We start from the raw sequence: 288,358 nt of genomic DNA, 5'->3' as shown, positions 1-288,358 counted from the left end.
CGTCACGAGAACCCCGAAATGGCAGACATTGAGTTAGGTGATCGCGGAATGTATAACCAACTAAGATTACTCAGCATCTGCAACGCTTCTGGATTTGATGAGATATGTCTATTAGTGTACGCAAAGTAAGATAAAGAGCTTACTTCGCTTCTAGCAGCAGTTTATTATATGTCCCTGGAGCACGACAGATACCAAGTAATTCAAGAAAACGGAGCCCATTAACGTTTCTAAAAGGGTCGATAAACAGATTGACATAGATAAGGCCTATATAGATATCGTCAGTCTGTTTTAGAATTATGGATCACACTTTATGCTCACACAGTTTGGCCGATTAGGAGGAAGAAGATCTTATTTACAGAACTCAAAATATATTTCTCAAACAAAGATCATGTGACACTGAGTTTCACACAGACAGCGGCTCCTAAATTAATATCGGAACTCCTTGTCGTATGGAAGGTACTGAGCGATGTCGTCTTGTGCGCAAAACACAAACTGAACGTGTATCGGGCGAGATTTGTGATTGAATTCGGAACTTCAAATCAGATAGGATTCCCGACTTCAAATCAGCTACAGCTCATAACATCATTCTGTGGAAAATTCAGTCGACAGATGTACAAGTAATTTCGAGAAAACGTCAAAGGAGCTTTAGAACGTCGTCACTGTTCATGAAATTGCAAATTATCTATAGGATAACGTTGAAAGCTCCGTGATATATAAAAGGACGATACTGTTATCAGTATGAAGTTTGTGACGAGAGAAGACGGCAGCAAAACGAAGGAACACCTGCAGAAGGTCGAGAATAGGTTTAGGACTGATCGTGACGCATTTCGCATAAAAAGGCGAAGAGATCTATCACTGTTAGATTATACTGTGGGCGATGAATCAGAGGAAATAGCAACAATGTAAAATACCTGGAAGTAATCATCCGAGGAGATCTATGGTGGAATGACAACTTAAAATTATATGTTTGAAAAGAAGATACGAGGCTAAGCGTGACTGGAAGAATCTTAAGGAAATGTAATTGATTGATGAAACAAGTGCCTTTCTAAACGCTTTTTCGATCTATTCTTCAGTATTTCCTGTGTGTCTTGAGTCCTTACTAGGTTGTGTTAATATAACAGATACAGAAGAGTCGATGCACAACAAACTTCAATGGTGAAAGCTACAATAGAGGCGTTGTACATCATGGGGGTGTTTACAGTTGTAGCTCCAAGAGTGTGCGTTCCCGTAAGAGATGGCAAACATATTACTTTCTTCCCCGTACTCCTTGTAAAGTGACCACGACGACACAGTCAGAGAGTTTATACTTCATACGGAGGCATCCCGACAGCCGTTCTGTCCACGGACGACTTGCGAATTGAACTGGCTAGGAAGAAAATTTATGAGAGAGATTCCGGAAATACCCTCTACCATACATGATAATGTGGCTTGCGGAGTGCAGGTGTAGAAAAAAAATGGCTCTGAGCACTATGGGACTCAACTGCTGAGGTCATTAGTCCCCTAGAACTTAGAACTAGGTAAACCTAACTAACCTAAGGACATCACAAACATCCATGCCCGAGGCAGGATTCGAACCTGCGACCGTAGCGGTCTTGCGGTTCCAGACTGCAGCGCCTTTAACCGCACGGCCACTTCGGCCGGCTGCAGGTGTAGATGTAGATTTATAATGGACGATCATAAACTTTCCGTTTGGGGTGTTGATGCAGCGTATATTCGAATGCAACCTAACGAGACCCCGATACGAGTGAAAACGGTTGTCAGAAACAGCGTGAAAAGCTCGTAACGATTTTGCAGGGTATGTAGTGCTGAGAAATAATTGTTAAGAAGAAATTCGACACGATGCGCCGTTTCCGAATAGATTGGCATTGACGATAGTCATTCAGGCCGTTGCGCACGAAAGGTCAAGTGACCGCCAGATACAATTAGCGACAGTTGTTCTCATAGCGTAGATGACAGAGCACGAGACTGCTCAGCTCTTGGCACCACTTCCATTTTTCGTATAGCACTCTTGTTCGGTATTAGAAAACCACACGAAGGTCACCTTTGGCGACACCATGTCTGTGCCGAGATAGTCCGTGCATTTACGATCTCACTGTGTTTCGGATGATGCGGTGGCTAACGAACCTGTCTAGTAAGCAGGAGATCCGTGGTTCGATTCCTAGTCCGAGAGACATTTTCGTTCGATTCCGCAGATTCCGCGTAGTGTCCCGATGCAGCTGACATCAGTTATCCCTTTTCCTTTCGTTTATGACCCCTCCCCCACACATCCCCATTGCCGCCCCCCGCCCCCAACCTTTAATTTACATATGATTTTTTCCATGGTTCAGCAGATAAATATATATGTAAAAGTATCATTAACAAGAATAGATTTCAGAGATTGACGGGTGTGGACGGTTTTCAGCGTACAGAGCATTTACGTTGACGTATATATTTATTTAGATATGCATGTAGGTACGAAGCCGGCCGGTGTGGCCGAGCGATTCTAAGCGCTTCAGTCTGGAACCGCCCGACCGCTACGGTCGCAGGTTCGAATCGTGCCTCGGGCATGGATTTGTGTGTGTCCTTAGGTTAGTTAGGTTTAAGTAGTTCTAAGTTCTAGGGGACTGATGACCTCAGATGTTAAGTCCGATAGTGCTCAGAGCCATTTGAACCATTTTTTGTAGGTACAAATAATTAGCCAAAAAACACACTAGGCACACGGTGGTCGACGTAGAATAACGTGAAATAAGCCTGAACAGTAGAAACATTTATTAAATACGCTAACGTACAAGGAGAGCAAAATGAAACTAACATGAAAAATATTTATAAGCCTAAGACAGAACTGACACTTGTGAACAGAAGAAATACTTATCACAGAAAATGTTGGAAACCTCAATATCGATGCACTTATCGTGAATCACCTGCACGCTGTGTCCGAAGTACCGCGCTGTGTCAGTACGTCTGCGTGAGGCTGAGAAGCAGGAGTGTTTCATAACGACTCGGATACAGCACAAAACGGGACTCAAAATATAACAGCACTTCTTCATTGTAGAATCTTTTGCGAAGCGAAATTCGTAGAAAACGAATATGGAGCTGTTTGCACTAGAGCTTAAGACTGAAAGTGTTTTCGCAAAACTCCAGAAAAGTTTTCAGTGTAAAGCGTACTGACAGAACAGCGCGAAACGGGGTCTGGAGAGGCTAGAAACCAATACTATCCCAAAAGGTTTCGAACATGACAAACGTTGTTCGGGTGAAGGGTGGCCTGGAAGAAAGTTTGACGGAATATGAAGACATCCCGGTATTGCTAGGGACATTTCCCTGGTTGGAAGACTAGAACGGGGTCCACTTACGATCATTATGCCAACTGAGTAACAACTTGAATGAGAAGTAGTGGCTCCTAAGTATGAAAAACCAACAACTGTTAAGAGAGCGGTGAGCTGATCCCATGGCTCTCCATGCCGAATACCAGTGATGCCATTGATTGAGCTCACAAGCTCCCAGTTCGTGCACCACTGTCCAGCAGAAAATACCCATCCGTGCTCTGAACCACCGTTGCATAATCTCGGGATCGGTGTTTGCTATGCAATATCTGGTGTCTGCATCGTAACATGATTCTGTCCTGAAAGTGTTAATGCTCAGAAACTATTTAATCCATGTGTGGATCTAATCACACAAGATGAACGAGTATATCGACATTTTCACCAACACTGAACAACAGCACATATCACCTCGACACCTTGGCTGAGTCAGTGCAACCTCCTGGCCACATCGATTGCCTGATCTCTCTTTCTCTATGATTTTGGGAAAATTGGCAAGGTGCACTCAAATTATCTTCAGTCTCTGCAAAATGCTACAGCAGAACGTTCAAAATGCTGTTGCTGCTGTTTGTCGGGCAGAGCGGCTAACCGTGACTCACAGTTTGATAAATGGATCACACCGTTGCATCGACGTCAACGAGGGCCATTTCCGGAATCTTCTGTGATGATCATTAACAAGGGTCAGACCTCTGTCGTCATATTGTAAATATTTTCCGGGGCTTTTTTATTTTACTCACACTGCTTCATGCGATTATTGTTTTTTTTTATTTACTCAGTTGCCGTTTACATCAGTGTATTGTCCAGAAGATTAATACGTAAGCAAAACTGTCACTGATGCCATTAGTAACAGTGCTCCTGATCCTAGCATCTTCAGAACCACGACTCCATCAGCTGTTCCGAGAGGCTAAGGAATGTTGAGTGGAGGCACAGGTAGTGATGTCGACCTCGAGAATGACACGTTTCATGGTGTTGCGCGGAGATACATTCAGAGTTGTTTGCCTTTCGTCTCCAGCATCACACTTTGTGCCAGTATCAAACTAATCAGTATCTTTTTTCTTGTAATTTAGTATAATATGTAAATGATTATTCACAAATACCCAAAATTTCCTTGTGCATTTAGTTCTTTAGTTTATGAATGTGATAGAAAATAAATTACATGATAACAGCTATTGCCTTAACGGGAGTTGGAACGCCCTATCCCGCCAATGTTAAATTTAGTGACTTGGCTTCCCTCTGTTTCAGGAACCACTGTAGCCATTGACATGAAACTTTTACAGGACATTAATATGTGTGCTCTGAGTCTACTGAACAACAATAGTTGCATTTCAGCCACTGCTTTCCGGAAAACAATTTTTATTTACACAGTTAAAATTTTGTGCACTTTTTTGTATGTTGTCCTTAATAATTTTAATTACATATAACATAATGTTCTTATTTTAGTTCAGTAGACTCAGGAAATGTATGTTATTACTCTCTGAAAATCTGAATCTCTACTCTTAAGTGCCGGCCGGGGTGGCCGAGCGCTTCTAGGCGCTGCCGTCCGGAACCGCGCGACCGCTGCGGTCGCAGGTTCGAATCCTGCCTCGGGCATGGATGTGTGTGATGTCCTTAGGTTAGTTAGGTTTAAGTAGTTCTAAGTTCTAGGGGACTGATGACCTTAGAAGTTAAGTCCCATAGTGCCCAGAGCCATTTGTCTACTCCAAGTGGTTTCTGAGGATTAGGGAAAAATGCAACAGAATATGTAAATTTTCAGGAACGGCTTCTAATGCTTCAAAAGACTACTCACTTAATAAATGCTTAGTTTTTATTTTATTTTTAGTCACTCAGATGCACTCTGCACCATACTGTATATCATCCTCTTGATCTTCTTGTTTTTCCTTCTTTTCTTCTTTCAGCGCTCCTTAGCGGCCAACTGTGCTGCATACCTTGTCCATCCTTTCAAGTTCTCTGATACAGTTTGCTCCAGGATTAATTCCTATATGTTGTAGCACTTTTACCCTACCAATTTTGCCATCATTAAAAGCAATAACAGCATCACTGAACCCCCACTCAAGTATCTTCATTCCAACAAAAAGCGAGTCCATATTAGATTATTGAACGACTCATTGGGAGTTTGAATCTGACCATGCAGACACTTCTTCAGTAATTTAGGATTTGCCAGGTCTCTGTAAGTAGGTTTTATGATATCCATGACTGCTGATGGGATGGAATGTTTATGGCTAAATGAGCTGTTTGAGTACTGGGCATTGTGGTAATTGTGCCACGAAAAAGGTCCAGGAGGGCAAAGGAAGTGTACTGGTTTTTCATCAGCTGACAGTCTGTGGAAGAAGGTAGCCCATACTGCCTGCTTCATTTTCGAAAACTCCTCAGTATTATTTCTAATGGCCATCCCATAATACTGCTGCAGTTCATCAATCATTTTGTCTGTCAGCCTGCTTCTTATGGTTTTACCATCAGAAAGTTTCTTGTCTCTCAAACTTTGTTTCAACTTCCTCAATCTGGTGCCCATCCTCTTCTGGACATGACCTTTATAACACAGCAATCCACAGCCTTCTACACTAAAAATTGATCCATGATGTAAACACCTCCAAGAGCCCCTACCGTAAATCAGGAATATACGAACTCAAATGTGATACATGCCCAAAATTCTACATTGGACAGACAGGCAGAAGTTTTGAAATTGGATATAAAGAACATATTGACGCTCTAAGACTTGGTAACTTGAACAAATCAGCATTTGCAGCCCATATTGCTGAAGAAAACCATTCAGTAGGTAACATTGAGGACAACTTAAAGATTTTACATCTAACAGAAAAAGGGGCCACTATGAATATATTAGAAGAATTAGAAATACACACACACAAAAACAGCACCCCAGACTATATCCTTAACGAACAAACGGAGTTGGCTAACACCCCTTTCCTGAAAAATTTCCAAAAACTACTTTCCAGCCTCCAAAGCAAATAATATTAATACACCTATCTGCAGATCAAGTAGAAAATTTATATGTTACTATAATTCTCATGCTGCCAAATGTAATAAAATAATGTACTATTTTACCTATACAGCTCTAAATATATATAAAAAACTTTATAATTAAATTAGCAATAACAGATTTAAAAAAAAATATTTCAATCTCTGTGTACTAATGTAAAAGACATTACAGTTTTGTAAAAGAATATATGATCCTTTCCAAACATAGGACATCATCGTCAAATGTTACGATATATCATAGCATCTGTGACACCCATATGTTTGTAAGCTCTTTGTATGTACCAAAACATGTGGTGCGTGGTTGAAATGATCTCAGCGACAAATCTAAAGTGTACAGTGAGAACTATTACGTGTGCAACAACTAAGATGCAGGTGAAATGCATTTACATCGATTGGATGAACGTTATAGAAACAATCACTCGAAGCCGACGTTTCACGTTAAGTCACATGCAACGAAAATCTGCAACGTAACCATCTGTGTGTGGCGTGTTTGTAATTATGTTTTATTTATATTTTAGGACAATTTATCTATAAAAACACACCAAATGTAGAAAGAAAGCGTGTAAATCCGTCTGATGATGAATCGCAACGATTCGAAACCGGTAACGGTTTCCTTTGAATAAAGGAACTCAAAGTAAATTTGTGGCTGGTTGCTGCCCTAAAAACATCAAATTTGTCTTCAAAAACAGCCACGGTCTCCAACATGTCATCATATGACAAAATTGCAAAAAATTACCTTTCTTTTTAGATCTTGATGTAATGCACACAAAAATTTTTACATTTTCAACCGGTGTAGGTTATATTTAAAAATAAAATAAATTACTTCCCATTTGAGTTAATAATTATATATATATATATATATATATATATATATATATATATATAATTTTATTCGGAAAATTGCAAACTTTTTAATGAGGTAAAATTCCGAAAGTGTGAACAAATTTATTCATTTCTAACTCCCCTTAAGTTCGTTGTGTATATTGTGTACGAATCAACAAGTAGCAGATCCGATAGGAACGTGTAGCAACACATGGGAAAACTAATAAATAAATAATCTTCTTGAATCGCTTGAAGTGAGTGCTGTGATGGTTCCTGCGATGGCCCCACAACCTATTTCGTTCCCCACGCTTATCTAACTGAACTCGAGCTCCATTTTTAATCACCTCATCATGTCGCTGGATCGCTTTACTCCACCTGCCTTCTTTCCGATCCAGACCACCCTCAATGAATAATGTAGTGTCGTGTTGGGGAACGAGCAGCAGTATTCCGTGTGACAGCAACATTCATTGACCACTCAGCAACTCGGAAGCGAACGAGTAGTTCCTAAATCTCCGATGCTGTGGTTATTTTGCAGTATAAAAAACTTGCTTTGCCACTTCTTTATCGACACTGTTTTTACTCATTAGTTATCGGTTTTCTCCAATAGCAAAAATTCAGGAAAAGATTACATTCGACAGTATTGTTTCAATGTGACAGTATATATGATGCCAAAAAGCACCAGATATGTCGAAACTTGATCCTCTGCTGTGATTAATTTTTTGTTAGATGGTATTCAACAAGATTTTCAGTCGAATGGCACGAGGGCGTTTATGTTCTTAAGACCAGCTCAAGGTATTACAGCTGTACAGTCATTCTCACTTATTAAATGTTATACTCGGCCACATAAACAGATCTTTATCAAGGTAATTGATATTACTATGTTACTGATACCACGTATCTTTGTAGAACGATATCACTGACTTTCCTTGCACTGCGAGTGACATTTATTACTGCTGCAGGATATACTTTGTAGTATGTGACTGTTCGCTTTAATGTCCACCTGTATGAGACGAAATGGAGCTGTACTCCAACATTCATGTATGGAGCAGTGCGGCCGTTAATTAGAGTATTAAGTGAATCGGGAGCGATAGTATCCAACGCAATGACTGCCAAAATAAGTAATTTCCGGAAGATAGTGAGATTGAATTCTCAACTTTGACGGGAGAACCATAGAGCTAATGCAACCAAAAGACGTAGTAATTTAGTCGGCCCAAATATTGTTAATGCGATCACACCCCGACGCAATCTACTCAACCTAAGAGTCTTAGAGTAGCTGCAATTCTTGATTTCTTTAATCTCCAAGCGGATAACGTTTCAACGACTGCAAAATCTTTTAAGGCTACATAAAATGTGCCAATGATGATTGAGAGAGAATAATATGGCACGAGAGTCGGGCTTTAATGGTCATTGTGTACATTAAATTCCGGAATTTACACTAGCCTCCTGGGTGGTGCTAGGCGGGGAGCACTTCATTAATGGCTGTTGTCGGGTATAGAGAAGTACCCGAGTTGGAGGCGGATCAACGCCGCCAATGCTCCAGTTGTGGAAGCTCTCTGCATTCTTTAAAGACCACCGTTAGATGCGAGAAAGGAACATTCTTCATATGTAAAGTAGAAAAGTTATTTATCTGCTCGGATTAGGAGGAATGCGCATATTTACATGAGAAAGATGCCATCAGACTCAATTCATTCCATGGGGTGGATGGCGCTTGCGACAAAGTAGACAGCAGTAGGCCACACTTGTGAGGAACCTTGTGCATTCCAGCCACATTAGGGTTTCACAGGTGAGCAGGGGGTTTCACAAAATTGTTTGCGTTTCTCCAGCTGTTCGTTTGATGTGAATGGTTTCCAATTAATCATTCAAAAACGATCACAACAAGACGCTATGTTACTGATTGTAAAAAAAGGGAAGGAGTTTTCAAAAAAGTGTGGCATACACAGAGTCTGGTAATGTTGTTACCTTCTTCAGGAATGGCACACTTTCGGTGAAAACATGTCTTAAATGCAGTGGACAACCACAGGAAAATCTCAGAATTATTCTTAGACCTAACAAAACCTTTTGATGGAATTGGTCATTCTATGCTCCTAAAAAGTTTAAACGGTATAGTCCCAAATGAGTGGATTAAATCATATTAGGGATATAGCTCTCAGGTAACTGAAATAAAGTGTATCGATGGAAGTGAACTCTTTCAAAATCATGTGGCTTGTGTCGTGGTGTTCCACAGGGCTCTATTCTAGCTATATTTCCATTTTTGTTGGATTGGATGATTTGGCGGGAGGGGGAGGGGGGGGGGGAAACCAGACAACGAGCTTATCGGTCCCATGGGATGAGGGAAGGATGCGAAAATAAATCGGCCGTGTCCTTTGAAGGAAGCATTCCGGCATTTGCCTGAAGCGATTTAGGGAAATAACGCAAAAACTTAAACAACGATGGCTCGACGCGGGTTTGAACCGTCTTCCTGCCGAACGCAAGTCCAGTATGTTAATCACTGCGCCACCTTGCTCGGTGGCTTTCTGTTTTCTTTTTGGTATGCAGTGACGACTTCCCATTACATATTACGGATTCAGAACCAGTATTGTTTGCAGATGAACCAGTCTGTTGCTTGAAGGAAATAAAGAAGAAGAGCTTACTGCACCCCCTAAAAGATATTATGAAAGGAGTGTTGGAGTGGTTTACTAGAAACAGGCTAATAGTTGATCACCAAAAAGCAGTTCTCATGAACTTCGACATAGCTCAAAATAAAAATTCTGCACAACCAATAATATGTATAGATAATCAAAACATTAGTGCAGTCACTGAAACTTGGACTCATATCCCAGAATATCTTACATGGAGGCTAATATCACATTCCTAAATTCAAAGCTAGAAGAAATGAGCTATGTACTAAGAATTCTTGCGAAAATATTGGTACAGAAAAAGTTAGGTTTGTATACTTCGCTCGCCTACTTTCAGTACTTAACTATGGTATCATTTTCTGGGGATATATACACCACACAAAAACATTTTTCAGAAAACAAAAGGCAATTATAAGAATAACGAAACAAGAAAGCAGCAGAAAATCATGCAAACCTTTCCTTAAAGATCTAAAGGTCTTGCCCATTTCCTGCATTTATATACGGGAAGTAGTTATGTATGTCAAAAAAAGTATACTGAGAAAGGCAACCTTTTTCCAAACAACAAAAGCGTTCATGACTATAGTACCAGGCCAGTGACTACTTGTTAGGCATTGTAGCACCGCATTATGATAAAAAGATGTATATCAAGGAGGACCAAAATATACAACATATTTCCAAGACATATAAAATATCTTCCCGAACTACAAAACTTTAAAAAGTTTATGACAGCCTACCTACTGCTAAACTGCTGTTATTTAGTCTCATCGTATCTTATGCAGAATAATAAAATTCATACATTTAATTGTAGAAATAAGTTATAAATGTACGGTATTTAATGATATTCCTAATTGTTAACTGCATGTTAAAACCTAAAAGATGTATGTTTAATGGTTGTAAAACCTACAGCTAAACAGGTTTTCTATCAAATATCTTGTATGCGATACATGTACTGGAAATGAGATGTATATGGACAAATAAATAAACAGAGACGTAACGTTGAAAGGTGTGTGATAGTTGACCATGTCATTTCATCAGAGAGTATTCTACCTTTCGTGAATTAAAATTTTTACTTTACTACTATCTATGAGATTTTATACTAATCATTTCCAATAGATATCGACACAAACATTTTCTCAAACTCTTTGCGTCAGTATAAGTTCTTGGCGAGTCGGTTGGAAATTGAAGATTTGTACGCCATGTGGTTTCATTGGTTGGAAGGACTTCGCCATTACATTACAGTAATTGGCAGCGATACGACTAGTCTGGTTTCAGTGATAAGTTGGAAAGCTACTTTAGAGATCAGCTTTGTTTGATGGTGAGCCACAACTCAAAATATACCTGGCAAGAGTAATCAAACTTACAACGAGTGCTGAACTACAGTTTTCCATGTGAGTTTGGTTGACTTTGAGGGCTCTGATCGCATGGTAGCATTCCGACGCTAGTTTTCGCGCAGTGAATAGGCCGACGAGTTTGCGACTTCGTAATTGCTTGGACGTTGGGTACTGTAGCATTTTGAGCCTCTTTCTTCCTGTGCTATTTTAAATTCTTCGATTTTAATTACACATGAGGCCTACGATTATTTTTGTTACTGATGATTCTGCGTTACATTTTCGATAAGGTCGTCTTGGTTTGTAAGGAGAATTGTTTGTCGGATGATCACCATGAGACTGTAAACTGTGTTAGTTGTCCTTAAAGGTCAATATAAAAACCACTGAAACTACAAGTTTAGAGTTTAAGTACCAATAAGCATACTTAGTTTATTCATATGTGCCACGCTAGTGAACAACAGCCTTGTTTTACGACTGAACTTAAATATACCTTTCACTATCACCTTAATAAATGACCACACAACTACAGTGTAGGCATTGAGAATTATAAACAATAATCAGTAGAAGCTGTACCCATGCTAGGTAGAATTCTGGAACTGATCTATTACGATAATCGGTCTGACAGGAAATAACCGTTTATTAAATTAGCCTTTAGCTGGTTAACTAATTTTACATTCGGAATACGGGTCTATACAACAGGATAGTTTGCCACACAGCACAGTTGCACGCTACATGCGGATATATAACTCACATATTGAAAGTAATCTATTGCTTTCATGAAAATATTTATTCTTGCAATAGTATCATTCGATATTTCGATATGGAGGCACAGTCTTTGAATTTATGTGTTTTATTTGTGACTATTTTCCACGTACATTCGAATCGGACACCGCTATTAACTTTGTTCCCTCGGGCATGATATGTTACTATTAGAGCTTATTTATCACTACCTGTGGGAGTAATCCTTGCTTTTGAAACACATAGCACGCGCTTACAATCTCAGGCTGAGTAACATTAAATAACAGCAGAGATACTTGGTGAATATCCAGTTTGGACTATTCCTGTAGTCTAATGGTGTCATTTCATGCAGGGATTAAATGGTTATAGGTGTGGGAGTCATGAAGAGCACTAAGACTTTTTCGTGATAGAAGTAAAAAACATGAAATGAACTAGGTAGCGATGTTTATGCTGATTATCCGTCGTCGCCTGTATGTAACAGCTAGGATCGATCGGCTGAAAACGGGAACGTACGCCCCAAACACAATGCTTTGTCTCAAGTTTTAGTGCCATGAATCTAGAACCTCACTAGGCAGTTGGTGTTCACCTTCTGTGACATGTGGTTGAGCTGAGATGTACGATGAAAAATATTTCCCGTCTCTACTGGTCTCTGTCAACTCCAAAGTCAACCGTGGTGTAGGGTCGACACTATCAGACATTTACTTATAAAGGAATTCATGACATAAAATTCGCAAGGAGATACCGTGTTTAGGAGTTAAAAAAAATACTGATGAGACAAACATTTAGTGCCAACTGGTTAGTAGCGGATTTATCGAAATAAGGAACGTAATGTCTGGGTGCCTGGATTCGGCCAGCCCCTGGTAGGTTTCCAGATGCATTTGTCACAAGGTGTGTACCTTCGCATCTGGTAAACAGGGACACAGTGCAAGATTAAAAGTGTTTTCTCTGTGAAAATAACGGGAAAAAGAAGAAGTAAACACACTGCATTCATAAACACAAACACGAACACACAGACGCACACAATCTTCCACATGGAATAAAATAATATTCATCGTAATGTTCCCAGTCACGAATTTTCGATATAAATAAGTTTCTACAGTAAGTTCTGTATGGTTGAACATGCAAAATGTGGAAGAATGACAGGTATGACAGAAAACCACAAAAACCATAGCAAGTGGTATCGGTAACAAGATATACACAGAGTAGTCGGAAACAGTTTGAAAATATTGTAAGGGAGTTGCAGAGAAATAATTGTTAAGAAAAAATTCAATACGTTGCGCCGTTTCCGAGTTAACTGGCATTGAAGTTAGCCAATCAGGCCGTTACGAGCGTAGATTCAAGCGCATGCCGAGACAGAATTAACGAACGGGTACATCGTTTGGTTTCCTAAAATCGAACAAGGAGCGTTCCACAAGTTGGACATGAGACACTAGTAAGCATCGAACCCGAGACATAGGCTGAGCAGTTTGGTGCGCTATCATCTACAGAACAACTAATAGAAATAGTATCTCATAGGCTGTTTGATTCTACGCGCGCAATGGTCTCGTTGGTTAACTTGAATGTTAGTCAATTAGGAAACAACGAAACGCACGAAACTTTTTCTTACGATTTACCCCTGCCCAAATTACCCTACTGAAGCTAGAAAAGTAAATAGTATCTCATAGGCTGTTTGATTCTACGCGCGCAATGGTCTCGTTGGTTAACTTGAATGTTAGTCAATTAGGAAACAACGAAACGCACGAAACTTTTTCTTACGATTTACCCCTGCCCAAATTACCCTACTGAAGCTAGAAAAGTTCAATTGTCTCATGCTGCAGTAGTTTGTAATGTCCCTAAATAAGGTAATATTGTAATATTCCGGCTGCGAGTATCAGTGATGGTGCGCTACCGTAATTGAGACGACAACGCTCTTTGCTCTGAAAAATGATCATCTATGAGTTTTGCAGTTGTTGAAACAAGGAATGCCGGTTGGATGTGGTTTTTGTTTCTTTTTTTTTTAGGTCAGATAATTTTGTATGTAGACGTAATTGCAATTATCAAGAATAAAAAAAAATTCTCTTAAGAAGAAGAAGGTAAATATCGTCTACGAACTTTTTTCGATGTTTAATCTCCGGATCTTCATAAAAAGTATTAGTTTGTTTCTTCGTGAATTAACAATACTGGGCGAATCTGCTACTATCACGGTCCGAACGACGCGCAATGTTTCGCCATCAGCTTGTATGTTCAAGACAGGCGACCAGTTTGTTAGTCAGAAAATATCATACTGCGACAGTAGTTTAACCTTCTTATTCTGTAAGTATTTCCAGGAAATCTTACGGCGACTGTAGTACTTTAGCTGCCAAGAGGGACGGAATCTTCATCGCGAGTTCTAGCACTTTTCTTCGACTTTGCCTGGCGTTCTCTACGAACCGGAGAAATGGAAATCTCCTACTGCCAACTGGTCCTGTACCTAACCCGTACTCTCCTTTCAGCAGCTGCGAAGGAAATATAATCATCTACAGTCAATTTTTTTCACAGATTTTTATCTTAGACAGGTAAAAATTTTAGAATGTAAGGATCTAGGCAAAAAAATCAAGAGAGAGTTTAAATGCAGTACATGTATTATCTGTGTCAAAGTCAATGGTCAAGCAAGTTAATAAATCAATTTTTCTTTATGAGTAGCAGTTCATTAAAAGCTTAATCGACACATGTCTGAGTACAACGAAGAAAACATTGTATTGCTCATGGCGGAAGCTATCCAGATTTACATTACACATAATTTCAGATCTTTTGCATCATCAACCATAAAGGTTAAATGATTGACGCCATATAGTTAACACATTAACTAATTCATAAAGTATTCAGACGTCTACAGCTGTTTTGTACAAGGGAATTCGATTCTTTAAAGAATCGGGAGTTTACTGGTTTTGTTACTGTTTGACTGAGTTCCATCCTTGCTACGCTGTTGCAGTCCTCTTCGAAGGCCCATTACAGTGCCGCAGGAAAATACATATAGTTCCGTAAAAATAAACAATGTCATTCCTATGATATGGCAGCTATAGTCCTTAAGAATTACTTACACTAGTCAAAATTTCAACACACTCTCCACTATAGCTTAGAGGAAATCATCCCTCTATATATTTACTCGTACCTTATGTATTTTGCGTGCCCGTCGTGGTTGCCTCATTCTGTAGAAGAGTTAAACAGAGCGTTTACAATGACCAGATCATCATCATTCCCACTGGAGCTGGTGATATCATCGATAATAAATAGAAATACTACAAAGCCATCAGAATGTGCTGCATTAATATTGTGTGTCGAATCCCTTCAACAAGTAAGCACAAACACTGTGGCCGTTCAGGTTGGTCTGAAGGAACCGGACAACGACTTCTATAGCTCCGTTCTGTCAAAAACTTCCTCTGTGACAGAAATCTTCGAGTGAACACTGTAATATTTTAATACAGTCACATACATTTGTAAGGGAACGTAGAAGGTGTAACCGTAAATGTGGAGGAAAGTCTACTGGCATAGAAATTAACTTTGTACTTGTGTTTAAAGAAACGATATTTTAAGTCGTTCGACACTCCTTGGGTTGAAGAGTAGTACTATTCACAGAAAAGACGATCTCAGTGAAAAGACAGCTAAAGGAGATCTGATAATCATCGGAGATGATGCGCACCACTGCTCCTTTTTCTCTGTCAGTATCAACCTACAAGCCGTTGTTATTACTGTGTACACGTTATTACATGTTTCTCTTCTGCCTTCCCATGAACCAAGTGAGCAAAAGACTCTCACTAATCTTATCATGCAATTCCTCCGCCTTTTTCTCCTCTCGGTGCAGTACACCGCATGTGCTATCAGACTCTCATCACCTTCCGCCTGAGATAGAGCTATTGAAAACTTTTTGCTGGAAGAATATCTGTATCTTCTAAAAATGGGTCAGATTACACACTTCAGTACTGCTTCGTTTTCCGCATCGACTATTGTACAAGTTCTCCCTCCTTCGTAAGAATTGCTCCGATGGTAATGCTTTACATGGCAGTGGCTATTTAGCGATACGAACTCATCTGATACACAGTGCAGTTCTTGAAAGAATGTCACCAAGATGGATGATCAACACTGCAAGCTATGCATTTTAAAATGCCTTGGCTGCGATTTAGCTTAGAGATGGCGTCTGAGAGTGGGAGGATCACGTATCATCACTACCCATCAATCTGCTGAAGCATCCATACCAAAGTCTAGATTACGTGGAACAGAGATACGCTGCTCAATAATCCGGCACAAGTATGTAGCTTTGCGGAGGTGAAGTTCCACATTATCAGCAGGGAACTGTGTAGCCTTCTGGATTATTTATTTATTCGTCAACCTCCTGATCGGTCTGATGCCACCTGCTACGAATTGTTGCTTCTAATTTCTTCATCTCAGAGAAGCACTTTCACGGTATTTGTTGGATGTATTCCACTCCCTGTCTCCCTCCATAGTTTTCACCATCAAAACCTCGCTCAATGTACAACAGATTTCCTGATTTCTAAAGAAATTTTGGGATATCGAGGGCAAAATACCGTATTACCAACTAGATGAAGAAGAGACAGTGACCGGAATTCCTGATCTCATATCCTTGTATGTACGTGTGTTAACAAATGTACAAGATGTTTTATTATTATTACAGAGGACGTTAGTAGATTCTAGAAAAATAAAAGAGACATTTCCAAATAATGGCGGAGTATTTCTCTCCCACAGGATCAAAATTTACGACTACTTCCACCGATCATTATAGGAGAGGTTCCAAAAACATCGATCGTAATATTTGTGAGAAGATGGAGGATTTCTTTGTACGGAATAGGCAGTAGCAGTACCTAAAATAGAGACTACAATACAACGCCCTACGTATAGCTCTCCTAGGGATCGCGCGGACAAGATCAAACTAATTACGGCACACAAAGAGGCTTTTAAACCATCACAGTTCCCGCGCTCCATACGTGAATGGAACGGGACTAAGCCTCATAATAACCTCTGTCACGCACTTCACAGTGATTTTCAGAGTACGGCTGTGGATATAGGTGTAGATCTGTTAAGTCACACGACCACGACAGCATTCATTATAGCATGTTACGGAAGCCAATGTAAAAGCTAAAGTAGTCATTCGCGATCTGTTTAATTTCGTATATGAGACAAAAAAACCTGAAAATTGGGGAAAGAAGGTATTTTAATTACTTTCCTCATACTGAGGAAGCAGTGTAGAACCTCGAGTAATTATCATGGTGATCCACTCACCAGCTGCGCCATAAAGATGTTGCAACTCATCATCAACCAATGCCTTATCTGGATCTTAGAACTGAAGAGAACATTCAGGAGATATCACTCTATCATTGACAATCTGACACTGCTGGATGCGGCTATATAAAAGGCTTCTTTCTCAGGCACCAGGTAGGTAATTCTTCAATCTTAAGGAAACCTGTGAAACAACTTGGTGGCGTGACATACTCGAACATTTTTACGAATGTACCTGTCTTTCAGTTTTGGTTTTACCTTCCCTAACCGAATGTTATCGTACATATGGAGTCAGTAAAGACTATGTAGTAGACGACTTTACAACTGTCGGGTCATGCTGTACCCTCCAAATAACTGTCTAGTTATTAGAAATGGATGGAATACAGTTCTGCAGAAATATTTGTGAGTACTCTTTTTAACTGTTACGTGTAATAAACATTCAGACATTAAAATAAGGCAAATGGTGTCCATTTTTAAGGATGCAGTTAGCTTTCTGGGCTCAAAATTAGGATGGCTCCAAAAGCATGTATGTGGGCAAAACATGTGTGCTCAGATTTTACCTAGTTTTTCTTATACTAGTTCACTTATCGTTGTTCAGTGTAGAGATCTACTCGATCGGTTTATCTGAAAATTTCCTATGTACGAAGGTGAGTCCTAGGAAAACCTTAAATAGTTTTAAAATATTATTTATTGTGCAGAAGTGGTACAAAGCTGTATCACTTTTCAACATAACCTCCCCTACGCTCAATGCAAGTCCTCCAGCGATTACAAAGTGCATAAATTCCTTTAGAAAAAACTTCTTTTGGTAGTTCGCGCAAACACTCATGCACCGCGTGGCGTACCTCTTCATCAGAACGGAACTTCTTTCCTCCCATTGAGTCTTTGAGTGATCCAAACACATGGAATCCACTTCGGGCAAGGTCTGGTGAACATGGTGGATGAGGAAGACACTCAAAATGCAGGTCTGTGATTGTTGCAACTGTAGTACGGGCAGTGTGGGGCATTGTATTGTCATGTTGCAAAAGGACACCTGCTGACAGCAATCCAGGTCTCTTTGATTTCATTGCAGGCAGCAGATGATTTTTTAGGAGATGTGTGTATGATGCACTGGTAACAGTGGTCCCTCTAGACATGTAATGCTCCAAAATGACGCCTTTTTCGTCCCAAAAAAGAGTCAGCATAACCTTCCCTGCTGACGGTTGTGTTCGAAACTTCCTTGGTTTTGGTGATTAGGAATGGCGCCATTCCTTGCTCGCTCTCTTCGTTTCCGGTTGGTGGAAGTGAACCTAGGTTTCGTCCCCGGTAACGATTCTTGCAAGGAAGCCATCACCTTCCCGTTCAAAGTGCTGAAGAAGTTCTTCACAAGCATCAACACGTCGTTGTCTCATTTCAGGAGTCAGCTGCCGTAGCACCCGTCTTGCAGACACTTTATGAAACTGGAGCACATCATGCACAATGTGGTGTGCTGACCCATGACTAATCTATAAGCATACTGCAATTTCATTCAGTGTGACTCGGCTGTTTTCCTTCACTATGGCCTCAACTGCTGCAATGTTCTGTGGAGTCACAACTCGTTGTGCCTGACCTGGACGAGGAGCATCTTCCACTGAAGTCACAACATTTGCGAACTTCCTACTCCATTCGTAGACTTGCTGCTGTGACAAACATCCATCACCATACTGTACCATCATTCGTCGATGAATTTCAATAGGGTTCACACCTTCACTACACAAAAGTCGAGTAACAGAACCCTGGTGCAAATTGCAATGGGGTGGCCATCTTTATACTGATACTGCGACGGTATGTGTGCGTCTGCACTATGCTGCCACCTACAAGCCATTTCGCACGCTGTTTGTAGCACACTTACCAACTTACAGGATAAGGGCGCGAAATTTCGATTTGTTATTAGAAATTTAAGGTTTTCATTTGACTCACCCTAGTAGGTGGTCGCACGACCTTTTAGGGAGATACAGCTTGAACCAGCTTCTGTGAAGCCTCATGGCATAACAAGCGTGTAAGAGGTATCCCCTACCCCAATCACCTTGGCAACAGTGCTGTTGCTAGTCCACTCGTGGCGCAGCGTTTCAATAATCATCAATGAGAATTGTGGTCCTTTGGAAATGTTGAAACAGGTATCTTTAAAAACTGGTGCAGCAAATATTAATGTCTTACGGCAACGTTCGAGGAAATTACCTCACTGGCTTCATAAGCTCATAGAGCTATTTTAGATTAGATTTTTATAAGAAAAAAGAAAAAGGACACTACTAATCCTGTTTTCAAGTCGTTTCAGCAACATCTTACGCAAACAACGCACTCTCGGGTCTAAGCGGTGGAGGAGTAATGACTGAATGGTTGCTCAGTCGTTTTTCCTGAACGTGTCATTAGAATTCACCTCCCAGACGAATTCACAGTCCACAGTACAGATATGTGTAAGACCCTAAAGGCTTTGAAGCAGAGAAGGTGCGATAAGGGAAAACATTCTCTCATCTGCTTCTGTTCCCTCAGTGTTCTCTGAACCATTCCACCGATGTACCTAGCAGAGAAAATGACGCGTAACTTCCTTCTTCAACTAAGTAATGAAAAAAGGAGGAGTATTCTTACGCCACGGCACCTCGTGAATCCGGAGTATAAGGAAGCTGTCGTAGCCTTCATGGAAGCCCCTGAGGAAAACACTACAGAAAAACGTGTTGAGACTCTGTGAACGCTTTGTCCAGTGTTGATCACAAGGTCCTAACAGGAGTGCCGGGAGTCCCAGGTAATCGACTGCAGTCTGTGAAATCAACTGTCCGGGCACCGGGTTCCTCCTTTCAGTTACAGAGACGGGGTGACGTGACTGTGACGTATCTCCAATTAGATCATTGCTATCTTGACCAATAGCACTTTACTCCATGTAGAAGATTCTCCAGACCCACCAGTTAGGGCCGGTGAGTCTGTTAGGGCTTGCGATGTATGCATTTCAACACATTAAACTTTAACTGCGTGTCTTTTATACTCTGACGAGACGGCAGCAGTAAATTTAAGCTGGGATGAAGTCTGCTGACAGTACAGAATACAGCCTAAATACAGGTGGTAGGTTTTAGCTGTGAAGATAAAATTTTCTAGCTGATCAGGCGGCGTTATTTTCCACTTCGAACTCTCCCTTCTATTAGTACATTCGACATTTCGTCCAGCTGTTGAGATCTTCTTGAGGACTGTTCTGTTGTCTCCTGTTGGCTGAACACTCACGAAAATTAGTTACCACTTCACTTATAAAAGGATGTTGGGTCGTTGGAGACACTTAAGAGTGAAAGTAATTTCGGGAGAGATAACGCATATAGGTTTCTATCTTCCGTCATCGAGAAAGTTAAGTATCAATCAACGGTGCGCGAGGAGTACAAATAACTATGAGGAAGCCTTCTCGACGACACGACAATAATATTGCTGCAAATATTCCCCTTCTACATGCGGTATCGATCTCTGCAATGAAGATGTAGCAGGCCGAAGAATTTTACCCAGTGACTTCACTTCGTCGGAAAAAGCGAGGAAAAACGTTCTTCCATATTGGAACGTTACACTGACATTTGGTAATGTTAAGCAAACAGAGGATCCCAGCAGAAGAGTCGAAAGTTTGACGGTTGAAGGAGGATTTCACCTTCAGTGACAACGCCAAGGAACGCCAGCAGACGTATGTAAATCGATTGTATGGGCAAGATGGAAAAGAAAATTGAGAATCTATTAGATGAAGGTCAGTATGACTTAAGTAAAGGTAACTCTGGCGTTGTGATTGAATGAAAATCAATATTCATAGGATTTGTCGACATGGAAAAAGCTTTCAACAATATAAAATTGTGAAAGATTTTCGAAATCCAGGAGAAAATAGGGGCAAGCTATAATGAAAAACGAGTGATATACAGTGTGTAGAAGAACCAAGAAGGAACAATAAGAGTGGAAGGCCAAGAACGAAGTGCACGGATTAAGAAGGGTGTAAGACAAGAATGTAGACTTTCACCCCTGCTGTCCAATCTATACGCCCAAGAAGCAATGATGGAAATAAAAGAAAGGTTGAAGAGTGGTATTAAAATTCAAGGTGAAAGGGTATCAATTGTAAGCTTCATTGATGACATTGCTATTGTCAGCGAAAGTGAAAAGGAATTACACGACCTGCTGAACTGAATGAACAGTCTAATGAGTACAGAATCTGAATTGAGAGAGAATCGAAGAAAGGCGAAAGTAAAGAAGGTAGCAGAAATGAGAACAGTAAGAAACTAAATATCATAACTGGTGATCACGAAGTAGATTATGTTAAGGAAGCTTGCTACCTAGGTAACAATATAAACCATCACGGCCATAGCAAGGAGGACATGAAAACAGACTAGCACTGTCAAAAAGAGCACTCCTGGTCAAGAGAAGCCTACTAGTATCAAATGTTGTTCTTATTTTGAGGTATAAATTTCTGAGACGGTACGTCTGGAGCACGACATTATATGGCAGTGAGACATGAACTGTGGGAAACCCGCAACAGAAAAGTATATAAGCATTTGAGATGGGGTGTTACGGAAGAATGTTGAAAGTTAGGTGGACTGGTAATGTGAGAAACGAACAGGTTCCCCGCAGAATCGACGAAGAAAGTAATATATGGAAAATACTGTCAAAAAGGAGGGACTATATGATAGGACATCTGTTAAGACATCAGTGAATAATTTCCATGGTACTAGAGAATCCAGTAGAGGGTTAAAATTGTAGAGGAAGACAGGGATTGGGATACACACAGCAAATAATCGATGACGTAGGCTACGAGTGATACTCTGACATGAGAAGGTTGGCACAGGAAATGAGTTCGTCTCGTTTCGCATCAGATCCATCTGAAGATTGATGACCTAAAAAAAAGTTTTACAGTGATGCATCTTGTAGGTCTTCATGGATCTTCCAATAACATGTCTTGCAGAACATCAGATTAATCCGAATCCTGCCTTGGGCATGGATGTGTGTGATGTCCTTAGGTTAGTTAGGATTAAGTAGTTCTAACTTCTAGGGGACTGATGACCTCAGAAGTTAAGTCCCATAGTGCTCAGAGCGATTAGATTAAATTCTTATGTCTGACCGGTACACATCTCGTAGCTTACGAAGTAATTTTTATTACTACATTAGCTGTTGGTTCTGCGTGTTAGTCTCAATGATTGCATATACCCGTCGACAGTGGTGATCTTTATGTAAGATTACACAACTGAGGCAAAGTAGAAAACATGGAATTAACAAAATTATATGTTCAGTTTAAATGAACTATCTGTTCCTCTTTGTTAGTGTGCAGATAAAGGAGTAATACTTTGTCAATGAATCATCACCTTCTACCATTTGCCACAGTTTACAGTTGGTAGAGGCCGCTTCTGCTGTTCCTACCTGCTAGCGCCGCGGGCAGCTGCAAAGGTAGACGGCGACGTAGCATCTCGGAATACTCACGTATCCGATACGTTGTTGCTCCGACCACCCTGTGTGCTCTCAGCAAGCAGTGCTTTGTTTACTGCCGTGATAAGAATGAAACACAAAGCTTTTATCTTCCTGTTGTGGGAGGATCACAAGTCTTACTCTGCATCACAAATGTTTTGTAATTTTTGTTTGTACCTAGCATGGAACGAGCGCTGTACTTACCTTGCTTGAGGCTCGTGAGATAACTTGACTAAGCGGAAGAAAATTTCTGTCTCTAGGAATTTTTTCTGAGTGCTACAATCTGCGAAAAGGACATTTCGATGGTTTGAAGATGTGCAAGATACATTCCTGTTACCTCAGACAAGAACAGAAAGGCTTCAATAAAATGTGTGTGCTTCTCAGCACGATACTCAAGAATCATTGTCCAGTTAAATACAAATTAATTACTCTTCCTCGCCTATAATTAAACTGCCACACAACGTGTAGTATTTAAGGCACTGTAATATTCAGCAGAGACTTAAACCTTACCATTATTCAGAGAGCTGTGAAGGGAAAGAAACAAAGGAGGGGCAGCCTCCGATTACCGCATGCACTCCGGCCGTTCCACGGTCTACTGCAGGTGGTATATTGGTTTTAGCCGAACTAGGAGAATTAAGAGCTGCCTTGGAAGAAAGCTCGAAAAATCTTTGAGCCATTTAGCACGTCTGACTGGTTTGTAAGTAATATCTGATTAGAGAACCATGCACAAAGTCAAACAGAAATCTTACACATCCTTTGTATGACGTGGAAACAGCAGTGTGGTATGCAGTTTGTTCTACATCAATTATCGTACTGATCTTTTTCCACCAAATCATCACTTTTGTTAAGTATGTGAACAATATACTGTATGCTTTCTTCAGTGAATTAACAAATGACGAAAAGAGCCACGATTATTTTGTGCAGCGCAATCCATAAGGATACAGCAAATGTCTCAGTATTCATCATCAAAAACTCCTTGCTTATTGGCAATTATATTCCATTTAATGTGGATAAATATTGTCATCTAAGTCTTCCACTAACTTATTTTCGAAATAACAATAATTATGAACATGAAACAAAACATGCCACACCGTACACTGACAGAGAAGCTAATAAGGAACTTTGCTTCCATCACAATTTACGGCTTTTCTGTCAACTTGCAGTTACTAGTCTCTGGTTGCTGTTTCTGTTTAACGTGGACATGACATTCTAAATAACTGTTATTACAGGAATAGATCATGAGTAGTAAATAGTTAACTGGCTTAACTGAAGGTGTATTGCATTGCCCCCAATGTGAAGGCGTCGTACATATCACATGTCAGAAATGACAAGTTTCATTCATCGAAAGAATATGGATGCTGATAAAATGTTCGATTATTTAAATGAAATGCAACCTAGAGGAAATACATTGCTTACATGAAAAAGACTGCAAACTGCGGAAGGTATTTTAAGACCCATAACTTGAAGAAATTGAAAATGTCACTGATGTACCGGGTAGTTATAACTAAACTTTTCCTATTTAGCACGTGATAACATGGAAACTAATTACCTTGCGAGTACCAAACTTGGTAGCATTAATGTCCAGAGTGTGGGGTGCATCATGTCTATGCGTCACAGCGCCACCGTTCAGTTCCAACTATAGCCACCAGGTGCCATGGTCAGCCATCGTGATTGATAACCTCACACACCTGACCAGTTGCTGTGCATTTTTTTGACGTGTCAACGTTAGCTAGGAAAAATGGATCCACTATCGAAACAACAGTAATGCAGCAGCTGCACTTCGATAATATAGCCAGCTGAAATGATTACGGAAGGGTCCTCTTTCTTCACCTGCCGTGCGGAGCATGATCAAGAAGTTCAAATCAACAGGAGAACTGGCCATCACTCCGGGAAGAAGCCGACGACCGGTTGCACCACAGGTGGTTGATGAAATCGCTGTTGCAGTGGCAGACCACGCTGCGTCCAATTCCCGACCGTCAGCCAGTGCGCGTGTTGCGTCAGGACAGTTGAACATCCCGTAGTGCGGAAGGTACTTCGAATTATTCACAAATGGTATCCTTACAAGATTCATGTCGTACAGCACCTTGCACCACAGCACCCACAAAGAAGTGTTGACATCGCTCTGCACTTTCTCGCAAGGACTGACCTTGACGGGGGCTGGCCCTCGACCATCCTATGGACAGGCGAAGCTCATTTTTCTCTGACGGGTGTGATGATCACACAGAACTGCCTAGTGTGGGGATCTTTAGCTCCAGTCACTGTGCATGAAGTAGTTCTGTATGATGAACGTGTCACGGTATGATGTAGATTCACGGCCATGTTCATCATTGGCCCATTCTTTTTTGAACAGGTTGGCGCTCAAGGACCAAAAACGAGCAGTGTGACTGGCCAGGGTTAGTACGATGTGCTTCGTCGGCATGTCATACCCACCCCACAGGAGAGAGACACATTGAACTCAACAGTTTTCATGCAGGATGGGGCCCCATCATACGTCGCTCGTGAAATTCACCCGCTTCTCCGAAACAAATTTCGAAACGAACGAATTATCATCCGATTGTTTCCAAAGGCATGGACGGCACAATCACCAGATCTCACTCCCTATGATTTATGGTTGTGGGGCTAACTGAAGGACAAGATTTACTAGGGGAACATTCACACATCTGCTTGTCTGAAGCGCTGCATATCAAGAGAGGCAGCCAGCATACCGACGGACATGCTTCGTTCTGGTGTTCAGAGTGCAATCCTGCGCTTTCAGACTATTCTGGACAGTAATGGGTGTCATATTGAGAAACTTTTGTAGCAGTAATAGTAGCGGTATGGTTAAAATGGTTCAAATGGCTCTAAGCACTATCGGACTTAACATATGAGGTCATCAGTCCCCTAAACTTAGAACTACTTAAACCTAACCAACCTAAGGACATGACACACATTCATGCCCGGGGCAGGATTCGAACCTGCGACCGTAGCAGCGGCGCGGTTCCGGACTGAAGCGCTTAGAACCGCTCGGCCACAGCGGCCGGCAGTAGCGATATGTGATGGTATGATGTACCGTAGCACATTAAATGTGTTTCAATAGAACTGATTCTGGATTATTTCTCTTCCTCATGTCCTCGACCTGAATGATACCAAATGTGGTACTGGTTTGCTAATTAATTTCTGTGTTACAACGTGTTAAATAGGGAAAATTTAATTATAACCTCCCGGTACTTCACAAGCCGCAAGGGCGCTGTCGATGCAAACAACTTACAAAATGGTTCAAATGGCTCTGAGCGCTATGGGACTTAACAGCTATGGTCATCAGTCCCCAAGAACTTAGAACTACTTAAACCTAACTAACCTAAGGACAGCACACAACACCCAGCCATCACGAGGCAGAGAAAATCCCTGACCCCGCCGGGAATCGAACCCGGGAACCCGGGCGTGGGAAGCGAGAACGCTACCGCACGACCACGAGATGCGGGCAAACAACTTACATATATTACATATCCACACGTACGTAGTGCATTGATGAAGATACACGTAAGTATCAATGAATGCTTGTTCAATTAACCAATGATATAATGCTCCACCCTCAAACCCTCTCTCTCCTGGTCGCAGCAAGCAAATAACTATGAATATTTCATAACAGTTAGTGTTCTTGGAAGAACAAGTGTAATGAAAAATCATGTTGAGAGGCTGACAGAACAAAAAGGGAATGTGTGAGTTGGCGAAAGAAGGTACGTATACAGTGTGGTCCATTGATCGTGACCAGGTCAAATATCTCACGAAATAACCGTCAAACGAAAAAACTGCAAAGAACGAAACTTGTCTAGCTTGAAGGGGGAAACCAGATGGCGCTATGGTTGGCCCGCTAGATGGTGCTGCCATAGGTCAGACGGATATTAACTGCCTTTTTTAAATATGAACCCCTATTTTTTATTACATATTCGTGTAGTACGTAAAGAAATATGAATGTTTTAGTTGGACCACTTCTACATCTACATATATAATCCGCTAGCCACCAAGCGGTGTTTGGTGGAGGGCACAATTCGCGCCAAAGTCATATCCCCCCCCCCCTTATGTTCCATTCGCGGATCGTGCGAGGGAAAAACGACTGTCTGAACGTCTCAGTACGAGCTCTTATTCCCCTTATCTTTGAATGATGATCATTACGCGATTTGAAAGTTGGTGGTAATAATATACGCTCTCGGCGAAGATTGGATTTCGGAATTTAGTGAGCAGCTCCTGTTTAGCGCGTCGTCTATCTGCAAGTGTGTCCCACTTCAAACTTTCTATGAGATTTGCAACGCTCTCGCGATGGCTAAATGTACCAGTCACAAATCTTGCCGCTCTTCTTTGGACCTTCTCAATCTCTTGAATCAGACCCAACTGGTAAGGGTCCCATACAGACGAACAATACTCTAAGACTGTACGAACTAACGTATTGTAAGCTATTTCCTATGCTGAAGGATTCCATCGCTTCAGGATTCTACCAATAAACCGCAATCTGGAGCTCGCCTTACCCGTCACTTGTGTAATCTGATCATTCCATTTGAGATCATTTCGAATAGTCACACCCAGATACTTGGCCGGCCGGAGTGGCCGTGCGGTTCTAGGTGCTACAGTCTGGAGCTGAGCGGCCGCTACGGTCCAAGGTTCGAATCCTGCCTCGGACATGGATGTGTGTCATGTCCTTAGGTTAGTTAGGTTTAATTCGTTCTAAGTTCTAGACGACTGATGACCTCAGAAGTTCAGTCGCATAGTGCTCAGAGCCATTTGAACCATTTTTTGAACTTGACTGATGTTACCGCTTCCAAAGACTGATCATTTATTTTGTACTCATACATTATTGGGGATTTTCGCCTTGTTATACGCAGTAGGTTGCAGTTACTAATATGGAGAGATAACTACCAGTCATTACACCACGCATTTATTTTTTACAAATCCTCATTGATTTGTTCACAACTTTCGTGTGGTACTACTTTCCTGTAGACTACAGCATCATCGGCAGACAATGTAAGGCCGCTGTCAATACCATCAACCAGATCGTTTATGCAAATCGTAAAAAGCAGAGGACCTATTACGCTGCCCTGGGGCACACCTGAAGTTACTCTTGTTTCTGTTAAAGTTACCCCGTTCAGGACGACATACTGCTCCCTGTCTGTTAGAAATCTTTCCATCCAACCGCATAAGTCATTGGATAGACCGTAAGCGCGCACTTTTTGTAGCAAGCGACAGTGCGGAACTGAGTCGAACGCCTTTCGAAAGTCGAGAAATATGGCATCAACCTGGGAGCCGGTATCTAGAGCCTGTTGTATATCATGCACAAAGAGGGCCGGCTGTGTCTCGCATGACCGCTGTTTCCTAAAACCGTGCTGGTGTCTGCAGATGAGCTTCTCAGAGTCTAAGAAGGTCATTATGTCTGAACACAAAATATGTTCCATGATTCCACAACAAACCGATGTCAGTGAAATTGGGCGGTAATTATATGCCTCCGATTTTCAACCCTTTTTAATGATTGCTATGACCTGGGCCTTCTTCCAGTCCCGTGGAACTTTCCGCCGTTCCAATGATCTCTGATAGATGACGGATAAGAATGGTGCTATATTTGTAGCATAGTCAACATAAAATCTTACGGGGTATCGTCTGGGCCAGATGCCTTTCTGGTGTCTAAGGATCTTAACTTTTTTCGCTTTGTGATAGATGGCGAATATGTCTGAAAGAACAGACATCATATCCATATCAGTATATAGTTCTGGCAATACCGGCCATGACCTTCTTCTTCTGTGCGGATGCACACATATTCCCCGAACTCTTAAGGGACTTGGTAAGAATGTCTTCCACGATTAACGAGTGTGCTGAGGTGGGACACCACGAATGTAGTGTGTGGACATACAAGGAGAGAATGTGGGTCTTGCGGGAAGCGTGAGCGAGATAGTTCCTGTAGTCGCACTCTTTTCTGTGACCGCGGTGGCTCAGATGGATAGAGCGCCTGCCATGTAAGCAGGAAACCTCAGGTTCGAGTCGCGGTCGGGGCACACATTTTCATGTCCCCGTTGATATATATCAACGCCCGCGAGCAGCTGACGGTATTAATATAATTCTAATTTATTCTTTATTTAGTAGGACCCAAGTGGATCATCCGGGGAAGTGAGGTCCACATACGTTGATGTTGCTGCTGGTGTGGTGTGTGGAGCAGCTAAGGACCCTTCCAGGGAGCCAGTTGCACACTGGAGCTGATACAGGCTGGCAGTGTTCCGGATTGGGGTTTGTGGAAGGCTCCAACTCTTGATCAAAAGATGATGGTAGAATAGCGGACTGATACGAAGAACCGCCACAGCGAGGGCACAATATTCATGCGGCACATTTTACTGTCTGAATGGTAACTTTGTCCATGGCCCAGCCCAGGGTTTGGAAACGACCACAGCGAACCACGGCTGGAGGCATTTGGTGAAGACAGGGGCCTACAGGGGGTCTTGGAGAGATACGCGGTGGGCACCTGAACTGCCGAGTAGAGGGGTGGACACTAGTGGCATGGATGATAGATAATTTCGACTGATGCGGTCAGCTGTCAAGGGTTCTCTGCTGGTGTGACTTCTTGGGGAGTGGGGAGGCAAGGAACTGGAAACAGCATATGGGCCTCATCAAAAAAGTCATGGCGATGGATCTTGGACAGCTGGGATTTGAATCTATGGGCGAAACATTCAGCTAGACCAGGATAGTTAACCTGCTTTACCTACTACCCGTTTTTGGACCTGTGTTAGTAGTTGGCCTGTTACTAGTCGGGCTGGACTCTGGGTCTCACATTTGCATGTGGTTCGGTCACCAACCGCATTGCACAAAAAGGAGCACCACACGGAGGTCGGGAGAAGTAGACATTGTAAACCCAGAGGACACAAATGAGCGCAGAAGTGCATGAGAGGGAAAATAATGAAGCTGGGGTGACAGAGGAAGATTCAGTAGCACTTGGGATGTGATATCTTTGTGGCCAGATGGCAGGAGAGTGTGCTGGGAGGGCAGAGTTGAGTGCCAGCGAACTTGAATTTGAAAAGTATTCTGCCTGGAGAAAATAAGTCGCTGAGAGAGGAGGAATTGTTTTTATGGATGAGGCACAGAAACGACATTCAGAAATCGTCTGCGTGGAGTATGCACAGGACAAGAGAAAAAATTGTCTTCTTGCATTAAGCATGACTGGGGCAAGACGAGAGGGAACATTGCGCTGGAAAACGTCAGGTAAAGGACAATAAGTGAGGACAAATGTACTCAAATACACAAGCATTGGGTAAGAAATAAGAACCGACGGCGGCATTATTTGGCGATGATTGTCTGTTGAGGAGTGGCGTGGACGTCGGCAGAAGTCGTTCGACGTCGTGAAAACGGGGCTGAAGGAGGAGGCAGCTTCAGGGTTTACCAGAGACAACTGAAGAGCTGCGGAGGTGACGTGGAGACGTCTACTAGTATCTTTATTAGTAGTGCTTGAGTGCGCTGCGCCTGCTAGAGCAGCAACAACACCTGGACATAGCCACTCACTGGTTTTCCATGAAGGAAGCTAAAAAACAGTAATTGCACCTGAAAGTGGAATAACACATGACAAAACACTGTCTACTTGGGTCGGAGCACTCGCATGAGGACTAACTCTGTGGAGGAAACACCACATTGCCAACTGATGTGTCTGCCAAAGACGACGCAGGAAACAATACCCAGGTCGAATAAATATGAAGTTTATCGTAACTCACACATAAACAATTTTCTATTGAAAGACAATAATTGAAAACGAGTCACTTCTTGAATATTGAAGGAATACTAGTAATAACTGAAGGCTCAAGGCCAGAAACTGTTTCCATCATGACTTCATTTTACACACAATAACTGAAGACCAGTCACTTCTTGATTACTGAATAAGCGCTAATAATAATTGGAGGCTGTTGACCTGAAACTGTCTACAACGGGAGGTAGTGAACGTAAGTCAGTTCTTGAATATGGATAGAGAGTCTGAAACAATTCCAGTAAACTGGATTTTGAAAAACTGGTTCAAACGGCTCTGAGCACTATGGGACAACTTATGAGGTCATCAGTCCCCTAGAACTTAGAACTGCTTAAACCTAACTATCCTAAGGACATCACACACATCCATACCCGAGGCAGGATTCGAACCTGCGACTGTAACGGTCGCGCGGTTCCAGACTGTAGCGCCTAGAACCGCACGGACACTCCGGCCGGCTGGGTTTTGCAACTTCCAATGTTATGTACTGAGCATGCCACAATAAAAGTCCCGAAGCGATGAGTCGAAGTTACGGTCCTGAGAGGATGGCCAAAATTTTATGTCCCCAAGGCATGCACAAAAGTTTAAGTTCGGCGTATTTGCATTGAAAAGCAAGAGAAAAATTACGGATCGCAATTGTTGGCCACGTGGTCGGAGGCCATGACATATCAGTGTAGACACGATGAATGGGGTAGGTCAGTTGCTGGCAGCTCCTGGCGACTAGGGTCTGCGTGGGCTGTGGCACCATAGTAGCGGCGGCTCCAGAGTGGAATCCTAATTGTGGGAATGCTTTCGCAATCGACCTGGCCCACTAACCAGTCAGTTCACCGATTGTAGGCACAAAGCCTGCCTAAATACTGCCCATGCACCAGGAGACTGCTAATACTGTTTTCAGTCACCCGCGGAGGAGGAACAGATCCGTAGGGCCTGTGACCTCTGGTGGCACTAAGGTTGCCGCCTGGTGGTAGGGAGGAGTGTGGCCCTCTTTCGTCTGGCGTGTGCAGACTCTTACCTGCATAACCGGTCACGGTTCGTTGCTGACTGAGAAGGTGTACGGTATCGACAAATCACTTTGTTTATGTTTTGTGTGCATCTGAACTTAACTATGCGCACAGTCTGGTAAATTAATTCCTTGGTGTGGTGCGGTATTTCTTAAATTACTCCTTTGTATTTTTGTGATTTCACATAATTATTTTCACAGTAAAACATGTATGAGTACTATGCTTGTTTTTTGCTGTGCGCAGGCGCGAGGAGAACTGGGCACTGTCTGGAGACACCTAGAAGGCGCATTGACCATGGTTTTCATGCTTCCAGCCACTGTTCTAACCTGCAGTGACCTCGTGGCATCAGTGCTGAAATCTGCAGGTTTAGGAAGGTAATGGTAACCATCAGTGAAATAACAGGTAGGTCAGGAAGAAATATCTGTGTGCACTCGTCATTTTTGCAGTGAGAAATGGTCCGAAATGTGGCTAAGCCACTGCCAGTGAAAATCGAATGCAGTGCTGTAACCACCTGAAAATGGTAGCTTATGTCCGTACGAGTTCTTTCAGGTGATAGGCTGGGTTGTTGACTCCGGGTAACACTGAAAGCAGGGTGCCAGCTATTTGGAGTATCATACGGCTACACAATAGGCTCAGATGATTCTTCAACGTTCCTGGCCGCAGATAGTTAAACCTTCGCAATAGGTTGAATTGTGGCGTACCATTGAAAGGTCAGGTGTGCACTAGGCACAGAAAGCGGCTACTGGGAAAGCAGAGTACATATATCAGAAAGGCAGGCGTTACGTCGATGGTGATGGGGTATTTATTGCCGTAAGATGTACACAATGTATGCTGACCTTATTGCTGATCCCGAACTTGATATAACCTTTTTTTTGTTGAGCCATCAGACTACTGGCTGGTTTAATGGGTTCCACGAAGAACTCCTCTCCTCTGCCAATCTTTTCATCTCAGAGCAGCACTTATAACCGACGTCCTCAATTATTTGGTGGATGTATTCCAATCTCTGTCTTCACCTGCAGAATTTACCCTCTACAGCTCCCTCTAGTACCACACAGATTATTCCCTGACACCTTAACAGATGTCTTTCCATTCTGTTCTTATTTTCGGTGTTTTCCACATATTACTTTCTTGGCTGTTTTTGTGGAGAACCTCCTCATTTCTTACGTTATCAGTCCACCTAATATTCAAAATTCTTCTGAAGTAGCACATCTTAAATGCTTCGATTCTCTTCTGTTTCGGGTTTGTGACAGCCCATATTTCACTATCACACAACGCCGTGCTCGAAACTTACATCTACAAAAATTTATTCCACAAATTAAGGCGTATGCTTGATAGCAGTAGACTTCAAAAAATGGTTCAAATGGCTCTGAGCACTATGGGACTTAACTTCTAAGGTCATCAGTCCCCTAGAACTTAGAACTACTTAAACCTAACTTACCTAACGACATCACACACATCTATGCCCGAGGCAGGATTCGAGCCTGCGACCATAGCGGTCGCACGGTTCCACATTGAAGCGCCTAGCACCGCTCAGCCACTCCGGCCGGCCAGTAGACTTCTCTTGACCAGGAAGGTCATTCCTACCAGTGCCAATTTGCTTGTTATGTCCTCCTTCCTCCGTCCATCATGAGTTATTTTGTTGCCTAGGTAGCAGAATTTCTTACCTTCGTTTACTTCATGGTCTCGAATTAAGTTTCTCGAACTTCTAATTTATGTTACTTTCATTTGTTTCGTCTTTCTTCGATTTACTCTCAAAGCGTATTCTCTATCCATTAGACCGTTCATTCTACTGAACACATCCTGTAATTCTTCTTTACTTACGCTGAGGATAGCAATCTCATCGCCGACTCTTATCATCGATATCACTTCACCTTGAATTTCAAACCCACCCTTGTACCTTTCATTTAGTTACGTCATTTCTTCTTCGATGTATAGATTGAACAGACTAAATCCCTGTCTTACACCCTTTTTCATCCCATCACTTCGTTCTTAGGCTTCCAGTCTTATTGCTTCCTCTTGATTCTTGTACGTATTGTATATTACCCATTTTTCCTTATTGCCTATCCCTGTTTTTCTCAGAAATTCGAATATCATGCACCATTTTATATTGTCGATCGCTTTTTCCAGGTCAACAGAGCATATGAAAGTGCTTTGATTTTCTTCAGCTTTGTTTCCATTATCAACCACAACGTCAGATTTGCCTCTATTGTGCCTTTACCTTGACTAAAGCCAAACTGATCGTCATCTAATACATCCTCAGTTTTCTGTTCCATTTTTCTGTGTATTATTTTTCTCAGCAACTTTGATGCATAAGTTTTTAAGCTGATTGTGAGATAATTCTCGCACTTATCAGCCCTTGCAATCTTCGGAATTACATGGGCGATGTTTTTCCGCCGGCCGAAAAAATGGTTCAAATGGCTCTGAGCACTATGCGACTCAACTGCTGAGGTCATTAGTCCCCTAGAACTTGGAACTAGTTAAACCTAACTAACCTAAGGACATCACAAACATCCATGCCCGAGGCAGCATTCGAACCTGCGACCTTAGCGGTCTTACGGTTCCAGACTGCAGCGCCTTTAACCGCACGGCCACTTCAGCCGGCAATAAATTCCAGTACAGTAAGTTCTACACAGGACATTTAGGGTGGAGTCAGTAGTGACATCACTTAACGGACAGTATACACACTCATGAGAAGGCTACAGAAGTAAGTACTGTCAGGGTACAGACTGAAGATTTGGCCAAATGTCTTCGTTAAATCTTTTCATCATATGATACAAGGAAAATCGATCGTGTCATAATTGCTGATTGCAATAGACTTGATTACCTTCTGCGAACTGCACTGCTTTGGTATTTTCTCATGTCAACAGAAAGTGAAGAACGACGTTGCCATTACGGATATACTTGAACACCTGTCCGTCATCAAGAAGCTACAACTTCTCCTACATGTAGATGCTAAACAGTAGTGTAATTATTGCATAATAAGCCGTGGGTTTTGTAAAAACAAACATCACTCACAACATAAACGCTATGTATATAGTGTTCATAACATAAAATTGATTAAAAACAAAGTTGTTAGAAATAGATACAAACTGTCAGCTAGCATTCATTTAAACCCTATTTACATTAATCAGCCATGATTATAAGGTAACAATTACGTATGAATGGCTACATCATACGTGATAGCCATATTTGTTTATTTTAAAAACCTGACCTAGCAATAATATTACTATCACTAAAATGTAATCTGTGACTGCACAACCAAACCCATGACAGAATTTGGCTTTATGGACTGCTAGAAACAAGTATATGAAACAGTAATGGAGATCACTCAATTTTCCGTTTAGAAACGTAATGTAACTATAAAACACCGAATAATCCATCACTGGGATATTTGAGACGCTACTGAAAAGTTACTCCTAATACTCAGTAGACGATTGTCAAACAACATGTATACTTGTAGGCATACTTACAAATATATAAACACTTCGAGGTACATAGACCTTGGGCTACAGTCGACTTATCCAACAGATATCACATAATATCCAAATACACAAAAATTATAGTTTGGTAATAAAAATGTGAAAACAATGTCAATGAAGTACCAAAATAACACATTGTCTAGAGAAAATATGTGGTGACATAATGACATGTGTATCTGCTAGTGGAGACAAGTCATGACGGTGATGCATATAATAATTTTACAGTGTAGTATTTACTGGAGAGACGTACGACATATTGTTCATTGAGATACATAGAAATTGCATCATGAGAATTAGGGGCATACTTCGTACAGAAGACAACCCATTGACCAGAATTTTAAGTCTGTACAATGGATGTAAGAAAATTCTTTTCACTGTATTGTCGAATACATAACATAATTAAGGAGTAAAACGAGGGAGAGGTAGGGAAGTTAGGTGAAGCAAGTGAACAGAACTTGGTATAAGGAAACTTTACAGATAACATATGGCGGTATGAGCAAATAAGCAGTTGTTAACATCACACTTAGACAATGAATAGACATTATTTAGTTCCAACATGATTGATGTTTAGGAATTATGAGGAAAGTGTAAACTGATTTAAATAGCGCTCTGGAGACGTGTATGCCAAGTAAATGCATTAAGGGTGGAAAGCACGCGCTTTAATATTGAGACTCAGAAAATGTTTATAAATCAGAAGTTGCTCTCTCGGTTCAAAACCGAGAGCGGTGATGTCTATTGGTGGAAAATAAGACGATTTCGACCGTCCGTAACAAGTTCAATGTGAGAAGTGTACAGCTTCAACCGTCATACCTTAACTACAAACCTCGTCGTGAACCCCAGAAAATTCTGGCCATAGATAAAACCACTAAGCGGGTCCAAGTTTTCCGTCCACTCACTCATAATCCAGTCTGAGGCGGCAATAAAAGACTGCAAGAGGAAATTTCACGTTTAAGAAATTATCCATGTAGGAGGATTGTACAAACATGCCGTCGTTTGACTCTCGCACATGCTACCGTATGGCGGACATACACTCCTGGAAATGGAAAAAAGAACACATTGACACCGGTGTGTCAGACCCACCATACTTGCTCCGGACACTGCGAGAGGGCTGTACAAGCAATGATCACACGCACGGCACAGCGGACACACGAGGAACCGCGGTGTTGGCCGTCGAATGGCGCTAGCTGCGCAGCATTTGTGCACCGCCGCCGTCAGTGTCAGCCAGTTTGCCGTGGCATACGGAGCTCCATCGCAGTCTTTAACACTGGTAGCATGCCGCGACAGCGTGGACGTGAACCGTATCTGCAGTTGACGGACTTTGAGCGAGGGCGTATAGTGGGCATGCGGGAGGCCGGGTGGACGTACCGCCGAATTGCTCAACACGTGGGGCGTGAGGTCTCCACAGTACATATATGTTGTCGCCAGTGGTCGGCGGAAGGTGCACGTGCCCGTCGACCTGGGACCGGACCGCAGCGACGCACGGATGCACGCCAAGACCGTAGGATCCTACGCAGTGCCGTAGGGGACCGCACCGCCACTTCCCAGCAAATTAGGGGCACTGTTGCTCCTGGGGTATCGGCGAGGACCATTCGCAACCGTCTCCATGAAGCTGGGCTACGGTCCCGCACACCCTTAGGCCGTCTTCCGCTCACGCCCCAACATCGTGCAGCCCGCCTCCAGTGGTGTCGCGACAGGCGTGAATGGAGGGACGAATGGAGACGTGTCGTCTTCAGCGATGAGAGACGCTTCTGCCTTGGTGCCAATGATGGTCGTATGCGTGTTTGGCGCCGTGCAGGTGAGCGCCGCAATCAGGACTGCATACGACCGAGGCACACAGGGCCAACACCCGGCATCATGGTGTGGGGAACGATCTCCTACACTGGCCGTACACCACTGGTGATCGTCGAGGGGACACTGAATAGTGCACGGTACATCCAAACCGTCATCGAACCCATCGTTCTACCATTCCTAGACCGGCAAGGGAACTTGCTGTTCCAACAGGACAATGCACGTCCGCATGTATCCCGTGCCACCCAACGTGCTCTAGAAGGTGTAAGTCAACTACCCTGGCCAGCAAGATCTCCGGATCTGTCCCCCATTGAGCATGTTTGGGACTGGATGAAGCGTCGTCTCACGCGGTCTGCACGTCCAGCACGAACGCTGGTCCAACTGAGGCGCCAGGTGGAAATGGCATGGCAAGCCGTTCCACAGGACTACATCCAGCATCTCTACGATCGTCTCCATGGGAGAATAGCAGCCTGCATTGCTGCGAAAGGTGGATATACACTGTACTAGTGCCGACATTGTGCATGCTCTGTTGCCTGTGTCTATGTGCCTGTGGTTCTGTCAGTGTGATCATGTGATGTATCTGACCCCAGGAATGTGTCAATAAAGTTTCCTCTTCCTGGGACAATGAATTCACGGTGTTCTTATTTCAATTTCCAGGAGTGTATAAACAGGCATCCGTGGTGTAGAGAAGCAACTGAAAAAGTTGAATTCGTCAGGTCCAGTCTCTATTCAGTTTTACGGGAAGAATTGGATGGCATTGGCCCTTTACTTGGCCTGCATTTATCATGAATCTCTCATACAGCGTAACGTCCCAAACGACTAGAATAAAGCGCAGGAGACTCCTGCATACAACAAAAGTGAAAGAACAGAACGACTTAATTACCACATGTGATTGTAAGACGTTTGTGCAGTAACGTTTTACCTTAATGTGCGGTGTTATACACGGTGTTATACATGGTGAAGTATGCAGACACTGTAGTGCCTTTCCATGTTTGTTTTATACGTTCTTGACAGTGACAAGTAGTCGAAATTAGCTAATCGCACGATTAAATAAAAATCACGTTACAGCCTACTACGGACCACGTTTACATTTGTTAAGGGCATGCTTCGTGAACTAAAACGGGAGTCCTTGGAGGAAAGACGACACTGTTTACGCTAGGCACTATTGCGGAAGTTTAGAGAACCCGCATTCGAGTCCAGATGCACAAGGACTCTGCTGTCGCTAACGCACATATCGTATAAGGACCACGAAGGTCAGGTGCGACACATTAGAGATCGCACATAGTCTTACAGACAGGCGTTCTTCCCTAGCTACATTTGCAAGTGGATCATGAAAGGCAATTTCTAGTAGTGATACGTGGTACTCTCCGCCCAGCGCTGTAAGGAGCCTGGTGTAGTATGGACGTAGATGATGATGTTTTGGCTCAGGGTAGACCAATGTCAAGAGATGCATTTTAAATTCTCTGACGGCCCTGAGCTATGTGGCTACTTTTTCGACAAAATGGATGGCCTTAGTAGAGAGGGAGCTAAGGCACCGATAGCTGTTTGGCTGTTTCCATCAGTAACACCTATCACTCCTTGCTTCTCTTCCTCATAACCAGCCTGTAAACAATCGGTGTTGTTTGACGATATGTTCACTCTACCTACCCGCACATGAGATGTTAGATGAAGAGGCTAAGAGGCTCAATCTAAGATTAGTCCTGTGTTAGCCCCAAATGGGAGTGCATCGTCTTTGTAAGATTTCATTAGCAGAAGACACTACGATTGCGTACTGCATTCTGGTTCTGGGTTTGCTGCACGTTATAAGATCACATGTGAACCTTTGTTCCCAAAATGATCGTTGCATCACCGCAGGACGTAGTGCAACAATATATAATACATTCCATTCCGATGCAGTTTTCATCTACAGTGTATTAAAGTGTGAAATGACTGATGAACCAAAACATGTCATGACGTCTTGTGACCCGTTCCTGCTGCCATTGCTTCAGTTTACTGGTTTTAATGTATTTTTCGTAATATTTGAAAGGAGTGTGGTTGAAATTATTTATGTAGTTTTCCAGGCTTGTAATTACATTTGAAAATGACGACTCAGTTACGTACCATTTTAAAAATTTTATGGTATTAGTGACCGTGGCTTGACGGCCGTTTGTGGTGTCAAATAAACATTTTAAATTTCATTCAGTCACACTCCTTGATGACAGTTACGTCGTAATACAAAATGGTTAAAGCATAATGTTTTGTGACACCATGCGGATAAAGTGAACGAAATTTCTTCATTTGATATACATGGCAGAGAACATAATATAAAAAAATATTCAGCAGGATTTAAAACTGTTGCGGATGACCCACTAAATATCCCGATTTCTATCAGGCATACTGGTCAGCCTTGACAAAGAGAACTGATTATATACTCTTCGTACATCCATATTTAAATTGGATGATTGTGGGACATCAGCTGATATAATTATCATTAAAAATGAAAATCCTCCAGCTGTACTTAAGATTTCATATTTATTTGGCTACTAGTTTCGACGTTGAGTCAACGCCATCTTTAGGCCCGTACACTTTGATGATATCAATTGTGTGTGGCTGACTTCTAAAAGTCCGCGGTGAGAACAATACGTGCTCCACGGAGCAATTGCGTGTGGCTGAGTACTAGAGGTCCGCGGTGAGACCAATACGTGCTCCACGTGCACGTAATGGTCTCACCGCGGACTTCTAGTATTCAGCCACACACAACTGATATCATAAAAGTGTACGCGTCTGACGATGGCGTTGACGCATGGTCGAAACTAGTATTCAAATAAATATGAAATCTTAAGTACAGCGGATGGAGTTTTATTTTTAATAATAATGATTGTAAGCCGGCCGGTGTGGCCGAGCGGTTCTAGGTGCTTCAGTCTGGAACCGCGCGACCGCTCCGGTCGCAGGTTCGAATCCTGCAACGGGCATGGATGTGTGTGATGTCCTTAGGTTAGTTAGGTTTAAGTAGTTCTAAGTTCTAGGAGACAGATGACCTCAGATGTTAAGTCCTATAGTGCTCAGAGCCATTTGAACCATTTTTTGAATAATTATATACTAGCGACTGCAGCTTGATTACAGTGCTTCTCAAGTGTCGAGTGCCATAACAATCGTTCAAGAGAACTAGATCTGAAAATCTTTTCACGAAGTTCTTCCAACATCAGAAGCCATATACATGTCACGACTGTACACGTGCCGTCAAGTCCTTTGGGATCCCGACATTTTTCTCTCTGAGGAATAAAACATCCTTGCATTATCTTTTGACTTGGTCAGACGTTTGTTTACCAGATTTCGTGGCTGTCACAAGGACATTTGGGACTTCAGAAAGATTTTTTCGAATTCTCGATCCAAATTCACCATCAGTTTTTTTTAAAACTATGAAAAGGCGGGAGTGCTAGGTGAGAAGCACACTTCGGGGTAGGTTTTACGCCTTACAAATCAAATTAGGCCAAACAAAAAAAAGTACGTATTGCATTATTTTGACCCTGTACATATCCGCAATTCTCATCAAGATAGTTTATTGCCACTTGAGAATGTTTCCTTGTAAGTGCAATGCGGTGGCGTTCCACTAAAAAGAAAAACAGATTATCCTAAATGATGTGGAAGAGATTAGTATTAAAAAAATGTGTTCTGAAACTGGCTTTTGACGGTTACTACGATTTTTGTAAAGTTCACCTCTTATAAAAATATAGCTCCTCCACGTAACTCCTTAATGAAATCGCAAAGGAATGGTGAATCTATGACTCTGAGTCCAAGCATTGTGAGCAGATGATTTGGTTTACTTTCGTCTCCACTATCAAACTAACCTATCCGAATCAATAAAGAAAAATCATACCGAAAATTTTCCTTCCTCGAACTCATAAAATGTGCGTGCTTGGGAGCAAAGCAGTGGCAATATTACCTGAATATCTTCACACTTCGAAAATCAGTCTTTACAAAACCTTATTTCCAGAATGTAACATACTGTTTTCTGCTAGTTATTTTCCCAAACAGCAGCGTGTCTGCCACCGGACGCTGTCTCATAATGCACCTAAATACTGTATTCGCATAAACAAACCATTGACAACGAAAGCTCATACTGCTTGCACTCCGAATCTTTGTGGCGTAACATATCGACTGTGAAAAACATGTACTGTATGACTCACACAGTAAAAAGAGGATTCATATCGCTCTCACTGAATACCAAGAATACATTAGAGACCGTATAAATGACATTTTTGTCGTGCGCCCAAATAACCTTCCCGTCGTCGTCGTCATCATCATCATCATGATCATCATCATCCTTATCATTAGAGCTATTTCAGCGTAAACTACCAGATACATTTAAATCAGCTACGTACGCCGTTTTAAATAAATTATGCTTGCATCTCATCAACTTATAGAAGTTAATCTGTAAAAATTTCTTCGAAATTGCCAAACGTTATGCAATTTATTGCTACTATTATTATCAATAACAGTATTCAAAAGTTATTGTTAATGAGTAGTCGTAATGGGAGGTGAGTAAACGGGTCACAAGTAGCGCGAATATTAATTAATTCAGTATCTAATGACGAGTCACGTGCAGCAGCGTCTAGTATTCACTTCGTGCGTAAGGTGATGGTTACTGTATGTAAGGGCCTCCCAGTGGAGTGCGACGGAAGTTAGGTGGCGCTCGGTCTGGGTTCGGAACGCACCGCCAACGCAAGCCTAAGGGCCAAGTTCGGTTGATTGGTTGGTTGATTGGTTTAGTAACTTCCTAATTGCAGTGATTTGGCTCGCCTGTGCAGCTTAATTCGTTGTGCGCTACAGGGCGAAACAGTCAGGTAAGCTAGACTCGACGCAAACCCATGTGACGAAATAACAACACGTTAGTTAACTGATCACTAACATGGGTAAGCACAAGTTCGCTCCAGGTACCCGTCAAAGATTAATGCCTGTAAATACTCCTTGAAAGGCAAGAGCACAGATACTGATAATAACCCAAGCGTACATTATTTGTCTTTGATAATTCGCTTCGGCACTGGAAAGGCTTATGTACCATTCCAATAAACTTTTTTAGCCACGGGAGTATACCGTTTTCGGGTCCGAACATGTTGAACAAACGCCTATCAGAAACTCAGCAATTTTTCTTAACGCTTTCCACTCATGTCTTCATGTGACCATGTCCTCATTTACGCTAAAATACGATAGTGTAGACCATGTGATCAAAAGTATCCGGACATCCGGCTGAAAATGACTTACAAGTTCGTGGCGCCCTCCATAGGTCATGCTGGAATTCATGCCTTGATGACAGCTTCCACTCTCGCAGGCTTAAGTTCAGTCATGTGCTGGAAGGTTTCTTGGGGAATGGCAACCCATTTTTCACGGTGTGCTGTAATGAGGAGAGGTATCGATGTCGGTCGGTGAGGCCTGGCACGAAGTCTAAGTTCCAAACCATCCCAAAGGCGTTCTATAGTATTCAGGTCAGGACTCTGTGCAGGCAAGTCCATTACAGGGATGCCATTGTCATGTAACCACTCCGCCACATGACGTGCATTATGAACAGGTGCTCGATCGTGTTGAAAGACGCAATCGCCATCCCCGAATTGCTCTTCAACAGTGGGAAGCAAAAAGCTGCTTAAAACATCAATGTAGGCCTGTGCAGTGATAGTGCCACGCAAAACAACAAGGGGTGCAGCCCCTCCATGAAAAAAAACGACTACACCATAACACTACCGCCTCCGAATTTTACTGTTGGCACTACACACGCTGGATGATGACGTTCACCGGGCATTCGCCTTACCGACACCCTGCCATCGGATCGCCACATTGTGTATCGTGATTCGTCACTCCACACAAGGTTTTTCAACTGTTCAATGTCCAATATTTACGCTCCTTTAACACCAAGCGAGGCGTCGTTTGGCATTTACCGCCGTGATGTGTGGCTTATGGGCAGCCGCTCGACCATGAAATCCAAGTTCTCTCACCTCCTGCCTAACTGACATAGTACTTGCAGTGGATCCTCATGCAGTTTGTAATTTCTGTGTGACGGTCTGGGTAGATGTCTGCCTTATTACACATTACGACTCTCTTCAACTGTCGGCGGTCTCCGTCAGTCAACGGACGAGATCGGCCTGTACGCTTTTTGCTGTACGTGTCCCTTCACGTTTCCACTTTATATCACAACGGAAACAGTGGACGTAGGGATGTTTAGGAGTGTGGAAATCTCGCGTACAGACGTATGACGCAAGTGACAACCAGTCACATCTTGAAGTAGCGTTCTCACTTCCCGCGCACGGGGTCCCGGGTTCGATTCCCGGCGGGGTCAGGGATTTTCTCTGCCTTGAGACGACTGGGTGTTGTGTGTCTTTCATCATCATTTCATCCTCATTCACTCGCAAGTCGCCGTAGTGGCGTTAAAGAACTTGTGGAGCGGCGGCCGAACCCCCCTGCTAGGGGTCTCCCGGCCACCAATGCCATACGCTCACGTTCGAAGTCCGTGAGTTCGCGGAGCGTCCCATTCCGCTCTCTCACGATATCTATTGACTACTAAACTGGCCGACATGTTGTACTTGAAAATAGGTTGCAGCACAAAGCACCTTATACGAGAAACGTATATTTTTGGTGGTGTCCGGATACTTTCGATTATATAGTGTATACGTCGTCCTGCGCAAATTAGTTTCTAAGTGGTCTTGGTTGTGGTTAATCCATCATGACTCAGAAGCTAAATGTAATAACAGTGAAAACAGAAAAACGGCAGTAACTTAATTTTTACGTTTCGATGATATTGTCTCGGTTCGTCGTTACAAGCGGTGACACTGCCTTAAACCGTCAACAGTCGCCGAATCATACGTCGCGAAATTTACAATAATTTGTGTACGGACGGATTGTAGTTCTTGTATCGTGCCTTATGGTCAATGAAGACTGGGAGACATGAGTGGAACGCGATCATAGAAAACGAAAATTGCCACATTCTTGATAGATGATTGTTTATCATGTCATCGTCAGTATATAAGAGTGCAGGAGCAGCATCCCTTCTCACTCCCCCACTGAAAGAAAACGCGTTTCCCCCATCCCCCCTCCCGCCGTGTTGCCGCCCCCCCCCCCAACAAAGAGGGCATAGTTAAAACTGAGGAAGGTCAGAGCAGGCAGTGGAGACTGGTTAGTAGCAAACGTACTCATCCCCATTTGTCGTGATATCTCGAATTCATTTCGTTGTCCTCAGTTTTTCTAACTACAACTGCTCTTTTTCCATATGGTTCTGACAGACATGTTCTGAAAGCTTCCAGTAGCGTTGTACCTTCAATTCGAGAAATATTTTCTCGTGTGGCCATTTGTAAGATGCATCAGCCGATGACTACAGTACATTTCCTCCTTTCCTTGTTTGGTGAGCTTTGCTGAGTCCAAAATACATATTTACTGTTGGAAGGATGTCTACCCGTAAATTATGAAAATTCATCGTCAATGAAACTAGAGCACTCATTATGAACAGAGCTAAACTCTCCATAGCACAAACCCACATTTTTAGCTAATATTGTGTGTCACAAATTAACAGTCCACACGCGGAATTTTCTGTGAATTCAAACTGCTCCATGGCTCACTACGAAGTTGCGAGAGTGGCTCCATTGTTTTCCGAGGTCGCTAAAAAGAATTGTTGACGCAGCGATAATATTGCATTCATTATATGTACGGATGTTATACCGTTACACAGTCAACGTTAAAAAATTCAAGAAATGAACCGTTCAGTCACATTATTGTGACCACTTGTCAAAATCGTGAATTCCGACCATTTGCAACGCGAAAGAGCAGAAGAGAGTCAATGAGGTCTTGAAGGTACACAGGGGCTGTGGAGCCATGCCGACTCCAATGGTCAACTGCACTAGGTATCTCGGTTGAGGAATCGTGGCCCGAAGATCCCAATCGTGTTGGCCCGAAAGTTCCAAATTCAGCTTCAGTCCTGAAAAATTTGTGGCCAGGAGATAAGGGTAAACTGGTCCTGGTGCCCGAAGAACCACGCAAATACACTGCGAGAGGTGTGACACGTTGCTTTGTTCTACTGGTAGATGCCATCGTGCCGAGGAAAACCCAAACTGCCTGTGGTGATGGACATGGTCACCATGGATAGATGCATACTTGGGTTGATCCACTGCGCCTTCGAGAATGACGATATCATTGAGGGAATGCCTCCTCCGGCCTGGACATTTGGGACAATTGTTGCAGTGCCGCACACGCCAACGGACAACGTGATTCATCCGAAAAGCCTACGTGTCGACACTCAGTGGAAGTCTAATTACAGTATTGGCGTGCAAATACCAGCCTTCGTCGCCAATGAACAGCAGTCAACATGGGCACATCAACTAATATCTTGCTGAGAAAGCCCATAGGCATCATCATTCGCTGATCGGTCGTTGAAGAAATACTGTTAGTATCACCTTGGTCCACTCGGGCGATCATTTGCTCAGCAGTTGCACACTTATTCGCCCATAATCTCCGCAGTCTTCGTTCACCCCTGTCATCTATGGCCCGTGGTGCACCACAGAGGCCACGGCGCCGGTTTTGGATAGCGCTATTTTACTACGTACGGTGTCCGCCACCGGTAGCTGAGTGGTCAGCGCGACAGAATATCAATCGTAAGGGCCAGAGTCCGACTCCAGGCTGAGTCGTAGATTTTCTCCACTGAGGGACTGGGTGTTGTGTGGTTCTTATCATCATCATTTCATCCCCATCGCTGCGCAAGTCGCCGAAGTGGCGTCAAATCGAAAGACTAGCACACAGCAAACGATCTACCCGACGGGAGGCCCTAGTCACACGACATTTTTATTTACCATGTACGGTGTATTTTAACCACAGCAGAATATAAACAATTTAAAAACTTAGCCGTTTCGGAAATGCTTCCAACTTAGACCGGAAAGCCAATGATCATGCCCTCATGGACGTCAGATAAATCACCCCGTTTCTGCATTAAGACAATGAATGCACTCTTTCCCACATCCCCCCTTCACGCTTTATGTACGCTCCACTGCTAGTGCTACCACCTGCCATCTGCGAGCGGTTATTGCACGCTAACTTCATACATAGGCGATGGTCACATAAATGTGACTGGACAGTGCATTCTCGAATATCTGAACATTATCTGCAGGAGGTCAAATTAATATGTACAAATCGCATTCAAATTATACTCTCTCAGATAAACACATTGTTATTAGTACGTTCATGTTAATATGCTTGTTTGTTGATAAGAAATTCTTCAGTAGTAGTCAATTTTAGTTTTTAGTCAGAAATGGGACTTAGTTCCTCCCCAACCCACAACCTCCCGTCTACTCCGTACCTCTCCCTTTCTCTCCTCCTACCGCTGTTCCTGGGTACGCTCCTAATTACAATCACATACGATCAGACATTTGAAGTAATTAGAATTCAGTTACAACTGGTGGGGAAGTGGTAGCGACAGGTTCTCCTGCTACATGGATACAACAACTTCACACTGTTTCGGATCAGCTGAAATCAGCACACCCCTCATCGTATATGCGAAAATGTCAGCCTGATCATTCATATTCACGCTTATGGTGAGGTTTGTCTCAACTCTTCTACGTACCAGAAAATTTCATGGCTGAATATACGAGTCATGTCGGAGAGAAAAAGGAAAGAAACATCGTATACACAGTGGTTTTCTCATTTTTCACTTGTTTGGTCTTGGATCGATTGCCTCTAGCGTACTTCGTCATATTGAACAATACAATATCTCATCGCCTTCAGACATTTGGCAAAATATGGATGGCACAAAGTCATTCTTTTGTGGTTTGTGCAGTATATGTAATTATTATGTGTTCTCTACATGCTGAAGAGCCAAAGAAACTGGTACACCCGCCTAATATCGTGTAGCCCTCCCCCCCCCCCCCTTACAAGCACGCAGAAGTGCGGCAGCACGACGTGCCATAGACTCAACTAATGTCTGAAATAGTGCTGGAGGAGGGAATTAACACCATGAATCCTGCAGGGCTGTCTATAAATCCGTAAGAGTATTACGGGGTGGACATCGCCTCTGAACAGCTCGTTGTAAGGCATCCCAGATATACTCAATAATGTTCATGTCTGCGCAGTTTGGCTGCCAGTGAAAGTGTTTAAACTCAGAATAGTGTTCCTGGAGCCCACCTGTAGCCATTCTCGACGTGTGGGATGTGGCATTGACCTACTGGAATTGCCCAAGTCCGTCAGAATGCACAATGAACATGAATGAATGACGGTGACCAGACTGGATGCATACATACGTGTCACCTGTCAGACTCGTGTCTAGACTTATAAAGGTTCCATGTCATTCCAACTTCACACGCCCCGCACCATTACAGTGCCTTCACTAGCTTGAACAGTCCCCTGCTGACATGCAGGGTCCATGGACCCATGAGGTTGTCGCCATACCCATACATATCAATCCGCTCGATATAATTTGAAACGAGGCTCGTCCGATCAGACAACATGTTTCCAGTCATGAACAGTCCAATGTCGGTGTTGACTAGCCCAAACGAGGCGTAAAGCTTTTGTATCGTGCAGTCATCAAGCGTGTACGAGTGGGCCTTTGGCTCCAAAAGCTCATATCGATGATGTTTCGTTGAATGGTTCGCACGCTGACACTTTTTGATGGCCCAGCATTGAAATCTGCAGCAATATTCGGAAGGGTTGCACGTCTGTCACGTTGAACGATTCTCTTCAGTCGTCGTTGATCCCTTTCTTGCAGGATCATTTTCCGGAAGCGGCGATGTCAGAGATTTAATATTTTACCGGTTTCGTGATATTCACAGTACATTCGTAAAAGTGTCGTACGGGAAAATCCCCACTTCATCGCTACGTCGGAAATGCTGTATCCCACCGCTCGTGAACTGACTACAACACCACGTTCAAACTCACCTAAATTTTGATAATCTGCCATTGTAGCAGCAGTAACCCATCCGATAACTGCGCCAGACCCTTGTTATCTTACATAGGCGTTGCAGACCGCAAGGCCGTATTCTGTGTTTTTTTACATGCTTCTGTATTTAAATATATATGCCTATACCAGTATCTTTTGGTGCTTCAGTGTATTTGAATGCTGTATAATACATTAAAGTTATTTTGAGGAGTCTGTTAATTCTTCAAGTACGGGGTTTAATGGTGAGTAAATTTTTTTATACTTTTAAAACTAGTTACATAACTTGTTAAAGTTTAAGCCCTATTTCGTTAGTTGTGTACCATCTTGTACCCTGAGACAGAAGGTCTGTTTATCAGGAAACACGTGATATTTACAAATGAACTTGGTTTCTTCAATGTCTAGAAAAATGAGAATTTCTGTTTCTGTCAATAGATTCTTTTTCGGAAGATTTATTTTTGATAATACTTATTCTTAATTTGATTTCACCACATGACTGTTGCTATATATCATCAGGAGAAACATAACTGACATTTTACAGATCAGAGTGTGGAATGTTATAGGCTATGATTGGGCAGGTAGGTTAGAAGATTTAAAAAGGGAAATGGATCAGCTGAAGTTAGATATAGTGGGAATTAGTGCAATTCGGTAGTAAGATAAGAGGTCTTTTGGTCAAGTGAAAGCAGGGTTGTAAATACAAAATCAAATGGGGGTAATGCAGGAGTAGAAGACGAATGGGTGTTTTAAGAGATGAAAGATTGAAGGCAGCCGAGGATCAAGTCGTAGAAAGACAAGGCCTAATAGAAATCCTTGGATAACACAAGAGGTGCTGAATTTAACTGGTGAAAGGAGAAAATATAAAAATTCAGCAAGTGAAACGGATGAATGGGAGTACAACGTTTAAAAAATGAGATTGACAGGAAGAGCATAATGGCTAGGCAGGAACGGCTAAAGTACAAATAGGGATTCAGAGTCATATTTCACTAGTGGAAAGGTAGATACCGCCTACAGGAAAATTAAGGAGACCTTTGGCGAAAAGAGAAGCAGCTGAATGACTGTCAACAGCTCACATATAAAACCAGTCCTAAGCAAAAGAAGGGAAAGAATTGGGAGGAGTATATAGAGGGTCTATACAAGGGAGACGTTCTTGATGGTAATATTTTAGAAAGGGAGGGTCTATACAAGGGAGACGTTCTTGAAGGTAATATTATAGAAAGGGAGTTTGACGTAGATGAAGATGAGATGGGAGATATGATACTACGAGAAGAATTGGACGGAGTTCTTCAATATATAACTTGAAACAAGTCTCTGGGAGTAGACGTTGTTCCGTTAGAACTACTGATCGCCTTGGAAGAGCCAGCCATGACAAAACTTCCCCATATGGTGTGGAAGATGTATGAGACAAGGGAAGAACCCTCAGACTTCAAGAAGTATGTAACAATTCCAATTCCAAAGAAAGCAGTTGCTGACAACTGTGAAAATTACCGAACTATCAGTTAAATAATTTATGATTCAACAAACTTAACATGAATTCTTTACAGGAAATGGACAAACTGGTAGACCTCAGTGAATATCAGTTCGGATTCCAGAGAAATGTCGGAACACGCGAGGCAATACTGACTGTACAACGTATCTTGCAAGATGGGTTGTGGGACGTCATACCCAACGTTTATGGCATTTGTAGACGTGGAGAAGGCTTTTGAAAATGTTGACTGGGATACTCCATTTCAAATATTCTGAAGGCAGCAAGGGTAAAATTCAGAGAGCGAAAGGCTACTTACAACTTGTACAAAAGCCACAGGACAAATATAAAAGTCAATGCCCATGAAAGGGAAGTAGTGATTGAGAAGTGAGAGTGACAGGGTTGTATCCTATCCCCAATGTTATTCAATTTATAAGCTGAACAAGCAACAATGGAAACGAAAGAATAATTAGTAGTTGAAACTGAAGTTCAGGGAGACGAAACAGAAACAATGAGGTTAGCCGATGACATTCTAATTCTGTCAGAGGCCGCAAAGGAATTGAAAGACCATTTGAACGGAATGCGCAGTATCTTGAATGGAGGATATAAGAAGATCAGCAAAAGCAAAACAAATATAATGGAATGTAGTCGGATTAAATCAGGTTATGATGAGGGAATTTGATTGGGAAACGAGACATTTACGACACTAGACGAATTTTGCTATTTGGGCAGCAAAATAACTGATGATGGCCGAAGTAGGTAGAATATAAAATGTAGACAAGTAATGGCAAGAAAAGAATTTCAGAAGAAGAGAAATTTATTAACATCGAATGTAGATTTAAGTGTTTGGAAGTCTTTTCTGAAAGTATTTGTCTCGAGTGTAGTCATGTATGGAAGTGAAAAATGGACGATAATCTGTTTAGACAAGTTGAAAATAAGAGAATACAAGCTTTTGAGATATGGTGCTACAGAAGGATGTTGAAGAGTATATGGGTGAAGCATGTAAGTAATGAGGAGGCAAGAAGTTTGTAGCACATCTTGGCCAAAAGAAGGGATCGGTCTATAGGACACATTCTGAGACATCAAGGGATCACCAATTTAGTATTGGAGGGAAGTGCGGGGAGTAAAAATGGTAGAGGCAGTCCGAGAGATGAATTCAGTAAGAAAATTCAGAATGATGCAGGTTTGAGTAGCTACTTGGAGATAAAGAGGTTCGCACATGATAGAGTAGCATGGAGAGCTGTATCAAACCGGTCGTCAGACTCAAGACCTCAACAAGAACAGAACTTAACCAAGCCTGCAATCTGGTGCCCTTAATGGATGTCCTTAATGGAAAAACTTAAACCTCTCACACCTTTCTGTAACGATTGCAATTTATTTGAATTGGACTATTTCGTTTATTAACAGGGACTGCGGTTCTTTGACGTTTATTGTACTCAGGTTTGGGTGAGCTTAAGTTTAAGTGTGCTTTGTGATGCAGAGATATAAACTAAAACCTTCAAAAATATTTAACATACTTATGTGAAATTTTGAACCAGTTGCAGGAAACTGGTTTAACTGTTAAACCATACAAAGCTAATTTGTTCCTTCATGGGATTTTCTTTGTAAGGCATTTGCTCATATTCCATAAGATTTCGGGATTGCAGCCGGATCTCATCGACTTCTTTCCACGATATTTCGGCTGCCAACCTTACAGCCATCTTCAGGCGAGTGTTTGACACTGGAGATTGCTAGTTTTTTTTTCTTTATTGTAATTTTAAAACCTGTGGAACAGGTAGGCTGGCAGCAGCACAAGACGCCGCTCTTCAGCCGAAGAGAGTACAATGATATAAACAGAGAAGAGACATCACTTGGAAAAACGGCGGGAAAAAACAGTAGACACATGAACATAAAAAAACATGAAGCCGTTCACACTCGATGACAATCCACACTACGAACTGTTGACACGACGCACAAACACTGAAGAAGACGATGGCACTGGTGAACGACGGCGTGTGATGGTGAACACTGAACACTAAACATGACGGCACACACGAAACACTGATGGCGGTGATCTCCAGCGCGCGAATGTCCACTTAGCGTGTGCGAGTCTGGGTACCTGCCAAGAGGGGAACAGGGGTGAGGTGGGGGAGAGGGGAGAAAAAGGATGCCAATGGCTGAGGAGATGGGGGCAGGAGGAGAGGGACAGGGGATGGGAAGCCCGGGGGAGGAGGGGGGAGAAATGGAGGAGGGAGGGAAAAGGGAGAGAAGGGAGGGAGGGTGCCCAGAGGAGCAAGCACAGGAGGAGGGCGGGAGGATCAAAGTTGGTAGGTGGGGTAGATGGAGGGGAGGAGGGCATCATCAGGGAGGGGGAGCTGGTGGAAGCCACCTTGTGAGAGGGTAAGGAGGATGGAGAGATGGAGACCGGGTGGGACGTGCGAATACAGGCACGGCAGCGGGTGGGGGTGGGAGAGGATCGGGGAAACGAGCGGGTGAGGAGGATCGAGTTTGCGGGAGGTGTACAGGATCCGTATCCTTTCGAGGAAAAGGAGGAGGTGGGGGAAGGGGATGAGATCGTACAGGATCCGCGTGGGGGAGGGGAGACGGATGCGATAGACGAGGCGGAGAGCATGAAGTTCAAGGATATGGAGGGATTTATAAAAGGTAGGGGGGGCGGAGATCCAAGCCGGATGGGCATAACAAAGGATAGGGCGGATGAGGGATTTATAGGTGTGGAGGATGGTGGAGGGGTCCAGACCCCACGTACAGCCGGAGAGGAGCTTGAGGAGACTGAGTCGGGAGCGTGCCTTGGCTTGGATTGTCCGGAGGTGGGGAGTCCAGGAGAGGCGGCGGTCGAGGGTGACGCCAAGGTACTTAAGGGTGGGAGTGAGAGCGATGGGACGGCCATAGATGGTGAGATAGAAATCAAGGAGGCGGAAGGAAGGGGTGGTTTTGCCTACAATGATCGCCTGGGTTTTGGAGGGATTGACCTTGAGCAACCATTGGTTGCACCAAGCGGTGAACCGGTCAAGATGGGATTGGAGAAGGTGTTGGGAGCGCTGTAGGGTGGGGGCAAGGGCAAGGAAGGCAGTGTCATTGGCAAACTGGAGAAAGTGGACGGGGGGTGACGGCGGCGGCATGTCCGCCGTGTACAAAAGGTACAGAAGGGGGGAGAGGACGGAGCCTTGGGGCACACCGGCAGAGGGGAAAAAGGTGTAGGAATCCGTGCTATGGAGAGATTGCTAGTGCAAGTGCTCTATTTATACTTAAAAGTGCCGCAGGCGGGCATGCGCAAGTTACCGTAGCATGCGCGCCACCTGTCGATTCCAAGGCCCTCTACAATATTACTGCATCTATGGAGCGCCAACGAATGCATGAAAAAAGTAAAACATGCACACAGATGTGTCCTAAACAATAAAAGGAAAATTTCAATATTAAATTTAAAATTACTTGTCGCTCGACATGTCAGAAGCCATAAAAAGTTTTCTTTTGGTTGAAATTAAAGAAATCAACGGGTCCCAGGCCTTATTCAATAAAAAGCCGCCATCACGATTAATGAGATTTTCCGCTAAACGTATTTCGACGGAGTATTCTTTAAGACAATCATCGAAGTTCGACCGGCTGTCAGCAACGTCACGACAAGAAGATGTTTTTCGACGCTCTGTGGTAAATTTCACGGATAAGGATTTAGACAACGTGACACTGTCGGTACTTGGTAAAGGTCTGAACTTCGCACCGACACCTAGGACCTTACCTTTAACAGATTTTATTAGTGCTGTTGAAGAAGCTGTCAGGCCTCTATCCAGTGAAGCAGCAGAAGAAATCAGGCGGGAAACATGTCGCGCTCTTACGAGAACTCGGCCTCAGAAGAGCAACATTTCTTCAATGGAAAGGGCTGCGCTGCGCAAGTTACGGGAAGATCCTCAGACGGTGGTCCTTCCGGCGGATAAGGGGAATGCTACTGTGCTGTTGCCACGTGATATGTATGATCAGAAGATATATAGTTTGCTGAGTGAGACAACGTACAGGAAGCCTGATAAAGACCCTACTCGGAAAGTAGAAAGGAAAACGTCTGAGTTGCTAAACTCCTCTTCCCTGCCGCAAGAAGTTGTGAAAAGATTGAGACCTCACAGTTCTATTCCACCTAGGTTATATGGTCTTCCAAAGATCCATAAGGATAATGTGCCCTTACGCCCCATAGTGAGCAATATCGGTGCTCCAACATATGATTTATCTAGTCATTTGGCTTCGCTACTGAGACCTTTCGTTGGCAAATGTACGCACCATATTCGCAACTCTGCGGACTTTATCAATAGACTGAGAACACTACAGCTGAAGGATTCGGACTTGTTAGTAAGTTTCGATGTCGTTTCACTCTTCACGAGGGTCCCTCTTTTGGATTCATTGTCACTTATCGGCAATAAGTTTACGGCCGATATAACGGCGCTGTTTCACCATGCCCTGTCCTCTACTTACTTTCTATTTAATAATGAATATTTTGAGCAACTTGACGGTGTTGCCATGGGCAGTCCTCTGTCCCCTCTGGTAGCCAACTTTTATATGGAAGACTCTGAGGAGAGGGCTCTCGATTCGGCGATGTTGAAACCAACAGTCTTCTGGCGGTACGTGGACGATACCTTTGTAGTGTGGCCTCACGGTGAAGGAGAGCTTTCACGGTTTTTACAACATCTGAATTCCATCCACACAAACATTCAGTTTACGATGGAAGTTGAAAAGGATGGTTGCCTACCATTTCTGGACGTCATGGTTAAACGCAGGGTGGATGGGTCATTGGGGCATTCTGTCTATCGAAAACCCACGCATACGGATCTGTACCTACAGGCGTCAAGCTGTCATCACCCGTCACATACTATGGGTGTTCTTCGAACGTTGGTGCATAGGGCACATGTCGTGTCTGATAAAGACAGCCTTGCAGACGAATTAGAGCACTTGAAATCGGTATTTCAACATAATGGATATTCTGCACATCAGGTCAGTACTGCTTTAAGGAGGAAAAATCGTGACCACCCACAAGATCAAGAGGATAAGGAGGTGTTTAAGTCCAGAGCACTTCTCCCATATGTCGGGAACATTTCATCGAAAATAGGCAGAATTTTAAAGAAACATCGTGTGAAAGCAATCTTCCGGCCACCTACAAAGACTCGTGCTCTTCTGGGCTCAGCCAAGGATGATCTGGGATTACGGAAGGCTGGAATTTATAAAATACCTTGCGAGTGTGGGAAAGCCTACATTGGTCAAACCACACGCACAGTACACGACCGCTGCGTTGAACATGAGCACCACACTCGCCTTTCACAGCCCAGTAAGTCGGCTATAGCCGAACATTGTATATCCACAGGACATACTATGGATTATTCGGCCACGAAAATCTTGGCCCCATCGAGATCCTTCTGGGATTCAGTTGTGAAGGAATCCGTCGAAATACGTTTAGCGGAAAATCTCATTAATCGTGATGGCGGCTTTTTATTGAATAAGGCCTGGGACCCGTTGATTTCTTTAATTTCAACCAAAAGAAAACTTTTTATGGCTTCTGACATGTCGAGCGACAAGTAATTTTAAATTTAATATTGAAATTTTCCTTTTATTGTTTAGGACACATCTGTGTGCATGTTTTACTTTTTTCATGCATTCGTTGGCGCTCCATAGATGCAGTAATATTGTAGAGGGCCTTGGAATCGACAGGTGGCGCGCATGCTACGGTAACTTGCGCATGCGCGCCTGCGGCACTTTTAAGTATAAATAGAGCGACTTGCACTAGCAATATCCAGTGTCAAACACTCGCCTGAAGATGGCTGTAAGGTTCGCAGCCGAAATATCGTGGAAAGAAGTCGATGAGATCCGGCTGCAATCCCGAAATCTTTTGGAATATTCGATACGCCGGGAAAATTTCATGAGTCACATTTGCTCATAGTTTAGGCCGCCTGCACGAGAATTGATGAAGAGCGCACCACAGCAATACGAATTATTCTACACCTAAATACAAGAAAAATTTACTTTTATTTATCGGCATGACAGTGTTTTTAGAAAATCCGTACCTAACACTGGTCCACAGTGGATTTTCTACTAGAACCGAAACTAATACTGTGATCAATAGTATATATACATTAACTGAACTTATCTGGTTTATTCGAGTCGTTTCTTTGCCTTCCTCTCGTGCGTGGCGTCTGGAGCATCTTTCTGAAGCATCCAGCAGAAATCAGCCACCACAGCAACAGTTGCCCGCTGTCCAGTGTACCATTGATCCATGAGAGAAATGTCCTGATGGAAGCGCTCGCCGCGCTCGTCACTGAATGCACCACAGTCCTGTGGGAACACATCAAGTTGGGAGTAGAGGAAGCGCATCTTCAAGGTGATGTTGCAGCGTGGCCTTAAAAGCGTAAATGTAATAATGCTGTCACATAATGAAAACAATGCCATGCACACAGTTGATCAAGGGTTAGAGTACACTCAAAGTGTGTGTCCCTCAACAACTGGTACATCTGTGGGCCAATAGATAGCCCCTATGTGGTCCTTCCTGTGCTGAGTCACGGAAATTGCTTACACAGATATCGAAATGCTGCTTCATTCCTGTGCACAACCTTCAAAAATGCTGTCATGAGTTCGACCTTAATGTGGTGTGATGGGAGAACAATTTTGTTCAGATTAACTACAGGTTCTTCCGCAGTATGTTTTGACCCAGGCTACAGAACCGTACCTGAAGGCCATTATCTTTGTGTTTAGTGCTTCTCTTGCTAGACTGTCCCACTCATAATGGTAGCAGCAATACTTAGTGAAAGCCTCTTGTAAAACGAAAAGCATTACAAGGACTTGAAGTCTCCACACACCCGCCAGTCACGCTTATTGTAATTAATACAGTTTACAATGGATTTCAACATGGTATAACTTTCTTTTGCTACGTGAGCATATGCAACAGGGTGTATAGCTTTCCATTACTTTTGTGTAATACCACGGCCTTCAGGCTTATTTTTGAGCTATCTATAAAGAGTTCCCACTCGTCTGATTTGTATGTAATGCCAACAAACTGTCAATGTCACTGCAGAACGTGATGTCACCTTCCGTACTGAAATTACGCTCAGTTTTCTTTTCTGAAGCTCCCGAAACACAAACATACGTAGAGTGTCATCTAAGAGATTCCATTCCTGCAGTACTGAGGTCAACAATGTGGAAGATGTAAATCCCTAATCAGATCATTATTTTCACATTGTGTGAATCTGTGGTGTTCTCCAGATGACGATTTTGATGTAAATGTAGGTTCAGTGTCACTGGTGGATAACTGCATTTTTTGGTTGTACTGGTGGTTCACCACTCTTGCTATCACTGCTTGATGACAGTACATTTGACATACCCATGTGTAGTGATCATCGTAGTCGTGGGGTGTAGGTATGGTGTGTGAAGCGACTAGTAAAACCATGGATAATATGTTGTAAAATTTCTAAAGTGTAAGATCCGATGATGACAACTTAGCTCCGTCGAAATCGGTCATCCAATAAAATGATTGCTTTGAGAAATTTTCTTCAGTTATCAATAATGATCTCGCATACTGGAAGGAAGTTGGGAGTTGAAACTGTGGTAGGCATCCTGCTAGTCTGAACGACAAAACGACAAAGACATAGTCACTATATATATATATATATATATATATATATATATATATATATATATATATATATATATATATATATATACACACTCCTGGAAATTGAAATAAGAACACCGTGAATTCATTGTCCCAGGAAGGGGAAACTTTATTGACACATTCCTGGGGTCAGATACATCACATGATCACACTGACAGAACCACAGGCACATAGACACAGGCAACAGAGCATGCACAATGTCGGCACTAGTACAGTGTATATCCACCTTTCGCAGCAATGCAGGCTGCTATTCTCCCATGGAGACGATCGTAGAGATGCTGGATGTAGTCCTGTGGAACGGCTTGCCATGCCATTTCCACCTGGCGCCTCAGTTGGACCAGCGTTCGTGCTGGACGTGCAGACCGCGTGAGACGACGCTTCATCCAGTCCCAAACATGCTCAACGGGCTACAGATCCGGAGATCTTGCTGGCCAGGGTAGTTGACTTACACCTTCTAGAGCACGTTGGGTGGCACGGGATACATGCGGACGTGCATTGTCCTGTTGGAACAGCAAGTTCCCTTGCCGGTCTAGGAATGGTAGAACGATGGGTTCGATGACGGTTTGGATGTACCGTGCACTATTCAGTGTCCCCCCGACGATCACCAGTGGTGTACGGCCAGTGTAGGAGATCGCTCCCCACACCATGATGGCGGGTGTTGGCCCTGTGTGCCTCGGTCGTATGCAGTCCTGATTGTGGCGCTCACCTGCACGGCGCCAAACACGCATACGACCATCATTGGCACCAAGGCAGAAGCGACTCTCATCGCTGAAGACGACACGTCTCCATTCGTCCCTCCATTCACGCCTGTCGCGACACCACTGGAGGCGGGCTGCACGATGTTGGGGCGTGAGCGGAAGACGGCCTAACGGTGTGCGGGACCGTAGCCCAGCTTCATGGAGACGGTTGCGAATGGTCCTCGCCGATACCCCAGGAGCAACAGTGTCCCTAATTTGCTGGGAAGTGGCGGTGCGGTCCCCTACGGCACTGCGTAGGATCCTACGGTCTTGGCGTGCATCCGTGCGTCGCTGCGGTCCGGTCCCAGGTCGACGGGCACGTGCACCTTCCGCCGACCACTGGCGACAACATCGATGTACTGTGGAGACCTCACGCCCCACGTGTTGAGCAATTCGGCGGTACGTCCACCCGGTCTCCCGCATGCCCACTATACGCCCTCGCTCAAAGTCCGTCAACTGCACATACGGTTCACGTCCACGCTGTCGCGGCATGCTACCAGTGTTAAAGACTGCGATGGAGCTCCGTATGCCACGGCAAACTGGCTGACACTGACGGCGGCGGTGCACAAATGCTGCGCAGCTAGCGCCATTCGACGGCCAACACCGCGGTTCCTGGTGTGTCCGCTGTGCCGTGCGTGTGATCATTGCTTGTACAGCCCTCTCGCAGTGTCCGGAGCAAGTATGGTGGGTCTGACACACCGGTGTCAATGTGTTCTTTTTTCCATTTCCAGGAGTGTATATACCCTCTTGATTAGAAATTTGCTTTCCAATGAAATCAGTCATGTTCATGTAAGCCACGTTAAACCTGGTCATTGTAAAGAATCATTGTAAGGCAGTGCCACTCCCTCTCCCGATGTTTTTGTTTAAGGGGTGGAGTTTGAGACACGTGTCAGCTTTTAACGATGGACGTCTCCCCTGTTTCATATCTCCGCATCGAATATTACGGCATCTGGCTAGAGGGCGCGGCATGACTCACCAGCCAACTTACGCGTGCTCTGTCAGTACCTGGTTGCGTCTGGTATGTCCTCCGAAGAGTCGTTTGGGAACTTGGTGCTGGCCGCGCAACAGTGTATATCCCGCATGACAAGCCGCTACCGTGAGGCACGCTGTTCGCACTAGCCTGTTGGATGCGACGCAATAGGTGAGCGGCATCAAAAAGATCTCGGCCCGTACATGTTATGTCCTAAACGGTCTACAGTGGCGTGACTTATGTCTTTGCACAAGAAAAACCTTTGCTAAGTTTATTTAACTCGCCGAACTTATCGGCTTCTTCAATGTAGAGGCAGTGGCGCCAGATTCTAATTGTGTCGTTACGATAAACTGTGATGTTGCAAGTCATTGCCACTGGGCGTGATATACGTATTAGATGTTGCTGATCGGTGTTAATTATTGAAGTTTCTATGGTTTTTAAAGGTTAAGGGTTCCATATTTTTTATTATCAGATTTTACAATACGTTTATTCAGAACTCTGAATTTTTAGAGGTTTACATGCTCTATGTGTAATTTGAATCTATGTTTTATGTGATCTTTTTTTCTGTTTTAGTTGCAACCTTTACTTCGTGAAAGTATCTAAATGAGTGTCTGGTGCGAAAAATGAATGGACATCAACTTTCAGATGTACACTACTGCCAATTAAAATTGCTGCACCACGAAGATGACGTGCTACAGACGCGAAATTTAACCGACAGAATGAAGATGCTGTGATATGCAAATAATTAGCTTTTCAGAGCATTATCACAAGGTTGGCGCGGGTGACGACACCTACAACGTGCTGACATGAGGAAAGTTTCTAACCGATTTCTCATACACAGCCGGCCGCGGTGGTCTAGCGGTTCTGGCGCTGCAGTCCGGAACCGCGGGACTGCTACGGTCGCAGGTTCGAATCCTGCCTCGGGCATGGATGTGTGTGATGTCCTTAGGTTAGTTAGGTTTAAGTAGTTCTAAGTTCTAGGGGACTTATGACCTAAGATGTTGAGTCCGATAGTGCTCAGAGCCATTTGAACCATCTCATACACAAACAGTAGTTGACCGGCGTTGCCTAGTGAAACGTTGTTGTGATGCCTCGTGCAAGGAGGAGAAATGCATAACATCACATTTCCGACTTTATGATGGTCGGATTGTAGCCTATCGCGATTCTGGTTTATCGTATCGCGACATTGCTGCTCGCGTTGGTTGAGATCCAATGACTGTTAGCAGAATATGGAATCGGTGGGTTCAGGAGGGTAATACGGAACGCCGTGCTGGATCCCCACGGCCTCGTATCACTAGCAGTCGAGATGATAGGCATCCGCATGGCTGTAACGGACCATGCAGCCACTTCTCGATCCCTGAGTCAACAGATGGGGACGTTTGCAAGAGAACAACCATCTGTACGAACAGTCAGACGACGGTTGCAGCAGCACGGACTATCAGCTCGGAGACCATGGCTGCGGTTACCCTTGACGCTGCATCTTAGACAGGAGCGCGTGCGATGGTGTACTCAACGACGAACCCGGGTGCACGAATGGCAAAACGGCATTTTTTCGGATGAATCCAGGTTCTGTTTACAGTATCATGATGGTCTCTTCCGTGATTGGCGACATCGCGGTGAACGCACATTGGAAGCGTTTATTCGTCATCGCCATACTGGCGTATCACCTGGTGTGATGGTATGGGATGCCATTGGTTACACGTCTCGGTCCCCTCTTGTTCACATTGACGGCACTTTGAACAGTGGACGTTACATGTCATATGTGTTACGCCCCGTGGCTCTACCATTAATTCTATACCTGAGAAACCCTACATTTCAGCAGGATAATGCACGACCGCATGTTGTAGGTCCTCTACGGGCCTTTCTGGATACAGAAAATGTTCGACTGCTGCCGTGGCTAGCACATTCTCGAGATCTCTCACCAATCTCTCACCAACTGAAAACGTCTGGTCAATGGTGGCCGAGCAACTGGCTCGTCACAATATGCCGGTCACTACTCTTGGTGAACTGTGCTATCGTGTTGAAGCTGAATAGACAGCTGTACCTGTACGCGCCATCCAAGCTCTGTTTGAGTCAATGCCCAGGAGTATCGAGGCCGTTTCACGGCCAGAGGTGGTTGTTCTGGGCACTGATTTCTCAGAATCTATGCACCCAAATTGGGTGAAAATGTAATCACATGTCAGTTCTAATATAATATATTTGTCCAATGAATACCCTTTTATCATTTGAATTTCTTCTTGGTGTAGCAATTTTAATGGCCAGTAGTGTAATTGTGTCGTTACAATAATCTGTACTGTTGCCACGCATTACCACTGGGTGTGATATTCGTATTAGATGTTACTGATGGGGTTAATTATTGACGTTTCTATGGTTTTTAAATGTTAAGAGTTCTATATTTTTCTGTTATCAATTTTTAGAATATATTTATTCAGAGCTCTGAATTTTTAGCGGTTTACATGCTATATGTGTAATTAGAAAGCTATGTGTTATTTTGATTTATGTGATTTTTTTTCTTACGGTTTTAGTTGCAATTACAGCCAATTGACTTCGTGAAATTATCAAAATGAGTGTCTGGAACGAAAACTGAATAGACATCATCTTTCAGATGTAGAAACACGGCTATCACCTTTCATTTATGTCACACAGCTACTTCTTGGTTTTGCGATTCTTTTCCGTCAGTATGTTTTCGCTTACAAGCCGAGGCTGTGAACAGGCAGCGCTAACAGAAAGTGAGGGGCAGTGAGAGAGTCCCCAGCGGATCCATGGGGCAACTTACGAGCGGGACGTCGACTGAGCCAGAGTCTTTCCTGGCCTCCCTATGCAGATATTCTGGAATGGCATTATTCTTCCGGCACCGTCTTGGAGGCCGCAGCAATCTTCTTCAAAGTAATATGTAAAGCAGTGGTCAGAAAGCTGACCCAGCTAAAAAGATAGCCTGTGATGGCTCGCCTTCAGCGGTAATTAACATTTAACGGCGTGTCGCTTCCGCCATTCTGCTTTATTCAGAAGGCATTGTGCGTTGGCTGCAAGTTCGTCGAAGGCAGATGGGATGAGGGGCAACTTTTCTGTCAGACGGTCATGAATGCTGCAACCTATGTTTTCCGAAGAAGACAGATAAGAAGTGGCGATCACTCATCGCTTTCAAAAAAATTTTTTTCAGAGAAATCTGCAAATTGGTGGTTAAAGAAACGAGACTATGACATAGGTCCATTTACTCATAATTCTCACGGCAGTACGAGCAGGAAAACAGACGATTGGATGGCGATGTTTCATGGGAGACATTAACAAAGTAACAATCAAATTACTACAGGCCTGTGCCAAAGAAACGTTTTGCTATGTGGTGGTTGACGTTTTTCGGAGGAGACTCTCAGCAGAACAAGCAAAGACGACGTGTGCATTATTCACTCTCGTAACCGACAACACGCTAATGGCAGACATATTGTTGATAGCAGACTGCATTTTGGCGTCAGACTTTGAAGTAGACTGATGGAGTTCACTTCCGGAGCGGACTGGAGTGAGACATAGATTGAGAGAGGCAGGCTGCTCTCAGATTTCACACTGGAGGCGAGCAGGTTGATTTGGTGGAAGACCTTCAGCGTCGTCTATTTCCAACACTCAGTCTACTCACCCCACATAAGTATAATGGCTAGAATATCTAGCTACATTGGCTGGTTAGCGTGGAACGGACTTAAATGTTTGTTAATCTTTCAGTAAATTCGCGTTTTCTTTTCACGAATAGACTGATAAGATGAGTTTCACGTAAAGTCATTTTCTCCTTCTGGCATACCACTAGTGTCCTGTCGTGGCTGTTATACGCTATTAATACGTCAGGCAGTTCAATTGACTCACCCGTTTCCCTTTTAAATTATCTTTGTCAACCGTAGTACTACTTATTAATACATAATTTCATGTCTGATTTTGATGTTTCTATAGTGTGCTCCATTAAAAAATTTTGTGGTGTCTTATATCAACTTATGCGTACTAAGATTTTGTAATAAATATTGAAATACACCTGGACACAGATTTTTGATTTTGTAATTAGAAAATCATTTTTCATGAAGTTAGTTAACAGTTCCATTGTGGGAATACTGATACCTGGAATTCCATGCTAGGGTCTACCTTTTCATTAACTGCGTTAATTACATTCGTTATGTAAATTTTATTAAGTAGTTGAGTTGCGGGTATAATCTGTCGCTCAGCAGATCCTATTGATGATCGTCTTAGGGCTCACACTGGTATTTTGCAACTGTATACGCAAAACATAGATACTGCCTACATGAAAATTAAAGAGGCCTTTAGAGAGAAGAGAACCACTTGTAAGAATATCAAGAGCTCAGATGGCAACCCAGTTCTAAGCAAAGAAGGGAAGGCAGAAAGGTGGAAGGAGTATATAGAGGGTTTATACAAGGGCGATGTAGTTGACGACAATATTATGGAAATGGAAGAGGATGTAGATGAAGATGAAATGGGAGATAAGATACTGCGTGAAGAGTTTGACAGAGCACTGAAAGACCTGAGTCGACACAAGGCCCCGGGAGTAGACAACATTCCATTAGAACTACTGATGGCCTTGGGAGAGCCAGTCATGACAAAACTCTACCATCTGGTGAGCAAGATGTATGAGACAGGCGAAATACCCACAGACTTCAAGAAGAATATAATAATTCCAATCCCAAAGAAAGCAGGTGTTGACAGATGTGAAAATTACCGAACTATCAGTTTAATAAGTCACAGCTGCAAAATACTAACGCGAATTCTTTCCAGACGAATGGAAAAACTGGTAGAAGCGGACCTCGGGGAAGATCAGTTTGGATTCCGTAGAAATGTTGGAACACGTGAGGCAATACTAACCTTACGACTTATCTTAGAAGAAAGATTAAGAAAAGGCAAACCTACGTTTCTAGCATTTGTAGACTTAGAGGAAGCTTTTGACAACGTTAACTGGAATACTCTCTTTCAAATTCTGAAGGTGGCAGGGGTAAAATACAGGGAGCGAAAGGCTATTGACAATTTGTACAGAAACCAGATGGCAGTTATAAGAGTCGAGGGGCACGAAAGGGAAGCAGTGGTTGGGAAAGGAGTGAGACAGGGTTGTAGCCTCTCACCGATGTTATTCAATCTGCATATTGAGCAAGCAGTAAAGGAAACAAAAGAAAAATTCGGAGTAGGTATTAAAATTCATGGAGAAGAAGTAAAAACTTTGAGTTTCGCCGATGACATTGTAATTGTGTCAGAGACAGCAAAGGACTTAGAAGAGCAGTTGAACGGAATGGACAGTGTCTTGAAAGGAGGATATAAGATGAACATCAACAAAAGCAAAACGAGGATAATGGAATGTAGTCAAATTAAATCGGGTGATGCTGAGGGGATTAGATTAGGAAATGAGACACTTGAAGTAGTAAAGGAGTTTTGCTATTTAGAGAGCAAAATAACTGATAATGGTCGAAGTAGAGAGGATATAAAATGTAGACTGGCAATGGCAAGGAAATCGTTTCTGAAGAAGAGAAATTTGTTAACATCGAGTATAGATTTAAGTGTCAGGAAGTCGTTTCTGAAAGTATTTGTATGGAGTGTAGCCATGTATGGAAGTGAAACATGGACGATAACCAGCTTGGACAAGAAGAAAATAGAAGCTTTCGAAACGCGGTGCTACAGAAGAATGCTGAAGATAAGGTGGGTAGATCACGTAACTAATGAGGAGGTATTGAATAGGATTAGGGAGAAGAGAAGTTTGTGGCACAACTTGACTAGAAGAAGGGATCGGTTGGTAGGACATGTTTTGAGGCATCAAGGGATCACAAATTTAGCATTGGAGGGCAGCGTGGAGGGTAAAAATCGTAGAGGGAGACCAAGAGATCAATACACTAAGCAGATTCAGAAGGATGTAGGTTGCAGTAGGTACCGGGAGATGAGGAAGCTTGCACAGGATAGAGTAGCATGGAGAGCTGCATCACACCAGTCTCAGGACTGAAGACCACAAGAACATACGCAAAACATAAAAAAGCGCATCATTGAAACCGCCGACGCTCCAGGACAAAACAATTTCGTGAAAAATTATTAATTTAGTCACTGCAAGAGCACAGATTGATCCAAAACTCCGTTAATTGAAAATTCGGTATTTTACGTAATGATGTAAGTTGAGAGGTAAACATTTACTCACACGCTTTAAATGACACTGGGTCTATTAAAACGAAAACAGCGTACAAAATGAACAACAGATGGCACTTCATATCATACAAAGCAATAATCAGTATGTCAACTGGTCTTTGGGAAAGACGATACTCTTTACAACAAAAGCAGAAAATGTCGGTAGTCATTCATCAACAATACCTTGGTCGAGGGACAATGTTTTTAACAGCACTGTTCTGCACATCACTAGATATGGTAGAAATTGCCGTCGGATGTTGTGTTTTAGCATTCCTAATGAGTTCGTTCGATCGCGGCAGACTTTCGACTTCAGATAACCGCACAACCAATAATCATACGTATCGGGGTCTCGAGACCTGCGAGGCCAAGCCTCCCGGGAGTGATAGCACAGTACGTGGTCTTTACCAAACAACACTCACGGAAAGTAGAATCCCAACACGAAGAAATAATTAATCCAGAGTAATGAAATTTTGGGAGTACATTAGTCTAGATAACATATTTATGCAAGATCATAGGTTAAAGTAAGCACGAGAAAAGCGACTGGAAATGTAAATACTGGGTACACTAATAAACGGTGTAGCTGCCAGAATGTTGAATGCAAGCTTGCAAATGTGCATGCACTGTATCATAAAGATGCCGGATGCTAGTTTGTGGGATGGAGTTTCATGCCTATTTCACTTCACTGCTCATATGGGGTCGGTTAATGCTGGTTGTTGATGATGCTGAAGTTGTCGTCCGATGAAGTCCCGTACGTCCTCGACTTGACAGATCTACTGATCGAAGAGGCCAAGACAACATGTCGACATCCTGTAGAGCATTTTTGGTTAAGACAGTGATGTGTGGGCTTGTGTTATGTTTGTGGAAGACACCCCGTGAAATACTGTTCATCAATGGCACCACAAAAGGTTGAGTCACCGGACTGACACACAAATTTGCCCTGAGGGTGCTTGGGATAACACGAGAGTGCTCCTGCTGTAATAAAAAATCGCACGTAGACCAATATTTTTAAGCTGCAGACAGGTTAGTTGCAGATACGCACCTGGCCTACTTCTAACCAACAATCGGCCATCAGTGGTACCGAGGCTGAAGCGGCTTTCATCATGAAACATAAAGGACCTCCACTCCGACCTCAAATGAGCTCTCGCTTGACACCACTGAAGTCGCAAATTGCGGTGGTTTGGGATCAGTTTAATGCACGCTACAGGGCGTCTGGCTCGGAGCTGTTCTTGAAGAAACTGAATTGTAACAGCTCCTTGTGTCACTAATGTACCAACTGCTGACCGAATTTCGGTTTCAGACGCAGCACAATGCATTAGAGCCATACGCCTAACACGGTGGTCTTCCCCTTCAGTAGTGCCACATGGCCGTCCGAAGCCCGGTCTCCTTTCGACAGTCTTGTGATCACCGCTGCCATCAATTGCGTACGGCGGCTACATTGCTGCCACGTCTTTCTGCTGTATCGCAGAAGAAACACGCTGCTTCTCGTAGCCCTATTACACGACCTCATTCAAAACTCTGCGAGGTGTTGAAACTGGTGTCCTTGTCCAATTAAAGACATTCGTGACTAACACCAATTCACTATTTTCAGTCTCAAAGGTAAGTAGCACTCACGGCCGTTACGAGGCGTATTTAAAGCAAACCTGATTTACATCATCACAGAGGCGCTAGCAGCACCGCTCGTGAGTGGGTGGCGCGAAATTTGAACAGAAGTCATCTTTCAGACACAGATATACGCCTGCCAACTTTCGTTTATCTTGAACAACTCCTTCTGGTTGGGTTTTTTCGGTCATTGTATGTGCGCAAGAGTTCTATCACACGTGTAACAATATGGCGTGGAGAGTCATCCTACTTTAGTCATACCTCCAAGGCCTGAGATGATGCGAGTGTGTAACATATCGGCGTGCTTCGGATCCATCACGACGACAGCTTGAAAAGCAGCCTCTCACATTTGCTCGAAGAGAAAGTGACCTATCACTACTGACGTAGTAATTCCATACGACATCATCACTTTTTTGTCATTCAATGTGGTTTCCACGACAAAAAAAATGGTTCAAATGGCTCTGAGCACTATGGGACTCAACTGCTGTGGTCATCAGTCCCCTAGAACTTAGAACTACTTAAACCTAACTAACCTAAGGACATCACACACAGCCATGCCCGAGGCAGGATTCGAACCTGCGACCGTAGCAGTCGCACGGTTCCGGACTGCGCGTTTCCACGACAGATCTAGGTTTTCGGTAGCCCAAATTCTGCAGTTGAGGGTGTTGACAGACTCTCTTTGTGTGAAATGTGCTTCGTCGGTCCACAGCAATCTTTTGGCCTGTTTTTGCAGTTAACTTTGCTTTCAATAAAACCCCATGTCATTTAAGTTTTGTCAAGTTTTATTTCTCTACCAACATTATTCCGTGAATCAGTGCCTTTTGAAATGATAACATAGTTTTGCGTCACCCTGTATTTTCTGGTTCTTTGTTGCGGAATATTTAATAATTAGACACATATGAAGTTGAAAGTGTGACGTTGTTTTAAAAAACATTCAGCTACGTCTTATACAGTAAACATAGTCCATCTAGCTATTTCTATATTTACAAATTCATCACATTATAGCAGATGATCAAACTAGCTACCTGTCGTTAGTTACAGGCGTTTTAACACCGATGCATTGGGTGGTGGACTCTTTCGAAGACATCACAAGTGGTTTGAAGAGCGTTACATGCTGCCTGTATTGGACTAGAATCTTACTGTGTTCTACGGGCACAGTATTCAAGTAACGCTTGATGTGACCTCCTGGGAAGGAATCACCTGGCGTGAGGTCGGGTAACAGTGATAGCTGTGGCACAGACCCGCCTCTTCCAATATAGTTCACAGCAACATGTCAGTGATATCCAGGCACGCGCGACAATTAAAATTTGTTGGTGCACCATCCTGCTCGAACAATATTTTCCGTCACGTTCAGTGGAACTCCTTCCGGCAGCTTTGGTAGGTCATTTGCTCCACGAGCTGGAAGAATAACGTGTCCAATAATATAATAGCCGACGATGCCACCCAACATGTTTACTGTAAATTTTGTAGGTGATGTATGGCCATGATAGCACGTGTGTTTTCTTCTGACGTCTCTCGTCTCTTCGTCTGTGAACAACACCCATGATGCGAACTCTGGCATTGCTGCATAAACCACTGTGAAAATCACATAAGGGACTCGAAGCCAGCCGACGCTAATGCCTGTGCTTTGCTGGTGGAATAGACGCAACTGGGGTCGATGGATTACCCTCCACATGGAGGTATGACAAAACCCCGTATCTCCCGCGACCGCTCGTTTATCTGTAGACGGGTGTGTCTTGACTCTGTCCAGTACCTCCGGTTCAAATTGTACCGTGCGAACACCTCCAGTGTTGACGACCTCATGTCATGGATGGACGGTCCCTTACTCGCGCAGTCCTGGTGTTGCCTCTGGAAAAATACATGAGATGATTGTGGTCTGTTAGGGAAGTGTTCCTGATGCTTACGCTGTGAAGATATTACTGATTGGGATAGATAATCTTTTTCTTCTTCCTTTTCCTCTGCTTCGCTTACTCTGAACGTATCTCTCTGATGTTTTAACATACTTTTGTTTTGTTGTGTGATATGCAATGTAGTTGTGTTTGCTTTATTAAATGAATATGAATCTCTTATTACTGTCCTATACAAAAGTTTCAATGTATGTCTTATCTTTGTCATTCTTTTGTGAAATGCGCTATGTAAAGCAAAATGTAATATGCAGAAGTATGAACTGCGATTTGAGAGCGATATCGATAGCTGCAGTCGGAGTGTGACAGTCAGTTGTGTGCAGTGTCGTGGCGCGGAAGCGCATTTGTATATTTTACCGTGCTAGACAGAAACATACGAAAATTTATGGCCACCTTCTTATGTTTCGGTAACAGCATAAACTGAATCTCGACAAGGACATTATCAAACAAAATGGATGACTGTGAATACTTTGAGCTTCGTTGACTATTATCAAAGCCAATGACAATTCTTATGCGAATGGACTGTGATTGTCATAGTGAGAACCGAACAGTTTCACACCTAACTGAGTTGCACGATCCAACGTATTTGAAATTTATTATATTGTGTGCAACATAGTGAACTGCCACACGCGTTAAGCGTTAAATGTCGCCGTGGAGAGTTTTAAACTGTTACGTGTTTTACTGTTTCTCGGCAGATCATATTCGTGATTGCTAAGATGAGACGGATTGTAACTTAACATACATCAGATGCGCATCTGTCTGTTCTGACGAGGGTTAAGTGCTCATGGGCGGTCTGGCGTACTTTTTGGAATTACCATCAACACATAAATGTTTCGACTTACGCAGCAGTAATAACGCAGCTGTGTGGTGGGATAGGGAAAACGAACTGAATTCAGCAGAAGCAGTTAACTGCAGTTTTTGTTGCTGTGACACTATCTCTTGGGTAGGAGCAGTGCTCTACCGCAGGCTGCCACATGAAGCAGATGACCGGATTATGAGCAACACACAATGAATATAAACGCGCATAGTGCCTACAGCCTGCAGCACGTCAGGGACATTACCAACAATAAAAAGATCCCTGGCGTCGTCTGAATGCATTAACGAACATTTTGTCTGTAACAAAAGTTGTACCCAGTGAGGAGATCTATCTTCCCTATGCGTTTGATGTAAAATCTTTGAGGCGCCCTGAATCTATAATACTTAGCACGAGATTATGAAGTCGTCGAACTCTGGTCCTCGGTGGAATCTTGGCGTATACATGATGGACAAATCAACTCTGTCCTGAAAATTTGTCACCAAATACGAGTCTCGGTTTTGTGAAATAGGTTTTCAATGAACTAATGACGATTTTACGAAGCATAATCGAGGGTGTTTTGTAAGTTCACATACCCAGACAGAGTGGACCGGATCTCATCTGGAGAAATGAGAAGGTGAGGAACCAAATGTCCCGATACCAGTTTATTCAGAAACCACCGATAGCCCTCAAGAAGCACAGCCTGGTCTAGATATTTTAAATCATCGAAAACATATATGCAAGCATAAATGTACAGTCCTTTTGATAATGTTCAGTCACGATGATCTTTATTTTCTGCTAGCTCAAATACATGCAGTTGCAGTTTTATTAGAATTAATTGGGTTTATATCTCACATGAGAACAGTTTTAAGCTCTTCAATAGTCTTTTCTAATATTCTTTTTGCGGATTAGATTACATTGCAAAGATATCTAGAATACATATTTTGGACCAATTTCGTTTTGGCCACTCTTTAATTTAATGAAATGTAAGGAACGTAGCCATTTCCTGAGATTGTTTTGTGATGTTGGAATCCAAATTCGTTTCAATCCATTTTATTGCATAACCATATTTATCGTATAGCAATGTCTTGTACAGGATGTATACGCAAGGCTACGTGGATCATTCATTCACCTTCTAAGAGACGCTCACATTTTCTCACAGGGAGTGATGCGGTGCACTCTAACAACAGCAGAGTCCCATTGAAGAGGGCGAGGGTTAAAACCCCGTCCAGCCATACAGATTTAGCTTGTTCACCTTAGCTGTTCCGGAACGATTTCTTTGAAATGGACACAGGCATTTTCAATCTGTAGCCTCCCCAAATCCAAGCCTGTACTCCATCACTACCAACCTCCTTACCTACAAGACTTAAAGACTGATCGTCCTTTGTTGCATGTTTGTAAACATGAATGTTTATATGCAGGTATTACATGTCATTAAAGTTAGTTGTTACTTGTCTGAACTAAAATTAGGCTATATTAACTGATTAGAAATTTTTTTTTCTGATGTCTGTAGTTCGTGGAAGACAACGCCGCTATTGTCATGAGGAACACTGTGGTTTCATATGATATAATTACGTGATTTCCCTTTAGTGCATCGCTTGTACATCTTTTGTTGTTGGGAACCGAAGTTTTCCGAGCCGTAAAGTATTATTAAATGTTATTCCATGTAATTCGTTGAACACGAATTTCACATCAGCTGCAATGGGTTTATATGAGTTACCCAATGGTGACATATGAAGATCTGTGCGAGAGCGGGGTTCGAACGTAGATTTCCGCTTATCGTGATGACAGAGGACGGGTTAGGCACAAATTTTCATATGTCACACTTGGGTTATACATATATACCCATTACAACTGCAAGGTATTTAAACTGTCCGGATTAGCTATATGATTAATTCTCTGTTACATCGGTGCTACTTTTCTACTGTTCACGCCCCATATACTCAGTTTGCTTAATCTGTATCACTAATCTGTTAGTGCTAAAACAATTCTTGCAACGCAGGGTACGATAAAGGAATAAGAATTGTTGGGAGGGTCCGAGTACCTGATTTGCATACATAACAGCGACAGTTAACATCTACAGTGTCCGAATGTGTTGGTGATCAGTAGCCTGGGTCATCAGTCGTCAGCCTGTAACGTAACTCCAAAATGTTCCCATTAACCATGATTGAGTTCCTAGTAATATATGTTTCGTACCTCTGGGCTGAGAATATGTGACTCACAGTTCACAGATACCTTTGTGGTAGCTTTAATGACATTTTTATCAGCCTGACGAGTGAAAACGACAGATTTCATCCACATTACTGAAAGAAGCGTCGTCATTAAATACTACATCTTGTAGTTCCGAATTACGATGCAATGAAGGGGCAGTCACTATATCATACTTCTAAACAATACAGGCATTGCAGTATCGTATTTATTCGCTAGCACCATGCAGGATTAGATTAGATTAGATTAGATTAGATTTCGTTCCATATATCCTTGCTGAGGAGATCCTTGTGGATGTGGAACATGTCATTTTTTTTAAAGCTGAAATAACAATACTAATATATGAATATATACACTACATCATTTGTTTCTATTAAAAAATTCGTCAATGGAGTAGAAGGAGTTGGCCACTAGTAAGTCTTTCAGGCTCCTTTTAAACTGATCTTTATTTGTAACTAAATTTTTAATGTTTGCTGGCAAATTATTGAAGATGAGTGTTCCTGAGTAGTGGACCCCTTTTTGAACTAAATTAAGTGCTTTTAAGTCCTTGTGCAGATCATTTTTGTTCCTGGTATTGTATGTATGAACTGAGCTGTTTGTTGGAAAAAGAGATATATTATTTACGACAAATTTCATTAAGGAGTAAATATACTGAGAGGCAGTAGTTAGTATACCCAGTTCTTTGAAGAGGTTTCTACAGCACGTCCGTGAATTTACTCCACAAATAATACGTATTACACGCTTTTGGACTCTCAAAACTTTTGTTTGACTTGAAGAGTTACCCCAAAATATTTTACCATATGACATTATGGAATGAAAGGAGGCAAAGTATGCAAGCTGTTTCATTTTTATGTCGCCTATGTCTGCTAACACTCGAATTTCAAATACAGATTTGTTAAGGCGTTTCTGCAGTTCTGTGGTGTGCTCCTCCCAACTGAATTTATTATCGATAAAGTTGTAATCCCAGGAATTTGAGACTGTCAACCTCTTCTATCTGCTCATCTTCATACTTTATGCATATGTGGGTGCAAACCTCTTACAGGTTCTGAATTGCATATAGTGAGTCTTTTCGAAGTTTAATGTCAATGAGTTGGCTTTAAACCATTTATTAATTTCCATGAAAATATCATTAGCAGATCTTTCTAGAACTTCACTCAACATCCTATTTATTGCAATACTTTTGTCATCTGCAATCAAAACGAACTCTGCTTCTGGTAGTGTAGCTGATGAGAGATCATTAATTTACACAAGAAAAAGCAATGGCCCTATGATGGATCCTTGTGGGACACCACATGTAATTTCTTCCCATTCTGATGATGGCTGATGACTTAATTCACTCGTCCCTTGCACTGACACCTTTTGTTTCCTGTTAGCGAGGTATGACTTGAACCATTTTGCAGCACTGCCCGTGACACCATAGAATTCTAATATACTTAAAAGGATGTTGTGGTTCACACAATAGAAAGCCTTTGATAAATCACAGAAAATACCTGCTGCTTGTAACTTGTTATTTAATGAATTAAGTACATTTTCACTGTAGGTGTAAATAGCCTTCTCGACACCAGAACCCTTCAGAAATCGAAATTGTGTTCTTGATAATATGTTATTTGTGGTCAGATGGTTGAGAAGCTGCCTGTACATATCTTTTTCTAAAATTTTTGAGAATGCTGGCAAAAGTGAAATCGGTCTGTAGTTTGATGGTATCTCTTTATCCCCTTTCTTGAATAGAGGCTTAACATCTGCAAGTGACTTTCGATTGAAATGTCTGCCCTGTACGGGAATACACATAATAAAAGTACGAGTGCAGGTTGTAGACGCATGGTTGACGACATACGTAAGTTTGGGTATGGCGTACACTTAAGCGTGAGATCCAGGTATGAATCCCGGTCCAGCACAGCTTTTCATTGTCATTGTTGTGTACATAGTTCCGCGTAGTCAGTGCGTACACAACTTTCCCACTAGGGCGCACCCCTCTAAGCACAACAGCGCAGACGCAGCGCTCGTCCGTCTCCGCACTACGAGATGGCGCTGTCTTGGAGATGGACCAAATTCTGCTTCCGCCAATCCGCGTATTAATATGTAACGCAGCCAATGAGATTGCTGCTAACGTAGAACCTTTTCTCCTCGCGGATCACACTCGCGCAGTGATACCTGAATGCTCGAGGTATTATAACGAGCGTACAGACCCCCGATTAGTCAGTCTTCATTAGTCTGCATTAGTCTGTAGTCAAGTTTCAGTCTGCGCCTAATAAGATTACCATATTCCTGTACATAGCCATGAAGATAAATCAATAGACACTTTGTCAAGTATCAGAGATATGTAAGAATAAGATTAACGTACCAAGACCAAAGGAACTACAGACTGTCGACTGTAAACAGCATCCAGAATCAAGTTAAGTAATTTCTACGCTTTTTATTATTTTAATAAATGTGTGTGAAAATTAATCAAGTTCTGTTTAAAGTTGGTCACCGTCAATCTGCTACTCTAAGCGTGCAAGTGGCATTTCTATCGTCTGACCTAACGGCAGAAGATAAACACGCCACGATAAGACCACGAGACATATTGCTGACACTCGCCTACTTTGTTACAGCGACAAGTCAAATAATCTGATGGTGTGTGTGCCGAAGGTCTTACAGTATGCACACCACAGTCATCATTCCAACATACAGTAGATGGTTGTCCATATTCGCAACTGCAAATTCATCTGAACCATTAAAGTTTCGACTACATTCCATTGTTCAGCTTAAACTTCGATCTATGCCACAAGGACAAAATTTTATTTTAGTCGCTCACCGTAGTGTATTGTGTCATGTGTCGTTTTTTGACTTGCACAAATGTTCAGAGGTCACCATTATCGACACAGAAGTGTCATACATTTTGGAAATAATTTAGACGTTATATAATTTTAGTACATTATTATTTTCACAACTCTTTGTGCACTGCCCAGTATTTCATTTTCTCCCCTTATTGACGACGAACAGCACTACAAGCACATCGAACAGAATACCGGGAAAGAGACTGCCTCCATCACCCTAGGAAATAGACTCTCAGATTAACGTCTAATGCACTATTTCTGTTTAAGATCAAAATGATTAACGGAGTCTTTGACTCAAAACACAATTTATTTGTGCAAAAGAGTGGGATATGCTTTCCTTTGAATATTCCATTTGAAGTGCAGATATCTGCATATTTGCTTTAATTTTTAATTCTGGAATCTGAATATATTCCGTAATTTTCAATAAGGAAATATGTATAGCTCTTTTATTTTTGCATGAACTGTATCCGTACCTACTGTAGTACTGGTTATAACCGCAGTGTAACAAATGCTTCTGATTAATATGAACTGACTAATATGAATTGATCTGGATGAAATGAGCCATTCTGGAGTCTACGGCCCTGGTATGAGATGTCCTTGCTTTATCTACACGAAACTGCAAAGCTATTCGCAAAGTTTCAGTCGACTCCTTTAAACTCATGTCGAAGTAGATATTTTCGCATTGATAATTTCGAGATCAACGAGACTTGACACGCTTAGAAGAAAGGAGAATAACTGCAAACACGAAATTATAATTTCTTAAATTGCTTTTCCACTAAACTGTTTGTATGAATACAGTTACATACTATCACCTCTCTCTTAAATGTTTTACTTAATTTTTATGTAGCTGGTGTATTTAATCCTGTGTTCGCCTGGCTATTTTTCATTGACGATCGTAATAAAAATTCGATGTGCTTACGTGGCTTCTTGCTTGCTAAGTTCTTGTAGTAGATTTTATTTTGAAGCACACATCGATGAACCTCATGGACGAGAGAGAAGACAAAACTATCTGGGTTAAATACAATTTACTTTTATCGTGAACTAACCATCGTTTATTTGCTTCTTTAATAGAAATTAATCACAGATAAAAAATTTCTTTCATTATCTGGTTTTGTAGTGTTCGACCTAGCAAACTGAAATGTACTTTGGTTATATTTTAAAACTACTTTTTCGTAGCAAAAATGATTTCTATGATTGCTTTTTACAGCGACTACAGATGTTAAGCTGAAAGTTAATATTGGCTGATTACTGAGCAATGGACTTTCGAACTTTTAATATGACCGTCTATAAAAAATAGCCTGGGGAACATAAGATTAAATAAGAAGCGATTGAACACTTATCTTTTCTCAATACAGTTTCAGAATGAATCATTCAAGGTTAATTAAACTGGTCTTTCCGAAAAATAGTCTTGAAATGCACTTTAAATTAAACTGAAACTCTTTCTTAGTTAAATTTTTCGCATGTTACGTCTTTATAACATAGGTAGGCTTTTTTTCAGAAAGTTTGTTGATCCTTCTGATCTCACATATTTTTACAGCTCAAGATACATCTCCCTCACACGAGCTAACATTGAACCAAAATGAACACCCAAAGAGGAAACAAGGTGATGGAACCAAAATGAGCTAACAGAATGATCTAAGCAACGTGAGAGCGAGAAACTGTTGTATTTATTGCTTATATATTAATACAAACAAACGAATTCTCAATTACGGTATCCTAACTCCTTTACTCTCTTAGGATTATACTGTATTTCTATTTCATGAGTAATACTTAAATATTTCAGTTAAAATAATTACGGTTTATTTTTTAATCATTTTACGGCTGTCAAAGCGTGCCTACAGCGGTACGTGCCTGTACGAGAGTTTCCGTTTACCGTTTATGTTTATACACAATGAGATTTCAGTTTAATCACTGGAAATATATAGTGTTCATTCATTGAATTACTTGTTGTCGTCTCTTTATTGTAGTAGTGATTTTTCATGTTACGAATTATGTTATTAATTAAAAACTGTAAATTCTTCATTAGGATTTTAATTAAACATGATACATTTTTGTACCGGCGTAACTTTAAATTTGATGCAGTAGTATAGATTCCTCTCCGTATCTTAAGAAAAGCGTTAGAAATTCTCCAGGCACAAGTAGTACACGACGTTCTTTCACACGTGGCTACGAACACCTACTATAGTAAATTGCACACTTTTCTTAGCACACGTTTGTTCTTGGTGCGTTATCTATACTCCACAGAATTTTGCAGCAGAACAAGCGTTGTACAGTGTCACAACTCGGTAAAGGGCTTTCAACAGTGAGACATTTATATTGTGGCAGCACACGAGTATTAGATTACAACTTTCTGCACGGGAGGTTAATGCAGTTTCACTCAACAAACGTTATTAATGACAGAAATTTCGTTAATGGCCTTCATTCGCTAAATAAACTCCGCACAAACAAGTTATGAAGTTTGAGTAAACGTCTACATTATCAGCTCCATTAAACAGCTGTCTGTTGATTTACACGTAGGGTGGTGAGGTAGTGAAAGTTATTATCACTTTGTATTCGAAAGTATGGCTCTCGACACTGGGCAAGGGGTACTTGTTGACAGTAGCAACTAAAAAAGACTTCTTTTCCAGAAGCCGGCCGGTGTGGCCGAGCGGTTCTAGGCGCTACAGTCTGGAACCGCGCGACCGCTACGATCGCAGGTTCGAATCTTGTCTTGGGCATGGATGTGTGTGATGTCCTTAGGTTAGTTAGGTTTAAGTAGTTCTAGGTTCTAGGGGACTGATGACCTCAGCAGTTATGTCCCATAGTGCTCAGAGCCATTTGAACCATTTCTTTCCAGAAATAATTTCAGGTGATAGATGTAATCTAGGGAATAACTACAGCACCAAAGAAATTTTAATACAGCTCTACTTGTAAACATAATAGGACATTAAATACCGTAACTAATTTATTAAATGCCAATTTTAGTGCTATATTTGTTGCACTTTTAGACTTGTCGACAAAGGATTTTTGCAAGTTCTTGATAGAGAATGGAATTTAGTGCAATGAGCAATTGAAAAACTTTAAGTTATAGGAGAAAACTATCTATAAACTTTGTATGTCTCCTATACCAGCTGACACTACGATAAATGGCATGGATATTTTTACATCGCTTCACACTATCCAGAAGTTTCACAATATTAAAAGAATTCTATAATGTTTTTGATGTTGTTTTATGCATGTAGGGTCTTATTGAACTCCGTGCAGTTATTCAGTTAAGTATTATTCACGGGGAAATTAACTAGCCAGAAATAGTTCTGTGAGGATTTAATTTACTGCAATTATTGATTTCGGGTTATCATGCCCGTCTCCGAATGGCTACAGCTTTTTCTCCATTTTCAGATTCGTTTTACAGGTATCTGTCGCTGACTGCGTTCTCCAGCAACAACTCTAGAAGGTTTTTTATTCACCTTTACAGCGTAGTGTTTGTTCATTTTGGAAAAGAACTTCGTCACACGGAGCACATATTAAAATCCTGAATAAACACCTTTTGCAGTACGTACCGCTGCGAGACGTGCAAGAAGAGAGCCAATGAGGTTCCGGAATGTACCGGCAGGGATGTGGAACCCAGTCAGTGAGGTTCTGGAATATTCCAACAGGGATCTGGAGCCATACCGACTCCGGTGCCGGGGCCAGATGCGATAGATTTCTCGGATGAGGATCCATGGCACGAACGGTCCTAACGAAATGATCCCAACGAATTCGGATTGAGTTTGAAGACGTGATGTTTAGTAAGCAGGGGGGTACAGTAAATTCATCCTGATGCTCTTCGAAATACGCATGTACGCTGCGAGCTGTGTGACACGTTGCATTGTGCTGCTGGTAGATGTCATCGTGCCGAGGAAAAGAAAAATGCACGAATGGGTGGACATGGTCCCCAAGGATAGCTGCCTACTTGTGTTGAGACATTGTGTCTTCTAGAATGACATCACCCAGGGAATGCTCTGCGGCCTGGACTCTTCCGACGACTGTTGCTGGATGTTTGCGTTCAGGCGTTCCACGCCATACTCGCCATAAAACGTGATTCTTCTGAAGAGACCACTACTCGCCAATCAGTGGACGTCCTTCTGCGTTACAAGGGTGAGAATTCCAGCATTCGTCGCCGATGAACAACAGTGAGCATGGGTCGTCATTTCGCAAAAGATTTCGAGACTCCCCGATCTGCACCAACAACGCATGTACGTGAAGCGGGACACATCATCACAACCCCTTCAGAAAATTTTAAAATACTTCATAAAAAGAAAATGAATACATGTTTTGGATATATATTAGGAAGTAGAAATTCTTGATATAAAATGGAAATGTGCAGTTCACATTGAATAATCAGTTACAATTAAAGCACCATAACATTCTAGTTAATTTTGATTATTTATACGTTTAAGCATTAGTGTGTAATAAAACTCACTATGATTCTGGCTCGTAATGGGAGTGACCGAGAGCTCTTACTCTTGAGCAGATGCAGCTCTCCAGTAAGTCCGTCTTAGTCGTTTGTGTGGGCTGCTTCCATTCTTTCCAACATACAGTTTGCCTTGCCGTCACACCGGTAAGAAAGTGCCACTATTTAGCATTCCACACAGCAATTTGATTTTTGTGTGCCGACTAATCACGTCAGTAGTGACTGTTTCGTAACTCATCCGCCTTTTAAACAAAAATTCTTTATCGTTCTCTCAGTAAAAAATATTTTTGCTTATTTTAGATGCAGGAAAATCTTAAAATAATGGTGCTGTAACTACATGATCTATCACCGGCCTAGCCAGTGTTGACTGATCAATCCATGTCAGGTGAACTATGATATACGACAATGCTAAATACTTATATGCTTATACTATAAATGAAAACTTAATCAACTGTGAAATTACATACTAATACTGTGATCTAAAGTGACTTTACTAAGTACACTAACGATAATGAATAACTGAATGTGAAAGGACTCTTTTGACCCCAGAGCTTTCTACGTAACCATAAAATAGACATTTCTGAAGTGGTGCTAATTGTATTCAATGCTGAAAGTAAGGTGCCAGCACTTGTGCTTTTAGCAAGAAAGGGGGCTGTGGTGCCCCTCTTTTAGAATCCTTTAATAACTTAAGAAAGAGTCTAATTTTTCGGGTTATTTACGTATATACGAAAAAAATTAACGTAGCTTACAATGGTATTAAGTTATGTAGTGTCATCTTTATCTGAGAATAAGCATATTGCATGTCTTTTCATATTTTGTTTGAAGGTTTGTTTCATGTTTTACTATGTATTACACTACAATGAGTGGTCCATTGTCATCGCATTATCTGATCTGGTCTGATTGCCAACATTGTTCTGAAGAACGTAAGTGTAACTTCTGACTGGAATTATTGTGAAGATTCAACAAACCATCTTTATGTCAATTCCTATCCTTTATTATCCTGAGGCAATAAAGTTCAATGTGACCACTATAATTGTACTAGCTGAAGCTAGTGTGGCGTTTGCAAACTGATATTAAATTATTTCCAGATTTAATTGTCGTTGCTTGTATCTCCTATTTCATTGAGCCTGCACAGTGTTTATTTGTTTAGGAAATGCGATCTTTTACTCAGGAACTATGTTTTGTGCGTAGCCACAAAAGTCGAACCCACTCAGTAAATTTCACATGAGTAGAAATTAGTCTGTTTTTATAAAGAGAGAAATTAATGAATCCTAATATGAGTGAAAAGCAAATTATTACGTGCAGTCTTTGCCTATAATTCAAGGAAGAATAGAAAAGTTGTTTAACGCTAGCTCACATTTCACTTTGTTGCTACAAATTTATAGCTGACGCTCATGAAGTATAAACACAACCCAGAAGAGGAGGGTTACATAACTCCTTGTCTTGAAATAAATTAAAATATTATTAACAGTCTGTTATAGTAAGAAATAGTCGCTGACTCTTTACACCTATGACCTTTTACTATTGTGAGTGTATTTTAGAAATTACCTTTACTAATTTCAACGATGCACAAAGCTGGGACATTTTTTATTACTCTTTACCACCGATGATGCGGCTTTAGGCCACGAAACCGGATGTGTGTAAATAAAACAACAAATTACCCAGCTGTCTTCTTTTCAGTAGTCCATAAGGATCAACGCAGGAACGTACAAAGTAATAATTAACGCGGACACTGGTACTCATGTATTTATAGTCTCACCAGCTGATGACATCGTTCATTTTCTCTTCAATAAATAGATGCATCAGTACATGCATTGCGTTTAGACGATTTGGCGTTTGCAGTGACTAAACAAATTTCACGTCCTTCTACAATCACCTAAAAGACAGAGTGTCTCTGTGACTCTATTCTTTTTTAACATGATTTCAGAACAACCGAGGAGAGGCAGAGAGAACAATACGCGGCAGGGTCTTAACCCCAGCCACTTCTGACACAGTAGCTACTCTGGCATACACAAAAAATTGTAGCTTTAATATCATACAAGCTTCAGCCGTTACACTGCTACAAACTGATGGTTAGTATTAATTGACTAGTCTAAGTGAAACGACACTACACTGCAATGAGGATTTTTGAACGTAGGACGAGTTGAATGAAATTCGTGAGGCTCGTAAGATGTTTCAGCACAGAGTTTCTTGTATATATCTGGGATCGAAATTATCATGTTGATGAACAGTAGATATTAAATAATAGCCCGTTGCCTTGGAATCTTCCAAACCACACAATCCTTTGATTACGTGGAAGAATAGTCCTGTTGCTTACCACAGACGAGCCAATCGGGCCTGTCCGATCGCCATGTCAACCTCAACCAATGTAGTTAGTGAGATGCGACATGGAGGGTCGTGGGCGGTAGACACCTTTCTCCCAGTCGTTGACGTGTTAGCAGATCTGGTGCCGCTAGTTCTTCTCATTCCGGAAGCGGCTCAGTTGGCATAGCGAGAATGAGTGCACTCTGGCCCACTTCTCCCACAAAAGAAGAACCCATGACAGTACCGGTAATCGAACACATACCCCCCAGCGTGGTAATTAGCCATACTGACCACTTAGCTACGGAGGAAAATTCTGGTAATATTGAAATGTTGTCAGTTATTATACCCACCAATCCCCAAGAGAACGAATCTGGTCCTGTACCAAGTTACGTTGGAAAACACACACACACACACAGAGAGAGAGAGAGATAGAGACTAAACTTAACACATAATATGATAGGGGCTCATGTCAATTATTCAGAACAATCTATTTGCTTGTGGAGTTCTATGCATACGAATCCTGGATGACGTTGAGAGTGATTTTACTTTATCAGTGCGTTATTTGAATCCGCAGAAACCTATAGGAAGATATTCACCATTATTTTTTACTTTCTTCAGGTTTAACCCTACGTAGCTTCCTGAAAGTTTCTAGCCTTTGTTGTAGTTTAATATCTTTTGAGTAGGTGACAAAACTAGTAGAAGAGCCCTGAAGATATCACACTGAAATGTAGGTCCTCGTACAATTGTGATGACACTGTCTGCAAGTCGGGGAAAGACTATGACTTACTACTGCCAATTGGCTCCCATCTAGTTGATGTTCAGACTTTCCTTCAAATTCACATTGGTATTAGTTATATACCACAAATGTGTTTGAACTTCCTAAAAGTTTTTTCCTTATTTTATCTAATATCTATTGTTTCTAATCTTCGTTCTCTCTACACTGAATGCACATTTTGTCAACATCAAGTAGTGCTCCACGTGCTCCACTACATAACAGCATGTCATTTCGTGAATTCCCTCGTATTGATTCTCTGTTACACTTACGCTTGTCTACATTTATGAGCAATAGGTAACAGTTTTCCATATGGCCTGAAAGATGATATATTTCTTGAAATATCAACACACCTACTGCGGTTTCTCTTTCTGGTGATTACATCATGTGGTTTTACATTCACCACGACGTCATTTCCCTGATACAACATTTCCGTATCATTCAAGTACGAGTGAAATGAATCAGTAGGACTGCGGAGTAATTTTGGTACACGTGTTATAAGAGCGTAAATTTCGGCTAGCACCCCCCAAGGGACTCTTAAGGTAGACTAATTTTGGCAGTTCGCTCTAACAGAAAAGACGCATTGCCTGTTTGACTCTTGTGTATACGGACCTTGTCAGAAATTCGTATTGGTAAAGAATGTACTTGGTCACGCTGAAATACCTATTGAAGAAAGACTACTGTAATTAATAAATGCATTACAGATTTGGAATGCCCAAGTCGTGCAGAAATTTCTAACCTGAACTTCGCATGTTTAGCTTTTCTGCCGTCAGTGCTGTAGCACTTCGGCTTCTGACCAAAAACGCTTATTCATTCTGTCAGAGCACCAAACAGTGCATCATTACCAGCCGAGTCTGAGTTGATGCCGCAAACCACACTGCCGCTGACAGCGCCCACACGGCCCTGTCGCGGCGGTTCGCCCCCCCCCCCCCCTGCTGGAAAGCTCACCGTGGCGAGGAATCAAAATGGTTCAAATGGCTCTGAGCACTATGGGACTCAACTGCTGTGGTCATTAGTCCCCTAGAACTTAGAACTACTTAAACCTAACTAACCTAAGGACATCACACACATCCATGCCCGAGGCAGGATTCGAACCTGCGACCGTAGCAGTCGCACGGTTCCTGATTGCGCGCCTAGAACCGCGAGACCACCGCGGCCGGCTGGCGAGGAATCACTAATTCTCTTATGTACATGGAGGGAGATTTGGAAGAAGGATCCTGATTTCTGTTACAACGTTCTGGGGCTTTGGTGGGACCCAATGTAAAAAGAGACTGTAGCAACCGCTGGCGGAAGTCGATGCGTTGCTTTTTTTCGAACGCGGGATTTGCAGGGCTTTGCCAGTGAGTCCACAGGTATATCAAGGCGAACAACCTGTGACTGAGTGAGAGCGGAGTATCGGCCATCTAACGATTTGAGTTACATACTTCACTTGGATGTAGACAACCTCTACAGATAGGCCATGCAACACACTCCGCGCCGGTCGCTGTGGTTGAGTGGTTCCAGGCGCTACGGTCGCAGGTTGAATCCTGCCTCGGGCATGGATGTGTGTCATGTCCTTAGGTTAGTTAGGTTTAAGTAGTTCTAAGAACTAGGGGACTGATGACCTCAGATGTTAAGTCCCATAGTGCTCAGAGATATTTGAACCATTTTTTGAACACACTCCACCGTTTTGCGGGTTCCGATGGCTGACCAAAGATGAAATCGTCAGATTGAAGTTTAGGATTCTCAATGTGGCAGCTGATGCTGATAGGGGATATGTCCTGGAGCCACGCCTGGTACATCCCGTGGCGATCACAGTGCCCTGCCATTGTGTTCAGAGCACCTAGTCATGCAAAATACTTGCGTCCCCAAGCTGATGACACCTCTGTGGAATATGCAGAAACACATTTTGCACTGTAGACATGTCCACAAACGTCTCAGGTACGCGTTGCCACTTCTTAGAATCACCCACGCCATCTCTTCCGAGCAGCGTCCCTTGTTGAAGTGGTACAAAGTACATTGATTTAAACACGAAACAGAGGGCTGTAGCTGGTGAAGAATTTCTGTAAGTTACTGAATAATTCAGATTCCGGCAGAACCATGCAAAATGTTAGAAATCATAGCGATGCTCATTTATTTTACCATTACGATAGGTGTTACGATGTAAGAGATTACGTCATGAGGTCAGCTTTTAAGCGGGACATAATCTCTAGTGAAGGACTAGTCTCTATGGGGATAGCTTAGTTTCCAGCGGAGCTCACGAAGCCTGTCCATATCTCTATGTGTGTCCTTGACATCTCCAAACTTCACATACACCGATTCCATCAGAAGTTTGTGACACCAAACTTCTCTGATGTCAAGTTTCTTTATATAGGTACCAACAGTTTCATCTACTGTGTGAAAGGTAGCGACCCATATAAAGTAATTCTGTGCAATACCAAGGAACTCATCACATCTGGAATTTCTGCAGATAAACCTTGAGGTATAACACCTTCGAACAAGAAGGTTATTGGTCTGATGAAGGACGAGATGAATGGCTCGCTGGAGTTTGTTGCGCTCAGATCGAAGATGCATGCACGCCCTGTAGATGCAGGTGTCCCCAGAGACACGCCAAGGTGTGCATTGTGCCACCTCACTGGTGCTCACGATCGAAGACTATAAAGAGTGTCTGTGGGCTGATGAAGAATCGCTTTATGAAGTCCAGCAAGTAGCCTTTGGTCGCGGGGCCATGAGATACATACTACACTGCCACTGATACTCAGTCGGTAGCTTCACAACGACTAACATTCTATCTCGATGGATGGTATCGGGACCATCCCTTCTGACATTGTTTGTTGGTTGTGTGTGTATGTGTGTGGGTGTGTGTATGTGGAATAGACAGATGAAGCGTTTGTCATAGTTTTGTCGATGGATGGTATCGGGACCATCCATTCTGACATTGTTTGTTGGTTGTGTGTGTATGTGTGTGGGTGTGTGTATGTGGAATAGACAGATGAAGCGTTTGTCATAGTTTTGTTGATGTGTGTGTGTGTGTGTGTGTGTGTGTGTGTGTGTGTGTGTGTGTGTGTGTGTGTGGGTGGGTGGGTGAGTGGGTGTATGAAAGTGTATTGCATATATTATTATGTACCTTGTGTACATGACTACGCATTGCGTGAGCTTGTAAAAAAATAGTATAAATATAGACCCCATACACTCTAAATATTGCAAATAATTAAAACCATCTTGATGTAATGTGTCTCTGCTTCTTTAAAATATTGTATATTGAATCAATTGCATTTTTCTAAATAGTATCATTATGCATTGTTGCAATATCTTCTTGAGACAAAAAAATGTTTTGCCTTGTCACAGATATTGTGCATCTCCTCTTAAACCACTGAATCAATTTCGGCCACACTTTGTACACACATACGTTATTGTCAGCAAACAATATCTGTATCTATTTCTGTCTATCAGAGTTAAGGAGATATGACGGCATTAACATAGAGATGAGTAAAGAAATGCAACATTGTACATGACGTTTAAATTTATTTTATCTTTTCTACCAGCTGTAATCGCAACACATTTTACAGACAGTATGCCACTGCATGTAACTATAAAATGTTACCATTGTATTACACATAGTTCAAGAGATATGATGTCATAACACTGAGATACGTCAAAAAATGCCACAGGATGGGTGAATATTTAACACGTTTGGTCTTCAGCACTAAGACACTCCTACAGTCGAGTCAACTTCCCTGACACCTGGCAGCGCTTTTGACACCTTTCTACTGCAAAACGCAAGCCGCTAGAGACAAAAATGATAGCCGTCTATACAGGTACGAAGAGTGCAGTAGAGACTTTTGTAGGTTTGAGTAAGAACATGAACCAAACTATACGAATAGTTTACGTCACAGTTCGGGGAATCCCGACCCCCCCCCCCTTTTTTCTCCTTTATTGAATTTCCATTCCTCCCGAAGAGGGCGGGCTGGCAGCAGCTTAGTACGCCGCTCTTCAGCCAACAGAATTTTTAAAACAGAAGAAGAAGATAAAACGGTGACTTAAACTGTAAAACAGCGGAAACTTGTGGAAAGTTAAAACATAAAACAAAGGGTTGGCGATGCTAATAAAATACACAGGAATCAGACAGATAAAATAGTAGACAGACAATTAAAAACATGGCAACAGGCTGGTTTGTCTGGAGTCTGTTTGGAAATGAAATAAAAATCACACCCAGCAACAGTATGATTTCCATTCGCAACGCTTCGGAAAAGACGCACAACACTGAACATTCACTGGTAACACAGCACTAGAATGTCGGCACGAAGATGACACACCACAGCCAAGGGCAGATTGGGGGTGGGGGGTGGGGGGGGGACCTGGACAAACGAGAGGAAAAAAAGGGGGAGGAGAGGAAAAAAGAGGGGAGGGGGGCAAACCGCCAGAGGGAGATGGCTCATAAGGCGAGGCAGGGCAGACGCGAGAGGGAATGGAGAAAGGCAGGGAGGGAAATGCAGAAGGACTCAAAGGAGAGAAAGGAGGCAGAGAGATGACAGGCGGTGAAAAAACAGGATGGATGATGGGGCGAGGGAGCCCACGAAAAGGACAGAGGAGGAGGTGAGGATCATAGTTGATAGGAGGGATAACTGGAGGGAGAGAGGACATCATCCAGGATGGGGAGTCGACAGGAGCTACCTTGGGAAAGGAGATGAAGGCTGTAGGGATGGAGGGTAGGGGGGATGCAACGGTGAAGGCACGGCAGAGCGCGTTGGTTTGAGAGGAGAGGATCAACCAGGTGATGAGGGGAATAACGGCACTGGGAATTGTAGAGTATGCAGATATGTTCATGGAATAGGAGCAGATGCGGGAAAGGAATCAGGTCTTAGAGCAGTGGTCTCGAAACTACGGCCCGCGGGCCGAAACTGGCCCGCGAGGGCCGGCAAACCGGCCCGCGTTAGCTGGCCGGACATCCCCGGTATCCGGCCCGCCAAATATTTGAGGTGGTACCTATACTGACAACAGTTGAGTTTAGAGGCCTATCGCGACCAATACACCTCAACATTGTCGGAGCTCTATCTTTACGAAACGGAAGGTCATGGTTCAACTTGTGGCTATCCACAATAAACAGACAGACCATTCTCCGTGCGATAGTGAAAAAAAAAACGGTTAACCGACTAGGTTGGCGAAAACATTTTAAGTAAAAAAATTCTTTGCATTTTATTCGACTCACGAGTGTGGTGCAAGTCTTTCAAATTGACGCCACTTCAGCGACTAGCCATAGTAATCCATTATTATGGATGTTGCTTCTTAAGTGAGGTTTCACTTTCTTTTTATTACGTTGTAAAATACACATAGCAACTAAATCGTATAAAATATTTTTATTTAAAGGTAATTTATAGAAACTACAGGACCTGGTGTACATAATGATATTGCATATTTTAGTTGTAACTGATGTATAAAAATAACTGTAATTAATTTTTATCTTGAAAACTCACAGTGTTAGAGTATTCACGTAAAGAAATTTAACATCTTAGTGATAATTAGTGACTTTTATGTAGCTTTAACTTTCCTTTCATAATTATCTCCGGTTGTGGATCAAGTTTATTGGTAGAGACAATCATCAGCGACTTCAAATGCTCATCACTTAATTTTGATCTGTAAATACTTTTTGCATGTTCCATTTTGGAGAAAGTTTTTTCATACAAATAAGTAGCGCCAAAAGCGGAAAAAAAGCCGTGGGCAAATTTATGTAAATTTGGAAACTGTGTGGATGGAAGACACTTACAAAATTCCAATAATGTTGACTTTCAAAGTTTTTCTTTAAAAAAAGTCGCTACAATGCAAATCAATAATTTCAGACTGAAGTTCAGCGGGTAACGCTTCTATATCGACGTCAAAGGGATTTTGAAATATCGTGATATCGTTTGAATTTGCATCGATATCTGAAAAACGTGATTCAAAATTAATTTTTAAAGCGCCCAAAGCTTCAGTTGCGGAAGTTACAGGTAACGGAATCTCAGATTGCTGACTGAACGATTGGCATGTATTAAAATGCGTGAAGCATACTTTGTTCAACTGAGATTGAAACAAAGCACTCTTTTTGTCGAAAGGGCTTAACATGCGTGTATGAATCAGGCAGAAGCTGGTTTTCACCTTGCAATTTTAAATTAAGGTCATTCATATGCTTAGTTATGTCTGTATAAAATGCTGGCTTCCATAACCACCCACCGTTTCGTAACTCAGCCAGAGGTCGATTCCTTTCGTTCAAGAAAATTTCTATTACTGTTCGGAATTTTAAAAAAGGGTCAGAACTTTACCGCAGCTAAGCCAGCGCACAGCAGTATAATATGGCAAGTCGTTTTCCTCACTGTCTTCAAGAAACTCGCTGAAATAGCGATGACTGAGTGCATGGGATCTGATATAATTAACAACTGAAACAACTGGCTTTAAAACTTCTGACATATCTAAATGTTTTCCACACAAAGACTGTTTGTGAATAATACAATGCACTAATAATGGTTTTGAGCCACCGTCATTTTCTACAGCCTTAGAAAGGAGAGCAACAAAACCTTTATTTTTCCCACACATGTTTTTGCCACCATCAGTCGTAATACATTTTAATGTCTTCCACTGAAGATTGTTTTTCTGAACTGCCCTTTCAACTCCTTTAAAAATATCTTCGCCAGTGGTCGTTCCGTGAATACTGTGAACATCAAGGAGGTCTTCATACACTTCATAATTTTTGTCAATCCCTCGAATAAAAAGTAGTAGTTGAGCAGTATCTGATGCATGTGTTGACTCATCCACGGCCAAAGACAACCAGTCTAAGTCTTGATTTTTGTCACGCAGTTTTGCTGATATATTTTGTGCAATATCATCTATTCTTCGAGCCACAGTGTTTGCCGACAAACTTATGTTTGTAAATAAATTAACTTTTTCTGGACACATTTCTTCTGCTGTTGCAATAATGCAGTTCTTAATTAATTAACCGTCGGTAAATGGCTTACACTGTTCCGTTACTAAATGAGCCACACGAAAACTAACACGAGTTGCTGCATGTTGTTCAGCATTTATTTCCTTAAACAGCGACTGCTGGGTTTTTAGCTGGCGTTTCAGAGGCTCATATATTTCTAATCGTTCGCATCCTGTAAACTTGGAGTAATTCTGAGAGTGGTTAGTCTCATAATGACGTTTTATATTGTATTCTTTGAAGACTGATATTGCTTCATTGCAAATAGTACACATTGGTTTGTTGCTTGACTCCACCATGAAATACTGAGATCCCCACTGCTCTTTAAAAATTCTACATTCACTATCAACCTTTCGTTTCTTTTCCATATTTGTACAGAACTTCACAAAAGATTGTAACCTGAAAATAAAATTGTGCTATTTAATGCTAATAAAACTAGGGGGTAGTCTGCCTAAACAAAATGCAATGAATTTATTTTTAAGGTATTTGAATTACACTGTAGTTCCACTAAAAAATACAGTGCATAAGTACTCAAGTCGTGCTGTACACATTTCGATTTTCAGATTTTCCTTGTCTCTTCGAATTCAAACTTTGAATTGTCTCCCATTTCGTCGTCTCACCTACTACTACAGCGCATAAAACATTAAAAAACTCGTGAGACACTCAAAACATAGACACAATCACGCAATAGAACTATCAAATATATGCTCTGGCTCAGCTACTCACTACAAGACTATATAACTAAACTTTGAGATTTCGTTAACTTGCAGGACGCTTTCGTGAAGAATGTGCAGTGACATACTTTTTTGTCGCTGAAATTCGCCAGAATAAAATACGCCAGAATTTCGGTCAGGTATGTCCACCAATCAAAATTATGTAATTAAATAAAAATCGTAGTTCGTTTCAGTGCTAGCTATTCCCAAAACATTAGATTTTTGCGATTTGACCTTTCCTTTAGCCTTACATTACGGTGATCATGGAGTGCTAGGGTAGGTAGGTATTGGCCCTTATGACTTCGTGAAGGAGTCAATGTGGCCCGCAGACTAAAAAGTTTGGATACCCCTGTCGTAGAGGATCCGCATGGGGGACAGGCGGCGTATACGGAAGGCGAGGCAGAGTGCATGGCGCTTGAGGATCTGGAGGGGGTGGATATCCTGGCGGGACTTGCACAGCAGAGGAACCAAGAGTTCTTTTCGATCTTTTGTTCGGCCTGCGATCTAGTGGCTTCTGTGGGTACTATCACAACGACCTTTCTTGACCTTTTTAATTTACTATGGATGTAACTGTAGAAATTATTGAAAGACGGACTGAAATATTTCTATCATGCTGATCATGCGTAACAACCGCAACTAATAAATAAATAAAAAATAGCAATCTTGATTTATGCAATTCTCGAGCTCTCGCTCGTCCTTCGACCTAGTGGGGCCTTGTGGTACAATCTCCAAGTCAGGACACTCCGCTGTAATTTAATCTCGCGATAAAAATTACAGTCGCTTTATTACACTGTATTACGTTTGTTCTTCATTTAAATCATGATTAACTGTCTTGATTGTTTCACCTGAATAATGCTTCGATTGTTTCATTTGAACGCTGCTGTCTTTTTTCAAACTGATTAAAATATGGTGAAGATTTTTACCTGTCATTCTGATATAGGAACAGGGATGGAATTGCTCATTTGCAACCTACTTGGTAAAAGAGAGGACATTTTCGTCTTTTTCTGTTACCTTTACTTAAATGTTTACATATCCATACATACCAATGCTGTATGAGAACTCGTAAATTTGTTAAAAGGCAACAGGCGTTGAAACGTCCCCTTAGAAAAATTAATTAAGACTGTGCTTAAACTGACACACGATATTTTTAGCGCAACGCAATCTGACTTTCAAAAATCCCTACAAAAGAATGGCCCTGACTAATATTAACCTATACCTTTCACAAATCACTTACCTCACAAAAATCTTCGTTACTACTGATATGCATAGTTAGCAAACGATAGATTTTGATAGAGAACAAACATTGTATATACGTCAATAGTGTTCAAAAGTCATAATGTATATAGCAGTTCATGACATCCAGTCTTACAAATTTCAAAACTTCGCCATCTCTCTCCCCACATCCACCACTGCTGGCGGCTCACCTCCAACTGCGCAACGCTACACGCTGTTAACATCCAGCTGCCCAACACTACAATGGCAGACAACAATGCAAACCAGCCAGAGACTGCACACAGCACAGCCAGTGATTTTCATACAGAGCGCTACATGGCGTTACCAATAAGAAAACCTAAACAGCCTACTTACATAGCCCCCATGCTCACCACAAAAAATTTTACAAATTGTTTTGGGCAGTGGCCAATACAGATTGGAAAAAAATTTTTCATAATTACAATAACAAAGATATCAAATGGACACACTTATTAATACAATGTTGGTCAAAAGCTAAAATTTTCTCACAGTCCATAAAGACAATCCTGATCATTCATCACAGTAAAACTGCCGTTTCTTTTCTCAAAGTCTGAGCAGTAAAAGACAATGCACACAGAAGTAGTGGATTTCCATGCAGTCTTGAAGAAGTAGTGTTGCCCTTCCAACGGAAAGACAGTGCTGACTCTTGACATGCTGACAGGTAATGGGCTACAACAGAGCAAACCCACCGCAGAGTCAGTCGAAGTTTTGAGGAATATTGGTAGGTAGGTCATCACAGAACAGACCACTGCAGTCTTGTTAGAGATTACGGTATTGGTGGGCCACCAGAGGTGCAGACCCACTGCAGTCCTTGTAGAAATAATGGTGTTGGTGAGTCATCAAAGGTGTAGACCCACTGTAGTCCTTGTAGCGATAGCTACCAGCCATCTGTTGCGACTGTGCAGGTGCAGAATCACCTTCGAAGAGTCTTGCAGAGAACATAGCAAGTCCATAAACCACCACTTGTGCACTCACAAAGTTTCTGGAATTGTCCTTAGAACCAGCAATGCTGATATCCAGTCCTTTGCTGAATTATTAACACACGTGCAAACACTAACAGTCCCTACTTCTCACATATTGTCCATATACTATGACCAACAGAAACGTGTGCAGTGAAATGGAACTTACAAGTTAATAATATGATGAGCTGGTGTCAATTACAATGTTGTAACATAAGAATACAATTACAAAGGTACAAAATACATCATTAAAGAACATAACAATACAGATAACATTTGTAGTAATACATGCTTTACAAAAGAACAGAAATAGAAATATACATCAGTGTTACAGGAATTATGACATAAGTAAATAAATAAAATAATGAGAATAGTTCTTGAAACATTAATTTCACACATGATCATTAAAACGAAAGAGAATAAATAATGTCTAAACATCTTTATGAAGAAAATAACATAGTATTTGAAAAATTCTACAACATAAATCTTATTAGCTAAACACATAAAGACAGGAAAAACACAAATATACAAGAGTACACAAACACATAGCAGAATAACACAGGGGGAATGGACAGGGTTTGTTTTCAGTGTAACATTTGGTACTGCAGTATTTTGCAAACAAAACCTATTTTTTCTTGGAGATCTCCATTCGTTCATCATTATTCCCAAAAAGTCCTATCTATACCTGCCTTCTGTACTTTTTTCGTATAACTTCTCAATGCATTTCTTCCAATTCATCGCAACTCATCCTCTTATATAGTCTACCCCCTCTTAACCTAACTTAAATCTACTGAGCTGAGATGCTAAACTAAGGGACGAGGCAATGCAGCAGCATAAAACAATTAATACAAACAGCAATGAAAAAAAATGGAAATTGTCAAAGCAAGCTGCAGTAAATCTAAATGACCAAGCAATGCAACATTACAACTAATATGAGCCAATGTGCAGCAACAAGAAAAATAAATCAGTAGTAAAACTAGATTAACAGAGTAATACAAAGTGAAATTTAATAGCACTATGGCTGGCAAGCAGCAGCAGCAAATGCAATAACTTATATCTAATCATGAAAGAGCTCAAGCAGAAAAAATATTACAGTAAAGATGGCCATGTCTAATACCTATGTCACATCTTAACACTAGAGTGATGCATCACTGTAGCTTGCTCTAGCAGACAAGTTACCAAGTCACTGACAAAAATTATGTATGCAGTTCCTGTGAAGTGGAAATGTCTTTTTGTGCTCCCTCATTTTTTTGGAGTACATCCATCATAAAGTTACTTTTTACTGGATCTGTAGGCATAAAATATTTATATTAGTACATCTATAAAATTTTATTTTAACCAATGCTGCAGTGCAGCTAGGAACTAGATATTAAACAAAATAGGCAAAGCAAGGCGTGAAACGTCATTCACTAGCCATATGGCATTTCATAATGCAGTAAACAATCTTTCAACTAGCAAGACAATAGACATGAAATATTTCTCATCATTTCATTTCAGTAAATATCATAAATTAAGAACTCTACAGTGTAATCATGTTTTGAAGTTTGAGGGTGTCGTATTTACGATACTTTCTACAAAGGAATGTCAAAAGCGAGGATAATGGCCTCCTTTTTTCTACACCTGTGCCTCTGAAAGGCACACACTAATGGCTTTTTTCCAGGCGACTGTCGCGCAGCTGCCCACGTAATGCGTCGTGCCCACGATGCATTACGTGAAGGTCACTTAACTTTCTTAAATATTTACAACACCAGTTTGCACTACAGTGGCAGTCTCATATACAAAATTTCACAGGTCGAGAATTTGCGTTGCTAATGTGTAGAAACAAAATCTTATGAATATAACAGTGTCCAAACAATTTTCGCCGGCATTGTGATACATTCACGCATTTACACACATTTCATAACTCTTAAAGTACGATTCTTGGTGTCCAACATCCTTTTTCACAAGTCAGAGTCCCTAACCACTACTAATTATTCCTTACCTTATTACACATATACATATTCGTCGACACTTCTTCAATATTTCATCATAATAAATACATAGCATAATCAAATTCCTCATATAGCATCAGCTTATTAATCATAAACATACCTCAACAGCATAATACACATCGTCGTTGTAAAAATAACATCATAACACAGTCAAATCTCAAAATCGTCGTAGCTTTCTGCAATAATTTCAAAACCTAAAAAAAATTATCTGCTCATTTCAACAGTGTCATCTACCTCCAACGTACTTTAAAAATCATGATCCCATACCAAATATATTATTCAGAGCTCTCATAATATCACAATGGTTCCAAAAAAATACGAAAAGTTCACAAAGTACAGATGAAATACAATTTCATAAGTGTGAAGTTATCCATCTGCGTAATTGCGTAAACATGTGTCACTGATGTAGTAAAAAAATGTTTGTTCCTCTGTTAAATAATCAGATAACTGTGTAATTTATGTGTTAGAGAAATATGGTACCGATGTGTAAAGTTGTATAAGCAAATACCATATTATCTAGGGCTCCTTGTGCTTGCCAAACACATGGTACACAATGTAGGCGTGTACCCCCTGAGGATTAATGTAATTATACCCTCAGGTGTTACAGATTACAGCAATGGAATGAAATGTATCACGGAAAACCTTTGTATCATTGTACTTCAAATATCTTTTAAAATAAATGCTTTAAGTCCAAAATTAATCACTCAAATACGTGTACTGTAGCGCTAAACTGTACATCTTGTTGTAAGATAATTCTGTGGAAGTGTCGTAGTTATTGTCCTCCGAAAACTACGTTCTGCAGAAGTCAATGTACTTACCTCATGATAAACAAAAGTGAAATGCTTTGCGTGTAGATATCTTAGTTATTACGCTTATTGCCGTGATGAAGAAAGTACTGTGCTGTAACGTATTGTTGTGCTACGGAAAAGGCTGTCTCCTTATAGCTATACCACAAAAGTTACTACTAAAACATGTTTTACTTTCCAGAGGAATTCAGAAAGACTGAGCAGAAATAAAACAAATACACCGCAAAAGCAACATTGTAAATTGTCACTCATTAGTAGCGTCGTGATAAAATCGTGTAGCTGTCACATAAACTAACCACTGTGTCATCTGGTATCTCACTGAAAGTACTTTAAATCCAGAATGTATTTTCAAGTAAACCAAAATGTTGCATTAAATTCTCAACAGCAGTACCGGTACATGTTCTAAGTATGTGAGCCTTCTAGTCGTTATGTAATCGTGCAACTAACAAGCAAGAATGTACACACACAATAACACTGTGTCGTCTGTTCACAATAACAATGCAGTCGTAATTTCTGTTTAAATAAGTTCTCTTGGTTCTTGACTGGATAGTTAACTTTAAAACATCGTTGCATGTTAACAGTTTCAAAGATTGAAAAAGAGTACTAGTAACGTGAAGTGAAAAATTTTATAGCAAAGACTAAGTTAAAAAGCAGATTATCTCTCAATAAACGGATTTACATGTGAAATGTGGTGTAAACCTTTACTCTTCCTAGTACACAGAGTTTCAACTTCAACGCAGTTATCATGTGGTATACGTCGGTAAGGAATGCTAAAATTTTTCTCAAGGTTAGCGTCTACGTTATTTTTCTCGGAGCCAGCTGGCGCATGTGTCTGCCTGCGGTGCGAGTCATTGTCTGTCTCTTTGTTACCGCGCGTCGCTACTGGGATTTGGAGGTCTAACTTCTACGAATTCACCTTGTCGAGAGGGCCCTGCCCTGTTTGAAACCCGCCAGTTCTTAATAAATTCTGGTCTGTTGTTACGATTATATCGTCTGTCGTCATAACGGGAGATTCCGTAATTTCCTTCTTGTTGGACACATGGTCTAGAATGTCTCCCTGAATCGTAACTGCGCTCTGAACTGTTGCGTCTGAAGTTATTCTGTCTCCCTTGATAATTATTTTGGTTCCCAAATTGTCTGTTTCTCTGATTGTCTCTGTGATAGTTACTACCGTGGAGAGGTGATCTTTCCCTATAATTATTACTACTCTGCCAACGGTTGTCATACGGGTAGTGTCTGTTTTGGTCACGATTTATGTTGTAAGAATAGCCTTGTCATGTATTATTTCTGTCATCGCGGAATTGTGACAGATGTGATCTGTAATTGTTGTGTTCCTGTTTTCGCGTTCCGCGATTGGCAGAGTCAATTTCCAGTTCTTGTAACAGTCCCTGAAAAGCTTCAATTTCGTCTTTGCAACGTCCTGCTAAAATAATATGTCGTAAATGTTCAGGCAATTTGATTAAGCAAATACGGATGAGTTCTGAGGGGCTGTATGGGTTTGAAAGATACTGATTCTTGTGCAACATGTCTTCAAAATATTTGACAAGACTGGAAAATTTAGATTGTTCAAAGTGTTTCACCATCATGATGCTATGTTTTACTCGGTCTTGTGTAGCTTGAGACCAATATGCTGAGAGGAAGGCATGATAAAATTCTCCTTCACTGTGACAATCGTGAATGACCGATCGCATTCATACAGCTGGTTCATTCTCTAAGTAGCCACACATAAATTCTAATCTGTGTTGTAATGACCGGTTGGGAGGCAAACAATGAGAGAATTGATGAAGCCACGCTTGTGGATGAATGTCGTTGCCAGAATTCTTAAATGTTTTGAATTTACGTGTAGTAATGGACAGCTTATAGTCAAAATCATCATGTCGGCGAGTCACATGTCGGTCATAATTACGTCGTTTCGGCGATTCCATCTCAAAATTCGATGTACCTTGCCAATTTCTGTCATAATTTCCGAAGTGCCCTGTGTTATTATTTTGTGGCTGTTCCGTATTTCTATGTCCCTCTGCCCGAATTGGAGCGCGAGTGTCCTCTGAAATACGTAATTCTTGTATTACCTGTGTCAGCTGATCTTGTACTTCCCGGATTTCTCTTTGGTGTTGCGTATTAATTTGATTCCGATTTTGTTTGAATTTCCTAACTTGTTCGCACTCTTCTGTATCATTAAAGACTACCGGTTTTGTGTCATTCAGATTATCATCTACCTTCGTAGATAAATTATTTAGCTGATCCGAAAGTTCAACTCCTTTCTCTGATAATGAAATAATTTCCTCCATGTGTCTTTCTGAACCAATTTTCAGAGTATCTACTGTGTCCTTTAAGTTTTCTTGAGGTTTTGCAAGTTGCGTAACCGAATCGGTAGATGCAACTGAGTCAATTTTAGCTTGCAAGGTCTCATGATTTTGATGAACAGTTGTTTGCAGTTCTTTTATGGCTGCTTCGTGATTCTCTAATGCATTTTCATGCCGCGAAAAAATAGGTTGAAATGCTCACAAATTTGTGTTTTTACGTCATTACAGACTTTTTGACATTTCGATTCAATGTTATGTAACTCAGTAGTTAAATCTTCACGTGTTTGTTCAAGTGTGGTGTCTAACTTTTGAAGCTTTTGCTGTGTTTGTCTCTGATTCTGTGCCATTGTGTCTAACTTTTGAAGCTTTTGCTGTGTTTGTCTCTGAATTTGTTCCATTGTGTCTAACTTTTGAAGATTTTGTTCCATTGTGTCTAACGTTTGAAGCTTTTGTCCCACTTGTTGCATAATTGCAATAACAATGCACTGGTGTCTGAAACATGTTCCTCAGTGCTATTCGGCAATGCATTTGAACCGGCATTATTCGCAGTTTGCAAAGCAGAAAATGTGTCTTGACTTATTTGAGAAAACGGTGAGGACGCAAAACCTGAATTATAGTATTTGCAATATTGTGTCCTGTCATTTCGGATTCCTGAGGCAAGCTGTTGCCGACCGATCGATTGATAATGCTTCCCTGTTCACTAATTGTTTCACTGTCTACACCAATGTTTGCAGCCCGCTCCATTTCCCTATGTACAATTACCAAATTACTACTTTGAACATTAGTTAATTCATTACTCGGTGGCGCTAACACATTGCTTTCGTCTTCACTGTCGTTTCTCAGTTTACTTTGGAGCCTAGAATTACGTTTTTCACACGCCATTATTGTCACAATATTACACGATAACACAGAAAAGCACAATTTGAAGAGCAAAATAAGAAAACACATTAACATAGCATTGAAAATAATATGTAGTTAATTGTAAGCGCAGCTGCGAAATAATTGGTGCAAATTTACATGCGTGCCACACATGTTTTACTGCACAACAATGAAAGACTGCAACTGCAAAGGAGGTACTCTCTACAATTACACGCTAGCAATAAACAAAATCTACACTAATTACACAAACTACAAGAAAAAATCAGAAGATTCCAGTGAGGTATCCTCCGTTAAGGGTCGACATATGAAACGTCCCCTTAGAAAAATTAATTAAGACTGTGCTTAAATTGACACACAATATTTTTAGCGCAACGCAATCTGACTTTCAAAAATCCCTACAAAAGAATGGCCCTGACTAATATTAACCTATACCTTTCACAAATCACTTACCTCACAAAAATCTTCGTTACTCAAGCTACAGCAATACAGCGAGCGCCACTATTGCCAGCTAAATAAAAGATTCAAACTACCGAAGGCACTAACTACTGATATACATAGTTAGCAAATGAAAGATTTTGATAGAGAACAAACAATGTATTTACCTCAATAGTGTTCAAAAGTCATAATGTATATAGCAGTTCATGACATCCAGTCTTACAAATTTCAAAACTTCGCCATCTCTCTCCCCACATCCACCACTGCTGGCGGCTCACCTCCAACTGCGCAACGCTACGCGCTGTTAACATCCAGCTGCCCAACACTACAATGGCAGACAACAATGCAAACCAGCCACAGACTGCACACAGCACAGCCAGTGATTTTCATACAGAGCGCTACATGGCGTTACCAATAAGAAAACCTAAAGAGCCTACTTACAGCGTTTATGCAGTGGCAGGATTTAATGCTGTTTCACGAAAGTGTCTAATTTATGCAGAGCTTATTATTGTAGGTAATTCGCGTCGTGCGAGTCAAATATCACTTGACTGTTCGAACAAACTCGATGCTATATCGAACGCAGCAGCGTATCGGGAAATCTCGCACACGTTAGAATGTATACAAAATCAGATTGTAGACACACGAAGCTGGTACGCCCAAGATACAGAAATCGCCAGGGCAAAGTGTTTTTAATTTAGATATTGTACTTACACACTTGCACATTGCGCATGTTTCTTTGTACGACTGGTTCATAACTTCAAAGATGTTGTGTGGAAAAGATGGAGGTGAAACGTTGTCGATATTTCACCACAAACATTCCTACATGATAGAAAATTGGCAAAATGAATACCCAGGCATTGCTGGGTTTGTCAACTGGTATGAATGAGTTCATATGAACATAAGATACATCAAATTTTATTACTAAATGTGCATACTTCCCGTTCGATCTATATGTACTATATCAGCAATAAGGAGAGCGAGGAAAGCACACAGTTTTTATGAGAAGCAACTGCAACGTTTTGTAATACTGGAAACTAGCCCCATTTCAGTGGGTTTGAGAGTATAGAGGTAAGTTTAAATTATTGATAAAGATCATAACTATGTCGTCAAGGTAATAGAAAAATACTGTCTTTTTAATGGTCAGTTCCGTTTAGATACGTCAAATTTTACACGCATTAATAATTTAGTCCCTACAGCGTAAAAAAGAAAGAGAATCGGTGAGGGTCAAGCAAGGCATTAAAAATACCAGAGAACACCTCTCACGTACACAAGGAAACTGACTATAAGTACCAGTAAAAATATAAACATTTATTTTATAAGGATGTAAAAAATACAAGTAGGTTGTTCCTTCGTAAAGAGTCTGATTTCATTACACAGGGGATACTGAATACAGGATTCTGCTGTTGCTGTTGTCAGAGGAACTACTTTTAGAGCTATTGTGTCGTAGGTTCTTACCACATTCCTGAGGCTACAAACACAGAGGTTCTCCATTTCAAGGAATGTCTGTCTTCCTTCCACCGGTTCCTCCACGAGAAGTATACATCATTAGTCCAACATTGATTCAGAGATGCAAGTCCCCATTTAACAATGTAGATGAAACGGTATCGTCCGTGTCGGAATTATACAGCTAGCTGTATCTTTCAGGATGCTGAAACATCGTCTATATCTGCCTGAGTGATCAAATTGTTTGGCTGGACTTGTGACGGTGTGTAGAAGCTTCAACGCTCATCTCTGATGAGATGTCAGCCAACGAGCGACCCCTGGTTTCAGGAATGAAGAACCACACGAAGAAAAACCCTAGGAAAGAAACCATCGTGAAAAACCAGAAAGGTATAAAAGCGCCGTAGGCGTCGGCGACCACCTGGAACAGCTTGGTGTCGCTGAAGCCCAACAGTGACGCCAAGACGAAGACGGAGGTGGTGGTCAGCACTCGAAGCGACGGCGGCACCAGCTCGTTGGGTAGCACCCACAGCAGGGAGCTCGAGCCCATGCCGAAGGACACCTGGAACAGGGATCGCCGTGCATCTTACGTCATCTTAGGGCTAGTGATCTGATTTTTGCATACCGAACTAGCCGGCTGTACCATTCTGTACTCACAAATCACGCGATGCTGTTGATTTGAGTGTCAGGACCACACAAAATTTCTTGCGAATAGTTTTCTGATTAAATGCCGTTAAATTGTGACGTTACTACTGTTTTAAAATTTGTTAGCGTAATTTTTTAAAAATATACGATCTCATACATACTGGCTGAGTAGCCTCTTCACGGTTTTGGGAAAAACGTGAACTCATCGTCAATGCTGCAAACAGCCTATGTCAACTTTCGATAACGTTTCATCTCTAGAAAAGCCTTTATGTACACTGAAGCGCCAAACAAACTGGTGTATGCAACCGTATTCAAATACAGAGATATGTAAACAGTCAGAATACGGCGCAGGGGTCGGCAACGCCTATACAAGACAACAAGTGTCCGGCGCAGTTGTCAGATCGGTTACTGCTGCTACAATGGCAGGTTATCAAGTTTTAAGTAGACTGGGCGTGATGTTATAGTCGGCGCACGAGCAAGAGGGCACAGCATCTCCGAGGTAGCGATGGAGTGGGAATTTTCCTGTACGACCATTTCACGAGTGTACAATGAATATCAGGAATCCGGTAAAACAACAAATCTCCGACATTGCTGCGACCGGAAAAAGATCGTGCAGAACCGGACCGATGTTGACTGCAGAGAATCGTTCGATTTGACAGAAGTGTAAGCCTTACGGAAATTGTTACGGATTTCAGTGCTGAGCCATCAACAAGTGTCAGCGTGCGAACCATTGAAACACAGCTTTACGCCTCGCCTGGACCCGTCAACACGGACATTGGACTACTGATGACTGGAAACATGTTGTCTGGTTGGACGAGTCTCGTTTAAAATTGTATCGCGCGGATGCACGTTTACGGATATCGAGACCATCCAATGAATCCATGGACCCTGCATGTCAGCAGGGGACTGTTATACTGGTGGAGGCTCTGTAATGGTGTGGGGCGTGTGCAGTTGGAGTGATGTGGGACCCCTGATACTTCTAGGCAGGTGACACTGACGTAATCATACTGTCTGATCACCTGCATCCATCCATGTCCATTGTGCATCCCGAGGAATTGCAGTAGGACAATGAGACACCCCACATGTCCAGAATTGCTACAGAGTAACTCCAGAACACTCTTCTGAGTTTGAACACTTCCGCTGGCCACAAAATTCCCCAGACATGAACATTATTGAACATATCTATGATGCTTTTCAACGTGTTGTTGAGAAGAGATCTCCACTCTCTCGTACTCTTACGGATTTATGGACAGCCCTGCAGGATTCAGGCAAAGAGCTGTTACGGAGTTTCTTTTGGCGGAAAACCACAGCATCGCAGATAATCATAGGCCTTGCAGAACGTCCACGGACTCCCGACAGCGAGCTACGAATGATAAAGAGTATAAGTAACTGCGTATAGGAGACTCAGGAAACATAGGAAGAAATTTCACAACGTGAAGTTAGGTTATGTTTCTTTCCCTAATTGAAATAAAGTTTTCTATTAATAAAAGTTTAATTTACAGATCATTTTGGATTCCTACCACCGGCCATCGCAACTTCTCTCCTTTCTCGTTTGTGTCGGTGCTGTCTGCCACAAAATCTGACAGGACAACTCTAGCTTACGTCAACCCATTGACATTCTAGTTCTCAGGAGCAAATAACAAGCTTGCTGCCTCTGCTAAGATGTGCCTTTTTCTGGCCATCTTCTACTGTGACGCCTTAAAACCGAGCGAGGTGGCGCAGTGGTTAGCACACTGGACTCGCATTCGGGAGGATGACGGTTCAATCCCACGTACGGCCATCCTGATTTAGGTTTTCCGTGATTTCACTACATCACTTCTGGCAAATGCCAGGATGGTTCCTTTGAAAGGGCACGGCCGATTTCCTTCCCCATCCTTCCCTAGCCCGAGCTTGTGCTCCGTCTCTAATGACCTCGTTGTCGACGGGACGTTAAACACTAATTTCCTCCTCCTCCTCCTGTGACGCATTAAAACAGCGTCCACATGGTACCTTGGGACAGATGCTTGGAGCGTCTGAAATGTACAGGGTTCTAGTGTTACAATTTACGTCTGGTAACCTAAACGCTCCACTTTTGCCTGCTCTCTACATTGTGTCTCTAGTTTCCTACCCTGGAGTGCCCTTGATTGCTTCCTGTCGCGTTAAGCACAACATCGTACAAGTCATTAAGTTTTCAATATATGAAATTTCCCCCGTTGGAAAAATTTGTTGACAATTATTTGGCGACAAATTCGTAATCTTGCATCTGTTTTAGTGAAAAAATCTAAACTCTAAAAACTACATTATAGACGTTCTTAGTTAATGATTTCAGTTCTCTTTCAATTTTGCACTTTGTAAAGTTCGTATTTCGCTTCACTTTTGGACACATGTAAGAAGCAACGTAAAACACTGTTTCATTTTATACTGCGCTTATGTATACATAGATACATACGCATAGAAGCATCATAGTAAAACAGTGCTTCATTTTTAATGAATACATACTATACATAGAACATGAATTTAAATCATTAGATTACTAAATTTTCTGGTTTTTATATTACACATGCAAATACACAACAAAAAGTCTCTCCATTTATGTTGCATATATAAGTCCATGTTTATTTGTTTATTTTGCTTCACTTCACTTACCAATAAGTATGTCAATACAGCACATTACATGTCGTTATTACAACAATAAATCTGAAAGAGAACACACAATCCTACAAAATTCTTGTCTACATTTTCTTATGTGACGCACAACAGTATTTTCTTACGTACTAAGGAGTTTTGCAGCGCTTTGCATGATATCTGATTTCTGGATAGTGATGGCATAGTTAACGCGGCTATTTCCTCATTGCGTTCAAAAGTAATGGAGGTTTCTTCACGCTGTTCACAGAGTATAATCCTCTGTTTGACAGAAAAGGCCGTCAACTACTAATGCGTGTCACTTCAGATCCCTCACATGTGTGTACTAAGGTCGTCCTCACACACACTCTGCCACAATAATCATCGTTCATGCCTTGTACATGTACTTAAAACAGTCTGTAAAAGATCTACAGTATCTACAGAAACAACGTATAATCACAATGGTAAACATTGCAACTTCTGCGTAAGATGAGGACGAATAATGATACCAAGTTATTTCTGAGAAACTATGCTGCTCTTGGAAATCCGTTTCCTCTTCTATTTCTTTTATTTTATGACCTTCTACTTTAAGATTGTCTAAATGTTGTATTACAGGTTCCAACGGCTTGCCTACCTGTGATTCAGAAAAGTTCCTCTTTCCTTTATTTATAATTGAGCAATCAGTCTCCATGTTTAAAACTGGCACTATTTCTTCACTGGTCACATTAATCCGTATTATTTGTTCTGACTGTTTGAACATCTGTGTTCCATGCCCTTTACATTTATCATAAAATGTTATGTTCCCTGTATCTTTGATCAGTACATCTGTTGGCTTCTTGTCATTACGCAAAATTGTCAAGCCTTCGTCTTTTTGACCAATGAATAAGCATTGGTGCTGCCTCAGTGGAGTCCAAATACCCTCAATTAGTTTCGCAAACTCGTTGACACAATCTTTGAGAATTTCCCTTACGGGTTGGAACGTCCTTGCTCCACGTTTATCGTGATAATTTGTGGGCATTAAAATAGAAGTTCACAAATTTTGAGAAGGCCATCTGCCTCTTTACACAACAGTTCTGCGTTACTCAGTTTTGCATAATGCCGCTTGGGTTCATCAAATAACAAATAATCTTTTTCAGACTGTATCTACATAAATAAACTTTGACGCCCATCAACTTCATAAGGCAGAGGTAATACTTCGTACGGATTAAATAGTTCGTTCTCTACTAATGGCACATTGAGTACATAACTTTGGGTACGGCTGGACTTAAACGGTTCAACATCAGTTATGCGTAATAACTGGTATACGCTCTGTTCTCTGAGAGCAATCTTGAAACTGTCCAAGTGAGTTCACTACGGCAATACAGTTCACCACGTGCAACACTCCTGTCAGTTTCCTCATCTAAAAGTCAAGAAAATAATTCTCTTTCAGTAGAACTTCTTTAATCTTTAGCATGTACCATTAAAAATTTGTTTCTCTTTAAACGAATGACCACATTTAGGCCATTTGTCCTTACTACAGTGTATGGGCCACACTACTACATGTCGATCTTAAGGCTTCTGCCCCTTCTAACGTACAAAAAGACTTGATCAATTGTTTTAAAATAATTCTGGATTCAAAAATAGTTACCTTTGTTCTCCTTAAATTGTTTACTATAAAATCTGATACATTGGTGTATCTGTCTCATTTTCTTTTTTAATTCGAGTATATAATCATCGTAATTATAAGTAACAACTGCTGGATCTCTCTGCAATATATCCGGTGTGTTACGTAAATGCTCTATCGAATGGTATCTCATGTAGGGTTTAATTCGTTCCTGTACTAAGCGTGGCGTTGTACACGAATACTGCGAATGGAAACCATTCGTCCCAATTTGATTGGTCCCTATTGATATAGTGTCTCAAGAGTTCCGTTGTTGTTCGGTGTGATCTTTCCAATGCTCCGTTCGATTGGGGTAACAGGACTGTACCCTACCAATCCTTAACAATCTGCACACTCTCTTTAGCGTGTCACTCAGAAAACTGCTGCCATTAGGGTGTCCCAAATCTCAGAATTATTCTTTCCACCAGGACAGAAGCTATTGTACCTGCGCTCCGCTTTTCTATCGGTTCTACTACAATGAACTTTGTTAGAGCGTCTTGGAATGGTAGTATATATCTATTATTTGTGACTGTTGCAGTCAGTGTACCGACGATATCAATATCACACCTATCAAACACTCTTTCTTGTGTTGGTGTTATAACCAACGGCATTTTTTCTTATTTCGCGTATCTTATTCACATCCAGTGTATTTTCTATGTAGTCCTCAATGTCCTTCATCCCAGACCAAGCTGGGCATTTGCTAATTCAATCTTAAATTCCTAGATCACTTGATGACCAGTTGTGGGTGTGTCATAGAATTCCCGCAAATTCTTTGGTAGTTATCTCCTGCTGTTCGTCTTCCTCGACTGCCGTCATTTCCTCGTGTTCATTTGCCTCTGTTTCGGTATCAGCTGTCTGTATTTCCCAAATCCTTGACATTGCTTCCGCTACACAGTTGTTCTTGCGTTTTTTTAATACAATTTCATAATCATACTAGCCAATTTCAATCTGAATTTCACTAATCTTGAGGACGGATCGCTAATATTTCCGACCCACTGCCATGATTTATGATCTGGACGAATGATAACTTAGGACCAAAAACATATGGTCTGAAATGTTTGACCGCCCAAACTAATGCCATTAACTCTCTCTAAATTGTGCTATGACTTCGTTTTGCATTGTTCAAAGTTTAGTGCGCATATGCAACTGGGAGGTCTTCACCTACTCGCGCTTGACTAAGAACTGAGCCAATAGTTTCTCTTATTGAAATCGAATGATGAAAAATATTTTGCCTTACCCAGTCTGTCTAAAATTTCATCTGTACGTAGAATTCGTAAGACTGTGTTGATAGTAATGTCATTTAGTCTTCTGTAATCAGTTAAAACCCTCCATTTTCTTTTACCAGATGCACCCATCAATCTGGGAATCATGAGTAACAGGGATTTATAAACGCTTGTTGAAGGTACTATTATATCGTCCTCCAGCATCTGATTTATCTCCTGTTGTAACGCTTCTTTCTGCCCTTCTGGTATTCTGTAAGGACGAGAGCAAATTACTCGTCCGTGGCTTCGGGAATCTTATTTGATACCAGATTGTATCTGTATATGTCGACTTATCCCCTGGAAAACACACCATTATTATGAACTGTTTTTCTACTGCATTTAAGTGATCCAAGTTTTCCTTAATAAACTGATACTCGGTTTTTTTCTCACTCGAGACCTTGTCTACCATGCGCACAGTCTACTTCTGACTTGGGCTAAATGGCGGAACTCTTTCCGCCCCAATGCGAGGTATCTCCATAGAAACGGGCGCATGTATTTAACACGCTAATAAAACAAGAGCCTCTTTGTAAGCTCAGTAGCACCTCTAGTAGATACACACCTTACTGCAGCTCTTGTTTCTTGACAATGTCTTCTCTTAGGCTAGTACCTGCAACTTCATTCTCAAAATTCTTTGCTCACGAGGACCCAACTGTATTTTAGCCACCTGGCCTGCCTTAGAGTCTGTAGCGTCCGTTTCTCATCGGTGACACGTCTGTCTACCGGTAGCTTGTTTGCTTATTCATTTCTTTAGCCTACTGTTGTTTACTGGCCCCTCTTAAAAGCTCAAGCTCTGTGAACCTCTAACTCCATTGCATGCATTCACACCAGGCAGTTTGAAAATATGTTTGTGGCTTTCTAAGCCCCTGTCCCTAAGTACTTGCGCACTGCACTTCTATCTCTGCTCACAGTTTATCAGGCCTATCCCCGCTCCAAAGGGTGTCCTTTTCATAATCAGTTGCTACACCGGGCTTTTAAAGAAGGCTCTTCTAATTAAACTAGCGTAGGGAATATCCAGTTCCCCTCATACTGCATGAAACATATGTTTAACCTTTAATTACCGATCTGTTCCGAGATACATTTGTATGTAAGACCGGATTTGTGATACGTTTAATCTTTATACTTTATTCATCTCTGTACCCGACGTGACTTCGCAGATACTTCGTACTGAGCTAGCTAATTTTTATTCCTTTATCTAGAAGCAATTTTAATAAATTTTTTGTACTCTATGGGCAGTTCAATTCTATAAACGCACTTTTACTTTCATAGTTGACTTTGAATACCTTTAACAATTCAGCAACAGGTGATTGAAATCTGATGCTTTCCTTTCGTTTCCAGGTTCTTATTTTTCACAGAATTTCCTGCAGCCTTAGTATACTCCCTAGCCTTGTGCCATGGCCTATGATATGTGAAACACACAACTCATTTCGCTCTCTAATAAGGACTTTTGTATCCTAAAAAAGTACTCCATCTTCAGGCCACGAGTGGCCTAACGGGACCATCCGACCGCCGTATCATCCTCGGTGGAGGATGCTGATACGAGGGGCATGGAGCAGCACAAGGCTCACCCGGTCGTAAGATGGTATTATTGACCGAAGTCGCTACTATTCGGTGGAGTAGCTCCTCAATTGGCATCACGAGGCTGAGCTAACCCCGAAAAATGGCAACAGCGCATGGCGGCCTGCATAGTCACCCATCCAAGTGCCGACCACGCCCGACAGCGCTTAACTTCGGTGATCTCACGGGAACCGGTGTATCCACTGCGGCAAGGCCGTTGCCTCTGTATCCTTATACACTGCAACTTTCACACCTGACTGCCTCTGGAGACTCTGAATCTCGACATGCTTGATCCAGCTCTACTTTGGGAATTATTTTCTCAAGTCGGCAGTTTCGAATTCAGTGTCCTGATTTACCAGAGGTTTTACACTTAACATTACTTTTGAAATCCTTAGATGTGTGCCTTACTTGTCCACATGAGAAACACTTAAGGGTAATATGCCCTGACTTGCCCTCATGAATTTTATCACCTCCTTGGTGGACATAACAGCTGACTCTTTCATCGAGAGTAATTTTGCAACAAAATATTTCTCACTGCTTCCGAGGTGGAAGGTAATTCACACATGGGCACTTCGTGCAAGGCCCTGAAAACAGGTTTTTCGAATTTTAGGAATATTGGGCGATCAGCAGCAAGTACTAATTCAAAAGCTATGCCCACATTATTAGGAATTCCATTTAATACAGATTTAGTACCATCTAAAGCCTGGGGAATAAATTTAAGGGTACCACTGATACTAATGCTGCACACTACGGCTCCGCCATTGGCAACTATACAAGGCCATAACTTACTTTTGTGTGCTGGTGTGTTGTGCAGAGTCGAGATGAGACAGCGTGACTGCTGAAAGCAAAGTGCTCTGCTGAGAAGAGGTGAGTTGAGCTGAGCCAAGCAGCAGCTAAGCTGTACCAGGCCATTGCATCCCGCTGCCTGTTGTCTGCTCATGGCCACTGCTGACGACGAAACTCTCGAAAGAACCATGTATTGCCTGCTGCTGGGTCACGCTGTCGCCCCTTGTCCTTGCCCTGGAGGTCCTCCATGGATGGCATCGGCAGCTACGTCTCATTATCGGTCGGCTGTTCCTGTGACCCCTGCGTTGTCATGAAGTCTCATAGGCATGGATGCCCTAGTCGCGTCCCCTCTTCAGGCATCAATCTCCAGACCTCAGCATCATTCTTCAGCTCTTCATGCTCCATCTGTTCTCGCTGGAGTGCAACTGCTGCATATCACGTGATTCTCAAAGCCATGAGTTCAGTCATGCCGCTGGACGGAGTACGTGCGAAGTCCCTATGTATCACAAAAATCGTTACGGAAATCCTCCACATCTGACACGAGAAAATGTTTAGCTATATCGTGTCCTAACAAGATGGACGGAAGACAGGAGGCTTAGATAAGTCTGCAATTTCCAAGCGTTTATGAGCAAATGCAGAAAGACATTCCCAGTGTCACAGGGCACCTACGAGAGGTGCGGATTGTGGCAGTCAACAGGATGATTTCAGCTGGAGACTCGTGAAATTCAGGGTCTGATTAACACCATTTATTGGCGCTCAGACTAGCTACTATACTGAAGGGTAATTCTAAACATTAGAAAAAACAAAGGAGGCAGCTTGTAGGTCAACAGAAGTCAGTGTCTGAATCCACAGGAGTGACTGCTAACAGAAATAGTGAACACTAGCAGCATGTTAAGTACAAACATGTGAGCATCACTCCAATTTAGAAAATAGACATGTCGGATCTTACAAAGGCTGACCGCGAGCAACATGCAGTAGGTGCCCCAACGATCTGACTGAGAACTCCTTGTGAATACAAAAACATGGGTTTTTAACGAATAGTGGCGGTGCGTAATGTCTTCCTTCCTGTAGTCGATGCACAAATGCACCAACACTTAGCAAGCTTCGGCCAATCTGGCGTGGTGCACTGCACCTCCAGGGCGCCTCTGGCCACGTACATTTAGATTCCTTCCCTTCCCCTACTCGGTAGAGCAAGTTAGGTACCAACAGGGCTCAGCTGAAAGCTAAACGTGCCAGCCACTCCTAATATCGTCAGCAACAACAGTTTTACGACCTCAGCACTTTTGTGAGTGTGGGCTGCAGTAGTAGCACTCTTGTGCAGCCCTAAAGCATCGACTACACACCCACCAGCGTGGTGCCACAGCATCAAGAAGGCGTTGACCTGCTCGCCAATGAAAACAGCGAGCAGCGCCACAATCCAGGAAGACAGAGTTCAGCGTCCTCTGTCGGCGCTGACTTAGCCCGCTGCCAATCGTTGGTGGGCCCCAGTTCGGTTGCAGACTTCTAGACTATCGATATTGAGTAATAGGAAGACGATGCTTTTGTGAGTAATAATAGAGAGTACATGTGATCGTAATTGCTTTTAGGTGGTACTGGAAGCCACTTCATAATGAGAAGTTACGTTTCTCTCCTTAATAGAATGAAAGTTTTGTATTAATCTGGAAGTTTAATGTACAGATCCCTTAGGATTCCTACTACCGGCGATCGCAGCTTCTCTCCATCCTTCTTTGTGTCTGTGCTGACTTTCACAGTAGTTGACACACTGGCGGCTCGGATTCCAGAACCAACAATGCCTTTGCTCTTCGCCACTCCGTCCTTTTGTGAGGGGTTTTGCTGTAGTAGCAATCTAACCTGTGGAAACTCACTGACGTTGCAGTTCTCAGGAACAATAATCAAGCTTGCTGCTTCTGCTAAGACAGAAATTTTCATGGCCGTCATCTACTCCGACGCCTTATAATTACGTCTAGGCGGGGGTCGGAATTACCAGTTAATTTTCTGAAATGACATTTCTCTCACACGGACATTGCTGCCTAGAGCGTCTGCAATCTAAGGTACTCTGGTGTTATTATTTAGCTCTGGTAACCTAAGTGCTGCCAATTTTGCCTGCTGTCTGCATTGAGTCTCTGATTTCGTATCATGGAGCGCCCTTGACGGCTCCCAACCGCCTTAAACGTAACAACGTACATGCCATTAAGTCGTCAATATATAATATTATGCAGCCTATGTTCTGTTTGTTTCAGTATCAGTTGTCAGTTTTCGAAAAAGTTTACGTAGGTTGCATTTTACTTCAGTTTTCTGACTTTGTCATTTCTGTATTCAACAGCTAATGAATATCTTCACGAGACTTGTGCTGTGTGACACACATAACTTTTTATCGGTTTTCCTTATTGAAAGTGACATCTGGATACGAGTTAAAACCCAGCAAATGTTCATTTGAATATCTGTAAAATTTTTTAATGTTTGTTTCGTACGTTTGTTGTTTGTGTCATAGCGTCAGAATTCAGTACGTTTTTGTCCGTGACGCTCTACAATGCGCGAAAACCTATCACCTTCGCAGTCCAGAGAGGCTACAGCCCACTATCGAAGGTGGCGCTGAGAGTGCAGCCGACAATCTCCACCAAAAATATTGAAATTGGTAAAAGGGACAGTGGCACCGGACACCGTATGTTTGTTAACAATTTAATTGTTCCCAACCTTTTACATGCAACAGAGAGGCAGTACCATTTGTACCATAAGTTAGGAAGTGTCGAGAAGGGTACATTAAAAGGCCATATATATCTGTGTGTGTGTTTTCTGTGTGACTTCAAAATGCTGTTTTCGTGGATGAAGAGTTAGGTTTTGTTTAACAGGCACAGTTATGCTAAGAGATATGTGAATATGGTTTGTAATTTCCCGGGATTGCAATTATTTGCAATTATTTATTAGTAGGGAAGTATTTGATGAGATGTAAGGAACTTGAAGATGTGGGTTTTGGTTTGGGGATAGAGGACTGATATCCGTATACTTCCGTACAGTAAATCTAGGGGTTCGGTAACCATACTCAGGGGCAACTGATTTGTGGATAGCTCGTTGTGTCGCACACTCTGAAGTAATAGTTTTGGTTGCTTTGTTGGTGTCACTTGATATTTTGCACCTTGAGAGTAGTAACTCTATAGCGTTATTTTGTTGTGACAGGACCTGGTGTACGTACATCGGAGTTTGGGTTGTTCATACAGTGTTAATTTGCCCTTGCTTCAGTAAAGATCTGTCCCAGCATGGCTGTAGTGTATTGGAATAAAAAGGAAAATTTAACTGCGCAACGAAAACAAGTAAATAGATAAAAATAAACAAAAAGTTTGAAAAAAGATTACTTACCGACTTATAATTCTGAATAGACCCTTCTACTACACATATATGAACCAAAGAGGAAAGGTCTCAAAAATATATTATTTGGAAAAAGTCGTATGAAATAAGACAAAGACAATCACGTTTTGCTAGATAGTCCTAATTGCGCTGAAGTCGTCATAAGGAATTTAATGAAATTAAGGCAGTGTGTTATTCCTCAAAGAACCTAATTAAGAAATGTAGTTTCAGATATTCTGTTCGAATCATTCATATGTTATAAATAGTGTCCCTAAAGGTAAATAAAAATGGAAAAAGTTATACTTTATGATCGCAGCAAAAAAATAATAAACGACGCAGGGTGTATAAACGGATTCTCTAGGATGGACAGATCAGAAAATAAAATAAAATCAATACAGAATATTCTTAAACGGGAGGCAGGAAAAGAAGCTTTTCGAGGTAGCATTATTTCTGTTAAAGAAAAAGAGACCAATCTAAAAGAATGTTCGTCCATGTGTAGCAAATATTTTTAATAATTACTTTTTAAGAATAGGTGAGTAAATTGGTGCAAATAGTTCTGAAAAGAAAGCAAAATAATATGCTGAAGAAGCAACACAGAGGAAATTTAGTGAATTGAAAACTTATCTCACATCTTCATCTGAAATAAAGATCATTATGATTTTAAACCCCCCCATGAACCATGGACCTTGCCGTTGGTGGGGAGGCTTGCGTGCCTCAGCGATACAGATAACCGTACCGTAGGTACAACCACAACTGAGGGGTATCTGTTGAGAGGCCAGACAAACGTGTGGTTCCTGAAGAGGGGCAGCAGCCTTTTCAGTAGTTGCAAGGGCAACAGTCTGGATGATTGACTGATCTGGCCTTGTAACAATAACCAAAACGGCCTTGCTGTGCTGGTACTGCGAACGGCTGAAAGCAAGGGGAAACTACGGCCGTAATTTTTCCCGAGGGCATGCAGCTTTACTGTATGATTAAATGATGATGGCATCCTCTTGGGTAAAATATTCCGGAGGTAAAATAGTCCCCCATTCGGATCTCCGGGCGGGGACTACTCAGGAGGATGTCGTTATCAGGAGAAAGAAAACTGGCGTTCTACGGATCGGAGCGTAGAATGTCAGGTCCCTTAATCGGGCAGGTAGGTTAGAAAATTTGAAAAGGGAAATGGATAGGTTAAAGTTAGATATAGTGGGAATTAGTGAAGTTCGGTGGCAGGAGGAACAAGACTTCCGGTCAGGTGATTACAGGGTTATAAACACAAAGTCAAATAGGGGTAATGCAGGAGTAGGTTTAATAATGAATAGGAAAATAGGAACGCGGGTAAGCTACTACAAACAGCTTAGTGAACGCATTATTGTGGCCAAGATAGATACGAAGCCCACACCTACTACAGTAGTACAAGTTTATATGCCAACTAGCTCTGCAGATGACGAAGAAATTGAAGAAATGTATGACGAAATAAAAGAAATTATTCAGATAGTGAAGGGAGACGAAAATTTAATAGTCATGGGTGACTGGAATTCGAGTGTAGGGAAAGGGAGAGAAGGAAACGTAGTAGGTGAATATGGATTGGGGCTAAGAAATGAAAGAGGAAGCCGCCTGGTAGAATTTTGCACAGAGCACAACTTAATCATAGCTAATACTTGGTTTAAGAATCATGATAGAAGGTTGTATACATGGAAGAACCCTGGAGATACTAAAAGGTATCAGATAGATTATATAATGGTAAGACAGAGATTTAGGAACCAGGTTTTAAATTGTAAGACATTTCCAGGGGCAGATGTGGACTCTGACCACAATCTATTGGTTATGACCTGTAGATTAAAACTGAAGAAACTGCAAAAAGGTGGGAATTTAAGGAGATGGGACCTGGATAAACTGAAAGAACCAGAGGTTGTACAGAGTTTCAGGGAGAGCATAAGGGAACAATTGACGGGAATGGGGGAAAGAAATAAAGTAGAAGAAGAATGGGTAGCTTTGAGGGATGAAGTAGTGAAGGCAGCAGAGGATCAAGTAGGTAAAAAGACGAGGGCTAGTAGAAATCCTTGGGTAACAGAAGAAATATTGAATTTAATTGATGAAAGGAGAAAATATAAAAATGCAGTAAATGAAGCAGGCAAAAAGGAATACAAACGTCTCAAAAATGAGATCGACAGGAAGTGCAAAATGGCTAAGCAGGGATGGCTAGAGGACAAATGTAAGGATGTAGAGGCTTATCTCACTAGGGGTAAGATAGATACTGCCTACAGGAAAATTAAAGAGACCTTTGGAGATAAGAGAACCACTTGTATGAACATCAAGAGCTCAGATGGAAACCCAGTTCTAAGCAAAGAAGGGAAAGCAGAAAGGTGGAAGGAGTATATAGAGGGTCTATACAAGGGCCATGTACTTGAGGACAATATTATGGAAATGGAAGAGGATGTAGATGAAGATGAAATGGGAGATACGATACAGCGTGAAGAATTTGACAGAGCACTGAAAGACCTGAGTCGAAACAAGGCCCCCGGAGTAGACAACATTCCATTGGAACTACTGACGGCTTTGGGAGAGCCAGCCATGACGAAACTCTACCATCTGGTAAGCAAGATGTATGAAACAGGCGAAATACCCTCAGACTTCAAGAAGAATATAATAATTCCAATTCCAAAGAAAGCAGGTGTTGACAGATGTGAGAATTACCGGACAATCAGTTTAATAAGCCACAGCTGCAAAATACTAACACGAATTCTTTACAGACGAATGGAAAAACTAGTAGAAGCCGACCTCGGGGAAGATCAGTTTGGATTCCGTAGAAATACTGGAACACGTGAGGCAATACTGACCTTACGACTTATCTTAGAAGAAAGATTAAGGAAAGGCAAACCTACGTTTCTAGCATTTGTAGACTTAGAGAAAGCTTTTGACAATGTTGACTGGAATACTCTCTTTCAAATTCTAAAGGTGGCAGGGGTAAAATACAGGGAGCGAAAGGCTATTTACAATTTGTACAGAAACCAGATGGCGGTTATAAGAGTCGAGGGGCATGAAAGGGAAGCAGTGGTTGGGAAGGGAGTAAGACAGGGTTGTAGCCTCTCCCCGATGTTATTCAATCTGTATATTGAGCAAGCAGTAAAGGAAACAAAAGAAAAATTCGGAGTAGGTATTAAAATCCATGGAGAAGAAATAAAAACTTTGAGGTTCGCCGATGACATTGTAATTCTGTCAGAGACAGCAAAGGACTTGGAAGAGCAGTTGAACGGAATGGACTGTGTCTTGAAAGGAGGGTATAAGATGAACATCAACAAAAGCAAAACGAGGATAATGGAATGTAGTCGAATTAAGTCGGGTGATGTTGAAGGTATTAGATTAGGAAATGAGACACTTAAAGTAGTAAAGGAGTTTTGCTATTTGGGGAGCAAAATAACTGATGATGGACGAAGTAGAGAGGATATAAAATGTAGACTGGCAATGGCAAGGAAAGCGTTTCTGAAGAAGAGAAATTTGTTAACATCGAGTATAGATTTAAGTGTCAGGAAGTCTTTTCTGAAAGTATTTGTATGGAGTGTAGCCATGTATGGAAGTGAAACATGGACGATAAATAGTTTGGACAAGAAGAGAATAGAAGCTTTCGAAATGTGGTGCTACAGAAGAATGCTGAAGATTAGATGGGTAGATCACATAACTAATGAGGAGGTACTGAATAGGATTGGGGAGAAGAGGAGTTTGTGGCACAACTTGACCAGAAAAAGGGATCGGTTGGTAGGACATGTTCTGAGGCATCAAGGGATCACCAATTTAGTATTGGAGGGCAGCGTGGAGGGTAAAAATCGTAGGGGGAGACCAAGAGATGCATACACTAAGCAGATTCAGAAGGATGTAGGTTGCAGTAGGTACTGGGAGATGAAGAAGCTTGCACAGGATAGAGTAGCATGGAGAGCTGCATCAAACCAGTCTCAGGACTGAAGACCACAACAACAACATGATTTTAAAACGTGATATTAATTTCAGGTGAAAAATTATTCATCAAGACACTATACATTCGTAGCCTTACAACATGCAGTGTTGATAGACACTTACGTGGTGCATCATTAACTCAGGTTTTTTTCCAGAAAGATTGAAATATACCAGTGTTAGGGCTCTCTGCAAAAAGGGTGACTGCACAGATGTCAGTAACTACCACTCAGTGCCACTTCTTGCTTCATTTCTTAAAATTTTTAAGTATGTAATGAATTTCAGAGTTTTCAAGCGCCTGAGTAGTAATGGATTTTAAAAGCGCCTTTATACTGAATCTGCTGTTTTTAAATTTACTGGATGCGTATTAAAATCTTTAAATAATAGTATATCACCCACCTGGGATCCCCTGTGACCTTTCGAAGGTATTTTATTGTGTCAGTTATAATCTTTTCTGATAACAAGAGAGCCAGGTACGTTAACTTTAACAGTACTTATATGTGTATTACTTCTATTGTGCTGTGGAGCTCACATTCAATTAAGTATTTGCACTGGCTTGTACGTAATACATGGGTAATCGTGTTTCGTTATGAGGCCGCATAGTACTGGCTTCCGATGTTATTCGCCCTGTCTGTTACATGGATCATCAAAAATTGGAATTTTATACCCTTTTGGTACACTCACACCTACATCGACGTAGGACAGTTTGTCCCCGTTGAGATAAATGTACTGTATTTTATTTGCCACGAAGTTTTCAAACCTTTCATTAAGACAATTAAATATTTAATATAGTTATGACAATATGCGTGGAATAACACCGATATGTAATCATATTCAGTATGTCGAACGAACGATTACTTAATCGTAAATATTTTTTGACCGAAATACAACTTCAGACGACACTACACATGTATTGTATAGATTGTACACAATTTCTCGTGCAAAGAAAGCTGCGGAATTGTAAAATAGTTCAAGTCTATCAAGGGAGTCAGTAAGGTACAAGGAAAGACATTTCGAATGAATTTTTTCTCAGAATAAGATCACCATCACTTAATGAAATATGAAAAGCTGTATAAGACATGCATGTAGCCATATGAATATGGTCTTAGAAACTAATATATTTTTCGAACAAATACATCGATCAGTGGATGAAATTATGAGTGATAGCAGCGTGTTCCTTTTACTTGTCATAGAGTTCCCGCGAAATCTTGGATGATTCAATAGGTGATATATTTTCCTCCTAAATTTTCTATTAAATACATAGACCAAAAGGAGTTAAAATACTAGACGAATAAAGGATAATTGACTAATCATAAACAAAATATTAATGACACATTCATCCATTTATAGTCTCGTATTTTACAATTTTAGTATAATTTAAAAATATAAATAAAGCTTCAAAATTTATACGTCTTTCATATCTCTGACAAATTATTCCACACCCACAAATAGCGTTAGGAAAATAGTTACGAGTTAGAGCTACACATTAATTACGGGTAGACCGTTTAATCTGTGCATCCACGTCACACAGGTTTTTCCGACGTATTCGCAGTAAAGAAAGTTTTGTGACTTTAGTCAACGTTCACACAAATTAGGGACTATACAGAGACGTTTCCACGAACAAAACCTAACATCCAAGCACGATGTTCGGTACAGAATTATCGGTGCACCTCTAAGACGCCTAGTCCTCTCCCCACACTCTCTCACTCTCTCTCTTTCACTTTCTCTCTCTATTCGCGTACACAATCTCTTACATACGATTATATTAGTTCCCTGAAACGTACACTTAAGCCTAATTCTACAATTAACACCATATTAGAAACAATACGATGAACAAGTGACATAAGCTCTCTATCAGTGTGCCGTTCGTGGAATTTCTCGATTGATGCTGCTGATGCAGCTTAACGAAAAAGGATAACTGTGAATTGACAAAAGACATAGTGCTAATATTGCCTAAAGCGACATCAAACAAATTAGTAAATGTGTTGAAGGTGAACTAAAATTCACGCAGTTTGACGTCACTGTGCGAATTCTTGTAGACTAACTGTAAAAAATGTCCGTAACAAAATGTTGTCTCATACGTATTTTCGACAGAAAATGGGTCCCAAAGTAATGTAATCTGACAGCCCTGTAATCACATGTATGACAAGCATCCAAATTGGATACTATAAATGTGCTGTTCAGTTAGTGCAGCGAATATATTTTTGTAGTGGAATTGTCGAGTACGAGAATTCGATTACAGACGTAGGCGTATTTTTTATGTCTGGTTCTGTTATGTCCAATAACGCTGTAGCATACACTGATTAGTAAACGATACATATCTTACGACTATAGTTTTTTAACGTTGAACGTAACACATATTAGTTAGATTTGTCCCAACTATTCGTAAAGAGTAATTATCAGTAAAAGTTAATTATCTGCCAAAGTCGTAAGCATAAAAGTGATAATCGACAGAACCAATAATAGGAAGTTGTACTGGAAACTGAGTCCGCATGGTGTTGATGAAGTAGTGCAAAACAGTACGCGTAGATGGTGTGGCTGTTTGATTTGCGTAGTTGCAGGCGAACCACCTAGAATAAGAGAAGCCGGAATATATTAACAAGTAAGCCTAACCAAATGATAGACTTCATTTCGATCCTGATAGGCTTGGAATATGTTGTAGTGTAGAGCAAAGTAAGGGATACATATTTTCTTGTATATGCCCATACGACCATTAAGGAAGTGAAAAGCCCTTTTAAAAAAAATCGAGTTTAATACTTCTGAATGAATATCGTTGGAACGGTAACAGATATAAGAAGAACTTCAAATATAAGTTCTATAGCTTTTAATGTACGTTAAAACGATGAAGACAGATTTGTCATTGTCATTTTGTTCGAAATCCGCTCCACCAACTATTCTGTTTTCCGCCGTTTGACGGTACATAATTCAATCGTATGTGACAAAGCAGTATTCGAAAGACGCATTTCTCAGAGGTAAGCTAGAAATACCTCTGTATAACTGTAGCGCGCCTCTTAAGTGTCCGCTTCAGCACCAATTGTCATGTTGGGTTTTTCATAAGTCTTTCTCGAGTAAATATATTCTAAGAGTGTAATGTGCAGATGTTGTTCTCATATGTTGTTCTATACACATATATTCCTTTAATTTTAGGAAATATAAAATATTTTGTGTGGTATCTATTTTACTTTTACAGCTGGTGTATTTTTGTTTGTTTTCCAGTTGTAACCTTTTTAGGATTAGTTGTGTTATATTTGAAATTATTTGTACATTATTGTTGAAAAATTATTGTTGTAAAATTATTGTAAATCTGTACAATAACAGGGAAGTGTGAGTAGTTAGGGCCAAAAAACAAAAAAATAAAAAATAAAAAGAAGATTGGACGAATGCAATTTCATGGTAGGACTCAGAAATAGTATCACTGTCTTTAAAGCAAAAGTGGGGTCAATTTTCTTGAGATGGATGTTTCAACCCCTAAACGGCGGTATGGGCACGTATAAAAAGATACATGTCTCTTACTTTGCTCTATACTACAATCTATTCAAAGCCCATCAAAACTGAGATGAATCCCTTGGGTAGGTTTACTACTAAGCAGGAGAGGGTTGCAATTGGTTTCTTATTACTTTGAGGAAACGGGAGTAACTCAAGAGAAGAGAAGCTATTCTGACAACGATCCGAAAAACGGGAAGGCGCGTTGTGTGTTGAAGTGAACAAAGTGATCATTTAAACCAAAAACGAATCTTTAAAAATTAAATTATAGCAACGATTTTGTTCTCATTTCCGTATTAGTATTAAATAATTGTATTTGTTTTGTATAAGACGGGTACATTGTTGCACAGAAGTCCAGATGCCTGAGCAGGCAGTCCCAAATTAGAAAATAAAAAATTATACCTAGACTTCGACTCGAACACTCGTACTCGAGTATTCTACAGCTTAAATCTACCTACTGCACTGATTGGGCAGAACACGTACAAGGTATTGAATGGAAATACGTACCGGACATGCAGTTATAGTGCTGCGAAACTGGTGCCACATTTTGATCGTAATTTTTATCGAAAATATGCATGGGATGAAGTTCTGTTACAGAAATTTTTATGCTGTCAATATGCAAGGAAATGCGCTGTGGGGTCAGATTTTGCTTCCGACCTGTATGTACAGAGTGTCCCAGGAGAATTCACAGGTATGAGAGCAACGATCATTGCAAGCTACAGGTGTAGTGAACATGGTCTCTAAACTGCATATCTTAAGAACTATGGCCACTTGTTCAGTAGAAGAGCTGTCTTTTACAGTAGCGAAGGTGTCCATGTTCTAACATCTCTTAAGATGTACGCTGTAGAACCCAAATTTACTGGAAATGTTTTCCTGTTTTAGTTCTTACTGCCACATCCCAAAATATGGAAATCAAAGGGATTGCAGTAGAAGAGCTTTGCCTCACGCTACTGAGGACGAAAAAAATGCTCACAGCTGTTAAGGTGTGCATTTCTATAACCCTTGTTTACCAGACATTTTGGCTTCGAATGGTCTTTGCTGCCATACCCATTAATATTGACCATTCCTTCTGGTACAGTCTGCAATGTGTGTTTCCTATAACCCATTCATCTGCGCTGCGTCAACGGGGATAGGCTGAGTTAACTTAAGTTCCTGATTCATCTCACAATTCCTATCACAGGCTTCTAGGAGATGTAGACGATGCTTTGTATAAGAATTTTAATAAGAGAATCATGTCTGAAAATGTACCACTTGGAAGGAAGCAAAATACATTAAACGATCAAGTTACTTTCAAATCACCTGATTCACAGTGCGCACACAGTAAAGAAAAATAGTTTCGACGTCTTTGACATACAGAAACCCACCCCGTGGGCAATGTTTCGAGTACTCGTCGGGAGATTCTCTCTAGGTGGCGAAGGACATCCTCTTCAGAGTCGATAATGCTGCTCGTCTAAAGAACACCACAATCTACCTTCCTGGCTACGAACGTACCGGTTTCTGTAAGCCGTAGTTGAGAAAAAAGGAAGGAAGACTAGAGTTGGAGGTTCCGTCGACGTCGGGGAGCTAGAGACGGAACATACATTCTGAACGTTTCAATTACTCATATTGGAAACTGACTGAGCCGTTTCAAAGAAACCATCCCGGCATTTACCCAGCGTGATTTAGGGAAACCGCGGAAAACCCAAGTATGGATGGCCAGACGTCGATCTTGGCGTCGTTATAATCGGATGAAAAGTGCATGTGAGGTCACAATAACAAAAGGAACTGACGTCTGCGCCCTGTTCTTACTATATTGGAGAACTGGGAGATGTTCCTATAATCAGACTTATTTTATGTTCGAATGGCACATTTGAGTACATGGAACCCTTATTAAAACTTTGTGTACCGAACTCCTCTACACCTCCTAGAAGCCGATAAAAGGAATTGTGAAACACCCTGTATACAGGGTGTCTCAGAATGAATGGTCAGTATTTAGGGATATGACAGGAACGATTATTGAAAGCCAAGGAAGAATAGCAAACACGGGCTCTAAAATGCATAACTTAGCAGCTATGAGCACTTCTTCATCTTCAGTAGTGTGAAACAAATCTCTTCTACTGCATTGACTCTGCTTTCCATACTTTGAGAGCTGTTAGCATGAATAAAAAAGGAAAAAAATCCAATAAACGTTTGTCGTAAAGTGCTTATCTTAAGAGCTGTGAGCACTTGATCATTTTCGATACCGTGAAAGTCCTCTCTTCTACCGATCGAGACTTCCCCTACTAAGTCTCCTCTACAACTCTGGAAGCCTGCAACAGGAGTTGTAAATCACCTCATAAATATGTACTCGTATAGGGACACAAAGTGTTCACCGATACCTGCCAAAGTCGTGAGGCATCACTTTTTATCTGTTACGGCCCTAAGAAGCGGCAGGTTGTAGGCAATCTGTGACCTACGACTGCAATGTATGTTTCCTAAAACCCATTCATCCGCTCTGCGTCAGTGGGGGTAGGTTGAGTTAATTAAAGTTCCTGACTCATCTCTGAAATATCTTTCCCCGCTTAAAGACTGATTCTTAAGATATACTTCTTGAGAATCACTCGATCAACTTACTGATTTACTGGGGTTAGTAGCACGCAGGGATACATCTGCTTAATTTACACTGCTAGTCCAGTGAAATCTTGTCGTCCAGGTCCGGCGAATACTAAAGGATACATAGCGTAGCCAGGAAGCGTCAGACACACATTTGGCACCAATGGGTAATAACCGCGGGAATACATTTGTCTAGGTAACATGTTTAAGTGAGTAACAATGCAACATCACAGGTCAGTGTAAGCGCGAGATAAGTCACCGCAAATGTGAAATGCTGGTACATTAATAACTGGTTTGACCCCCAGGATGTTGAATGGAGGAATGGAAATGAGCATGCAAAGTGTTTTGAAAGTGCCGGATGTCAGTTTGTTGTACTTGCTCCGTCAGTACAGGGATGACTAATGCACACGGACATCACTGGCAACGAGGCAGAACCAGCTCTCATTAGATAACACAACAGACCTTCACCCTGCCGTGCAGTGAACTCTCGCCTGACACCTCTGAAGTCGTAAATGCCTGTGGTTTGGGGTCATTTGAATGCACGCTCTTGAATCTGTACATCACACTGTTGATAATGTTACTTGGCTATTATATTGGACTGTATCTGACACATTTTAACCCTCATGATTACCATGTTCCCCTCGGTTGTCTCCCCAGTCATCTCTCTTTCCTGTCATATCGTGAATGTGACTGAGTGCAAATAAAGTATGTTTAACCCACAAGAGAACATATGACAAGAAATGGGAGCTGTTAAGCCAAATCTGTACGGAAAAACCCACTGTCTTACAATTGAGGTGAAACTGTGGTTCGATTACCACTATGGCTGTTTTCTGTAACGGAACGACCCTCAAAATACGAGGAACACGGAAGTATCTTCCACGACTGTTTGTGAAACAAATACACGGTCCAGTCACATCAGTATGAACGCTGCCTTTGTTCAACATCAACCTGCAATAATCAATCACAGATGGGAGGGGCAGCACAACCGATGGAGGTTATGTAAAACATGTGGGAGGGACATGGAAAACTGTGCAGTACTTACAGTGGGGAAACAGGGCGATTTATCTAATGTCTAAGAGGGCATGATCATTGGCTTTAGGGCCAAGGGTGGAAGCATTTTCGAAACGCCTAGGTTTATAAACTGTTCGCATGCCGCCATGGTCAAAATACACCGTGCGTTGCAAAACGGCACTACCCAAAGCAGGCGCCGAAGCAACTGAGGTGCATCACGGGCCATAGATCCAGGGATGAATGACGGCTGCAGAGCTGTGTACAGGCGAGTAAACGTGCAGCTGGACGTACACTGAGCGGTGACAGGTGGCCTTTTCAGACGAATCACGTTTTATGTTCATCAGACAGATGGCCGTTGGCGCATAAGGCACTGCAACAATCGAACAAAGGGTAGATGAGGGACCGTCATGGTCTGGGGAACGTTTTTGTGGCGTACATTGGGTTATCTCGTCATTCTGCAATTCAATATCAGTATGCATGTATCCTTGACGACCATATCCACCCCTACATGCAGTTTGTTTTTTCCTCAGCTTGATGGCGTCTACCAACATGACAATGAAACCTATTACACAGTTCACAATGTACGTGCATGCCTGGAAGAGCACCAGGATAAGTTAACCGTATCTTGCCAAGCAACTCCACGGACTTAAGTCCAGTCGATGAACCTATCACAGATGTTGGCACGGTTCCATATCGCTGTCGGCACCTTACCAGTCTCACTGACTCTCTTATTGCACGTCCGCACCGCAAAAGGAGGTTATTCAGGCTTGTGACAGGTGGTCACATTAATGTGAGTGGGTCATGTATGCTGACTTTTTTTTAGCCAAGGAAGTCTCATAGTGGATAACGTCGGAAGTTTAGCGTAGCTGTTCACATATGATGATGTACTGAGAGCAGTTGCTACACCTAGAGGATTTTAGCGACGTGCCGAAAGGGCCACAGAGGATCGAAACTTATTGCAGGGACTGTCAGTTGACACACAACATAAAAATAACGAAGCGCGTAGTACATAAAAAGACGGAAAGAACCTGTTATCCATTGCCAAAAAAACACTCGAAACAGTCACACTCATTGAAGATGTGAGAGTATGCGTTTGGAGAGACTTAAATTAGAAAGAGCACATAATGCCCTAGCCGGCCGCTGTAGTCGAGCTGTTCTAGGCGCGACTGCTACGGTCGCAGGTTCGAATCCTGCCTCCGGTATGGATGTGTATGATGTACTTAGGTTAGTTAGGTTTAAGTAGTTCTATGTCTAGGGGACTGATGACCTCAGATGTTAAGTTCCATAGTGCTTAGAGCCGTTTGAGCCATAATGCTCTGTGCAACAGAAAGGATGGGTTTTTCTAAGCCCTGTAATTACCACGCATTGCCTTGCATAAATTTGAAATTTGGATCAAAAGTGCGTAAAATTATTCTCTCTAATGCTGCAAAAGAGTGGAACCCTGCGACGTCGACACTTTAAATAGCAAGGTGTCAACAGAAACGAAAAAAGGCCACAGCTCAGAAGTTCAAGTGACGTGTAAGGTGAATTAATGATGTCACATTTGCAGCAAACTTCACCACAATTCTGCCCAACGCCATCATGGACGTGTCACATGATAAAGAGATCGTCACATCCCGTCTTACCGTCATTTGACCATTTTTCTTGACCCATGAGCTTAGAATTGGGACGCCCAGCACATTGCTCTTATTGGCGGCTGAGGAAAATATTCCAGACACACCGCCACTCAGAATAGGCATGAAAAGGTCTCACGGGGTGTCATAAACGGCATCAATGGAAACACCCCTTTCTCGACAAACTTTGGCACTGCTAAAATCCCCAGACGTTTCCGCGCTTCTCTAGAGACACTGTGTGCTGCATCACCACTATACGTGATCTGACCCCTTTGGAGCGCAGCGCGAACACAGCGTTTGCTGTCGGGTATAGGTTCGAACCACTAGGGACCGTTCAAAGCCTTTCGACGAAATTTGAACTTGGTTTGTGGCAGGAAATAATACTTACGAATATCCATCTCTCCTACTTCGCGTCCTCATTTGGCATGACCACGGTGAGTGCAGGGGACGTTCGACTTTGGCACATGGGTGTTTCAACTATGACACATGCGTGAATTAAACGGCTAAGGGTAGCTCTACGACACCCAGTTCAGCAAAACCTTCGGTGAGTATATTAAAACTGATCGTGTTCATAAACAAAGCGTAAAGTTAATCCAAGCTGCCTGGGAGTAGGCAACTGATTGGCACCCGTACAAATCCAGTCGTCTTCCTGTAGGCGCATCGCAGTTTCCATAGTCGTTTATTTTTAAAATTCCCAATAAAGTTGGACGAGTGTCACCAAGAGTTTTGCCGAACTGTGGGATCTTCAATTGACCCTTTTCTGTTTCATTCATGAACGTGACAATGTCGCGTGTCCCTCCCACCCCCACCCCCACCCCCCTTTTCGACCGTGTACACGCAACAGAAGGACGCGAGAAATAGGAGGGATGATAAATCTTTGAGATATATTTTAAACTTAAGCGTCGCAATGGTTGGAAATTAAAGGGTTTCGAAAAGAGATCCTGTAATTCTATTGCCCATTGTAGTAGTCGCACAACAGACGTTTGTCAGATGAACAGTCACAGGAAAAATGTTGAGGACGTGTGGTCTACCGACGGAAAGAGCTTGAAAAAACCTTAGAATGCCTGAGTACTGCCCTTTGGCCTGGGACGAGACAGGATTGTTATAGGATTTTCATGAAACATATTTCGTCACAGTTGCGTTTACTCAGCGCGAAAGCGTCATTGCGAGGCTCATGAAAAGCACCAGGCATCGCGGAATTCGTAGAAAAGTCAACCAACATTTGTTTCCTGCGTTACAGGGTCTCTCAAACCTATTGGGTAAAAATGGAACCGGTGATAGTGGGTGCACAACCGATAATGTTGAAGTAGGGAACCAATGGTCGAAAATGCGCAATTATTGTGATATAGACATAAACAGCGTACATCGCATGACGACGACGTAGATCATAGTAATTGTTCAAAGCGACGCCAGCCAGTCTCAGTGCATGTTTTGCAACGGCACATGTAGTTCTGCTGTTCTCGCAAGAATTACGGGTGTCTGTTGTACCCTGGTACAGGCAGCAGCTGATAAATTGCGTACACCCCTGACCAACAAACAGACTTCCTGCACACAACTTAACTCGTACAAGTGGAACACGTATTGGCTTCCTATCACAAAAAAGTCCAGGTACTGAGACCAACCGAGTTTGAGGCCCGCGTTCACTTCTGTTAATAGATTATCAATAGCATGCTGTAGTGCTGAACTTCGTCCAGTTTGTACTGTTCCCGTGATGAGTTTCCGACAGTCGCAACTGCCATTTCTGGAGAGGACAATCACCACGCCACCCACATCAGTGACCACCAGTAACGAGTCTCTGTCAGCGTGTGGATGAGCACGTCCAAGATCACCTGATAGTACCTTACCAGGTGTAGAAGTACGAATCCGGAATTTGGCTGCAATAATTCCACGTCTATTGTTTGAAACTGATAAACAATATTTTATTCAAAATAATCTCCATTGCTATTTATGCATTTCTCCCACCTCTCCGCAGGCTATGAAAAAAAAAAAAGTTCTTCTTTTGAAGCGAACCAGTCAGCAAGCCAGTTCCGTACATTTTCATACGAACTGAAGCGTTGTTCAGCGAGAGAGTGTCCCAGTGATTCAAATAGATTATAATCGGGCGGAGCCAAGTCTGGAGAATAAGCCGTATGACCTAGTATTTCCCAACTGCACGCCTCGATCGTTTCCCTGGCCCGTTTTGCTGTGTCTAATGGGGCGTTATCATGGAGTAATATGACTTTGTGTTGCCTTTCTCCATATTCTGATCGTTTTTCACGTAATCCTCAATTTAAATCGATAGTTTGCTGTTGGTAGTGATCAGTGTTAACGGTTTCACCACCTTTTAGCAGCTCATCCCACCAAACACAGAGCATTGTCTTCTTTGCAAAGCGATTTTGTGTTGGAGTGGATGTCGAAGGCTTGCCTGTGTTAACCCATGATTTACAACGCCTAGGACTCTCAATATATATCCGTCTTTCATCACCTGTCACTACTCGATGGAGAAACGACATTTTTTGTATCTGGCGAGCAGCATTTCACAAATGGTCTTTTGCTTGCTATCTTTTATTCAGTTCATGCGGAACCAGTTTTCCCACTTTCTGCACCTTTCCCATAGGTTTAAACCGAAGAGAAACGGCTTTCTGCGTCACATTCAATTGTTCCGCGAGTTTCTCTTGAGTCTGAGTGTCATCTTCATCGAATAAGGCCTGCAATTCGTTGTCTTCGAACTTTTTCGATGGTTTCCCGCGCTCGTCGTTTCTCACGTCAAAATCACCACTTTTGAATTTTTTAAACCACTCGAAACACTGTGTTTTCCCAAGAGCATGTTCGCCGAAAGCTTCGACAAGCATTCAATGGGATTCTGCAGCAGTATTCGACAAATGATAACAGAAAATCAATGCCATCCTCAAATTGTAGTTCGTAGCACAAAAGTCGACATGTTCACGGGTTTCAAAGAGACACCGACGTATGGAACTTGGGTTACTGCGTGTTGACATTCGTCGTCCGCTGTTACAGGAAGCAGATGGTGCTGCAGACGCGGTCTCACGGGCCCTACGCTGACGGCTAGCACCATCCATAGGGAAATTCCCGTTTCATACTTCTACACTTGCTACTTGCTGTCCCTCGTTTGACAGTCCACTTTACCTGGTGTTCCTGCGAGATGTGCTGTCCCTATTCTTAGGGGCTGTACCCTCTGTTGTCTGCAAAAGGATGTGGGCTCAAAACGACAGTGCACCACCATCCTTCGATGTTAATATCTGTGATCAGTTGAACAATAAGTACCTTCATTGTTGGATTGGAATAGAACCTCCTGTCCAAAGAGCAGCGCGATCGTCATACCTCACACCTTGGACTTTTTCTTTTGAGGTTGTGTCAAGACGTTAGTGTATGAAACCCCTAGAAACTGATTAATGGTTTATAAGTTCCATGCGTCACCAGAGGTTTTTGAGAAAGTGCGGCGGAACTTTAGGCTCCATTGCCATGCATGTATTGAGACTGGGAGTCATCACTTTAACGGTTATGCACTGTAAACTTTGAATGTCCATAAGACAATAAATATGCGTTTCCAACCATTGGTTCCTTGTCTCAGTGTAATCGCTTGTGGGCTCAATATCACCTGTTTCATTTGGACCCAAAAAGTTAGAGACTCTCTGTATACACTGATGAGCCCAAACACTCAGACCACCTGCTTAACTACTTGTTCGTCTGCCTTTGAAGCGCAGTAAAGTAGTGGTCCTGCTTGTCATGGATTTGATATACCTTGTCAGTTTTCGCGTGGTTGTGTTGCACCAAAAGTCTAAGCAAAGGTCAGGCAAGCAAGCCGGTGGCTGGTAGGTGCAGAGCTGGCGTCCTTTAGCTTCCCAGATGTGTTCCGTAAGGTTTAACTGTAGCCGAATTTTCTTGCCAAGACATCAACATCTGCCTCCTAGAATGTTCCTCAAGCCATTGTAAGACAATTCTGGTTTTGTGATACGACCAGTTATCCTGCTGCAAGCTGCCGTCGCCGTCTGGGAAGTCATCAAGCATGAAGGGACGAAAGTGGGCCGCAATGACGTTCGCGTTGTTCACGTTTATTGTGGTGCCTTCGACGACTGACAAAGGTCTGACGGAAGACAAGTGAATGTTTCTGTAGTGTAATACAGCCCCACTGTCCTGCATCTGTGGCACGGTGAATGTTTCGAGCAACTACCCATATGAAAGGCAGAGTATGCGGACACGATCGTCGACCTAGGGTAACAAAAATTCATCCGACCAGGCGAAACGTTTAGATTGATCCTGTACCGACTGCTATCGTAACTGTAGTTGTCGGTCAATCAACGTGGGAAAAGGTAGGAGTCGTCTCCTGAGAAGCCCAATGTTCGACGTACGTTTAGCGATATGCTATAAACTCTTGTGCTGCACAAATATTGTGCTCCACCGTCAGATCTGTCACAGATCGCCACCTGTCAAGCTCTACGTAGCGTAAGAGCGACAGACTTCTAAGTTCTGTGATCATGATCATGATGTGCCCGCCCAACACAGAGATTACGATTTCAGTCACTTTCCATGGATGTTCACAACAATAGCACGCGAGCAGCCGACCAGGATCGTCGTATGCGGAGATGCTCGTTCCCTCGCTCCAGGCCATAATAATCTGCCCTTTACCAAAGTTGCTGATTTCAGTGGATTTCTGATTGTAAGGTTTACAATACGTGGCACATCAGCGACTTCGTTTGTGAGCTACAATATTTACTGTGTTGAGGTATTTTATGGGTGTCGATAACACTCTGAATATTTGTTACTATGAGCCGTCCTCAGTATTGTAACGAGCACTAATTAGTCTGAGAAGGTTAAGTGGCACTGAAAGTGCGAAGTTATCAGTATCTTTGAATATCAGATATTACGAGAAAAGTGAATATCCACTATTAATGGATATTTTTCAGACTGGAAGAAAGCAATAATTGCCCTAATTTGTAAGGATATGCTACATCTTGATAGTGCCAATGCTTGGTGTGAAAACAAGATCTGTAAATGTTAATACAAACAAATCTGGAATCTGCTTATGTGAATACAGAGAGTAGTGTTAACAGTAGTGAAGCAGTCTATTGTTACAATGTCAACTGCGCCCACATTATGTGGAATAGCGGAATGGAAACTTTGACATTTACGTAATGGATTTTATGCCCACATTTCCGTCGCGTTAGCTGCAGAATTATACGAATAATTACAATCTTTGGAAAAACAGTGAAGTACCATTCGTAGCGAGGTAGTTGTTTGATACTGGAGCAGCGAGACTGAGATCACTCAGTTACTCCTCTTTCGCTGCACTACTTTATCGCATGGGCCGCTCATAAACACTGCAACGTAGAAGTGCAGTCTCCGAGTACACGAAACCTCATAAATGAAAACAGGCTCTCTAACCTCACCGTCATTTCTGATTCAGTGGCGGCTATTCGAATGATCCATACGTGTGTAGTACAGGCACCAAGCGAGGAAACCCATATCAGCGAGGGTTGGTTCTAAAGTACGAGGGCTATTTCGAAAGTAAGGAGCGATCAGTCGCGACATCGAGATCACAGAGAAAAATCAAAACATAGTTGCAACAATTAGCTACATCTTCGAGCTACTTCTGTACATAGTCGCCGCTCCGACTTAACATAGACATCAGTCGTAGCGCTGTGACAACCTTCTAATACCCTCGTAATAGAAGCCAGTCCCCTGTGCTTTCTGACAATTTTCTAAGCTGCAGGTCGTTGCCTGTGCCAAAATGTTGTATTCAAAGTTAGCGGGTGTTCTGAGCGGAGATGAAAGTCACAGGGAGCAAAGTTCGGTCTGTAATGTGGGTGATCACTCCCCGTCGAAAACGCTGCAGGAGCCTCCTCATTGCTCCTGCAGGATGCGGCCAAGAACCGTCACGAATAAGGAACTGCTTTACAGTTACATTGTGTGGCGTCGCACGAAATCAGGCGAAATCTTTGGACATAAACATACACTTGGAGGGAGACAGTTTTCTGTGCATCTATACGTGCTCACTGTGCGCTCAGAACTAAGAAAACCGACGCGACGCTATCACGAGGCACTGAGCAAAACTTCTATACAAAGCTTCAACGGATTGCCACTGTGGTTTCCATCTAATGGTCGAGTGTTCCCTACTTTCCGATAGCTCTCGTATCAGTCACCACTTCCAAAAATTCTCGTTCGTTTGCTGATACATTCCTGCAGCCCTGGTACTTAGCGAAACCTCCGTGCCACAGTATCGTACCCCACCGCTAGAGGAGCAAAGGGAAAACTATGTCATCACCATCAGTTATCTGCCATATTAGCAGGTCCTTTGCCTCTCCATTTTCTGCGATCCATTGCTTCCCTCTTAAGGCTGCTGCATGTTGTACCGTCCATCTGTCATCCAGTATCTGGAATCTCTTCCTTCCTTGCTTCCTTTTCCCTTCTACATAACCTTCTAAAACTGTTTTCATCAGTCCGTAATTCTTTCTTAATATATGCCCAATCCAATTTCCTTTGCTTCTCTTTATTACATCTAGTAACTGTCTTTTCTCTCCCGCTCTTCTCAGTACATCTTCATATATTACTCTGTCCATCCAATTTATTCTTTCCATCTTCCGCCATGTCTATATCTCAAAAGCCTCCAGCCTTTCTCTGTCTTTTTTCCTCATGTTTCAGCGCCATATAGAAGAACTCCATACAAGACATTTTATGAGTCTCTTTCTCAGTTCTCTGTCCAGACCGCTGCAGAAAATTCTCCTTTTCTTATAAAACGCCTCTTTTGCCATTGCTATCCTTGTTTTAATTTCTGTGGTGCACTTCCAGTCGGTTTCTATGCTGCTTCCAAGATACTTAAAATTTTGCACCTGTTCGAGTATTTCTCCATTCAGCATAATTTTTATTTCCTTATTTCCTCCTAGTTCCAGTACTTTTGTTTTATTTGTGTTAATTTTCATTCCATATTTTTTTCCGTTAGTTGCAATGATGTCCACCAAATCCTGTAATTCTTTTTCCCCTGTGGCTAGGACCATGTCATCAGCAAATCTCAAACACCCTACTCTTCTTCCTCCAATTTCTACTATGTAGCCCATTGATAAAATGTAGACGTACTAAATCATTCTGTTTTTGTGGTGTCACGTATCAATAGCAACCCACGGGCGACGCGGAATTGGCAACGGAATTGCAAGTTTCCGTCTGACGCCACTAGTGGTCGCGAGGGATCTGGAGGACACAATGGTGCGCGCCCACTGAGCTACGCCTCCAGCTGCTGTGGACTACGAGTACCCCCTGCCGCCTCGATGGTAGGACGACCGGTGGGAGCCACATGGCCTACTTGCTCTTGGAACTTCATGGCTATGACACCATCGTTTATGATTCGTAGAGCGGTCCTCGTCCTAGTTGCTATTATAAAAGCTGGACTCTCTTTCCAGCTGCATTACTTGTAATGAGTCTTTGTTCGTTTGGGGGAATACAAGTTAAGTAAATTATCCGTTTACTGTTTGCTAATCATTTCTAGTCCTGTCCAGCTTCCTTTCGCCGACAGTTGCCACACCACTCTGAAATACGTCTGTCCTTACCATTGGGTACGAAATTGTACACAATATTTTTGGTTCCTCTAGTGCCATGGAAGAATGCTGTGGCGTGGATATTTCAAGGATGACTACACCTGTGTACGTCTGTCTCTTGCAAGGCAGGAATTTTACCTCCTATTGGGTCTTCTCATGCAAGGTAGGTACGCTAGTTAAATTTTCCGTTCCCCCTTTCACAGGGCTCCATCACTACTAATGACTAAATAAATACAAAAGCACTCAGATATGAGGAAAGGCTAACGTTAGTTACTTACAAAAAAGACAATGACACTGGCAAGAGGGAGCCAGAAGATGTCGTCTGTGGCGCCCTCGCTGGCGTAGACGATGAGGAAGAAGTAGACGCCAAGGGATGCAGTGGCGATGCAGCAACCGCCTAAGGAGAAGAGCAGCAGCGGCCTCCTGCCCAGTCGGTCCACCACGAGGGAGAAGACCGCACAGGACAGCACCGCGCACGCCGAAACGACGTTGGCCGAAAGCTGCGGGTCCAGCGAGCTGTCGCTCTCCACCAGGATCTGCAGAGTGTTGGCATTGATGGCGTCGACGCCGCCCAGCACCAAGAACGTCACGAAGGCCATTGATATCTGTTACCATAAAGCTGACAGTCATAAAAAGAGCTTTTAAAGGACATATCTTGATATCTATAAGTAAAATGAACTTCATTAGCCACAGAAAAATCGTAAAAATGAAGATACATTCAGAAGTCACATACCGGATTAGTTTTCGATGTGTGTGGTAAGTATACTTGCAGGTGTTTAACTGTCACCTCTAAGAGACAGAGCTGTGCCTATTAGGGTTATTCCTTCTTTAGATGTTCATCCTTCAATATCACACATTTTTCTGAACGATGGATAACGTAGTATCCTTTGAAGGAAACAGCTAGAAAATCGCAACACTGTCACTCTGGAAATGCTTGCCACGCAATTGCTTCTTCATCGTAGGAAAGAGGAAGAAGTAACTGCGTGTCGGCTGAGAGCACAGGGAGCAAGACAAAATTTGATAAATGAAACAACATGTGTGCCTTGATCTCGAGCTGGGGCGTTGTAAGGCGCGAACACTCGAATATCTTTCCGTGATGCTTCGTCTTGACAGCCTCCTGCAACCTCGTTAGGCTATTTCGGTAGTATGCTCCACTGACTGCCCATGTGAGCACGGCGGCCTGTCAGTCCCAAAATACATTCAGCGTCCTCCTGGCCGGTGATGTTTATGCCTTTACCAAAAATGGCTCTGAGCACTATGGGACTCAACTGCTGTGGTTATCAGTCCCCTAGAACTTAGAACTACTTAAACCTAACTAACCTAAGGACATCACACACATCCATGCCCGAGGCAGGATTCGAACCTGCGACCGTAGCAGTCGCACGGTTCCGGACTGCGCGCCTAGAACCGCGAGACCACCGCGGCCGGCTGCCTTTACCCTATACGGCGCTGGTGAATCCACACATTTCCACGGATTGCTTTGCTCCTTTGTTTAGGACTCACTGTAATACATCACGTTCTCATCCATGGTGACTGGACGGCTAAAGAAGTCATCTAGACGACATAGCTGCAGCGCTTCCCATGCTGCCTCGTGTCCGAGGGCTAGCTGAAATGTAATGCCTCCGAATTTTGTTATTTATTAAATGAATGAAATGGTCGTATGGCATTCATGGCTGAGAGTTCCTACCTGGGGAAGTTCGGCCAAAGAGCTGCAAGTCTTTTGAGTTGACGCTACACTGGGAAATTAACGTGTCGATCATGATCAAATGATGAGGACAACACAATATCCAGACCCCAAACGAAAAAATTCTCCGACCCGGCTGAGAATCGAACCTGGGCCTACCGCATAGCAGTGTTCATAATTCAGCTAAGGAGAGGACATTTTCATTCTGTCCTCGATATCGGTTGAGGTGTAATATGTCATGCATATTACTCGCGCGGATTCCCTGCTTCACTGGAGCAAGTTGCAACGCTCTGCCCCTAAAGGTCTCTGAACGTTAGCTCTAATATAGCAGTGTGTAACATACTGTAAGTATGTCGGTGAGTGAAAAACGGCGTGCTCTAGTCGAGTTTCTAACTATAGCAAATTTTTTCCAACGAAAACCCGTAGACGAATGAAATCTCTGTAAGGCAATGTTTATACTGACAACAGTAACGTGCAACGTGGGGTTGTTCGTGCTCGTAATAAGAAACAGGTCGTGCTAACCTAAATATGAGCGACAGAGCTTGAAGTAGACAACCGCGTACGGCAACCGACGAGACTCACCGGCGTCGGGTTGATGAACTCGTCTGCGAAAATCTTCGGATAACGCAGACGCAGCTCTTAATGCATGGTACATGACGAGAGCGTGTACAGGCCATCATTGCGGAACAGCGGTACAGAAAACAATGTGCACTGTGAATGCCTCGAATTCTCACTCCTGACATAAAACAGATGATACTGCACATATGTCAACAGTTTCTTTTGCTTCTTGAGCATGAGGATAATAACAACGTTGTGAGTTGCGGTGAAACCTGAGTTCATCATGTTGACACCGCAAATAAGAGAGCATCAATGTAGCTCCGCCACGAAGGATCATTGATACACAGTCAGTTGAATACCATGCTATCAGAAGTCAAAACCATCCTCACAGTTCTGCAAGGTTCGCAGGATAGCTTCTGTAAAGTTTGGAAGGTAGAAGACGAGGTACTGGCAGAAGTAAAGATGTGAGGACGGGGCGTGAGTCGTGCTTGGGTAGCTCAGGTGGTAGAGCATTTCCCCGCTAAAGGCAAAGGTCCCGAGTTCGAGTCTCGGTCCGGTTCAAAATGGTTCAAATGGCTCTGAGCACTATGGGACTTAACATCTATGGTCATCAGTCCCCTAGAACTCAGAACTACTTAAACCTAACGAACCTAAGGACATCACACAACACCCAGTCATCACGAGGCAGAGAAAATCCTTGACCCCACCGGGAATCGAACCCAGGAACCCGGGCGCGGGAAGCAAGAACGCTATCGCACGACCACGAGCTGCGGACAGTCTCGGTCCGGCACACAGTTTTAATCTGCCAGAAAGTTTCATATCAGCGCACACTCCGCTGCAGAGTGAAAATCTCATTCTGGAAACATCCCCGCCGGCCGTGGTCACCGAGCGGTTCTAGGCCCTTCTGTCCGGAACCGCGCGACTGCTACGGTCGCAGGTTCGAATCCTGCCTCGGGCATGGATATGTGTGATGTCCTTAGGTTAGTTAGGTTTAAGTAGTTCTAAGTCTATGGGACTGATGACCTCAGATGTTAACTCATATAGTGCTCAGAGCCATTTGGAAACATCCCCCAGGCTGTGGCAAAGCCATGTCTCCACAATATCCTTTTTTTCAGAAGTGTTAGTTCTGCAAGGTTCGCATACCGAAAGTCGACACTCAAGATTAGTTTTTCGAATGAATATGCGAGACCGAAAGCCTACGAAATCGAAAGGTTCCTAGGAGACGAAGTTAAACTTGACTACAACGAACTTACCGGAATACACCTCTCTATAGTGAGTAGTGTCGTTTACGTCTAATTGATTAACGATGCAGTATGTGACAGAATCATCCGAGATAATAAACATGGAATCAAATTTCGTCACTTTCATGGACATGTTGGAGAAGTAACTATTGATCACGCAGGGCTGGGCTTACGAAACATACGTATTTTCGAACTTCCCTTCGAGGTTCCGTCTGACTTGGTCATTGACGCCTTACGCCCATATGGAAGAGTGCTCAGCCACAATGAGGAAAAATGGTGCAACTTCACGACTTACCCCGTTCTCAATGGGGTGCGTCAAATCAGAATAGAACTGACACAACATGTACCCTCGTACTTGTTCATCAGCGGATGTAGAGATATACTCATCTACGATGGACAACGCAAAACATGCTCAGGCTGCGGGAAAGAGGGCCACGTCCGTTCCGAATGTATGCAGCGGAGGATAGTGCAAGTTCCAAATGGCGAACCCGTGCCTCCGTCCACGTTGACGCCGCTGACACTAACGTATGCGGACGCGTTTCGAACGGATCCCATCCCGAAGAATGACCAGCTGCAGAATCCTGACAGTTTACGTCAACCGACTGCAGCGGAGACCGCCTCCAGTGACGAAACGACGCACACTTCTGCCGCTCCGGCACCGACGACGCCCTTAACCGAGCGGAAAGGATCGGTAGGAGAAATGGAAATTGATCCTGCTGTTGTGCCGACAGCTGCTTTCGTCCCTGAGCACCGGTAGTCACTTCCGCACTCGGATACGGAGGCGCACACGCGCAAACAACGATCGCCCTAAGCAACACAAGAAACGATGGCTAGCGCCGTCGGATACCTGCTTACTGCAGTCCACGTCAGACGTACTTGGGTGTAACGTCGATACAGTGCATCCGGATGCGCAACGGGAGGTGTTACCTCCCACACAGCAGTACGACGCGAATCATGCTAGACAGGGGTTGAATACAGACACACCGGACGGAAAGCCGACTGAAGGAGTCCCTCCACCCACCGCAGCAACGCCATCGCCTTCGGTCAGCCAGGCCGGAGAAACACGACGGGAGCTGGACCTCCAGCACAGGAACTGGGCCGACGAATCCGATACTGACCCACAGACCGACGGCGCACCCGCAGTGGCGAGTGCTGCGTCCACCGGATGTTAACCACGCAGAAGATGCAGACTGCCGCACAGACAGCATGTCGCCGAGCAGCAGCACACAAATAAACATAAGCGTTCATGTGCGCTTTACGCACTGAGGAACAGCGGCAGGCATATCGAACAGCCTCTATTAATATTAATACGATCAGAACGCCTGTCAAATTGCAATTATTACGAGACATGTTGCATGCGTCAGACGTCGACATCGTTCTTCTGCAAGAAGCATGTGTTGAGAACTTCCACGACCTCTATGGGCACGATATATACATTACACCTACTACCGACGTAACGGCATAGTAGCCATGGACGTGGTGTATCTGCCATCAGCGCGAGGACTGGCGCTCACAGCGCTGGGAGTACGGGTCGTTAACATTTACGCACCGTCGGGGTCCGACAGACGGCAAGATCGATCCTGATTTTAGGCAGAGGAGATTGCAACACTATTCTTAGGTCGGTATGAACAAGTCTTATTTGGAGGCGACTTCAGCTGCGTGCTCGCACCAAGACATTGTAAGTAGGCTGTTTAGGTTTTTATGTTGGTAACGCCATGTAGCGCTGTATACGAAAATCACTGACTGTGCTGTGTGCAGTCTGTGGCTGGTTTGCATTGTTGGAATTTGCTATTGTAGTGTTGGGCAATTGGCTGTTAACAGCGCGTAGCGTTGCGCAGTTGGAGGTGAGCCGCCAGCAGTGGTGGATGTGGGGAAGAGAGATGGCGGAGTTTTGAGAGCGGACGATCTGGACGTGTGTCCCCTCGACGATCACCAGTGGTGTACGGCCAGTGTAGGAGATCGCTCCCCACACCATGATGCCGGGTGTTGGCCCTGTGTGCCTCGGTCGTATGCAGTCCTGATTGTGGCGCTCACCTGCACGGCGCCAAACACGCATACGACCATCATTGGCACCAAGGCAGAAGCGACTCTCATCGCTGAAGACGACACGTCTCCATTCGTCCCTCCATTCACGCCTGTCGCGACACCACTGGAGGCGGGCTGCACGATGTTGGGGCGTGAGCGGAAGACGGCCTAACGGTGTGCGGGACCGTAGCCCAGCTTCATGGAGACGGTTGCGAATTGTCCTCGCCGATACCCCAGGAGCAACAGTGTCCCTAATTTGCTGGGAAGTGGCGGTGCGGTCCCCTACGGCACTGCGTAGGATCCTACGGTCTTGGCGTGCATCCGTGCGTCGCTGCGGTCCGGTCCCAGGTCGACGGGCACGTGCACCTTCCGCCGACCACTGGCGACAACATCGATGTACTGTGGAGACCTCACGCCCCACGTGTTCAGCAATTCGGCGGTACGTCCACCCGGCCTCCCGCATGCCCACTATACGCCCTCGCTCGAAGTCCGTCAGCTGCACATACGGTTCACGTCCACGCTGTCGCGGCATGCTACCAGTGTTAAAGACTGCGATGGAGCTCCGTATGCCACGGCAAACTGGCTGACACTGACGGCGGCGGTGCACAAATGCTGCGCAGCTAGCGCCATTCGACGGCCAACACCGCGGTTCCTGGTGTGTCCGCTGTGCCGTGCGTGTGATCATTGCTTGTACAGCCTTCTCGCAGTGGCCGGAGCAAGTATGGTGGGTCTGACACACCGGTGACAATGTGTTCTTTTTTATCATTTCCAGGAGTGTATATATATATATATATATATATATATATATATATATATATATATATATATATATATATATATATTAGTTCATGATATCCAATATTACAAATTTACTCTTTCTGATGGACACACGTCCAGATCGTCCGCTCTCAAAACTCCGCCATCTCTCTTCCCCACATCCACCACTGCTGGATGAGTTTGGAACATTATTAAGGTAAATACATTGTTTGTTCTCTATAAAAATATTTCATTTGCTATGACTATCAGTAGTTAGTGCCTTCAGTAGTTGGAATCTTTTATTTAGCTGGCAGTAGTGGCGCTCGCTGTATTACAGTAGTTCGAGTAACGAAGATTTTTGTGCGGTAAGTGATTCATGAAATGTACAGGTTATTGTTAGTCAGGGCCATTATTTTGTAGGGATTATTGAAAGTCAGACTGCGTTGCGCTAAAAATATTGTGTTTCAGTATAGTGACGATCAGAATAAGTAAAGAGAGAAATGTCTGAGTGCGTTCAGTTTTGCTCAGCTGTTTGAAAATCAAATAACGTAAGGGGTTTGTCAGCACAGTAATTCATTAATCTTTGTAAGGGGACGTTTCAAGATCAACACCCACGTTATACTTCATGCCCGAAGCTGCGGCAACTCATACAGGACATGAATCTCATTGATACGTGGGAGACGATACATGGCGACAGACGTGGATACAACTACGTCACGAGTCACTCTGCAAGTCGTCTCGATCGCATTTACGTATCACGTCGTCTCGAACCTGCGATCCTCGATGCGGAATTGTGGCCTGTCGCCTTTTCAGATCACATAGCATATATATGCACGGTCTCCCTGAGTCGTCAACAAGTGTTGAGGAGTCACAGTGTTTGAATACAGCACACCTCAGGGAACCTGAGTGCAGACGCTTAATCGAAGACACTTGGCACGTGTGTGAACGACGCCTCCCGACATATCAGACGACGTTGCAGTGGTGGCTGGAATGCGTTAAGCCTGCATTGCGCCGAGCGTTAATTGCATACGGTAGAGAGTCGATGATGTGGAGGCGACACACGACGGAATTTTATTTCACGATGCTCCGCGAATTTTCTGTACAAGCACCTTCCAGGAGCGTCGTGCCGGTATAAAACGAGCACACGCCCAAATAATTTTCATAACGCGCCGCCGTCTGGAGGGTGTCGCAGTCCGTGCAAGGGCCTTTGAACGAGTCCGTGGAGAATCACCGTCGATGTATCACGTTATCAGAGAAAAGCAACGTAGTCGCAGAACCTTAATACAGACGGTTGCACTGCCAAATGGTCGCCGTATGACAATGAAAAAAGGCATTGCCAACGCTTTTGTGGAACACTACGGTCATCTCTATGAAGAAGCGGAACACGATCAGGCAGCCTTTCAGGAGGCCTGACGAACGCTCTCCGCATGGCTTGACGAGACGGCCGAGCGGGAATTAACAGGTGAAGTCACAGCTGGCGACGTAATGGAAGCGCTTGATAAGGGAGCGTCGCACAAATCGCCGGGGCCCGACGGGTTTCCGTTAGAGTTTTATCGTACATTTAAAGATCTCATGACTCCACGATGGACTGCCATGTACTGCGAATTGATGTCTCCCAACGTGCCTCTTCCACCCTCCTTCGTGGAAGGAATGATCATCCCCATCCACAAATCATCCGGCGTTACAGGGAAACAGGCCTACCGGTCACTGACCCTTCTTAATTGCGACTACAAGACCTACACCAGGATACTTGCAGCACGCTTTAAACGCGTAATACGCCAAGTGATATCATTCGATCAAACCCAGCTAGGAGGAGATAGCAATATACAAACGGCACTCAGCGACTACCGCGATGTTATCGCACTGGCATCAACATGTAGTCTCCGGGGTGCATTGGTATCGATAGACTTCGATCGCGCCTTTCACAGGCTGAGCCATGCTTATCTCACGGAAGTAATGACGCAAATGAAGTTTCCGGAAAGTTTTGTCACCGTCGTTACGAGACTACTCCACGGAGCCGCATCCAAAGTGCTCATTAATGGACGCTTGATGGGGCCCATCAACGTCTGAAGATCGGTCAGACAAGGGTGCCCGCTGTCGACGATATTGTGTGCCATCGCTGTCGAGCAGCTGCTCTTCGGTCTCTGGAATCGACTCGAAGGACTGACCATAAGGCCCAACAAGTTATATGCAGAACATACGCGGATGACCTAGTGTTTTTAGCACGGTTAGGCGACGAGGCAAGAGCGGCCCTGCATTGCATTAATTTGTATTGTATGGCTACGGGAAGTCTCCTGAACATGGCAAAGTCGGGAGCGATGAACATCAGGAGAGGACTCCCGACAGGAAGTGTAGCACCATTACAGCCGATCAACAAGATGAAATGCCTAGGAATTATCTTCACTACAGACGTTCGACGCACGGCGGCACTGAGCTACAGACATCTTCTGCAAACAATTCGCGCGAGTGACCGAAGTCACAGGGTAAGGGTACTGGATATGATACAACGGATCACCTTCGCCAACACTTATCTAGCTTCTCGCATCCCCCACCTGGCACAAGTTCTTCCTATGCCGGTGGTGTTGGCCCGCCGAATCCTGGCGGCACTAGGATATTTTGTGAGCACAGGTCTGCTTTTTAAGGTCGGATACGAAACCCTCACCCTTCGTCGTAGTCACGGAGGTCTTGGACTAATCCTCGTACGCGACCGAGCAGTGGCTATTTATGTAACCACAATGATAAAGATGTGGACACGACACCAGACCAGTCTGACGGGCACCTTGATAGACGAACTCGCTCCATCTTCTCGTTCGGCTCCGGTAGCGGTGTCTCACATCTCACCATCGCTTGCCCATATGCGAACCTTTTTTGTGGAACACAGTTATGTACATATGGAACTACCGACTAGCAGGACGGCAACGGCACGTGATATATATCACATCTTGACTCGACGACGGCCGAATAATGCCGTAGAGCGCCGCCAAACAACAGTTACGTGGTCAGTGGTAAGCGTACAGTGCACCACCCACACCTTCATACGGGAACGCGCGCACTGTGGTATCAGGTGGTAAATGGAAATTACGTGACTCGTTCCAGGTTGCATACAATTCATATGGCGGACAAGCCACTGCGTCCGCAGTGCAATGTTATAGACACAGAGGAGCATCGCGTGATATGTGGGCCTTCGGCGGACGTATGGTGTTTGACAAAAAAAATTATCGCCTTCTCTCTTCGGGTGGGGTCGCAAACAATTGAACCACGAATACTACTTCTCCCAGATATTACATATTATCCCCGAACAAAGACAAACGCAGTGACTTGGATTCGAGGTTAGACTGTGCGTTGTCTTTTCCAAGACGGCAGTAAGAATGTGCTCGACTTTCGGGCCTTACTACAAGAACATCACTCACAGCTTATGAGACATCCGAGATATCGAACATATTACGCTAATTTTTAGGGAGTGCCTTGCTTGATCCCCCACCCAGTTGGGGTGTCCCGGGTAGGAGAATGTAAATATTGCCTATAAGTATCAGAACAAGAAAGGACCAGGGCAGTGGAGAGGATCCACCATCACATGTGAAGACGTACCCGACACCAACACGGTGTATAACGAGATTAGCGAGGTACGCGCCCAAAAGAGGAACGTGGTCCGTTATTGTTTTGTACTGACAAAAGCAGGATATTTTTTCACTATTATGTAAAAAAAAGTCCACTGATTTACGTTTTCCAGAAATATTTTATTTTATAAAGGTCATCGTCTTAAATATTTAAAAAAATGCTAGAAGCAGTTTATGTTTGTTATTATTACACCATCATGTAAAAAAAGTCAACTTATTTACGTTTCCCATAAAAAAAAGTTGGTAGAGCACCTGCCTGCGAAATGCAAAGGTCCCGAGTTCGAGTCTCGGTCCGGCATGCAGTTTTAATCTGCCAGGAAGTTTTATATCAGCGCACACTCCGCTGCAGAGTGAAAATCTCATTCTGGCATATTAAATGGTTTTTATATACTACTGTATTGTATAGTCGGCCATGGATAGCAGCTTTGGTATAAAGACCAACGTTTTCATTATTGGAGAGCACTTCTTTTATTAAATACGAAAAGTTAAACTAATGCACCTAAGTCTTTTCACTATAGTGGTTACTGAATGTCCTTTGCTACACACTTTTGTATCTTGTTACATGCTCCTACAAATAAAAATAGGAACGACTGCATTCTGCATTCATTCTCGAAGCCCGTGCCGTTTCCGGGCACACGACCCAAATATTTCAGTACATATAAGGTTCACACTAAATGAATAAAGGGCAAAAAATAGAGATACCACAATAGCCACCGCGTTATAGACCTTGCAAATGCTAAACTGTTTTATGTATAATGAGTGGTACATTAATACAAAACTGGTTCAGAGACGAGGAATACCAGAAGGAAATCAGAAGCCGGATGCAGAAAAAAAAAGTTTTTACAAAAATTCAGTCTCCATCACCGAGGAACAATAACAAAAATGTTATTTCATTCTTTATACAAAATCACAGTTACACAACTCTTGCATCAGTATCAGAACTCTTTACAGTAACGTAAATAGAAATCATTTTCGATCAAAATCTCACCTTTCCACTCATACAGTCCACTCTTCGGATTATTAAAGTAACTAAATCCATAATTACTTCCTGCTTGTTTACTGCCTTCCACACGCTCCGCACTCTTTTTTGTAGATTGCTTCGTGACTTGATACCCATTAAGCTAGAGTTACAAGAATTTGTGTATTATTCAACGATACATTCCTCTATGTGAGGATTGAGGAATTATTATTTTAAAAATATCTGTTAACGTTCAGTCTCGAGCAGAATGAGACGCTACGAACATGGTTTTACATCTCCCTGAAACTCAGCCTATTGTTAATAGTCCAAATAATGGTCCGGTAATGAATCTGAAAGATACAGAATATCGGAGGAGCAGCCTGCTAGTTTCCTCTGAAAGTACAGCCACTCATAATCCAGTAGCTGTAACAGCTTGTTTGTTTGAAAAATTGCCGAAGCTAACTCTAGTTCCAACGGGAGTACAAAAATTTCATACCGAAACTAAGAACATGGTCATACAGAATGCTGTCAATCAAGTGGAAACCAAAATCCTTTAGAGCAAATGGTGAATGCGCACCTAACTTCCCACAAAGAACTGTCTGAAAGAATTAAACACTTAGATGAATAGCAACAGTTTATTGCTCGGCAAACAGCGGCTCACAATGCATTTATCTAAAATGATACCTCGAGACAAAGTTCACAGAATCCTCAAGGACACAGACGACAAATTCAGCTCTTACCACGAAGACACCAATAGGTGTACTGGTGAGATGCTGAACAATAGAATCCAGGCATAAAATAAATAACATGACTTCACTGACTGTGTAGAACATGAAGTATCAGACGCCTAGCAGTCCGTAAAAAAAGAGATTAAGACATGACACAGATTGGTAGTACAAGAAATTACTTCGCTTAAACAAGAATGACGAATTACAATCACTTGATTCACCATCGGTTGATGCGCAAAGGCTGAACCATGGCCTGCTGCGTAACAATATTACTCGTACAAGCTGGACCCAGCTGACAGACAGAAACTGTGTCTGCTATGTATGGACAAGTATGTAGGCCATAATGATAAAATCATTAATGAAGGAGGCTATTTATACCTACCTGACAAAAAAGTCAATTCAGCCTGTTGGTTCCATAAAAGCTTTTCATGGCATACCACCAATATCCTGGAATGAACAACAACGCACCCGTTTCGTCAGTGGACTTATGCAGGGAGACGTGGCATTATGTATCACAGAATAAGTGGAAGAATGACATACTTACAACGAACTGTAACAATCTATTCTGCCCCAGTTATGGTCCTAAGGCAACCAAGAAAGGCTAAGAAACGAAGTCTTCAACCCTGAGACATACAGCTTGAGACGTAGTAGTCTTGGGGAGTATTTCGAAAAGTACTTTAACAAAACGAAATACTGGGACGAGGTCATATTTGACAGATATGTCCTAAGTATCCCAAGGCTAAACTTCGCGTGTATGTTAGAGAAAAACTTCTCAATGCGCCAGTAGATGACACTGATAGCTTTTTGCCTATCATTGGTAACAGTGGTCTATTTCAGGAGGATGCATGTGGTGCAGTGAGTGCATGCACACAAAATGATAATAATTTTAGCTATTATAGTGGAAAAGACGATAACTATCCTGCTAGATTGGAGAATCGTCGGTGCAGAAGTAGACGTAATGGTCGTTGCACAGTTTTAAAGGTTGTCGCAATAGTTACCGACACTGGAATCACCACAGATCAGATAATCCGGATCAGAGTATGACAATGGTGAAAATGCATCCTGGACCTGAAACTCGTCCTGAAAACGAAATATGTCCTGACCTACGACTGTCAGCACAGTCATACAGGATGGTAGATGCAGCTCTGATACAGTCGATTTCACGTAGTACGGCTATGGCACAGATATCCACGATGCAATGTACTTCAGAGACAATGTTGTACGCAGAACTCCAAACGTAAAGTAGAACCTGCTGTACATGCAGTGCCCGCTATCTTACCTGTAATTGTAATCCTCGGCAAGGGTTCATTTAAGTGCTGAGTTGGTGGGTTTCTTCAGAAGGATTGATAAGCACACTAATGTACCAAAACCCAGTAATCAGATCCAGGTTCTTCAATGTGATTCGACCCAGATCCAAACCAGTGTAATGACAAACACTGTTAAAAATTGAAATACATAAAATGAATTGGGGGCACCCTTTCGTGGCAGTCCACAGTTTGACGACGGAATGTTTAGTAGGAATGGAACTGTTAGGTCAAAAGAACATTAGGGTCGACTCCTGTGTTGGCCAACTACGTTTGAAAGTAGGTCGTGATGACATCATCCCCAATATGATTTGCAGTGATGTGCTTTTGCCAAACAATAGAAATATAGTACACTGGCGATCTTGCAGATAATGAACATGTATAACACACTGGAATCACTTTCCATGTGCCAAGCCATTATTCATAAAGCTAATGAATCTTTTTATCTCAACGATACTCAGGGAAGAAAGTTGACGGATATTTTGCAAGAATTTGAAGTAGAATTCGAAGAACGAACTGAAGTCATGTGTGGATACGAATGTAAGCTCGATGTCTATCTTCACAAAACATATTGTCGTGCTTCCTTAAGAGTTCCCTGTGTCAAGCGGTCAGCTGTTACTTAGAATATCAGGAAAATGCTATCTTGGAAAATTTTGGAATTAAGGGTGTGTGTCCTAATCTGGACGTGAAGATGTTCCACACTTGAAAAGTACGCTGTGTGTAAAATAAAAAGTTGTATACAGAGGTTTCACAATTCATGTTACACTTCTAGACGTTGTAAGAGGACTTAGTAGATCAGGTTTTACATAGGAACCCATGTCCGGAAACATCACGCAATGGCGTTACACGGCACTGAAAGTACATGCGCCAGAGTCTGTAAATGAATGTACATATAGGGTGACACAGTCATGATGTTACAAACTTTCTGGGATGATGGATGAACGGAATCACCCTGTATATATGTGCATTTACAGGAGCCGATGCCTACAACTTCGACGCTCTGTAGCATAGTTGGTTAACGTTTCCGAACAAGGGTTCCTATGTAAAATTTGATCTACTAAGTCCCCTCTACAACCTCCACAAGTGTGTGACTTGAACTGCGGATTTCCATGTGTATTAGGATTAGTGGATGTGTGCACATTTTATGCATGTTGTGAGCTGGTTGCTCCTGCCATTAAATTATATTCATACAGGATTTTAAGTATGTAAATTTTTACACAGTTCCTTGTGTGAAGTTCGAATAGGGAACAGGTTGCACATAAGACACTATACTTTTATGTCTTTTCCTTGACAAATTATCTGTTTATAAGCTACACCATCGCTGTATAAATTTCATTTTCTTGGGTATATGTGTTTATTATTAATTCATATGATTACACAATGTCTGCTTAATTACCACAGCCATAATTCTCAGTTCACTATATCTAAGCCTGATTACTGTTGAAGTCACGCATATAACCAATACATATCCTGTCTTGTTGTGGTAACTGAATACCCTTATTTCCTTTCTGTACCTTCATCTGTACAGTGAACAGTGTTGTGGCTCTTGCAGGCTCTGCAGCACGATTAGATTTAATCAGTTATGTGCCTATTTAATTCAGGAGCACGAATGTTATTTGGATTGCATCACACAGGTTCAAGAACACACGTATGTTGAACAGAGGTACATTGCATTCAAATGTCAATTAGGAAAAGTTAATTTAAGTTCATGAATTTGTAATCCATGAAACTAGTTTTTTTTTCTTTGCTATCCCAATATTTTAATGAATGATGGACCAAGTACTGCGTTACTGAATATTAGTGTGAACAGTATAATGCTAGAATTGTCATCAACAAACACTTCGGTGACTTTTTTATAGACTAAGCTATGAAAGGTAAAGGGTGTTGTAACAGTGAGTGGGTCAATAGTATGTTTATCAATTCAAGAAGGAACAATCTGTATTTACTGAACAAAATTTGAACATATTACCCGTCGAGCAAGCGAAATTCTTACCTGTGAGCTCAATGTTGACTGAGAACTGTATAGGATACGAGCTGCCAGGTATGTGACCCGGTTCTCTGTTGATAGCGAATTGTATTGATTCCGCGAGAGGGCTCTGGAACATCGCGACCTGAGCACCTGTGTGGGTATCAGCTCAATTGTCTTGCGGACTTGTCATTCTCTGACTGCGACATGGCTGTGACGTGGGGACGGTGGGTACCTTGTGCAAGCCACGTGGACTTTCGGTTGCTGCCACCGGGTATCTTCACTGATTACTCGCTCTCATCAGTCTTCTCGAAATGAGCATTGAATGTTTTTATCTTCTAGGAGGGGCCTCTGTTTTGCAACAACACGTTCGAGAATCGCACATGCTAAAAGCGGAGGAATTTGCAGTGAAATGAACTGGTAGTTGCATGAACTGAATAATGACACGATTCCAAAACAGCGTGCATGCAACGACTGAAACACGCTCCAGAAATCAATGTGGGATGCACGACGAGTGTATCAGTTAGGACAGTGTGGTGAACGACGCGAGGGCCTCCCCCAGGCTCATGATCGTATCGTTTGAATCCTAGTTGACTGGAAAACCATGGCCTGTTTACACGAGCCCCTATTGCGGTTGGTAAAAGCTGATGACAGCGTTCGAGGTTGGCGCAGATCCCTCGAAGCCATGGACCCAAGTTATCAACAAGGCACTGTGCAATGTCGTGTTGGCTCCATAATGAAGTTGGCTGTGTTTACGTGAAGTGAACTGTGTCCTCTATTCCCATTCAGCTGATCATTGACTGAAAATGGCTATGTTAGGCAACTTGGAAACCATCTGCAGCCATTCGACAATGGAATTTTGATGGATGATAATGCCCCATATCTCTCGGCCATAGCTGTTTGCGATTGGTTTGAAGAACATTTTTAACACTTCGAGCGAATGATCTGGCCACCCAGACCGCCCGACATGAATATCATCGACCATTTACGGCACATAATCATCAAAATGTCAGTTCGTGCACAAAATCCTATACTAGTGACACTTTGGCAATTATGGACAGGCTTGGAGACAGCATGGCTCAGCGACTTGTTGAGTCCATGCCACATCGATTTGATGCACTCCACCGAGCAGTATAAGTCCCGACACGATATTAGGAGGTATCCCAAGTCTTCATCAACTCAGTGTAGATTTGTTGTTGCAGAACGTAGCAGCAATAAAAATCGAGGGTAAACTGCATTGCTTTTATTTTAACAATACAGACGTTGTAATATCGTGTTTATCCGCTGGTACCAGGCAGTAACTTTAAAAAGAAATTGTTCAAAGGGCTCTAAGCACTATGGGACGTAACATATGAGGTCATCAGTTCCCTAGACTTAGAACTACTTAAACCTAACTAACCTAAGGACATCACACATATCCATGCCCGAGGCAGGATTCGAACCTGCGACCGTAGCAGCCGCGTGGTTCCAGACTAAAGCGCCTATAACCGCTCGGCGAGCAACTTTCAGTTAAAATGTCCTCCCCTGCACCGGAATTACAGAAACTGTACTAGTACAGGCTGTCGCTCAGAAACGTCAACATATGGTAGTCTGGGTTTGGCTGTGAGTCGTGCACTGTTGGCCAATACGATTAAGGCGGCCACCCTCGTATGTAGAAAACCGGGTTCGAGTTTCTCTCCGGCACAAATTTTAACTGTCGTTATTCCCTTGTACAGGCAATGGTTGTTCGCATTCGCAATTGCCAATACAATTCCACGTTTTCGTAACGGATGTATATTTGTGTGTGTATGTTACTGTGTGTGTGTGTGTGTGTGTGTGTGTGTGTGTAGCAACCTTTTGCATTAATAGAGTTACATTTCTCTCACGATGGTGTTTTGTGATATGCAGTGGAACAACACAGAATTGTTTGACGTCTCTCTTATCACCTATGACTATGGATTCATCATATGAATACTGGATGCTGTAGAAATTGACAGGGACGTCTTCATTTTGTTTTTCGGGAAGGTGAACATGATTGAGCTCAGCAGGAAACGTTATGTAGACAACTTCTAATTTCTTTGCATATTATTTATAGACGTCAATCTTGATCACATGTATTGTAGAATTCACGTAACTGGTTTTGGCTTACTCCCACATGAGATAATGGCAGTAGGCCGAAACTGCTAACTTGAGTTGTATAATGTACGTGATCAAGATGGATATTTATAAATGAAGTGCTGAACATGGTCAAGGACTCATTTTCAGACTTTATGTCTTCACTGGACAAAATTGTCTGCAATTACAATATATTTAGACACACTGTGTGCATTCTAATTTACAAGATATATTGAGATGACGAAAGTCATGGGATACATATTAATACATTGTTGGACCTCCTTTTGCCCGGTGTAGTATAGCAACTCTAAGTGCTATGGCATCAAAAAATTACTGGAAGTTATCTGCGGAAATATTGAGCCATGCTGCCTGTTTAGCCGTCCATAATAACTATGAAAGTGTTGCTCGTGAAGTATTGTGTGCAGAAACTGACCTGTCCATTATGCCTCATAAGTGTTCGATGGGATTCATGTCGGATGATCTGGATAGCCAAATCATTCGCTTGAATTGTCCATAATATTATTCAACCCAATAATGAACAATTGTAGCCCTGTGACATGGTACACTGTCATCCATAAAAATTCTATCTTTGTTTGGAACTTGAGGTCCATGAAGTACTGAAAATGGTCTCCAAGTAGTAGAACATAACCATTTACACACAATGATCGGTTCATTTGGAACAGAGGGCCCAATTCATTCCATGGAAACACAGCCCACTCCATTACCAAGGTGCCGCCAACTTGTACAGCTCCTAATTGACAACTAGGGTCCATGATCCCGTGGGGTCTGCGATACAACCCCACAATACCATTTGTTATCAACCATGGACCTTGCCGTTGGTGGGGAGGCTTGCGTGCCTCAACGACACAGATAGTCGTACCGTAGATGCAACCACAACGGAGGGGTATCTGTTGAGAGGACAGACAAACGTGTGGTTCCTGAAGAGGGGCAGCAGCCTTTTCAGTAGTTGCAGGGGCAACAGTCTGGATGATTGACTAATCTGACCCTGTAACACTAACCAAAACAGCCTTACTGTGCTGGTACTGCGAACGGCTGAAAGCAAGGGGAAACTACAGCCGTAATTGTTCCCGAGGGCATGCAGCTTTACTGTATGATTAAATGTTGATGGCGTCCTCTTGGGTAAAATGTTCTGGAGGTAAAATAGTCCCCCATTCGGATCTCCGAGCGGGGACTACTCTGGAGGACGTCGTTATCAGGAGAAAGAAAACTGGCGTTCTACGGATCGAAGCGTGGAATGTCAGATCCCTTATTCGGGCAGGTAGGTTAGAAAATTTAAAAAGGGAAATGAATAGGTTAAAGTTAGATATAGTAGGAATTAGTGAAGTTCGGTGGCAGGAGAAACAAGAATTTTGGTCAGGCGAATACAGGGTTATAAATACAAAACAAAATAGGTGTAATGCAGGAGTAGGTTTAATAATGAATAGGAAAATAGGAGTGCGGGTAAGCTACTACAAACATCATAGTGAACGCATTATTGCGGCCAAGATAGACTCAAAGCCCACGCCTACTACAGTAGTACAAGTTTATATGCCAACTAGCTCTGCAGATGATGAAGAAATTGATGAAATGAGATAAAAGAAATTATTCAGGGAGTGAAGGGAGACGAAAATTTAATAGTCTTGGGTGACTGGAATTCGTCAGTAGGAAAAGGAAGAGAAGGAAACATAGTAGGTGACTATGGATTGGGGCTAAGAAATGAAAGAGGAAGCCGCCTGGTAGATTTTTGCACAGAGCATAACTTAATCGTAGCTAGCACTTGGTTCAAGAATCATGACAGAAGGTTGTATACATGGAAGAACCCTGGAGATACTAGAAGGTTTCAGATAGATTATATAATGGTAAGACAGAGATTTAGGAACCAGGTTTTAAATTGTAAGACATTTCCAGGGGCAGATGTGGACTCTGACCACAATCTATTGGTTATGAACTGTAGATTAAAACTGAAGAAACTGCAAAAAGGTGATAATTTAAGGAGATGGGACCTGGATAAACTGACTAAACCAGAGGTTGTTCAGAGTTTCAGGGAGAGAATAAAGGAACAATTGACAGGAATGGGGAAAGAAATACAGTACACGAAGAATGGGTAGCTTTGAGGATTGAAATAGTGAAGGCAGCAGAGGATCAAGTAGGTAAAAAGACGAGGGCTAGCCGAAATCCTTGGGTAACAGAAGATATACTGAGTTTAATTGACGAAAGGAGAAAATACATAAATGCAGTAAATGAAGTAGGCAAAAAAGAATACAAACGTCTCAAAAATGATATCAACAGGAAGTGCGAAATGGCTAAGCAGGGATGGCTACAGGACAAATGTAAGGATGTAGAGGCTTATCTCACGAGGGGTAAGATAGATACTGCCTACAGGAAAATTAAAGAGAACTATGGAGAAAAGAGAACCACTTGCATGAATATCAAGAGCTCATATCGAAACCCAGTTCTAAGCAAAGAAGGGAAAGCAGAAAGGTGGAAGGAGTATAAAGAGGGTCTATACGGGGGCGATGTTCTTGAGGACAATATTATGGAAATGGAAGAGGATGTAGATGAAGATGAAATGGGAGATATGATACTGCGTGAAGAGTTTGACAGAGCACTGAAAGACCTAAGCCGAAACAAGTCCCCGGGAGTAGACATCATTCCATTAGGACTACTGACAGCCTTGGGAGAACCAGTCCGGACAAAACTCTACCATCTACTGAGCAAGATGTATGAGACAGTCGAAAGTCCCTCAGACTTCAAGAAGAATATAATAATTCCAATGCCAAAGAAAGCAGGTGTTGACAGATGTGAAAATTACCGAACTATCAGTTTAATAAGTCACAGCTGCAAAATACTAACGAGAATTCTTTACAGACGAATGGAAAAACTGGTAGAAGCCGACTTCGGGGAAGATCAGTTTGGATTCCGTAGAAATGTTGGAACACGTGAGGCAATACTGACCCTACGACTTATCTTAGAAGAAAGATTAAGGAAAGGCAAACCTACGTTTCTAGCATTTGTAGACTTAGAGAAAGCTTTTGACAATGTTGACTGCAATACTCTCTTTCAAATTCTGAAGGTGGCAGGGGTAAAATACAGGGAGCGAAAGGCTATTTACAATTTGTACAGAAAGCAGATGGCAGTTATAAGAGTCGAGGGACATGAAAGGGAAGCAGTAGTTGGGAAGGGAGTGAGACAGGATTGTAGCCTGTCCCCCATGTTATTCAATCTGTATATTGAGCAAGGAGTGATGGAAACAAAAGAAAAGTTCGGAGTAGGTATTAAAATCCATGGAGAAGAAATAAAAACTTTGAGGTTCGCCGATGATATTGTAATTCTGTCAGAGACAGAGAAGGACTTGTAAGAGCAATTGAACGGAATGGACAGTGTCTTGAAAGGAGGCTATAAGATGAACATCAACAAAAGCAAAACGAGGATAATGGAATGTAGTCGAATTAAGTCGTGTGATGCTGAGGGAATTAGATTAGGAAATGAGACACTTAAAGTAGTAAAGGAGTTTTGCTATTTGTGGAGCAAAATAACTTATGATGGTCGAAGTAGAGAGGATATAAAATTTAGAGTGGCATTGGCAATGAAATTAGAGAAATTTGTTAACATCGAGTATTGATTTGTCAGGAACTAGTTTCTGAAAGTATTTATATGTAGTGTAGCCATGTATGGAAGTGAAACATGGACGATAACTAGTTTAGACAAGAAGAGAATAGAAGCGTTTGAAATGTGGTGCTACAGAAGAATGCTGAAGATTAGATCGGTAGATCACATAGCTGATGAGGAGGTACTGAATAGAGTTGGGGAGAAGAGGAGGTTGTGGCCCAACTTGACTAGAAGAGGGGATCGGTTGGTAGGACACGTTCTGAGGCATCAAGGGATCACCAATTTAGCATTGGAGGGCAGCGTGGGGGGTGAAAATCGTAGAGGGAGTCCAAGAGATGAATACGCTAAGCAGATTCAGAAGGATGTAGGCTGCAATAGGTACTGCGAGATGAGGAAGCTTGCACAGGATAGAGTAGCATGGAGAGCTGCATCAAACCAGTCTCAGGACTGAAGACCACAACAACAACAACATCTGAAATCGGGACGTATGTAATCAAGCCGCGGATTCCCAGTCGTCTGCTATAATAGATATCAAAGGCAGATTTCGCCGCACTGTCCTAACGGACACGTTCGTCGTACGTCCTATGTTGATTTCAGAGGTTATTTCACGCGAATGTTGCTTGTCTGTTGGTACTGACAACTCTACGTAAACGCCGCTGCTCTCGGTCGTTAAGTAAAGGCCCGCGGTCACTGAATTCTCCGTGGTGAAAGGTAATGCCTGAAATTTGGTTCTCTCGGCTCACTCTTGACGCTGTTGCTCATAAGCTCTTAACGTAGAATTCAATAACAACTTCCGAAATGCCGTGTCCCATGCGTCTAGCTCCAACTACCATTCCGCCTTCAAAGTCTGTTAACTCCCGTCCTGCCGCTATAATCACATCGGAATGCTTTCCACGTGAATCACCTCAGTACAGTTGACAGCTCCGCGATGCACCGCCCTCTTATACGTCGTGTACGCGGTACTGCCGCCATCTGCATACGTGCATATCGCTACCCCATGACATTTGTCACCTCAGTATGTAAACCTACTAGAACAGACCAGTTAAACTAGCGTTATCGTATGACTTAACGTTATCTACTGCTGTTTTATCTGCTGTCATTTTGGACTGTTTCATCTATACTCCCGCGTAAAACTGCTGGTTTTCATTAACGTTAATATGTAATTGAAGCATTTCCTTCAACGCCCAGGCAGAATATCTGTTTTAAAATGTTTCAGTATCCGTAACTGCTTATCAGTGACATTAGTTGAGTACCAAACATTACTGGTTTTGGTCAGTATTATACTTGCAAGTATTCTATTGAGACACATCTGTTTTTCTTTGTCTGCTTGGGGAAACAACAGAAACCTGCAGACCAGAAAAACATTAAGAAGTTTCTTATTTACACGAATTTTGCTATCGAAAATGTGAAATCAGCATCCAAGAAATGTCTAGGCTCCTTGCACCAGAGCCTGTTATCTATCACACCATTACCTATACGACTTATAAATTTAGACTCGACAGCAACCAATTCGCGGATCATCTAATTTAACGTGTTTTAATGCCAGTGCACCCATTTTAACACTATTATTAGGTAGGTTGACAAAATTCAGCCACGCAAGGTAGTCTCCTTCTTCTCCTTCTTCCACAACTGCAGATTCTCTGCTGCTTCTGGTTGTGCTACTAGGAGATCTAACGTTGGTAGAACAGGGGGAGGTGGCTACTAGACCACAGGTTCTCTGCTGCTGTTCCCAGTTTCTGTAGCACTGAAAGATATAAAACGTCTGAGTTGTAGTCGTAGAAATGAAACGTAACAAATGTGTCAATGATACACTGCATAAGCAGAAGAAGGCGTACATTCATTTGCAGGCAGTTGTCACACGTGTCGACTTTCCAACTAAGGACTCTGCTCTCACACCAGCTGCTTGCAGAATCTGCAACAATGAACAACGAACTTGACTAATGAGCAAAATATATATTAGGAAAAATAAAATAAGCAAGTTTCATGAGTTGTCAGATTAGTAATAGTTACATACATGTACTTGTCAGACTTACATTTCTTTGTTGCACAGGAGCTAAGACAGTGGCGAAAGGTACGACGATGATGATGGCCCGTTAATTAGTGTGGCACTTCCTTGTTGCAAAGATCAGATTTACAATTTACTTAATGCTGTGGAATGTGTCAACAGAACAAACATAGAACGCTTATATAAAAGTTAAAACATGTGTAAAAGTACTACTTCTATGACTAAATGCTGATCATTTACAGTTTTCTCATGTCTAACTCTTTCTATCCAAAAATTCGCCTATGGTATATAAATTGTTGTTAACGAGAAACCTCTTTAATCTAAGTTTAAAACGCTTCTGCTATCTGCTAAACATTGTATTTCCACGGGTACATTGTCAAAAAGCTTCAAAGCTAGATATTTCATCCATTTTTGTGCCAAAGATTCATTGAAGAATAACGTAGATAATTTTCCCTCCCAGTGATAGACGATCTGTTATAATTGCTACTCTCAAACTCAGATGCTCTGTTCATAACAAATTTCATAAGCAAATAAATGTGCTGTGAGCTTGTACTTCGTTTTCCCAGCTACTGAAAGAGATACATGCAAGATGTGACCTTGTGAATCTTACACATACTTCTAATTACCGTCTTTTCTGCAGTGAATACTTTTTGATTAAGCAAGGAGTTACCCCAGAATATTACCCAATGAATGACATAGGCACAATATGTTAACTTTCTGACATCCATATCACCGAACTTTTGAATTATACTTACGGCAAAAGTAAAATATATTAGCAAGTCTACCATATGGTATTTCCAATTTAAATTTACATCAGTACGCACATCTAATAACTTACAGTTATCTACTCTGCTTATTACTTCCTGTTCATACACTAGGTCAATAGGAGATGGTATGTTTTCGACAGAAGAAACTAAATAAACTGGGTTTTCTCAAAGCTGAAAGCTAGGCCATTTGTATAAAGCCATTCAGTGACTTCTGATGAATCTTCTTTGCTCAGATTCACAATATGCGTGTATCATCCTCAAATACGACTAATCCTGCCATCTGATTCAAATAAAATGGCGTATCATTAACATAAAGCACATCAAGAGATTGTGGTCATATGTAAAGGACACCAGTGGCAAGACACAATCAGTAACTTCACTGATACATGATAATGGTGATGTTATTGATGAGAACGCCACTAAAGCAAAGTTCCTAAACAGAGTTTTCAGAAATTCCTTTACAAAAGAAGTGATGAGTAACTTAGAAGTATATACCCTTGTTGAAGCAAAACAGCTTAAAATACTTGAGAAATGTAAAGCTTCTGGTTCAGACTGTATACCTCTCAGGTTGGTTTCATAGTGTGCTGATACAATAGCTCCATACTTAGCGATCATGTAAAACTGCTCGTTCGTTGAAAGATCCGTACCCAGAGACTGGGAAGCTCCGAAAATCGCACAGAAACCCAAGAAAGGAAATAGGAATGATCCACTAAATTGTAGACCCACATCATTAATCTCGTTCTACGGCACGATTTTGGAACATATATTATACTCGAACATTAAGAATCATATCGAAGAAAACGATTTATTGACAAATACCCAACACGGATTCAGAAAATATCATGCTGGTGAATCGCAACCAACTCTTTATTCGCACGAAGTAATGAATGCTATAGACCGAGGAGGTGAAACTGACGCCGTATTTTTGGATTTCCAGAAGGCTTTTGACACTATTAATGACAAGGGCCCTCTAATTAAATTATGTGCCTGTGAAATGCCGTCTCAGTTGCGTGACTGGACTCGTGATTTACTGTCGGAAAGGTCACAGTTCGTAATAAATGACGGAAAGTCATCGCCAAGGAAGTGTTATATGCCCACTGTTGTTCCTGATCTACATAAACGATTTAGGAGACAATCTCAGATTGTGTGTAGATCATGCTGTCATTTACCGTCATGTAATGAAATCAGATGATCAAAACGAATCACAAACAGATTTGGACCAGATATGGTAAAAAAAGTAGCATTTGACTCAAAATCTTGAAACATGTGAAGTCATTCACACGAACACTACAGTTGCACGATAAATCGCACAAATCAAAAGACTGTAAACTCAAGAACTAAAGGGTTAAAATTACAAATAAATTAATTTGGAACGATTGCATAGATAACGTTGTGGGGAAAGCAAACGAAAGACGGTGATTAATTGGCAGAACGCTTAACAAACGTAACAGGTTTACTAAAGAGACTGCTAGCAGTACGCTTGTCCCCCCCCCCCCTGGAGTATTACTGTGCGGTGTTGGATCCGCATTAGACAGGACTGACGAAGGACATCGCAAAATTTCAGAGAAGAGTGGATCGTTCTGTACTATCGCTGATGTGATACACGAATTGGGGTGGCAGTCATAAAAACAAAGGCTTTTTTCACTGCGGTAGGACATTATCATGAATTTTCAATCACTAACTTTCTCCTCGGCAAGTGAAAATATTATTTTGACGCCCAACTGCATAGGGAGAAATGATCGTCATAATAAAATAAGAGAAATCAGAGCTCGGACGGAAAGGTTTAAGTGTTAGGCTTCTCGCACGCTGTTCGACAGTGGAATGGTAGAGAAGTATGAACCGTCTGCCCTTCGTGAATTGCAGAGTGATCATGTAGATGTAGATGAAGAGTAGTTGGCCAGTGGTCGGTCGGCCGCTCTGACCGAGCGGTTCAAGGCGCTTCAGTCCGGAACCACGCGGCTGCTACGGTCTCAGGTTCGAATACTGCCTCGGGCATGGATGTGTGTGATGTACTTAAGTTAGGTTTAAGTAGTTCTATGTCTAGGAGACTGATGACCTCTGATGTTATGTCCCATAATGCTTAGAACCATTTGAACTGTTTTTAAGGCAAAGGTAGAACCCTGTGAGACCACCATTGTAACTTTTCCCAATGCAGATGAGGTGGTGTCCCTCACCACGATACTCGAACAGCCTGCGGTACCATTCTGCATTCTGTTTCTTAAATAAGAAGTAAACATGGCATTTAACGAAATATGTATTCCATAATCACTTAACTTCTCTGAGAGAATAAGATAACTCACATAATTAAAAGCCTTCGATAAGCCACGGAAGTTCCCAGTTGGTGATATTTCACCATTTAAAGATTTATCATGTTCTCAGTAAATGTGTAAATAGCTGAATCAATAGAATCGCCGTTTTTTAAATCCAAATTGTGATAGGCGAGCTATTCTATTACTACACTTATGGCTGGCAACCAGTGGCGGCTTGCTTATAGACACTGTGGAACTCTAACACCCTCTGTTAACGATAAAATTTAACAATGGGTCCTTTTTATTTAAATTCTTTCTTTATACTTGTACAGTATGTAATGATTAAGCAGCAGCCATCGCCAATTTTATGTACAAAATGCAAAAATATTTTTATGGAACTGTGCACTTCACAGTTCCAGTAGCGTGGTGTTTGGTTGCTGCGCGCATACGGTCGAAGGAATTTGTTCGCGAGGCTGCGACGCTGTGACGACGCTGTGATGACGCTAGCGTGCTGACTGCCGACGGTTTCTTTTCTTTACTCTGCGTGCGTTGTGCTTAAAAACCGTGTACCATATTCCTCAAAATTATAAAGTGTGAATGGCTATTACTCGCTGAGGAGTACGATTATCTTCTTCGAAACTCAGTTTCAATAGGGTCTTCACTGACTGTAGAGGCCAATCCCAGAGTTGCAGATTTTTCCACATCGTTGACACACGTCTGATCTGGTGGGGATTGGCTGCGTAGCGTTACTTATCTTCAGGAGTTGTCGCTATTTCCTTCCATTGCGCTTGTCAGTTTCTGTTTTCCGCTTCAGATGCCCGAAGCGCTGAATAGCTTACCAAACACTGCAGCACTATACTGGACGGTTAAGTGCAGTAGTTTCCCAATGATGAGTTTCAATTTGACGTCTTTCCATGCTGTCCTTTACTAAATCCTTGTATCGTCTCTGTGGTCTTACAAGTTTTCCTTGGCCATCTGTTAGCTGGGACTACACATTATTTCGTTTTGGTAGGCATGATTCGGGCATCCGAACAACGTGGCCCGTCAACGGAGGTGGTGCTTGATGATCGTGGATTCAATGTTACTAGAGTTTGCTTCTTCTAGAACACTAATCGTAGTGCGCCGATCTTGCCATCTCACCTTTAGAATTCTTCTCAGGCAGCGCTGATGGTACTTTTACAGACATCGTATGTGGTCCCTGTAAGTAATACATGCTTCGCAAGCTTATATGAGAGATAGTGTAATAGTAGCATGGTTTACATACAGCTTGGCCTTAAAGCTGATGATATGGTTGTCCATTGCCCTTATGCGAAGATGACCAAAAGTTGTACTAGCACATTTAAGGCGATATTGCATTTCAGCATTAATATCTGAATTTGCTGAAAGATGGCTGCCATGGTATGTGAAGTGTTCTATGTTCTGCAGAACTTTGTCTCGGACTTCGGTTCCTGGGGGTATGGCGGTAGAGTTGGGTGTAGTTGCATGTAGGATCTGCGTCTTATGGATGTTAAGGCTTAGATTAATGCGTCATCAAATGATTTAGCATAGATTGTAGGTCTTCTTCTGAGTTGCAAGAACGACATTATGATCTCCATATTGAATGCAATGACGATTCTAGTGGATACTATACTCTAGGCCAGTACCCTGCTTACAAGGGAACCTCCCCATCGCACCCCCCTCAGATTTAGTTATAAATTGACACAGTGGATAGGCCTTGAAAAACTGAACACAGATCAATCGAGAAAACAGGAAGAAGTTGTGTGGAACTATGAAAAAATAAGCAAATTATACAAACTGAGTAGTCCAAGTGTAAGATATGCAACATCAAGGCCTGTGTAAGCTGAGGAGCGCCGTGGTCCCGTGGTCCCGTGGTGAGAGTGAGTAACTGCGGAACGAGAGGTCCTTGGTTCGAGTCCTCCCTCGAGTAAAAATTTTACTTACTTTATTTTCGCAAAGTTACGATCTGACCGTTCATTCATTGACGTCTCTGTTCACTGTAATAAGTTTAGTGTCTGTGCTTTGCGACCGCACCGCAAAACCGTGCGATTAGTAGACGAAAGGACGTGCCTCTCCAATAGGAACCGAAAACATTTGATCGCAAATTCATTGGTCAACCGATTCCTCCACAGGAAAACACGTCTGAAATATTCTATACGACACTGGTGACGGCATGTGCTTCACATTACAGGAATATGTTGTCGACCCACCTAACTTGCACACTTGGCGAATGGGTAAAAAGTTTCTTCTACCTTGCCCGATTTAGGTTTTCTTGTGGATGTGATAATCACTCCCAAAAAAGTGATGAAAACATAAGAGTTTGTCACATAAACGGCAACAAATGAATGCAAGTTTCACAGTCGCACAGTTTTCCCTGTGCTCTGTCAAAACATACGTTTTTAACGTTTTCAAGTTTTTCCGTGTGTAGACCGTCAAATCCTGCATGTGTCCAAGCAAATCTGAACATGTCCTGGAATTTTGGAGAGCGAAGTTGATCATGTCTGAGTGCATGAACTTTGATAATTGTCTGAAAATAAAGAATTAAAACTTTTCAGTCGAGGGAGGATTGAACCAGGGACCTTCCGTTCCGTAGCTGCTCGCGGTAACCACGGGATTACGGTGCTCATCAGTGTACAGGTATCTTGATGTGGCTTATCTTGGACACGGACTACTCAGTTTGTATATTTTGCTTATTTTTTTCATAGTTCCATACAACTTCTTCCTGTTTTCTCGATTGATCTGTGTTCAGTTTTTCATGGCCTATCCCTGTGCCAACTTATAACTAAATCTGAGGGGGGTGCGATGGGGAGGTTCCCTTGTTAGACGAATAAACCGCTACCAGTCCTCTATTCTATTTCTGAGCACTTTGGCAGCTTCCTATGGACAAAATGAAGTATAGTTCTGATAAATACTGAAACGAAAGTGTGAGCTATCACACAACCTGGCTTCCCACCCGCTGTGATTTCGAAATTCGCACCAGGGCTATTGTTGACTAAATCCATGCCATTCATGTTATCGTGTGGTAGTCTAAGAATGTTAATGTACTTCACAATAGCCTATTTCAAGTAAGATCTTCCGCAAGGCATCTCTCTCGATTGAGTCAAAGAGTCAAAAGAGGATGTTGTCCTTTACATTTACAGACAGTTGGATGTAATTCGAGCAAGTATTTTTCCAGCAGCAGATAGAAGGTGTATTCCATAGTAGTTATCACAGTCAGTTCTGTCGCCTTTTTTGAAGATGGTAGCTATCTATGCATCTCTGAAATCAGAAGGAATGGATTGACAATGAGAATTAGTATACATTCAGGGACGGTATGTCCATATATCATAGATTCAGCGAGGATTCCTTCTGTCCAGGCGGATTTGTTGTTTCTCCGTTATTTAAAAGCTTTTTCATTTCTTGTAGAAAAGAGACTTGGCCAAGATGAGGTTTTGTAGCTTCTTGCGGAATTGTGGAAAATCGGTTTTATTCAAGAGTTTGTGGAAAACTTCTTCCGTCATGTGTTAATGGAGGGGCTGTCCTTCGGGAGGGTAGAGCCACCCCTAGATTTAAGTGAATTTAGACCTTGAGTTATTGGGCCATATATAGTTTTCGTCATGCTGAAGAGAACTTGAGTGTTGTTAGTTTCTGGTAGATATTGCATTTCTTAAGATCTCATCATCACTCATTTGTTTTTCAAAGCATGAGTCTTCCTCTGCCCTTGCTTCTGCTTCCTCATATTCTCTTTTCTTGGTGATTGTCTCAGAATTGCTCTGCCAAGGTTGTGTGCCTTTCTCTTTTTGTTTAGTAGTGCCTGCATTTTTCAGTCATTTTCGTCAAACCAATTTTTGGTGTTTGGTCTTGCAGTATTCGACTGATTCTTTAACAGTTGACATTTTTACGGCCCTCAGCGTGTTCCAGTGTTCTTCAGTGCTTTCAGAATATTTATCCGACAGCCTCTCATTCAAGAGTTTTTGGAATTTTTCTTTATTGCTGCTATCCTTAAGACGGTCTGCTTTCATTTTAGATTCTACAAGTTGTCTCAGTTTTCTACACTGAAAGTGAATGGGTAGTGTCATCACAGCCCGTGTCAGTGAGTGGTCCATTCAGCAGTCATCAGCACTCGTCAAGGATTTCGTAACAATGACATCGCGTTGGGCTCTGGCGCTCAAAATTACAGAAACCATCATGTACCAGTATTTTGGCCGTGGATGTTTCCATGAGGTATCAAATTTATACTTATGCCTGAAGATAGTGTTAGTGATAACTGAGCCGTGCTCTGAGCATTTCGTGATCAGAAGAGTTCCGTTAGAGCTGCACTTTCCTGCCCCCTCTTTTCCAATTATTTTGGGCCATTGTGTTGGGTCCTTGCTACTGGTGTGTTGAAGTCTCCCAAGACAATTATTTCGTCAGCTTGTGGTATTCTTGTTAGATGCATTTCAGATTGGGAGTAGAACGCTTTCTTTTCGTCGTCTTCACAAGTGAGGATCGGGGCGTTTGTACTAATAACTGAAAAGCATTGGTTATTGGTGAGTTTGAAGCCTAGGCTCGTGATACTTTGCTTATGGCAGAAGGGAGTTTATCAAAGTGAAGAACAAGTTCGTTTGTGATAGCAAATTCAACACCATAAACACGGAGTTCATGAATTGCATATCCTCCACTTCCTTGTTTTGAGGTTTGTCCTTTGCCTGGTCTTATAGTTTCACTCAGTGCCGCAATATTGATCCTAAATCTTTTAAGTTCAAGGGAAACAATAACTTTTCGCCTTTCTGGTCGATTTACCGTATCATTCCGTCGACCACATGTACACCTTCTGAGTGCGGGTTCCCAGCAGGGTTTAATATTTAGGCTGACTATGTCTAGGGCACCTTTTACAGCCGTCTCCCCTTTCGGGGCGAGCAGAGAGGTTCCTGAATAGGCCTCTTCAGTCACGAATGTACCACACGAGATGCTTTACAGCCTCTCCTCAAGCAAAGTGCCGATTATACATTCGTCACCTACGTGCCGGTTCGTCACCAGGAGCTCTCATACGATACGATCCTGCTCTCTTCACAACTCCCCGATCGTCCCAGTGCTAGTGGTGATGTGCTACGTTCTTCAGAAGACGCATGTGTGTGGTATCGTCTGGTGTGGAAATGCTGCTGCACAACAAAGAACACACGTTTCTTGACAGGTTCGGGACCTGTGGTCAGTGGCACAGTAGTTACGACGACTGGAGTTTCCGAACCTGCTGCACCCTTCGTCCGTCTTTCAAACCGCAGGGGACTGCTTGGTTGTCTCTTCGCCCAGTCTACCGTTGAGGGTTTTAAACCCTTACCAGTTCATCCCCCTTCCTAGGAAGCCATTAGTGTAATGGGACTCTTTATACCTAGAGTATATCCACGATTTTCTATCAGGGTTTGCTCTGTTAGCCTTCGAGGATCCCTCCTCATCCCACAAGACAGTGGGCTCCATCCGTGTTAGTCCCACAAAGATAGGTTACCTTTTGTGCCAGATCCATCGCTCTGAATTCTACATTCTCCGCCCTCACCGCCATTGAGGTCTAAACCGTACTCTGAAGAGGCCCTCACGAGGTACTATCACATGGGCCAGGCGAACCAAGCTTTTTTAACGAGGTGTTACACCTGCTCGTCCTTCTTTCTCAACCGGACCTTGGACCAGCTCTAGTGAAGCCGATATAGTGTAGTATTAGGTTATTATCCTCCTTCCAGCTGTCCATTTTATTCATTTTTTTCAGCTCAGTAAGTTAATTTATATAAAAGTTAACAATGGTCTTGCATCAAGTAACAAACCCTACATTTTTCAATGACAGTGATCGAATCATTGTGCTTCAAGTAAAACTTATATCTTTAAAGTTAAATAGCACGTAGTTTAGATTTTCATTCATCTAATATTTTGAAAAGAAACGAAATAAGGTGACTCTTTTTCTTGCTCCCTTTTGTATCTAAACCATAAGCTGTAATGTACTGTTTCTTTTTATAAGTAATTTTTAATAATAATAAGAACAATTAACCTAACTATGTTTCCATGTAATAATGTAGCTATTAATTCCAATTAAAGTGTGTTTCGATCTTTCAGCCAGCTAAATAAACAGGTTGTCGTTTACATATTTCCATTCTAACAAGTCGAGCACGCAGCACGATCTTCTTTATGAAGTTTGGTTATCATTGTTATTAACATGCAGCCGGCCGTGGTGGCCGAGCGGTTCTAGGCGCTTCAGTCCGGAACCGCGCGACTGCTACGGTCGCAGGTTCGAATACTGCTTCGGGCATGGATGTGTGTGATGTCCTTAGGTTAGTTACGTTTAAGTAGTTCCAAGTCTAGGGGACTGATGACCTCAGATGTTAAGTCCCATAGTGCTCAAAGCAATTTGATATTAACATGCTTGTCATTTGTTACACTGAAATTTCATGTCATCACGGTCCTGCGTTAGCAAAATTTTCTACTTGCCAACAACGACCTCGTGCCTCATAAAGTCAGCCGCACGGGGTAGCCGCGCGGTCTAGGGCACCTTGTCACGGTCCCAGCGGCTCCATACGTCGGAGGTTCGAGGCGTTCCTCGGGCATGGATGTGTCTATTGTCCTTTGCGTAAGCTATGTTGAGTGGTACTTAAGTAAATAAATTAGTGAAATCAAAGTGAACTAGAAATTATAATATAAATGAAAAACTTGGTTTAGTTTAGAGAGTTACATACTCGCAAACAGCGGGCCGAACAGCAGAACAGAATAAACAATGACCATGAAGTCAGCAACTTCCACATAAGCGGGCGCTGTCGATTCAGCCGTCAGGGCATCGCCCGACCGGCTCACGTGTTTCTCAGTTGTCGTATGTGAGCAAAGGCCCTCGCCTACATCCCAAGAGCCAATGACCGACGTTAAGAAGATTCTTCGAGAAGCTTTTCAACGTGACAGAAGAGGCAATGAGCGGCTCACGTGTTTCTCAGCCGTCACGTGTGATCAAAGGCCCTCGCCTACATTCCAAGAGCCAATGACCGACGTTAAGAAGATTCTTCGAGAAGCTTTTCAACGTGACAGACGAGGCAATGACCGTGAAGTCGTTCACCTCCAGTAAACTGAAGTGAATAAATACGCAAGACGCAGTGGGCCAGACAGATGAAGCCGGAGACGGAGTCGAAGACGGAGACAGACGAAGACGGAGACGGGGGCGGAGACGAAGACGAAGACGAGAGACGAAGGAAGAAAAGAAGAGTAGCAGTAGTTTTCAGTCAGTTTCGGTGCTGAAGACCGTCATGCAAGAAGAGTCTGCATCATGCACAGACGAACCAAGTCCGCCGCTGTAATGGAATAGCAAGCAGCCGCCGTAGCGCCAGAAGACAGAAGTTAAAAGGTATTTGAAGTCTGGTTTTTACATACCCGGGTGACTCGTGAGGACGGGAAGGAGACGGCCTCACATCAGCAGTCACCTGTGAGCTGGGATGAAGACCTGACAGCCGAAGACTGGCAAGCGGGAGTCCGTGGTTCGAGTCCGGGACACTGGCCTTCCCCCGCCGCGCCGCTCCGCTGGTCGACGCACAACACACGCGGCCGCATAGAGAAGAGAAACACTGGGACACCACTCCCAAGGTATCATCAGACGCACGACTTCGCTCGCAATAATTAAACCGGCCACCTCGCGCTGCGCGTCTCCCGTCAGCTGGGCGAGACAGCGACACGAGATACACACCGCTACGCGTAATCAGACGCCGCCGCCGCCGCTGCCGCAGCAGAAGACTTCACAAACGACACAGCTGCCGCTCTCCGAACCAGAATATTCCGTAAGATACAGTTGTACAAATCTTCAATAAAAGTTATTCTTATGTAATAATGATGTTTCATTCGACCTCATACCCGAGCCAAGGAAGAACCCACCCTGCCCACATGTTGTTAAGAGAGAAAAGTTAATTTATTTAATATTTTCACCCTGACAGAATGCTTTAGAATGCTCATCCTGACAATTGACTTGCATCAAAAGAGAAAACCCAGTTACATTTAGTGACAGAAGTGCCACATTTAGTAACACAACTGTTACATTTGATATCAGAAGCCGTTATAGTTGTTACAGCTAGTATAAGTTAGATTAAGTAGTGCGTAAGCTTAGGGACCGACGACCTCAGCACTTTGGTCGCATAAGACCTTACCACAAATTTCGAAATTTTTCTTGATAAAGTCACATATGATTACATAGGCACTAATTAACCTTCGAACTATTCAATAAACCAGAAGCGGCATAATTTCACCGACATTTTCAAGGTTTACGATCCGTTCTTAGAACAATATTGTCCTCTTACTATCATCAGTGTGATGAAGTTTCATTTTGAAAACATATTACTGTACTTTAATTTTTTAATATTCATAAACTTCATAAATGCGCGTGTATAAGGAAGCACTATAATGGCGAGCCTACGACAGCAAGCAAAAATTTTATGTACACTGTATGTAAACTTTATCGTGGTACATTCTTGCAACATCCCTTGTATTTGATTAATGTAAAAAAAGAGTAACGGTGAAAGATAAACAGGAAACAAATGGAATGTATACTGTTGTTGTGGTCTTCAGTCCTGAGACTGGTTTGATGCAGCTCTCCATGCTACTCTATCCTGTGCAAGCTTCTTCATTTCCCAGTACCTACTGCAGCCTACATCCCTCTGAATCTGCTTGGTTTATTCATCTCTTGGTCTCCCTCAACGATTTTTACCCTCCACGCTGCCCTCCAATGCCAAATTTGTGATCTCTTGATGCCTCAGAACATCTCCTACCAACCGGTCCCTTCTTCTTGTCAAGTTGTGCCACAAACTCCTCTTCTCCCCAATTCTATTCAACACCTCCTCATTGGTTATATGATCTACCCATCTAATCTTCAGCATTCTCCTGTAGCACCACATTTCGAAAGCTTCTATTCTCTTCTTGTCTAAACTATTTATCGTCCATGTTTCATTTCCATAAATGGCTATACTTCATACAAATACTTTCAGAAACGACTTCCTGACTCTTAAATCAATACCCGATGTTAACAAATTTCTCTTCTTCAGAAACGCTTTCCTTGCCATTGCTAGTCTACATTTTATATCCTCTCTACTTCGACCATCATAAGTTATTTTGCTCCCCAAATAGCAAAACTCCTTTACTACTTTAAGTGTCTCATTTCCAAATCTAATTCCCTCATCATCACCCAACTTAATTCGACAACATTCCATTATCCTCGTTTTGTTTTTGTTGATGTTCAACCTATATTCTCCTTTCAAGACACTATCCATTCCATTCAACTGCTCTTCCAAGACTTTTGCTGTCTCTGACAGAATTACAATGTCATTAGCGAACCTCAGAGTTTTTATTTCTTCTCCATGGATTTTAATACCTACTCCGAACTTTTCTTTTGTTTCCATCACTCCTTGCTCAATATACAGATTGAATAACATCGGGGACAGGCTACAACCCTGTCTCACTCCCTTCCCAACCACTGCTTCCCTTTCATGTCCCTCGACTCTTATAACTGCCATCTGCTTTCTGTACAAATTATAAATAGCATTTCGCTCCCTGTATTTTACCCCTGCCACCTTCAGAATTTGAAAGACAGTATTCCAGTCAACATTGTCAAAAGGTTTCTCTAAGTCTACAAATGCTAGAAACGTCGGTTTGCCTTTCCTAAATCATTCTCTTAAGATAAGTCGTAGGGTCAGTATTGCCTCACGTGTTCCTACATTTCTACGGAATCCAAACTGATCTTCTCCGAGGTCAGCTTCTACCAGTTTTTCCATTCGTCTGTAAAGAGTTCGCGTTAGTATTTTGCAGATGTGACTTATTAAACTGATAGTTCGGTAATTTTCACATCAGTCAACGCCTGCTTTCTTTGGGATTGGAATTATTATATTCTTCTTGAAGTCTGAGGGACTTTCGCATGTCTCATACATCTTGCTCACCAGATGATAGAGTTTTGTCAGGACTGGCTCTCCCAAGGCTGTCAGTAGTTCTAATGGAATGTTGTCTGCTCCGGGGGCCTTGTTTCGACTCAGGTCTTTCAGTGCTCTGTCAAACTCTTCACGCAGTACCGTATCTCCCACTTCATCTTCATCTACATCCTCTTCCATTTCCATAATATTGTCCTCAAGAACATCGCCCCCGTATAGACCCTCTTTATACTCCCTCCACCTTTCTGCTTTTCCTTCTTTGCTTAGAACTGGGTTTCGATATGAGCTCTTGATATTCATGCAAGTGGTTCTCTTTTCTCCAAAGTTCTCTTTAATTTTCCTGTAGGCAGTATCTATCTTACCCCTCGTGAGATAAGCCTCTACATCCTTACTTTTGTCCTGTAGCCATCCCTGTTTAGCCATTTCGCACTTCCTGTTGATATCATTTTTGAGACGTTTGTATTCTTTTTTGCCTACTTCATTTACTGCATTTATGTATTTTTCTCCTTTAGTCAATTAAATTCAGTATCTCTTCTGTTACCCAAGGATTTCGGCTAGCCCTCGTCTTTTTACCTACTTGATCCTCTGCTGCCTTCACTATTTCAATCCTCAAAGCTACCCATTCTTCGTGTACTGTATTTCTTTCCCCATTCCTGTCAAATGTTCCCTTATTCTCTCCCTGAAACTCTGAACAACCTCTGGTTTAGTCAGTTTAACCTCGTCCCATCTCCTTAAATTACAACCTTTTTGCAGTTTCTTCAGTTTTAATCTACAGTTCATACCCATATATTGTGGTCAGAGTCCACATCTGCCCCTGGAAATGTCATACAGTTTAAAACCTGGTTCGTAAATCTCTCCCTTACCATTATATAATCTATCTGATACCTTCTAGTATCTCCAGGATTCTTCCATGTATACAGCCTTCTTTTACGATTCGTGAACCAAGTGTTAGCTATGATTAAGTTATGCTCTGTGCAAAATTCTACCAGACGGCTTCCTCTTTCATTTCTCTCCCCCAATCCATATTCACCCACTATGTTTCCTTCTCTCCCTTTTCCTACTCTCGAAGTCCAGTCACCCATGACTATTAAGTTTTCGTCTCCCTTCACTACCTGAATAATTTATTTTATCTCATCATACATTTCATCAATTTCTTCATCATCTGCAGAGCTAGTTGGCATATAAACTTGTACTACTGTAGTAGGCATGGGCTTCGTGTTTATCTTGGCCACAATAATTCGTTCACTATGCGGTTTGTAGTAGCTTACCAGTACTTTTATTTTTTATTCATTATTAAACCTACTCCTGCATTCACCTGACCAAAAGTCTTTTTCCTCCTGCCGCCGAACTTCACTAATTCCTACTTTATCTAACTTTACCTTTCCATTTCCCTTTTCAAATTTTCTAACCTACCTGCCTGATTAACGGATCTGACATTCCACTCTCCGATCCGTTGAACGCCAGTATTTTTTCTCCTGATAACGACGTCTTGTTGAGTAGTCCCCACCCGGAGATCCGAATGGGGGACTATTTTACCTCCGGAATATTTTACCCAAGAGGATTCCATCATCATTTAATCATAAAGTAAAGCTGCATGCCCTCGGTAAAAATTACGGCTGTAGTTTCCCCTTGCTTTCAGCCGTTCGCAGTACCACAACAGCAAGGCCGTTTAGGTTAGTGTTACAAGGCCAGGTCAGTCAATCATCCAGACTGTTGCCCCTGCGACTACTGAACAGGCTGCTGCCCCTCTTCAGGAACCACACGTTTGTCTGGTCTGTCAACAGATACCCCTCCGTTGTGGTTGCACCTACGGTATGGCTATCTGTATCGTTAAAAGCACGCAAGCCTCCCCACCAACGGCAAGGTCCATGGTTCATGGGGACGGGGGGCCATGTATACTATGTGACCAATAGTATCCGGACACCTGGCTGAAATAGACTTTCATGTTTGTTGCGCCCTCCTACCGTAATGCTGGAATTCAATATTGTGTTGGCCCACCCTTAGCCTTGATGACAGCTTACACTCTCGCAGGCATATGTTCAATCAGGCGCTGGAATGTTACTTGGGGCATGGCAGCCTGTTCTTCATGGAGTGCTGCACTGAGGAGAGGTAGAGATGTCGGTCTGTGAGGCCTGGCACGATGTCGACGTTCCAAAACATCCCAAAGGTATTCTATAGGATTCAGGTGAGGACTCTGTGCAGGCCAGTCCATTACAGGGATCTAATTATGAACAGGTGCTTGACTGTGTTGAAAGATGCAGTCTCCATCTTCGAATTGCTTTTCAACAGAGGCAATCAAGAAGATGCTTAGAACATCAAGGGGTGCAAGTACCCTCCATGAATAACACGACCACACCATAGCATCACGCCTCCGAATTTTACTGTTGTCACTACACACTCTGGGCCGGACGCGGTGGCCGAGCGATTCTAGGCGCTACAGTCTGGAACCGCGCGACTGCTACGGTCACAGGTTCGAATCCTGTATAATATATGTTCCAAAATCCTACCGTAAACGCCGGCCGAAGTGGCCGAGCGCTTCTAGGCGCTTTAGTCGAATCCTGCCTCGGGTATGAATGTGTGTGATGTCCTTAGGTTAGTTAGGTTTAAGTAGTTCTAAGTTCTAGGGGACTGGTGACCACAGCAGTTAAGTCCCATAGTGCTCAGAGCCATTTTGAACACACGCTGGCAGATGATGTTCACCGGACATTCGCCATACCGACACCCTGTCATCGGATCGACACATTGTGTACCGTGATTCGTCACTCCACACAACGTTTTTCCACTGTTCAATCGTCTAATGTTTATGCTCCATACACCAAGCGTGGCGTCGTTTGGCATTTACCGGCGTGATGGCTTATGAGCCGCCGCAGGACGATGAAATCCAAGTTTTCTCCCGCCTAACGGTCATAGTACTTGCAGTTGATCCTGATGCAGTTTGGAATTCCTGTGTGATGGTCTGGATAGATGTCTGCCTATTATACATTACGACCATATTCAGCTGTCGGCGGTCACTGTCAGTCAACAGACGAGGTCGGCCTGTACGCTTTTGGGCTGTACATGTCCCTTTACGTTTCCACTTCACTATCACATCGGAAACAATGGACCTAGGGACGTTTAGGAGTGATGGAATCTCGCGTACAAACCTATGACAAAAGTGACACCCAATCACCTGACCACGTTTGAAGTCAGTGAGTTCCTTAGAGGGCCCCATTTTGTTCTCTCACAATTTATAATGAGTACTGAAGTCGCTGATATGGAGTACCTGGCAATAGGTGGCAGCGCAATGCACCTAACATGAAAAACGTCTGTTCTTCGGGTTGTCCGGATACTTTTGATCACATAGTGTTACTGACATTATGGAACAACTATAACTGAATAAATATTTACTAGAAAAAAACTAAATTTTAAAAATAACCTAAGATACTAGGTCATATACAAGAGAAACATCGTATATTCTCTACTACCTGCACATGGATTAGTAATGTTGGCAAAGTAACCTTTTACTGATAAATTTTAAATCGTACTGCAGTATTAGCAATTTTGAGGTAATTAGCTTTAACAATAGCAAAAATCAAATCTGTGCAAGATGGATGACTTCATACTGCAAGATCGTGTAATGACACAGTCATACTTTATCGTTTTAAGCCAGTAATGTCATCTTTCAACAACGTTCTTGTTCAGCAATATTGGCATTGGTGTGTTGATATTTAATTGAAAGCCTTGATTTTACACATGTTATATCCTTCGTCTTGTATGTTATGGTAAAAATTGGAAGAGCCAAAAAAATGGCAACTAAAATACCAAATGAAATTTACCCGAATGATGGTGATACCAAATTCGCTAAAGCGGCCAGTGAGAATGTTGAAACTTCACCTCACGAACTGAATCGTGTACTGAAAGGGAAGTAACTAGTCCAATAGTTAGTGCTATGATAGATTAAAATTCAACAATGTATCGTAGTTTACAAGAAAGATATGTTTTCAACAAACGTAAAATGAACTGTCAAATTGCTTGTTAACTCAATTTTCATGTTAAATATCGTCCAGACATGATGAATTACTAATGAGATGTCAAATAAGCTAACGAACTTAAGATCCACTACATCAGAATTTAATGTAACAACAAAATGCTATGTCAACCTATGTGTCAAATGTTGACAGCACAGAAAAGTACATCAGCCACAGCAATCACAACATTGAAAACTGCGGATCACATCATTCCTCACGCAATAACGCAGTTGTCTGACGAACAAGTACAAATAAAAAAAATCTGTTCGTAAACTAGATAATAAGATAACTAGTTTTAAAGATGAGCAAGAAGCTCACCTTCTGCATCGAAATGGACAGGACCAGTTGCGGACCTCGGGTACAAAGTCGAATGGAGAGTCTGAATCAGAGGCTCAGAAGTTTCTAGGGTTGTAAGCTGCAGACTCCTCAACTTGCGCCATTGGTGGTGGGGTTTCGGGTTCCTTTACAAGGGTCAGGAGTCCATTGCATGTAGGTGGCGACTACACAGGTAGCGAGGGCTGTGCGGCGTGGATTGGGAGGATTTTTGAGTTAGGTCTTGAGGACACACAACAAGGACTTCAGTCTCAGAGGGCGAAAGCCGAACATAGGAAGAGAGTAGATACAGAAGTCATCGGTATTACGGTTGTAAACTGTCGTAACTGTGATGAGAAAGTATCAGAGCTTCAAACAATGTAAGCACTGATGTTGAATTCGTTATAAGCACTGGATGCTGGCTAAAGCCGGAGGTAAGTTCGCGAAGGACTAACGGTGTTCGGTGGTGTGTTTGTTGCTGTTGCTTGTAGCGAAATTGAAGTAGATCGTTCCTCTAAGTTAGTATGGATAGAGACCATTCTCGGAAACCGGAATAAAATAATAATTGGATCCTTTTACCGACCTCCCAACTCGGAACAAACAATCGCTAGAAGCTTCAAACAAAATTTGAATCTGGTTTCAAAGACGTATCTGACTCATACAATTATAGTTGATGGTGACTTAGATTTACGTATATGTGCTGGCGAACGTATTTAAATCCGGAGGTACGATTAAACATCATCCGAAATTGTGCTAAACGCATTCCCTGAAAATTATTTCAAGCAATTAGTTATAAACCCACTCGAATAGTAAACAGTTATGAAAACACACATTACCACTTAGCAGCATATAATCCTGAGCTAATTACGGGCACCAAAACGGATAAAGGGATAGTGAACACAGGATTGTCGTAGCTACACTGAATACCGTAATTCCCAACTCCACCAAAAATAAACGATATATATAGAAATATAGAAATATATATATAGAAATGTTGGAACACGTGAGGCAATACTAACCTTACGACTTATCTTAGAAGAAAGATTAAGAAAAGGCAAACCTACGTTTCTAGCATTTGTAGACTTAGAGAAAGCTTTTGACAATGTTAACTGGAATACTCTCTTTCAAATTCTGAAGGTGGCAGGGGTAAAATACAGGGAGCGAAAGGCTATTTACAATTTGTACAGAAACCAGATGGCAGTTATAAGAGTCGAGGGGCATGAAAGGGAAGCAGTGGTTGGGAAAGGAGTGAGACAGGGTTGTAGCCTCTCCCCGATGTTATTCAATCTGTATATTGAGCAAGCAGTAAAGGAAACAAAAGAAAAATTCGGAGTAGGTATTAAAATTCATGGAGAAGAAGTAAAAACTTTGAGGTTCGCCGATGACATTGTAATTCTGTCAGAGACAGCAAAGGACTTGGAAGAGCAGTTGAACGGAATGGACAGTGTCTTGAAAGGAGGATATAAGATGAACATCAACAAAAGCAAAACGAGGATAATGGAATGTAGTCAAATTAAATCGGGTGATGCTGAGGGGATTAGATTACGAAATGAGACACTTAAAGTAGTAAAGGAGTTTTGCTATTTAGGGAGCAAAATAACTGATGATGGTCGAAGTAGAGAGGATATAAAATGTAGACTGGTAATGGCAAGGAAAGCGTTTCTGAAGAAGAGAAATTTGTTAACATCGAGTATAGATTTAAGTGTCAGGAAGTCGTTTCTGAAAGTATTTGTATGGAGTGTAGGCATGTATGGAAGTGAAACATGGACGATAACCAGTTTGGACAAGAAGAGAATAGATGCTTTTGAAATGTGGTGCTACAGAAGAATGCTGAAGATTAGATGGGTAGATCACATAACTAATGAGGAGGTATTGAATAGGATTGGGGAGAAGAGAAGTTTGTGGCACAACTTGACTAGAAGAAGGGATCGGTTGGTAGGACATGTTTTGAGGCATCAAGGGATCACAAATTTAGCATTGGAGGGCAGCGTGGAGGGTAAAAATCGTAGAGGGAGACCAAGAGATCAATACACTAAGCAGACTCAGAAGGATGTAGGTTGCAGTAGGTACTGGGAGATGAAGAAGCTTGCACAGGATAGAGTAGCATGGAGAGCTGCATCAAACCAGTCTCAGGACTGAAGACCACAACAACCACAACAACATATATATATATATATATATATATATATATATATATATATATATTCAAAAGGCAGACAATCACCACTCCCTCCAAACTAACAATGTAAGCGCAGACCAGAAATGGTTTAATTCAAAGAAGTAATACCGACAGCAATTGAAAGATTTATACCAAATAAATTAATATACAACGGAGCTGATCCACCATGATACACAAAACAGGTCACAACACTGTTGCAGAAACAACGAAAACAGAATACCAAATTTAAACGAACACAAAATCCCCGAGATTGGCGACCTTTCACAGAAGCTCGAAATTTAGCAAGGGCTTCAGTGAAAGGTGCTTATAATAGTTTCCATCATGAAATTTTGTCTCAAAACCTGATAGAAAATGGAAAGATATTCTATTCCTTCGTTAAGTATGCAAGCGGAAAGACACAGTCGGTGCAATCTCTGCACGAGATCAATAGAGATACTATCGATAACACTGATGCTAAGGCAGAGTCACTAAACACAGCCTTCTGTCATTTTCAACAACTTCAGTTGGAAAGAAAATGTTTTGGAGAAGGCGGCCAAAGAGTGCGTTTTATTGGCAAAACAATTAGGAGATGACACAGATCTACTAAAGAGACTGCCTACATTATACTTGTCTGTCCTGTTTTTGAGTACTGCTGCGCTTTGTGGGGTCTTTACCAGATGAGATTGACGGAGTACAACGAGAAAGTTCAAAGAAGGGCAGCACGTTTTATATCATCAAGAAACAGAAGAGAGGGTGTTACAGACATGTTACAAGAATTGGGGTGGAAATCATTAAGGCAAAGGCGGTTTTCATTGCGGCGGGATGTTCTCACGAAATTTAAATCACCAACTTTCTCCTCCGAATGCGAATTTATGTTGTTGACGCCGATCTACTCAAGGAGAAACGATTTTCATAATAAAATAAGGGACATTACAGTTCGCGTGGAAATATATAAATGTTCTTTTTTCCGAGCACTGTTTGAGGCTGGAATAACAGACAATTAGTATGAAGGTGGTCCGATGAACACTATGCCAGGCAGTTAAGTTGATTTGCAGAGCAGCCATGTAGATGCAGATGTGTGTTCTTATCGAAAGACTGGCGCGGTTGTGTTCAAGAAAGTCACCATAAGGAGGTATTTAATACTGAACCCTTGAACAGTAGGTAAGGAAGCGTACGCAAGTATTTTGAGAAGTACTCGAGTAAGACGTTATTAGAAGGAACCCAGATCATATATGGACGTTCTGCCAATACCAAAACCAAAATTTCCATGGACCTATAGAAGAAATCAGTCCATATGCCAGATAACAACCACAAACATTTCCTGTCTCTATTAGACTCACTTGGCCTTAACATTAAGATTCGTAACTGAATAACAGTCACAATAATGACAAAGTACAGTCCTCTCTGCCACTCGTACAAACATACAATCATAATGGAACAAGAGACAATGACGTAAATTGAATGACACACCTGGGATCACCACCGGTGTGTAATGTGCAGCAGGTTGCTCACTGTCCAAAAAATTTTATTAAAAAGAGAAGAAGTGGTAACAGGTATCATCCTGGTTACTATGGTAATAGCAATGGGTAGTGGTCCAACTATAACAACAACGCCGCGGGGAGTTGGCGCGCGGTTAGAGGCGCCATGTCACTCCTTCCGCGTCCCCTCCCGCAGGAGGTTCGAGTCCTCCCTCGGGCATGGGTGTGTGTTGTTCATAACATAAGTTAGTTTAAGTAGTGTGTAAGTCTAGGGACCGATGACCTCAGCAGTTTGGTCCCTTAGGAATCCGCATACATTTTATAACAACAACAACAATCGGTGGAATCCCGAAACTGAAAACCACGCACAATAATCACAACATGCAAGAAACCCCAGTACAAAACCATACTTTGGGAACCGGTCTGTGGACCCAGAGTCGTGTAGTAACTATTATTAAGCTGGAACATACCAATCCCACAGTATCGCATGCAAGCGATTAACTTTAACTGCATTGTTCGTTGAAACGTTGGCCATGAGGTAGTGTGGATGCAGTTGTAACGAAATATTACACTGACGGTCCAGATCAAGCTTTAAAATTAAAAGCACGAAATATTGTATTTTAGAAGTAGTTGTCTTGGTTAATCGATCTGTGACAATGAATTTTAAATATCTGACGCGTGCCAATGTTATTTGCACTGTTGCATCGGACTTTATGATTACAGAAACAATCTGTTTCTACATAATTCCTGTAATTATTAGTTGTCTTAATGAGACAGGCGTAATGGTAGATAAGCAGATGTCACCCAAGCTGGCTAGTTCTGGTAATGAAAGAAACTCGCTGACACTTCAAAAGCATGGGCTGTTAAAGATGCACATATACCATAAGCGTATCCGCCTGCTTTGCTGGGTGGTAACGTACTCGTCTCCCACGCAAGCGGGCCCGGGTTCGATTTCCGGCCGGGATGGAGATGTTTCTCCGCTCGGTGACTGGGTGTTGTGTTGTCCTCACTATCACTTCATCCTCATCACCGGCGCGCAAGTCGCCCAATGTGGTATCGACTGAAATAAGACTTGCAATTGGCGGCTGAACTTCCCCGGTTTGGGCCCCCTGGCCAACGATGCCACCCGCTCATTTACAATTTACCATTAGTGTCAGGAAATTCAATGGTTAATTTGCAATAAATGTGTTTGATGATAATTACTAATATCTAAAATACCTTACGTGATTATAACCATCTGTACAAATAAAGTCTAGGAGAAGAGCAGATAACAAGCAAAGAGACAAAAGAAGGTAACAAGTTAAAAAAAAAATAATGTAAAGCCATATTTCCAGAGTTATCAATATTTTAAGCTTACACAGTATGAAAGTCTCTTTTTATCATAAAAGGAAATACATTGTTCGAGTAGACTTTTATACCTGTCCAAGTAAAATAATTCACAAAACAAAATTGTATCTCTAGACAATGTAAGTAACCCATAAATCTATCACGTTGTAATGATGAGATAGACATGAAAGAATTACGAATACTATGATAATAGGGAAGAGATTGTCCAAGCTACTATCGGTGCTATCGTAGAGAAAGTCTCAACTACAATTGTTTTAGACATGGATGCTACGGTAAATGTTATTTCATCCAACGTATTTTGTAAGATTCGTGAGGTCACAGCCGACCGAAGTGGCCGAGCGGTTCTAGGCGCTGCAGTCTGGAACCGCGCGACCGCTAAGGTCGCAGGTTGGAATCCTGCCTCGGGCATGGATGTGTGTGATGTCCTTAGGTTAGTTAGGTTTAAGTAGTTCTAAGTTCTAGGGGACTGATGTCCTCAGAAGTTAAGTCCCGTAGTGCTCAGAGCCATTTGAACCATTTGAACCATGAGGACACAAAAGTACCTATGTTCCCTGTACAAATTTGTAAGATTATTGGAGCTACTGGGGTAAGTCACGAAATGACAACATAGAAACGCTGGTGGAAGTAGAAATATGAAGTCAAGTTATAAAATGCCCATTCGCAATAGTAAGTTGGTTAGTTGTAGAATGCAGTTGTGGTTTTGATTTCCAATGGGAGAAGGATGCAGTGACTGACTTCTCTTCACGCAAGTGGTTTCTTAACATCGATGGCTAAAATATTGTAGCTGATGTAGTGAAAACAAAGGTAGAGCACGGCTAATACTGCAAGAGCGTACAAGTAAAGTTTCTTAAGACAAAGAAAGCATCCACTGAGACTACACCTTCACACAATTGGCCAGTTAGAGCAGTGAAAATCAAGATGATGATAAGACTGTAGCATGTCCTACCATTGACTTTGTGAAAGAGGCAGGATTGAAATAATTACCGTTAATGTATACATCGTCTACTTTGTATATGTAGTTGAAAGGAAAAAACAGATATTATTGACATGTACCAGTGTCAAATGGAAGTTCTACCCAAGAAACATATTGATAAATTACTTACTCCATCTAATGCAGAAAACAGTTATGGTCATTAATGAAATAAAGCAAATAAAGTATATCAAACAATATGCAACAAAGTCTACTGCAGCACGTCCAATCATTAAAAGAATTGTAAATCATTATATGACTGCAGTTGGTAAACTTGCTGCCTTGCCGTCAGATAATGCATTAACATTGGCTTGTCAACCATGGAAAATATTTCTAGATGAGAATTAAAGAAACACTAATAACAAGATTTCACCAGAAGAAAACCCCACGACGAGAGTTTTCCATGAGTGAAACAGATCCATACGTACACATACTTATCAGTCATGACATTATTACCATCGACCTGCTATCGACGTAAAACCGTCCAAGCGATAGAATCGTTATCTGCCAATGAATGACTGCTAGTCAGACACACGGACGGTACATTTAGTACCAGTGAGGGTGCTGCCCAAGTGTAGAATGGGGAAGACGTACGATCTATCTTAGGCTCGTCACGAACATTTAGGAAAAACTGCAAGACTTTTCGGGTGGTGAGTCTTCAACACTCGATGAAACCAAGGTAAAACCACGTCCAGACGTCGTGGGGTTGGGCGACCACCCCTCATTACCCCTGTCGTACGCTGTAGGTTGGACAGAGTGGTGAAACAGGACAGGTGGCGAACTGTGACCAAACTAACATCAGACTTTAGTGACGGGCAGAGCGCAAGTGTGTCTGAATGCACAGTGCACCGAACAGTCTTAACAATGGGCCTCCTCGGACGACGACCCACGCATTTGCCAATGCTAACACCACGACATCGGCAACTATTGCCATTCTTGTAAAATTAGGCCTAGATGTGCGACTGTAGGAGCAATAAGAAAAATACACTTGTACACTGTATTCACCGTATTTTATATTAAACTGTTATTAGTTACAAAAATCAAATTAAACATATCATTCATAATAACTAGAAACGTTAAAATTAGCTTATAATCTCCTAATATGTAATTTACGGCAGCACAATTCAATTTCGCAAGCATAGTATTTCCTGCACTGGTGACGTCTCTGATTGTGCAACATCGACTAAAAGCCTGTAAGCAAGTCTTCCTATTTTTATGCCCTACCGTCATGTAAGTTGTGCAGAATGGGTTCCCCGAATATTTTTACCTCATGCGCGAATGCCTGCGCATGCACATTCTTATCTTGCCTGAAAACTGGCGTGTTCAGACAGGGTAGTCCTCTTCTTTATCTTCCTCATTTCCAGGGAACATTATCACGAAAGTATGTGTGCTCTTACATTACCTCCATCCCACGAGGAAAAGGTGACGTCCGGCAATAAATTTTTAAATTAATCGTAGGAAACTGGATTGACTGAGGCAGTATCTATGCTAGTCTGAGTCGTATTCCAGCCGCATACGTTTTGGGAGACAGACCTTTTTTTGTTCGTCACTCGCGACACGTAGCATTATTTCCCATGAGTTCACTGTGGACTTCTGAATAATTTATAAATAGCCAGAACTCTGATTACTTTCTGCTAACAGTTCGGCAGAACTTGCGATGTTATCGCGTAAAGTGATTTGGGAATATAATTTTGTACACGGAGGCTACACACTAACACAGTTTCTCAGTGAGGGACGTAGATTATTTTTGCTAGTAACTGACACTTAGCTTACAGTACCGTGTGTTGGTTCTCTGTAATTGTGCAGAAAAAAAGGAAAAAGAGTTTAACAGCTTTAGACAACAATATTATTGTTTTAAATTTTTCCTGTTTGAGAATGTCGTCAGGTTGTGATCGGCTTAGACGGAATTTGACGTCAGTGATTCAGTTTACTTGGGTTTACATTTTCACCTCTCACTGACTGATCTTTATATATGCAGAGTAACATTATTGTGTTTTGGTTAGAAGATAAATCAGATAAATTTGAAGGTTTTTCTACTGTGTTGTACTGGGAGAACACACCAAGCTGCAACAGAGGTACTGAAGGCCTGACTACACTATGTTTGTCCGTCTGTTCTGGACTAATGGGATTATTACTGACAGAATTGACAGAGTACGTTGGAAAATTGAAGGAAGGGCACTTGGTTTTATAATATTACGAAATATTTGAGAGAGTGTTATGGACACAATAAACGAGTGGTGCGGTGATTATAAAAACAATGGCATTGTTCAATACGGCGAGATCTTTGACGACATTTTACTCAGCATCTTCCTACGACAAATGCCAAATATTTCGTTGTCTTCCACCTACATATGGAGAAATGACAAGCGCACAAGAAAGATTTTTCTTTCACATAGACACATACCCTACAAGTCACGATATGGTGCATGGCCGACGGTAAGTCGTATTACCGCCAGTCATTTATTTTGCCCTCCGTCACCCAAAGAGAGCGAGAGAAAAACGATTTTTTATATCGTTTCCGTATGAATCTTGATTTCTCTAATCCTGTCTTCGTGTCCTTTACGCAGCGCAAAAACCGGTATTCTGAATATCTGGCAACATGCCTCTCAATTGTTTCGATGTGTTACTTTATTCCAACCTGCTGGAGATCCGAAAAAATCGAGCGGTACTCAATAAAGGGTCACAGCAGTGTTCTGGAAGCGATCTGCTATATAGACGAACGACATCCTAGAAATCTCGAAATCGACTGAAGTTGACCATTCGCCTAATCTGCAACCGACCTCGCGTGCTCATAACATTTCATTTCTCTTTGTAGCGTTCAACCTATATACAGGGTGGTCCACTGATCGTGACCGGGCCAAATATCTCACAAAATAAGCGTCCACCGAAAAAACTACAAGGAACGAAACTTGTCTAGCTTGGAGGGGGAAACCAGATGGCGCTATGGTTGGCCCCCTAGATGGCGCTGCCATAGGTCAAACGGATATCAACGGCGTTTTTTTAAAATAGGAACTCCCATTTTTATTACGTATTCGTGTAGTACGTAAAGAAATATGAATGTTTTAGTTGGACCACTTTTTTCGCTTTGTGATAGATGACGCTTTAATAGTCACAAACATGTGGCTCACAATTTTTGACGAACAGATGGTACTACACGATTATGTAATAAGAAATGGGAATTCCTATTTGGAAAAGAAACGCAGTTGATATCCGTTTGACCTATGGCAGTGCCATCTAGCGGGCCAACCATAGCGCCATCTGGTTTCCTCATTCAAGTTAGACGAGTTTCGTTCTTTGTAGTTTTTTCGTTTGATGCTTATTTCGTGAGATATTTGGCCTGGTCACTGTCAATGGACCAGGCTCTATATTGTCTATGCCACAGTATCAAGCAGCACCCACTAATACTGAATTCGAACATTATAGGATATTTTCTTCTGCTCACCTCCATCAGTTTTCATTTTTCACCCTTCAAGCAAGCTGTAATTCATCACTCTACACAGAAGTCCTGGCCAAGTCATCCTATTCCGTCCAACAGTTACTTGTGGACGACGTTGTGCCGTAAACTACAGCGTCATTAGCAAACAGTCGCAGACTGCTGCACGTCGTTTATGTATAGAGAAAACAAGGGCGTCTTACCACACTTCCATGGTGCCCTCCTGACAAACTTTGTCACGACCAACTGACAATTGGCTTCTGTCTCTGGTTCTTCGGCCGACGTTCGTCTGATGATTTTACTGAAGTTTCGCCAGCACGAGTGGCTGGCATTGTCAAAGCTTAATCCTCCATTGCCGGTGGTGAACTGGAGCCGAGCTCGCGGCCGCAGACTATATGTACCTGGCGCGCCAACGTCCGAGGGCTTCTTCTCGGTCGTTTCCGGTGCGGTTCTCCTCTTGCAACCTGCGACGGTCGTTCGCTGCAGTAAGGGAAGGCAGGATCCGTTTACCTTAAGACTTTCTTCTTTCTTGTTGAAGCTATTCCCGTGTTTTTGTATTTCTACAGCTTCTCTGAACAAGCGGGTGTGGTAGTGCTTCTCTAAAGCCAGAATTTCCGTGTCGGCTAATTTTATTACGTGGTCGGTCTCACTCAGCGCGTGCTCTACCACGGCCGATTTCTCCACTTGCCCTAACCTGCAATGTCGCTTGTGTTCTTTGATCCTGGTGTTGATTGATCGTCCAATCATTCCGACATAAACTTTTCCGCAAGTGCATGGTATGCGGTATATTCCCGACAGTGCAAGTGGGTCCCTTTTCTCCTCTGCCGATCAAAGACATTCTTTGATCTTCCTTCTTGGTTTGAAAATCGCTTTTATGACATGTTTGCGCAAGATACGGCCGATTCTGTCTGTCACTCTGGGAATATATGGCAGAAAGGCCGTACGCACATTTCTTTTTCTGACTTCTTACTGCGCCAGGTGTTTGGCTCTGTTACACTTCTAATATAATTTGTGGAGTACCCATTGCTCCTCAAAACAGTTTCCAGGTGTTGCATTTCGCATCTGAGGTGCTGCAGCTCACATATTCGTCCTGCTCCCGTTACGAGCGTATTAATCACGCCTCTTTTCTGGCGCGTGTGGTGGTTTGTTAGTTTGCGCAGGTATAGGTCCGTGTGTGTAGGTTTTCGGTACACACTACGTCCAAGGTTTTCACCATCCCTTGTGCTCAGCACATCTAGAAATGGTAGTTTTTTGTCCTTTTCTACTTCCATGGTTAATTTAAACCAACAAGGAAATCAAAGTATGTCTTAGATCGGCACAGGAGAAAAGAGACCCACTTGCAGTGTCGGGAATACACCGCATACCATGCACATGTGGAAAAGTGTATGTCGGAATGACTGGACGATCCATCAACACCAGGATCAAAGAACATAAGCGACATTGCACGTTGGGGCAGGTGGAGAAATTGGCCGTGGCAGAGCGTTCGCAGAGTGAGACCGACCACTTAATAAAATTTGACGACACGGAAGTTCTGGAGGTAGAGAAGCACTATCATACCCGCTTTTTCAGAGAAGCTGTAGAAATACAAAGACACGGGAGTAGCTTCAACAAGAAAGAAGAGAGCCTTAACAATTTTGTAAACCTTGTCTCCGCAGAACACTTGCCGTCCATCACAACGTAATGCGTGCTGTTACTTACAGGGTCGTTGGTAGGTGTTTTGAAGCCCTAGGCAGAACTGAAAGATGACGCCCCTCTTTTCTTATTATCATCGGTCTCCCCAAAAATATCGCCTCCGCCCCTCACTCCACCACCAGAAACATCCAACGGTAGACCAATGCAACTCTCGTATTATACTACTTCTAAACATTACATAAACTAAGGTGACCAGACGTCCTCATTTTCTTGGAACTGTTCTCAGTTCTCAGACCTTCTCCTCTATTTCTTTAAGACCTATTGGTGACAGTAAATGCCATCCGTTTCTTATATTTCATCTTCAGTTTCTGAAGTTTCCTAAAGTAATTGAAATAGGAAGAATTTACAGAACATTTTAAACTATCACTCAACTGAATGTACCAGCGCAACCAAATGTGGCATTTTTCCCATAACATAGAAATTATAGTATACTGATGGGAGACACTGCGAAGCATCCAATTAACTCGTCTAGATAATCGTGGTGTTATTTCGTTTCTGTTTTAATTGAAGTATTTTCAGAATGAGGAACAAACCTCATCTTCTTGAGCATCCACTTTTTCATTCTTACGAGATGGATCCACGTTCGGATACCGATGAGGCGTGGATGTTGTTTTTTGTCGAAAGGTATTGACACTTTCCGTTCCTTTCGCCGCCCGTAAAATTTAGCCGCCTTAGGTGGCCGTCTAGTCTTGCCTAATGATAGCGACGACTGTGATTGCTTAAAAACTCTTCGAGCTATTCACGTATGTGAGACGCTCTTCTTCATGGTCTGGCATTTTGTTAAGTCAGCAGTGTGGTACGAATTGATGTTCATTGGCCCCAAGTGCCATTAGGGAGTGGAATGGTAGAGAAATGTTCTGGTAATCATTGTGTGTACACTCTGCGAAAGACCTGAGTGTGAGTGGCAGAGCAATCGTCTAGATGTAAATACTGATGTTGTGGTGTGCGTACTGTAAGACCTTCGGTACACACACCATCAGATTATTTGACTTGTCGCTCTAACGAAGTAAGCGGGTGTCAGCAATATGTCTCGTGGGCTTACCGTGGCGTCTTGTATCTTCTGCCGTTAGGTCAGACGATAGAAATGACACTTGCACGCTTAGAGTAGCAGATTGACGGTGACCAACTTTAAACAGAACTTGATTAATTTTCACACACATTTATTAAAATAATAAAAAGCATAGAAATAACTTAACTTGGTTCTGGATGCTGTTTACAATTGACAATCTGAAGTTCCTTTGGTCTCGGTACGTTAATGTTATTCTCACATCTCTGATACTTGACAAAGTGTCTATACATTTCACTTCATGGCTACGTACAGGAATATGATACTCTTATTAGGCGCAGACTGAAACTTGACTATAGACCAATGTAGACTAATGCACACTGACTAATCGGGGGTCTGTACACTCGTTATAATACCTCGAGCGTTCAGGTATCACTACGCGAGTGTGATCCGCGAGGAGAAAAGGTTCTACGTTAGCAGCAATCTGATTGGCTGCGTGACATGTTAATACGCGGATCGCCCGAAGCAGAATTTGGTCCGTCTTTATGGCAGCGCCATCTCGTAGAGCGGAGACGGACGAGCGCTGCGCCTGCGCTGTTATGCTTAGCGGGGCGCGCTCTAGTGGGAAAGTTGTGTACGCGCTGACTACGCGGAACTATGTACACAACAGATGTAATCTAGAAATTCGCTACGTATATTAGAGACGAGTCTCCTCGGAAGTGAACCCCAAACACACTAAAGTATTTTCCAGCCAGCAACCGCCTCATCAGGCACTCACCATGAACAGCCTTCGCGACCGGGCGTTCCTCCGCAGCTCCCGGAAGGCGTCTGCGGTGCTGATCTCCTTTTGCGAGCGCTCCTCCAGTCCCCTCTGGATTACCTCCAGCTCACCGTTCACCTCCTTCTCCGAAATCCTCCCGCGCAGCCTCATCAGCGCCTTGGTCGCTTCGTCCTTGCGATGCTTCGCCAACAAGAAGTACGGACTCTCCGGCATCCACCAGAAGATGGCCACAAACAAGACCGGCCAGACCATCATGATTTCCGTCACCGTGAAGAAAGACACTTTTGGCCCAATAGCGGTGATCAGCAGGGCACCGACTCCCGCCATCATTGGACCCAGTGACACCAAGAGCCCTCTGATGCGGTCCTCGGCTATTTCAACCAAGTAAACGGGAGCCAACTGCAGACAAACAGAAAACAGTCCACACGTCACTTCATTTTCTCAAGGCGAACAGCTCCAGAAAACAAGCTAATGGGGTTTCGGAGAAATGCTGACGAAAAAAGAATCGCAACACCAAGAAGGAGTTTTGCGGGATAACTCGGGAGATGTTGCGACATGTGAAATAGGATTTCTGCTCAGATTTAAGAGAGGTGACAATAGCGCCACTATGAGGACGCACATCAGGTTTACTTTAAATACAAGCGCCAGCGGTAATTATCCTTGAGACTGGACGTAGTGAGATGACATTAATCAAGAATGCCTTTAAGGCCATTAATAACAGCTCTCTGTCTTTGAACTATGTCATGTAATAGGGCTACGAGGAGGCGGGTGTCCCTTCTGCGATACTGCAGAAAGACATGGCAGGAAATCAGCCACTGTACGTTATTGATGGCAGCGATTGTCAAGAGAATGTACGGTCACAAGAAGTCCGGGCTCCGGCAGGCTACGTGGCACGTAACGAGAGGGAAGACCATAGTGTTTGGCGTATGGTTCTTTAGCTTCGTACTGCATCTGCAGCAGTAATATGAGCAGCAGTTGGCTCCACACTGACACAACGAACTGTTTCAAATCGGTTACTTCAAGGACAGCTGCGAGACAGACGCCCTGTCCCGTACATCCCAGCGACCACAAAACACCGCCATTTCAGACTTCAGTGGCGTCAAGTGAGAGCACACTGGAGGGCAGGGTGTTTTCTGATGGAAGATGGTTCTGCCTCGGCTGCTGCGTGCTAGACACACTGGAGTTATGGTCTGGGGTGCGATTTAGTACGGCAGCAGGAGAATTCTCGTGATTATCCCACTCACCCTGACTGCAAAATTTTACGTCAGTCAGGTGATCCAACCTGTTGCGCTGCCATTCCAGGGGGTATTTTCAAACAGGATAACACTCACCCAAATACCGCTGTTGTAACCCAAAGTGCCCTACAAGGTATTGGCATGTTTCCTTGGCCTTCTCGATCACCAAATTCGGGAGGACGGCGGTTCAATCCCGTCTCCGGCCATCCTGATTTAGGTTTTCCGTGATTTCCCTAAATCGCTTCAGGCAAATGCCGGGATGGACCCTTTGAAAGGGCACGGCCGATTTCCTTCCCCATCCTTCCCTAACCCGAGCTTGCGCTCCGTCTCGAATGACCTCGTTGTCGACGAGACGATAAACACTAAATCTCCTCCTCCTCCTCCTCCTCGATCACCAAATCGGTCTTTAATCGAGCACATATTGGATATCATCAGTCGACGATTCCAGCGTCGTCCACAAACAGCATTAGTTGTTCCTTTATTTACAAAGTGCGATAGGCACGGAACATCACCCCACATTTGGATCCGGCACCTGTGCAACGCAATGCTACACCGGTTCTTAGCGTACCATCAGTTCACATCTGCAATGACTTCTCCTGCGCTTACAGTAATGTAAGATCTTTGAATTTTAATCACTTAAATATGTTACCTAGGTAAATGTATTTCCGAAATTTCATTACAGTACATTAAATGTTCCTTGGAATTGTAACTTTTTTCGATAGTCTATATTTGAACTTATTAAAACGTATAGTTACTAAGAATCGAAAGAAGACCGGCTTAGCGTTTCCAATCGGAATTCTGAATAGAAACTCTCCTTATATGTGGGTAGATTTATACCAAATAAAATAGTAAAGGAATGAAGTGGTAAAAAAATAGGCCTGAACACTGTTGCAGAAGCAATGAAGAAGTATGCAAAAAAGAAAAGAAAGAATCCTCAAGACTGCAGAAGTCTTATAGAAGCTCGAATTTTAGCGCGAACTTCAATGCAAGGTGCTTTCAACAGTTTCCTTAAAGGAATTCTGTAAGGACATCTGGCAAAAAATCCTAAAAGATTATGGTTGTATGTGAAGTACATCAGCGGCAAGACACAACACCTTCATTCCGTGATATCGATGGTAATGTTACCAATGTCAGCGTCACTAAATTCGAATTACTAATGATGGTTTTCCGAAATTCCTTCACCAAAAATGATGAAGTAAAGATTGCAGAGTTTGAGCCAAGAACTGCCAACATGGATAACATGGAAGTAGATATTGTCCTCGGTGTAATGAAGCAGCTTAAATCTTTTAGTAAATCTCTTAAACCTCTCCTCCAGTCCAGGTTGCATACTACGTAGATTCATTTCAGCGCATGCTGATATACTAGCTCTTTAGTAACAAATCAGATACAGCCGCTCTCTCGATGAAAGATCCCTACCTAAAGTCTGGAAATATGCACAGATCGCACCAATACTCAGCAAAGGACCTAGAAATATTCCGATGACACCGCCATATTACAGACGTCGATTTGCAGTAGGATTTTGGAACATGTACTGTGCTCGCACATTGCGAATTACTTCGAAGAAAACGATTGATTGACAGATGGCTAAAACGGATTCAGAAAATGTCGTTCTTGTGAACCACAACTATCTCTTTATTCTCACGAAGTAATGAGCGTTGTCGACACGGGGCGTCAAATTGGTTCCATATTTTTAGATTTCCAGAACGATTTCGACAGCGTTCCTAACAACCGACTTCCTGTCAGAAATGACTGATGGATGGTCATCGAGTAAAACAGAAGTAATATCTCGCGTTCCCAGAGGAAGCTTTATAGGTCATCTGCTGCTCGTGATCTACATAAACGATTTAGGAGACAATCTGAGCAGCCCTCTTAGACTGTTTGCAGATGATGCTGTCATTTACCATCTTGTAAAGTCATCAGACGATCAAAACGAATTGCAAAATGGCCTATAAAAGATATCGGTAGTGTGAAAAAGTGACAATAGACTCAAAATAACGAAAAGTATGAAGCATCCACATGAGACGTAAAGGATTACACTAAATGTCGATTACAAGAAAAATCACCCACATCGAAAGAGTGTAAATTCAACTATACATCTACATCTACATCCATACTCCGCAAGCCACCTGACAGTGTGTGGCGGAGGATTTACAAATAGAAATAACTTAAATTGGAATGATCACATAGATAATGTTGTGGGGAAGGCAGACCAAAGGCCGCCTTTTTGGCAGAAAGCTTAGAGGATGCAACATGTCTACTACCCAGATTGCCCTACGCTTGTCTGTGCGGTATGGAATCCTTACCACATAGGATAGACAGGGGACATCGAAAAAGTTCAAAGAAAAGCAGCGGGTTTTATATTATCGCAAAATTGTCGAGAGGCCGTCAAAGATATGATACGCGTAATGGGTGGCAATAATTAAGTGAAGTTTCAGATAAGTCAGAAGAGAATTTACTAGCATTTACAGATAACTTACTGTCTGCATAAAACTTTGGATTATGGATGGATGAATAGTTGTTACAGATGACCAAGTCGCGCTTGACAGGAAACACTCAATCATTTGATAAAATCTGTTAACAACCCGGTACGACGTTGTACGATGAAAAATAGCTGTAGATTCTGCTGCACATAATTTTAATGTGTCACGAAGCAGAATGAGTTTGAGGAGGAGGAGGAGGAGGAGGAGGAGATTAGTGTTTAACGTCCCGTCGACAACGAGGTCATTAGAGACGGAGCGCAAGCTCGGGTGAGCGAAGGATGGGGAAGGAAATCGGCCGTGCCCTTTCAAAGGAACCATCCCGGCATTTGCCTGAAGCGATTTAGGGAAATCACGGAAAACCTAAATCAGGATGGCCGGAGACGGGATTGAACCGTCGTCCTCCCGAATGCGAGTCCAGTGTGCTAACCACTGCGCCACCTCGCTCGGTAGAATGAGTTTGACTAGTTTTGTAGGTGGAGATGAAAGATCAATGATCAACAGATGGATGATGACTAAACAAGTAGAATCGTTCTGCAGGAATCCGAACACAGATTATTAGACGCATTGCTAAGGGAAATGCCTCCTCACATCTCAAGAAAGGTGTGTGCAGAATTTTCAAAACCTGTATTGGCTTGCCTATAGCAGTGGAAAAAAAAAATTCGGTAACGAATGTCAGTAATAAAGTAAATATTTTCTCTATTGATACGAAATGCTATAGCTGTGGACAATCTGGTAACAAAGGGATTAAAGCATGGGGAAGTGAGACACTGGAAGAAACATTGCGTAAGTATTTTTGACCGTGAACACAGATGACTTACAGGAACTAAGTGACTTGTGCAGTTGAAGAGCTTAGTGGATGGTAATAAGCTCGAACGGAATGGCAGATCACCCAGGCTACAAAATCTATAGAAAGGAGGACTACTGTGGAAATATTGGATTATGCAGGATTAGTCACCAATACAGTGAACAGGGATTTAGATGTAATTCAGACCCGGCTAATCTTGCTTGGCACCAGACTGTCCGCGGCCAACTTCTGCGAATACTGTCCGACAATATGAAGAGATAGCAGAACTGTCGGAGACGATTTATCATGTTATCCGTAGGCAGTTAACCTCTATCCTACTGCCACCTATACCTAACAGTCATGCGTTCCACAAACAAACTTACGACCAGGATTGCTTCATGTGAAATGCACTTAATAGAAGTACATCACTGTTTCTTATATTTTTACATTCAATTGCTCTTTCTTCTGTGTCTGCTACATGTCCCTACATACTGACAAGCTTGAAATTACACAAAATGTTGTGTAAGCAGAACACCGTGAACGATCGGATAGAAAGCAGCATTATGCACGTCAGAACCGTTAATGTAGCTCATTACACACAGTCCATAGCTAAGGTAGGTGAACTAAATGTACACAGATACTCCATAGAGAATTCAGTCCCAGAATCAGGCTGTACGGTAGCTGTTGTAAGATAATCCGTCAAGGAAATGTCCGAAGTTTACAAGTTGATGTCGAAAGCAAAGTAACGTGCTACTTTTTAATTATTTATCCGTTGTTTACATCTCCCTCTTGAGGGCATCACGGCAGGTGGCACAGAATGTCTTGAACTTAAGCAATATACTTTCACTAAGGTTGAAAAACCTGCTCTGGGGAAGAATACTTAGAGGAACGACAAAGTTAGGTGGCTTAGAAGTGTCCTGGTCTACCCGTCGTTTAAGCATAGCGTGTCTGATTAATAATCAAAATATCCTCCGTCCCGGATTGGAAACCAGCCATCGCTTAAATTTTGATTAATAATTAGCATTGGCGGCCGAAGACTTCCATCATGAGAAATCACCCTCATTCCGCCAACCGTCTTCTCAAAGAGGGCGGAGGAGCAGACAGAGGTTCAGGGCACTCACTTGTCCTTGGAGTGGGAAACTGTCCCAAAACGCGGAACAATCAGCAATAACCAACGGCATGAGGATGCAGAAGGTAATGAAAAGCAGTGCATTAAAGACACATAACTTGTACCCACAGGACATGAGGCCGGTAATTGAAAAAGTGTCATGATGATCTCTACATTCTTGATGATGTCTGCATTGTTGAAAGATTCCGGATTAGTCCCCCACTCGGATCTCCAGGAGGGGACTGACAAAAGTGAGGTCACCGTGAGAAAAAGATTAAATAACCACCGAATAGATAACGTTCTACTAGTCGAGGCCGGAAATTTCAGAAGCCTGAACGTGCTAGGGAAACTAGAAAATCTGAAAAGGGAAATGCAGAGGCTCAATTAGATATAGTAGTAGTCAGCGAAGTGAAATAGAAAAAGACAAGGATTCCTGGCCAGACAAGTATAGGGTAATATCAACAGCACCAGAAAATGGTATGAAGGGAGTAGGATTCTTTATGAAAAGGAAGGTAGGACAGAGAGTGTGTTACTGTCAACAGTTTTGTGATAGTGTTGTTCTTATCATATTGGTTGGTTGGTTGGTTTGGGAGAAGAGAACCAAAGAGCGAAGTCATCGGTCCCACTGGATTAGGGAAGGATGGAGAAGGAAGTCGGTCTTGCCCTCTGAAAGGAACCATCCCGGCATTTGCCTGAAACGATTTGGGGAAATCACCGAAATCCTAAATCAGGACGGCTGGACGAGGGTTTGAACCTTCGTCCTCCCGAATGCGAGTACAGTATACTGACAACTGCGCCACCCCACTCGGTCTTCTTAACAGAATCGACAGCAAACCAACACCGAAAACGAAAGTTCAGGTATACGCGCCGACGTCGCAGTCTGAAGATGAAGAGACAGAGGAAGTATATGAGGATATTGAAGTGGAGATGAAAATGAAATAGTCATGGTGGAGAGGAATGAAGTTGTAGAGGGCCGAGTAGAAGAAATGGTTACAGGACAATATGGTCTTGGGACAAGGTATGAGAGAGGAGAAAGAGTAATTAAGTTTTGTAATAAATTTCAACTAGTAGTAGTGAATACGCTGTTCAACAATCACAAGAGGAGGAGGTATACTTGGAAAAGGCAGCGTGATATGGGAAGATTTCATTTAGATTACATCATGGCAAGACAAAGAATTGGTGATAATTTCCTATCGGACCGAACTGCTGAGGTCATCGGTCCTAATCTTACACACTACTTAATATAACTGAAACTAACACAATACACACCCATGCCCGAGGGAGGACTCGAACCACAGACGGAGGGAGCCGTGTGAACCGTGGTAAGGCGGCTAAGGCCACGAGGCTACACTGCGCGGCGACAGACATTCCGAAATCAGATACAGAATTGTAAGGCGTACCCAGGAGCTGATATAGACTTAGAGTACAATGAAATAGTGATGAAGAGTAGGCTGAAGTCTAAGAGACTAGTCAGGAAGAATCAGCACGCAAAGGAGTGGGATACGGAAAATAAAGAATAGCTCAGTAGGCAGTACAGTGGAAAAAGAATGGACGTCTCCAAATAGAGCAATCAGAGAAGTTGGTAAGAAAAACATAGGTACAAGAAGGTAACAGCGAAGAAACTATGGGTAATAGAAGAAATACTTCAGTTGATCGACGAAAGAAGGAAGTACGTTCAGGGAAATTTAGGAATACAGAAATACAAGTGGCTGAGGAATGGAATTAATAGGAAGTGCAGGGAAGCTAAAACGAAATGACTGCAAGAAAAAGTGAAGAAATCGAAAAGAAATAATTGTCGGAAGGACTGACTCAGCTTACAGGAAAGTCAAAATAAGCTGCGGTGAAATTAAAAGGTAGGATGGTAACATTAAGAGTGTAAAGGCAGTTCCATGTTAAATACAGAGAAGAAAGCGGAGAGATGGAAAGAGTACATTGAAGGGTTCTGTGAGGGGGAAGATTTTTCTGACGTGATAGAAGAAGAACCAGGAGTCGATTTACAAGAGATATAAGATCCTGTACTAAAATCAGATTTTAAGAGAGTTTTCGAGGACTTAAGATCAAATAAAGCAGAAGGGATAGATAACATTCCATCAGAACTTCTGAAATCATTGGGGGAAGTTGCAACAAAACAACTATTGATATTGGTGTATAGAATTTATTAGCCTGGTGACACACCATCTGACTTGCGACAAGATATCGTCCATACAATTCCAAAGACTACAAGAGATCACAAGTGCGAGAATTTTCACACAGCTTAACAGCTCATGCAACAAGACTAATATGCAGAAGAATGGAAAAAAGATAGAGGATCTGCTGGATTACGATCAATTTGTCTTTAGGGACGGAAAAACAGAGAGTTACGAAGTAGATGAAGTTAAGGAATTCTGCTACCTAAGCAGCAAAATAACCATGATGGACGGAGCAAGGAGAACACCAGAAGCAGACTAGCGTTGGCCAAAAGGGTATTCTTAGCCAAGAGAAGTCTACTACTATCAAACATAAGCCTTAATTTGAGGAACAAGTTTCTGTGAATGTACGGTTGGAGCACAGCATTGTACGGAAATGAAACATGGACTGTGGTAAAACCGAAACAGAACAGAACTGAAGCATTTGAAATGTGATGCAACAGACGAATGCTGAAAATTAAGTGGACCGATAAGGTAAGGAATGAGGAGGTTCTGCGCAGAATCGGGAGGAAAGGAGTATGTGGAAAACTCTGAGAAGAAGGGACACTGTGATAGGACATCTGTTAAGACATGATGGAATGATTACCATGGTACTATAGGGAGCTGAAGAGGGCAAAAACTGTAGAGGAAGACAGAGATTGGAATTCATCCAGGAAATAATTGAAGCCGTAGATTGCGAGTACTACTCTGAGATGAAGAGGTTGGCAAAGGAGAGGAATTCGTGGCGGACCGAATCAAACCTGTTAGAAGATTGAGGACTCCAAAAAGAAAAGGTTAATACCGGTATGGTCACGGGCCCAGAAGAGGCACTGCTGGCGGCGTTGTTTTGTTAGCAAAGGCTCCCACGATGGTCATTTTCAGCCGTAGCTCATTAACGCCAAATCTCGCCGCACTGTGCTAACGGGCACGTTCTTCGTACGTTGGACATTGATTTCTGCGGTTATTTCACTTAATGTCGCTTAAGTGTTAGCACTGACAACTCTACACAACCGCCGATGCTTTCGGTCGTTAAGTGAAGCCCGTCGGTCATTGCATTGTCTGTGGTGGGAGGTAATGCCTGAAATGTGGTATTCTTCTTACATGGAACAATCTTGACAGTGTGGATCTCGGAACAGTGGATTTCTACAGAAAGTCTCGTGCGTATAGCTCCAGCTGTTGTAGTGGGACGCGAAATTGAATCGTCACCCATCCACCAGTATCAGCCCAGTTTGCAGGTGAATATGAGTTTAATTTAGGGTTTTGTTTATGTATTTTTGTAATATTTGTTATTGTTGTGAATTATCTAAAGTTTTGTATTTATTTATATGTTTCATGTGCGGAGAGGGCGGCGCAACGAACGGAGACAGCATCTCCACTGCCGGGACCAGAGAGAAAATTGCTGGTCACTATACGTCGCGGGTCGACAGCCAAAGAGCAACAGAAGATCCTGAAACCGAGTTGTTGCGTCGTGCTTCTAAAAACTGGAAAAAATAAGAATTTGTAATGTTTCTACAACAATGACGTTATAGAAAGTTTAATCATGTTGTAAATGTTCAGTCCTGTCTTGTCAAGGCTCAGGTTCACGTCTATATGTAGGAAGATAATAAACTAGTGGATGCTACTAAAGTTTAAATACGTGTTCCGAGAATTTATTTATGAAGAATTACGTTAATGAATTATTAATACATTTGACAAGATTTGACAACGTTCATCGCGAGTTTGAGTCCTGAAAGTTTATTCAATGTGGTTCTAATACTTATTAAATCAGATAACTTGCATTAATATAATTTCTGAGAAGAAACAAACAACATCTAAATTGGAAAAAGTTTACGCGAACCAATTGGACTGAGTGACGTAATTCTGCGCATACGACTCAAATGATGATGTTTTAATTACAGTTTCGTTCAAGAACCATTAGGGGACAATTTTAAAAAGAATTTAAATAATTTTGAAGTGTGTTGTAACTGACGTAGGTGACGAAGTCTGCACATGGTCATATGTCAAAACAAAATCATTTATACAAGACTTACGTCGTTACACTACACTGTTCCACATTCAGTCAGTTAATTTCCATCGTGCAGCCTTAATATCGTCGGAAACCTTTTTACGTGAACCACCTGCGTACAAATGATTGCTTTGCCAGTGCACTGCCATTTTATACCTTGTGTACACGATGCTACCGCCGTCTGTATATGTGCATATTGGTATTCCATCACTTTCGTCACCTCATTGTACTATTAGAATAAAGCAGGAGCGGTTGACATATGAGATAATGCAATTCCTTGAGCAGAAGAGAACCTAAGGATATTGGATCCAAGAGGTACAAAAGACATGGAAAGAACGAAAATGCAGAAACCAGAGATGTACAACTGGATGCCTTCCAAATCTGGTATTAAGGCTTGTTTAGATGTCCAGGAGAGAGTTGGACTCAGAGCAAAACCACCATCACCAGAAAGGCGAAGAGGGCTGCAAAGTATGTGAGTGAAAGAATGTTGGACGGGGGCTAAGAGTGGAAGAAAAGAAACTGGCCTGAAAGAACGTGGTCCACAGATGGCCGAACCAGAGGAAATAAATCGTAAATACGGAATAAAACATTGACGTCACCACCTGTTGAGGATGTGGCATCACGGCAGACGTTAGCAGACAGCTGGGCACTCACAGGTAGGATGATGCTCGCGCTGACGCTGCCCACCACGATGGAGGCGAGAAGTTCCCAGAAGGTGGTGGCGAACCGCTGCCACACAGCGACGGTCAGCAGGGGTACGGCAGAGAACAGCAACATCCATCGGCGGCCAACAGCATCCACAAGCACGCCGTTCAGCAGAGAAGGCGGCACCGAGGCGAGCAGGCCCACAGACGCCAGCCACGAGCCCTGGTCTGCCGTGATGGGGATGTGCGACGTGTTCTTCCGCAGCTCCGGGACCATCGGCGAACTCCAGCCGATAACCATGCCGGCGCTGAGGTACGCCAGCGACACTACCAAAGGTGTCCACAAATCACATCTCTATGCTTTCACTGTCATAAAATGGTTTTTTAGTAGTATACAGCCTACCACTGGATAATACCATATCGAACCAAACGAGTTCAGAAAGTTGTGCGTAGATTGTTTGTCCATTCAATAGGTACCAAAATTTTCATAGATGATACCATCAACGAACCTGAGCACTAACAATTCAACTTGTGTACTCCTGGGACATAATTCTGACAAGGGAGAAATTACATATTCTGTTGCCCAAGGTTCAATCTTAGGTGCACTATTGTCCCTCATATATGTAAGTTATCTTCCGTATAACATACAACAAGCACAGTTAGCTTCTTCAGCAGATGACGTAACTATTGTAATCAATCAAATCATACAGAAACATAAGTAATAGTAAACATAATTCTTAGAGGTATTATTGACTCGTTGTCCGTGAATGGTCTCACCCTCATTTATAAAAGACGCAACATATTCCGTTACAAACATGTGCACTAAATGACCAAAAGTATCCGGACACATTGGTGTAAGGAGCGCAAGCACTGGGCGACTGAACATTGGAAAAACGTTGTGTGGAGTGACGAATCACAGTACACAATGAGACAATCCGATGGCAGGGTGTAGGTATGGCGAATGCCCGGTGAACGTCATCTGCCAGCAGCAGAATTCCGAGGCAGTGGTGTTATGGTGTGGTCGTGTTTTTCTGGAGGGAGTTTGCACCCCTTGTTGTTTTGCGTGGCACTATCACATCACAGGCCTACGTTGATGTTTTAAACACCTTCTTGTTTCCCACTGTTGAAGAGCAATTCGGGGATGGCGATTGCATCTTTCAACACAGTAGAACACCTGTTCATAATGCACGGCCTGCGGCGGAGTGTTTACACGACAATAACATCCCTGTAATGGACTGGCATGCACAGAGTCCTGACCATAATCCTATAGAACACCTTTGGGATATTTTGGAACGCCGACTTTGTGCCAGGCATCACCGACCGACATCGATACCTCTCCTCAGTGCAGCACTCTGTGAAGAATTGGCTACAATACCCCCAGAAACCTTCCAGCACCTGATTGAACGTATGCCAGTGAGAGTGGAAGCTGTCATCAAAGATAAGGGTGGGCCAACACCATATTGAATTCCAGCATCACCAGTGGAGGGCTCCAGGAACTGGTAAGTCATTTTTAGCCAAGTGTCCTGACACGGTTCAAAAATGGCTCTGAGCACTATGGGACTTAACTGCTGAGGTCATCAGTCCCCTAGAACTTAGAACTACTTAAACCTAACTAATCTAAGGATGTCACACACATCCATGCCCGATGCAGGATTCGAACCTGCGACCGTAGCGGTCGCGCGGTTCCAGACTGAAGCGCCTAGAACCGCTCGGCCACACCGGCCGGCTGTCCGGACGCGTTTGGTCACGTAGTGTAGGTGTACTACAAGAGTGATAAGTGTAACACATGGTGTGCAAACAATAAATACGCTGGAAACTTCAAGTTCTTAAATGTCCACATTGATGAGTACTTAAACTGGAAAAATCACATTTTGGAACTCCTAAAACAACTCAATTCAGTCACATTTGCACTTAGAATGACTGAAAATCCTTGGGAGAGACAAATCGGTGTGATGACTTATTTCTCACATTTTCATTCAGTAATGTGATATGGAATAATGCTCTGGGGTAACTCATCCTCACCAAAGGAAGTCTTCATTGTGCAAAATCATACTGTAAGAACAATATGTTGTGATCACCCACGATTATCTTGCAGACATCTATTTAAGGAGTTGAGCATTCTGACTATTGCTTCACAGTATATTTATTCCTCCACAAAGTTTGTTGTAAATAATCCACTGCAGTTCAAAAGGATTAATGATATACGTAAATGAAATACCAGAAGAAAAAATGACATTCATTACTCCACGTTAAAGTTTTCCTTCGCACAAAAAGGGGTGTACAATGCAACAACAAAAATATTGGATCACTAATTCAGTGATTTAACTGTCTAACAGACAACAATGGAAAGAATGAAAACAAGCTGAGAAAGTTTCTCCTGGAGATCTCCTTCTTTTCCATAGAATTCTAGTGTGTAAAAGACCGTGGATAGGAATTACTAATTCACATCTACATACCTTTTTTTTTCTTTTTTAATATATATAAAAACTTAGAAATGTTCAGAATAGAATTATACGCAAAATTAAATTGTCAAGTGAATGGAAAATGACTAGTTCTACATCACTACTATCTACCGCGCAAAATGCTACAGGAAACATATAACCAACTAACTTACTAAGTAACTAACTAACTTCGTCACGATCGACAAGTTGGGACGTGCCATTTTACTCAGAGTTATAGATAAATACTTCCAGAGTCGCACAAGACTACGGCGTAAAAATTGCAAGACGTACAGAAAATGGACACATTCATTGGATAAGACGTCTCTCCACGTTTTTAACTCACATTAGAGGTCCTCAGTATGGGTCCCGTTGGTCTTACAGCAAACATCAATACGTGCATACAATTAATTCAAATCGATGACAAAAACTGCCTGGTAATATGCTGCAGAAGCCCGGTTTGGAAATCTGTTCACTAGTTTGCGTATCTGTAGGCTCGAACTGATCAGTCTTCATGTTCTGATACACCTGCTCCCTAGTGCGAATACATCCCCGTGTATGTGAGAATCTAAACTTTGAGAGGCGCTGTGTCTACTGATATGTGCCGTTTTCTGTAGGTCTACGTTGTTTTCAGGCTGTCTTCTCCTTAATCCTCTGCGATACTTATGAATTACCTTTTACCAGAGAAAGAAATTATTTCTTCCTTAATGCAGTGGGGAGCTGAACATAGTTTGCAACAGAATACACAAGCTAAAAGAATATTTCATTGAAGAAAAATATTTACTCGCTAGCATGAGCATAAGTCTGTAAAATAGGAAACGACTCTTGAAAGCAATTTGTCTGGATCGTTGAAATATATGGGTGCATGGGGAGGGAAGCTGTCCTAGACATCTGGCAGTAATGTAGGATATCGAAGATTAGCAGAACGGATGTGGTTACCAATGAAGTATTGCTGAAAATTAATGAGGTAGACCATATCTATATCGAAGGGTATCCAAATGAGGCGAGAGAAACTCGTAGAACTCATTGCAAGAGGAAGAATCATCAGTGGATTAATAACAAAGGGAATTATTAATGGATGGAATTGCAGTGAAACGTCCAAGTAGGTTGTATGTGCAGCAGATCATGCATGTTGTTTCTTAGCAGAAATCAAGAGAGTGGAAGGGAAGTCTGAAGCACCCATCCTTAAGTTTATCGCAACGAGAAAACGCACTTGTACTCTAATAGGGAGTAGCATAGTTTATTGGACTCTTGGGGGGTTAAGAGAAGAGGTGAAGAAATTGCAAGGCGGCCTTTGCATTTCGTCACTGGTTCGTTTCTTGGCCATGGAGAAGGTCATCAACGTCCAGTGGCAGACACTACAGTCAAGGCATAACACACTTGTCAAAATTATGAGGGTTGTGATCCAAGAGCAGTCAATTAGTGTATACTTCTTTGATCATATTGCTGAGCGATGGCTTCTCTCGACATGGCAGTGGAGATCCATAACTGGCTTAGCAGTTAACGACAAAGTAGGGTGGCGTAAAAAGCATGAGAGAGTCATATAGATGGGATCCAGCTAGGCGTTCAGTCACAAGAAACTACATGTGGACTACGTTGACACCACAGGAATCGACGCCCAGGCCATATGGTAGGTGAAGTTACCACTCATTCATGCCTCGACGCTGCAGCATGGACAATACTACTGCCGATGCAGTGGAAAGATGGAAGCCAGACACTGCCGATGGTGACACGATTACCACACGAATGAGACTCCAACCGCGGCTGTGTTGTAGCCTACAAAATGTAAAATGATGTCCTTTCAAAACATCGACAAGCCAAGAAGACAATAATACTTCCCGTTTTAGACATGCAGATACAGTCACTACCTGCTACCGTCTTCGAGATATGCTTTATACCTGTCACCCTGTTTTCACGTGGGTCATCTAGCTGCCCCTACCAGATACTGCCGTCCCTAGCCATGGAACTACTGTCTGTGCCTGAACCAAATGCCACTTGGCTTTGAACTGGTGCTCTCCGACTGGGGAATCATATGCTGGCTGACTTCTGCGAGTATTAGTGTACCTACATCGGCCTGACTATGTGTAGAGCCGTCGCTTGCTTTGTGCAGGCATACTCTATTGTCGCTGGCTTTTCTTGTGCTGGCATACACTACTGGTGCTCGCTTGCCTTGTGTGGGCACACTCTGTCACTGGAAGCTCCTTTTGCTGTTGCCCTGCTAAGAGATCCTTGGTTCAATTATGTGCGCTCAAGTGCCTCCACACTGAATCACGCAATTTCACAGCTAACACGAGAGGCTTTATGGAGTCCAGCACAGTGGCATACCATCTGTCTGGGAGCAGATGTGGTACTACCCCACAAGGATGCTGAAAAAGTAACATCAGCTCAGCTTCTGCCTGTTGGATGAGGCAATGATATATGCTGATTGTGACAAGAGGCTGCTTATGAGCTAAAAGAGGGGCATGCGTGGGACTGCTGAAAACCACCTAGCAACACCACATTTATGTGTGGAATATCTGAATATATGAAATAGCTGTAGCTATGACCTTCCATCATGCTCCTGGCCCATTAACCTGCCCAGCTGGTGACAGAAATGGTTTCTGCCAACCACAGTGAGAAGAGACCAACTGTATTAGGGAAGATGACAACACCCACAATGGGCAGGATCATCATCACTGAATGGTGAGTGCAGTGACTGTTGTCTGTTTTTCTCTCTCTTCTGCTTTGTTGTATTAACAACTGTGATTACAGATTTTCTGCATTATCGTAGCGATTTGTGGGTGAAGCTTGTAAGACCAGATAAGTCTTAAGACTTCTGACGATTTTATGGGAATACAAGAGGCCTGTTCTGAATGAGGTGCATGTTGGGTAACTCGTTGGGCCACAGCGTGCTTTGTACAGAATCAGCCCCAGTAATGAGAGACATGTGACACAGGCACGTCGACTACGCTAGGCAGTATAGTGAATCCAGATAGCTGATGATTAAAGGTAACGACTCAAAGAAATATTTTGGTGTCACAGTGAGCTACATATTTTTTTATTTCCATTTTGTTTTCTTCCTTGTACTTTTGTTTACTTGATAGATGTCACACAGCGTCTGAGCCGAAAACATTGGGGTTACCTCGCAAGAAGCCGTGTCGTCGTTGTTAAAGCAAGTAGCTAGGTTGAAAGCAGGTACTACAGAATTCTTGAAGAAGTTTAAATCTGTAAGAGAAGATGGGGCTTCACGCAGTGGAACTGATCCTACATTAGATTCAGCTGCCGCTAGTCTGCTTAGTCCCTTTTTGGGTAAACCAACGGTGGATGTGCTAGCATTTGTAGATGATCTGTTGGCAGCTGTAAAGCTGGTTTCTGGACAGATCAAGCAAAATTTCTCTTTAGAGTGAAGGCAAATACATATGTTAGGTACTATGAAGATTTAAGGAATGCACTGACATTCGAAGAACTCAGAAATTGTCTTATACCCTCTTATAAGAAGCAAAGTACCTCTAGATTCTTTAATGAAGAATTCAGTGCGGGGGCGCAGATTGAGTGTTTTCTGGACAGACTGTGGAAGATTAATGTCATTGAAATGAAATGAAATGTCGTGTGACGAGGGCCTCCCGTCGGGTAGACCGCTCGCCTAGGGCAAATCTTTCGATTTGACGGCACTTCGGCGACTTGCGCGTCGATGGGGATGAAATGATGATGATTAGGACAACACAACACCCAGTCCCCGAGCGGAGAAAATCTCCGACCCAGCCGGGAATCGAACCCGGGCCCTTAGGATTGACAGTCTGTCGCGCTGAACACTCAGCTACCGGAGGCGGACATTAATGTCATTGAATATCAAATAATGAATAATGAGAAAGTGAATACAGTTATCAGAAATCGAAATATGGGGCGTTAGCAACATGCCTAAGGGGGGTTCCTCCTGGTGCATCATGCAGGATACATGAAGAATTTGCAAAGGACCAGTTTGATACTATCGTGGTGGTCACAGCATGGAAGTAGTAATGAAAGTGAGCGATAGAAGGAGTGTGTCTTCTAATGACTAGGACATCTGGATCACATTGAAGAGTGAGGGAGCAGGACACTGAGAGAAACACTGCAGAAGTAAGGCACGTAACAGGAAAGGCCAGTGTGCAAACGATTTTTAAATGGCAGTGGGAACTAGAAATCCTCCAAACGGCGCCTCCATAAGTTTTTATGCTACAAAAACGTATGCAAAGGTGGAATTTTGCATCATTGGCACAGCAGACCGTAGTGAAAAGAGAATTTTATTGCACACAGGGTCTCATATGTCTGTAGCAAGTTTTAACCTCTTGTGAAAGATGTGGTTCAACCCCCCCCCCCCCTAGAGTGTACGGTATGCGGAGTGGAGGATAACGATGTATAATCAATAGGTTCAGTGATGTTAAATTTTCAGGTCTGAGCGAGGCAATTCCATGACAGTTGGGATGTTTTGACGTATGTAGGTGAAGGTTACCACACCACTTGATCCTAGAATTAGATGCTCTGTGTAAATGCTATACTAAGACTGATCATCGGCAAAACATGCTTGAACTCGGAACAACATTTTTCCAACTAGAGTAAACCATTTCCAATGATACCCTGTTGCAATATTTGCCTGTGGTGAAGGACAAACCAATTATACTGTGTAAAAACTCATTAATACGCAATTCACAATAAACTACTGGAAGGAACAGGAAAATACTTTAGGTTAGCATAGGAAGAGAATTATCTGTAAATGTATCAGATGTGGTGGAACCACTGGAGGAGGACAATGAACTAGGTAAAGAATTATGTTTTATGTACAGGAGTGTAGTTTTCATACTGGAAATAGGTGGTGAAAGAGCAGAGCCGAGGGGATCGATCTCTGGGGACTCTAGTGATATAAGACAGAATTCTGACAGGATGTAAATCACTGTTTACCATAAGCCATGTAAGGTGCGCTGTCATCTACAACGTGCAATGGAAAAATTCATGAACCAGCGATAGAGTGACGGCATCACTGAGAACGTGCAACTGTCATCATGTGACCACAAAGATAAGATAATAGAGATTAGGGCTCGTACAGAGGCAAATAGGCAGTCATTTTATCGTCGTTCTGTTTGGGAGTGGAACAGGGAGAGAAGATGCTAGTTGAGGTACGAGGTACCCTCCGCCACGCACCGTATGGTGGACTGCGGAGTATGTATGTAGATGTAGGGCAAGAAAGATATTTGGATCATATGAGAAAATATAGAATCTCTTATAGCCAGCATTAACTAAACAGTGGGAAATCGTAGATGTCTGTCTGATACCAAAAATCACAGAAATCCTGGGTAACTTGGGACCATGTAGATATTTTTCCACAATAGATCCATGTAGCGTGTCTCATCGATTATTACTGCCAGAGGACCGACCGAAAACTGCATCAACGGGACCTAGGTGTCCTTACCAGTATTGGCAGAAGCTGTTAGGTTTCAAACACGCTTCAACCACTCTCAGTAGTTGCTGGATGTAGTTTTAAGGGGGTTGAAGCCGAACACTGTAAGGTATATCTCGATGAAATTATCGTATTTAAAAAAGAAGTAAAGAATAGATATGAGATTGATAGCAGAACACTGTAAGGTATATCTCGATGAAATTATCGTATTTAAAAAAGAAATGAAGAATAGATATGAGATTGATAGCAGTTTTTAAAAGGTTGCATTTTCCATGCCTGACTTTCAGCACGGAGATATGTCATTTTGCATTCAAGGAAGTGAATTACTGAGAATACGCAATTAAAATAAACGTGTGACTGTGTGGTGTGCAATGTCCAGTCAGGGAAGATTTGGTGCGATATTCCTTGATGGTACGGTGTCTACCGAACGGTACGTGAAGGTTTTGGAAGATAATTTCATTCCCATTTTTCCAAAGTGACCCTGATTTCGACAATATGTGGTTCATGCAAGACAGAGCTCGGCTCCATCGAAGCAGGAGAGTGTTTGGTGTCCGAGAGGAGCACTTTGGGGACCGCATTCTGGCTCTGGGGTACTCAGAGGCCAGAGGCATTGGTTCGATTGGCCGCCATATTCTCCGGATATGAACACATGCGACTTCTTTTTTTGGATCTATGTGAAGGACAAGGTGTACAGCAATAACACCAAAGTCATTGCTTAGCTGAAAACAGTCATTTTTTGATACTTCAGCTGGTCATGCAGAATTTCGCTATTCGTTTGCGCCACACCAACGCCAATGATGGCAGGCACATTGAACATGTCGTATTTACGTGTTGAATAAAGTATGTGCACGTGGTAGTTTGTGACTAATTTACGTTTTCTTCATATAGTTCAACAATTGTCACCCTGTATGTAGATGTAGATGATGGCTGACACACCACGCTCGAAGGCTCCCAATGATGCGACTTGTTTTCAGTGCCTGAAGTCCTTCAAGCAACAACCTTAAGCCTGAGTGGTACATAATCTCAACATAGTAGATTAGATTTCATCTGACAGACAATATTTGCGATAACGAGTTTGTTAATGACCTTTGTGGTGTATCACAATCTCATTTCTGTCGCTTGTTTTTCAACAACAAGTGACTCAACGTATGCAAAGATTCTGTTTGTTGAAAACGCTACATAATCTATTATTTTTCTATTAACGAGATGAGGCATTGCATTGAACTCTGATGTACGACTTGTATTACCTGTTTGTAGCCTCTTAGTTTAACCACGTAAATAACTGTACATCACCCATAAATGTGTAGCATTACCTTTTTAGTTTTCGTTAAAGAATATAAGAACTTTCGATAAATAAACTGGAAGGAGTCGCACTAGACTTAAAATTATTGCAGCAAAGATTAACAAATCTAAGCATGTTAGGGAGTTCACATGTACGTTTATATTCTCACAACACACAAGTATATAAATTTTATCAGTGCCCTATAGCGTTCCCTCCTCACCCCTGAGCCCCGTCCCAGCCCCCCACCCCTCAAACACCCCCCCCCCCCCACCCGCACACCTTTGCTACAGTGTGGAACACCCGGAACGTCTTGGTTCATTAAACTTGATTCTGTGACCGGCTCTTGTTTTGGTCGATTGTCGCTTGCGCGTCCACAAGTTCTGAGGCAGGGTTCGGTGGGGTCTGTAAGTACGATCCGATGACTCTGGGCAGTTTGTGGTGTGACGTGCTGGTGAGGTACCCAGCACCATTGATGCTAAAATCCCAGCCAGTTTGACGTTGTCGGTGGATACTTTCAAGGATGCACCTGTTACTGAATTTCCATGGCGTGATCCCCTCTACTCGACACTAAGAATGAGCTCATGTACGGCGGCTGTTGTGGCGATCTGACTAAGTCCATAAGCAGCAACAAAAACAAACAGCTGTGCTCGTTTTTGTATATAATTAGCTGAGGGTTGCCATGGTGAGAAGATGGCGGGCAGTGTCTACCGGTGCTGAGGTGTTTAAACATATGCACCAGCTGCAGAAGTTATGCCATATTAGGTAATGGTTCAGGCTCTAAGTAGCCTCTGGAATTCGTAGAGGGATACCATATATCATTTCGTCCACGAAAGCACCAATGTCATTTTCGTACACCATTTGGAGTCCTAAGAGGGCTAAGGGAAGTGCCTCTATGACAGATTAAGGACGCCTTTAACGTTCTGTGCCTACGTTCTGCCACGTCATTGTTAGCTGTATTGGTAGCTGCTTGTGTTGTGTCGCTGAAACCCATGCATTTTTGCTAGTTCTGGAGCAGGGAGTGGGGGGAGGGGGTACAGATTTGATCGGTTGTAACTTGTGGAGGACACTACATATGCGCCACCCATGTACACATATCGTTTCTGTCGCAGCTCTGACTGTTATTGTACCCATCCACCATAGAAATCTGTCTGGGCTGCTCTTAGAATCCCATTTGAAGTTTTGTGGCGTCATACGATGTCATCTACATGTTCTGTTAGTTTATTATGTATTTCATCTCCTGAAATTTTGTCAACAGCCCTAATAATCTCACAAAAAACACCTTTAATCCTAATGGTACGTCGAAATACTGTTAACCCTTCCCTTTATGTAAATCAGCAGCACATTTTCTGTAAGCTAAACCGATATTTCAGTACTCACACGTCACATCACAAGAGGTGAGACATTTAGAACCATGATTTTTGTAAGACTCCATCAACACTGGTAGGTCTCTCAGTTTCTTTTTTACCACTTCATTTAATTTTCTGGCATCTAACAGAACTCAGATTGCCCCCCTCCTCCCCCCTCTTCCATACACACATTTTCCTTTCACCTACTTCTGCAGATCAGTTGTCATAACAGCTATTAGATTCTCCAAATATTTTCCATTCTAGCATTTTTTATGTCTTTTCTCACAGAATCTTTCTTAGGGAAAGGAACAACGTATGGTCCAATGAAAAAAGGTAAAAAAGATCATAGCTTTATAATTCCAACAAATATTCAAAATCTTTGACTAAACCTGGTTTTTAATAAGATACAGATCTCCTTTGCATCAAAAATTTTTGCTGAATCTTGTATTTCATTACTTGATATACTTACAATGTATCTCATTTTCTCTTTTATTCCAGCTTGCCTCGTACCCACTTCAGAATTACTTGTGTTAGCTCTTGTGGCTAAATACCCCAAGGTATATTCAATACACCATGCAGTTTTACACTATTTTTTTTGAGAAAGTTAATGTCATTCAACTTTTCATTACAAATAAAAGAGTAAATAAATAAATCTTTCTGTACTGAAATCAATTTTATCATTCCATGGGCATCAAGTTTCTGTACCCAGTATAAAATGGAATTCATATGCTATTGACTAGAATTGTAGGATAGCATATTTTTATACTACTCAATAATGTACCTTTCCAATGTAAGAAATTTTCATTCATTTTGTCTCTAGAGAAACTACCTTTTTGATTATCAAACTTATTTTCCCCTTTTACAGTTAGTACACATTGCATACTTTTCCATTTTATTTACTCCCTCCCTTTCTTATATTTCTTTGTCACATTTACACTATTTATTTAAGTACCAGAAAGAAAAGAGATATTTGATTTAATGAAACTTATTGAGTAAATCAAATATCTCTTTTCCTTCTGCTACTTAAATTTCCCCTCCTTCCTATTAATATTACTAATAATTGTGATGCTACTACTGTGTCCCAGTTCCTGTTCTTTATTTTCTTTATCTAACCAGAAGCAAGGCACTTCCATTGTTAAATTTTGTGTATTTATTTACGCTTTTTCATGGGGTCATAGCATCCTTTGCTATAAGATAAATCACACTAAAAGGCCAACAGATTTCTTAAAAAGTTCCGTAACACCACCTGTGTCTCTACACATCATGTTTCCCGAATTTGCAGTTTTAATTACGGTTACAATTATTGATGATTTACTGAGTGGGTCACTTAAGTTCTGCTAGCTCTTTGGATAATACAATGGTATCTCTAAAGAAGTACATAAACATGTTTATACTGACTACTAACTCTGAAACAGAGGTTCTTACATGTTGGTGATAAACATAGATTTTAACATTCAAATGTTGATCTTTTTTTTATTATTATGAATTTGGCCAGCTATGGACCGCATACAACTTAAGACTTATGGTGTTTCTTTTTCTTCCGTTCTTCCCAGTACTTCTTCATTTTCTCGCCAACTGCTCGTCTCTGCTCATCTGTCCACACTCTCTTGGGTCGAGGTTTTGGCGCATCTTCTTCATAGTTTGCGTTTTCTATAAGTAGCCTAAGGTTATTCCTGTCACGTATTATTTCTTCTGTAACACCTATTTTGTTGGCGTCTTTCTTTACTGCTTCTATCCATCCTACAGTGTTTTTCAGCTTACTAACGTAATTAAAAATTTTCTTTGTAATCCGCGTTTCTTCCATTCTTTTTCAATGTCCATAAAATTTTAGCTGTCTCTTCCTCATTGTATCTGTGTTCTTTTCTGTGTTTTTGAATACGTCTTTATTTCTCCTTTTAATCCACCTGTTTTCCTTGTTTATCTCAGGACCCAGAATTTTTCTTAATATTTTTCTCTCTCTTTTTTCTAGTTCTCTTAATTCGCCTTTCTTATTCAGTGTTAGGCACTCTGATCCATATGTTGCCTGTGTCCTAATAACTGAATTATAATGTTTAATCTTTGCTTGTATGGATATTGATTTCTTATTGTAGTAGTTTTGTGTTAATTTATATGCAAATTCCAACTTTTTTATTCTTTCTTTATTTGTTGTGTTATCCAGTCCATTTGCTTGGATCCACTCCCCCAGATATTTGAATCTATCAACTCTTTTAATTTTTCCATACTTTGTTTTCATAAACTTTTCTGTATTATGCTTGTGTTCTATATACTCGGTTTTTTCGTAGGATATTTTTAGCCCAGTCTTTTCAGCAATCTCGTGTAACATATCAAGCATAACTGTTGGGTCTGTTCGGTTTTCAGTTATCAATGCCATATCATCCGCAAAGGCTAAACATTTTACTTCAAATTTGTTCTTTCCTTGGCCCATCCTTATACCCTTTGTGCCTCTGTTTTTTAATGTGTTTTCCCATGTTTTTACTACTTTATCTAAAACCAAGTTGATCATATGAATATAAACAACACACTTTGAGAATGAGCTATTGCCTTCATGCTTGCTGAGCATGTACTTTGCCACTGAGGTGATGGGCGAATGAATGCTAATCGTGCACTCCAGGAAATATTATCTAGAGGTTTTACGTATGGATAACTGTACTAACAATTAGTGAAATCTGTATGCAAATTGTAGTTTATAATGAGGAAAATGTCAAAATTACTGTTAATGGAATCACTCTGAACCAAGTAGTAACCTGGTTTAAGTCAGATAAGTGAAAAATTGAAAAGATAAGATGGAGTGTTTTGTTAATACTATGTATACTCCTGCAGGGATTTATATAAACATCATGTAAATTTCGTAGGTTATGAATTTTTCTAATTTGCTTAATTTCTCAATTAACATGTTATTGCTATAACCAAAGATAATTTCTAGATTAGAAAATTTAGGTCATAAAAATCACAACAATAATTCATGGAATGAAATGTGGTTAAAGGTGAAAATAATAGAAGGTTATCATGGGAGAAAATTATGACTGTTTACTAATGATTTTTAGGAAAGGAAAATGTGTGCTAGAAAGAGGGAAATTAGATGTTAGAAATGGGATTTGACCCAATGGTAACAAGCAATCATTAGCTCAATACCTTTTTTTATAAGCAACTGGTTTTTGAACATTGTAAATTACAGGTTTCTCTTAAAAGAAAATGTTTCATAATAAACTAAATAGACCAGTTGAATCAGTATAGCTCAAATAAATTAGACAATAATAAATTTTAAATCTAGATAAAATAATTGAAATTTTAGATAAATATGGTTAGCTATCAACAATATAATACAGAGATAGAACCGATATTTAACAAGTAAAATAATAGCAAATGTCCCCAGAATGAGATTTTCACTCTGTAGCGGAGTGTGCGCTGATACGAAACTTCCTGACTGATTAAAACTGTGTGCCGGACCGAGACTCGAGCTCGGGACATTTGCCTTTCGCGGGCAAGTGATCTACCAACTGAGCTACCCAAGTACGACTCACGACCCGTCCTCACAACTTCAATACTGCCAGTACCTCGCCTTAATAGCAAATGTAGTTATACTACTTTGGTGCATCTGGACTGGCTACTAGTTCATTATATACCTGCATGTCACATAGCCCACGTTTGAATGCCATGCTGTACCTTGTGGTTTTGTGGTGTTTATATGTGTAAGAGCTTTGTACAATCTGTAACAGTTTTTCATTTGGCCTGAATATTCTAATGGAATTCTTCGCAGGTGGTTGACAGGATACAGTAATAAGGACAAAACATAACCATGTATTTCATGTTCTACTACAATCTTCATTTATTCACCTCCCAGTAAGAGATACAGTTGCTTTTTGGGTATCGTTATCTGTACCTTACATCCAGTGACCAGTGCAGCAGCACCGTCACCAAGGGAAGCCACAGTGATCGTAAAGCTCTGTTCGGCGCCAGTCGTTACGGGGGGCGCGGAAAGCAGTGAGTAGTGAGGGGATGTGGCTGGATGTCAGACTTGGTTGCACGATGCATACCAGCGTATCGTGAGAAGATCGATAAATACGTTAAATGTTACAGTGTTTCTACTTGGGATTGAGAACTCATCAGCACTAGAAGCGAGTCGTTAACAAAGATCGGTAGAAGCTATGGTTACCTCACAATACTAAAATCAAGCCGAAATAAGGCTGAACGTCAGTACATGTGCGTAGAAACGTTAGCAACGTGAAACGTGGTTTTTACGAGAGACAGTAAGCCTTTCGGTTCTATGAAGTCAGTGTCTCCTTTCAAATCCTTTTCATATCTATTGTAATTAACTGAGTGTGATGATTTTTTATGACAAGTGTGTTGATTTTCGTAGGGCATGTACCGATAGGCACACGGCCCCATTTTTGGCCTTCTGGTGTCTGTTACTTAGAACTAAGATGCCCACTCTAAGATTTGCAACACAAACACTGATCCTATCGTTGTTATATCAACACAGGTGATTTTAGAGAGAGAAAGAAACTTGACCGTGATCGATACGAATAAGCGAGTATGCACCTTACAGTTCGACTCTTGAAAGGACTTTTCGAACCCGTAGTTATCTTCGGAGGAAAGAACGCTTCAACCAATATGGCGATAGGTGGAAGAAACGCCGAAGAACTGGGATACAAAAACCAGATGATACGGCGCTACACGCAACTGACAGTGGGAACAAGAACAGCAACATTAAGCAGCAGCCGGTGACCGGAGAATAAAGAGTAAGTAATGCAAATGTCTAGGTTACTAACAGTCTCTGAAAAGTTAGGAGAGAAACTAACCACAGCGCAAGGCGGTCGGCAGTAGCTCTGAAGTAGGAAACTGTGTGAAGAAATCTGCTTGTGAGAAGGTACTATTTTCAGTGTTACAAGAAAGTGTTTCTTTCTTTTTTTAACGTTTTTGAGCGGAATATTGAGGAAATTTGGGACCTTGCACTCCCATGAACAAAGATACGAAGGGAAAAGTAGATGAGGATAGTGGCATTTATGAAGGGTGAAGTACTTCAAATCAATCATTAACTGAAAGTCAAGTTCAGACAATGCGTCCGTGGTAATAGTGGAATGCCCCTTAGGAAATTCTACGAAAACAGCGGAAGAAGGAGAGTGGAAGTGGACAACACGGGGAACATGGAAGCACGGCAGATAAAAAGCGCAAAAAGTCAGGGCACACCACTGAAGGGAAACACGGTAGAGAAGGAAATGATAGTTAAAAAAGGAGGAGGCTTTAATGCAGTGACAGAAACACCAATTAAGAAGAGCAGATCAGGAAGATTTTAGCAAACAAATAATGCATTTCATGAAGGAAAATTTTAAATAACTACAGTCGTCAGTGGCAACAGTGGCTACGAAGGGAGATTTTTTAAAAACTAGAGGAAAAAGCAGGGAACGTATGAACAAACAATTAACACCATAATAGTGAAATGTGAAAAGGACAGAATCGAACAAATACAAAAGGTGAAACAGGAACAGTCGGCGATGAATGAGGAAAACGGCACGTGTATTTTCAAAAGTCCGAAATCGGCAAAATTCGCATAAAGAAAACTGCGTTAAAGGATAGTATGGTAGTGGTTTCAGTTCTCGTAAATGATACCACAGAACGACAACGCACCCAAAAGGTTTCACGAAGTTGAGAAAAAGGTGGAACCAGTAAGCCATGCTGTGCAAGGGTTGCAACAGACTGCAGAGCATCGGGGCGATCTGACAGCGAAAAGTAAATTGAAGCAGGAATTACGAGCTTCTGCTCGACAAACAACTATGATTAGTAAAAGTGACCCACAGATTGAGTACATTATCATTTGTAAATTCAGTAAATTTTATCCATGGGGAGAACAACAACCCATAGCTTTCATTAGAAATTCTCCCGTCCTGTTACCTACAAGTTGGACGATACGGAAATGGCATATGTGATCAGTCAGATGGAAGATGAATCCTATAAATGGGGTACGATGCTAGAAAAGAAACGAATGTCATATCGAGAAATTGAGAAAGTATTTGTGGATGAATATTGATCCCAAGCAAACACGATGTTATACTAATATCCATTTGCAAAGGCAGCATGAGTTCGGACGGGACAGGTACGGAATTTTTAGAATAAGAATACGTAACGAACTAGTACTTAAATAGTCCATACGACGAAAGAGCAGTTGTAAGACGGATTGTGCAAAGATTACCGAGAAACACTCATACCCACTTAGTAGGTACCACCATTGATTCCTTCGATAAAGAAACGACCATATACGCCCAGCTGGAGAAAGAAGAAAGACGAGGGTAAACAATTAGAGAGAATTTCGACACCACCGGTTGACAGACAGAAGGAAGGTTGAAACGGAACGAAGAAATGAAGTTTGGATGCAGCGCGGCAGAGGACGAGGTGGCTACGCATACAGAGGCTATGGGGACTGGAGATACCGTAGACGGGAGGAAAATAAGAGTAACGCACATGGGAAGAATATGATACATGTGAGAGAGCGAGCGGATTAGAACTTTTGACAGGTAATCAAACGGAAAACAGGCCGTAGTTTCAGGTGCGGCCCGACCTCAAACGGACGATGCGGGACCGCAACGTTGCAATGTGATTGAGACTGACAAAGTTGTCGTAATAACGAAAGACTGATTCATAAATGACCAAGACGATTTGATGGAAGAAGAGATAATTGGCGATGATAAAGCTGTAATGGAACCGTTTATGAAAACAGAAGTTTATGGGAGAAAACTAAGAACGCTGATTGACTGTGGGAGTCAGCTGTGAGCAGTTGCCAACGTTTACAACGGATTATTAACAGATATTGCAAAAACACCAATTTAGTTTTAAGATTCAACGACCTGTGGGAATCAGAAGAACGCGAATTAAAGCTAGATGATGTGTGTTTGAAATTTAATGGTATTGCGACGTTGGTACCTAGAAAAGCAAAAAAACTGTTGAAGTTGATAGGAAAACATAAACAGGTATTCAGTTAAAAAGCAGGGGTCTTAAAAGAATCGCCTTATCGGATCAAAATGAAACCGCACAAACCATATTTTGTGCCTCCATTTAAAATACGTCAAAGAAGGGAAGAAGCTGTCGATAAGGACCTGCAAGGGATGTTGCCGTCCGAAGTACCTGATCGAATGAGCCAGGAGTTAATTTAACAGCCGTTTGTGATGGTCGTTAAAAAGAACGGGAAAGATCTCTTGCTTTTAGATGTGAGACAAGCGAATAGGTATTTGAAACTGAAAGAGACCGAGCCGTAAACATGGAGGAAGTACTTCGGAGGTTTAAAGCAGAAAAATCTTTTCAAGCTTTGATCTGACGTCAGGCTATCGTCAAGTGTTGCTGCATCTTGAATCACGGCAGCTCACAACCTTTTTATATGAAGGATGTTGTTAGCAATACCGAGAGTTACCTTTCTGGTTCAAAGTATTTGTATCGGGGTATTATACGGACATTGGACAGGGTACTGTGTTAAGCAGTACTGATCAAAGTAATTGTGTGTGTTAACGATTTGCTAATTGCCAGCAGAGATTGGAACAAACATTTACAAACGTTAAGGGGAGCATTTGAGAGGTGTGCAGCAGCAGGAACTCGATTACATTTTCAGAAAGTAGAATTCAGAAGAAAAGAAATGCAATGTTTACGACATCTGATTGAACATAATGGGATAAATTCTAAACCGGACTAAACGAAAGAAAATAAGGAATTTCTCTTACCAAGGAATAGAAACCAATTGAAGAGTTTCCTCTGACAGCGTGGATTTTTATAGACTGTTTCAAGATAACTAGACACTGGACAGCGCAGTACTGCATGAGCTGCTGAAAAACAATAAAGTCTGGTTGTGGTCAGACGCGAATGCCGAAGAATTCCATAAAATCAAACATGGGCTATGTAATGCTCAGATATTGGCTCATCCAGACCTGTGCAATGTGTTCTGTCTATCGTGTGAAACATTGGCTTATGATTTGGGAATCAAGTCCAAGTCCAATCACAAGGAAGAAGGAAATGAGAAGGAGGTAATAAAGATGTTAAACAGCCATGTATCTGTAACGGGAAAAGAGGCGTTAGCAATAGTATTCGGATATGAAAAGATTATATACTATCTCGCCAGCCGAAAAGCAACCGTAGTGATTGACCACAAGGCCCAATTATTTTTCTGACAACTGAATTGGAACATGGAAGTTTAATCAGATGGTCGTTAGCGTAGCAAGAATTTAATTTTGAGGTGCAATATATCATAAGAAGCGAACAGGTAGTTACGGATGCACTTTCAAGATTGCCAGTAGGACTGGACGAATAGGTTCCTGAGGTGACCACAGAAGAGACTGTCTGCTTAATAAAGGGATTGTCACACGAAAAATTTATAAAATCATGGCTACGGGATGTTATAAGAGAACAAAATGGAGGCCCAAAATCGAAATTAATTAAAGGAAATTGTAATACTGCTGGGGAAGACCATATGATGAAAATCTTCTTGATATATGACCCAGTATTATACCACAGATCAAGGGAAGATAAGGATGAATGAAGAGCATGCATCCCAGAGGAAAGAACTGACGAACATGTTAAATACTAACACCTAAGTTGCGGACATTTCGCTCTCATTGTCGATAAGTTAAAAAGAGATTGTTGGTGTTGTGACTTGGCAAGACAGCCAAGCCACTAGGAGATAGCCGAAAGGCACGCGTTTAAGCTCACGCAGGCTGGCGTGAGGTCTGGAACAGGTAAAGTAATTATACTAGCAAAAAAGGTACGTAGCTTCTGGAATACTTAACTTTAATCCATTATTGGTAAACATCGGTCTGACGGTACATGCATCACAAGATAATTAGCAATTGATAATGGCGCCTTGCTAGGTCGTAGCAAATGACGTAGCTGAAGGCTATGCTAACTATCGTCTCGGCAAATTAGAGCGTAATTTGTCAGTGAACCATCGCTAACAAAGTCGTCTGTACAACTGGGGCGAGTGCTAGGAAGTCTCTCTAGACCTGCTGTATGGCGGCGCTCGGTCTGCAATCACTGACAGTGGCGACACGCGGGTCCGACGTATACTAACAGACCGCGGACGATTTAAAGGCTACCACCTAGCAAGTGTGGTGTCTGGCGGTGACACCACAGTTGGTTCTTCAGTATGCCCAGACGAGCGAGCAGGACTTTACGGACGTGTGATATTTACCTGAAATCAAAAACAACAATGATGCAGCGTAATTGTTACATGCATGCAGTATTATCCAAAGAAATTTGAGAAACAATGGCCATGGCTTTGCTACGCCGTTTGCCGAAGTCGGTATGGGGGATAGCTTATTTGCTAGTAAGTATTAAGTTATTTTCCCGTTGTGTAAAGTTATATCCCCTTAGGAAAGCAACGGGAAGCAACAAGCCTGAAAAGGTGGTGAAAGATTAATTTAAAACTGTGTGTGTGCCAAAGAAGACAGTGAATGACAGTGGGAGTCAATTTACCAGTAAAATATTGATAAACGCTCTGAAACAACACAATATAAAACCTGTATTTATATCCAGGTACAGAGCACCCTCGAACTCAACAGAAAGAGTTATGAAAGAAATTAGTAGGCTATGTAGGGCCTACTCTCATAACCAAAATAGCAAGTGGACGCAGCGGACGATCATCTTTGAACATCATTCACCCCACAACTCTACTGAGTATGCTCCGGTGGAAAATTTAATGGAGATGACGCCAGATAGTTTGATAAAAGAAATGCTGAAGAACATGTCAGCTGAAAACGTGACATGGCAGGAAATATTGGAAAAAGTAGAACAGACCCTCCTCAAGAAAGCTAAAGGAAAGATGAAACACTATGATAAAATGGTGCATCCGATCATGTATCGAGTTCAGGATCTAGTGTTAATACGAACTAACATTCAGTCTAAGAAATATGGCCATGAAATAAGGAAATTTCCTCATGTATACAAGGTCCTTATAAAATAGTCATCTTAACGCATTCTAGCACATTGGAATTGGAAGAATATCACAGTGAGGCCTTCCATAGAGGTGAACAAGTGAAGAAACGATATTATGACAAAGAAACTATATCTGACAACTAAAGATGTAAGGTAGTAAGAAAAAAAAAAGAATAAAAGTCAAAAAACATAAGGAAATTGTGATATTGTGAGGAATGATTGATGTAATTTGTGCATGTATTACTGAGTGTGTAAAATCTAAGTAGATTAGGTTTGACACAAATAGCCAGTGCCATTAGGATAATCAAATGTATCTAATAGCACTGTGATAGATTAATTAAAATTGTGGCCTAGCAATTTGTGGACACATGTTACAGTATAACGCGCTGTTTGTGACGGCTAGGAAATAAGTGTATGTTGACGCATGGCATGGCGCTTCTCATTTGTTAGCAGACACTCATCGTCACCAACAGTCAGCAGTGCAGTCCAATTAGTGACTATATGGAGCAGGAGCATCGCAGATACTATAACGGCAGCGATGCATTACAACTGAGCTATGAGAGGCAGCGGAGCGGACTATTCGGTGGGACTCAGAGGTGTTTGGAGAGGTCAGAGGCTGCAGTACTGCGAGTCACCTCTAGATATCCATAGTCGCAGACAGCAAGACGGCGTCGGCACAGCAGCGGCGAGTTCGTAAGTCTTTGGGATTGCTCGGAAGGGCACAAGGACAGCTAGTGGCAGAGTTATCGCCAGGGGACAGCAGCAGCGTAAGAACTTTCACGATGGCGAGCAGAGATAGCCCCTGGCTACCCAGCGGCCGTGGTTCGGCGAGCGTCAGCAGAGATCGGGGATGGTGTTAGGCAGAGAGGGGAGGGGAGACTGCGGTCAATGCCCCTGACAGCAGAGCGACATGCAGATGGTAGCTGCCTAGCCACTACTATTAGACTTCTGCGTAAGCACGCGGTCGGCGAAACGTCGGCGTAGGTGATATCGTGTGGAGGTGTGTACAAGACTCCCACTAGTCAAAATAACCCCAATACCTGGTAATAAGGAAAAAGGAAAAAAGAGAGGATGATAACATGAGAAACAACAAAAGTATGTAAGTATTTATTAGGTTAGCTGTTTAATGCAACTGACTACAGTAAAAACTAATAATCTTGAATTTATTGAAAATAAATAAAATAAAATAAGCATAAGTGCAATACCAAGCTAAATAAAATTTTCGGCAAATTAAAATTTTTCTATGAATATATGTTTCTCATTTTGATTACTGTACAGTGTGACAGTACAGCAGCAATAACTATAAAGGGACAGAATTATTTAACAGTTCTAAAATGCATTTTTAATGCGTTTAGTTACGATGTGCATGTAAGCCTTTCGCTCGTATTTGTAAATAATAATCACATATATGAGTAATTTTACCTTAGTTCCTAGTTGAATTACCATATATTTACATTGGACACTGACTTGATTTATGTCAAATGGACTACATTTTCCATTTTTTTGAAACTTTTGTGTTGTTCCGCAGATACATTTCATGTATAATTTTAAAATATTCTTCAAAAGTTGGGAAGTGTGACTGATAGTATGAGTGGTGTTTTCTTGTTAGTGTTTTCAAAGCTATTTATCTTGAGGTTATCAGTGCAGTGAATTCTTCACATTTTGGGTAGGAGAAGTTTTCTTCCGTTCCATCACCACAGGGAGATCGTTCTTCTTTCTTTTTTCAAAATTAATTTTGAAAGTATTTAAGTTGGGGGATATAAGGTTACAGGTATAGTTACTTTTTGAGTATTGGTATCTGTAGCTTACCTGGCACAGCAGCACTGCCAGGAGGGCAATCCCAATTATCAATAAAACTGCGTCGGTGCCAATTGTTGTGGGCGGCGCGGAAAGCAGTGACTAATGGGGAGATGTGGCTGGATGTCAGACTTGGTTGGACGATACATGCCTACTCACCATGAGAAGTTTGATAAATCCGTTAAGTGTTGCTGTGTTCGTGCACGGGATTGAAAATTCATCAATATTAGAAGCGAGTTGTTTAGCAAAGATTGGTAGAAGTAATGGTTACCTCACAATAGTAAAAACAAGCGGAAATAAGGGTGAACGTCAGTACATGTGCATGGAGAAGTCAGGAGTGTGTAACGTGGTTTTTACGAGAGACAATAAACCTTCCAGTTCTGTGAAGTCAGTGTCTCCTTTCTAATCTTTTTCATATCTATTAGAACTAACTAAGCGCGAAGACTCTTAATGGGAAGTGTGGTGATTTTGATAAGGCATGTACCAGTAGGCACACGGTCCCATTTCTGGACTTCATGTGCAAGTAAGATGCCCATCCAATGCCGTGGTTATATCAACGAAGGTGGTTTTAGAGAGAAAATTGGTCGTGATAAATACGAATCACCGAGTAGGCATCTTACACAACAGACACTCGGTAATGCACGTTAACAAGTGACAGACAGACATAAAGACGACAAAATTTTCAAAATGTCGAAGATTATGTCACTGCCATTTTTCTTATAAAGCGGAATTTTTAGTCATTAAGTCTGAATTTACGTTTGTGATTATCAGTTTCTCTGAAATACCAACAGATAAAAATTTAACAGAGAGGAAACTAATTGTTTTTCTGCAGGTAAACCGAAGCAACCACTCTGAGTAAATTGATATTAACCTCTCATATTTTTGATGCTGTTTGATCTCTCTCCCCTTCTTGACTGTGGAAAAAACATCATTTTTTTAGATTGTGCGTTATATAGTATTTAATGGCTTCCCAGTAAAGGATGCTCGATATATGCTGAATCTACGAGTATCTTCAAGAGTTCTCCGGATGAGACTAAACCCAAGGCTACGAAAAAAGCGAGTTCTTGTGACAATATCCACGTGTTCAGTGCCTAATAAAAACAAGTGTTTGGTTGTTAATGCTTACCTGCCATCGCTGCTGGCAGCTGGAGTGGTACCGGTGACGGCAGCATGGCGACCACAGGACTCGTGTGACAGCCGGTGTCAGAAATCAGTGCGAAAAGGACGATAAGAGCCCATCGCGTGGCTTTTATCTTCGTGTATCTGCGCATGTTTCACAGTTATCTCTTAATGTAACGACTTCAAGAGCGCCCTTTCACATTCTTCTGTTATTTGGCACGTCACTCAGCTTCACTGCACTGTGCATATACCTCACTAATTTTATCGATAGGTAGCTGGAAGGGTAGTTGTGGTTGTGACTAACCGATTTAACAGAATATTTCGGCTTAGTCATGTTGTACATGAATGTGCTCATTAACCGAGAGCACCGTATATGGACAATCGGATTCACCGAATTTAAGCGTCACATTCGAAACGCTAATGGATTCGTAAAACAACAAATGGTATGCGACCAAATTACAAAACAAAAAAATTTCAGTATACAAGTAGTAAAAATTACTGCACTTTCAGAAACAGTAGTTTTAAAGTTCAACATGGTCGCCAGCTTAATTGTGCAGTGAATGGATTGTACCACAGTAAAAACAGAATATCACTGTTTAACTTATGCACAGTCATCGCAGAACATATCCAAACCACTCCAAAGCAATAAAAATTTAGATATCAGCTCTGTGGTAACTCAAACACAGTTTAATGACTCTGAAACATACAGACGGGATACTTGCTGCATGAGCTGACGGAACTAACATTGCAAATAGACGAGACGATCCGCTAACAGATACTGCAAAATAATTTTCGGTTTTGTTCTAATAGCGGGGCTGAAGCAATCTAAACACTGAACTGGTATCTTCTTTAAATCGTAGGTAACGCTCTGTACAGAGTAAATATCAGTAACACTGCATACACAGGGATGAGAGCTTCGATTCTCTTTAGAATGCTTCAGATGAACAGCAGTGCAGGTTCTGTTAACTAAAAAATTTCCCACAGCAATGTTATAGCTAATGTAATACATACTGTACATAAAAGTCATAATTTCAATTAACATGTAAGATATGTAGTTCCTCGACCATTTAAGTAATGGCCTTTAGTTCGTATGTTTAACAGCCTGGTAAATGAAATTAAGATACATAAATTGTAATTGATTTTACATTAATTCACTGCAATAACTTTGTCTAAGTTCACGAAAGAAATTACATAAATATATGAGTATAACTTTAAAACATCAGCATATTAATGTAGCAAAATTAAGCAGTACTTTCTAAACATTTTCGTTGAAACCGAAGTTGGCCACATAAAAAGTTTTTCTCAAAATTTACTTGGAAATTTTTTCTCCCAGATTTGATATTAACAACCAACAGTAAGAGGGCATTACCCTCTGTAAACTGGAAGTTAATTAAGATGAAACCTTCAAATTTATTACAAACATAAGTGAAAGAGTTTATGGAAACAATGGCTCAAAAACACAATTCCTCTGTGTACTCTTCTGCTACTGCAAATGAGATGCCTCTGGCTGCAGGCAGCTGCTGACAATAAAAGTAGGGAAATGTGGGCATAAGGATGAAATGGGTCAACCCCGATTACCTAGACCTACTTTTACATCCAGCCTATCATCCCGCCACTCACACTACCCTCACCACCACCAGTCCCATCTCCACTTCCACATCCTGCCAGCTCTTCTAAGACAAATCAGGTCCCCGCCTTCTGATGTCACTAGATTGTCCACAGATTTGTAGCCAACAGATTCAAGGTATTTCTTAAATTTAATGAAATTTAAGTGAAATTTCTCAAAAATGTCTAATGCAAATGGAGAAATTGCAGGAACACCTAAATGCAACGCCCAATACCCTCAACAGCTCATACCATGTGTACAACTAAAGCACCAATCGCACCATCCCCTCCGTCACCACCTGTATGACTGTGGAATGGATTCTATGTGTTAAATATTTATTAACGTCTAAGAAAAATCTTGTTCTGCAGGAGCCATAATACTGAGCCATCAACACCCATTGATCTGTGTCAAATTCATCCTGTATATAGCCAACATCTTGCAGGTATTGCAGTTATATATATAGTCAAATAATATTTCAATTGCACTATAAGCAGGAACTCATTATTGTTATTCTTTTGGAAAGTGAGTTTTGGAACTTCTGCTGGTAAAGATGTCTGCTCCCATAGTTGCAGGAATACCGCTACACACCAACATCTGCAGTTTGAATCAAACTAACTTGAAATGTGTAATTACAGGAATGTATTCAGGTCACAGTTTCAGTCCAGTGGTTGTGCTTGAAAACCATCTATACTGTAAAAGGTAGCTGACATAAATGAGGTACAAGTTGAACCAGCTGTGTGAAAATTCAATGAAATTATCACCCATGTTTAGACAATTTATGCAAACTCATGTAGTGAAATTATCGGTGTACTTTCTTCAATCTTCAAAAATAATGAAAGAATACATCTGTAACAACAATTACTTAAATACTTGATATACGCAAATTATGATGTACAAAGAGGTGTTAACCAAAGAACCAGCTGGCATAAGTATGTAGAAAGTACAATATGTACAGAAATTTAATCGAAGTTTTTACTGACTTTCAACCAGTAGAATAACATACAACTAGAGGTTATGATAGCTATTGTGTATTAACACATCATATTGTACGTGAACCTAACATGCTAGACTCTGTAATGGTACTAATATTTTATTTCACACGGTTTATCTATCTAACAACATGTACAAGGGCTTAGAAATACATAAACACTTGATAGTCCTTTTCCCTACAAAATCCCCAACATAGTAATTTAATCCTGTATGCAGCAACATGCTATTATGGAAGAAACAACATCTTTGCAAAGCAGTTTAAAAAATCGATTCGTCATATGACTATTAAAAAAAGTTGATTAGAAATCGCTCTTTTCTACCCAACAATATATGTGCAAAGGTGTAGGTCCTTCATATTGCCGGGAACTTAATGTTATATGACACTATTAACCCATTCAGATGGACTTGACTTCAAACTTGTATACGTATTTTCAAAAACATATTTCGAACCCAAGTAGGCCTACCAACTATAAAAAGAAGCAAACACAGTTTCTGATGAAGTATCTATAATGAATGTACTAACAACACAACTGTAGCAGTACCGGACATAGTGAAACCAAATTCAGTCTTCATTTTTCATGAAATAGACCGTGAAAAATAGAACTGTATAAGAAACTTATCTGTTTTGATACATATAGCTCGACCAATGTCTTCTATATTTCTCAGATTAATTACAAGTCCCAAACGAGTTGGGGTATGACAATACAAACCTTAACATGCTAACACAGACTACCTACCACTTCTTTAAATCTATACATTTGAAGCTGCACAACAACAACAATAATGTAGTTACTTCCATGATTTTGCATGTAGAATATGATGACTGAATTACTGAGTGTAAGTATTTATCACATATATCTTATACTTTGGTAATGTTTAATAACAATGATGAGAGAATAGTTATTTAACACCAAGACGTTATAATTCTTAGAAGGAATAGCTTTCCATACATGAAAGGAAATCAGTATAAACAGACGAATCTGAAACATAACTGTATAACAGTTTACAACAGAATTGTGACCAGAGCTTCTACAGTTTAGTAGATGACATGTATTCGAACTTTTGAAGTTCATTCCAGGAAGGTAATAAAGATGGATGTGGTATGTTGAGAGTGAGACAATCCAAGAAACAGCACCAGTTGTCATAATTGACTATGCAAAACAAAATGAAATCGTTAAAATAGGACCTGCTGAATATATAGAATATTAGGCTAAAGAAAATTTCCCAGCAGGCACAGCTGAATATTCGTTAATACTTCAAAATAAGGTAACTAATTATCCATCACTCACTGGACTAATACAAAGAGTTGTACAAAAAGGAATTGAAATCATTTGAAGGATTTCATGATGAGAATGGGGAATTTGTGGCGATAAACATCGGTTTTCATAACATTTGAGAGGAGGGAGGGGGGAAGAAGGAGATACTGTTACAATTTTCTACATGAATGTGTCATCACAAACAGCATTGTTATATGTCAAATGTTTCAGCACATGAAGAAGTGAACTACAGGTGACCTGTAAACCCCATGGTTTGCTCAGGAACGGATCTAATATTCATTACACAGAAATGTTAAGATATTAGATCATACAAATACACATATTTATTCGGAAGGTTGTGAAAAGGTGACTTGCGCTGGATCCATATATGAACATGTTGCAGTAGAAAATCTAGAAGGTAATACATATCCTGCGTTACATACTTTTAACACTCCAAGTGATACATTTATGAATGCATGCGAAAAAATGTACTGTTCCTTTTAAACTGGATGACAAATAAATAAATTACTGTTTTTAATAAAACACAACTGGTTTACATCACCCACATCAGCACAGTTCATACAAATATCCTTACTCCTTAGCAGATGCAACGATTAATTATTTGCATGACATGACATGATGCAGCAGCGATCTGTATCGAAATGTCAGTGCTATGGTGAATAATGTAATGCAGAACATGGGTAAATACTGGAAATCGCAGTTAGCTAGGAGAGGGATGTGAGCATTATATTTCTTAGTAGAGGCATGCTAGAACTTACTAACAGCACGCAGAAACTTCACTGGACCATGGAAAAAGGACATGCCACAACATGCTCAAGTACTGGAAATCGCCTTTAGCCATCTTTGCACCGCTGTCAAAGAGGTAACGACAGTATGTGGTGGTGGCATGCATCTTGTTGTCTCCAGATGTAATGCACAGTCATTAACGTTTGCAAATATGCGTAAGTATTGGAAATTGTGGCTAGTCAGGGGACAGACATAGGCATTAGATTTCTGCAGTGTTAGCTCGATGTGTACAACAAAAACTTTTGAGTAACATTACTATAAAAACTGAATGTACTTGCACTGTTAGCTGTGGAAATGAATACCATCGCGGATAACTTGTACAATTTAGCTCAGTGGGTAGTTAGTGTAACACTGAGCTCTACATGTAATGTATTCAACCTGCATGAAGATTTGGCATGTAACTTTTTACGCACATCATTGCAGTCTTAACATTATCATGTAGTCACTAATTCAAAGAAAGCAAAAACGTACCAAATGTTCAATACATAACTGAATTGGCCAGGTACTATGGGCAACAGATCGAGCTGCATGATCAAATGGAGTGTATGGATGTTGTGTACATGATACGTATACAGTGCTATGACTTGGAGGACAATGAATTATATTACAGAAAAGTGGTATAGTAAGTCAATTTGGTAAGAGGTGTCATCCACTTGTGCGATATATGCAGCTGCACAGGACTAGTTATAATTACAAGAAATAGAAGCATGCAGCGATCTTTTCTCAGTGTACAGAAGCTATCACTCATGTTATAGTACCCCTTTCCGTCTTTGAAATAACCCTTCAGCATGTGTATGTGTGTAGATTTTTTAACTGTAGTAATTATGTCTAATGGGCGGCAGTAGTCGACCGACAATTGTATACCTACTGAAAATATATTAGACGCTGTGTGCACGTGTGTTACTCTGTGAATGTTGAATCAGATTGTGTGCATATATGCAATGTGGTCGATTCTGAATTGTGGAGAAAAAGTACCTAAAAATTCAAAGTCCTTATCACGAGATTGCTGGCGAGACTAACACAATTACATCGTGTACTCCTTTTATTAATCACAAAGTTGGTTTTCAGGTGGCGCAGATTCCATAGGTAGGAGGTCCGATTTGTGGACAAGCCTGCAGCATGGTCCACGATATTTTACACTTCAACTATGAGAGCTGTCCAGCTTCACTATTTGGGTCTTCATTACACATTGCAGAGTCGCTCTGTCCACAAATTAATAACTGTATACAGGTTCTGCTGATGCACTTGGAGATTATGTGAAGTATTATAGACTGGATTAGAAACCGAATCTAATATTCATAATAAAAGGCAACATACTAACAGATAGTTCGAGGTATTAGTATACCCGCTATTGTCCACCCCAATGGCTGTGCGGTCAGCACGACAGATTTTTCTCCGCTCAGGGACTGGGTGTTGTGTTGTTCTCGTCCTCATCATCGTTTTGTGTTGTCTTCATCATCTCATCCACCAGGGTGGCGACAGGAAGGGCATTCTTCCACCCCTTCAATCCTTCAATTAACCTTGCCAAATCAGCTTATAAACATTCTGACCCTGAGGAGTGTGGGACACAGGGACAAGGAAAGAGAGATTAGTATAACAGCGACTCCATGGCGTGTTGTGTGCACACGACCAAATAGTGGATAGAATTTTTTTGAATTGTATATTACAGCACTGAGGATGGTCACTAAGTGACCGTAAATAGATTATGCTGACAATAAAACAACAAAATACGGCCAATTCTGATTTTCCTTCGAATTCTATAACTGCGATTATTTAGAGTCAGAGAGTTTTGCACCCAAACTAGTATTCAGATACCGACGCTTGTGTGTGGTATGTGAAAAAACCCTTCTATACAGAAGTGTACTCCACATGTCACTTAATAACTATGAAGATGAGGCTGCATTGACTATGGTTTTCCTTGGAGTGGAACAAAAGAGCTTGTGAACAAAGAACATTCATGATACTATAACAGATTTTTAATTTAGGTATATTTAAATTCCCCAATTATGTCTTCTTTCATATTCTGTAGCAACTGATTAGATGGTAAAGGGTACTTATCCATGAAAAATTCCCTCACATGTACTGCTTAAATGGTAACTCCTATGGCGTAAATGGATACTGAAACTGTTTCTGAAAGTAATTTCCGCTTTCATTAGCTGCTTAGGTCTGTATGTTAGACGCTTGACAATTCACTAAAGACATCTTCTCAACATGAAGTGACATAGTGCAAATGGGTCTGAGGAAATCTTTTGTTTTCTGTTTTCTACTTTTGTTTATAGATGCATCAAATGAGGGAGTTTAAGCTATGTTACAATTGCCTAATTTCAGCTATATATATATATATATATATATATATATATATATATATATATATATATATAATGTATTCTAAGCATATATACATAATGTTTTACTTTTTACACAATGATTATACATTTTATTTTGTATTCCCTTCAAATAATTGATGATGAAAAATATACTAGATTCCATTAAAAGAAACTGACTACAGTTTTTGATCAGAAACAGCAACACAATGCTAGTTACAACCTTGACACGTTATTCAATAAGTACTAGTAAATGTTTCTACACACTTTAAAGTATATATTAGGCACTGTTTTGTAGATGACTCTATATCATTGGAGGGATCCTCACTAAATACACAACAGGATTTCATGAGTATTCTGGGAACAGTGACTCCAGACAACTCCAAAGCATTTCAGTTTCTCATATTGAGTATACGCATAAGTAGCAGTCCAGGTGTTACTGTTGTTATCTGTCTACACTTTTGATGATATGTGTGTGTGTGTGTGTGTGTGTGCCCGCCGTAGTGGCTGAGCGGTTCTAGGCGCTACAGTCTGGAACCGCGTGACCGCTACGGTCGCAGGTTCGAATCCTGCCTCGGTCATGGATGTGTGTTATGTCCTTAGTTAGGTTTATTAGTTCTAAGTTCTAGGGGACTGATGACGCCAGACGACAAGTCCCATAGTGCTCAGAGCCATTTGAAGCATTTGTGTGTGTGTGTCCCAGATCCTACATCGTCTCCACTGCCTGCATTCTTATCATGGACGACAGACGACATTTGCGCCACATCAACCCATACCCATTTAAACGCCTCTGCAGCTGATGGCACCACAGACATTCTCAGTTAATGTGATGCCTCACAATCTCACAGTCCACGTATTACAGCAATTGTTAAGTCTTTTGTTTCTGTTTGATATAATACTCACATGAAGTTGTTTGCTTGTTCTAGAAATTCTGGATAAAGAGGTATTAGATCCTTCACCACAACCTATACCATCACAGTTGTCTGTAAGTCAAAACATCTCATCATAGGTGACCCTTGAGCCACCACAGCATGTATCTACTCTACAACTGTTGCCACCACAACACTCATGCACTCCTACCTCTGGCTGTTCCCATTGATTAACGTCTCCTGTTTCAATGTCCAGTTTGTTCGATTTGACAATGTTACCACAGTCAGTGCAGTTGTTGGGGCTAGTGTGGACCACTATATCATTGCAGTCTGCACATTCTGAGTGTTCATTGTGGCCTACACTTCAAACTACACCAAGCTGTTACATTGGTGAGGGATACTATTAGTATTAGCGTTAGAGTTAGTGTTAGTATTAGTATTAAGTCTTTCAGCCAAAGGTAGCTCATCTGCCCATTCAATCAGCCATTACAACAGTCAGGTGTGTGAGGAAAGCTAGACCCCAAAATTACAATATTCAGTGATTCAAGGTGCACTTCAGGAGAGGATATCACTTTCCCGAATCGGCAGTTCCATAGGGTATTGTCGTCCAGCCATGTCCCTAAAACTGTGTCAACGCACTTGGCAATGGAAAGCGGCCAAAACCATAAATAATGGGTAACATCCCACCAATTACGCTGTCAGATCACAGTTCCTAAATTGCATTGTGTTAATCCGATATCTGCCATGCATATATGGAGAGAAATTGCCGTGATATATCACAGCATCTCGTTCGCTGAATGGTATGGGAAATACGTCCGTAACACTTTTTGGCCCTATTCACCGAATTCCAAAGACGAGATTCTAGGAAAGCTCTTAGTAGAGTCTTGTGCCTGAAAATTTGCTCACTGTGTATGTCTGATGAATTCTTCTCGGCTTATCAGCCGAGTGGTGGCGTCGTCTTGTCGTAACGTTTCAATGAGTTTCGTACTCATCACCTTCGCCAGAAGATGATGGGTACGAAACTCATTGAAACGTTGCAACAAGACGACGACGCCACCACTCGACTGATAACCTGAGAGGAATTTATCAGTGGAATATGCCGAGAAAGGCTGCAATTGCCTACACTATATATGAACTATTAAAAGGGAGATTAAGTTAGATTAGATTAGCTTAGTACTTGTTCCATAGATCATGAATACGACACTTCGTAATGATGTGGAACGTGTCAGGTTAATAAAAGGTGTCTATACAAGACATTACATTAGACAGAATATTACATGACACACAATATTTTCTTTTTTTGTGGGGTTTGGGAAATTACTCACTTACTATATCCAAAAATTCATCTAATCAGTAGAAGGAGTTGTCATTAAGAAATTCTTTAAATTTCCTTTTAAGTGCTATATGGCTATCTGTCAGACTTTTGATTCTATTAGGTAAGTGACCAAAGACTTTTGTGCCAGCATAATTTACCCCCTTCTGAGCCAAAGTTAGATTTAACCTTGAGTAGTGAAGATCATCCTTTCTCCTAGTGTTGTAGCCATGTACACTGCTATTACTTTTGAATTCGTTCAGATTGTTAATAACAAATTTCATAAGTGAATATATATATTGTGAGGCTACAGTGTAGATTTCTAACTCTTTAAATAAGTGTCTGCAGGATGATCTTGGATGGGCTCCAGCAATTATTCTGATTACACGCTTTTGTGCAATGAACACTCTTTTACTCAATGATTAGTTACCCCAGAATATGATGCCATACGAAAGCAGAGAATGAAAATAGGCATGGTAAGCTAATTTACTCAGATGTATATCGCTAAAGTTTGCAATGACCCTAATAACATAAGTAGCTGAACTCAAACGTTTCAGCAGATCCTCAGTGTGTTTTTTCCAGTTCCACCCCTCATCAGTGCATACATCTAGAAATTTTGAATATTCTAACTTAGCTACCGATTTCTGATCGAAGTCTATATTTATTAATGGTGTCATTCCATTTACTCTGTGGAACTGTATATACTGTGTTTTGTCAAAGTTTAATGAGAGCCCATTAGCAGAGGACCACTTAATGATTTTCTGAAAAACATCATTTACAATTTCACCAGTTAATTCTTGTCTGTCGGGTGTGATACCTATACTTGTATCATCGGCAAAAAGTACCAGCCTTGCATCTTCGTGAATATAGAATGGCAAGTCATTAATATATATTATGAACAGCAGAGGACCCAAGACCGAGCCTTGCGGCACCCTATTCTTGATTGTTCCCCAGTTTAAGAAATCACCAGTTTTTTTGCATATTATGTGAACTGTTTATTTCAACTTTCTGCACTCTTCCAGTTAGGTATGATTTAAACTATTTGAGCACTGTCCCATTCATACCACAGTACTTGAGCTTATCTAGAAGTATTCCATGATTTACACAATGAAAAGCCTTTGATAGATCACAAAAAATCCCAACAGGTGACTTCCGGTTACTCAGAGAATTTAATATTTCATTACTGAAGGTATATATATAGCATTTTCCGTTGAAAAACCCTTCTGGAAACCAAACTGACATTTTGTTAAAACTTTATTTTTACAAAGGTGTGAAGCTACTCTACAGTACAATACTTTTTCAAGAATTTTGGATAAGGCAGTCAGAAGAGAGATTGGGTGGTAGTTGTTGACATCAGACGTATCCCCTTTTTTATGCAGTGGTTTAACAATGGTATACTTCAGTCTATCTGGAAAAATACCCTGCTTCATAGAGCTATTATATATGTGGCTCAGAATGCCACTTATTTCTTGGTAACAAGCTTTTAATATCCTGCTGGAAATACCATCAATTCCATGTGAGCTTTTCTTTTTATGAGAGTTTATTATCTTCCTAATTTCAGAAGGAGAGGTGGGTGGAATTTCAGTTGTATCAAATGGTGTGGGTAAGGCCTCTTCCATTAGCTGCCTTGCTTCTTCTAATGAACATTTAGATCCTATTTTCTCTATAACATTTAAAAAATGATTATTCAAAATTTTTCGACTTCCGGCTTGTTGTTTATCAAGTTTCCATTCGCTTTGATGGTGTATCTGTTTTACAGCAGATACTGGTAACAAAAAGGGTATCGTTAATGTATGAAATAACAACAGCTTTTGCTTTGGGTGATCCCCTCTTCCTTGCGAGAGAAATTTCGAGATACGCCCCCAAGAATACTGATGTATATAACACGTATGATGTTTATTATAAACATGATGGAATGGAATTTCCCATGAAACTCCAAGATGTTGGTAAGTTTGAGAGGCAAAATCCTATTTTATTTATTCACACATACGACTTTGGTTAATAAAATGCTACTAACATTAATACTGAATATGAAGTTTCAGGTCCCCTCCGCTATTCCGATTTCGATGGCCAGCACACGTAAAAAGCAGATTCGTTGTTCGACCCTTGTGACACCAAATAACACTAGAGCTGGATCTAGAATATATGAGACCTTATTTCATCCCAATTAAAAGCACTTAAAGTTCATGTAGATTTGTTGTGGATGTGTCGACGCGTTTTATATAATCAGTAGACTAACAGATCAACATTGGGATTGCTCTATAAAGAACCCTACGGAGGGGACTAAATTCTTAAAATTTAAGGATTTTCTCTACATGGAGCGAGTACCACTTGTAGTGTATACTGACTATGAATTTCTTCCGACTCCTATGGTGGGTTATCACGGTGTCCCCTCTGCCTCACAGACTACCCATACAGAATGATGCGTTCCATTTGCAGTACATTAACAGGCTGTGTGTTAATAGGACTCGCGTCGTAATTGTTGTAGGTCATATATATCAGGACTGTGGTGCGAGATTGTTGCTGTCTGAATTTGAAGAACGTGCAGAGGAAGTTGATGTGACTTATAACACCAATTTTCCTGTAACAAAAATGTGGGAAAATCGAGCAGTGTATGACAAAGCATTGATTGGTCTATTTATGAGTAGCTGTTTACTAATATAGCTAATCACTCCAGGGGTCAATGCCATCTAACAATTAAATTCAACCGTGCAGCACAATTTATGCAACTTTATTTTCTAAACTACCCTGATAAATATCCATTTTCTTTCATAAACAGAGTGGGAATGATGCTCATAGCATTGTGGAGACGCTGACTGAAATCAGTTTATGTACTGATCAGGTTAATGTTTCCGCTGGCAGGTACCTGTAAGTGTACCATTGTCTATGATCTTACTAACTAATCGATTACAAGCACCTGCTTGCGAAGGATAACTTACCGATGTCCTTCTGGAAGGTTTCAGTAAGTAACGGTTTGCGCCAACAGGTAGGGAATCCTATATTAGAACACACTTATTTTGGAAAACAAGGTACATGCAATTCAAATGAGATGGGTGGCAATGATGTTGATTATGATGCCCCAGTGTGGGTCTACTTATGCTAATTTGGAGAAATATCTGCATGATTAAATTTTTGAGGAGTTCAGTGTATAGAGAACGTAAGATATAATTATGGAAGAAGTTTCGTCAAGATATCTGGAAGGGATATTTCTAAATACTGTATTACGTGTGATACGACGACTAGTGCCTCGTGAGTGTTTCAACATTAATGAAGTGACCGTTGAAGTTGCCGGATCTTGGTAGAAGTTATACATGTGTCAGTTTCACCCTTCACAACATACTTTTCAAGTTAAATTTTGTATTCTAGTAGACGGAGTGAGAGCTGTCAATTTATGTATGAGCTGAATTAGGCGCCATTTACTTATCTCAAACTTTTTTCCAAAGATATACTTTTATCATTTAAAGAATATAGTTAAATGTAGGTCCCTACGATCTTAAGAAGCACTGTGAAGTTTGGTTTCAGGCACACTCTAGAATCAAACAGCCGCCTACGTCTCTGCGTGGAATCGCCAATCCTCTCCTTTCGTTTTCCCGATAGAGAGCTATTAAATAACGTGAGGCGGTTACAGACTGAAAGATATATCTCAATTTCAAAGGGAATCACAAAGAATGTTACGCTGTGCTTCCTATACTCATTAAGACTCATGCAGGCACCAAGTGAGAAACTTTCTGAATGCATGCATCAGGATTACATGCATCTCACTCGAGCTCCACACTTCAGTTATGCTAAATTTCAGCTCATAACGACGAAATAGGTCTCCACATACGAATGTTTGTATTCAGTGGAGAAACTCGGCGAAACCATATTACTCCATATTATACCTAGTAAACTTACTGAGGATGATACAATGAATCCAGAATACGAACAGACAGTGCATGTTTGGTGTGGGCTTAACACCTCTAATTCAGAGCAGCATGCACGCCGTTATAAATGAACTCTACTGTGCATTTACTTGCAAATGTCTTCGAACAATTCTGGGGTACATCAAGGAAAGATGTAAGTTGGATCCTGCCTTCTAATAATCTATGCCATTGCTTTCGTGGGACGCTATGGCAAAAACATAGCTGTCAAACTCGAACTTTTAACAGATGTCGACCTGTTGCTGTTGCTTGAGCGCGGGATTCGTGAACAACTTTGCCAATAAGTCATTAGACAGGCCAAGGCAAATAATACGCGAATGAGTGAATCATCTAATAAAACATCCGTTGATTCAAGAGATATCAAATGCCTAAATATTATTTATACACATATGTCACGCCAAAATATCTACCTATTCTCGGGTTTCAATAGCTATCAAACCATGTAGTGTCACATTAGATGATTTCTCAAGTGAGGCGGCTGATTCAAACACAGGATGTGTTTTGGAGACATGTTTGACATACCCCTACAGTTTGCATGATGCGCGCATTAATTTGCTGCTATATCCAGAGTACAGAGTTCCATGAAACACATTCATAGAAAAGGATTCCGTACCAGTTTACAGTAATATTTTATTTATTGCACCACCGGCTTCGAAGTTTAAAGCTCCATTTTAGGTGCCACAAGGCAATTACGGAAATGTAAATGTGTGACGGTCGGGCCTGTCAGTCATGGAAATGGAAGCGATATGGAGGGGGGATTGTTGGAGAGGGGCACACTACCGTCAATCAAACACACGGGAGTACAGGACCAGCAACAACGGCGCAGGCCTCGACAGCACTACAAGGGTCACCTCTGTATTTAAGAAAATTAAACATGGTAAGACTCGAACCACGAACCTTTTGGCTACAAAGCTTGCTAAATACTCCCCAGTCCAAAACACTAATTGTTGGCTTAACACATCTCTAGGACCTACCTTGTGAATTTACATATGCACAATTTTAAATGGATAACATGGTAGTAGGTCCTACGTATCGATCCTAAAGTGGGATATTTGAATAATAGTAATGAATGTGACAGGTGGATATCTGACAAAAGGACTCTTCTATTTAAACAATCCAATTTATTTCATTAAAACACTGATCACCGAATTTATGAGAAAGAGACAAGGAAACAGATGAGAAATATTACTGTATGAAACTTCTGATTATAGATTGGTATGGAGAACAGTGCTACTCTACTACCCGAGAACATTTCACCCTGTTTACTCAAATACCGAACTGAGACTCAAACTTAACGCCACAAATCTCTACCGTAAAGCACAGTGACTCAGATCTTGGTGAATGAATAAATCAGTCATGCAATCAACACGTGGTCTTTGAACCTGAGACAGGCAGTCGTATAAAATTTCACAGGTGATGAACGAAATTAACCTATGCACCGGTGACGTCTTTAATGCTAACCATGAAATTTTCGTGCGCCGAGATGAACGTTTGCTGGTAGTGGCTGGTTCTCCGGAGGAGATTACGGGTCATCGCAATGTCACCAACACTGTACTCTACTTGTCTCTTAAGATGTTCTCCTCTCCATTTCGTTCAAAGTCCATCAACATATTAAAACGGTTTACCACAGATCGAATCCACCGTGAACCTCCAACTGACTCCATGGTAAACCCATAAATTATATGCTTCTTAACACCACCTATGAAGGTCTAGCTGCGAGTCTTCTAAATTTGTCACTCCGTTACGCCGTGCACTATTTTTTCCCGGTAAACAGGGTTTGTTACCAATAGCAGAATTACGAGAGGCGTTCAATAAGTAAGCCGCCACAATTTTTTTTTCTTGGCAAATTTCGGCTGAAAAACTGCAGAATTTCCTTTGGAATATAGTGCAATATTCCCGATTCATCCCCTACAGCTTCATAAGTTTTGATAGGTGGCAGCTCTATACGTAACCTTCAAATTGGCATCTGTATAGGAGGTGATTTCCAAGCAGACAGCTATCACTGAGTTTCCTTTAGTAGAAAACCAGAATATCGCAGATATTCATAAGTGCTTGCAGAAAATCTACGTAGACCTGTCAATGAACAAAAGCATTGCGAGATAACGTCACAACGATGTTTGGGCTCACATGCCGTTCCTCCTCATCGAAATGTCTTGGCTCAAACTCGTCTAGGGGTTGAACCGCACGTGTCGCAGTACACGGCTTAAATTAGACACTTGTGACCCTTTGCCGGCCGTGGTGGCCAAGCGGTTAAAGGCGCTACAGTCTGGAACCGCGCGGCCGCTACGGTCGCAGGTTCGAATCCTGCCTCGGGCATGGATGTGTGTGATGTCCTTAGGTTAGTTAGGTTTAAGTAGTTCTAAGTTCTAGGCGACTCATGACCGCAGAAGTTAAGTCGCATAGTGCTCAGAGCCATTTGAACCATTTTGACCCTTTGGTTAAATCGTCTGGCTGTTGGCAAATTTGCGAATAACAAAGTTAACTTCACATTTAATAACTGTAATACGAGTACTGATATCGGGAACTCAATTAACGACCCATAAATGATGCAGATCACACAGTTGCGAATTGGATAGAACAATGTTTATTCAGAAAGCAAACCAACAGTGAAAGTGGTCTTATTTAGAGTTACTGTTACACTCGAGCGCATATCCATTTACACAGTTCGATCATTCACAATCTCATACCGAATTGTAAGTTCAATACTCCACCTCGTTATCTATGCGAAAAGTCAGAATTCACACCAGGCGCGCGGCTGCTCATTACTCAGAAACTAAGTCCACTGATACCACACAACGCGAAATTTTCTAAGGCGTTTCACTTCCTAGCTACCTAAAGGCCGACCGTTCGCTTTCACGTCTCCACCAGCACTGCCTCCGCCCGTCCCGGGCCGCGTCTACGGCGTGCCGAGCATCTTTGCTCAACTGACTGGTGCAGTTTCGTTCCCTGAAGCAGTCCATCTGATTGGCTACAGCTTATTCAACGTTATTTTACATTTTAAAATATTTAAATAATCAAAGCTTGACCAGTTACACGTTGTAAATAAAGTAACAGTAATATCAATTACATAATAAAGGTTAACTTCTTTTACATAAAACCAATACAATTTCCTTCTTGGCTTTGAATGCCACGGCTAGTAGCCTTACACCAAGGTCCTTTCTGATAAATAAATACAGAACAAAAGTAACTATTATGCACTAAACTTTACAAAAAAAAATCTATTACCTAATGATTGTATAAGGTGTCATGCTGTGATCGTGCGATGTGTTTTGTGTGGAGGAAATAATGATCTGATGCTAAACAGAAAATACTGATAATTTAAATTTACTAAATCTTTAAACGAATGAAGTTACAGTGTTGGTATTTACAACATTTGTCATTTTAATGATGTGCTTCTATATGAAATGTCGATCGTTATGGTCGACTAAAGCGTTCAGATTTTAGCATTCAGGACTTTGTTACAAAACTTGTGAATTTCATTTGAACAGTATATCCTAAACTATTATAGATATGATCAATATTCAAGTTTTATTGGGATCACCATGAAAATTTATGGCGGATGGCTGATTAAAATTACAGTGGCTTCATTCCCTGAATTACTACAGAATTAAAAATTTGCCATAAAAGTTTTCCTTTATGACCGATCATAGGTCCACCATATTTAACACTGCTACGTCTCCCTAGCCAAAAACACCTTCTACTGGGTTTCCTATGACGTAGGTTCTCGTCTGTCTCACCCGCACACTGCAGCACTTAGGTCTCAATAGACAATAGACGCATGTGTGTTTCCCCATCTCATGGTGAATCTGTGCCCTTTGTGGCACACGGTCCTGGACCAGAGGGCTCGTTTCACATTTCCTGTAGGCTGGCTGTTTCGGTCATGAGCGAAATGCTCGTTAATTCACCGCATGGTGACTCGCTGGGTGATGGGTCTGTCATCCTCTTTACAAGGTCGCGCACAAGTGTCAAATCTCTTGTGTGCCTGATTTCCGGACATAGCTCTGACACCTACAGTTTTAGAACATACGCACATTCTTGTTACATTTGATCCATGGATTACAATCAAATACTTCACAGCACAGCTAGAGATCTACGTTGGTATTGCTGAGACACTCGTCCACAGTTGAGGTACTCAAAGGACTGTGCCACTCGGTTACTCGCCTTCTGACTTGCAGCTGTTTACTCCAGTGAAGGATGTACTCCGTGGGAAGCAGTATGTGGAAGATGTGGTGGTTATTCATGCAGCAAGATGTTGGGTCTGACGTCGACCAGTCGACTGGTACCATGCAGGCATAAGTGGCGTTTGGTCGATGTGTAAGGTCATTGCATTGAACAGAGATTATGTTGAAAAACAGCACTTTGTAGCAAATAGATTGGGGAATAATGAGATGTACTGGAATCCTGAATCGAACCAACTTATTTTCAGAAATAATTTACTTCATTACTTACTGAATGCCCCTCGCACAAAATGTTGCGACCCAATAGCGAGATTCCCCTTTAATATAGAGTGAGTCCCACCAAAACAGTGCATCAACTTCAGGCATCAATAATGTAGCAAAAGTGTCTCCTGTTGATAAAAAGTACAAGCTCTGTGCTCATGACGACATACTCTAACACTCAATCTCATTTCTTCGCTCCCATGGAATTAGCCTCACATAGCAGGCCTCCAAACTTAGGAAATACTATCTATCAAGGCGGTCTCAAAAACGTGAGAAAACAGCACACGACAACTGCTTATGTCTCCCTCCACCCCCTGGTGGCCCACTCACCTACCCAAAGTTGTACAGTAGACAATGCTTAGCGGCCTCCTGGGTCGACGCTTCAGCCCATACGTCCAAGGAGTCAATGCCTGCCTCTTCGGTTGCCCAGCAAAGTGTCATTCCCCATAACATTTTCTGTTTTTCCCATCTCAGCTCCAGTGCATTGCAGGAGCATTTAGAAAACAGAGAGTCTTTCATCATCTTAAAGAAGGAAAATAACATAGGGCACTGTATTACCAGTCACTGTGATCCAAGGCTTTAAATTAATATAGTCAGACTGCAATCCCCACGACTCTGATTCTCTAAATTACTTAACCCATATCTAAATTAATGAAAGTGACATGCATATTTGCAGGTCGCATTTGAAACGGTAGACAGTCTTGTGACATCGAAATGGGGGAGCTTGGGTGGTCTTAGGACAGTTGGCTGGATGAAAGTTGGAGTGGGATGAGGGTAGTGGGAACAGTGCAGGAACTACAATAATCGGACAGATGTGGAATTGGTTTGAGAAATTGGGAAGCGATCTAATGTGTCCCAATCCTGATAATTTCCTACTATCGACCATGTGTGCTCGTGGATTTAGACCGCTCAAACACGCATCATACGCGTTTTAGACCTTTTCTCTAAGGCTCCGAATAAAGTCTAATAAGTATAAATGAACTATAGGAATACGTCAGCAGCATACTGGTACTGTTTCCTCTATATGCTTTTGTATGTAGGAAAGTATATACACAAGGTGATTTCAAGAAAATTTTGACCTGCCTGTGTAATGCAGCCATCTTGATGTAAAGATTAGGAACTTGCCTTAAGCGTGACTGGATGTAAGTCAATACAGCTGAGTAGCAGCAAATGTGAAGGATCATTTGAACCCCAAGTTATTTCTAAACCATTGGACTTGCTCATATCGATTGAATATCGAGGGAGTTCTCAAGCGACCTGAGAAGGACGAATTGATGAATTCGGTACTTGAAGATTTAGTGGGAAACTTAGACCATATGCAAAATTTACAGCATTCATAGTCCCTGTGTCACCCGCTTCTGCACACATTTTTGTAACTGTTCAGGTTAAATTAGCACAATATGATTAGTCCAGGGTAGTACAACTGAATCCTCGGAACAAAGCACTGTTGTTTTAGTGAAACGTTAACTCTGAGGGAATTAGAGTCTACTACTTGCATCATATCTAGTACACTGAACGTAATGGCAACACAAGATAGAATACGAACGGGACAGAGTAATGCAGACCAACAAGCCTCCAGTTCTCTTTTCGCAAAAGCTGCGTATTATCCTGTACTTTCGGCGTTTGTATATCCAGTGAGCTGTTGTAAAGATCAATAAATTAGACCTGGTCCATAATAGTACGCCGGCCGCGGTGGTCTAGCGGTTCTAGGCGCTCAGTCCGGAACCGCACGGCTGCTACGGTCGCAGGTTCGAATCCTGCCTCGGGCATGGATGTGTGTGATGTCCTTAGGTTAGTTAGGTTTAAGTAGTTCTAAGTTCTAGGGGACTGATGACCACAGATGTTAAGTCCCATAGTGCTCAGAGCCATTTGAACCATTTGAACCATAATAGTACGAAAGCAATAGATATCCGACGTTCAATCGATTTAACCGCGTTTTCCTTACTTCATATGAATGCTGGGATGATTCAACAGAGAGAGCCTCACCCAAGTTCTCACTCCCTTGTCCAACTTAAGCTTGTGCTTCTTTTCTTAGGATACCATAAACTCTGATATAGCTTTAGAATAAATATGTAAATGTATGTATAAAGAAGGTTTAATAGAAAACAGAAACATTATATGTTTGTGGATACTAAGAAGGCCTTGCACATTATACGTCAGAAAATGATGTTAGGAATGCAGAAGAGAATAAGTATAAAGATCAGTTAAGTCACTGGCAATACCAAGAAAAATGGATTTTATCAGAAAGGACGTGTTGAAATTACGCATTACTGCAGTCGGACTCATTGAATGTACGGGCAATTTCGTACATCGAAACGATGCAAGTGATAAAGGAAGCGCATGAAGGACTTTGAGATACGACACCGAAGTTCATTAATGTCATGATGATATGCATCGTATCCAGTAAGTAGAAAACTATTTGATGAACAAAAGACATCAGTTCTTCGCTATTCAAGATATACAAAGAATTGACATTCGACAAAATAATGAACATCCACACTGCCAGTAAACGGATTAAGTTGAGCGAGGTGGTTAGTCAGTATCTCATTCCACAAGATGTAGCTTTCATATCACATAATCTGAAAAATGTAAGTTTGTTTGTACGGTGGAGTTAATTTCTGGTTTCATGAGGCATGCACTACATTATGAAAAATGTTCCCTGCATGACTGTCTGAAAAGTTCTGTAAATATAATGACATCTTAAAAGAAGCGTTTCTTAGAAATACTTTCGCATAACTGGCAAGTGTTTCAGGAAGATCGTCATAACACCTGACATACTAGCCACATGCGGATATGCCTGTTGAAATGTCTCCCGAATAGTGAATGTGATTGACTGTCGTAGTTCACTTCCGCAGCGAATAAACATCATTACATATCGTTGGATGTAGTTGGTGTGTCACTGTAGACAGCGCTGTTCAGCTTTCCCCACAGCGAATAAACTAGCTGGGCTGGCCACAGCGTGCTCTGTGCCCTGGGCCGTGCAGCAAATTCACCTTACCTCGCACCAATCATAGGCGACCGGTCAGCTTGTCTACATACGCGCAACGTTACAATCTTCCAACTTTACATTTTCCCTGAGGTCTATAGATCGTTAAGTATGAAGTAACCAGTCTTTTGTCATCTATTTTACGTATGCCAATCATTTATCTCTGTAATTCGTTGCCGGCCAGTGTGGCCGAGCGCTTCTAGGCGCTTCAGTCAGGAACCGCCTGACCGCTACGGTCGCAGGTTCGAATCTTGCCTCGGGCATGGATGTGTGTGATGTCCTTATGTTGGTTAATTTAAGTAGTTCTAAGTTCTAGGGGACTGATGACCTCGTGTGTTAAGTCCCATAGTGCTCAGAGCCAATTGAACCATTTGCAATTCGTTATTATACAATCAAGTGAGGTTGTATGGATATTACTTCTGGTATCTTCTTTTATTCTTCAATCAGTTCTCCTAACACCTATATATCTTGTTACGAGTTTCGTATCCAGTGACACACGTTTCGTATCCAGTGATTTCTGCAGAAATCCTCTATTATTGAAATGAAATAGACCACAAGATATCTACATGAAAGCAAAAATAATGATATTCAATGACACCAGGAACGAGTTCGATTGAACATATTACAGCAGAATAAAACTGTTGAACAAATCTGCCATTTGTATGTTTTAATCGTAATATTTTTCATTTTCACAGCAGAAATACAGAAAAAAAACCGTTGGAAGGTATTAGTATATACGTAGCACAATATTTAAAAAATAAGGCAGGCAGTAGAACGGCTACTGATTCTACAATCAATATTTATATCGAAACTGACGTACGATAGTGAGGCCTGGAAGTCACTAAAAAGAAGAAACGACGTTAGTTACATTTAGAAGGTTAAGTGTAACTAAACCATTTCAACCAACAAATGGGATTAGATTCACACGTACCTAGACCTTTCAAAAGATACGCTTTAAGGGCACTGGTGCTGGCTTAGATTGTAAGCCACATAAACATGCTTCAATCTGAGGCTACACGCAGTGTGACATTTGCAGTGGCCTATGTGTGACAGCATAGTTACAGAGTGCGTCCTCACGAAATTTTTGTTCTGCATATTCAGTTTTAAATGTTATATGGTAACGAGAACGTCATTGGTAAGGTTTCTGTTACTGCTGCTGTAGAGATATCAAGCAATAAACATATACGAGAACGATAAACAGAGACAGAAACCACTGGATGATAAATGGCGCTAGGCATTGCTGAACAGTTTTTGAAGTTTTAGTTTCAGCTAATTCCTGTCGAGGTACAGTCTTTAACTCATTCATCTCCTGCACCAAGATGACAGCACTTTCACTGCAAATAAAAGAAAGAAGAAACAGAGTTATTCTTCAAGCACGAGACGTTAGTATCGCAAAGAAAGTACCATAGTTACTATCAAAGTTTTACGATTTTTATTCGTATGACACCAGGCTTCTTTTGGTGGCAGCTTAGTGAACGGGTGTTTACAGGCGGAAGCATCCGACTATAATTTGGCCGGGATGTGGACTGAACTGCAGCCACGTGTTGAACTCTAATTGCCGCGTAGGCAGTAAGCCGAAAACTAAATAGAGGGTGTGGTTATGCAGGATACACACATTCGGTAGCCGATAGCTACGTGACAAAGCGCTCTCTGGGATTCAAATCATGAGATCGAGTTCGTCGTTCCATAAACTTAGTTGTTTGCTGTTTCAGGCCAGTATATTCCAAATAAACACCAAGTGACCCTGAGTTGTCGTTTGGAAAGTGTATACCAGCAGAAGCATACAAATCTGATCCCACGGCACCATCTGATGTCCTATCTGAAACTTCCCAGAGCCATTTGTTTGCATGTGGTGGATCGGTCCTCACTGTTTTGGTAAAACATAAAGTTTCATGATAACTGAGACAGCATATTCTCTCACTTAATCAGAATAAATAACGCAATCTCCGTGAAAATTGATTTTAGTTTTGATCGAGATGTTTTTGTGGTTTTTTTCCTAATTGAGGGATGCATTGTACATAATTTGGTCGAAATGAAACGAAGAAAAGAGAAAAATATCTTTGTTTTTAGGCGGTTCGCCTCACTTTAGAGAGAATTATAGTTTGTATTCACATAGGACGGACAAAATACAACCCGCTTCTCCTGAGGAAACACCATTTCTTAAGGACGCACCCACGGATGAGGAAATCGAATGCGCAGCTTGTCTGTCCTCTAAAAGTTTACTACAATGGTTAACGTGAGGTTTTGTACGTCATCAAAAGCATGGTTTAAGCAGTGTCGGGTGGTTACAGAAATGTTAATGGAACGATTATCATCTTAGTACACATACTGCCCACCAGGGAGCAGAATTCGCAACATTGGGTGAAGATGGTCACCCAAACTACTGACATAACCCAGCCCTGTAGATGGCTCATGAGTTTGACATTGTACAAACAGCGTCACTGACACCCCGCCATGCTTCTTAGTGGTGCATAGACAGTTATGCACCTTCTTTAAGATCAATCCCGTCCAGAGGTCAGGAAGAGTATAAACGAGGATCCATCAATCATATAGCATTCTCAGACTGTTTATTGTTTATTAATTAAACATGCCCCACTAAAAAACAGTTTGAATTGTTATCCCAGTGTTATTGTGTCCAGTTTTTATGCGCACGGCACTAATCAATGTTCTTCAAATAGTTTCTGTACGATGAATCATCGCCGGTGTATTGCACGCCAGTTAGTTTTCCACTGTGCTACATCTTGTGTACGTCTTATATATTACCTGGTATGCTCTTATTTTGAGCCTAAAGACAAATTCCACTTCAGATCCCTACTGTCTCTACAGTCAGTTTGGACTGTCACCCACTTTTGTACTCGGCAGATGACGTTTTTCCCTTTTTTAATCAAGCTTCCCGTGACACCATAAAGGCTGGCCGTTATCTTCATTGAGAATCCGGAAACGTAAGCCGTAACAATCACATCATCCTCTTGAAAATCGACGTATTAGCAATAATGCAGATTTAATATCACAATATATTTCGCGTTCAGCCACTATCACTGCCAGTAACAGAGTGATGGCATAGATACCTAGGAATTACACAGACAATTACGAGCAACTTAAATTGGAAAGACCATGTAGATCATATTGTGGGGAAGGTGAAACAAAGGCTGCGCATTGTTGGCAGAACACTTAGATGCGACAAATCCACTAAAGAGACAGCCTACATTACACTTGTCTGTCCTCTGCTGGAATATTGCTGAGCGGTATGGGATCCTTACCAGATAGGATTGACGGAGGACATCGAAAAAGTGCAAAGAAGGGCAGCTCGTTTCGTGTTATCGCGTAATAGGGGTGATACGCGAGTTGGGGTGGCAGTCACTGAAACAAAGGCAGTTTCCTTTGCGGCGAGATCTACTCGTATTTACGAAATTTCGATCGCCAATTTTCTCTTCCGAATGTGAAAATATTTTGTTGACACCCACCTACGTAGAGATAAATGATCATAATAATAAAACAAGAGAAATCAGAGCTCGAACGTAAAGATTTGGGTGTTCTTTTTCCCACGCGCCATTCGAGAGTGGAATGGTGGAGTAGTAGTATTAAAATGGTTCGATAAAGCCTCTGTCAGGCACTTAAGTGTGAATTGCAGAGTAACCATGTGGATGTTGATGTAGATGTAGATCTGTCAACATCGCTAAAACTCCTTCATTCATTACTTCTGATCGATAAAAACTGTTACTTAATTCCGTGTGTATCAGACATCAGGTGTTACACATCGCCATAATCTGTTGAGTTGAATTTCTGTTGTTGTCATGCAGATAATGTGGTATCCTAGCTACGATGCCACAACGTAGGTGTGCTCTGCTAGATTGGCACTACGACACCGACACCGACGACAGCGCCCACTAGCCGGCGCTGCGCAGCTCTACGAGCGCCGCTCCAGATTCATCCGATTTGATTCCGAGTAGACGACCAAGCAACATTGTTTCTATTTCATAGTGGGCGAGCCGCTACAGATCTTGCCTGTGTACCTTTGTGACCTTTGATACATCCGGCTTCGCACCTACGTGCTCCTCAGTGCAAAGCTAGTTTACAGGAGCAGACCCACGCGCCGCCTACCAGGCGGCATACAAAACATACTACAGTAGGTCGTCATGTTTACATAGCTTACAACGTTAGCCATTCACACCTCCAGTGAAAGTGTGGCAGTATGAGCACTGGATATACAGGGTGTTACAAAAAGGTACGGCCAAACTTTCAGGAAACGTTCCTCACACACAAAGAAAGAAAATACGTTATGTGGACATGTGTCCGGAAACGCTTACTTTCCATGCTGGAGCACATTTTACTACTACTCGTCAAATCACATTAATCATGGAATGGAAACACACAGCAACAGAACGTACCACCGTGACTACAAACACTTTGTTACAGGAAATGTTCAAAATGTCCTCCGTTAGCGAGGATACTTGCATCCACCCTCCGTCGAATGGAATACCTGATGCGCTGATGCAGCCCTGGAGAATGGCGTATTGTATCACAGCCGTCCATAATACGAGCACGAAGAGTCTCTACATTTGGTACCGGGGTTGCGTAGACAAGAGCTTTCAAATGCCCCCATAAACGAAAGTGAAGAGGGTTGAGGTCCGGAGAGCGTGGAGGCCATGGAATTGGTCCGCCTCTACCAATCCGTCGGTCACCGAATCTGTTGTTGAGAAGCGTACGAACACTTCGACTGAAATGTGCAGGAGCTCCATCGTGCATGAACCACATGTTGTGTCGTACTTGTAAAGGCACATGTTCTAGCAGCACAGATAGAGTATCCCGTATGAAATCATGATAACGTGCTCCATTGAGCGTAGGTGGAAGAACATGGGGCCCAATCAAGACATCACCAACAATGCCTGCCCAAACGTTCACAGAAAATCTGTGTCCATGACGTGATTGCACAATTGCGTGCGGATTTCTCGTCAGCCCACACATGTTGACTGTGAAAATTTACAATTTGATCACGTTGGAATGAAGCCTCATCCGTAAAGAAAACATTAGCACTGAAATGAGGATTGACACATTGTTGGATGAACCATTCGTAGAAGTGTACTCGTGGATGCCAATCAGCTGCTGATAGTGCCTGCACACGCTGTACATGGTACGGAAACAACTAGTTCTCCAGTAGCACTCTCCATACAGTGACGTGGTCAACGTTACCTTGTACAGCAGCAACTTCTCTGACGCTGACATTAGGGTTATCTTCAACTGCATGAAGAATTGCCTCGCCCATTGCAGGTGTCCTCGTCGTTCTAGGTCTTCCCTAGTCGCGAGTAATAGGCTGGAATGTTCCGTGCTCCCTAAGACGCCGATCAATTGCTTCGAACGTCTTCCTGTCGGGACACCTTCGTTCTGGAAATCTGTCTCGATACAAACGTATCGCGCCACGGCTATTGCCCCGTGCTAATCCATACATCAAATGGGCATCTGCCAGCTCCGCATCTGTAAACATTGCACTGACTGCGAAACTACGTTCGTGATTAACACTAACCTCTTGATGCTACGTACTGATGTGCTTGATGCTAGTACTGTAGATCAATGCGTCGCATGTCAACACAAGCACCGAAATCAACATTACCTTCCTTCAATTGGGCCAAAAAAAAAAAGGTTCAAATGGCTCTGAGCACTATGGGACTCAACATATTAGGTCATAAGTCCCCTAGAACTTAGAACTACTTAAACCTAACTAACCTAAGGACATCACACACACCCATGCCCGAGGCAGGATTCGAACCTGCGACCGTAGCAGTCCCGCGGTTCCGAACTGCAGCGCTAGAACCACACGGCCACCGCGGCCGGCAATTGGGCCAACTGGCGGTGAATCGAAGAAGTACAGTACATAGTGACGAAACTAAAACGAGCTCGAACATGGAAATTAAGCGTTTCCGGACACATGTACACATAACATCTTTTCTTTATTTGTGTGTGAGGAATGTTTCTTGAAAGTTTGGCCGTACGTTTTCGTAACACCCTCTATATGTACAAATAACGTTGTTAGTTATGTGAGCATGATGACCTACTTTAGTGTGTACATGACAACAAGAGTGAATGAGCTGAAACTAGTAGTCAATAAAGGAATTTTAGAGATGTCGATATATGGTTCGCTATTCACACATTTTAGGCGCCTTTCACTAGACATAATGCGATGTTAACTTACTACTGAACTCTGTTTAAATGGAAGGATGTTTCCAAGGTAATAATCCTGCCGCCTAAGGTGTATCGAAGTGGTTGCCTGTCTTCAGGTACTAGGGCATCCGCAAGGCCCAACTCAGTTGAACGGGGATCCAAGTCTCTGACAGGTACATTTTCAACGTGTTCAGCGAAGGTGTGTCAAAGGTCTTAGACTTTGGCGTTTTATTCACGCACATATTAAAGTTGCACCCTTCCGTGGTCACGTCACAGGAGGACGCGTAACAAGAGGGCTGAAGAAACATGAACACCCTTTGTCGTTTCGGATCACGTTCAAGTTTCGTTGATGGGTTTGAACAGTCTCTAGTGGTTTCATCCTGAATACCAGAGCGGAAACTGCGGTCACACTAGAGTCCAAACTGGTCAGATCACGTTCAATTAGCCTGCAACGCCACGATGTCCTTAGAGCAGGGACGATCCGCCCAGAGGGCGTCAGCAGTATCGAATGTCGTCAAGAACGTGGTACTGTTGCTCATAGCACTGCGAGTTGTCGTCTTAGACCGCGCAACGTGTGAGAACCGACGCCCCAAGGAAAGGACTGGTTTCATTGAAACCCTTTATTCCACCTCCTGAAGATTTTTTCGTGCCGATTCAGAATGGCAGTGCGGCTGAAATGTTTTCCTCGGCCACACGTAAGAAAACCACGAGATTTCAATGCTGGGTGTCGCTATTCTGACCTTCATCCCAGAGACATCAAAAGAGGGCGTGAGATTTGGGTAAGACATTGAGTGAGATGTCCAAAATGGCATTGGTGAAATTTGGTGCCAATGTGCGCTCATTAACCCATCTTACAGTTCATATGAACTTCTTAATTCTAGCCTCTTTTTCGCGTGTGTCGACACTTTGCTGATTGAAGCGTTGACGAGCCAGAGGGTGATGTCGCTGGGCAGCACGCTTTTGCAGCATTACAGAGTAGGGTTGTAGGCATTTTGGAGCCAAATTTCAAGCTTATGCTTCGCAATGGGAGGCACTAACGGGGTTTCGAAAAAGTGTTACTTCTTATGCGCCGTGTAACATACATCAGAAACAAATTGAGAAATCTACAGTAGTGCGATTATAGACGGAAGAATTAATCAACCAGATTGTTCTAAAAGCTTCTATGCCACCTTTCTGTAACATCTCACGGGCATGCTTTGTGCTACCATGATTTGATACATTGCACCGTATTGACTGAGAAACTACAAGTAAAATGGTTCAAATGGCTCTGAGCACTATGGGACTCAACTGCTGTGGTCATCAGTCCCCTAGAACTTAGAACTACTTAAACCTAACTAACCTAAGGACAACACACACATCCATTCCCGAGGCAGGATTCGAACCTGCCACCGTAGCAGTCGCAACTACTAGTAATTTACATTTTGTTATACTGAACACGACTAAGACTCTTCTTCCTTTAGGTGCTAAATTAAATGAACTATATAGTCGTTATTATGAATCAGTTACTGATACAGATCGTTAGTCTGGTCGATATTACTATTGGTTAGGAATTAATCTTCAAAACAATGACGCAAACATTGTTACACTGCAGATTTGTCTGATTATCATGCGTGGACAATTCTTCAGTTTAGGAAAGAAATTAAACAGCTCAATTCTAGCACATTGGATCACCAATCACAGCTGTCAATTATATATTTTCACCAAACACCAGAAATTTTATCTCCACCAAGTTGTATCTCAGTCCTAGGTAATTGCATTGATGAATTAAAGTCACCCAACCCAGTTGACATAATCTGCCTCTCTGAACACCATGTGACCACTGGTATAGGAACTAGGCCTAAGCACAATGAGAAACTCAGACAGGAGAGTACTGCAAATGTTAGAAAAAGGAAAGGTTCTCATAAAAGTATAATTAAAAATAATGTAAGTATATTTCATCAAAATATTGGGAGTTTAAAGAATAAAATAGTTGAGCTTCTGGTTTGTTTAGAAGATTTAGAAGTTGAGGATGAAATAGATATACTATGCCTGTCTGAGCATCACATTGTTACTGATATGGATAAGGTGAATGTAAGTGGATGTAAGCTCTCTGCACATGTAATGAGAGAAAATATGGAGAAAGGAGGAGTTGCCATATATGTCAAAAGTTATCATTGTGCAAAAAGTATAGAAACAAAAAAGTTTTTTGTAGAGAAACATATGGAAGCATGTGCCTGTGAGCTTAAATTAAATAAAGGCACATTTATAATTCTAACTGTATATAGGTCCCCATCAGGAAATTTTCATCTATTTCTGAAAAATTTAGACTCCTTGTTGTGCTATCTGTCAGACAGGGGGAAGCAAATTATTATTTGTGGGGACTTCAATGTTGATTCTCTGAAAGAGGGTAATAGGAAAAATGACCTTGAAGTATTACTCGGTTCTTTCAATTTGACACCCGTTATTGATTTTTCTACTCGGGTGGTAAAGGATAGCAGCTCACTAATAGATAACTTCTTTATAGACCAAGATAAGTTTAACCAGATAAATGCTCAGCCTGTTGAGAATGGTCTTTCTGATCATGGTGCACAGCTAGTTACAATATATGACAGAGCTCCATTCAGCAATACTAAACAGTCATCCAAAGTAGTACATTCAGTCAACGATTTAACAATTGCAAATTTCAGGGAAAGCCTACAGCAATTGGACTGGGATGAGGTGTACCGTGAACCTGATGCCAATTTAAAATATAATTTATTTCATGACATTTTTGTAAATGCATTTGAAAACTGCTTCCCCAAGAAAATACATAAACATACTCGTAAGAAACCTTGTAACAAACCATGGCTTACTAAGGGTATAAAAATATCTTGTAACCGGAAAAGGCAAATGTATCTGACAGCAAGAAAGAGTAGTGACCCAGAAACTATCAAACATTATAAAAACTACTGTGTTATATTAAGAAAAGTTATTAAAAAATCCAGAAGTATGTGTATCATGTCTGAAATCAGCAACTCTGATAATAAAATTAAAACAATTTGGAATATTATTAAAGTAGAAACAGGTCAACCAAGGGCACAGGAAGACAGTATTACCATCAAATTGAATGAAAACTTTATGAAAAAAAAGTCAGAAGTTGAAAATATTTTTAATAATCATTTTCTAAGTGTTATGGATATAGTAGGATCCAGGTGTTCATTAGAAGATGCTAGGCTGTTAGAGGCCATACCTATGCAATTTGATACAATTGAAATCTCACCCACTTCTCCCTCTGAAATTAGGAAAATAATAAACTTGCTTAAAAGCAAAAACTCACATGGAATTGATGGCATTTCCAGCAAAATACTAAAAGCTTGTTCTCAACAGATAAGTAAGATTCTCAGCCACCTGTGTAATAGCTCTCTGGAACAGGGCATTTTCCCTGATAGACTGAAATATGCTATTGTCATACCTTTGCATAAAAAGGGGGATAGATCTGATGTCAACAATTACCGTCCAATCTCCCTTCTAACAGCTTTATCCAAAATTTTTGAGAAAGTAATATATTCCAGAGTAGCGTCACATATCTGTAAAAATGAAGTACTAACAAAATGTCAGTTTGGTTTCCAGAAAGGTTTTTCAACAGAAAATGCCATATATGCCTTCACCAATCGAATTTTGAATGATCTGAATAACAGAACACCACCCATTGGGATTTTTTGTGATCTCTCAAAGGCTTTTGATTGTGTAAATCATGAAATTCTGCTAGACAAGCTCAAATATTGTGGCATGAGTGGGACAGTGCACAAATGGTTCAATTCGTACCTAACTGGACGAGTGCAGAAAGTTGAATTAAGCAGTTCTCATAATATGCAAAGATCAGCACATTCCTCAAACTGGGGAACTATCAAGAATGGGGTTCCACAAGGGTCAGTCTTGTGTCCTTCGTTGTTCTTAACATACACTCCTGGAAATGGAAAAAAGAACACATTGACACCGGTGTGTCAGACCCACCATACTAGCTCCGGACACTGCGAGAGGGCTGTACAAGCAATGATCACACGCACGGCACAGCGGACACACCAGGAACCGCGGTGTTGGCTGTCGAATGGCGCTAGCTGCGCAGCATTTGTGCACCACCGCCGTCAGTGTCAGCCAGTTTGCCGTGGCATACGGAGCTCCATCGCAGTCTTTAACACTGGTAGCATGCCGCGACAGCGTGGACGTGAACCGTATGTGCAGTTGACGGACTTTGAGCGAGGGCGTATAGTGGGCATGCGGGAGGCCGGGTGGACGTACCGCCGAATTGCTCAACACGTGGGGCGTGAGGTCTCCACAGTACATCGATGTTGTCGCCAGTGGTCGGCGGAAGGTGCACGTGCCCGTCGACCTGGGACCGGACCGCAGCGACGCACGGATGCACGCCAAGACCGTAGGATCCTACGCAGTGCCGTAGGGGACCGCACCGCCACTTCCCAGCAAATTAGGGACACTATTGCTCCTGGGGTATCGGCGAGGACCATTCGCAACCGTCTCCATGAAGCTGGGCTACGGTCCCGCACACCGTTAGGCCGTCTTCCGCTCACGCCCCAACATCGTGCAGCCCGCCTCCAGTGGTGTCGCGACAGGCGTGAATGGAGGGACGAATGGAGACGTGTCGTCTTCAGCGATGAGAGTCGCTTCTGCCTTGGTGCCAATGATGGTCGTTTGCGTGTTTGGCGCCGTGCAGGTGAGCGCTACAATCAGGACTGCATACGACCGAGGCACACAGGGCCAACACCCGGCATCATGGTGTGGGGAGCGATCTCCTACACTGGCCGTACACCACTGGTGATCGTCGAGGGGACACTGAATAGTGCACGGTACATCCAAACCGTCATCGAACCCATCGTTCTACCATTCCTAGACCGGCAAGGGAACTTGCTGTTCCAACAGGACAATGAACGTCCGCATGTATCCCGTGCCACCCAACGTGCTCTAGAAGGTGTAAGTCAACTACCCTGGCCAGCAAGATCTCCGGATCTGTCCCCCATTGAGCATGTTTGGGACTGGATGAAGCGTCGTCTCACGCGGTCTGCACGTCCAGCACGAACGCTGGTCCAACTGAGGCGCAAGGTGGAAATGGCATGGCAAGCCGTTCCACAGGACTACATCCAGCATCTCTACGATCGTCTCCATGGGAGAATAGCAGCCTGCATTGCTGCGAAAGGTGGATATACACTGTACTAGTGCCGACATTGTGCATGCTCTGTTGCCTGTGTCTATGTGCCTGTGGTTCTGTCAGTGTGATCATGTGATGTATCTGACCCCAGGAATGTGTCAATAAAGTTTCCCCTTCCTGGGACAATGAATTCACGGTGTTCTTATTTCAATTTCCAGGAGTGTATATTAATGACCCGCCATTCTATATTCATGAAGAGGCAAAGTTAGTTCTCTTTGCTGATGATACAAGTATAGTAATCACACCTGACAAACAAGAATTAACTGATGAAATTGTCAATACTGTCTTTCAGAAAATTACTAAGTGGTTCCTTGTAAACGGACTCTCACTGAATTTTGATAAGACACAGTACATACAGTTCCGTACAGTGAATGGTATGACGCCATTAATAAATATAGACCTTAATCAGAAGCATATAGCTAAGGTAGAATATTCCAATTTTTAGGTGTGTCCATTGATAGATTAAATTGGAAGAAACACATTGATGATCTGCTAAAACGTTTGAATTCAGCTACTTATGCAATAAGGGTCATTGCAAATTTTGGTGATAAACATCTTAGTAAATTAGCTTACTACGCCTATTTTCACTCATTGCTTTCACATGGTATCATATTTTGGGGTAATTCATCACTGAGGAATAAAGTATTTATTGCACAAAAGCGTGTAATCAGAATAATAGCTGGAGTCCACCCAAGATCGTCCTGCAGACATTTATTTAAGAATCTAGGGATATTCACAGTAGCTTCTCAGTATATATACTCTTTTATGAAATTTGTTATTAACAACCAAACCCAATTCAAAAGTAATAGCAGTGTGCATAACTACAATACTAGGAGAAAGGACGATCTTCACTATTGAAGATTAAATCTAACTTTGGCACAGAAAGGGGTGAATTATACTGCCACTAAAGTCTTTGGTCACTTACCAAATAGTATCAAACGTCTGGCAGATAACCAACAAGTATTTAAGAAGAAATTAAAAGAATTTCTGAATGACAACTCCTTCTACTCCATAGAGGAATTTTTAGATATAAATTAAGAAAAAAATTTTAAAAAAACACAAAAAAATAAAAAAGTTGTTATATTAACTTAAGTATGTTGTTAAATTAACTTAATTATGTCATGTATTGGAAAATTTGACTCGTTCCACATCATTACGAAATATCGTATTCATGATCCATGGAACTAGTATTAATCTAATCTAATCTAATCTAATCTAACAGCATCAAAAAACGAAAATCTCTCGATTATGATAACACTGACTGGTTACTAACAGTAACTATAATGTGTAACAAACATTCCTGTTGATTTATATTGAATTTGTTCTGTCAGGCCCAATACCAACACACCACTTCAGTTCAGGAGAGCTATTATTCTGCAAGGATTTTAAGGCTCATGTTCAGTCACAGAAATACACAAATGTTAGGACGTGAATACGGCCCTTTGTTTTAGTAATAGTCTGATGCAGCCAGCAAGTCTCTACAGCTCCCACTACTTTCGTGGAGGTTATTCCTTGACGTTTCTCTACATCTACATCTACGTGATTACTCTGCTATTCACTGTGAAGTGTCTGGCAGAAGGTTCAATGAACCACCTTCAAGCTGTCTCTCTACTGTTCCACTCTCGGACGGCGCGGGGGAAAAACAAGAGCTTAAATTTTTCTGTGCGAGCCCTGATTTCTCTTATTTTGTGGTGATGATCATTTCTCCCTATGTAGGTAGGTGATAACAGAATGTTTTCGCAGTCGGAGGAGAAAACTGGTGATTGAAATTTCATGAGGAGATCCCGTCGCAACGAAAAACGCCTTTGATTTAGTGATTGCCATTCCAATTCACGTATCATATATGTGGCACTGTCTCCTCTATTTTGCAATAATATAAAACGAGCTGCCCTTCTTTCAACTTTTTTCGATGTCATCCGTCAGTCCCACCTGATGCGGATCCCATACAGCATAAGGCGGAGGAGCTTGGTGTAAGCAGTCTCTTTAGTAGACCTGTTGCGCCTTCTTTCTGCTAGTGAATCGCAGTCTTTGGTTTGCTCCACCCACAACGTTATCCATGTGATCTTCCCAATTTAGGTTATTTGTAATTGTAATCCCTAAGTATTTAGTTGAATTTACAGCGTTGAGACTTGTGTGACTTGTCGCTTAACCGAAATTTGGCGGATTTTTGTTTTAGTACTCATGTGAATAACTTCACACTTTTCTTTATTCAGGGTCAATTGCCACTTTTTGCACCATACAGATATCGTATCTAAATCATTTCGCAATTCGTTTTGGTCGTCTGATGAATATACAAGACGGTAAATGAAAGCATCATGTGCAAACAAACTCAGAGGGCTATTCAGATTGTCTCCTATGTCGTTAACTTAGATCAGGAATAACAGAGAGCCTTCGACACTTCCTTGGGGAACGCCGGATTTTATTTCAGTTTTACTCGATGACTTTCCGTCTATCACTACGAACTGTGACCTTTCTGCCAGGAAATCACGAATCCAGTTGCACAGCTGAGGCGATATTCAAAAGGCATGCAGTTTGGTTAGAAGACGCTTGTGAGAAGTGGTGTCGAAAGCCTTCTGGAAGTCTAAAAATATGGAATGAATTTGACATCATTTGTTGATAGCAGTCATTACTTCATGAGTATAAAGAGCTAATTGTGTTTCACATGAACGATATTTTCTGAATCCGTGCTGACAATGTGTGAATAAATCGTTTTCTTCGAGGTAATTCATAATGTTCGAACAAAGTATATGTTCCAAAACCCTACTGAAAATCTACGTTAGTGTAATATCATTCTGTCTCGTCTGTCAGAGTTTTCCATGCGTTCCTTTCTTCTCCGATTCTGCAGGTGACTTACTCATCAGTTCACTTCGTATTTAATATTCTTCTAAACAACCACATCGGAAAAGCATAGATCGGCTTGTTTCCGGTGTCCGGTGTTCACTACCATACAAAGCTGTGCTCCATAAGTTCATTCTCAGAACTTTGTTTCTCATGTTAAGGTCTATATTTCGTACTAGCCGACTTATTTTGGCCAGAATACCCTCACTGCTCGTGACAGTCTATTTTTTGTGCTTCCTTTGTCGTGTGTTATTTGGCACACAAGGTATCAGAATACCTAACTCCGTCTACTTCGTGGTAATCAATTCCTACTGGTATGCTTAGCGCTAATGTCATTTCTCCTACCTCTCATTATTTTCGTCTATCGTCAGTTAATTCTCAGTTCATATTGTGTGCTCATTAGGCTGTTCATTCCATTCAAAAAGTACCGTAGTTCTTTTTCACATTCACCGGGGACAGCAGTGTTATCAGAGAATCTTATCGCTGATGTCCTTTCAACGTGAATTGTAATCCAACTCTTGAACGTTATTTTCATTTCTGTCATTCCTTCTTAAATGTGCAGATTAAACAGACTATAGACTGAATGCTTGTCTCTCATTCTTTTTAAATCGAGTACTTATTTCTTGGTCCTCCAATCCTATTGTTCATTTCGCTTTCTTCTGTTTCCTGTATATCCGTTGTTTTTCACTTTCGCTCACTCCTAGTTTCTTAAAATTTCAAACATAATTTTACATTATCGAACGCTTTTTCTATGTCGACAAATCCAATGAACTCATTTTGATTTGTCTTCTTTCATTATCAAGAGCAACGTAATAGAACGATTCTGTTGCCTACAACATACATTGAGCGTAAGGACCACGAAGATAAGATAAGACATATTAGATCTCATACGGAGGCATGTAGACAGTCGTTTCTCCCTGGTTCCGTTTGTGAGTGAAACACGAAAGGAAATGATTAGTAGTGGTAATGGTTACGCTCCACCATGCACCGTAAGGTGGACTGCAGAGTACGGATGTGGATGTAGAAAATCAGAACTGCCTCTCCAGTGCCTTTACGTTTTCGAAAGCCAAACTGGTAGTCATCTAAAAGTTTCTGTATCATTTTTGTAATTCTTGTTTATTATTTCTGTCAGCAGCTTGAATGTACGAGACGTTAAGATGGCTGTTCGGTAATTCTTGCCCTTATCTGCTCTTGCTGTCTTTGAGATTGAATCCATGATACTTTTCTGAAATTCTGATGGTATTTCAGTCTCATTGATTCTATACATCAACCTGAATACTCCCTTGTTTGCCACATCCCGAAATGATTTTAGAGACTCTGAAGGAAAATTATGTAACCCTTCCTTCTTCCAAAAGGTCTGTTGTGTTAAACTCTCATTCTAGAACTGGATTCCCATATCTTCCATATGGACTCCATTTCTTCTTCTTCTGTCACGTCCTCAGAAAATTTCTCCCTCTCGAACGCGGCACGACACGGGGAAATCCGCTGACGTACACGACTCTCACAACGGGCAGAGTCTCATGGCCCAGCACCTGGGAACAATCATCACAGCAAAGCTGGTCAGTAGTTTCATGGGCATCCATGGAAAATTGTTGAATTATGATTAAAACACGATTAGGTGAAAAAGTGTTGTATATGGAAGCCTCATAGCAGAACTTGGGCGCCGCACCCTTGCACGTTTGTAAGGTACGGTAGGTAGTGATCTGTGCAGATGTGACGACAAAGTACTGTTCATGCTGGCACAAGTGTTTCCAAGATCACAGTTCAGCACACATTGTTGAACATAGGGCTCCGCAGCAGACAACCCCTATTGGTTCCCATCCAGATACAACGACAACGTTAATAACGATTGTAGCGGTGGCAGGAGCATGGAGATTGGACAGTAGGTCAATGGAAACCTGTCGCCTGCCCTGTTGCATCACGTTTCTTGTTACATCAGCTTTATGGATCTGTACGGATACGCCTTCATCCAGGTCAAGACTCCTCGAAAAATGTTCTGTGCCAAGGATACTGGTCAGTGTGGGCTGCATTATGTTATGGATTCATTTACCTGAAATTCCTTTGGACCTGTGGTAGGAATGAGAGAAGTTTACACTTTCTCAAGACCATTATCGAACGTCTGGGACCATACAAGCTTCAAGTCATCTGCGACAGCAATGGCGTCTTCCAGCAGGATAACAGTCTCTGTCACAAGGTCAAAATAATGATACAGTAGTTTTATGAACCTGATAGTGGACTCACTTAGATGTCTTGGCCACCAGATCCGCATGATCTGCACTCTCGGGTGTCAGCTCCGTGTTCACAAGGCTCCGGCCCACAGTTTACGGGAATCGCGTCATCTGTGCGTGGAAATCTGGTGCCACATACCTCCGAAAGGCTAGTAAAAAGCTGGCTGAGTTCATGCCGAGAGGAGCCGCTACTGTGCTTCGTTCTGTAGTTGGAAAAACCTGCAATTATGCAGGTGGTCACAACGCTTTGGTTCATCAGTGTTCTTCTCCAAATACGTAATTATAAAAGTTTTGAAACACTAAATAAACATTTCAATAAAATAATTCTGAAAAGCAGTTACCGCAACGCTAAAAATTTGTTGAGGGACATACTTACCCCTAGTTTCATACAAGTATGTTAGAAAGACCGTGTGTTCTCTATGAGGTGGCTCAAGGATTTCTGTTGGCAATCGATCCCATTTACAACATAGAGGACAGCAGAGATACGGAATAATCATTAGCGTCACTTGAAACGTTCTTAGTGGTACATATTACACGAAAATACACTACTGGATATTAAAATTGCTACACCACGAAAATGACGTGTTATAGGCGCGAAATTTAACCGACAGGAAGAAGATACTGTGATATGCAAATGATTAGCTTTTCAGAGGATTAACACAAGGTTAGCGCCGGTGGCGACACCTACAACGTGCTGACATGAGGAACGTTTCCAACCGATTTGTCATACACAAACAGCAGTTGACCGTCGTTGCCAGGTGAAACGTTGCTGTGATGCCTCGTGTAAGGAGAAGAAATGCGTACCATCACGTTTCCGACTTTGATAAAGGTCGGATTGTACCCTATCGCGATTGCGGTTCATCGAATCCCGACATTGCTGCTCGCGTTGGTCGAGATCCAATGACTGATAGCAGAATATGAAATCGGTGGGTTCAAGGGGGTAATACGGAGCGCCGTGCTGGATCCCAACGGCCTCGTATCACTAGCAGTCGAGATGACAGGCATCTTATCCGCATGGCTGTAACTGATCGTGCAGCCACGTCTCGATCCCACAGTCAACAGATGGGCAAGTTTGCAAGACAACATCCATCTGCACGAACAGTTCGACGACGTTTGCAGCAGCATGGACTAGCAGCTCGGAGACCATGGATGCGGTTACCCTTGACGCTGCATCACAGACAGGAACGCCTGCGATGGTGTACTCAACGACGAACCTGTGTGCACGAATGGCAAAACGTCATTTTTTTGGATGAATCCAGGTTCTGTTTACAGCATCATGATGGTCGCATCCGTGTTTGGCGACATCGTGGTTAACGCACATTGGAAGCGTGTATTCGTCATCGCCATACTGACCTATCACCCGGCGTAATGGTACGGGATGCCATTGGTTACACATCTCGGCCACCTCTTGTTCGCACTGACGGCACTTTGAACAGTGGACGTTACATTTCAGATGTGTTACTACCCGTGGCTTTACCCTTCATTCGATCCCTGCGAAACCCTACATTTAAGCAGGATAATGTACGACCGCATGTTGCAGGTCCTGTACGGGCATTTCTGGATACAGGAAATGTTCAACAGCTGTCCTGGTCAGCACATTTGAAAACGTCTGGTGAATGGTGGCCGAGCAACTGGCTCGTCACAATACTCCATTCACTACTCTTGATGAACTGTGGTATTGTGTTGTAGCTGCATGGGCAGCTGTACCTGTACACGCCATCCAAGCTCTGTTTGACTCAATGCCCAGGCATATCAAGGCCGTTATTACGGCCAGAGGTGGTTGTTCTGGGTGCTGATTTCTCAGGATCTATGCACCCAAACTGCGTGAAAAAGTAATCAAATGTCAGTTCTAGTATAATATATTTGTCCAATGAATACCAGTTTATCATCTGCATTTCTTCTTGGTGTAGCAATTTTAATGGCCAGTAGTGTATATACATTACGACCGATGTCGGTTTTTGGTATATTTTACAGATTATTTCGAATATTTACCACTATCAGCAGCTTTACAAGACTAAACACATAAGTGACACGTACTATTTGTCTAGCAGAGGTAGAGCTCGGGCGAGCGAAAGACATGGAAGCACTTTTCGTCCAGAGAGGGAGAGAAAATATTGTGTCATGGCAAAGTGAGGAGCTGGATGGCGGACGTACCGCACGAAGAAGTGAGGTACTTGAGGATATAGGACGATTTAACAGGATTTTATAGAGAGACGGCTGATTTCGAGAAAACGTAATTTTCATTGAGTTCATTTAGCTGCAAGCGCTACCTGCAGTAGAGAGTGAACAGTTAATTTGCTAATGCAGCCCGATGAAGAAAACGAAATAAGATAAGTCAGTTTTCTGCGTAGTGATATATTTCAGGTACCTGCATCTTAGCACTTCGCATTCGTGCAGTGTGTTGGGCCAAAATGAACATTTTGAGACAATATTAGGAACGATATTCATTTACGAAATTTCATAAAATTCAGTGGGTGCGTCTTATAACAGAGCACAGATCTCGTTACGTAATAGTTATCTGTTGTGTGTGATTTTTTCATGACAAAGCCATTGTAAGTACTGTCGATGACAATTCTTTATGTTCAGTCTCATTTATAGATCGTCACAAGCAAGATAATTTAATTGATATTACACATATCAAGAGTTTGACAGAGCACTGAAAGACCTGAGTCGAAACAAGGCCGCCGGAGTAGACAACATTCCATTGGAACTACTGACAGCCTTGGGAGAGCCAGTCTTGACAAAATTCTACCATCTGGTGCGCAAGATGTATGAAACAGGCGAAATACCCTCAGACTTCAAAAAGAATATAATAATTCCAATCCCAAAGAAAGCAGGTGTTGACAGATGTGAAAATTACCGAACAATCAGTTTAATAAGCCACAGCTGCAAAATACAGACGAATGGAAAAACTAGTAAAAGTCGACCTCGGAGAAGATCAGTTTGGATTCCGTAGAAATAATGGAACACTTGAGGCAATACTGACCTTACGAATTATCTTAGAAGAAAGATTAAGGAAAGGCAAACCTACGTTTCTAACATTTGTTGACTTAGAGAAAGCTTTTGACAATGTTGACTGGAATACTCTCTTTCAAATTCTAAAGGTGGCAGGGGTAAAATACAGGGAGCGAAAGGCTATTTACAATTTGTACAGAAACCAGATGGCAGTTATAAGAGTCGAGGGGCGTGAAAGGGAAGCAGTGGTTGGGAAGGGAGTGAGACAGGGTTGTAGCCTCTCCCCGATGTTATTCAATCTGTATATTGAGCAAGCAGTAAAGGAAACAAAAGAAAAATTCGGAGTAGGTATTATAATCCATGGAGAAGAAATACAAACTTTGAGGTTCGCCGATGACATCGTAATTCTGTCAGAGACAGCAAAAGACTTATAAGAGCAGTTGAATGGAATGGACAGTGTCTTGAAAGGAGGATATAAGATGAACATCAACAAAAGCAAAACGAGGATAATGGAATCTAGTCGAATTAAGTCGGGTGATGCTGAGGGAATTAGATTAGAAAATGAGACACTTAAAGTAGTAAAGGAGTTTTGCTATTTGGGGAGCAAAATAACTGATGATGGTCGAAGTAGAGAGGATATAAAATGTAGACTGGCAATGGCAAGGAAAGCGTTTCTGAAGAAGAGAAATTTGTTAACATCGAGTATAGATTTAAGTGTCAGGAAGTCTCATCTGAAAGTATTTGTATGGAGTGTAGCTATGTATGGAAGTGAAACATGGACGATAAATAGTTTGGACAAGAAGAGAATAGAAGCTTTCGAAATGTAGTGCTACAGAAGAATGCTGAAGATTATATGGGTAGATCACATAACTAATGAGGAAGTATTGAATAGGATTGGGGAGAAGAGAAGTTTGTGGCACAACTTGACCAGAAGAAGGGATTGGTTGGTAGGACGTGTTCTGAGGCATCAAGGGATCACCAATTTAGTATTGGAGGGCAGCGTGGGCGGTAAAACTCGTAGAGAGAGACCAAGACATGAATACACTAAGCAGATTCAGAAGGATGTAGGTTGCAGTAGGTACTGGGAGATGAAGAAGGTTGCACAGGATAGAGTAGCATGGAGAGCTGCATCAAACCAGTCTCAGGACTGAAGACCACAACAACAACAACATATCAAAAGAAATTTGCAGAGTTATGTTCACGTTTATACGTAGTGTAGCAAAGGAGATTCTAGACCAGAATACAGATGCGATACTGTACAGGAAATTGGAAGTCACTCAGTTACCAAGTAAAACCTAATAGTGGCGTTACAGTCAGCCAGTTACAACTGTAGAGTTATACTTGAGAGTTTCAGTGTTTCACTGCTTCGTAGAAACATTCAGTAAGAGCCTTGTATGTACTCTCGTGGCCATTGCATCCGTTGGATAGCATATCCTTCGAGAAATTCATTCACAAGTCCAGTTCGTTACGGACCTGCATGATACGTCGTGAAGAGAGTGTCTGGAAATATTGCGAGTGTTAAATTTCATATTACTTGTTAGTTAGTTAGTCATGTTCCATTGGTCACTTTCATGATTTACATCAAAATAATGTGGAACAACTTAGGTCATGTGCTACATATGCATTGATTGTTGAGTGTATGGATGCTGGTTCGAAATTTACAGAATGGTTTAAATTTAATGATTATGTACAGATTAATCGTTGTCATGAATGTTGCAGATACTTATCTGTTATACTACGCATATTACTGGTGATAAATACGAGGGCAGTTCAATAAGTAATGCAACACATTTTTTTTCTCGGCCAATTTTATTTGAAAAAACCGGAAATTTCTTGTGGAATATTTTCAAACATTCCCGCTTCGTCTCGTATAGTTTCATTGACTTCCGACAGGTGGCAGCGCTGTACAGAGCTGTTAAAATGGCGTCTGTAACGGATGTGCGTTGCAAACAATGGGCAGTGATCGAGTTTCTTTTGCCGGAAAACCAGGGCATCTCAGATATTCATAGGCGCTTGCAGAATGTCTACGGTGATCTGGCAGTGGACAAAAGCACGGTGAGTCGTTGGGCAAAGCGTGTGTCATCATCGCCGCAAGGTCAAGCAAGACTGTCTGATCTCCCGCGTGCGGGCCGGCCGTGCAGAGCTGTGACTCCTGCAATGGCGGAGCGTGCGAACACACTCGTTCGAGATGATCGACGGATCACCATCAAACAACTCAGTGCTCAACTTGACATCTCTGTTGGTAGTGCTGTCACAATTGTTCACCAGTTGGGATATTCAAAGGTTTGTTCCCACTGGGTCCCTCGTTGTTTAACCGAACACCATAAAGAGCAAAGGAGAACAATCTGTGCGGAATTGCTTGCTCGTCATGTGGCTGAGGGTGACAATTTCTTGTCAAAGATTGTTACAGGCGATGAAACATGGGTTCATCACTTCGAACCTGAAACAAAACGGCAATCAATGGAGTGGCGCCACACCCACTCCCCTACCAAGAAAAAGTTTAAAGCCATACCCTCAGCCGGTAAAGTCATGGTTACAGTCTTCTGGGACGCTGAAGGGGTTATTCTGTTCGATGTCCTTCCCCATGGTCAAACGATCAACTCTGAAGTGTATTGTGCTACTTTTCAGAAATTGAAGAAACGACTTCAGCGTGTTCGTAGGCACAAAAATCAGAACGAGCTTCTCCTTCTTCATGACAACGTAAGACCTCACACAAGTCTTCGCACCCGAGAGGAGCTCACAAAACTTCAGTGGACTGTTCTTCCTCATGCACCCTACAGCCCCGATCTCGCACCGTCGGATTTCCATATGTTTGGCCCAATTAAGGACGCAATCCGTGGGACGCACTACGCGGATGATGAAGAAGTTATTGACGCAGTGCGACGTTGGCTCCGACATCGACCAGTGGAATGGTACCGTGCAGGCATACAGGCCCTCATTTCAAGGTGGCGGAAGGCCGTAGCATTGAATGGAGATCACGTTGAAAAATAGTGTTGTGTAGCTAAAAGATTGGGGAATAACCTGGTGTATTTCAATGCTGAATAAAACAACCCCTGTTTCAGAAAAAAAATGTGTTGCATTACTTATTGAACTGCCCTCGTACTCGAATGCTGAATGGTAGTGTACCACAAAATACCATTTCAGATTACATTTACATTTGCTTTCCATTCAGTTTTTACGAAAAATACGATAACCACCTCCCATCCATAAAATTCCAGCAAAAATTGTTGCCCCAAACACTGGAGCCTCTATATGAGCTTTAGGAAACCAAAAATGTAGAAAACAAATATGTTATTGGGCAAATGACTACAGTTTGTAGTGACTGTTAATTTAATTTCTTCCTGGACCACTTACATATTCAATAACATGTAATAAGGCTAATTTTTCTTGTACAGCGGTCGACAGCATTCTTCTCATTTTCCAACGGATTATTTATGATGAAATTCGCTACAGAATTTTTATGCTGTTCAGCTTCAGTTACAAAATTTGATCTCTTGAAGTGATGGCTAAAAGATAATTTTGGAATAGCTCTACATGTTATTATCACTGGGCAATCAATTTTTTTTTCCGCTGATATGTCAAGTATACGTCAGAATTATGCGGTAATACATTAACAGCAAAACCATGAAAAAATACTGTCGTCTTGATTCTTCGCTAGCCAAATTTGAAATTGTTATCATAATAAAGGTGTTGAATCCCGGATTTTTTAGAAGCTGAGTAACATATTTATCCGATTTCAAATCTGCATCAAGATATAAACCCATAAAGTTTGCAAAATTTTATAATTTTCAGTGATTCTTACTGAAGACTACAGTTGGTGTTGTCTCATGCATATATCTTCGTAAATAATTTCCGCAATTTTGAAAGATCACGTCTTTCTCTAAACATGGAAGAAGACGTGAAACAAATATCGCCACTATACGAGACACGTTCCTACCACACCACCTAAGAACCTCCACACTTGTCCTTTTCCACGATGATCGTGTGATTTTACCGTCTACCGCTCTCCCTCCTTCATTGTACGACAATAATCGTTTTCTAAACTGAATTTCAAGTCATCTGCCAAAAAACATTCCTCCATTTGTTCACAGCTAAGTCTGGTGTTTGCTGATTCCACAATAAACTCTTTGCATTTCCGTGAGTGGAACACACACTGCCGAACGTGAGACTCTGACGAATTCCTACGTTTTTCCCGATATATGGTTTGTCGGAAAACTACAACTCTTAGGCAGATTTAGCTCGGCAAACAATCTTGTTACGCAAAACTTTAAATGTCAATGTACAGTTGCATCAGCCGCCGGTCGTTCTGTGTAGTGGTTACTCTTTATCGTTCATGTTCTGATCAATGGCCGACATTTCCTGTGCGACGGCACGGTAAACAAAATATCGGAATAACACTTGGTGGAGCGCGCAACGCAGTTAAGATTGTAGTCTGTCTCTTATGTAATTCTAGTCTCGTCAGAGGTTTATTTCAGCAAACACATAGTTAAAAATACAGACTCCCGTCCGACATGATGTATTGTGATACAATTCCGTTGAAATAGTCGCTCTTTTCATAAATCTAAGATCAATTGCGATTGTTCAGTGTATTTTAAATCGATTTTTTTCAGTTCAAAACTGCTTTGTAAACTATAAATCAAAGTTCCACCAAATAAGAGTGAGTTCTCGTGTAATAGAACTGGCATAGCTTGCAATTATCTGTCCCTTTCCATATGAATTTCTTTTACTCCCATATTCTTCAACAGCTTTCTCCATGTGGTTAAAGCTTTCGTATTTAATTTCTGTTTTAGAAATAATTTCCACCTTTACCATACAGTATTGGAAATCGGAAAGATCCACCTCTTAATCATAGTGAGTTAATAGGTTTTGTGTGGGATAGCTGCTATAAACAAATACGGCAAAGCTTATAATGAGAACAAAGTTCATCTTAATTTTGACATTTCTTTAGAAGATTCTCTTCCAGCAGTTTAGTATTTCAGTCTAAGGTACCAAATTAACTGGATTTTGACTACTAGTTTCAAATAAAATACGACGTTTTAAATAATTAACATTAATACAAATAACGTATTTTAGGTGAAACTGGTTACAGAATCACAGTAATTAACTACTATTTATTAATTAGAACATAATTAAAGATACAGTGGTAGCTCTTTCAATACTTTGCCTCTACAAAATACAATTTGAGGTTCATAATCTTGTGATCCAATGAACGCGTTTGATATGCATGACGATAACAATGTGATTTTTTTTCTGCATTTTTCTACCCCGTTTTGTTTTTGTATGTTTATACCCCTTCCACCAGCTTTCAAGCCGCTTCACTGAATGTACTGTAAATGTGACTCATATGCGAACAGAACAGGTAATTTGTGATTGACTCTCAACGTCATTTGGATGTACTGAATTATTCGTCTAATTGGCCATCAGTGTAGTTTAAAATCACATTAAATATAATTTGTTTCATTAAGCACATCGTTATTCTGACGTAGGGCTTGTTTGATGCCATGGTGATGAGGTTTCAAGCCATTACAATAAAGGCAGCAGCCTCCTCAGCTGAACTTGAGCGGCAGTAGCTTTTTAGGGGACAGTCTTGGCACGCTATCTACATGTGTAGCGAGAAGACACTTTGACAGCTAGAATTATGTGGATCTTTCAAGATAGCGCTACATTGTGTTTGCATAGGGTGAAGTTGGCAACAATGATGCTGGGAGCATTTTCAGCACGTCCCACTCGCATTACGTTTTCAAATGGAACATAAATGAACAAACATTACAGAAGTTTCTTGTTTGAATTTATATTACCAACATCAAGTTAGACATAAAAATGTACCTGAAGTTCATTCCTCGACAACCAATGAATACACGACAGCGGTGGTAGTTGTTGATATAGGAGTCTACGTTATTACTGGGGGCACATATTAATATTATTTCAAATAAACAATGGCTAGATCTCAGTACCTACTCATTTCTTTCGTTATAAAGGATCAAATACCTATTTCTGTCGTGAGTACTCCCATCTTATTCGGAGGAAACGATTTCAATTTGTAGAGAAATCTGACAGTTATTTGTTAAATCACAATTTTGTTTTTCCATAGGTCAATAGCCTGCAAATACTTTGTGAGGGGAAACTCGATTCGCAATAGGCTGTATATGCTTTATTAATTGTGCTATAGTCCCATTTCGATGTTTATTACATTTTCAAGCACTTTCAATAAAAACATACCAACACAAAAATATTCTCGCTTAGGCATATTATTTGCAAATATTACAAGATGTAATAACAATCGTGTTACAAAAATAGCATAAGCCGTTCCCCTACTAACCTATGGATAACTATCGTATGATTTATGTTGTTTGATGTGGAATATAAATCAGATTACTATACCAGATATGAACGCAAATTTCACGCATTCCAGGTACAACGCAATATGTGGACGAAAGCCTAATTACTTACATTACACTACCACATGTCAATAAATGTTAGCTGTAATCACTTAGTATAAAACCGACAGCTACAATCTGCTGCTCATTAAAAGCAATTTGGAGATGGACTTAAGAAAATGTTGTGCTACATCTGTGCAGTTATGATCGTATCTCTGAACGATTTGTATTTGACACTTCTTGTATAAATTATTAAAACGTTTTGTTGTCCGTATCCTATGCGCTACTCTATGCAAATCACGGGCTACATATTATTATACCTACGAAGTAATTTACTATGGGGTTTGAGTCTGATATACCATGTTAATAGTCGTTCTGTTCTCCCAATGGGATGTACAATGCATAGATATGTGCACCTTTAACTACGAATGTTGAACAGTGTCTTACGTAATTGGTTACAGACGTTTCTATCACTTAATATGAGTTGTCTCTTTCCTACTTTAGAATGAATGATACTTTGACATTTTCTGGCATGCAAGCAAATACTGCCATCCACTCTGGTATGTCATAGACGATTGTCAGCGATGTCCTCGGCGAAGTACGCCTTTGTCAGCATTAATGAACAGCTAATTGTAACTGTCAGTTTCTGTAGTGAGTGGTTACAGTTAGCGCTTATTGCCATGAGGTCATGTAATACAAGGACGTAGTTTTCGTCCACATATTATGGTGTATACAGACAATGTGAAATGTGGCTTCGTATGTTCAATAGTAAAGTGGTTCATATACCATGACAAATACGATAAGTCATATGAGGATTATCAACATGTGACTAGAGGAACGGCCTATGTTTATAACGCGATTGTTATTACATCTTGAAATATCTATGTGACGTGCTATTGGCGCCAAATTATACGACAGAAAGCAGCAGAGCCATAATTACCAAACATACAAAGCGTGTGTTAAACAATGTTTATTACCTTTCACAATATAAATACAATAAAATCGATCAATTTAACAAGCACATTAAAATTTTTTCTTATATCCCTGTTGGAATCTGCATAACAAATGCACAAAACATGAAGAAAATGTCTGTTGATGTAAATACTTAATACAATCAAAATTGGCCAAACTCTGAGCCCGAAAGACTGTCCTCTACAATGACTTCCCTTTTGCAATATATATTCATACCATACTAACGCATAACATAATTCACACACGTAACAATAAGAAAACTTCTAAAACTTGAACGCTCGGCAATGAAGACACCGGGTACACTGACTTCTGACTAAGCAATAATCCAGTCGATACCAGTACCGGTAGGCGTTAATTAAGTAACAAACAATTAATAATAGACAGCGTTCAGCATCTAAACATTCCCTGAGAACATATGCATATGAAACCCTCCTTTATAAGAATGAAACTTCACAGCCAGCATACAAGGTACATATATGATAAAAGGGAATACATAATTAATAAGGCGGCGCCTCCAGCAATCTGATCGGGCACTAATTGCAGAGTGGCCCAGTCTTACAAGTTTATATTTCGAGAGAAAGGGGCATCCACCAAGGCGGCGGGGGAACGAGCTGCGAAGCTTAACGACCTGACAGAACCAGGAACAAAGTAAGCAGTAATACTTTACTTAAGAACGAGATCGAGACACAAGGCCAGGCACATGGAGTCCGGTCTATCGAAACACAGTTCCACTGGCAACGGCCAAGTCGTCAAGCCCCAGTGCCACGTCCCACCATACCGGAGGGAATTCTCTGTGCTCCTCCCAACTGAAACATAAATCAACTACAACAGCACACTTGCGATTGCACATTCAAATTACATAAAAGAATAAAAAATAACATTGAAACAGGAAGGCTCGTCAATTTTTTTCTTTAAACTCAACCCTTCAGAATTCGTTTAAACACTGCAATACACAGGTAAATACACTACTGGCCATTAAAATTGCTACACCACGAAGATGACGTACTACAGACGCGAAATTTAACCGACAGGAAGAAGATGCTTTGCTATGTAAATGATTAGCTTTTCAGAGCATTCACACAAGGTTGGCGCACCTACAACTTGCTGACATGAGGAAAGTTTACAACCGATTTCTCATACACAAACGGCAGTTGACCGGCGTTGCCTGGTCAAACGTGGTTATGATGCCTGGTGTAAGGAGGAGGAATGCGTACCATCACGTTTCCGACTTGGATAAAGGTCGGATTGTAGCCTATCGCGATTGCGGTTTATCGTATCGCGACAATGCTGCTCGCGTTGGTCGAGATCCAATGACTGTTAGCAGAATATGGAATCGGTGGGTTAAGGAGGGTAATACGGAACGCCGTGCTGGATCCCAACGGCCTCGTATCACTAGCAGTCGAGATGACAGGCATCTTATCCACGTGGCTGTAACGGATCGTGCAGCCACGTCTCGATCCCTCAGTCAACAGATGGAGACGTTTGGAAGACAACAACCATCTGCACGAACAGTTCGACGACGTTTGCAGCAATGTGGGCTAGCAGCTCAGAGACCATGGCTGCGGTTACCCTTGACGCTGTATCACAGACAGGAGCGCCTGCGATGGTGTACTCAACGACGAACCTGGGTGCACGAATGGCAAAACGTCATTTTTTCGAATTAATCCACGTTCTATTTACAGCATCATGATGGTCGCATCCGTGTTTGGTGATATCGCGGTGAACGCACATTGGAAGCGTGTATTCGTCATCGCCATACTGGCGTATCACCCGGCGTGAAAATATGGGGTGTCATTGGTTACACGTCTCGGTCACCTCTTGTTCGCATTGACGGCACTTTGAACAGTGGACGTCACATTTCAGATGTGTTACTACCCATGGGTCTACCCTTCATTCCATCTCTGCGAAACCCTACATTTCTGCAACATAATGCACGACCGCATGTTGCAGGTCCTGTACGGGCCTTTCTGGATACAGAAAATGTTCGACTGCTGCCCCAGCCAACACATTCTCCAGATCTCTCACCAATTGAAAACGTCTGGTGAATGATGGCCGAGCAACTGGCTCGTCACAATACGGCAGTCTTGATGAAGTCTGGTATCGTGTTTAAGCTGCATGGGCAGCTGTTCCTGTACACGCCATTCAAGCTCTGACTCAGTGACCAGGCGTATCAAGGCCGTTATTGCGGCCAGAGGTGGTTGTTCTGCGTACTGCTTTTTTTAAGGATCTATGCACCCAAATTGCGTAAAAATGTAATCACATGTCAGTTCTAGTATAATATATTTGTCCAATGAATACCCGTTTATCATCTGCATTTCTTCTTGGTGTAGCAATTTTAATGGCCAGTAGTGTAAGATTGTTCCTTGAAACGTAATAGCAACAGCTGAGTATTACCTTAATCGTGCAAGAGCCCAACAGAACTACACTTTCATGGAATAGTATTTTGTTACTCGTTAATTAAGGTGCAGATTTTGGTACTTAATCACCAAGGTTACCACTGTTTTAGATATACCACCACTCAATAATGAGTGAGTTCACCGGGTTTTCTTACGTATAGCTGCAGGTCCGTCTTCAAGTGGTAGGATACTAAGATGGAAAGCCCAAGCGCCGTTATCATGTCACGTGTTACACAACTTTGACATAATCAGACTCGTCACTGAAGACAACATCAGCTAAACGTTAACAGCCATATATAAGAACACAATTGCACATGTTTAAATGGAACACACACCATATGCCCAGGCGAACTGTTAATGTCAGTCAACGATTCGGCTAGCTCTTCTTCTCAACATGCACTGTGTGGCGAGAAAGGGCAATACTCCACTCCTCGTGCCGGAACCCAAACGCTTTCTCCGTCTCCGGCCGCAGCACTCCGGTAATACCACGCGCAAAGAGCGTGCGCACCAAGTAAGGGACAGTCTCCTGGCCGTGTTGTACCGTAACCGACAGACCACACAGTGCCCCCTGCTGCCTCGACGCTGCAGGCTTAAACAGCCGAAGCCGCGGCGAACAACCGACTCGCGGCCGGCCAAAACGAAATCGATGGCAAAGATAACAGTACAAGAAAAAGAGCACAGTGCCAACCGAGCGACGTATCAATTTACAAATTATGTATTGACGCTACACTGTTTCCTACGTTAGTATGTTTTTATTTTTGGCGTTTAAAAATGACCCAAACGTCGAAAACGCCCGAGCGGGCAGTTAACAAAGGATATAACAGACTACTATAGATCACGTTTTTCTTTTGTTAAGTTATTCCTGATTTTGCCTTTCTATATTATTTTCAACTTTTTCATACCAGAAACCTCCTTTCCATTTATGTACCGGGTGATCAAAAAGTCAGTATAAATTTGAAAACTTAATAAACCACGCAATAATCTAGATAGAGAGGTAAAAATTGACACACATGCATGGAATGACATGTGGTTTTATTAGAACCAAAACAAAGACGAAGTATAGCTAGATGCGTGAAAGGCCTTTGAGCGCGTCGTTTGGTGATGATCGTGTGCTCAGCCACCACTTTCGTCATGCTTGGCCTCCCAGGTCCCCAGACCTCAGCCCGTGCGATTATTGGCTTTGGGGTTACCTGAAGTCGCAAGTGTATCGTGATCGACCGACATCTCTAGGGATGCTGAAAGACAACATCCGACGCCAATGCCTCACCATAACTCCGGACATGCTTTCCAGTGCTGTTCACAACATTATTCCTCGACTACAGGTATTGTTGAGGAATGATGGTGGACATATTGAGCATTTTCTGTAAAGACCATCATCTTTGCTTTGTCTTACTTTGTTATGCTAATTACTGCTATTCTAATGAGATGAAGCGCCATCTGTCGGACATTTATTGAACGTTTGAATTTTTTTGGTTCTAATAAAACCCCATGACATTCCAAGCATGTGTGTCAAATTGTACCTCTCTATCTACATTATTCCGTGATTTGTTCAGTTTTCAAATTTATACTGACTTTTTGATCACCCGGTATATTCTCTCTTATAATAAATTATTCTTACTAAATGTTTATTATACAAGTGAAACTGGCCAATGAGAGCCATTTCATGAGCCACACATTTCTGATCATGTGTCGCCCTTACTCTGGACGAGTTATTAATCTGCCTCCAAAGGAGAGATAAATCAATGTGTTTATTCAGTTTGATTATATAAATTCTTTTATTGCCCGTGTTTCCTGTAAATGACTATGAACGAATGACTATGTGTGTGTGTGTGTGTGTGCACGCGCACACCACTAGATTTCAAATATTTTTGCGAGAGGTCAAAGTTAGTGAACATAGTCTGTAGTCATTTGCCCTAGAAACCTTGAGAGGACGTTCAGCAAGATGCAGGGTGTTGTTGGTCAGAGGGGTATTTCCTCTCCAAGACGTCCGATGGTGGAACCATTTCTCGGCCAAGTGCCATGTTCAAAACGCTGAAGGCAAACGGGTGAGTGAATGGACATGCTTTCGTGAATTGTCTTGCTCGGTTGTGGATCCAGGTACTTGAACGTTATAGCGCAGTTTGCAGAAGTGCTTACTCCATTCCATTTCAGCTTGTTAGAGAAATGTTTCACGACGCAATATAATATTTCGAGTCTTTTATTTAAAATTGTACGACGAGAGTAATTTGATTCTGAATGCTCTCTTCAGGCTTGAGCTACCACCACATGTGTCTTTAGTTCGACGTACTAGACATAGTGATGTCTCCTTCTTTGCTGATTTGACATTTACCAACCTGTGCATCGCGTGGAGAATGTTGCGCTACATTCATTGTGGTTAACTTCAGTGAACATTTGTCTTTGTTGTGAAGAACTTAATCTGTTAGATACGCATGTGTTAGTGAACACATAGTTTTCAGATAAATTGCTATGCACTTTATAGACTGAAAATCTTGGCGTAACGAATATCTACATGTACTGAGAATTAATATTCGTTGACGGCTTTTTGCATTTTAACATACTATTTGGAACCGTGCGTCCTTGATTTAACGTCGTTCACTCCCTTCTTTTTTCACTCTTTGCTTGACATAATGGGAGTAAATCATAGCATTAATCGTTGCATACTGTTTCAGTGTACAGTTGAATATGACTCAAGCGATTGTTGCCCCGTGTCCTGGAACTCTGATGACTCAAAGATGAGTCTTTGTCCAGGAACAATGATAAATGTATCCACATTGCTCCACTGTGATATTTGTTAAGAGACGGTTTAATTAATAATCATTTGTAAATACATGGTGATTATAATTAAAATTAAACTTTCAAAACGCTGTAGAAATAACACCATTGGTCAGAATAACGTCAAATTGCAACGGAATATTATCGAATAAGGGTGAAAACGTATGGCAGAAGAAAAAAATAGTGTGAAAATTAATCAACAAATGACACAGTACGTGTCAGAATACGTAAATGAAAATACCTGTGGGCACACGACCCATTAAAGTTGGTATAAACACGCCGAGTACACGGCTTTTACTCCTCTCGCGTCTGTGACGTACGCCATGACTGTCTCAATGCAGGATCGCGCTCCGCTTGAAAAGCTGTATTACAAGAATGATGACTGTGCTCACGTCGCTCTGCAAAGTTCCGGACACTGAAGGGTTTGAAAAAAGGCGTTGGTCCGCAGACTGCCATGGGTCTGGAGAAAATTTTTCGGAAATTTGAAAAGAGGAGTGCAACCTGGTAGAGGGAGGAAACGAATTGATTCGACGTCAGTGGAAGCAGTGGTCACAGCAAGGCAGGAGAAGACGAGTGGTGGTGTGCAAACGTGTAGTGCACGGAGAATTGCCCCAACATTGGACATAGCCGTGAGCACGGTGCGTGAAATACTAAGAAACATCCTTCTTTACTATCCATTCAAAATTACCCATGTGCACGAATTGCTTCCTGTTGATCTGCCAGCAATAGAGACCTTTGCTTCAGAATTTCTTGCTCGCCTGGAGGTGGACAATGATTGGGTGTGGAAGATTTTGTGAACAGACGAAGCCCACTTCTATCTGACAAGATATGTCAATACACAGAATCCTCGGACATGGCTAACAGAGAATCCACACGGATATCAACCAGTACCACTTCATCCTGAAAACATAATTGTGTCGTCTGAGTTTACGGCATCATTTTTTCGAAGAGAGAGGTGCTTCCGGTCCTGTTACCTGTACCGTTACTGGTAAGCGCTATGAGCGTCTTTTGCGCAACCACGTCATTCCAGCTCTACAACAGCGTGGATGTGTGGATGGGATCAGTTTTACGAAAGATGTCGCACCTTCACATATTGTCAATCCAGTTAAGCTGATGCTGAAGCGCCATTCCGAAAATGCTACAATTATCACCTGCCATTTCCCTACAGTCTGGCTGTGTGACTTCTGACTGTGGGTCTATCTGAAAGATGTTGTGTTCAGTGTTCCGACTGCAAACTTGGCTGCATTGAAGGCACGCATTGCGCAAAACATTCTGAACGTGACCCTGGAAACACTTCGATCAGTTGTGGAACATGCTGTTTCTCGATTCAACTTGTTGCAGAAAATGGTGGCCAGCATACTGAACATGTTTTGCGCCAGTCACACGGAAATTAATAATCCGATTTGATTTGTATTGATGTTTTTTATGCGGTTTTTGGCCTCAGGACAGTTAAAAAGCGATGTTATTGATGCTTTGATGGGGTTCTTGGCCTCAGGGCAATTAAACACCGATGTAAGTGATGCTTTTTATGCGATTTTTCGCCTCAGGTCAATTAAAAAACGATTTTCCCATCCGATGTTATATGGCCTTGCCGTGGTGGATGGGCTTACGTAACTAAGAGTATCACACCTGTACATCCATGCACACTGAGTAGTACAGTTTGTTTAACGTCAAACATACACATTAGGTTCAAAAATGGTTCAATTGGCTCTGAGCACTATGCGACTTAACATCTGAGGTCATCAGTCGCCTAGACGTTAGAACGACTTAAACGTAACTAACCTAAGGACATCACACATCCATGCCCGAGTCAGGATTCGAACCTGCGACCGCAGCAGTCGCGCGGTTCTGGACTGTAGCGCCTACAACCGCTCGGACACAACGACCGGCTTACACACTAGGCATTGTTGTATGATTCATTTGTCATCTGTAGTCGACCACAATTAAATTATGATTCTTATAGCGCCGTCTATTGCTACTTTTGTAACTTTTTATTTTGCCTCTGCCATACGTTTTCCCCCTTCTCCGATAATATTCCGATGCAATTTGACATCATTCTGTCAGTGGTGTTATTTCTAAAGCGTTTTGAAAGCTTAACTTTAATTATAATCACCCTGTATATTTCCACCATGAAAACTTTGTTTGCTAAACGTGTTTCAAAGTGTTATCGGCGGCAGTCCTCTGTTTTGGCCTGAACAAATTGTCACCAGCTATGATAAAACAATTTTGCTGTGATTTTACCACCACTCATTGAGTCACAGGCACATACCCTCGAAAGATCGATGCACATATACTGTTAGTATGACGTTATAGGAAAATAATAACCAGAACAAATTATATGCAATAAAATAAAGCATTGCGCAATTTTCGTTGCGTTACCTTCTCTGACATGCTTCTGTATCCGTTGTGATTCATTTGTTACGCCATATTCAAGTATAGTAATGTTTTTCTAGGGCAAATGTGCAAAAAAGTGAATGGGACATACTCAGAGGCGCACCTTATTCTTTGATATATTTACGTAAATCAATTCTTTCATTTAGCGTCCCTGTCAAGAAGCGTAATAACAAACCTAACAACCTTCTCACATGATTCTGCATAAGATAATGGGATAAGTGAATTTTAAAACAATGGAGAAAATTGATACTGTGGTTAAAAACATCTACAAATCAAAGTAGGACTGAGGAATGCCTGTTACCTAATCGTTCTGCCTTTGATAGAGCTGCTACAAACTTTTCCATTATTAAAAGTTCTGGCAGTCTATGTGTATCTCAGACTCTCAGGTAACATCCTAGCAGCTGTTAAGTGACACGTATAAGGCAAAGAATAATATTTGTGTTACACAAACATCAAATTAAGCTACGTCGTTTCAGTGTAACACGACTTAATAAATTTGACTATTTAAATGACTAGTTAACAGACATAGAGTTTTGTGCTCTGTATACAACGTGTTATGATACTTGTAAGTTTGTTGATAATTTATATACTTGATGACTTTTTGTTCATTAGATGCAGCATAAGCTGCTAAGTCAGGTTAAATAAAGATTGCTGATCTGTAAACTGTTACTCGACAGACGTTTCACGCGTGAACAAGTGACGTTGTGTTTAAAAAGTTTATTCTGTAGTTCCTGATTATCACATAATTTATATTGATAAACATCAATGAACAGTAGAAAGAAGGACACATCGCTAATGGTGCTCACTAAGTCTTTATGCTTCTGGCGTGAAATAGGTTTCATAAAATACTATGATCGTTCGTAAACCGTGATGATCTACGATATACGTATCTATGCCTGTTTTCTGGAAACGCTCATATACGAGTATTTATTTCTCTTATGACATGTAACTTGCATGTTAATCATTATGTTTTGTGATTTCCCTCCACTGTTCGGAACTAGTATATAGGGAAAGCACTGACGTTTGTACCATATTTCAGCTATAAATCCTTCTTGGTTACCCTCACCTTTGACTTTACATTTTCATTGACAAAGACTAATAGCGATCTGTATATAAGACGTTTTTCATCCTTGGTGCAAGACTCGCCTGATGTTCTGTAAGTTTACTGAGTGGCACTACGGTACTAACCGAAGGTTCAAGGAAGTTAGAAAGAAATACATATTTTATGCTCTTTTGTGTAAGGAGCAGGTTGGTTTTGATGCAGTCAGCGCTTTCGTAACGCGTGCTCACTGAGGAGTTGTTCTACCACAAAACGTTATAATACACAGACTCAAGAAGTGATTCCATATTCGGCAATAAATTCACATCTGTCATACGGACTGCCTTAAAAAACTAATGCTGTTCCCGATAGATGTAAGTACTGTAGATCCAATAATATCTCTGAAGTTTCTACTAAAAGAAAGGCCTGTGCTTTAACAGGGATGATGCGTAATCTAAGAGGCATCTCAGGGAATCCTAGGCTCTCCCTCCTTTCCAGATGGTTGAAGGGAAGCGACCGGGTCGATTAAACTGAGCCAACGACAAACTTACACAGAGCCAACACTTATTACCTTTTGTGGTTGTTTGTACACAGGATGTTTCAGTCCATACATCATTTCTACTATATTCGTTATTGCGTTCGCTGTAACGATGGTAAACTATTGTATGTTAGCAATTTCTCGTTAACGCTAATAGATTACAAACGTACCTACTAAATTGTCACCGGTCCTTCGTCACGGTAAATAGTTATTTACAGTTATCTTAATCTGTGCTACAAATGACCTCGATGGCTGTTTGATTCACAGTGCCCTTGATATTTTCTGTCGACATGGATTCCACCTTCGCTGCCATCTTTGTGTTCATCACTGTTTTCGTTACAGTTCGCTGTGACATTCTCAGGAGGCAGCGGTATCGGCAGTTCTTCCTGTGATAAACGGACCTTAGAGCACTGCACAACATCCATTGGTTTCGAGGTGATTCCATATATTTTTGTCAGATAAAAATAAATTAGTTGTGTTGTCCATCGGTTCCCTCCAAATCATATGAACAGCAAAGCAGATGTGACGCCATCCTTTTAACCACTCTGTCAGTGTTATAGTACGTGACAAACAGCATATGTTGAGGGTCCTGTTCTTGCTCCAATCACAATACTTAGTTCACAGCACTCCATTACAAGAGGACTGAGCTTTCGTTTTTGCGATTTCAGAGTTAACTCTTCACTGGCAGAACTGACAGAATTTGCGCTATGTACACGAATACGAGTCAGTCTTCCTCTGAATTAACACAAAACACAAATAACATACCTTCACGAATTAGAACAACAAGCAGTCACTTCCAGCACTTGAAGGAACTCTCGACGGTGAGGTGCCAATGCATCAGGCGTGACTCGCTGACAAAGCTGTTAAACCATCTTCATTTGAGGATCGTCTGTGATAAGTCCTTGTTACATTTCAGTTATTTTTCAGCAGTTAAATCCGCAGAATATTTAAGGTAAACGAAAGAATAATAAATCATAGGCAGCGTTTTCAAGGAAACTGAGTCCGATGCGCGAAAACAGATTTCATATCTGACTTTAGGTCACAGGGTGTAATAAACAGTACCTTCACATTCTTTGTAACAAAAATGTTGGGGACCAGTGTAACATCACATATTTTTTTGAGAATTTTAAGGAAAAAGGAAAGTTGTGAATTACGGCTGGATATTTCATCGAGCGTGAGAACCACGTATTATCATTTGGTTAGAGTTAGACCGTAAACTAACCGTGAGAAGCAAATATTTTCATCTAGAATGAGTTAGATCACAAACCTGATACGTATATTTCGACGATGGCTTGTGTTTTACGCAATTAGGACATTTTTTGAAATGGCCCAAGGACAAAATCTAGATAGTGGAATAAATGCATTATATACAATCAAATGGCGGAAATATCTTATCGAAAATAATTTATTTGTGTGTTATATAGTATCGTGCTGCCGTACGGAGGTACATCAACTCACACAATTTTTGACAGCATAAAACTTACCGAAGAGAATCACTGATCTTTTATTCCTCTGTATGCTGTCGGCAGAATCGAGAGTAAACTGACATATGGTGCTGGCGAAATACTATGTCCAGTCTTGTTTTGATCATGATTCGTAATTAGTGTGCTTACGTACAGAGTTAAAATCACTATTTCTCGTTGGAGATTGCTCTCCTTTCGGAGCAGTAAAGTAGTTGTCGACATCTAATCAGTAATAGAACACAATATTCTACGCTGGGGCGAAGCAGTGTTTATAATTGGCATTGCAGCACTTGAGTCCTTCCAGTGGTAGGAAAAATATCCTCTAGTATTCTGATTCGTATATAAAGAACACTGTTGTTGTTGTGGTCTTCAGTCCTGAGACTGGTTTGATGTAGCTCTCCATCCTACTCTATCCTGTGCAAGCTTCTTCATCTCCCAGTACCTACTGCAACCTACATCCTTCTGAATCTGCTTAGTGTATGCATCTCTTGGTCTCCCCCTACGATTTTTACCCTCCACGCTGCCCTCCAATACTAAATTGGTGATCCCTTGATGCCTCAGAACATGTCCTACCAACCGATCCCTTCTTCTGGTCAAGTTGTGCCACAAACTCCTCTTCTCCCCAATCCTATTCAGTACCTCCTCATTAGTTATGTGATCTACCCATCTAATCTTCAGCATTCTTCTGTAGCACCACATTTCGAAAGCTTCTATTCTCTTCTTGTCCAAACTATTTATCGTCCGTATTTCACTTCCATACATGGCTACACTCCATACTAATACTTTCAGAAAAGACTTCCTGACACTTAAATCTATACTCGATGTTAACAAATTTCTCTTCTTCAGAAACGATTTCCTTGCCATTTCCAGTCTACATTTTATATCCTCTGTACTTCGACCATCATCAGTTATTTTGCTCCCCAAATAGCAAAACTCCTTTACTACTTTAAGTGTCTCATTTCCTAATCTAATACCCTCAACATCACCCGACTTAATTCGACTACATTCCATTATCCTCGTTTTGCTTTTGTTGATGTTCATCTTATATTCTCCCTTCAAGACACCATCCATTCCGTTCAACTGCTCTTCCAAGTCCTTTGCTGTCTCTGACAGAATTACAATGTCATCGGCGAACCTCAAAGTTTTTATTTCTTCTCCATGGATTTTAATACCTACTCCGAATTTTTCTTTTGTTTCCTTTACTGCTTGCTCAATATACAGATTGAATAACATCGGGGAGAGGCTACAACCCTGTCTTACTCCCTTCCCAACCACTGCTTCCGTTTCATGTCCCTCGACTCTTATAACTGCCATCTGGTTTCTGTACAAATTGTAAATAGCCTTTCGCTCCCTGTATTTTACCCCTGCCACCTTTAGAATTCCAGTCAACATTGTCAAAAGCTTTCTCTAAGTCTACAAATGCTAGAAACGTAGGTTTGCCTTTCCTTAATCTTTCTTCTAAGGTAAGTCGTAAGGTCAGTATTGCCTCACGTGTTCCAGTATTTCTACGGAACCCAAACTGATCTTCCCCGAGGTCGGCTTCTACTAGTTTTTCCATTCGTCTGTAAAGAATTCGCGTTAGTATTTTGCAGCTGTGGCTTATTAAACTGATTGTTCGGTAATTCTCACATCTGTCAACACCTGCTTTCTCTGGGATTGGAATTATTATATTCTTCTTGAAGTCTGAGGGTATTTCGCCTGTTTCATACATCTTGCTCACCAGATGGTAGAGTTTCGTCAGGACAGGCTCTCCCAAGGCCGTCAGTAGTTCCAATGGAATGATGTCTACTCCAGGGGCCTTGTTTCGACTCAGGTCTTTCAGTGCTCTGTCAAACTCTTCACGCAGTATCGTATCTCCCATTTCATCTTCATCTACATCCTCTTCCATTTCCATAATATTGTCCTCAAGTACATCGCCCTTGTATAGACCCTCAATATACTCCTTCCACCTTTCTGCTTTCCCTTCTTTGCTTAGAACTGGGTTTCCATCTGAGCTCTTGATGTTCATACAAGTGGTCCTCTTATCTCCAAAGGTCTCTTTAATTTTCCTGTAGGCAGTATCTATCTTACCCCTAGTGAGATAAGCCTCTACATCCTTACATTTGTCCTCTAGCCATCCCTGCTTAGCCATTTTGCACTTCCTGTCGATCTCATTTTTGAGACGTTTGTATTCCTTTTTGCCTGCTTCATTTACTGCATTTTTATATTTTCTCCTTTCATCAATTAAATTCAATATTTCTTCTGTTACCCAAGGATTTCTACTAGCCCTCGTCTTTTTACCTACTTGATCCTCTGCTGCCTTCACTACTTCATCCCTCAAAGCTACCCATTCTTCTTCTACTGTCTTTCCCCCATTCCTGTCAATTGTTCCCTTATGCTCTCCCTGAAACTCTCTACAACCTCTGGTTCTTTCAGTTTGTCCAGGTCCCATCTCCTTAAATTCCCATCTTTTTGCAGTTTCTTCAGTTTTAATCTACAGGTCATAACCAATAGATTGTGGTCAGAGTCCACATCTGCCCCTGGAAATGTCTTACAATTTACAACCTGGTTCCTAAATCTCTGTCTTACCATTATATAATCTATCTGATACCTTTTAGTATCTCCAGGGTTCTTCCATGTATACAACCTTCTATCATGATTCTTAAACCAAGTGTTAGCTATGATTAAGTTGTGCTCTGTGCAAAATTCTACCAGGCGGCTTCCTCTTTCATTTCTTAGCCCCAATCCATATTCACCTACTACGTTTCCTTCTCTCCCTTTTCCTACACTCGAATTCCAGTCACCCATGACTATTAAATTTTCGTCTCCCTTCACTATCTGAATAATTTCTTTTATTTCATCATACATTTCTTCAATTTCTTCGTCATCTGCAGAGCTAGTTGGCATATAAACTTGTACTACTGTAGTTGGTGTGGGCTTCGTATCTATCTTGGCCACAATAATGCGTTCACTAAGCTGTTTGTAGTAGCTTACCCGCGTTCCTATTTTCCTATTCATTATGAAACCTACTCCTGCATTACCCCTATTTGACTTTGTGTTTATAACCCTGTAATCACCTGACCAGAAGTCTTGTTCCTCATGCCACCGAACTTCACTGATTCCCACTATATCTAACTTTAACCTATCCATTTCCCTTTTCAAATTTTCTAACCTACCTGCACGATTAAGGGACCTGACATTCCACGCTCCGATCCGTAGAACGCCAGTTTTCTTTCTCCTGATAACGACATCCTCTTGAGTAGTCCCCGCCCGGAGATCCGAATGGGGGACTATTTTACCTCCGGAATATTTTACCCAAGAGGACGCCATCATCATTTAATCATACAGTAAAGCTGCATGCCCTCGGGAAAAATTACGGCCGTAGTTTCCCCTTGCTTTCAGCCGTTCGCAGTACCAGCACAGCAAAGCCGTTTTGGTTATTGTTACAAGGCCAGATCAGTTAATCATCCAGACTGTTGCCCTTGCAACTACTGAAAAGGCTGCTGCCCCTCTTCAGGAACCACACGTTTGTCTGGCCTCTCAACAGATACCCCTCCGTTGTGGTTGTACCTACGGTACGGCTATCTGTATCGCTGAGGCACGCAAGCCTCCCCACCAACGGCAAGGTCCATGGTTCATGGGGGGGATAAAGGACACTAGCAACAGCAATTTTTGGCATAGTACACAATACTCAAACGAAACTCCTCGTAAATCTTCTTATACATTTAGGTATTTTCTTTTTGTAAAATGTATCAAGTATCCTTTACTGTTTTGATAAACCGTGTACATAATGGTTTTGTAGCAACTGTTCTCTCCTTCCGCCTTTCATAACCTTGCATAGATTTTTTTTTTAATTTACCTTTCGTTGTACATGCTACTGTCTGCAAAATACGTGCATATTTATGTTGTATATTTACTCCAGAGACATTTTTTATGCCCCCTTCAATTGTGAAACTGCTATGAGCATCTGACAGAACAGCTGTTAATGACACTTCAAGGAAATTTAGAAATAAAAGTGCTGTTTCTAGAGAGTTCACAAAGAGTCAAAGATCAGCAAGCAAGCAACAAGTTGATTAAAGTATTATCAGATGTTTCATCAGAAGACGCTTTCGTATACCCGTCGAACTTCATCTGATATTACCCAATATATCCCTTATCTGGCAAACCTTGACAAGTGCAAACGTATTCCTGTTACTAGATAAAAACTGAATAATCTACTGGAGACGAATTGTGTGTGACACAACATCGTGAAGTGTTTTTGTCGACGCGAGTTAAGGCCGTTGGTACATACTCAGTTTATGTCTCTGCCGCAAAATGATCTGCTAGTTTATTATTTCCTAAATTTTTGAGAAATTTCTTCAGACTGAATTCATAACAGTAACTTCACATTAATTACCATCACAGTGAGAGACTGCCCGAAAAAAAAAGAAAAAAAAACAGAAAAGAAAAAGGAAAGCATTTTCTTCCTCTTTTGCGCGAGCTATGGAAGCCGTGTGCTGAGTGTATTCGTTGAGCAAAGGTGGTTGTAATAGCTGTGCTTTTAGTATGGTGTCATTTTTGTGTTTTACATCAGAGGAGAGAGAAGATGAACTCGGTGCTGGCCCATAGGACCAAAGTATAGCAGGGCGTAACGTCACCATCCGGCGAACTTATCACCATCACTTCATGAGATACTGAGGTTTAGAATTTAATGCAGGACATTGGCGTGAAGTCTTATTATCAGGAATCTAACGTCAGAGCGTCTCCTCCTTACTGGCCAAATACTGGCGGTGAAATATTTTCCACCATCAGGCTTCGAGCCCGCTGCCTCCGAGTCGTGTGCCAATGGACAGCACGCGTTAGCAACCTCGGCTAGAGAGGCAAGTTGTTCAGGAAAACAATTTTTCCTACAATAAATGCTTAGAAGGGTAACGCAGTAAATCTTTGTGCTCCATGACTTATGGCTTGGTCACAGTGTAGGTATTTCGCCTCCTTCTTCCGAAACGTGGGCTATTTATTAACCTTGTAATCGATAGCTATGGACTAGAGTGTTCCATTTGTACTTTTTTGAAAGTTACTGCAAAGGAGGTTACACGTTAAGGGAATAATCGAAACACCAAGGATCTGTCAACCTTCATGACGTACCGTACAGTATGTTATTAATATTATTGGCTTACGTTTGTAGTACTGTTATTCTTTTAGTCTGTGTAACAGAGTGCTTGTATTATTTGTTTTACGTATGTCGACGGACATCTAGGGTGACCTGATCCTCAAAAGTTACGCTGCTTGAGCATCGTAGCCACCGGGATACAAATGACAGCCGGTAGAAAGGCATCAACCACAAGAAGAAGCCGAAGCGACACAAAATCTCGTTTGTCAATTGTGACGTGATAATACGAAAAATCATTTGTTATTGCTCATGACGTATGATTGTAAAAGTATTTTCAGTGTTCTTGTCGTGTAATTTACAGACGCTTATTTTGCAAACTCGACTTATGGTCGTTTAAATGATCACAGTTTTTTTGCATTTTATTACAAGGCCACGCGTATGTACTAAGCACAGAGAAAAACAATTGTTCGTCTGTATTGTTCAAAACTTAACGATGGGTTTGTGAGTGTCATTACTTTTACTTCCATGAAAAAGGGCAAGTATGTTTTACTATGATTGATGGAGGAATAATAGTCACTTGAATGTTGTGACCGAAGTTAGTTTAATTGAAAGTTATTCAAAAAAACAACATAGATGTTGTTGTTGTTGCTGCTGTGGTGTTCCGCCCAGAGGCTGGTTTGATGCAGCTCTCCATGCTACTCTATCCTGTGTAAGCTTCTTCATCTCCGAGTAACTACTGTAACCTACATCCTTGTGAATCTGTTTAGTGTATTTATGCCTTGGTCTCCCTCTATGATTTTTACCCTCCGCGCTTCCCTCCAATACTAAATGGGTGATCCCATGATGCCTCAGAACGTGTCCTACCAACCGACCCTTCTTCTAGTCAAGTTGTGCCACAAATTTCTCTTCTCCCCAGTTCTCCTCATTAGTTACGTGACTAACCATCTAAGCTTCAGCATTCTTCCGCAGAACCACATTTCGAAAGCTTCTATTCTCTTCTTGTGTAAACTATTTATCGTATATGTTTCACTTCCATACGTTGCTACACTCCATACAAATACACTCCTGGAAATTGAAATAAGAACACCGTGAATTCATTGTCCCAGGAAGGGGAAACTTTATTGACACATTCCTGGGGTCAGATACATCACATGATCACACTGACAGAACCACAGGCACATAGACACAGGCAACAGAGCATGCACAATGTCGGCACTAGTACAGTGTATATCCACCTTTCGCAGCAATGCAGGCTGCTATTCTCCCATGGAGACGATCGTAGAGATGCTGGATGTAGTCCTGTGGAACGGCTTGCCATGCCATTTCCACCTGGCGCCTCAGTTGGACCAGCGTTCGTGCTGGACGTGCAGACCGCGTGAGACGACGCTTCATTCAGTCCCAAACATGCTCAATGGGGGACAGATCCGGAGATCTTGCTGGCCAGGGTAGTTGACTTACACCTTCTAGAGCACGTTGGGTGGCACGGGATACATGCGGACGTGCATTGTCCTGTTGGAACAGCAAGTTCCCTTGCCGGTCTAGGAATGGTAGAACGATGGGTTCGATGACGGTTTGGATGTACCGTGCACTATTCAGTGTCCCCTCGACGATCACCAGTGGTGTACGGCCAGTGTAGGAGATCGCTCCCCACACCATGATGCCGGGTGTTGGCCCTGTGTGCCTCGGTCGTATGCAGTCCTGATTGTGGCGCTCACCTGCACGGCGCCAAACACGCATACGACCATCATTGGCACCAAGGCAGAAGCGACTCTCATCGCTGAAGACGACACGTCTCCATTCGTCCCTCCATTCACGCCTGTCGCGACACCACTGGAGGCGGGCTGCACGATGTTGGGGCGTGAGCGGAAGACGGCCTAACGGTGTGCGGGACCGTAGCCAAACTTCATGGAGACGGTTGCGAATTGTCCTCGCCGATACCCCAGGAGCAACAGTGTCCCTAATTTGCTGGGAAGTGGCGGTGCGGTCCCCTACGGCACTGCGTAGGATCCTACGGTCTTGGCGTGCATCCGTGCGTCGCTGCGGTCCGGTCCCAGGTCGACGGGCACGTGCACCTTCCGCCGACCACTGGCGACAACATCGATGTACTGTGGAGACCTCACGCCCCACGTGTTGAGCAATTCGGCGGTACGTCCACCCGGCCTCCCGCATGCCCACTATACGCCCTCGCTCAAAGTCCGTCAACTGTACATACGGTTCACGTCCACACTGTCGCGGCATGCTACCAGTGTTAAAGACTGCGATGGAGCTCCGTATGCCACGGCAAACTGGCTGACACTGACGGCGGCGGTGCACAAATGCTGCGCAGCTAGCGCCATTCGACGGCCAACACCGCGGTTCCTGGTGTGTCCGCTGTGCCGTACGTGTGATCATTGCTTGTACAGCCCTCTCGCAGTGTCCGGAGCAAGTATGGTGGGTCTGACACACCGGTGTCAATGTGTTCTTTTTTCCATTTCCAGGAGTGTACTTTCAGAAAAATCTTCCTGACATATAATTCTATACTCATTGTTAACAAATTTCTCTTCTTCAGAAAAGTTTTGCTTCCTCTAGCCAGTCTACATTTTATATCCTCTCGACTTCCACCATTATCAGGTATTTTGCTCCCCAAATAGCGAAACTCATTTACTACTTTAAGTCTCTCATTTCCTAATCAAATTCCATCAGCATCATCTTATTTAATTCGACTACATTCCATTATCTTCGTTTTGCGTTGTTGATGTTCATCTTATATCCTCCTATCAAGACAGTGCCCATTCTTTTTAACTGCTCTTCCAGGTCCTTTGCTGCCTCTGACGGAATTACAATGTCGTCGGTAAACGTCAAAGTTTTTATTTCTTTTCCATGGATTTTCACTCTAACTCCAAATTTTTCCTTTGTTTCCTTTACTGCTTGCTCAATATACAGATTGAATAATATCGGAGATAGGCTACAACCCTGTCTCACTCCCTTCTCGACCACTGCTTCGCTTTTGTGCCCCTCGACATAGATGTAAGGTTCAAAAACGTTAAATTGACTTAAATTAACTGAGAATAAGGTGGGATTATTAGAGAAAAAGTTTGTAATTTATGAAAAGTATATATTACAGTATGACTGAAACAATAAGACTAAATATTTGACCAGAAAGTTTTGTTTCGAGTGAAATTATTAAAACAGAGATTAGTGCATTATCGATAATCTTGAATATCTAGCTCAAACCTTACCGGTGGCGATAACCAGTTGACACTACGGCGGTCACTGCCAGTTTCATTTCATAATTTGTTCCTTCCTCTAACTTTAATTGGACTCCAATGATCCGGAGACATACATGATTACAAAACGTTAGAGCTATATAATCAGGGATATTTAAAGCAACAGAATTGCTACATCCGGGACAACATTTCTTACAACATCTAACCTGCTTCGGCGCTAAATTAGATTGTCGTCCCCTTGCGTTATTAGTGGGTCTCCGTACAAGTATCACACAGTACTCCTCTACACACGAACACAAACATAGTTTTTTTGAGTGAATATTCTTCTGACTGATTTGATGAGATGCATCACGAATTCCTCTCCACAGTCAGCCTTTTCATCTTGGAGTAGCACTTGCAACGGACGACCTCATTTATTTGCTGGATGTATCCCAATCTCTGTCTTCCTCTACAGTTTCTACCCAGAACAACTTCCTCTAGAGCCTTGGAAGTTATTTCCTGATGTCTTAAAAGATGTCCTACCTTTCCCTCTTCTTGTGAGTGTTTTCCATGTATAAGCTTACTTGCCGATTCTACCGAGGAATTCCTCATTACGTACCTTATCAGTCCAACAAATTTTTTACATTTTTCTGTAGCACCACGTTTCAGATGGTCCTGTTCTCTTCTGTTTCGTTTTTCCCACAGTCCACGTCTCACTACCTTACAACACTGTGCTTCAAACGCACGTTCTCCCAAATTAAGATGTACGTTTGATACTAGTAGACTCCTCATTGCCAGAAATGATCTTTTTGACAGTGCTAGTCTGCTTTTTAATTCCTCTTTGCTCCGTCCATCACAGATTATTTTGCTACCTAGGTAGCAGAATTCCTTAATTTCATCTAATTCGTCATCACCAATTAGGATGTTAAGTTTCTCGCTGTTCTGACTTCTCCTACTTCTCATTACTCTCGTCTTTCTTCTATTTACTCTCAGTCCATAATACGTACTCATTAGACTGTTCATTTCATTCAAAAGATCCTGTAATTTTTCATCATTTTCACTGAGGGTAGCAATGTCATCAGCGAACCTTAAAACTGATATCCTTTCACTTTGAATTTCAATCCCATTCTTCAAACTTTTTTTTATTCCCGTCATTGGTTCTGCGGCGTAAAGACTGTACATCAGAGGAGAAAGCCTGCTTCCCTGTCTCACGCTCTTTTTAAACTGTGCACTTCCTGCTAGGTTTCCTCTCTTATTGTTCCCTCTTGTTTCTCGTACGTATTGTATATTACCTTCTTTTCCTATAGTTTGTCCCAATTTTTCAAAGAATTTCGAACATCTTGCACCATTTGACGCTTAGGAACTCTTTTGCCAGTCGAAGAATACTATGAAGACGTTTTGATTTTTCTTCGGTCTTGCTTCCAGTATCAAGCGCAACGCACAAACGGCCTCTCTGGTGTCCTCACCTTTCCGGAGGTCAATCTGAACGTCATCGAACAGATCGTCAGTTTTCTTTTTTCTATTTTTCTCTACACTACTTTGTCACTAACTAGGCTGCATGAGCTGTTAAGCTGAATGTGCAATAATTCTCGTACCTGTCGCCTCTTGCAATCTTTGATACTTGATATTTGGATGATGTTTTTTCCGAAAATCTGATGGTATATTGTCAGTCTCATACATTCTACACAGCAATGTGAATAATCGTTTTGTTGCCACTCCCACCAATGACTTTAGAAATTCCGATGGACTGTCATCTATCCTTTTGCCTCACTTGATTTCAAAACATCCAGAAGACTTCTATCTTTCTTCCCCATCGACCCTTCTTCTTCTATCACTCATCAGATAAGTCCTGCCCCTGATAGACGCCCTCAATGTACTGTTTCCACCTACCTGCTCTGTCTTCTGCATTTAACACTGCAATTCACTGCCCTCTTAATGTTAGTGTCCTTGCTTTTAATTTCACCTGAGTCAGTCCTTCCGGCAATTATTTCTTTTTCGATTTCTTCACATTTTTCATGTAACCATTTCGCTTTAGGTTCCTTCCCCTTTCTATTTACTTCATTCCTAAGTGACTTTTATTTCTGTATCCCTAAATTTCACAGAACACCTTCGTACTTCCTTCTTTTGTCGATCAACAGAAGTATTTTTTCTCTTCCCCATACTAGCTTCGCAGTTGCCTACCATTTACCTGCATTTTTCTCCCCAACTTCTGTGATTGCTCTTTTTAGAGATGTCCGTTGCTCTTCAACTGAACTGACTACTCAGCTATTAATTTTCATGGAATCTATAGCCACTGAAAACTTCAGAGGTACATCTACATTCCTTAGTACTTCCACTTTTTTGCACATTGATTTTTCTGGACTAGTCTCTTAAGCCTACTCTTCATCACTACTAAATTGTGATATATGAGTCTATATCAACCAGTGGGTACGACTTACAATCGAATAGCTGATTTTGGGATCTCTGAACGAACATGATGTAATCTGTTTGAAATCTTCCTGTATCTCCCAGCTTTTCCAAGAAAACTTCCTCCCTCGTTGTTGAAGAGAGTATTTACTATTGCCAACGGAAATTATAGTACTCAATTAGTCTTTCTCCTCTCTCATTCGTACTACCAAATCTATACTATCCCGTAACGCTTTCATCCACTCCTTTCCCTGACACAGCAATCTAATCTCCCCATGACTACTAGATTTTCATCTCCCGTCAAGTACTGAATTACCCGTTCGACGTCCTCATATACTTTCTGTCTCTTCATCTTCTGCTTGTGACGTCGACATTTATATTTGAACTACCATTGGCGGTATTGGTTGCTGTCGATTCTGATGAGAACAACCCTATCACTGAAATGTTAACAGCAACTCACTCAATATTCTACCCTCCTATTCATAGCCGGCCTGAGTGGCCGAGCGTATCTAGGCGCTTCAGTCTGGAACCGCGCGACCGCTACGGTCGCAGGTTCGAATCCTGCCGCGGGCATGGATGTGTGTGATGTCCTTAGATTATTAGGTTTAAGTAGTTATAAGTTCTAAGGGACTGATGACCTTAGATATTAAGTCCCATAGAACTCAGAGCCTTTGAACCTCCTATTCATAGCGAATTCTACTCCTGTTGTACCATTTTCTACTGTTGTAGATATTACCTTACACTCGTCTGACCAGAAATCCTTTTTCTTTCCATTTCATTTTACTGGCACCCACAATTTCTTTGTATCTAGATTGAACCTTAGCATTTCCCTATCCAGGTTTTCTAGCTTCCCTACTACGTTTAGACTTGTGTTATTCCACGCCCCAACTCGTAAAACGTTATCCTTTCGGTGGTCATTCAAGCTTTTTCTCATGGTCACCCCCCCCTTTGTAGTCGCCTCCCGGAAATGTCGTTGTGGGACTGGTCCGGTATTAGAGATCATCATGACACTTCTTCAGTTATAGGCCACATGTTTCGTGGGTTTCCCACCCCGAGGGCAAGAGAGTGCCATGAACTTTTGTCCGCAGCTCCGCCCTCTTTGACAATGCCGTAGGGGGAATGAGGGTGACTTCTTGTGTCGGAAGTCTTCGGCCACCATTGCAGATGATTTTTCTTCAAATATTTAAGTAGGGAGTGAGGTTCGAAACCGGGACCAAGGACGTTTTGATTACTAGTCAAACACAATATCTCCTTTTCTCTTTATTATCAAATTGTATTGGTATTTTCATGAACACTCGGACGACAATAGTCAAAATCGTCATGTAATATGAGATACTAATGAAGAAGACAAATAATAATTATTAATAATACAAAAGAATAAGACCTTGAGTAACCAGGAAACTAACTAAAAACCTGCTATCAATTTTAATTTTCTATATATGTATTTGCTCTGGCGAAGGCAACGGCAAACCACCTCCATTAGGACCTTGATTAATACGGCGTTACAGGTCTCCCACATCGTTCCCTATACCCTGTCAAGAAAAACGGGACTTCATTTCCATTCCATATATATTCCGGCCCTGGTAGCTGAGTGGTGAGCGCGACGGAATGTCGTACCTAACGGTCCGGGTTCGATTCCAAGCTGGGTCGGAGATTTTCTCCGCTCAGGGACTGGGTGTTATGTTGTTCTAATCATCATCATCTCAGCCCCATCGACACGAAGGTCGCCGAAGTGGCGTCAACTCCAAAGACTTGCACCAGGCGAACGGTCAACCGACTGACCATTAAAATTGCTACACCACGAAGATGACGTGCTACAAACACGAAATTTAACCGACAGGAAGAAGATGCTTTGATATGCAAATGATTAGCTTTCCAGAGCATTCACACAAGTTTGGCGCCGGTGGCGACACCTACAACTTACTGACATGAGGAAAGTTTCCAACCAATTTCTCATACACAAACAGCAGCTGACCGCCGTTGCCTGGTGAAACGTTGTTGTGATGCCTCGTGTAAGGAGGAGAATGCGTAACATCACGTTTCCGACTTTGATAAAGGTCGGATTGTGGCCTATCGCGATTGCGATTTATCGTATCGCGACATTGCTGCTCGCGTTGGTCGAGAGCCAATGACTGATAGCAGAATATGGAATCGGTGGGATCAGGAGGGTAATACGGAACGCCGTGCTGGATGCCAACGGCCTCGTATCACTAGCAGTCGAGATGACAGGCATCTTATCCGCATGGCTGTAACGGATCGTGCAGCCACGTCTCGATCCCTGAGTCAACAGATGGAGACGTCTGCAAGACAACCACCGTCTGCACGAACAGTTGGACGACGGTTGCAGCAGCATGGACTATCAGCTCGGAAACCATGGCTGCGGTTACCCTTGACGCTGCATCACAGACAGGAGAGCCTGCGATGGTGTACTCAACTACGAACCTGGTAGCACGAATGGCAAAACGTCATTTTTTCGGATGAATCCAGGTTCTGTTTATAGCATCATGATGGTCGCATTCGTGTTTGGCGACATCGCGGTGAATGCACATTGGAAGCGTGTATTCGTCATCGCCATAGTGGCGTATCACCCGGCGTGATGGTATGGGGTGCCACTGGTTACACGTCTCGGTCACCTCTTGTTCGCACTGACGGCACTTTGAATAGCGGACGTGACATTTCAGATGTGTTACCACCCGTGGCTCTACCCTTCATTTGATCCCTGCGAAGCCCTACATTTCAGCTGG

General features: G+C 41.9%; 1 protein-coding gene and 1 pseudogene across 1 annotated transcript; both read right to left on the bottom strand.

The window, feature by feature from the left end:
• Positions 1-98,719: 98,719 nt before the first annotated feature.
• LOC126259853 (facilitated trehalose transporter Tret1-like) lies at positions 98,720-217,223 on the bottom strand. Its single transcript, XM_049956908.1, has 5 exons — positions 217,147-217,223; positions 193,852-194,168; positions 183,418-183,819; positions 131,073-131,399; positions 98,720-99,396 (listed from the first exon to the last, which is right to left on the bottom strand). Exons 1-5 carry the CDS (start codon positions 217,190-217,192, stop codon positions 99,073-99,075), a joined length of 1,416 nt encoding a protein of 471 aa, XP_049812865.1. The 5' UTR covers positions 217,193-217,223; the 3' UTR covers positions 98,720-99,072.
• LOC126261227 (5S ribosomal RNA) lies at positions 106,640-106,757 on the bottom strand (annotated as a pseudogene).
• Positions 217,224-288,358: the final 71,135 nt, after the last annotated feature.

Source organism: Schistocerca nitens, chromosome 5 (genome assembly GCF_023898315.1).
Source record: "Schistocerca nitens isolate TAMUIC-IGC-003100 chromosome 5, iqSchNite1.1, whole genome shotgun sequence".
In the NCBI taxonomy this organism is placed as follows: domain Eukaryota; kingdom Metazoa; phylum Arthropoda; class Insecta; order Orthoptera; family Acrididae; genus Schistocerca; species Schistocerca nitens.
The sequence above is the reverse complement of the archived record's forward strand: the minus strand, read 5'-3'. Positions and strand labels throughout refer to the sequence as shown.

Bases quoted from the DNA above. Each gene is read 5' to 3' on its own strand.
- LOC126259853 (XM_049956908.1), bottom strand. From the start codon at position 217,192: ATGCTGCCGTCACCGGTACCACTCCAGCTGCCAGCAGCGATGGCAG. The intron at 183,820-193,851 runs GTGAGTGCCCAG...GTTTGTCTGCAG, and splicing joins GCGCGAGCATCATCCTACCT to TTGGCTCCCGTTTACTTGGT. The intron at 99,397-131,072 runs GTAAGTAACTAA...TCCCTGTTCCAG, and splicing joins CCAGTGTCATTGTCTTTTTT to GTGTCCTTCGGCATGGGCTC.